The sequence below is a fragment of the Dasypus novemcinctus genome, chromosome 14 (assembly GCF_030445035.2).
Source record: "Dasypus novemcinctus isolate mDasNov1 chromosome 14, mDasNov1.1.hap2, whole genome shotgun sequence".
NCBI classification, from domain to species: Eukaryota; Metazoa; Chordata; class Mammalia; order Cingulata; family Dasypodidae; genus Dasypus; species Dasypus novemcinctus.
The window spans coordinates 2,867,289-3,155,646 of NC_080686.1; the positions used below are offsets into that span (position 1 = coordinate 2,867,289).

Below are 288,358 nucleotides of genomic sequence, written 5' to 3' on the forward strand. Positions count from 1 at the left end.
TCCATGAATAGGGAATATTCTTCCATTTATTTAAGTTTTCTTTGATTTCCTTTAACAGTGTTGTGTATTTTTCTGTGTTTAAGTCTTTTACATCTTTAGTTAAATTTATTCCCAGGTATATGATTTTTTAATTTCCTATTGTAAATGGTATTTATTTCTTGATTTCCTTCTTAGATTTTTCATTATTGATGCACAGAAATGCTACAGATTTTTGAGCATTGATCTTATTACCTGCAACTTTATTGAACTCATTTATAAGTTCTAGAAGCTTTGTTGTAGATTTCTCTTGGCTTTCTATGTATAGGATCATGTCATCTTCAAATAGTGAAATTTTGACTTCTTCCTTTCCAATTTGGATGCCTTTTATATCTGGTTCTTGCTTCATTGTGCAAACAAGTACTTCTAACAGAATGTTAAATAGATGGCTTGAGAGTGGGCATTCTTGTCTTGTTCTTGATCTTAGAGGGAAAGATTTTTGGATTTCATTTTGTAAAAGATGTTAACTGTGTTTTTTTCTTATATACCTCTTATTGTGTTCATTAACCTTCCTTGCATACCAGAATGAAACCCATTTGGTCATGGTTATGATTCATTTAATGTGTTTTTAAATATGACTAGCAAGTATTTTGTTGAGGATTTTCACATCTAGGTTCATTAGAGGGATTGGTCTGTAATTTTCCTTTTTTGTGGTGTCTTTGTTTGGCTTTGGTATTAGGGCAATGCTGGCATCATAGAATGAGATAGGCAATGTTTCTTCTATTTTGGTTTTTTGAAAGATTATAAGCAAGATTGGTATTCTTTCTGGAACGTTTGGTAGAATTCGCCTGTGAAGCCATCTGTCCCAGGGCTTTACTTAGTTGGGAGGTTTTAATGAATGACTCTATCTCTTTATTTGTGATTGGTTGCGATCATCAATTTCTTCTTTTGTCAATGTGGGCTACTTATGTGTTTCTTAGAATTTGTCCATTTCCTGTCAATTGTCCTTGTTGGCATATAGATTTTTTAAAATTTTATTTTATTTCTTAATTATCTTTTTTAAAGTTACTAGATCACATGAAATGTTACATTAAAAAACATAAGATGTTCCCATATATCCCATTCCCCATGCCCATCATTTTTACTGTATTTTTGAAGACACATAGATCACAAAAAATGTTACATTAAAAATATGAGTTTCCCATATACCCCACACCCTCCCCATCCCACTCTTCTCACATCAACAATCTCTTTCATCTCCAGCTTATCATAGACTTCACCCATGTAGGCATCAGCTTGATGTGGGCTATGGGTGGGAGGCTGTTCATCTCTTCATAGATAACCTAAGCTGCCTGTGTCCTGACTTGTGGGTGTGGGATGGTAAGAAGCTGCAGTCCTGCCCTTGGTAACCATGGCAATGACTCCAGTCCTGGGAAACAGTTTAGCAATGCAAACTCTATAAACTTTAAATATTCAGGGAAAATGCAAACCAAATGTGCTAAAAATTTATCTAGAATGTATAAAGTCCATGCTAAAAGCTTACCTAGGATATGGAAGATATATGCTAATTCCAGTCTATTAAGCACTGTAACAAAGGATCATTTGGCCCTTCCTCTCTGTATAAAAGTAACTCAAAATACTTGTTCGGGGCTCAGGTTTGAAACAGGAAACTCCTGAGTCTGGCTGGCCATCAATAAATCATTTTTCCTTCTCAAAATTGTTCCTGAGCCCTGGCCTTTCTATATGTAAATAATTGAACCTCTCTTGACTTCTACAACATTTTTGGGGCCTCTCCTGGGATTGCAAATGAAGGCCAGAGATAATAGCATTTTGCTGCCCCTTCCAAATCTCTGAGGAAGCTGGGAGGACTCAGGTGAACCCCAAATCTGTGCACCCCTGGATTAAATTTAATCCAGAAAAGATGTGGACCCCACCAGAATCTTCCTGATGAAAATTGAGGGCAATGGAAGGTCTGCAGGAAAATTCTGGGAATGAAAAAGAACTCCAAACATGGAAGAAGGTAAGACTCCCTGAGGGAGCACAGTCAGGAAAACCCTAGTTTTACTTGCTAGGGTGGGAGGCTGCTCTTGTCCTGAAAGAGAGAGCCCTAGTAGCCCCAGAAATTTGGGGGGAAGCCATTCTCTCTAGGTCTGGAAAAAGGAAAAAGCCTAGTGTTTTGGGTTTGTCTAACTACATGTTAGAATCTGGTAACTGGTCTTATCTCTGCTGAAGGAGTGGAGGCTTGATTATAATAGGAAGGGTTGTTTATAGGTCCTAACATACTGGAAATTGGTCTGGATTTTTAAAAACTCAGTTATAGGAGACTGGATCAGCCTTTTTGGTGGAGCTTGGTCTGGGTGTAAAGTTAAACAGTGAAAAAGGTCTAGCTGGAATCTTTTGTTATGGTGCTGAATTGTGAATGAATTTGCTTTATACCAGATGTTAATGTTAAGTGTTCTCTCTTTCTAAGGTTTGTGATGGCTGCATGGGCAGCCCTGCTGAAAAAAAAAAATAGAACTTGTGGGTCCAATTAGTGACCTTTGTGTTTCTGTCTGTGTCAGCTCAATGCTGGTGTTGGGAGTTGTGTGGTTATGTAAAGTGGTGGAATTTGGCTGAGCTGGAACTTCCCTTGCCATTGGCAAGGGGGTGAATTGATTATGGGGCAAAACTGTGGAGCCTGGATGTTTGTGCATGCTCTTCTGTCTCACCTCTGGTCCACCCCTTTGCCGGGGCTTGGAGATCATCTGTGTCCATGCCATGCACCCAGGTCTGTTGGGGCTGTCCCAGTCAGGGTGGCTGGGTCCCCAGGAGGGGTGCCAAATTTGAGTAGGTTCTGTCCACCCATTTTGGCAGAAAGCTGGAAAGGGGGGAATAGCTTGCTCCTTCCAGTGAGGCCATGCCTTCTATTCATAAGCATCATTTCTATTTTATCACTGTGCACCCGACTACCTGGAAGGGGGAAGGTGAAGGGGATGAAAAGCAGGATCAAAATAAATGCAGTAAAGTTCCCTCCCTAGGGTGTCAAAGGCCAAATTAATTTGCATTCTGCCCAGGTTCTTCTACTTTTCCTAATATCTCTCTGTGAGACTGTAGAAATGCTTTGAAATGTTTTAGAACTGTAAACCTGTCTGAAGAAAGGAAACTATCACTTGAAAACAATGGACCTCTAATCACTCGATAGCTTTTTTAATGGTCTGGCTGGGAACTTCAGGGTTGTGAAACTACAGAGCAAGATGAAAAAAAAAGGGGTGAACCTTCACTTTAAAATCTGTGTTTGGCTTTTGTCAGTTGCTGGGGCCTAAGAATTCATGGTAAAAGGGTAGTTTAAAAATGAATCTTTAAATGCCAATACTCTCTTGCTGGTGAATTAAATTCATAACTTGCAGATGAGAATTTGTTCCATTACTAGGAAAAGGCAGGACTTCACAGAATTGTTACTAATAAAATTCTTGTAGCTTAATTAAAAAAGGCATCCAATTCACCTTAAGGTTAAAACTTAATGAAAACTGTAACTAAGAGTTAAGATAATTTATAAATGCATTTATATTATAAAACAGCAGAAGGATAACAACTGAAATTATAACTGGATGAATTTAGCCTGAAACTATTATTGTAAGTGTAAATTCTAAACTAACCTTACCTTCCTTTATGGTTACTTCAAACCTAGCCTTACCACTTGCCTTTGCCTATGGTTATTTCATAACATCTTCTGCCCCTACAGTCCAGGGAAAAGCTGGGACATCCCTGTCTCCTGCCCTACTGGTATTAGTAACCCTGCTTTGTCTCATGATTCCAGGTATGAACTAAATCACTGCCTGGTGAAATTCTTAGCCCTCGGAGTTGAACGACCACTGGAGTTTTACTATCTCCAAGGACTGGGAAAAAAGAAGTCTCCTGCCTTGACTGTCAGTGTTCCTAAGAGTGGCAAGTCATGAGAGAAACCAGTCTCCCTGGGGCTTCATTAGTCTTGTTGCTCACCCAAAATTCTGCTAAATTCAAGGTAAAATATAAAGTTCTGAAACAAAAGTGAATTGTGTTAAAACATTGGGAACCTTTTGGTTACAAGCCATTGTTAAGAAACAAAATTCTTGTGTAAAACTGCATGGTCATAGTGCAAATTAAGAAAAACTTTCAGTGGGAGGATTGCATCCAGCATCCATGTGGAATCTGAGCCTCCTCTTGACATAGAGGTGCAATGGACACAACCAATCCAATGTCCACATAGAAGAGGTGGCATTGGATTGGGAAAAGTGGACATGGTGGCTGATGGGTATGGGGAAAGGCAGGAAGAGATGAGAGGTGGAGGTGTCTCTGGGACATGGAACTGCCCTGGATGGTGCTTCAGAGGCAATCACCGGACATTGTAAATCCTCACAGGGCCCACTGGATGGAATGGAGGAGAGTATGGGCCATGATGTGGGCCATTGACTATGAGGTGCAGAGGTGCCCAAAGATGTACTTACCAAATCCAATGGATGTGTCATGATGATGGGAATGAGTGTTGCTGGGGGGGGGAGAGGTGGGGTGGGGGGTGGGGTTGAATGGGACCTCACATATATATTTTTAATGTAATATTATTACAAAGTCAATAAAAAAAAGTATATAAAAAAAAAGATTATATCAAGATAAAAAAAAAGATAAGACTGCTTTGGGTGTAAGAACCTCTTATAATAATAATAGCAATAATAATAAAATCCTTAATGAAGTTCAAAAAAAAAAAAAAGAAAAACTTTCAGGAGCCTTTGAAATGTTTTGCAGTCATACTTATTTTGTAAAAATGAAAGTTTTAAGTAACTAAGTTATGTTTTCATGTCAAACTATTCATGTCTGCCTATTTTCTCAAATTGTTGAGGTTAAATATTCAGTTATATAAGTAATATATATTTCTGGAACCCAAATTAAGCTAAACAATATATAAAATAATGCAAATTATAAGTAACATCAATGAATTGTGTTTCTGTGTCTAACTCTATTTGTGTCTGCCTATTTGCTCTGTGTATATCTTTATACATCAGGATGATAATATCAACAAATGAAAATTCTTAAAAGAGCTCTATTCAAATTGTTAAAAATTAAATATGCAGTTATATATGTGAATAAATATTCCTGGAATCCAAATTAGACTAAGCAGGATGGAAAGGTCATATAGAAATCTGATTATAGAAACTATTGGGAAAAGGCCTTCTCTTTGCAAGAGCTTTGAGGGTGGGACTAGTTGTGGCAGTTTCCATGTACTAGGCTGGGGAATTAAGAATCAATTTGCCCTGTAATTCCCAGTTTAAATCTTTTAACAGCCTTGAAAAGGGTGGTTAGTGGTTCTTTTGCCAAATTTCAGTAAGTAAAGAAAGTCCATGAAAACTATGGAGAGACCTTTCCTGGATTATGATTAAACAAATTATGTAATTGTAATGTGTTTTGAAATCTGGTAGTCAGTATGCTTTTAAAAATTATTCAGTTTCAGAACTTAAAGAAAAGAAGTTTTAGCTTCCTGTAAAGAATAAAAGAGAACATTCCTTGCATAAACTATAATGGTTTCAATTTTATTTAGCTTGAGTATAATCTCCCTTAGTTTATAAAATACCTATTGTATTACTTCCAAGTACCAGCTGATGATGTAATTAGAAAATGACCTTGAATAAAAGGGTCAACTCGGACCAGCAGAATATCTCAATCTACATATAATACCAGGAGTTGAAAATGCTTTTTGACCTGAATCAAAGGGGGAAAAGGAAAGGACAAATGAGTTTATATGGCTATGAGTCTCCAAAAAGAGCTGGGAGGTTACCAGAAGGGTTGCCCTTATGCACACCTCAGCAGAGTCCCAGAGACAGATAAAGAAGATACAACCCTGGGTATTGGTTCTTCTGAGGGCTACAGAGACCCACAGTTTCTAGGGTCATGGCAGATGGAGTTCAGTGCCATGTCAGTTGACCCTACTTTGGAGTTTGTTTTTCTGTGTGATGGAGCTGGACTCAGAGGTGATCTTTGTTCACAAGCCTCTCCTATTACTTTTACTGGAACTGTAGTTGGTGCTGGGGTTTAATATATACCCAGGGGACCTGAATCTCTGGACTGACCATGTGATAGCCAGGCCCTGAGCTTCAACAGACTTCAGCTCCTGCACTCTGGTTTATTGGACTTACCCCACTCAGCTAACATGGAGTTGAAGAAGGTCAACCACCACACCATGGAGCCAAGATTGCCTACATCTGAAAGCAGGAGGATTGCATCCAGCATCCATATGGAATCTAAACCCCCTCTTGATATAGATGTGGAGTGGACACAACCATTCCAAGGTCCACAGGATAGAGGAATAGAGTATGGATTAGAGTGGACTTACTGATATTCTATTCATGAACTATTGTGATTAGTAATCAAAGAAAATGTGGCCTTGGTTTGGAGAAAGTGGCCATGGTGGCTGCTGGGGTTGGGGAATGGGAGGAAGAGATGAGATGTGGGGGCATTTTCAGGACTTGGAGTTGTCCTGGGTGGTGCTGCAGGGACAGTTACCAGACATTTCATGTCCTCCCATGGCCCACTGGGTGGACTGTGGGAGAGTGTGAGCTATGATGTGGACCATTGACCATGAGGTGCAGCGGTGCTCAGAGATGTATTCACCAAATGCAATGAATGTCTCATGATAATGGAGGAGATTGTTGTTATGGGGGGGAGGAGTGGGTTGAGGGTAGTGAGGGGTATATGGGGACCTCATATTTTCTTAATGTAATATTTAAAAAATAAATAAAGCAAAAAAAGTTACTAAAAATAAAATGTCTATTAAATAAACATATGTACAAAATCTTTAGAGTAATAAATATTGTAAGTTCATGTTAACGAAATTAAGCTAAAGAAGAAAATTATAGATATGCTATCTTAAATAAATAAAGTAAACTTCTTTGGTTGGTAATTGTAATTTAATAAGTTTATTTATCTGTAAAGTAACTAGTCTATGTGGTTATGGTCAATTATAAAGAGTTTGTAAAAGCATCTTCCAAACTAAAACATTTAGATGGCGCTAGTTCTAGAAGCCATTAACTAAAAACCTGGACTGAGTATACTAATGGTAAAGAATAACTTCGTGATAATAAAACCTGTCTGAAGGTCACCACAAAATGCATATTTAAGTAAATGGTAATGAAAAGTTACCTTAATTCTACTGGGAATCTTCCATTTTTATGTTAACAATGAAAAATAGTTTTTTTCCTTCTACTACTAAGGTAAAATGCCTGCTAGTATCTTCATGGTAAAAGTGTAAAAAAATAAACAAAGTCATTTGATACATAATGTGTTGCATGAAAAATGTCTAAAATATATATAAAAACAAGAGATAAACTTTAACATTGTCGAACTCTCTTGTACATTCAAACCAGGTCTTGAATACATTACAGGTTGCCTCTCCATGTGAGTTATTGGCTAGGCTGGTCACTGGCCTCTCAAATAGAAATATTTGCTATATCAGCCTCTGGTTCTGCTCCTGAAGTCGATGGGAACTACGTTGCAGTTTCAAGCTCCTGCAGCAGCCAATAATGACTCGGTACAGCCAAGTGTACAATGGATATTGCCTCCAGACTGGCACTGTTCCATAGTGCCAGAGAGCACTATGCACCAGGCTAGTAGAATACTGGAAAATCTCTCTAAGATCAAGGATGCTGCGACTTGCTCACTGCGTTGAAGAACATGCTAAGTGGAGCCATGATACCAGGATACTGTAAGTGAAACTTAAAACACAATTGGCATCATGGCTTGCTCTCATGGAGAGATAACATGTAAAGTATTACAAACCTGAAACTTAAAACTATTAATTGCAACTCAGAATCCTTATACATTAAGTAATACATTAATTAATATTAAGTGCTGTACTTTTATCCTGTACTAAATATATGCCTAATAATTATAATGTTATCTTTTCTATTCTGGATCAGGTACAAAAGTGTATTAGACATGTTAAATTCCTGGTAACTTCATTTTCTAAATAGTTAATAAACATGACTATAAAAGAAGGTGGTGGTCTTAGCCAGGCTCAGCCAACTTATTATTCTACTGTATTCTACTTTGTAGCAAAATGAGGCATGCTTGCTAATAATGGGTCACCTATCAAACAGTCAAATTTACCAGAAGTTGTACAATTAAAACCAAAATGTAAAAAACCTTTACACTGTAGTTCTGATCACTCCCACAGCTAAAAACTAAAAAAATTTCCTACTTGGTGCACTAATCCTGAATGAAACCAACTGTCCAAAAGATGCCAGTTCTGACAGAGCACATGAGTGCCAATCATTAAACAGTCTGATATGCATTTTCAAAACAAAGCTAAGTATCTGTTGCAATTTCTCTCTGAAAATAAATAACATATATATATATATTCACACCAACTTTTAAAAAAGGAGTGCCATCTTTATAGGCACCTAGCCTTGTCTACCTCTGTAATCCAATATCCTCTTTTAAAAATGGGTATTCCAAAATTTTAATTAAGTTTGTTTCTTTCAGAATAATATCTTATTAACCATATGAAACTTCATCCAGCTTCATACAGAATGCCAGATCCACCTTCCTCCAGTTAAAATAAAATAAGAGTTTTACACCTTGTTAGGCAATGACTATAGCCCATGGCCAGCAGGAAGCAGTTACAGAAAAGAGATCATCTCCCTTCAGCACCCCTTTAAGACTAAAGGTGTAAATTCTTTAAGGGTAAAATAAAATTGATAGATGGATCTGGAACCTGACTGGAAATCTGCGTGAGCACCGGTGGCCCCAGAATGACTGTAGGGGCGCCATGCCCCAGGATTCTGCTGTCCAGAATGAAAACTTCTAAACTTCTAAAAACAGGATCCTGGATGCTACACTGAAAATTGATAAGTAAAGTAATCAATCAAAACAACAAACAGCCACCTACCTCATAGCTCCAAAAATAATTATGCCAAAGCTTAGCAAGTTAAGCTTTTGCATAGGGGGAAAAATTATGTGGGCTATGGGTAGGGGGCTTTTTGTCTCTTCATAGATAACCTAAGCTGTCTGTGTCCTGTGGGTGTGGGATGGTAAGAAACCACAGTCCTGCCCTTGGTGACAATGGCAACAACTCCATTCCTGGGAAACAGTTTAGCAATGAAAACTCCATAAACTTTAAATATTCAGGGAAAATGCAAACCAAATGTGCTAAAAGCTTATCTAGAATGCATAAAGTCCATGCTAAAAGCTTACCTAGGATGCGGAAGGTATATGCTAATTCCAACCTATTGAGCACTGAAACAAGAATGATTTGGCCCTTCCTCTCTGTATAAAAGGAACTCAAAATTCTTGTTCAGGGCTCAGGTTTGAAATAGGAAACTCCTGAGTCTGGCCAGCCATCAATAAATCATTTTTCTTTCTCAAAATCATTCCTGAGTCCTGGCCTTTCTATACACAAATAATTGAACCTCTCTTGACTTCTACAACAAGCTCACAAACTTCCTCTATCCCCCAAATTCCTGTAGGCCTTGATTTCAGTCTCTAGCTCTCTTGGGTTTAATTAGTTTTTGTTTTTGTGTGCATGTTAAGTCTTCTCTTTGACACTTTGTTCTTATTCTATTTCCTTGTTGTTGGCTAAGTTCCCTTGAGGTAAATACTAGTGCCAGAGAAAGCAAAGGGGTAGGAAAATAAAATATAATAGTAGTATTGATAGTGAATGTTAGCAGAAGAACCATGTGAAATCTAGGAGAATGGATATTGAACTCATGTAGCTGGGTATAGTAATCATAAAAAAGTGGAGTACCTATAATGAGATAGTAAACTGAATATGGGGAGGAATATAGTATGAATTAATGGCCAGTGTGGTCAGGAGAAAGGGAAAGAGAAAAGAAAGGACAGTAATATAAAGAGTGAATTAAAGATAGAAAACAAATTAGAGGTGTTAGAGATAAAAAGTCAGAAATATTTGGGGCTAAACAAAGAGAGGTAGAATTCAAGAGAAACAATAAATGATGGGGTTTAGAATGATGTAAAGGAAAGGGGATAGCATTGGTAGCCAAAATCAGTACACACAGAAAAGAGGAAATTGAGGATGAGGAAGCACAGCAAATAAGAAATGTTGCTTGCAGCAACTAATATAAAGAAAGAAAAAAGAAGAGAAAAACAGGAAGAATATAAAAATTAGAAAAAAGCAAGCAAGAAAAAGAGAAAAAAAAAAGACCATGGAGGGGATAAAGGGAAAGAAAAACCAGAAAACAAACCAGCAAAAACACCAGATAAGGCCTCAGGCAAGAAATCCTCTTTGCAATTGAATAAACTGCTTAGGAAAAAGAAAAAAGAAGAGAAAAAAAGGAAGAATATAAAAATTAGAAAAAAGCGGGCAAGAAAAAGAGAAAGTAAAAAAAAAGGGGCCATGGGGGGGGGATAAAGGGAAAGAAAAACAAGAAAGCAAACCAGCAATAAAAGACCAGGTAAAGCCTTAGGCAAGGAATCCTCTTTGCAAATGAATAAACTGCTTAGGAGTCTGACCTTCTCCCTTTCTTCCTTCCTCACTTCCCTCTCTCCCAGGACAGCAGGAAGGCTGAATGAGGGCTCCTGTAGGAAATTCAAATGGGTCCCTGGTGGACCACCTCACCTCACGAAATAATGTCTTTTAATTTCTTGAAAGAGAACACCCACCCCTTGCCGGGAACCCTAAATATGCTATTGGAAGTCTGCAAAGCATGTCCTACTATCCCTCTCCTTTAGGTGTGCTATAGGGGGATTAGTTAATTTTCTGACTCCACCTTCTCCCACACCAAGTTTCCTCTCCCAGGGCACTTAGGTAAATCAGGCTCTCTTAGCAGATTCACCTCTCCTCTCTTCCTAGGCTCTCCCCAAGTCAGCTGATATGCTCCTCCAAACTCAATAAATGGGAGGGGACCAGAAAATTTAACCTGCACTCCTTGGGACCCTCTGCACCTCCCAACTAAACTTTCTCACTCCTATAGTTAGTCCACGAGCATAGGGGTAGGACAATGCTGGGTTTCTGGGAGTGTTGGGCTCAGGATACAGAGCCCCAGGAAAATGAGGACTCAGGGTATGTAGGTCCGTGAAATGTGGGTTGCAGGGGTTCAGGGAACATGGACTTGGGGTTCATGTGTTTGGGGAACATGGGGCTTGGGAATGCTGCCACATGTTTGGCAGCTCTCTGGGCGCACTACACCTTCAGCCCTAGAAGGATGGGATTTACCTTTTCACAGCTTCCGAGTTCAGTGTTAGAAACCCCCATTCTAGTTCTACCTTGAGCAAGCACTAATTCTGCTGCAGTCTCTCTAGATCAATGTCCAGACACCTGCTGCCCTGTAGGTTCCTGGAACAGCCTGCTCTGGCAGCCCACCTTTCAGTCTTGAGCCCAACTCCTCACTCTCAATCCTCCTTCCCTAGCTTCTTACCTCCCACTCAGAAGTAGCCAGAGCAGAAGGCACCATGTGCATACATGTCCCTTTTTCAGTCTTTGATCTCTCACATACTGAGAAATGCCTAGGCTCTTTTTCTACTGACCCTGCGTAATACACCAAAGAATTCCAATATATCACACAATCCTATGACACCAACTTTCAGGATGTCTATGTCCTAATCTCTTCCTCCACTACTCCCAAAGAAAAAAGCCTGTGTTGGGGCTGCAGCCACAGCCTTTGCAGACACTTTTAACACCCAAGACCTAAGTCAACGCATGACTAGCCTGGCAGCTCTTCCCCTGACTAACCTGGATTGGAACTACCAACCCAACTCCCCAGGTCTTACCCACATGTCTTACTTCCTTACCTGCATAAAAGAAGGGTTCAAGAAGGCTTCCCTAAGGTTGCAAATTATGACAAGATTCAGGAAATTACACCAAAATCTGATGAAAACCCAGCATGTTTTATGAGTTTGCTTACAGAAACCTTTTTAAAAATATGCCAACCTAGATCCCAGTTCTGAGGCAGCAAAATTATATCTTCATACTCACTTTATTTCTCAGTCAAACTCTGATAGAAAAACTACAAAAATTACAGGATGGGCCACAAACCCTCATAAAGACCTAATTAAAACTGCATTCATGGTCTTTAACTGTAGAGATGAGGAAATTAACAAAAACTCAAGTGAAATCAGGCTAAATACCACTTAATTGCAGCTGCCATCTAAGACAGCCAAAGAAAAGTCTCAGGATCTACACAACCTTCACCAGGATTCTACTTCAAGTGTGTCAACGGTGTACATTGGGCAAAAACATGCCCAAATCCCAGAGCTCCAATGGGCTCCTGTCCAGTGTGTCTGATTAAAGGACATTGGAAATCAGACTGCCGCTTGACAGCTAGTCAAAGGCCAGTTGTTCCAAAATCAATGCATAATCGAGTGGGATTGCCTTCCCAGAACTGCTGGGCCTAGCCACTGAAGACTGATGCCACACAGGCCCAGAAGACCCTGTCATGTCCATCACCAAAGTTGAACCCAGGGTAATCATAATTGTGGGATATAAGTTGATGCCCCTTTTATTAGACACAGGGGCCACTTTTTCAGCCTAACAGAACATGCCAGATTTTTAGTCTGTTCCTCAGTCTCTATTTGTGGGGATTAATGACCAGGTACTGAATCCTTTCCAAACACAACCACTAACATGCCTCATTGAAACAGTTTCCTTCACACACTCATTCATAACCATATCCACCTGCCCCACTCCCTTGGTATGGCAAGATCTGTTAACCAAGCTGCATGCAAACTATTAACTTCCTGGTTCTCAGTACACCTACAATAGACACTCTTTTCCTCCTACATACAGTCCCATTCCACCTTCAAATCTCCCCCATCCTTAAAGATCAGGTCAACCCAAGAGACAGGGACAAAGAACATCTCTCAATTGCTAAACATCATAATCATGTTAGTGTCACCTTTTTTTTTTTTAAACAACACTATTTATTTATTTTTTGTCTTTATTTTTTTAATGTTACATTAAAAATATATGAAGTCCCCATATACCCCCCACCCCCTTACCCCACTCCTCCCATAACAACAACCTCCTCCATCATCATGGGACGTTCATTGCACTTGGTGAATACATCTCTGCGCACTGCTGCACCACAAGGTCAGTGGTCCACATTATAGTTTACACTCTCCCCCAATCCACCCAGTGGGCCATGGGAGGACATACAATATCCAGTAATTGTTCCTGCAGTACCACCCAGGACAACTCCAAGTCCTGAAAATGCCCCCACATCACATCTCTTCTTCCCACTCATGATTAGTAATCGAAGAAAATATAGCATTGATGTGGAGAAAGTGTCACCCTTTTTAACCCTGAATGCTTTCCAAACAAACCTCAATATCCTCTAACTCCCCAAACAATACTTGGGTTACAGCCCATCATCAACCAATTCCTTTCTGCAGGCCTCTTATGGCCTACCAGTTAACCTGCCAATACTCCCATATTAGCCATAAAGTAACCCAATGGCACTTATCATTTAGTTCAGGACCTATGAGCAGTTAATGATGCCACTCATTCTCTCCTGTTTTTCCCAACCCAATACACTGCTTTCCTGAATACCCTCCAACACCTTTAACTTCACAATCTTGGACATTAAAGTTGCCTTCTTCACTATGTCTCTTGATCACTCCTTCAAGAACATATTCACCTTTACCTGGACAAACCCAGCTACCAAAGTTTCCCAACAACTCATGTTGACTGTTCTGCCTCAGTGTTTCCATGACAGTCCCCATTTATTCAGTCAGGTTTTAGCCCATGATGTCTCTACTCTATTGCTAAACCCCAGCATTCTCTAGCAATACATCAATGACTTTCTCCTATGCAGACCCTCATTGGAATTCTCCATTAAACATACTAGGTCTCTTCTCAACTTTTCTGCAGACAAAGCATATAGAGTTTCCTGATAAGGGCAAGTTTTTCATGCCCCAGGTCACTTATCTCAACTACACCTAACCCCTACTCACAAAGATCTAACTCAAGAATAGAAAAAATTACATTGGAAACCCCCCTCCTCATAAGTAAGTCTGAATTACTATCCTTTCTAAGGCTTGCCAACTTCTTCCTGAGGGCTGTAGGATGACCAAATATCTGAAAGTAACTTGTTTCTCTACCTGTTGCTAGGATACTAAGGAAATAATTATATGTAAATTAAAAAGGGGTGAGATTCAACCCATTCTTTGTGTCAAATTCCAGCTCTTCTAGTTAAGATCATCCTGTTGAAGCAATGAACCATGAAGACCAACTTCAACTGGTTGGCCAGATCTGCACAGAAGCCCTTTACTGTCCTCACTTCAATTTGATTAATTAACATAGTAAAATTCCCACCCAGAGGTGAAAATGATGTGGGCTATGGGTGGGAGGCTGTTTGTCTCTTTGTAAATAACCTAAGCTGTTTGTATCCTGACCTGTGGGTGTGGGACAATGAGAGGCTGCAGTCCTGCCCTTGGTGACCATGGCAACATCTCCAGTCCTAAAGAAATAGTTTAGCAATGCAAACTCTATAAACTTTAAATATTCAGGGAAAATGCAAACCAAATGTGCTAAAAGCTTATTAGAATGTATGAAGTCCATGCTAAAAGCTTACCTGGGATGCAGAAGATACATGCTAATTCAAGCCTACTGAGCACTGAAACAAAGAACAATTTGGCCCTTCCTCTGTATAAAAGGAACTCAAAAATCTTGTTCGTGGCTCAGATTTTGAAATGAGAAGCTCCGAGCCCAGCCCGTTGTAAATAAATCATTTTTCCTTCCCAAAAATCATTCCTGAGTCCTGGCCTTTCTATATGCAAATAATTGAACCTCTCAACTTCTACAACAGAATTATCTGCCCCCTTTTTTATCATACAATGTATGTGCAAGCATTCCTGAACATGCAAGTTCTGCCTAACTCTCATGATAAGTTTTTTCTCTGATATCCTTAAAGGCCCAGCTTTGGGGCCTAACATCTCTGGGTCCCTAAATTTTGGCCTTATTGCCAAACCCCTCTCAAACACAACCATACGCAACCTCCACAAAACAATACTCCAATACATATCAATCACAACTTCATTCAACTACAGAGGGCCCTGTGCACTGCACTTGCATTTGCTCTGCCAAATCCAGGCAAATGTCCATTTATACATAGACTAAACTGGAGGGTATGCTTTAGGACTTCTAATCCATAGGTATGGACGTGACCCTCATGCAGTTGCATACTTTTCAGAACAGCTAGATGGAACTATAACAGGGTAGCCTCACTGTCTCCAAACTTTAGCACCCACTACCATATTTGTTCAGGAAACTGTAAAATTGGTGCTTTTCAAACCATCCACGTATACTCCTCACACTCTCTATCTTCCCTACTGTCCCATCAGGCTATTTCAGTTATCTCTAATACTTGCCTACTAGCCATACACACAACCTTACTCCAAAACCCAAATGTTCTCTGCACTGGTGCGCTCTCTTAATTCCCTACCCTACTCCCATAACTAATACAAACACGAATAAGAAAACCCCAGAACATGACTGCTTAGAAATATTTGATCGCTTCATCAATCCATTTCCCAATACCTTGGATCTTCCTCTGCCAGAACCTATCCCAAACTGGTTCATCGATGGCAGCCCCACCACACAGGCAGAATATGTAATAGTAAGCCTAAGCAGGGTCTTAGAATTGGGCCCATTACCACCAGGCACAACTTCACAACAAGCAGAACTCATAGCTCTCACCAGAGCACTAACTATAGCCCAAATTCTCACAACCAAATTATACACTGACTCTAAACACACATACCATATCATACTTTTACAGGCTCCCTTTGGAGAAACAGAGGGTACCTTACCACTAAAGGGTCTTCCATCATCAATTGCCACCTGATTCTGAAACTCCTTCAGGCTGCCAATCTGCCACAGCATGTAGCAGTCCTTCACTGCAAGGGGCACCAAAAACAGAATAACCAAATTGCACAGGGCAATCATATCGAAGACAAAGAGGCAAAGCTACAAACCACCAAAACCAAAGACCTGTTTTGTACACTCTCAACGATGTTATTAGCATTGCCCCTCAATTCCTTCAAAGGAAACATGTTCTTTATTGCAGGCCAGGGCAAAAGTCAATAATGGGCAGAATTTTAATGACAACAAGATAGTGCTACCAAAACAAGAGAAACTAGATATCCTCACTTCCTTACATAACCACTTCCTCCTCAGCCCTAAGCCACCGACCCAGTTACTCTCCCACTTTATTTCTCTTTCCAACCTTAACAAAATTCTGTTAGAAATCTCAGCATCCTGCCACATTTGCCAAACATCACCCCAAAGCCACCTCAAAAACCTCACATTCCTACTCATCAAGCATGCAGACAAACACCGGGCAGGATTGGCAGGTAGATTTTCACCCACATGCCCCCAGTAAAATGAGTAAAATACTTGTTAGTTTTTACTGATATATTTTCAGGCTGGGTAAAAACCTTCTTTAGCACCTCTGAAAAGGCCGATGCCATAACCAAAGCCCTAATACATGAAATCATCCCCACGTTTGGTCCTCCCACATCATTACTATCAGATAAGGGTGCCGCCTTCATATCCCAGGTAACCCAAGGGGTATGCACTGCTCTTAACATTACTTGAAAGTACAAGTTCCATATCCGCCCCAGTCATCAGGCAAAGTAGAATGCATAAACAGCTTAAACAAAACGCACCTCAGTAAACTCATGATCCAAACTCAAAACCTCCTGGTTAGAACTTTTACCCCTTGCACTCCTCAAACTTCACTCTGTCCCTCATAAACCCCTTCTCCTAAGCCCCTTTGAAATCATGTATGGCCGACCTTAAGTCTCACGAGAATTTCCCCTCCCACCTCACTCTTCAGCGACTACCTCCCCATTTTAAACCAAACCTGACACATACTTAGCATGTCCAAGAAAATCTACCTCAACCATCAATAGAGCCCACATCCCCAAGCTTCACTTCAGGAGAGCAGGTCTACCTAAATGTCTTACACTGTAAACCTCTCCAGCCCCGTGGGCTGGACCTTATCTAATATTACTAAGTACCCCCACAGCAGCTAAACCTGCCGGCGTCTCGTCTTGGATTCACTTTTCCAGACTCAAACTTGTGCTGCAACTTCGAGAAACCAGTCCAACCCCGCCTTCCTCGCTTCCCCGGACCGTAAACAGCAAAGAATACACCCACTCCTGACCGCTACGCTTGCGAACTTCAAGAGAACTTGAACTTCGCAAACTTCTGGGTGAGCCCTATCCTATTTTAAATCCATAGTAAGTAGGGTGGTTATAAATGTTTTCTTTGGGCTTTTACCTTCCTTCTTTCTCTGGTTCTTTTGGCTATGGCAAAGCGCACCTTCCCTAAATTGTGCCCATCCTGCAACCTCTCCTTAATCTAGTGGCACCCAAAACCGTAAAGATCATGCTCACAGTGCTCTTAAAACATTTCTTGTCAATTCTACTCCAAGAGTTACGAACTTCCTACCAACCCCCATCTATGTTTCCCAACTGTTGCTGTGCATCTCTGACGCCTGGCTAAGAAATATAAGCAGGATATAGGGTGCTGGATGCACAGCAACAGTCCTTGGTGAAAGCAGTCCTACAGAACAGGAGGGCACTTGATGCCTTAACAGCCACCAAAGGTGGTACTTGTGCCTTTCTGGGAGAAGAGTGTTGTTACTACATCAACTGCTCAGGACAAGTCCCAACAGTTTTCAACAAAACCCCAAAAATAAATCAAAGCCTGAAAAATCCCATTTCTGCAGGAGGTTGGGCACCCTGGATTATATCTCTTCATGCCTTTTGTACCCTTTATCATCACAGCCATTGCTTTATTATTTTTTTTATTGTATTTTTTAAAAAGATACATAGATCACAAAAAATGCTACCTTAAAAAATACAAGAGGTTTTCATATACCCACACTGTCACTGCCACCCCCCCCCCCCCCCCACTCCTCCAACAACAACCTCTTTCATCAGTGTGGCACATTCATTGCATTTGGTGAATACATTTTGGAGCATGCCACACTGCATGGGTTATAGCTTACATCGTAGTTTACACTCTTCCCCAGTCTATTCTGTGGGTTATGGCAGGATAATAATGTCCAGCATCAGTCCCTGCAATATCATTTAGGACTCCAAGTCCCCAAAATACCTCTACATCAGATTAATTCTTCTCTTCTCTCTCCCTGCCCTCAGCAACTACCATGGCCACTGTCTCCACATCAATGATATAATTTCTTCCATTGCTAGAGTCACAATAGTTCTATAGTAGAATACCAGTAAGTCCACTCTAATCTTTTGCCCTTCCCTCTTCAGAACCTTCTGCAATTTCATCCAAAGACCCAGGTGCAGCCTGAGACACAGGTAGACAATGTTCTGCTGATGACATAAGTCCTGTCACATCCCTAATGGCAAATTTTCAAGAACCCCACCCCTACACCTAGCCAGAGGGAGTGGCACCATCCCCCACAACAGCAGGAAGTAACCAGACCACCAATGGCCACATTCCTGCTCTCCCTCTCCGTATAAAAACAATTGGAAATTTTAGCCCCATTTTGCAAAATTGCCAACCCACAACCCCAGTTGGCACTGGCATGTCTCCCCTGCCCTGATAACAGGTGGCCCCAAACCCCCACCTACCCCTAATCCAATAAGATGTACTAATCTCAAAACCAACCATGAGAATATCACAAGATTATAAAACACCCTCTTTAACATTCAAACATGTCCATCTCTCTCTCCCCAAGACTTCCTCCACAAAGGGCAAAAGTCAGTAATATTCCACCCCATATCTGCATGTCACATTTATGTGCCCCTCCTATAAACTTGCCCAATTAAACCAGCTCAAAAGAAGCCATCCCAAACCTGGGTGGGTGGGCTGAAGTCTCATTTCAGGTCCCCAACATGCTGGTATCTAATAAATTTCTCTGCTTGAATTTTGGTCTTTCTCTTAGCCTCATTGAACCAGGACTAATACATACAAGGTCCTGGGTTCAGCCGCCATCCCCTAGTACCTCAAAAGAAAAAAAAAAGTGTATCGAGGGTTGATCCAGATAGCAGTGGAATTCAGGGAAAGGAAGAAAGTTTAATCATGAAACTCCCACTGTGAAGGTGACATTTGAGCTCAGACTTGAAGGTCATGAGGGAATTTCAGAGGTAAGGGAGGAGTAGTGTTCTGAGCCAAGGAAAGAGTATGTTCAAATACTCTGAAGCCAAGAAGTGTACCCCACTGGCTAAGAATCAAGAAAAAGTCAACAAAAATGAGAGCATGTTCTTAAGCTGTGATCAGATAGGTCAGTGGCAGGTTCAAGAATGATTGGAGGTCATGGTGAGGAATCAGGATTTCTTTCAAAGAGCAAAGTGGAATAACTGATGTATTTGAAATCAGGGATTCTCTCTTTCCCTTTGTTGGCTTCACTGTATGTCTCTTTGAGGATCCCAAGTTTTAGCTCCAGATCATTATATATACCTTGAGTATTTATCTCCTCATCACTCTCTGAGGTTTTTTCTTTGTCTCTCTTCTCTTTCAATTCATGGTTCTGTCTGTCTGTCTCTGGGTCTCTTCTTAGACACCTTCACTCATGTCCTAGCAGGAAGGCTTATAGATCATGAATGAAAACTTGATTGGGGTTTGAGAAATGCACTTTTCAGATATGCTCTGGCTCAATAGGAATCACAGAGCACCCTCTCCTCTTTGGCTCTGCCTGCTCTGGTGAGTCCTTCCCAGATAAGGGAAGTGATGGAGAGAGTTGGGTAGGAATGGGAGACCACTGGTCTTCCTCCCACAGCCATCCTGGTAACTTCCCCAAATTTTCACCAAAGAAATGCAGGTTGTTGAGGAACAGGTCTCAAGGATCAGTTTCTTCCTTGTGGAGGACAGCGCTTGGGGACCATTCTTCTTTGCTAAATTTGTCACTGTTGAAGGATTCCATTTAGCACCTAGTGTGGGGGGTTTTTATCCAATAGCCAAAAGTCCTCCATTTATAGGACATTTCAGAATATTTTACTCAAATTCTTTGTTTAAAAAATTTAATCAAAGAATATCTTTCATACATGAACATAATAAACATAAGTGTTTAGTAAACATTGTGACCTTACAAAATAAACATGCATATCTTCATATAAGGTTCCCACTTATCACCCCACAGCCAATCTTTTGCATTGTTGTGAAATATTTCTTAAAAATTATGAAAGAACATCTGAAATTTAATTCTTAAAACATTGAAAGTCTTGATATAATGTCCAAACTGTATGGCTATTTCAGTACAAGGTAAAGAAACTCACTCTGATACTTACTACAAAAGAGAAATTTAAGAAACAGATGGCATGAGTATCTCACATGCACAAAAATACAGCTGAGGCACCAGGCCTTGAAAGACACAGGATCTTTTTTTTTTTTTTTAGTTCTTTACATTATTTTACTTTATTTATTTATTTATTTTTAATTGTCTTTTTTAAAGATACATACATCACCAAAAATGTTACTTTGAAAATTATGAGAGGTTACAATATACCCCACATCACCCCCACTCCTACCACTTCAACAACCTTTTCCATCATTGTGGCACATTCATTGCATTTGGTGAATACATTTTGGAGCATGCCACACTGCACGGATTATAGTTTACATTGTAGTTTACACTCTCCCCCAGTCCATTCAGGGGATTATGGCAGGATATATAATGTTCAGCATCTGTCCTGCAAGATCATTTAGGACAAGTCCAAGTCCCAAAAAATGCCCCCACATCACTTCTCTTCTTCCCTCTCCCTCCCGTCAGCAACTACTGTGCCCACTGTCTCCACATCAGTAATACAATTTCTTCCATTGCTAGAGTCACAGTAGTTCTGTAATAGAATACAAATAAGTACACTCTAAGCCATATTTTAATCCTCCATCCTGAGGACCCTGAGATGGTGATGTCCACTCCACCTCCAAATTGAGATGGAGCTTACAGCCCACATGATTGATAGATGTGATTCTCCTGCTTGCAGTTGTAACCACTCTCAGTTCCTTGGTGTGGTTGTTGACCATCTTCACATCCCTGTTAGCTAACTAGGGTAAATCCAATGAACTGGAAAGTAGGAGTTGCAACTCTGCTAAGACTCAGGACCCAGCTGGCACATAGCCAGTCCAGAGATTCAAGTCTCCTGAGTATACACCAACCCCAGCACCAACCACATGTTCAGTAAAATTGATAGAAGCAGCATGGGTAGAAAGGTTACATCTGAATCTAACTCCATCACACTCAGGAGCACAAATTGCAAAGTAGGGCCCACTGGCAAGGCACCGAACTCCAGAGCCATCTTCCATGCTTGTAGAACCTGTGTGTCTCTGTAACCATCAGGAGGACCTGGGGTTGCATCTGCTTTGGCTGTCCCTGGGATCCTGCTGAGACATGCATAAGTGTGACCCCTCTGATGATCTCCCAACTCATTTTGGTATCTCTTAGCCATATAAACTCATTTGTCTTTACCATATCCCCCTTTTATTCTAGTTGCATCACCAGCTGGTGATTGGTAGTAATCCCTCAGGACCAGGGAGGCTCATCCTGGGAGTCAATGTCTAACACTGGGGAGAAGGTAATGCATTTACATTCTGAGTTTGGCTTAGAGAGTGGCCACATTTAAGCATCATGGAGGCTCTCAGAGGGTAACTGTTAGGCACCCTGTAGCTCTAAGCCTGTTGTAGAATTTGAGGGAGGTTCAATTATTTGCATATAGAAAGGCCAGGACTCAGGAATGATTTTGAGAAGGAAAAATGGTTTATTGACAGCCGGCCAGACTTGGGAGCTTTCTGTTGCAAACCTGAGCCCCAAACAAGAATTTTGAGTTCCTTTTATACAGAGGAAGGGCTAAATCATTCTTTGTTTCAGTGCTCAATAGGTTTGAATTAGCATATATATCTTCCACATCCTAGGTAAGCTTTTAGCATGGACTTCATACATTCTAGATAAGCTTTTAGCACATTTGGTTTGTATTTTCCCTGAATATTTAAAGTTTATAGAGTTTGCATTGATAAACTGTTTCCTGGGACTGGAGTCGTTGCCATGGTTACCAAGGGCAGGGCTGCAGCCTCTCACCATCCCACACCTGCAAGTCAGGACAGACAGTTTAGGTTAAAGTTATCTCCAAAGAGACAAAGAGCCTCCCACCCATAGCCCACATCAAGTCTAGTTGAAATTTCAGGCACACAGGCTCATAAGTATAGTCATCAGTATCAAGGGCTCATCATTGGAGTATCCTTCTTCACTGGTCTTTGCCTTTGCACTTGAGGCATTGTTGCTGTTCCATTGGGGAATGTGACAGCTCCCTGGCTAGTAGTTCAGCACTCCCTCAGTTGTCATTTGTAACTCTACTATGAAAATACCCAATGAATAACCAAACATTTTTTATACCCTATATACATGCCCTGGAAAACTCCCTCCCTACCATGTGTCTCCCATCTATAACACCCCACACGAGCATTACTCCCCTGCCATAGTTGAACTCCTCTGTGGTCCAAAACTTCTTAAAAAATGAAGCCTAATATATTGAGGAAGTTTAATCAGTAGGAAAATGAAATAGTATTGTTAGGATCTTGATGTAATGGGTTCAAGGTTAAGAATTTAGGAGTTGGTTAAGAAAACTTTGGCCACTAAGTGGTAGCAAAGCACAAATTACCTGTCTGCATGTTTCTGACAGTTTTGCATTGTGAGGGTTGGTGCCTCACAGCTGGAGGAGTCTTTCAAAAGTTAGGGGCAGGAGGAAGCCCCAAGAAGGGAATTAGGACCAGAAGGAAAATTCCCAAACTCCTGAGGGAGAGATTTAGGCAATGTCATAAACTCAGCACAATGGGAAGCATCTGGGCCAGAAAGACCCAAGCTACCAAAGTGGCTTGGGGCTTTACAAATGCAGAATTGTATTTTATCAATGGCCAGGGGATGTTGAGTGCAGTTTTGCAAAGTATGAAAACTAGGTAATATATAATTGGCTAAAAATTGCTTGTTTGGAATATTTTTAAATACAATTGTGTTACACATTGCATTTAGACCCACAGGTTTGCAGAAAGAGCAAGGCTGTTGTGACAAGTAAAAAACACACAGGGGACATGATCCTTCCTATAGAAAAATCCAAAGAACCCACAAGGAAACAATTAGAGTAGTTAACAAATTCAGCAAAGCTGCAGACTATAAGATTAATATAAAAAATCAGGTGTGCCTTTATACTACAGCAATGAAAAGACCAGAAAAGATTTTTAAAAATAATTCCACAATAACTCATAGAAGAAAAAATAGATAGGAATAAATTTACTCAAGAGGGGTGAAGGATTTGTACACTGAAAATTATAAAACACTGCAGAAGGAATTTAAAGAGAATCCTAATAAATAACAGGATATTGCTTGTTCATTGAATGGAGCTTTTAATATTAAGATATCTGTACTACACAAAACAATCAATGCAATACATGTGAAAGTTCCTGCAGACTTTTTGAAGAAATGAAAAGGCTGAGCTTTCCATTCCTATGGAATTGCAACAAGCCCTCAATAGTCAAATCAATATTACAAAAGAAAAGCAAAATTGGACTTACCACATTTCCTGATTTTGAAACTTAATACAAAGCCACAGTAATCAAAACGGTGCAATACTGGCATAAAGATAGACATATAGACCAATAGTATAGACCTGAGTTCAGATACTTTGGTCAGGTATCTATGGCCAACTGCCTTTTGACAATGATGCCAAGTACATTAACTAAGGAAGGAAGGACTCTTTAACAAATGGTGCTGGGAAAACTGAATATCCAATTTTAAAAGAATAAAAGATACATTGATCAATGGAATAAAATTGAGTTCAGAAATACATCTTCACCTCTATGTTCAATTGATTGTCTACAAGGCTACCAAGTCCACCCAGCTGGGACAGAGCAATTTCATCAACCAGTGGTGCTGGGAGAATGGATATCCATATCCAAAAGAATGAGAGATGACTCCTAGTTCACACCTTATATGAAAATAACCTCAAAAGATATTGTAACACAGGAGGGCTAAGACTGGGAAGGCTGACTGAATACTTTTGATATTCCAAAGAAGCCACACAGAAAGCCATAAGGCCAGCAGCAGCTATACCATTTACCCACATGTCTCAGCGACCGCTGTAGGGCAGTGACCACACCAAACTGTGGGATGACTAAGATTATATAGGGCTAGACAATACAAAGAGGTGGGTTGGCTAATGCATAGATCAGCTCAAGGGTGCACATAGCCTATCAAATAATTAGCAGTGAATGTTTTCCTATAGGAGGATGATCATGTGGTTTCCCAGAACAGTAATTCAAGGGTTTGGGCAATTAATATTCTTTTGTAGCAGACTGATTGCACTCTTAGTGCCAATATCTCCCTTGCTGAGGGGGAATGGGCCATCAATTGATATGGCCCTCCCTCCATCAGCCCTTCTGCCTGCAATTTAATGAAAGGGCATTCCTTATATTTATCTTAGACTCCACCCCAATGCCCTTTCCACCATACAATCTGCCTGCCAGTCTATCACAATATCTGAGAGGTCAGAGCATTGGAGCACTGTTGCCAAATACCACAATAACAATAAAGTGAACAGCAACAGATTGAAAGTCCACCTCCAAATGCTAAGAGACAAATGAATATATGTTTCTGTTGGGTTTGGAGGGAAGCAGAGGAAGGGAGGTGTCTTAGAAATCAGATAGGTAGCTGAGGATACTTTAAACAAAGCCTTTAATGAGAAAGAGCTTAGCAGGCAGACTGAGTCTAGAATAAATACCAGCCCTGAGGGAGGGGGGAGAGAGTTTTTAGAACTTGTTCTGGGCATAGAATACAAAGGGCTAGGTTGTGATGGTTTAAGTTAACTTTGTCGTTTTAGGGTCAGGTCATAACTCATGTCAATTTTGTAGGTCCACCTGTGTTCTGGGTGTTATCATTTCTCTGATGGGGGTTGCTACATTCCTATTGGCAGAAATCTTTCAGCAAGGGAGTGGAGGCAGGATCTCTGGTTTCACAGCAACCAGGGATGGAAAGACGGGAACCCTAGGCCTACATCTCAGACTCTTTTTATTTTTTTGCTGGGGGAAAAGGATGATGGTCTGTCTTCTGTAGCTACTTCCTGCTGACTGTGGTATAGAACTGTCCTTAACAGTTATCTTGTGCCAGGGGTTGGTAGCATGAGCTTGCTGTATGAGAAACACATTGCTGATGGCGTGATTCATCATAGCATCAACAGTCCTGTGGAGGAAACTCGTTAGGAATTGTATAAGGAATCATTCTGAGGAGAAGGATTATCAAGATTAATATGAGAGAGGTTAGGAAGAACATAAGGAGGGCTTTAAGTCAGGAGGTGTTGTGTGCATTTTTTTCTGGCTTGTTTGATGGTCTTGTGCTTACTGGGAGGATCATGTGGGTTTTTCAGAATAGTTGCTAATTTCTTCCCTGCTGAGGAGGAATGGGCCATGGCTGACATAGCTTTCTCTTTCCCAGCCTTTTTGCCTATAGGTTAGGGAAAGTGTATTTTTCTATATATTCTACACAGGGGGAAGCGAATCTTTCATTCTTCCCCGTGACTTTTTCACTTTTCATTCTATGTGTAAATATTTTGAGATATCACCTGAGCAGTTAGGATATTGAAATATTGCATCTAGGTTATACAACAACAATATAAAAGATATGGGTTGTTATGTTCCTATTGGCAGAAACCCTTAGGCAAGGGAGGGGAGGCAGGAACTCTGGTTTTGTATCAATTAGGGATGGCAAGATGGCGTCTCTGGGTCTAACAGTTTCCAGAATCAGGTTAGAGAATTAAACCAATAAAAAAGAAGGTCAGTAGCTAAGCTATTCATTTGCTCAATATGTTGCCTCAGGTGATTAAATGTTGGTGAAACAAGAGAGCATCAGGAATATATTTACAACATTAGATATTAATGTTTGACAGTGAATTTACATAATTTGGTGGGTAACCATTTCACATTACAGATTTCCTTTTGTTGTTTCATACAGACAGAGGCAAATTATGCTGGTCTTACAGTGTACAAGCAATACTTTCATCAGTATGCATTAAAAATCAGTTTAAGCATAAGAAAAGTTACATAGACACACAGAGATTCAGTGGGAATAGGAGACCTCTGATTATTAACAATGGTTTCATAACAATGTTTAGGGTCATTTTTATTTCCCATGGACTTAATATTACCAACCAGTGAGGCTGCATAGGCCAGAACCATGGCCAAATGACCTCATTTTTCCCAGTTTGTATAGTTTGAGGCATAGGCAACAACAAATTATTATTACTTCCCCTTTTGGGTTGTAGGACAACCTACATAATTCATAACTTTAGTGCCTGCATCAGTCCTGCTGTTAGCATCTTAACTGGAGCTGAGGCCACAGCCTACAGCACTGAGTTTAAATTTAGTAATTGTAAAGATCCCTTGTCACCTTTTATCTGTTTAATTAAAAGGCCATTCATTTTTTAAATAAAAAGTCTAAATAATATCCAGGTTCACAGTCTAAGCCAATATGAGGTGAATGATAAGTGGAATTTATTGGTCACTGTCAACTTGGGCTTGCACCCCATATAGAGCACTTATATTTTCTCAGCAGCAAATAATAGCTGGCTATTTACAAGTGTTCTGTTGCAGTGTCTGCAGCAGAGAAAGCATGCCTTGCCCCTCCAAAGATGGGAGGTTCCAATGCAACTTACTTGCCATCATGTTACTGGAGTCTGTGCTCAGCCAATATGTATCATCTGGTATCACAGATGGTCAGGTTGAGCATGATGGACACTCATGGGTAATGTCCATGGGTTCCTGGTGAGTAACAGCAGCTGGAACTCTGCTACAGGGTCCGGTAGCCATGATATCTGCTTTTTCTGTGAAGCCACTTTGCTGATTTTTGGGTCTCAATAGTATAGCTCTGGATCTTTGTGAAGACATCTGCCTCAATAATCCTGAGAAGGGTGTTAGAGGAGCAGGCAGGGACATGATAGATAGTTAACTGCAACTGCTGGAAGGCATATGTCCCTCCACAGATCTCTATCCCACAGAGGGCAGCTCACAATGGTTGATTGTTCCTGTCTCATTTTTATTATTTGCAATCCATCCTGGATAGAGATGGCAGTTTTCAGAGTGACTGGAAGCTGTTGGGTTAAGCCCTTCACTTGCAACAGGGCATGGTATGTTGCACATAGTTGCTTTTCTAAGGGCCTATATTGTACTTTGATCCCTTTCCACAGTTGTGACTAAAACCTAAGGGGTAATTGTTTAAAATGTTGCCTCTGCCAAAAACCCCAATCAAAGTCAACATTGGTGCTGGCCACATTCAGTTCACAGAGTATGGGTTCACCCCCTTATTACTTGAGCTTGTGTTATTGCCCTTTTACTTTTTCAAAAGCAACCTGCTGGGAGTTCCTCCCATTCCCATGCACAACCTTTCCTGATTAGCACTCACAATGATTTTAGTATCTGAGGTAATAGAAGAATGAAGGGTTTTCAGTACCCCAACAACCCCAGAGAGGGGCTACAGCCAAAAGTTTCTTCCATGCAGCCAGATCCTTCACCAAGAGGCCAGGACAGAAGGTGTGGGCTCTGCACATAGCCTTGGGAAGCACTGTAAAAGTTCAGTGTTGACCTTCGCACATGAAGGTGAATACAGGCCGACTTGCCTTGCCTAAGGAGATAGTAAGAAGGCCTTAGGAAGTTCTAAAACAAAGTGATAGTGATGTAATTGGATATTAATTTCTTGTAACAAACTAGCAATATTTGGGACTGCTGCATACAGCAATGGTGTTACTTTAATTTACAATAATCTACTGTTATGTACCACTCCTGGCAGCTCCCAATGGTCACTCTATTACTGCAGCCATAGAGTTGCTTCCTTAGTAGATATAGGGCAAATCAATTTAATACATGAAAAAGCATCTGCCTCTTGATTTCTAGGTGGAGAGGTTGTTTCTGTGACACACACCATTTTTAAAAATAATTAAAACCACAATTAACAACATTATACTTTCATCTTATATTATGCCAAAACATTGTTAAAATTCCAGAAGTTTTATATTCAACTTATATCAAATAAACAACCATCTCATTACTTTAATTTTCATTTTATACCTTTACCATGATTTCATTAATTAACAGGTATTTTATTTTAGCAGTAAAGGAAGAAATACTTTCTCCATTATTTTATGAAAACCTAATAATCCCAATGGAATCAATATTATCTTTTCCTTACCACCACTTTAATTTGCAGATTGAAGAGGCCTCTGACAGGTTTTCCTGTTATGAAGTTACTTTTTGCTATTATCATCAATTCAGTTTCTGTTTAAAAATGACTCCTTGAATTATCCATTTAAACATTTCAGTTTAAACAATTTTTCTATAAACTTCTTATAACTATTCATAATCACAGATGTAGTGGAGAAATTCGGGTATGCGCGGTTTCGAAGGCCAGGACACGAGAATACCGAGAAGGAAGTTGGTTTATTTCGACCGGCCGGGCTCGGCGGACTCTTGTCCTAATAAAAACCGAGCCCCGAACAGCCTTTTCCAGACCCTTTTATACAGAGGATATAGGATTAGGAAGACTAACAGTGATGGTAAACAGACCTTTGGTTAGGTTCTTCAGTGTTTGATCTTAGTATCAGATAGGTTATTTCCTCCAGGTGAGTTACATATTCTCCACATCCAAGCCAGTTTGGATTAGCATAGCTCCACATCGTCTGGAGGCAGCCCTGAATACACACTCAGTCTCACATCCCTTCTGAACATTCAAAGACTGTAGGGCCTATATTACTTATTTGGCCATCTTGGAGACTAGGTACTCTTGGAAATAATTTTGATTTAATGCACAGGCTATATCACAGACACTATAGTTACTTCATCTTAAGACAAATTTCACCTTCACAAACATTCTCCTACAGAATGCTACCTTCTACAATACATTCAATAAGTTTTGCCCTACAAATTTCCATTATGCTTTTAAGAAAATCAGCCATTTTATCTTAGAACAAAACACACTCCCTTAAGCAAACTTTTCAAATTTTAGTCAGCATTTCCTCAAATCTTTGTATCTTTCTATATCCATTTAAGTAACACATCCCTCATTCACTTAAATAAGAAAAATAAATTATTCATTTCAATTTAGGTAAAAACAATTTTAAAAAAGAATTTGAAGTAATTTCATTAGTAAAAACATAATTTTCATCATTGCAAAGATTTAACACACATAATGCTAATTTATATTAATAGTATCCATACTTATTTATTAATATAAGCACTTATTTAAATTTTTGGCCATTTGAATAGAGCACTCAAGATTTTCCAATAGTTAATTTATTTGTTTTCTCTTTTTCATCACTGTGGGACATTGCATTTGGTGAATATATTTTGAAGCACTGCTGCACCACATAGATTATAGTTTACATTGTAGTTTACATTCTCCCTCAGTCCATTCAGTGGATTATGGTAGGATATAAAACGTCCAGCATTGGTCCCTGCAATATCATTTAGGACAACTACAAGTCCCCAAAATGCCCCCACATCACATCTCTTCTACCCTCTCCCTGCCCTCAGCAACTATTTTGGACACTGTTCCCACATCAATGATACAGTTTCTTCCATTGCTAGAGACACAATAGCTCTATAGTAGAATACCAGTAAATCCACTCTCATCCATGTTTTATTCCTCCATCCTGTGGACACTGGAATGGTGATGACCACTCTACCTCTAAATTGAGAGGGGGCTTAGATTCCACATGGTTGATGGATGCAATTCTCCTGCTTATAGGTGTAGACACTCTTGGTCTGGGTCTAAAGTTGGTTTCCTGCAGACAGTATATTTATGGGTAATATTTCCTTATCCAGTCTGCCAATCTGTAATTCTTGACTGTGAATTTAATCCATTAACATTCAGTGTTAATACACTCAAGGAATTACTTATATTAGCCCTTTCTCTGGGCCAGATTTGTGTATGTCATATGTTGCTGTTATTTCTCTTTTTGTCTTTTTAATTGTTTTTACACTCTCCTCCAACTCTGTCTCTCCTGGTTTTTTTCTTTCATCCTGCAGAACTCCCTTCAGTATTTCTTGAAGGACAGTTTTCTTATTGTCATATTCTCTTAATTTCTGATTATCTGTGAATGTTTTGAATTCTCCATCAGGTTTTGATTGCCAGTTTTGCTGGATAGAGTAATCTTGGCTGTAAATTATTTTCTTTTAGTAACTTGACTATGTCATACTACTGCCTTCTTACCTCCATGGTTTCAGATATGAAATCAGCACTTAATCTTATTGAGCTTCCTTTGTATGGGATGGTTCCCCTTTCTCTTGTTGTCTTTCATATTTTTTTCTTTGTCTTGAGCATTGGATAATTTGACAAGTATATGTCTTACAGTAGGCCTGTTGGGATTTATACTGTTTAGGGTGTGCTGCATTTCCTAGACATGTACATCTATCAGCTTCAATAGGTTTTTAAAGTTTTCAGCCTTTATTTCATCCAACAACCCTTTTGTCCCCTTTCCTTCTCTTCTCCTTCTGGGATGCCTATAATGCATGTCTTTCTGCATTTTATATTGTCATTCAAATCCCTAATTCCCTGCTGGATTTTTCTAACTTTTTATCTATCAATTCTACTATCTGTTTCATTTCAGATGTACTGTCTTCAGCATCAATAATTCTTTCCTCTGCCTCTTCAAAACCTGTTATTTGCTGAGAGTATATTTTTTATTTCTTGGTTTGTGCCATTCATCATCATATCTGTTACCTTTTTCATATGTTTACAATTTCTTCAGCATTCTCTCCAAGTGTTTTCATCTTTTCATATTTTTTAAATTAATTGCCTTTTTTAAAAAGAGACATAGATCACAAAAAGTATTACATTAAAAAATATAAGAGGTTCTTATATACCCCACAACCCAACCCACTCCTCCCACATCAACAACCTCTTTCATCATTGTGGCACATTCATTGCATTTGGTGAATACATTTTAGAGCAATACTGCACCACATTGCATATAGTTTACATTGTAGTTTACACTCTTCCCAAAAAAATTCAATGGGTTTTGGCAGGATGTATAATGTCCAGCATCTGACCCTGCAATATCATTGAGGACAACTCCAAGTCCCAAAAATGCCCCCCACATCACCTCTCTTTTTCTCTATCCCTGCCCCCAGCAACTACCATGGCCACTGTCTCCATACAATGATACAGTTTCTTCAATTGCTAAAGTCACAATAATTTTATAGTAGAATACCAGTAAGTCCACTCTAATCCATATTTTATTCCTCCAACCTGTGGACCCTGGGAGACTTCAAAAAGAGTCAGGAGGTCATCATGGGGGTCATGTGTGCAAAAGTCTCAGCAGGATCCCAGAGACAGTCAAAGTAGATACAACCCCAGGTAGTGGTCCTCCTGATGGCTGTGGAGACACACAGATTCTAAAGTCATGGTAGAAGGCTCTGGAGCTCAGTGTCTTTATTTATTTATTTATTTATTTACTTTAAAGATTTATTTATTTATTTATTTAATTCCCCCCTCCCCCTGGTTGTCTGTTCTCGGTGTCCATTTGCTGTGTCTTGTTTCTTTGTCTGCTTCTGTTGTCGTCAGCGGCACGGGAAGTGTGGGCGGCGCCATTCCTGGGCAGGCTGCTCCTTCTTTCGCGCTGGGCAGCTCTCCTTATGGGTGCACTCCTTGCGCGTGGGGCTCCCCTACACCAGGGACACCCCTGCGTGGGGCGGCACTCCCTGCGCGCATCAGCACTGCACATGGGCCAGCTCCACAGGGGTCAAGGAGGCCCGGGGCTTGAACCGTGGACCTCCCATGTGGTAGACGGATGCCCTAACCACTGGGCCACATCTGTTTCCCTGGAGCTCAGTGTCTTGTCAGTGGGCCTTACTTTGGAATTTGTACTGCTGAGTGTGATGGAGTAGGACTCATATGTGACCTTTCTACACATGCCTTTTCTGTCACTTTTGCTGAGCCTGTGGTTGGCTCTGGGGTTTGTGTATACTCTGGAGACTTGAATCTCTATACTGGCCATGTGCCAGCTGGGCACTGAGCCTCAGCAGAGTTGCAACTCCTACTCTCCATTTCACTGGACTTACTCAGGTCAGCTAACAGGGAGGTGAAGTTGGTTAACCAACACACCAGGGAACTGAGAGTGCCTATAATTGCAAACAGGAGCATTGCATCCATCAACTATGTGGGATCTAAGCACCCTCTCAATTTAGAGGTGGAGTGGACATCACCATCCCAGGGTCCACAGGATGCAGGAATAAAGTATGGATTAGAGTGGACTTACTGATATTCTACTATAGAACTATTGTGAATGTAGCAATGGAAGAAATTGTATCATTGCTATGGAGACAGTGGCCATGGTAGTTGCTGAGGGCAGGGGAAGGGAAGAAGAGATGTGATGTGGGACATTTTTGGGACATGGAGTTGTCCTAAATGATATTGCAAGACAGATGTTGGACATTACATATCCTGCTATAACCACACTGTATGGACTGGGGGAGAGTATAAACTACAATGTAAAGCATAATCTTTATGGTGCTGCAGTGCTCCAAAATGTATTCACCAAATGCAGTGAATGTGCCACAACGTTGGAAGAGGTTGTTGATTTGGGAGTAGTGTGGGGGTGGGGGGGTATATGGGAATATCATACATATTTTTAAAGATTTATTTCTTCTTTCTTTCTTTACTCCCCCCTTTGCAAATTGCTTGCTATCTGCTCTCTGTGTCCATTTGCTATATGCTCTTCTGTGTCTGCTTGTCTCAATTGTTGCAGCATCTTGCTTTGCTGGCTCTCTGTAGGCATGGGCTGTCAGCCCTTCGTGCACACAGGCTGTCAGCTCTCTCCATGTGCAGACTGTCAGCTCTCTGCAGGTGTGGGCCAGCTTGCTTTCACAATGAGACCCTGGGACGTGGACCCAGTACCTCACATATGGTAGATGGGAGCCCAGTTGATTGAGCCATAGCTGCTTCCCCCTCTTATATATTTTTTATCAAAATTTAAAATTGTTTTATTAAAGGGACTTGTCAAGAAAGTAATGACACCCTATAGAATGGGTGAAAATAATTGCTAACCATATATCTGACAAAGGTTTCATATCCAGAATATATAAACAACTGCTGCAACTCAATACTAGAAAAGCAAACAACTCATTTAAAAAATGGGTAAAGTATTTGAATAGACATTTTTTTGAAGTCTTGTAACAGCTTTGTTTATAATCTCCAAAATCTGAAAGAAACCGAGATATCCTAACACAGGTGAGTATAAAAAGCACACGGTGCTGTATCTGCAAAATGAAATATATTGAGCTGTTCAGTGATAAAATGAAATCTTCCATCTGGTCAAAAAAGATAAACTTAAATGATTATTACTCATTGAAAGAAATCAGTTTAATAATTCTACAAATGTATGATACCAATTGTGTGATATTCTTTTATTTATTTTTTATTTTCGTTTAATGTTACATTCAAAAATATTTTTGTGATATATATATATTTTTAAAATACATATAAAAATAAAGATAAAAGGAACTTTTTAAAGAGACTCCTATGTCTAAAGTCTCTTTCATATTCAAAGCATTTATAGCATGAGTTCTCTTATTCCATCGAAGGTGAGGATATTGACTAATTTTTTTCCACATTAATGACATTCATACGGTTTTTCTTCAATTTGAAAAATCTCATGTTGTCTAAGGTTAGAAAAATTGATATTTAAAATTTCAATAATATACTTACAGTTCTTGCCCAGTGTGCATTCTTTCATGATGTCTGAGGGTAAAACTATGAGTGAAAGGTTTCCCATCTAGATGATATTTATAGATTTTCTCTCAATGTGAGTTCTCTCAAGTTCTTTAAGTGAAAATTAATGAATGAAGACTGTTACACATAGATAATGTTCATGGTTTTTTTCTCCAGTGGAAGTTCTTCTTTGTTGACTTGGAGAAGAGCAATGAACAAAGGCTTTCCCACATAAATGGCATTCATAGACTTTCTCTTCAGTGTGAATTCTCCCATGTTGTCTAAAAATAGAATATAGACTGAAGGCTTTCCTGCATATGTGACATTCATAGGGCTCCTTTCCTCTGTGAATTATCTCATTTTGCCTATGATGAAAAATCTAATGAAAACTTTCCCACATAGAAGGTAACCATATACTTTCTCTCCAAAATGAGCTTCATTGTTTTGTTTGTGGACAGAGATTTCAATAAAAGCTATAGCACTTCAATAGCATTCACATGGTTTACTTCTAGTATAATTCTTCTTATTTTGATTAAAAGATGACTGGTCACTGAGAATTTTCCAAGTGGTTTGCTGAAATATGGTTTCTTTGTCAAGTTAATTAATGCATTTTGAGTCACTTGGATCTGTAAGTGGAATCTTCTTGCAAATAATTACATTCAAAGGAATTATTTTTGGTGTGAGATCTCTACTGTGGGGAATTAGATGGAAGACTGTAAAACATTCATCCATATACATGAAAGTCTTCATTTCCCTATATATATGAATCCTAGGCTAATTCTTTAGTGAGAGTGTCTAATGAAAACCTTGCCAATGCTAGTTTCAATACATTATTCTCCTCTATACATGGAGATTTGCTCTATTATAGCATTTCAATTGTAGAGCTATCTGATCAGTTTTAAGATTCAAGATGTTTCAAACTTTATGTACGTGAACCTTATTTATGCAATTGTCTTTTTATAAGAACTCCAGTTAGAGTTTTGCATTCAGTTTAATTTTTCCCTATCTTCAAACTATCCAAAAATTTTAGCATTTAATCTCTAAATTAATTACAATTAGTCAATTGTACTGAGTTCCTAATTTATTCCACACCCAGGTATCTATTTGGAAAACCAGGGTTCACGTCAATGATACTTACTGATGACATGCTGTTAGAAGTGTCCTGCTACAGATAGGTAGCATAAATATCATTTCTTATTTTTTAAAGTAATTTTTCCTTCCTGTAAAAATTGTGGAGGCTTTAATAATGTATTTGACTGGGATCTTAACAGCTGGCAAATGTCTAGACAATGTGCACTTGGTCTCAACCCTGCATCTTTAGAAGTTTATAATGAATCTGAAATTTCTCACTGGACGAGCCCTCACAGTCTATATTATAAGACAAAAAGAGATTTACCCAGGGAGTTCATGATTCTGGGTCGTCCTCTTTTGGCAGATTGCTGCTATCTTGTCTTTAGGTTAAGGAAAATGAAAACATAATTAGAAATCTATCCCAATAGGTGTACTTACTGAATCTACTGTTTGAGCTACAGCTGCAGAGCAAAAGGTATTAGATTCATTACCTAAACTTCTTTTAGACAATAGCATTAAGAAACTTGATTATATGTAAGTTGAATAAGGACTCGTTTTTGACACTGATAGCTGGAAATTGTGCTTATTAAAATATTTCTTCACTTAAGTAGCTCTGAAATTCTAATATGCTAATTAGATGTTTTTCTATTAATCTAATTTTAAAAGTTTGTCTTTGCATTTGGTTCCAAAATTATATTAACCAGAAATTGTCAATTTTGTTAACAGGAATAAGATAATGTCTCATCTCAAAGCAAAACCAGACAGAATGGTGCCAGGAGAACTCTAAATCTGTAACTCTCCTCAGAGACCAAAAAAATTGATTGATATTATTGAGTGGTTGGCTGAGAAAGAAGTAATGACGAACTTGCACATAGGAACCTGCACATCTAAACTGGCTTTTTAGCTGGTGAAGCCAAGGACAGGTTTAATATGCTTGAGTCAATGCAGATCTGAGAATTTGTACACATCCTCCTTACAAGACCCTTGGAGGCATCACTTGACATTTTTTTAAAATGTGTTTTTTCTCACCTAACCCATTTTCTTTTACTTTCGTCTATAGAAGCCCTCGCTCCCAGTCTCACTTTGAACTGTTTGGGGAAGAGATCCCAGTTCCTTGCTTGTGCACTTGCAATAAATCACCTTCTCTGAGAGATGTGTTTCTCCTTTATGGCATCAGATACAGCAGACCCTTTTATTAAGGACATAACTACCCCAGGGTCCACAGGATGGAGGAATGGAGCATGGATTAGAGTGGACTTACTGGTATTCTACTGGGGAACTATTATTAGTAAGGGAAGAAACTGTAGTATTGATGTGGAGAAAGTGGCCATGGTAGCTGCTCATGGTAGGGAGAGGGAAGAAGAGATATGATGTGGGGGCATTTTCAGGATTTGGGAGTTGTCCTGGGTGGTGCTGCAGGGACAGATGCTGGACATTGTATGTCCTGCCATGGCCCACTGGGTGGACTGGGGGAGAGTGTAGACTACAATGTAGACCACTGTCCATGTGGTGCAACAGTGCTCCAAAATATATTCACCAGGTGCAGTGAATGTACCATGATGATGGAAGAGGCTATTGATGTGGGAGGAGTGGGATAGTGGCAGTGGGGGTTATATGGGGACCTCATATTTTTTGAATGTAACATTTAAAAGAAAAAAAGAAAAAAAAGAATTGTCATGTTTGACATAACAACATTGCCAACATCATCTGTTGTATTTGGGTCAATACCTCTGGGGACATTGAAACACACTTGCAAGAAAAAATTGAACAAGAACACATCTGTAAGACTCAGACAAAAAGAAGAGAGGAGAGAACCCCACCAGAGTGGGGGTGGTGTGGGTCAGCCACTAACCCCACCTCCAATTCCAGGTCGTTAGCTCTGTGATGCAAGGCCTTTTAGAGGAAGCCTATCATAGCAGTTTTATATTGTTTATGAATTCCAAAAATAGATACTGGATTATGTTTGTAAACTGGTCTGTTCTTCTGGGCATCTTAGATTGCATTATCTTTTACTTTTGCTTGTTTAAATTATATGATGTGGAGAAAGTGGTCATGGCAGATGCGGATGCTAGGGAGAGGGAAGAAGAGATATGATGTGGGGGCATTTTCAGGATTTGGGAGTTGTCCTGGGTGGTGCTGCAGGGACAGATGCTGGACATTGTGTGTCCTGGCATGGCTCACTGGGTGGACTGAGGAGAGTGTAGACTACAATGTAGACCAGTGTCCATGTGGTGCAGCAGTGCTCCAAAATGTATTCACCAGGTGCAGTGAATGTGCCATGATGATAGAAGAGGTTATTTATGTGGGAGGAGTGGGGTGAAGGGGGTGGGGGTATATGGGGACCTCGTATTTTTTGGATAGAACATTTAATAAAGAAGAAAATGAAAAAATATATAATTAGGGCTTTGATTGGGTCACATTAGTAAGGCATTGGGTCTCTGTTTCCCTGGTGGGTGGGGATTCAGAGAAAACAGCATGGCAGAGGAAAGAGTTGGCATTTTGATGCTGAAGCTCTAGAATGTAAATACACAGAGAAGCAGATACGTGAGGAAAGAGAGAAGGCTCCATTAGACATGGTATTGGCCCTGAAGCAAGAAAGAAATCTCCATTAGCCATGGCAGAAGCCTCAATAAGAAAGATGAGCTGTTTACCTTGTAGTTTACAGCTGGTCTTGTGGAGAGAACAGGGCAGCTGAGCCCAGAGAGAAACAAGACTCAGAAAGAGATGAGACTTATCACAGCCTACAGCTGAGATTGGAAGAACCTGGGACCATGGAGCCTTAAGAGGAAGAGAAAGGCATCACTCACAGACATCACTAACCATCTTGCCCAACACTTGGCAAATGACTTTGAGTGAGAAAGTACCTCTTATGGTACCTTGAGTTGAACTCTTTAAGGCCTGGTAGCTGTAAACTTCTACCCAAACTAAACACCCTTTTAAAAACCCAACAGATTTTTGGAACTTTGCATCAGCACCCCTTTGATTGACTAATAAACCTGTCCATACACAGCAAAGACCCAGGAAGTATAAGTGGAGATTCTGCCTACTGCACCAAGTGACCTCTGCCTGAGCACCAGCTTATGGAATCCCACATATCTACTCACATCCTACACAATCTGCCTGTCCAAAAAGCTGACCTGAGTATCCAGCTTCAAGGGCATTTCTTCTCAGCTGGTGATGCATCCAGACAGCCTGGCTCCAAGTCCAGGACCTGCCATTCTCCATCTCGACCCCTTGTTGGGATTTCTATTCATAGCAGAACTGATCAGATTCTCAATTTGGCTACATTTACTGGGTTGAGGGAATGGTCCCAATGCACAATATCTTGTGTTTCATGAAGTCACACATGTAGGCCACGGAGGATCTTGGCACCCATGGCTCCTGCATGGCCAATGCTTTGGGTGAACATTGACTTTATGTGTTGGATTGTTCCCAGTTTGGGTCTGAGGGCCAAAGACTGAGCTTGGTATGGGACAGGTGTTGTGTTCATGTGAACCTAGCCAATTAGCCAATAGCAGGAGTGCCATGGACTCACTCACAGTGAAATGCTGGGCAGGAAGTCTTCACCCAATGGGAGGCACAGCATGGGGACATTGTGGACTGGGCTGGCTAGAGAAGAGATGTTCCTGAGAGCTAGGCAATAAACATTCTCCTCATCCTGGCTTGGTACGCTCAGTCAAATCCCATGGATGGACCTGGCAGGAAGGGCCACCCAGACTGAGTGGCTATCAGCTTGGGGAAGCAGCAGACGTGCTGGTGGTTCTGGTTGGATGGTTGGAGAAACCTGGGCTTCTGCAGGGGTGAGTATGGGGCACACATGGACTCATAGAGAGGGTTTGTGTGCTTGTGTGTGGGCCCTCCTGGGTACTGAGTAAGGCTGAGCAGGGTAGGGTAGGGCCAAGGGCACATGCCCTGTAGATACCCTGACCTGGTGGGGTGTCAGAAACAAAGAAGAGACCTCCTCTTTGTAATCTATCTAGCAGAGTGCCCAGAACCCTGGGTTGCTGTTGGACTCTGGTTCTTAGAACAGGTGGCTCACACTGTCAGTGTGGTCTCATTGCCTGGCCTCTCTTTTAGCTGCCATTGTCACCCCAGGGTGTTGATGCAAGTGAAGCAAGAGGCATACCACTTCATCTGGGGTGCCCTTGTGACTGGTGGCAGCCAGCATAGGTCAGACACTTGGGACCCTCAGCCCTTGCAACTGAGTGAGTCTCCATAGCACTGTCCAGTGCGGTCTCTTGAAGATCCAGAGCACAATAGCCAGTTTTCTGCACTACCACCCTGAACACGACTTATGTTCCTCATCTCTGAAGCTAAACTGGATTGGGCCTGGTTAGTACATGGATGAGAGACTGAGTATGTCAGGTGCTTTTGTGGCCACATCTCTCTCTCCCTCTTTTTTTGGCCACCACCACCCAGAGAATGGCTGCCTCTAACCAGTCCCTCATGCTCCTCCCTCCAACTGTATGTCTGTCTCCACCTCAACTCTGCCCACAGTGGCATAGAATGTGACTGCATCCCAGCCTTTCTGTAGATCCCCCAGTCCCACACAAGCCCTGGCCTGGCAAGGACCGCAGAGACCCAGACTTCTGTGGCCAGGCCTGCTAGACCTATTTTCAGCCATCAGAAACTCTTACACCTTTGTTCCTGTAAACAAATGGTGCACATCGGGGTCCACCCATGGCCTTCTCTGCTTTCCCTGGCACAACTGGGATAAGCCAAGGGAATATCCCTTCCCTTTGCCCCTGGGTCCCATCCTACACTCTCCTCATGTTAGCAAAATGCACTGGGATCTGGCATCTAAGTTCTTGGTTATGTCACATAAAAGAACTTAAAGACACCATAGGGTAGGCAAGTGAGTAAAAAGTTTATTAAGAAACAAGAAAACTAGAAATGAGATAAGTACACAAAATAAGACATGGGTGTGGGCATGTTATATGGTGATATGCTCTCTTGGAGTCCTAGGTTGGGCCCTTTAAAAACCTTTCCTCCTCCCCTTTTATAATGTTGGGAAGGGGTCACAGCTGTTTGCTGCTCTGATTGGATGCCACATCTATTAGTTCTCAGGGGAACAATGGGGAGGCCTTTGGATTGGACTTATTCAAGGCTTCCCTTTCACCCTGGGATCTCGTCTTGATTTTAGTATAAAGTGTGAGATGGTAATCCTATTTCATTCTTTTGCATATGGATATCCAGTTCTCCAAGCACCATTTGTTGAAGAGCAGTTGAGTGGGCTTGGTGGCCTTGTTAAATATCAGATGAGTGTATATATGAGGATCTATATCAGAACTCTTAATTCAGTTCCATTGGTCAGTATGACTATTCTTGTACCAATACCATGCTGTTTTCACCACTGTAGCTTTGTAGTATGTTTTGAATTCAGGGAGTGTGATTTCTCCAATTTCATTTTTCTTTTTCAATATGTCTTTGGCTATTCGGGGCCGTTTTCTTTCCAAATAAATTCCAAAGTTAATTTTTCTAGTTCATTAAAAAATGCTTGTTGATTTTTTGGGGATTGCTTTGAATTTGTAGATCAGTTTAGATAGGTAAAACATCTTAATGACATTTAGTCTTCCTATCCATGAAGAGAGAATATTCTTCCATTTATTTAGGTCTTCTTTGATTTCCTTGAAGAGTGTTGTGTAGTTTTCTGTGTAAAAGTCTTTACATTTTTAGTTAAATTGATGTGTCTTTACTGTGATCTAAAACCTTTTTGAAGACAAAGTTAAAAATTTAAAAAAAGGATGTAGACATTGAGGAAGGAATGAAAGAAATTGCCTTGCCACTGTACATGCAGGGCAACACCTATTACAGTGATGAAAGGGAAAACATCAAAAACAATGATATTTTTCATTTTTTAATACCCCAATTTATTTTTTACTTTATTTCAGGTTTTCTAAATTAGGATGTATTCTATTTCTAATCTGTAAACCTATCATTACAATTTCATTTTCCTACTAATTGAATTTGGCAATATATTAGGATTCATTTCTGAAGAAGTTTGGACCACAGAGGGGTTCAACTATGGCAGGGGAGGAACACTGATGTGGGGTGTTATTGATGGAGGACACGTGGTTAAGAGGCAGTTCTCCAGAACATGTATATAGGGTATATAAAAATGTTCGGATATACTTTGGGTATTTAAAAAATATAATATAATATATTTTCTTAACAGATACTTAGATTACACAAAATATTACATGCAAAAATATAAGGGATTCCCATATGCCCCACTCCCCACACCTCCCACCCTTCCCCACATTAACAACTTCTTTCATTAGTGTGGTACATTCATTGCAATTGATGAACACATTTGGATCATTGCTACTAAGCATGGATTATAATTTACATTGTAATTTACACTCTCTTCCACTCAATTCTGTAGCTTATGTCAGGATATATAATGGTCTGTATCTTTTATTCAGAACAAATCCAAGTCCCAAAAATACCTCCATATTATACCTCTTTTACACTCTCCATGCCTTTAGGACCTCCAGCGGTAAATGTCTCCACATCAATGATATAATTTCTTCCATTGCTAGAATACCAATAAATCTATATTAGAATATCAGTAAATCCATTCTAGCCCATATTTTATTCCCCAATCCTGAGGACTGGGATGGTGATGCCCACTCCAACTCTAATTGGGAGGAGGCCTCAACCCCATATGGTTGATGGATAGGACTCTCTTGCTTGCAGTTGTAGACTCTCTCTGTTCATTGGTATGGTTGTTGTCCATCCTCACCTCCTTGTTAGTTGTCCTGGGTGAGTCCAAGGAACTGGAGAGTAGGTGTTGCAACATCATTTAGTCTTAGAACCCTGATGAAACATGAATGGCCTAAAGATTCAAGTCTCTTGGGCATACACCTACCAATACCAATATGAACTATCAGTTCAAATAGAAGGGACAGAAGAGGCACATGGAGAGAAATCACATCTGAGTCCAACTCTTTCACAATTGGGAGCACAAACACTGAAGTAGGGTCCACTGTTGAGGCACCAAGCTCTAGTGATATCTGCCATGTCTATAGGACCTGGGTGTTGCCAGAGCATGCAGGAGCCCCACTGTTTGGGTTAGTGTCTTATTTTGGCAGTCAATGAGATCCTGCTGACACATGCCTAAACCTTAGCTCTCTGATGACCACCTGACTCACTTTGAAGTCTCTTAGCCATATAAACTCATTTGTCTTTACCTTTCCCTTTTTAATTCAAGGTGTTTTTCAAGTTGCATTGCTCATTGGTATTTGGTATTAATACCTCCATGCCAGGGAGGCTCATCACTGGAAGTCATGTCCCACACTGTGGAAAATGTAATTCATTTATATGCTGAGTTTGGTTTTGACAGAGGCCACATTTGAGTAACAATGGGGACTCTGAGGAGGTAACTCTTAAGCACCAAAAAGAATTAGGCTTAGTTGCAATTTTAAGATCAAAGGCTAATAAGCATAATTGTCAATATCAAGGGTGCATTAGTGGACCATCTTTCTATAGCCATTGCCCTACACTTGGAAGATTGTTACTATTACATTAGGGACTGTGGCAGACCTCCCCATGATGGGGATTCAATTATGTTTTCAGTGATTGTATATTCTACTATAGAAATATTGTGACTAGTTTATTGGGAATTTCATAGTACTTACACTTACAAATGACAAATGAGGAAATGCTAAGATCCTAGCCAGGGGTGCTCTGTCACATTCCCCAGTGGAACAGCAACAATCCCCCAAGTGCAAGGGCAAAGACCAATGAAAAAGGATGGTCCAATGATGAGCACTTGATACTGATGGCTATGGTTAAGAGCCTGTGTCTGAAATTTCAACTAGGCCTAGAGTTGCAGGGTGCCTAAGAATTACCTCTGAGGACCTTCATGTTGCTTGAATGTGGCCACTCTCTAAGCCAAACTCAGCATGTAAATGCACTACCTTTCCCCCAGCCTGGGACATGACTCATGGAGATGAGCCTCCCTGGTGCCCAGGGATTACTACCAATCACTAGCTGGTGATGCAACTCAAAAGACCTTGAATTTCTTATATTTCTTAATGTTACATTTTGTGTGATCTGTCTTTTAAAAATAAATAAAAAATAAATTAAAAAAATGAAAATATAGAGGATTCTGATATAACCAGCCCCATCTTCCTCTTCCACTCTCTTCTTTCTTTATACATTTATTTATTTATTTATCTCCCCTCCCCACCCCACCCTGGTTGTCTGTTCTTTGTGTCTATTTGCTGTGTCTTGTTTCTTTGTCAGCTTTTGTTGTCAGCGGCATGGGAACCTGTGTCTGTTTTTCTTGCATAATCTTGTTGTGTCAGCTCTCCATGTGGGTGGTGACATTCTTAGGCAGGCTGCACTTTCTTTCGCCCTGGGCAGCTCTCCTTATGGGGTGCACTCCTTGCACATGGGACTTTCCTACGCAGGGGACACTGCTGTGTGGCTTGGCACTCCTTGTGCACATCAGCACTGCGCATGGGCCAGCTCTACATGGGTCAAGGAGGCCTGGGGTTTGAACCGTGGACCTCCCATGTGGTAGACGGATGCCCTAACCACTGGGCCAAGTCTGCTTCCCCCACTCTCTTCTATTAATAACATTTTACATGTGTATGGTACATTCGTTACAATTGATGTACAAATATTAATATTAAAACATTGCTACTAACCATGGCTAGTGCTTTGCCTTATAGTTTACATTTTGCACAATAAACTTGTTTAGATTTTGACAGAATTTGAAATTTTCTGTATAGCAGTTTGATATAATTGATGAATTCCAAAAAGAAATATTGGATTATGCTTGTAATTTGATCTGTATGGGGCAAGACTGAGTTATGATTAGGGCATTGAGTCCTCACCCCTTGGTGGGTGGGTACTCACAGATAAAAGGCATGGTGAAAAACAGAGTTGAAGATTTCTGATGTTAGAGTTTTGACGTTGGAATTTCATGCTGAAGACTTAAACTGGAGCCCCAGGAAGTCACCATACAGAGGAAAGAGAGGCCAGCCCAGGAAGGAAAGAACCTTGGACCCAGAGAAAAGCAAGTCCCAGGAGTGTAGGAACCCAGGAAGCCTGAACCCTCGTAGACATCAGCAGCCATCTTGCTCAAAACCGACTTTGGTGAGGGAAGTAATTTATGCTTTATGGCCTGGTATCTCTAAGCTCCTACCCCAAATAAATACCCTTTATAAAAACCAGCCAATTTCTGGTATTTTGCATCAGCACCCCTTTGGCTGACTAATACAGTTCTGTATTCATCATTGCAAGATTATGCAGAACAATTCCAAAATCTTATGTTCCACCTCTTCTATTATTCCCTCCCCCTCCCCTCAGAACATACGGCAACCACTAAGTTTTCAATTTTTGGAGAGTAAGGTTCATAATTGCATGAAATAATGCTGAGAGCTTGACGCAGTGGTCTGTTTTCTTTTATTAGGCACTGGCCATGTTTTTGAGAGATACTTGCCTTTCTAATTAAGAACATAGCAGAAATCTGAAAGATGGGAGTTTAATCTTGTTTATTGTGTGAGAATCCACCCACTGAGATAATACTCTATGACAAGATGAGCACTTTCATATTCCATAGAGGTACATCCCAGGTGTGCTCTATCCTACATATCCCCCACCCGACACCCTCCATTAGTAACTCTCAAGTGATATATTTCCTAAAAGAACATTCCCTCCACTGTAGCTTTAATTGCAGACCTACATGCCCCCAGAATTCACCAGTTCCCTCCTCCAGCCCTATCCCCAATCCATGGATAATCCAACCAAACCCTTCACTATACTCACCTTCACATTCCACCCCCGTTGAAACCAATCACATCACTGCATCACTATCATCCCCATCACTGCCCAAGCATGCCCTTCCACCTTATCATGGGTTCTGCTCATATTTAGTATCAGTTCCCCACTCTCTACTCCCTTTCCTTCTCCTGATAACATATCTTCCAGACTCTAGCTCTGTAAGTCTGCTCAATTTGCTTGTCATATCAGGGAGGCCATAAAATATTTGCCTTTCAGTGACTAGCTTATCTCACACAACATAACGTCTTCAAGATTCATCCATGTTATCTCTTGTTAATACTGCATTCCTTCTTACAGCTAAGTAATATTCCATTTTAAATGTATACCATAATTTACTTATCCATCCATCTATTGAGGGACACTTGGGTTGCTCCCAACTTTTGGCAATAGTGAATAATGCCACTAAGAACATTGGTATGCATATATCTGTTCATGTCCTTGCTTTAAATTCTTTTGGGTATATACCCAGAAGTAGGATTGCTGGACTATATGGCAGTTCTATTGTTGTCTTCTGAGGAAATGCCAAACAGTCCTTCACAATGACTGCACTATTCTACATTCATAAAAGCAGTGGATGAGGGTTCCCTTTCATCCACATCCTCTGCAACACTTGTGATGGATGTAGAATGACTACATACCTGAAAGTAACTTGTTTCTCTCCCTGTTGCTAGGACACAAAGGAAAGATTGTATGTAAATTAGAAGATGCAACCCTTGCTTGGTGCCAAATTTCACTTTTGGCAGTCAAGAACATCCTGTTGAAGCAATGAAGTATGAAAGCCTGCTTTGATGATTCATTGGACCTGCGCAGAAGAAGCCCCTTGCTGCCCTCACTCCAAATTGCTTGCTTAATGTAGTAAAATTCCCACACAGGTATGGAGTTATCCACCCATTTTTAGATCATTCAATGCATGTGCAAGAATGATTTCCTGAACATACTAATCATACAATTATATAACCAGGTATGTGTGTTCATCCATATGCACAAATGCTAATGTGTAATCAAAGCAAATGTAAGTGGTAACTTGGGTATTTAAGCAACAGTGAAACCACAACACAGGGAATAGGGTCTAAGTCACTTTATTTTTTTTTTTTTATTAATTTTTTTTATTTTTTATTGACTTTGTAATAATATTACATTAAAAATATATATGTGAGGTCCCATTCAACCCCACCCCCCCACCCCCCCTCTCCCCCCCCCCAACAACATTTGTTCCCATCATCATGACACATCCATTGGATTTGGTAAGTACATCTTTGGGCACCTCTGCACCTCATATACATTGGTTCACATCATGGCCCATACTCTCCTCTATTCCATCATGTAGGCCCTGTGAGGATTTACAATGTCCGGTGATTACCTCTGAAGCACCATCCAGGGCAGCTCCATGTCCCGAAGACGCCTCCACCTCTCATCTCTTCCTGCCTTTCCCCATACCCTTTGTCCATTATGTCCACTTTTCCCAATCCAATGCCACCTCTTCTATGTGGACACTGGATTGGTTGTGTCCATTGCACCTTTATGTCAAGAGGAGGCTCAGATTCCACCTGGATGCTGGATGCAATCCTCCCATTTTCAGTTGTAATCACTCTAGGCTCCATGGTGTGGTGGTTGTCCTTCTTCACCTCCATCTTAGCTGAGTGTGGTAAGTCCAATAAATCAGATTGTAGGTGCTGGAGTCTGTTGAGGCTCAGGATCTGGCTATCACATTGTCAGTCCAGAGATTCAAATCCCCTAAATATATCTTAAACCCCAACATTAACTGCACCTCCAGCACATTAGCATGAAAGTCTTATGAAGGGAGATCCCATCTGAGTCCAGATTCATCACACATAAACACCATTTCCAAAGAGGGGCCATCTGCCCTGGTAGTTAACCCCATCGGCCATGACCATAACTCCCATGGGTCTCTTTAGCCCTCAAAGGAACCAATATCTGGGGGTTGTATCTGCTTTATCTGTCTCTCTGACTCTGCTCAGTTGTGCATGAGGGCAAACCTTCTGCCAGCCTCCAGACTCTTTTTTAGAAACTCGTAGCCATATAAACTCATTTCTCCTTTCCATTTCCCCCTTACTTTAGGTCAAACAGCATTTTAAAGTCATGGTATTTTATGTAGACATGGATATTCTGCTGATCCGCATTGAACCTTCCGTATAAGGTCATTTTCCAGTTGCATCATCAGTTGGTAGTTGATAGTGGTCCCTCGTTGCCAGGGAGGCTCATCCCCGGGTGTCATGTCCCACGCTGGGGGGAAGGCATTGCATTTACATGCTGAGTTTGGCTTCGAGACTGGCCACATTTGAGTAACATGAAGGCTGACAGAAGGAAATTCCCAGGCACAAAGTTGCTCTAGGCCTTGTTATTATTTTGGGTTTATCAGCTCACAAGCATAGTCATTAGTATCAGGGGCTCACTGTTGAACCCTCACTCCCTCCCGGTCCCCACCACTGTACGTGGGAGACTGTCGCTGCTCCCCTAGGGACCACGACAGAGCACCACTGGCCAGGAACCCAGTACCCCCCCTACTGTGGTTTTTAATTGTTGCCACTATGAGTATATCCAAACATTACCATGCACCCTGGACATATGTTCTGTACAGCTCCCTGTCAGTCATATATCATCTGTCATTGGTATCCCATACCAGTATCCCTCCATTGCCATTGTTGAAACACTCTGTGATCCAGAACTCCCCGAAATTTGACGCCCAATATAATGTCATGGTCCCTTACTAGGGAATGGCATATAGCGATGAGTTTAAAGGATAGATAAAGAACTTGGATAAAGTTAGATAAAGAACTTAGATAAAGAATGTTGACTTGAAAAAATTCCACATCCTATTTTTTTCTTTTTTTTTTTTTTTTTTTTTTCCCCCCCCCTAATTATTCAGCTTTTCTTCACAGGAGTCCTAGACCACAGCAATGTATATATATAATATACAGCACTCCCACACATCCACCAGAAAACCTTTTCCCTTCCACAGTGATACTCTTACGCCCTATTCATATCATATTTACTTAAAGTGATGTACAGAGTCTGAGACATTAGCTTTCTAACAAGGTGACATCTGTGTTTACATTATGGTGCATACTTTAGGATACACAGTTCTTTACATTTTTAGTTATCCTATGTTTTACATTATGGTTTACATTATCAGTCTGTCATCTCCTATATGTTATGGTGTAATATTACATGTTTTATATCCATCCTTGTGTACTCTCAAGAAACTCCTCTCTTACCCCCCATTTACTTTGGTTCCACACATTTAACGTCCATTTTCCCTTCCACCTTGGTGCCCTCAGTGATAGCCAACCTCCGTTTCCTGAGGAGCCACTTCCAGAGATAGATGGAATAGTGTTCAGGGCCTAACTTGCTCAACTGCCCCAATGCCCTGGGAGCCACCCTTTCTCTCAAGGGATACAGTTCCCTCTATTGGATGGCATTAGTCCTCCCCAGGATGTGGGTCCACCCCCACTCTCACTACTTGGGTTTCTACCCCATGGTGTCACCCACTCTGGCAGAATGAGCATTTAGACATTCCCCAGGAGCCCGTCCTGCATCAGACCCTCCCCTCCGAGCATTCTAAACAGGTAACCCTCTTTATTATATTTTGATATGATTTTCTCGGCATTTTACTCTCCACCAACACCTGACCCTCTCCTGGTTCGTATGCTACCCCTCCCTCCCCCCACTTTTGGGCAACGTTACCCACCCGTCCCTCCCCAGCCACCCTCAAACCCGCAAAGCCCCAAGCAAAGGCAACCCCTTGCCCCCCTTTCTAAGTCACTTTAGACTGACCTTGGCTCCTTACATCTGCAGATGTAATAAATGTGACTTTTCCTAACTCTCTTGTTGAAGTTTTCTTCATGCCATCTGTGGTTATCCACAAAGGCCCTACCTTAAGGCCTAACAATTGTAGTTCTCTGTATTTTTATTAGCCACCAGTATAATAGGTGTAAGATTATGCCTCAATGTAGCATTGATTTGCAACCTATCAGTCATGTTCTAATCAGTAAGAGTGGTTGGCACACTAATGAAAGAAAGTGTCAATGTGGAAGGAGTGGGAGGTCTGGGGAGAGGGGTATATAGGAACCTCATATATTTTTTAAATTGTATTTTTGAAGATACCTAGATCACAAAAAATGTTACATTAAAAAATATAAGAAGTTCCCATATACCCCACATCCCATCCCCCCCACTCCTCCCACATCAACAACCTCTTTCTTCATTGTGGCACATTCATTGCATTTGGTGAATACATTTTTAATGTAACATTTTGTGTGATCTATGTATCTTTAAAAAGATAATAAAAATAAAACAAATAAAAAATAAGATGTGGTTGGTGAAAGCCTATAATGTGGAAACAGGCAAAAATAATACAAAAGTATGTAATTGAGATATAAGAACTTAAGAACTTACTTAGGGGGGCCACTTATTGTCCAGACAACTCCACACCCTTCAGCAACCTGAATCTACCCCATATTACAACAATTAATAATTGAGATTCAGATTGAATCTAAGGCATGGAAATGTTCAGCTGGGTTCTGAAAATGCTACTCAGTGATTAAGAACAATTAAAATTCTGCTTATTGCTTTGTCATCACATGTTCATTCCATTGACAAAAACCATCTACAGGTCCGTTTGTGTAATCTTTAGGAAGACATCTGTCACAGAGGGGTGCCTTTGGAGATAAAGTTCTGAAGATGTCAGATCTCCCAATCAGTGAGCAATGACAATATTAATATACTTTCTTTCTGTTCAAATGGCTCTTCTGCCTCTTTTATTTGAACAGGTAATTAGCACTATATTTGTTAATTATATGTACTAGATATTTAATTCTCAGCTTGTTGATATGCCAGTTGAATCCTGAATCTCAGGAGAGATGCAATACCTAATTTCCAGTTCATTTAACCCATACTGGATGACTAACTTAAGGATAATAATGGAAACAGCAATCCCCCCCAAAACAGGCAGTATCCACAACTGCAAGCAAGACAGTCCATCCATCTGCCCCATGGGATCTAAGCCACCTCACAAACAGAAGCAGAGTGAGCATCAACATTCCTAAATCCTCAAGACTGGGGAATGAACAACTGACTGAAGTAGAATTATTTATTATTCCATCATTATTCTATTTTAGACATTATTATTCTAACAGTGAGAGAACTTGTATCATTAATATAAAGGCAGTGATCACCAGGTGCTTTGAGGGAGGAAGAGGCACGAATAGGTGTAACATGGGGCATTTCTGGGACATTGGAATTATCCTTCATGACACTGCAATGGTGGATACAGGCCATTATATATTTTTTCAAAACCTATAAAATTGCGTGGGGTAAAGTGTAAACTGTAAAGTAATGTATAGTCTGTGGTTAATAGCAATGCTTCAGAATGTGTCTATCAATTGTAACAAACATACCACACTAATCAATGTAGCTAATGGGGAATATGTGGGAAAGAGAAGGGATGGGTTATATGGCATTCCCTATATTTTATTTTTTCTTAACAAATTTTATTGTTTTTTAAAGATACATAGATCACACAAGTTGTTACATTAAAAAACATGAGGTTCTCATATGCCACAATCCCCATCCTCCCACTCCTCCCACATCAACAACCTCTTTCATCAATGTGGCACATTCAATGTGTTTAGTGAATACATTTTGGAGCACTGCTACACCACATGGATTATACTTTACACTCTCCCACAGTCCATTCAGTGGGTTTTGGCAGGATATATAATGTCCTGCATCTGTCACTGCAATATCATTCAGGACAACACCAAGTACCCAAAATATCCCCATATCACACCTCTTCTTCCTTCTCCCTTCCTTCAGTACTCCCATGGCCACTGTCTCCACATAAATGATATAATTTCTTCCATTGCTAGAGTCACACTAGTTCTGTAGAATACCAGTAAGTCCACTCTAATCCATATTTTATTCCTGCATCCTGTGGTCCCTGGGATAGTGATGTTTGCTCCACCCCTAAATCAAGAGGGGGCTTAGATACCACATGGCTGATGGATGTGATCCTCTTGCTTGAAGTTGTAGATACTCTCTGTTCCCAGGTGTAGTGGTTACCATCCTCACCTCCTTGTTAACTGACCTGGGTAAGTCCAATGGCCTGAAGAGTAGGTATGGTATAGCAAATCTGCTGAAGCTCAGGGCACATGTGGCACATCGACAACCCAGACATTTAAGTCTCCTGAGCATACAACAATGCCAGCACCAACCAGACATTCAGTAAAAGTGATGGAAGAGACATGTGTAGAGAGGTCACATCCGAGTCCAACTCCATTGCACTCAGGAGCACAAATTCAAAAGTTGGGCCCACTGGCAGGACACTGATCTCCAGTCATCTGCCATGACTGTAGAACCTGTGTGTCTCTGTAGTCCTCAGGAGCACCACTGCCTGGGATTGTATTTACTTTGGCTGTCTCTGGGATCCTGCTGAGACATGCATAAGCAAGACATCTCTGATGACCTCCTGACTCCCTTTGAAGTCTCTTAGCTTATAAACTCATTTATCTTTACCATTTCCTCCTTTTATTCAAGGTCTTTTTATAGTTGCAGCACCATCTGGTGATTGGTATTAATTCCTCTGCACCAGGGAGTCTCATCCCAGGGAGTCATATCCCACATGGGGGTGGGGGGAGGAAATGCATTTACATGCTGAGTTTGACTGAGAGAATGATCACATTTGATTAACATGGAGGCTCTCAGGATGTAATACTTAGGCACCCTTCAGCTCTAGGCCTAGTTGAAATTTCAAGCACACAGGCCCATAAGCATAGATATCAGTATCAAGGATCCATCATTGGACCATCCTTCTTCATTGGTCTTTACCCTTGCACTTGGGGTATTGTTGCCTTTCCACTGGGGAATGTGACAGAGCTCCCCAAAGTGGGAATTAAGCATCCCTCAGTTGTCATGTGTAACACTATCCTCTATGACAATACCCAAAGAACATGTGAACATATCTATATATTCTATATGCAAGCCCTAGAGAACTCCTCTCACCCACATATTCCCATCAGTGACACCACACACCAGTGCTCTTTCCCTTACATGATTGAACCCCTCTGTGATCCAAAACTTTTTCAAAAATGTAGCCTTATATTGCCAAATTCAATTAGTAGGAAAATGAAATAGTAATGATAGGTTTAAAGATTAGAAATAGAAAACATAATAATTTAGAAAAACTAAAATAAAGTATAATTTAGGTATTAAAAATGAAAAATATCATAAACTTTTTTTTAGCCTTTTGCCTTTTATTACTTTAACAAGTATTGCAATGTATATACAGTGGCAAGGCAATGTCTTCCATTTCTTTCTCAGTGTCTATTTTTTAAAAAATTATGTCTTCAAAAATGTTTTAGGTCACAGTGAAATCACATAGAGAATAGAGGTTGGAGGCAAGATGGTCGCTGAGTGAACTTGCCTTTGCGGTAGGTCCCGGGAGGAGAAGGTTGGGCGCGGCTGCAGGCTCTCCAAGGTCGGGCTTTTTCAGGATTTTTGCAGGGCAGAAGTGCCTGGACATCGATTGGGTGGAAAGGTAACGGAGAGGATTGGTCTAGTAGATATAGTTTGGGTTCTATTGCCTGTGGGTGAGACCCGCGCAGGCTCCTCCCTGCTGGGGGTGGGGGGAGTCGCGGTTCAGCCCAGCGGCACCGCTTTTACACGGCTCTGAGCTGTCCAGGAGTTCACGAGCTCTGGGCGAGCTGTGCATGGGTTGATGCGATGGGTCGACTTTGCAGTGGGATTTGGGAAGATAGACGGTGCTTTGATGTGAAGCGGGAGAAACTTGTTATTGCGAAAATAAACAATAGTGCTTCCGCCTGAAGCCCCGCCCCCAAAAGCCCGGCAGCGGGTCTCCGACCCAAATAGGCTGTAGGCAATAAAGAGACGTAATCGGAAAGTTGTATTAGGCTGCGGCAAGGGAGGGGGATACGTCTGGAAGCAGATTAGGGAATATTTTGCGAAGCTTGGGAAATCCGATTTTCGAATCTGTTTTCGGCGTCACAGGCCGGGCTTCAGATCTGTACTAGCAAAGTGGCTGCGGTGTAGAGGCGCCATCTAGTGGCAGAGGTTTAGAATCACAGGACGGGAGCTGTCTAAAAGCTGAAGTGAAATATACTAATGAGCCCAGCTAAGTAAATGAATTGCAGGGTTCAGTCATAATATAAAGTTTGCGGATCTGACTTCCCCCTTAAGGCTGGCACCCAGCTGAGGGGATCCCTGAGGGCTGTATTACACTGCGGGGCTCCCAGGCTTCCTGTAGACCAGATTGGAGGGGGCCAAGTCTGAATTCCCTAAAATCTGGTGGCCCACACCACAGAGACTCACATCTCTTGAGACCTCAATATCTCAGACTTTCCATCCCTGAATCCATCACGCACTTAGGTCCATCTGAGGTCCTTAAATGCCCTAGCCTTCAACGTTGGCGTTCTTTCCTTATCGTTTCATTTTGTTTTGTTTTTATTTTCATTTTGACTTATTCTTTACTTTTTTCAATTTCCTGATTGCTAACACCGCATTATCCCCTAGTCTTCTCTCACAGCGTATCCCCCAAAGTCTTTCTTTTACACAGTTATTTAAGGCTTTTTTTCATGGTAGGTGCTGTGAAGTGGGTGTTTTAATTCTGGGTCGTGCATATCTGTTTTTTTTTTTCTTTCCCCTATCTGTTCCCCACCCCTTGCCCATCCCCTTCTACTTTCTTCCTCTCATCCCTTCCCCCCCACTTTCTTTTTTTTTCTTTCTTTCTTTTTTTCTGTTGTCTCTCTCCCTCTTGTCCCTCATATTCTACTTAGTTTATTTTAACTCAATTATAAAATAGGTGCAGCAGGAAACACCTCACATTCGCTGGGGTTTTCTCATCCTCCACTGCCTCATTTCTGTGTGAACTGATTTAGCCTACCTGCACTATTCTCTTCCCCCTACATCTTGATACCTGCCACCATCTACTGGCTCTCCCATATTCCACCTCCCACCTCCCTTTCTTCGATCCACGAAGGGTCTAAGTCTTAACTTCTAATACCTATGTTTTGTTTTCTGTCTGTTATCCACTCTTGAAACTATTACCATTTTTTTTCTCTTTCCCTCTCACGAAATCAATAGCTTTTTAGCTCATACCATAATCTTCCCATATTCAATCACCTACCTCATAATAGGTACTCTACCTACTGCTATAACTCTACACAATTTACATAAATCTAACCTCCATCCTCCCAGATCTCATATTCTTGCTTTGCTAACATATATCACCAATATTACTTTACACTTTTCCCTTGCTTACACAATTGCCTTCCCCCAACACTAATACTTTCCTTTAAAGTGAACTTAACCAACAACAAGAAACTAGAATAAGAAGAAAAAAGTGACAAAGAGAAGATATAACACCTATGCAAAAAGAACAGTTAATTAACCTCCAAGAGCAGACAAAGAAGCTAAGGAACTGATTAAATCTGTCAAGATAAAGAGATGACCAGAAAGCAACAAAAATCTACAAACCAAACCAGTAATCAGGAAAACATGGCTGAATCCAATCAATAAACCAATAATCACGAAGGGGAGCAAAACTTGGCACAAGCAATGAAAGATCTCAGAACATTTATCACCGACAAATTTGACGAAGTAATGAAAGAGGTTAACAACATGAAGACATCACTTGGAGGGGAAATTGCAGACATACGAAAAAACATAACAGATATGATGGGAATGAACACCACAGTTCAAGAAATCAAAAATACACTTGCAACAAATATCAGCAGACTAGAAGAGACAGAGCAGAGAATTAGTGATGTGGAAGACAGTACTTCAGAAATCAAACAGATAGTAGAAGGGGTCAATAAGAAGATAGAAAAAATCCAATTAGGATTTAGGGACCTGAATGACAATGCAAAACGTTCAAACATACGTATTATAGGCATTCCAGAAGGTGAAGAGAAGGGAAAGGGGTCAGAAGGAATGCTGCAGGAAATAATGGCTGAAAACTTCCCAAATCTACTGAAAGAGACAGATGTACATATACAAGAAGCACAGCGCACTCCACAAGTCATAAACCCCAACAGGCCCACCCCAAGACATATACTTGTCAAATTATCCAATGCTCAAGACAAAGAGAAAATCCTAAAAGCAGCAAGAGAAAAGAAAACCATCACATACAAGGGAAGCTCAATTAGATTAAGTGCTGATTTCTCTTCTGAAACCATGGAGGCAAGAAGGCAGTGGTATGATATACTCAAGTACTAAAGGAAAGAAATTTCCAACCAAGAATACTCTATCCAGCTAAACTAGCATTCAAACATGATGGAGAGTTCAAAATATTCGCAGACAAACAGAAACTGAAAGAGTATACCAACAAGAAACCTCCCCTTCAAGAAATTCTAAAGGGAGTTCTGCAGGAAGAAAGGAAAAAACAGGAAAGGCAGAGTTGGAGGAGAGTATAAGACCAACAACAACAACAAAAAAGACAAAAAAATATATACAAACAAAATATGACAAACACAAATCCAATCAAAATATGGCTAACACAAATAATTCCTTGATAGTAATAACACTGAATGTCAACGGATTAAACTCACCTATCAAAAGATTCAGACTGGGACAATGGATAAGGAAATATGACCCATCCATATGCTGTCTACAAGAGACACATCTTAGACCCAGAGATGCATGGAGATTGAAAGTGAATGGCTGGAAAACAATCATACAAGCTAACAATAACCAAAAAAAGGCAGGAGTAGCTATATTAATATCAGACAAAATAGACTTTAAATGTGAAACAATTGTGAGAGACAAAGAAGGATACTACATTTTAGTGAAAGGAAAAATCTGTCAAGAAGATCGAACAATCATAAATATCTATGCCCCTAACAAGGGTGCCTCTAAATACGTCAGGCAAATGCTGGAAAAACTAAGTGAAAGAATAGATACATCTACAATTATAGTGGGAGATTTTAATACACCACTATCAACTCTAGACAGAACATCTCAAAAGAGAATCACCAAAGAAACAAAACATCTGAATAGTATATTAGAGGAGCTGGATCTAATAGATATATATAGATCGCTACACCCAAACACAGCAGGATATACATTTTTCTCAAGCGCACATGGATCATTCTCCAAGATAGATCATATGCTAGGCCACAAAGAAAGGCTGAACGAATTCAGAAAGATTGAAATCATACAAAACATTATCTCTGACCACAGTGGAGTCAAGCTGGAGATTTGCAAGGGACAGAAGCCCAGATTTCACACCACGATTTGGAAATTAAACAGCACACTCTTAGAAAAACAGTGGGTCAAAGAGGAAATCTCAAAAGAAATCAATGACTACCTTGAAACAAATGATAATGATAACACAACATACCAAAATTTATGGGATGCAGCAAAAGCAGTACTGAGAGGGAAGTTTATAGCCATAAATTCATATATCAAAAAAGAAGAAAGAGCAAAAATTGAAGAACTAACTGCACATTTGAAGGAATTAGAAAAACAACAACAAAGTAGCCCAACAGGAAGAAGAAGGAAGGAAATAACAAAGATAAGAGCAGAACTAAATGAAATAGAAAATAAGAAAGCACTTGAACAGATAAACAAGACCAAGAGCTGGTTTTTTGAGAAGATTAACAAAATTGACAAACCTTTAGCAACACTAACAAAGAAAAAAAGAGAGAAGATGCAAATACACAAAATAAGAAATGAGAAAGGCGATATCACCACTGACCCCACAGAAATAAAGACTATCATAAGAGGATATTTTGAAAAACTATATTCCAACAAAAATGACAATCTAGAGGAAATGGACAAATTCCTAGAAACACATAAGCAGCCCATATTGACGAAAGAAGAAATTGATGATCTTAACAAACCAATCACAAGCAGAGAGATAGAATTGGTTATCAAAAATCTCCCAACTAAGAAGAGCCCAGGGCCAGATGGCTTCACAGGTGAATTCTACAAAACATTCCGGAAAGAACTGACACCAATCCTGCTGAAACTATTCCAAAACATTGAAACGGAAAGAACATTACCCAACTCCTTCTATGATGCCAACATTACCCTAGTACCAAAGCCAAACAAAGACATCACAAGAAAGGAAAATTACAGACCAATTTCTCTAATGAACCTAGACGCAAAAATACTTAACAAAATACTTGCTAATCGTATTCAACAATACATTAAACGTATTATACACCACGACCAAGTGGGATTCATCCCAGGTATGCAAGGATGGTTCAACATAAGAAAATCAATCAACGTAATACACCATATAAACAGATCGAAGGAAAAAAATCACATGATTATATCTATTGATGCAGAAAAAGCATTTGACAAAATACAGCACCCTTTCTTGATAAAAACACTCCAAAAGATTGGAATACAAGGAAATTTTTTGAACATGATAAAGAGTATATATGAAAAACTTAAAGCCAATATTGTTTACAATGGAGAAATCCTAGACTCCTTCCCTCTAAACTCAGGAACAAGACAAGGATGCCCACTGTCTCTGCTCCTATTTAACATTGTCTTAGAAGTACTTGCTCGAGCACTGAGGCAAGAACCAGAAATAAAAGGCATTCAAATTGGAAAGGAAGAAGTCAAAATGTCATTATTTGCAGATGACATGATCCTATACATAGAAAACCCTGAGAGATCTACAAGGAAGATTCTAGAACTCATAAATGAGTTTAGTAAAGTCGCAGGTTATAAGATCAATGCTCAAAAATCAGTAGCATTTCTGTACACTAATAATGAGCAAGATCAGGAGGAAATCAAGAAACAAATACCATTCACAATAGTAAATAAAAAAATCAAATACTTAGGAATAAATTTAACTAAAGAGGTAAAGAACTTATACACTGAGAACTATACATGATTGTTCAAGGAAATCAAAGAAGACCTAAATAAATGGAAGACTATTCCTTGTTCATGGATAGGAAGACTGAATATTATTAAGATGTCTATCCTACCAAAACTGATCTACACATTCAATGCAATCCCAATAAAAATCAATGCAGCCTTCTTTAAGGAACTAGAAAAACTAACTATGAAATTTATTTGGAAAGGAAAGAGACCCCGAATAGCCAAAGACATACTGAAAAAGAAAAATGAAATTGGAGGAATCACACTACCTGACTTCAAAACATACTACAAAGCTACGGTGGTGAAAACAGCATGGTATTGGCATAAGGAGAGACACATAGACCAATGGAATCGAATTGAAAGCTCTGATATAGAACCTCACATATACAGCCACATAATATTCGATAAAGCCACCAAACCCTCTCAACTGGGAGAGAGTGGCCTATTCAACAAATGGTGTCTGGAGAACTGCATAGCCATATGTAGAAGAATGAAAGAGGATTACCATCTCACACCCTATACAAAGATCAACTCAAGATGGATCAAAGACCTAAATATAAGAGCCAAGACCATAAAAACCTTAGAAAGCAGTGTAGGGAAACATCTACAGGACCTTGTAATAGGAAATGGATTTATGAATATCTCACCAAAAGCACGAGCAGCAAAAGAACTAATAGATAAATGGGACTACCTCAAAATTAAAGCCTTCTACACCTCAAAGGAGTTTGTCAAGAAAGTAAAAAGGGAGCCCACACAGTGGGAGAAAATATTTGGCAATCATATATCTGATAAGACACTTATAACGTGCATATATAAAGAACTTCTATATCTTGAAAATAAAAAGATAAACAACCCATTTAAAAAATGGGAAAAAGACTTAAACAGACACTTCTCCGAAGAAGAAATACAAATGGCAAAAAAGCACATGAAAAAATGTTCCAAATCTCTAGCTATCAGGGAAATGCAAATCAAAACTACAATGAGATACCATCTTACACCCATAAGATTGGCAGCTATGAAAAAAACAGAAGAATACAAGTGCTGGAGAGGATGTGAAGGAAGGGGAACACTCATCCACTGCTGGTGGGAATGCAGAAGGATCCAACCGTTCTGGAGGACAGTATGGCGGTTTCTCAAAAAACTAGCCATAGATTTGCCATATGACCCAGCAATACCACTGCTGGGTATATACCCAGCAGAACTGAAAACAAGGACACAAACAGATATATGTACACCAATGTTCATAGCAGCATTGTTCACTATTGCCAAAAGTTGGAATCAACCCAAATGCCCATCAGCAGATGAGTGGATCAATAAAATGTGGTATATACACACAATGGAATACTACTCGGCTGTAAGAACAAACACACTACAAACACATGTGATAACATGGATGAATCTTGAGAACCTTATGCTGAGTGAAGCAACCCAGACATTGAAGGACAAATACTACATGACCTCAATGATATGAAATAAACAAGCTGCCTTAGATAGCAAGAGACTGAACGATAGGCTTACAGGAAATCGGAGGGTGGAGGAAGGATATGAGCTGTTGTCTGCACGGGTGGAATTTAAGACGAGATGGTGGTAAGTATGAACACAAAGAAGAGATAAAAGGGGGGCAAGGGGTTGCCTTTGGTTGGGGCTTTGGGGGTTTGAGGGTGGCTGGGGAGGGACGGATGGGTAACATTGCCCAAAAGTGGGGGGAGGGAGGGGTAGAATACGAACACAGGAGAGGGTCAGGTGTTGGTGGAGAGTAAAATGCTGAGAAAATCATATCAAAATATAATAAAGAGGGTTACCTGTTTAGAATGCTCGGAGGGGAGGGTCTGATGCAGGACGGGCTCCTGGGGAATGTCTAAATGCTCATTCTGCCAGAGTGGGTGTCACCATGGGGTAGAAACCCAAGTAGTGAGAGTGGGGGTGGACCCACATCCTGGGGAGGACTAATGCCACCAAATAGAGGGAACTGTATCCCTCGAGAGAAAGGGTGGCTCCCAGGGCATTGGGGCAGTTGAGCAAGTTAGGCCCTGAACACTATTCCATCTATCTCTGGAAGTGGCTCCTCAGGAAACGGAGGTTGGCTGTCACTGTGGGCACCAAGGTGGAAGGGAAAATGGACGTTAAATGTGTGGAACCAAGGTAAATGGGGGATAAGAGAGGAGTTTCTTGAGAGTACACAAGGATGGATATAAAACATGTAATATTACACCATAACATATAGGAGATGACAGACTGATAATGTAAACCATAATGTAAAACATAGGATAACTAAGAATGTAAAGAACTGTATATCCTAAAGTATGCACCATAATGTAAGCACAGATGTCACCTTGTTAGAAAGCTAATGTCTCAGACTCTGTACATCACGTTAAGTAAATATGATATGAATAGGGTGTAAGAGATTCGCTGTGGAAGGAAAAAGGTTTTGTGGTGGATGTATGGGAGTGATGTATATTATATATATGCTTTGCTGTGGTCTAGGACTCCTGTGAAGAGAAGCTGAATAATTAGGGGGGGGGGGGGGAAAAAGATAGGATGTAGAATTTTTTCAAGTCAACATTCTTTATCTAAGTTCTTTATCTAACTTTATCCAAGTTCTTTATCTAACCTTTAAATCCATCGCTATATGCCATTCCCTAGTAACGGACCATGACATTATATTGGGCTTCAAATTTCGGGGAGTTCTGGATCACAGAGTGTTTCAACAATGGCAATGGAGGGATACTGGTATGGGATACCAATGACAGATGATATATGACTGACAGGGAGCTGTACAGAACATATGTCCAGGGTGCATGGTAATGTTTGGATATACTCATAGTGGCAACAATTAAAAACCACAGCAGGGGGGGTACTGGGTTCCTGGCCAATGGTGTTCTGTCGTGGTCCCTAGGGGAGCAGCGACAGTCTCCCAGGTACAGCGGTGGGGACCGGGAGGGAGTGAGGGTTCAACAGTGAGCCCCTGATGCTAATGACTATGCTTGTGAGCTGATAACCCTAAAATAAGAACAAGGCCTAGAGCAACATTGTGCCTGGGAATTTCCTCCTGTCAGCCTTCATGTTACTCAAATGTGGCCAGTCTCGAAGCCAAACTCAGCATGTAAATGCAATGCCTTCCCCCCAGCGTGGGACATGACACCCGGGGATGAGCCTCCCTGGCACCGAGGGACCACTATCAACTACCAACTGATGATGCAACTGGAAAATGACCTTATACAGAAGGTTCAATGTGGATCAGCAGAATATCCCTGTCTACATAAAATAACATGACTTTAAAATGCTGTTTGACCTAAAGTAAGGGGGAAATGGAAAAGAGAAATGAGTTTATATGGCTACGAGTTTCTAAAAAAGAGTCTGGAGACTGGCAGAAGGATTGCCCTCATGCACAACTGAGCAGAGTCAGAGAGACAGATAAAGCAGATACAACCCCCAGATATCGGTTCCTTCGAGGGCTAAAGAGACCCATGGGAGTTATGGTCATGGCCGATGGGGTTAACTACCAGGTCAGATGGCCCCTTTTTGGAACTGGTGTTTATGTGTGATGAATCTGGACTCAGATGGGATTTTCCTTCATAAGACTTTCATGCTAAGGTGATGGAGGTGCAGTTAATGTTGGGGTTTAAGATATATTTAGCGGATTTGAATCTCTGGACTGACAATGTGATAGCCAGGTCCTGAGCCTCAACAGACTCCAGTACCTACAATATGATTTATTGGACTTATCACACTCAGCTAAGATGGAGTTGAAGAAGGACAACCACCACACCATGGAGCCTAGAGTGATTACAACTGAAAGTGGGAGGATTGCATCCAACATCCATGTGGAATCTGAGCCTCCTCTTGTCATAGAGGTGCAATGGACACAACCAATCCAATGTCCACATAGAAGAGGTGGCATTGGATTGGGAAAAGTGGACATGGTGGATGATGGGTATGGGGAAAGGCAGGAAGAGATGAGAGGTGGAGGAGTCTTTGGGACATGGAGCTGCCCTGGATGGTGCTTCAGAGGCAATCACCGGACATTGTAAATCCTCACAGGGCCCACTGGATGGAATGGAGGAGAGTATGGGCCATGATGTGGACCATTGACTATGAGGTGCAGAGGTGACCAAAGATGTACTTACCAAATCCAATGGATGTGTCATGATGATGGGAACGAGTGTTGCTGGGGGGGGGGGGGGGGAATGGTGGGGTGGGGGGGTGGGGTTGAATGGGACCTCACATATATATTTTTAATGTAATATTATTACAAAATCAATTAAAAAAAAACCCTTGCATACCTAGGATAAAAAAAAAAAAAAGAAATCACATAGAGAATATAGGGAACTCCCATATACTTAACATCAAACCACTCTTCCCTTCCCCAGCAATGATCTTTTTACATGTGGATATTACATTTGCTGCAACTGATGTACAGATATTGAAACATAGCTACTAACCATGGTTCCAATATGGTTTACATTGTGGTTTACATTTTAGTATGTATACTTTTATAAATTTTTGGTGAAATTTAACATGGCCCGTATCCATTGTTGCATGAACTTGTGGAATGGTTCCATTGTCCCCTATTTACCCCCACTTCCATCTATTTTATTCCTCTCTCCCACTCCTCTCAGGGTCCACAGTGATAACTAAACTTCACTGTTCAAAGGACAAGTTTCATAGATACTTGCAACAATGCTGAAGGCTTCACACACTAGTCTGTCCTCCCCCATTGGGAGCCACCCATGCTCTTGAGAGGCATCTTACCCTCTGTTTGAGAACATCAGGCCTCCCCAGGATGAGGGTAAAATACTTTCCCACTAATTGTATGGATCTCAACCTATTGATACAACACAATGAGCACTCAGACTTCCTAGAAGACTGACCCAGGTGCACCCTGTGCCAGATGCACCCTGAAACCCCTTAAACCAGTAACCCTTTTCTTCTTATATTTTCTAAAGAGCTTTCTCAACATTATAGTTTCAACCACATATCTAACAATCTCCCATGTCCACCTTCTATCCCCTACCCTCTCCCCAATTCCATGGACCATCTGACACATCCTCTTAATCCTAGCTACCCTCAAGCCTGCAAAGCCCCACCCAATAGTATCGCTATGCCTCCATCTTATCCCTTCACTGCCCAAATACTTACCTCCAATTTATCACAGATTTTGCCCATGTAGGCATCAGCTCACAAACTTCCTATCCCCTAATATTTCCTTTCAGTGATACAACTAGAAAAAGACCTTGAATAAACATGGGAAAAGGTAAAGTCAAATGAGTTTATATGTCTAAGAGACTTCAAAATGAGTTGGGAGGTCATCAGAGGTATTTTGCTTACACACTCTCAGTAAGACCCCAGTGACAGTCAAAGAAGATGCAACCCAAGTTACTGGTGCTCCTGAGGGCTATAGAGACACCCAGTTCCTATGGTCATGACTATGGCTCTGGAGTTCAGTACCTTGCCAGTGGTCCCTACTTTCAAATTTGTGCTCCTAAGTGATATGGAGATGGATTCAGATGTCACCTCTATGCATGCATCTTCTCCCACTTTTACTGTACCTGTGGTTGGTGCTGAGGTTGGTGTATGCTCAGGAGACTTGATTCTCTGGACTGCCCATGTTTCAGCTTGGCTCTGCAATTCAGCAGAGTTGCAACTCCTACTCTCCATTTCATTGGACTTACCGAGGTCAGCTTTCAGGGAGGCAAGGATGGTCAACCACTACAGCATGGAACCGAGTATGTCTGCAACTGAAAGTAAGAGAATCCCATCCATCAGTCATGTGGGATATAAGGCCCCTCTTCATTTAGATGTGGAGTGGACATTGTCATCTCAGGGTCCACAGGATGGAGGAAAAAATATGAATTAGATTGGACTTATTTATATTCGACTATAGAAGTTATTGTGACTCTAGTAATGGAATAAATTGAATCATTGATGTGAAGACAGTGGCTACAGGATTTGCTGAGGGCAGGGTGAGGGAGGAAAAGTTGTGATAAGGGGGCATTTTGGGTCTTGGAGTTGTCTTGAATGATATTGCAGAGACAGATGCAGGACATTATATAACCTGCCATAACCCACTGAATGGACTGGGGGAGAGTGTAAACTACACTGTAAGCTATAATCCATGCAGTGTAGCAGTGCTCTAAAATGTTTTCATCAAATACAGTGAATGTGTCACACTGATGAAAGAGTGTTTTGGTGTGGGGAGAGTAGGGTGGTGCGGAGTAGGGAATATTGGAACCACTTATATTTTTTAATGTTACATTTTGTGTGATTTCTTTTTTAAAGATTAAAAAGAAAAATTTAAGATAAATGGGCCTCCTAAAATTTTTTTTATTTCTCTGCATCCCCTCATTATTTTGCACTGGTTGTGTCTGTTCATCTTTGTTTCTTTGGGAGGCCCTGGGAACTGAATCATGGACCTCTGATATAGGATGGATGTGCCTAATTGAATGAGCCACATCCTCATCCTGCTTTGTTCTGTCTCTCACATTTCATTTCTTTTGTCTCTTGTTACATCTTCTTGTTCTGTCAGTTTGCCCTCCCTCCCTGTAGCATCAGCTTCCTGTCTTGCTCATCTTCTTTAGCAGGAACTAGGAGACTCTGCAACTTGCTTTGGTAGGTCTTTCATTATCTTTTTCTTGTGTCTCTTGTCTTATCTTGTTGCATCAGCTTGCCATGCCTAACCATAGTATTGGCTTCCTGTCTTCTTTAGGAGGCACAGGGAACCAAACCAGGGATCTCCCATGTGGTAGGCAGAAGCTTTATTACTTGATCCATACCCACTTCCCCCTCCTCAAAATTAGACACTTACAGAAGTCAAAGGACTTTGTAAAAAGTGTGAAAAGGCAACCTACTCAATGGGAGAAAATATTTGGAAATCACACGTCTAACAATGGTATAATGTCTCTGATATGTAATAAGATCCTACAGCTCATCAATAAAAAGACAACTAAAAATTGGGCAAAAGCCTGAATATAAATGTTTCTAAAGAATAAAATGGTGGAAAATACATGCAAAATTGTTTGCATCACTAGCTATTAAGAAAATGTAAATCAAAAGTGCAATGAGATATTTCACACCTACTAGAATGGTCACTATTAACAAAACAGAAAACTTCAACTGTTGGAATGGATGTGAAGGGATAGGAACACTTATTCACTGGTGGTGGGAATGTAAAATGGTAGAGCCACCATGAAAGTCTGCTTGGCATTTCCTAAGGAAGTTAGATATAGCTTTACCATGTGACCTGACAAAACAACTACTAAGTATATACCCATAAGACCAGAGAGAATTCATGTGAACAGATATGTGCACACTGATGTTCAGAGCATCATTATTCACTCTTGTTAAAAGATGGATATAACCCTGGTGTCCATCAATGATGAATGAATAAGCTGATACATACATACAAGGGAATATTATTCAGCTGTAAGAAATGCAGTCATGGAGCCTATGGAGTGTGGATGAACCTGGAGGACATTATATTGAGTGAAGCAAGCTATTCACAAAGAACAAATATTGTATGATTTTGCTATGATTAACTAACTGTATAGTAAGTAATCTCATGGAGTTAATAGCTAAAATATATTATTAGAAGATAGAATGTGGTTAGAGAATGGAAATCTGAGGTTTAATCTGTGCAGAATTAGTAGAAAAAATTGTGTAAATGTTTGGAAATGAATAGAAATAGTGAGTGCACATCACAAGTTTTCTAATTAGTAGCCCTAATATATCTGTATGAAAGGTGATTTTTTTCTTTTTTCTTTTGAGCAATGAAAATCATTAATACTGATTAAAGTGATGAATGTGCAAACTGATTAAGCCAACTGTCATTGATTATACACTTTAGATAAATTTTATGGTTTATGAACAAAACATAATAATAGGATGGATTGGGGGAAAATACCCCAAATTTAAGATTTAGACTATAGTTAGTAGTAATACTATGATGATGCTGTTTCATAATTTGTTACAAATGTTTCACAACAAAGCAAGATATTTGTGGTGATGTAATGTATGTGAGCCCTGTAAGATTTTATGCATGTTCGCTTTGCAATTTCACAACTTTTACTATACACTTATTATTTATGTATGTTCATGTATAAGTAATATACTTTCATAAAATTTTTAAATGAAAAATAATCCGGACATAGTCCTTCAAATATGAGGTCAAAATCAAGACATTCTCAGAAAACCAGAAGATGAAACAGATCATTACCTCTGCCTGTATGTAAGAAATGAAGATTAGTTTAGTTTCCACATAAAAGAAGAAAATATTAATGTAAACTGGCAGCCTACTGCCTCAGTCTCCCACTCCCAGGTTAAGCAGGAACAAAGGAAACCAGCTTAAGCGAGTCCTATAGGTAGTAAATAAGATGCCCAAGAATGAGCTAAGTCAATATCAATTCAGCACTAAATCCCATTTCTTATTTGGCAAAGGGGAGCAGGTAAAAACTAAAATGGTTGGAATGTGATGGGGGAAGTGGTTAATCACAAACTTTTGCATGGGGAAGTTAGATCTTCTCAGATAGGCTGTAACTTCTGAAGTATCCAATTTATGGAGAAACAGAGGAAGGGCTTGCGTGCTGGGCTTAGGGATATAAATTGTGTCATTTTTCTTTGTTCAGCATGCCAGCCACATTTTCTGATTATGCACCCCTTCTTGCAAGATTAAGAATAAATTCTTTTCTTCTCCACAATTGGGTGAGCCTTACTTTCTTCCAGAAGATTTCTTTCTAACAATGTGCCATATAGGAAATGCTAAATGGAGTTCTTCAAAATGAAAAGGAAAACATTGGGGTGTTGATCCTGTTCCCTGCCAATTGTTTGAATTTATTTAGTAGCTTTGATGTGAGTTTTTCATGGTTTTCTTTATTTAGGATAATCTCATCTGTAAATAGGGAAATTTTCAATTCTTCCTTTCAAAATTGGATGATTTTATTTCTTTCTTGCCTAATTGCTCTGGTTAGAATTTCCAGCACAAAGTTGAATAAGAGTGGTGACAATGGTCATATTTTCTTGTTTCTGATCTTAGAAGTAAGCTTTAAAACTGTCACCCTTAAGTAGGGTGTTTGCTGTTTTTTGTTTTTGTTTTTTCATATATGCCCTTTATCATGTTGAGGAGGTTTCCTTCTATTCCTAGTTTTCTAAGTGTTTTTTAAATCAAGATTTGTTCTGGCCTTTTCAATTGTTTTTTCTGTATGAACTGAGATGACAATACTGTCCTTTCATTCTGCTAATATGATTAGCAGACATTAACAAATGTTAATTTGTTTCTTATGTTGAACTATTTTTTCATTAGTTGAATAAATTCCACTTGATTATGGTATACAATTCTTTCATTTTAAAAGCAATTTTGTTGATACATTCACATACCATACAATCCATGTAAAGTGTGAATTCAGTGGCTTTTCCTATAATCACAGAGTTGTACATTCATCACTGCAATTAATTTTATAGCATATTCATTATGAGAAAAAACACCTATTCTGCAACAGTCACCTCTCAATCCATGTGTCCTTCTGTCATACATAGCCACTAATCTAATTTCATCTCTATGAATTTGCATATTTTAAATTTTATATAGATTCAAACAATAAGTAGCTCTTTGTTTCTTGTTTCTTTCACATAGCATAATTTTTTTTACAAATGATAGAAAATACAATATATTACTATACACTATAGTTCATAGATTGCTCTAGGTATGTTTTTGGCCAAATACAATCCTATGGTTGACATCTTGTAATATTAACATGTATTTGTGTCACTTGATGGGCAGGTAGGGTGGGGAGGGTGGGTTGGAAGGTCCATGGAACTGGGGGAGTGTTGGGGGAGGTAGCAGATGAACACTCAGAATTGGTAGGTATGTGGTTGAAGCTAAAATGTTGGGAAAGTTCTTTTGACAATATGACAGGGAATGGTTACTGGTTTGGGGTGTTGGATGGGGGGGCATTTGGGAAAGGCACACCTGTGGCAGTCTTCTAGAGAATGTGTGAGTGATTTATTTTGTCTAGTGAGTTGTATTGTTGTAGAATTTGAGAGAAGTTCAATTATTTGAGTATAGAGAGGCCAGGACTCAGGAATGATTTTGAGAAGGAAAAATGGTTTATTGAATGCTGGCCGGACTCGGGAGCTTTCTGTTTGAATCCCGAGCCCTGAACAAGATTTTCAAACGTCTTTTATACAGAGAGAAAAAGCCAAATGGTCCCTTTGTTTCAGTTCTCAATAGGCTTCAATTAGCATATATATCTTCCACATCTTAGGTAAGCTTTTAGCATGGACTCCAGATATTCTAGATAAGCTTTTAGCATATTTGGTTTTTGCATTTCCCCTAAATACTTAAAGTTTATAGCCTTTGCATTGTTAAACTGTTTCCTGGGACTGGAGCCTGTTGCCATTGTCCCTAAGGGCAGGACTGCAGCCTCTTACCGTTCCACACCCACAGCCTTCAGCTTAGGTTATCTCTGAAGAGACAAAGAGCCTTCCACCCATAGCCCACATCAGTATCTGTAGGTAGAGACCCATATAATGAGTAGAAAGGAGTTGGACTCCCATCCTGAGAAGGCCAGACATGCTCTTAAACAGAGGTATATGTGTTTCTCAAGAGCATGGATGGATTCTATTAGGGGAGGACAGTGTGTTGCAAGTAACTGTGAATCTTGTCCTTCAAGAAGTGAAGCCTGGTGGTTGCCATGGGCAAAAATGGAGGGAATAGTATAGATGGGAGAGAGGATATTTAGGGGGTAAAGGATGTTTCTGAATGATTGTGCAATGATGGATATAGGCCATCTTGAATTTCATCAATAATTTATAAAAGTGTATGGTCTAGCATGTAGACCATAACGTAAAAAAAAGAAACCATCCACATTACTAGCTATTAAGAAAATGCAAATTCAAATTACAATGAGGTCTGCTCTCCTGATTGATGTGGGTCAACACGTTGCCACTGCCCCCTCTGTCACATCTAACCCACTATCATGAGGCTGGCAGAGAACACTGGGGAGCCAAGGCTTCCTGTTTGTTCCCATCTCTGGTGGCTCTGAGACATCTGTGTAAACCATTGATCACGGTCAGTGGCTATTTTCAATTTTGTATATCAGTTATAACAAATGTAACATCCACATATAAAAAATTATTGTTATAGAAGGGGAAAAGGGGGAATGGTGGGTATGTGGGAATTCCCTGTGTTGTGTATGTGACTTTATAGTGACCTAACACTTCTTTGAAGACAAAATGAAAAAAAGTAAGACATGGGAAGAAATGGAAGAAAATGTCACTGCACATACAGGACAACAGATATGTGTCCTGTGATAAAAAGTAATACATCAAAAATTTTTTAAAATATTTTTCATTATATTTTTAATATTTTAATATCCCAAACTTTTAAAATTTTATTTTAGTTTTAGTTTTTCTAAATTATTATATATTTTATTTATGTTTAAACTTATAATTTTTATTTCAAAAATTCTTTTATGATATTTTCATTGCTGGAAGATAAAGTCACAGCTGACCATGTAGACTGCAACTTTGCTGAATTTGTTAATGAGTTCTAATACTTTTCTTGTGGATTCTTTGGAATTTTCAATAGGAAGGATTATGTTACCTGTATGTTGTTTACTTCTGCAGAACAGCATTGCTCATTATGAAAACCTGTGGGCATAATTGCAAATTGTAACACCTACAATTTTTAAAAAAGATTTATTTATTTTCTATTTTCCCCCTTGTTGCCTACTTTCTGTGTCCATTTGCTGTGCATTTTTTCTGTATCTACTTGTCTTCTCTTTAGGTGGCACCAGGAACTGATCCTGGGACTTTCCAGAGTGGGAGAGAGGTGCTCAATCTCTTGCACAACCTCAGTTCCCTGTTCTGCTGTGTCTCTTATTGTATCTCATCTGTGTCTCTTTTTGTTGCATCATCTTGCCCCAGCTCCCCACACAGGTAAGCACTCCACATGGACCAGCACTCTATGTGGGCTAGCACTAACTCAGGCAAGCTTGCCATGTGGGCCAGCACTCTGCCTGTGCCAGCTCTCTGGGCCAGCTCACTGTGCAGTCCAGCTTGCCTTCACCAGGATGCCCCAGGAATCCAACCCTGGACCTCACATATGGTAGGCAGGAGCCCAATTACTTGAACCACATCCACTTCCCCAATTTTTAAAAAAATATCCCAAACAAAGCAATATTTAGCCAATAGATGTAACTTAGTTTGCATACCCTGTAAAACTGCACTCATCATCATCTGGCCATTGATAAGCCAAAATTCTACATTTTTAAAGCCCCACATCACTTTGGCACCTTAGAGATTTCTGACCAAGAGTCTCCCCAGTGTGTGGAGTCTGTGATACTGCCTTGATCTTTTCCTGGAGTATGGGAGTTTTCCTTTTTGCCTAATTCCCCTCTTGGGGCACCCTCCTGCCCCTAACTCTTGAATGTCTCCTTCTGCTGTGAGGGTTCAGCCCTCCTACAGCAAACTTGTCAAAGAATTTCCCTGCAAGTTGTGTTTTGCTGCCATCTAGAGAAAAAAATTTCTCTTTATCAACTCCTAAATTCTTGACTGAATTCATTATTACATCAAGCTCCTGTGCATTCTAGTGCCTGGCATCTCAGCTGTTTTCTTTTCTGCATGTGATATACTCACTCCATCCTTTCCATACATTTCTCTTTTGTTGTTAATATCAGAATGAGTTTTTTTGTTTTTTTGTTTGGCTTATACCAAAATAACAACAAAGCCCAAATATATGAAGACTATCAATGTATAAGAATTAAATTTCAGATAATCTTTCATAGTTTTTAACAAATATTTCACAACAATGTAAGATGGTGGTGGGGGGTGATATATGGGACTCTTATATAATGATATCCATGTTTATTTGGTAAGTTCACAACATTTAATATATATTTACTGTTTGTGTATGTTCATGTATGAAAGATATACTTCAATTAAATTTTTAAAATAAAATAATTAAATTTCAGTAAAAATACTGAAAACTCCTATAAATGAAGAACAATTGACTAATGGATAAGTTTTTCACACTTCTGTGACAGGCACTAGGTGCTAGATGGTATCTTTCAACAGTGACAAATTTTTTTTTTTTTTTTTTTATAATTTAATTTTTTTTTATTGACTTTGTAATAATGTTACATTAAAAATATATATGTGAGGTCCCATTCATCCCCACCCCCCCCCACCCCCCCTCTCCCCCCCCAACAACACTCGTTTCCATCATCATGACACATCCATTGGATTTGGTAAGTACATCTTTGGGCACCTCTGCACCTTATAGACAATGGTCCACATCATGGCCCCCACTCTCCTCCATTCCATCCAGTGGGCCCTATGAGGATTTACAATGTCCGGTGATTACCTCTGAGGCACCATCCAGGGCAGCTCCATGTCCCAAAGACGCCTCCATCTCTCATCTCCTCCTGCCCTTCCCCATACCCATCGTCCACCATGTCCACTTTTCCCAATTCCATGCCACCTCTTCTATGTGGACATTGGATTGGTTGTGACCATTGCACCTCTATGTCAAGAGGAGGCTCAGATTCCACATGGATGCTGGATGCAGTCCTCCCATTTTCAGTTGTAATCACTCTAGGCTCCACGGTGTGGTGATTGTCCTTCTTCAACTCCATCTTAGCTGAGTGTGGTAAGTCCAATAAATCAGATTGTAGGTGCTGGAGTCTGTTGAGGCTCAGGACCTGGCTATCACATTGTCGGTCCAGAGATTCAAATCCCCTAAATATATCTTAAGCCCCAACGTTAACTGCACCTCCGGCACATTAGCATGAAAGACTTATGAAGGGAGATCCCATCTGAGTCCAGATTCATCACACATACACACCATTTCCAAAGAGGGGCCATCTGCCCTGATAGTTAACCCCATCGGCCATGACCATAGCTCTCATGGGTCTCTTTAGCCTTCAAAGGAACCATTATCTGGGGGTTGTATCTGCTTTATCTGTCTCTCTGACTCTGCACAGTTGTGCATGAGGGCAAACCTTCTGCCAGCCTCCAGACTCTTTTTTAGAAACTCGTAGCCATATAAACTCATTTCTCCTTTCCATTTCCCCCTTACTTTAGGTCAAACAGCATTTTAAAGTCATGGTATTTTATGTAGACATGGATATTCTGCTGATCCGCATTGAACCTTCCGTATAAGGTCCTTTTCCAGTTGCATCATCAGTTGGTATTTGATAGTGGTCCCTCGTTGCCAGGGAGGCTCATCCCCGGGTGTCATGTCCCACGCTGGAGGGAAGGCATTGCATTTACATGCTGAGTTTGGCTTCGAGACTGGCCACATTTGAGTAACATGAAGGCTGACAGGAGGAAATTCCCAGGCACAATGTTGCTCTAGGCCTTGTTCTTATTTTAGGTTTATCAGCTCACAAGCATAGTCATTAGCATCAGGGGCTCACCGTTGAACCCTCACTCCCTCCCGGTCCCCGCTGCTGTGCCTGGGAGACTGAACAGTGACAAATTTTGCTGACGAGTGTTCCCCAGGCTCTGTCCTCCACAAGGAAGAGACTGATCCCTGAGTTATTGAGACCTGTTCCTCAACCTGACTTGCTTCAGTGAAAACATGGGAATCTTACCAGGATGTATGGGGAGGAAGACCAGTGGTTTCTCATTCCTACCCAACTCTCTCCATCACTTACCTCATCTGGGAAGGACCCACCAGAGCAGGGAAAGCTAAAGATTAGACAAAGCTCAATATTTCTTTTTGAGCCAAAGAATGTCAATAATGGGTATTCAAGTTTTCATTCATGACCCCCAAAGTTTCCTCCTTAGACATGAATGAAGTTATCTGAGAAGAGGCATGGAGTCAGGCAGATAAAAGGGCCTGAAGAGAAAGGAGGAGAAAGAGAAAAATCTTAGAGAGAGATGGACACAGAGAAATTGGAAGATAAAAACTCATGGTATATATAAAGATCTGGAGTTAAAACTTAAGATCCACATACAGAGAGACACTCATAATGAAGTCAACTGAGGTAAAGAGAATCCCTGATTTCAAATACATCAGTTATTTCATGTTGCTTTTTGGAGGAAATTCATCAGTCCTCACCATAACCTCTAGCCATCCTGGGACTTGCCACTGACCTCTCTGGTCACAGGTTAAGAACATGCTCTCAGCTTCAATTACTTTCTCTTGGTATTTAGTGATTGGAGATCTCTTCTTGGCTTCAGAGTATTTGAACATACACGTTCCTCTTCTCAGAATGCTCTACTCCTTCCAAAGCACTGTAATTCTATAATTTCCTTCAGCTTTAATGTCACCTTTACAGTGGGGCTTGCCATGTCAAAGCCCTATCCCATTCCCTGAATTCCCACTGCTGCCTGGATCTATCCTCAATATACTTAATCACCAAACAATTGAGGACTGATTGTCCAATGTCTGCCTAATGTATTGACATGAGTTCCTTCAGGGAGAACCTGGATCTATCAATTCTTTATTCTATCCCTATGATTGGGATTCTTGAGGCATGTAGTAGGTGCATAGTTATGTCAGTGAATGGATTGGAAGCTGTCAGAGAGACCAAAAACTTCAAGAGCTTCTCTGTGCCCCCACCCCCTTCCAAGCATTCAACCAACGCCCTGCACAGAGTCTGTCCTTTCAGGTCTGTCTGCAATGCAGACCTCTCTCCCTAGCTCTGGGCATGTGCTATTTATGCTGAATGAAAATTTTCACTAATGTTCTATTCATTTATGCTTATATATTAAACGTAATACTAATTATGTCAAAGAAATAGCTGATGGCAGTATGTAAATATTATCAAAATCAATGTGTGCTGTATTATTGGTTTTCTTTATTGTGTGTCAGAGGCATGTAAAGACAATTTCATAAAATACACTTTGATAGTATTCAAAGATATTTTCTTCACTGCCTATTGTTTCATTTTTCCTGTTTCCCTATTAAGGTTTTTAAAAATATTGACGAGTACATTCCATACAGTGAAGGTCACAGATCTTCAGTACATACCTTGCAAAGTTTTGAATAATGCAAATATGCTTGTGAAGATATATTTCCATCACTCCTGAAAGTTCCTCCTGCTCTTTCCAAGTTCAACCAGTCCTTTCCACTCCATCCACTCCTAGAGATAATAAATTGTCTACTTGATTTAATAAATAAAAATTCATGTCAATTTAATCACTTAATATATATTAGGATGGTTTTTTACAGGACATAATTATGAGAATCAACCATTTACTGTGAGTATATCATGTTTAGTCAACTTCATTCCAAAGTAGTACTCTATTATAAGGCTAATTATTTATTCATACACCATTTGGTGGGTATTTCATATATCTCCAATTTTAGACTATTAAAAGTGAAGATGCTGTACATTTGGCTACAAATCTTTTTATGGATACATTTATTTGCCTTGAGTATATACTTAGGAAAGGACTTGAATCAAGCAGATATGTATTTACAATTTTAAGAAACTCCAAAAAAAGTTTCCAAAGTGATTGTGTTGTAGAATTTGAGAGAGGTTCAATTATTTGCATATAGAGAGGACAGGAATGATTTTGAGAAGGAAAAATGGTTTATTGATGGCCGGCCAGACTCGGGAGCTTTCTGTTTCAATCTCGAGCCCAGAACAAGACTTTTGGAATTTCTGTTACAGAGAGTAAAGGTTAAATGGTCCTTTTGTTTCAGTTCTCAATAGGCTTGAATTAGCATATATATCTTCCACATCTTAGGTAAGCTTTTAGCATAGACTTCAGGCATTCTAGATAAGCTTTTAGCATATTTGGTTTGCATTTCCACTGAATACTTAAAGTTTATAGACCTTGCATTGTTAAACTGTTTCCTGGAACTGGAGTCCTTGCTATGGTCACCAAGGGCAGGACTGCAGCCTTTTATCATTCCACACCCACAAGTCACAGATAGTTTAGGTTATCTCTTAACTGCAGCCTTTTATCATTCCACACCCACAAGTCACAGATAGTTTAGGTTATCTCTTAAGAGACAAAGAGCCTCCCAGTTATAGCCCATATCAATTCCCCCCTTTGCCAAAGTTTAACTTGCTAATAAGCTTTGGCGTAATTATTGTTGGAGCTATGAGGTGGATGGCTGTTTGTTGTTTTGATTGATTATTTATTAATCTTTAGTGTAGCATCCAGTACTTTGTTTTTAGAAGTTTAGAAGTTTTTATTCTGAACAGCAGAGTCCTGGGGTGGGGCCCCCTGCTCACGTGGATTTCCAGTCAGGTTCCAGATCCATCTATTAATTTTGCTTTACCCTTAAAGAGTTTACACCTTTAATCTAAAAGGGGTGCTGAAGGGAGATGATCTCTTTTCTGTAACTGCTTCCTGCTGGCCATGGGCTGTAGTCATTGCCTAACAAGGTATAAACCTCTTATTTTATTTTAACTGGAGAAGATGGATCTGGCATTCTGTATGAAGTTGGATGAAGTTTTCATATGGTTGATAAGATGTTCACTCTGAAAGAAATAACTTAATTAAAAATTTGGAATACCTGTTTTTAAAAGAGGACACATTGGATTACAGAGGTAGACAAGGTTAGGTGCCTATAAAGATGGCACCCCTTTTTAAAAGCTGGTGGGAACAGTATATATATTTTCTCTAAGTTATTTATTTTTAGAGAGAAATTGCAATAGACACTTAGCTTTGTTTGATGACACATTTCAAGCTGTTTAATGACTGGCACTCATGTGCTCTGTCAGATGCTCCTGATGAACTGGCACCCCTTGGGCAATTGGTTTCATTCAGGATTAGTACACCAAGTTGGAAATTTTCTTAGTTTTTAACTATGGGAGTGATCAGAACTACAGAATAAAGGTATTTTACATTTTGGTTTTAATTGTACAATTTCTGATAATTTTGACTTGTTCAATAGGTGACTCATTAGCAAGCAAGCCTCATTTTGCTATACAGTAAAGTGCAGTAGAATATAGTAAGTTGACTGAGCCTGGCTGAGACTATCACCTTATTCTATAGACATGTTTATTAACTGTTTAGAAAATGAACTTACTAGGAATTTAACATGCCTACTATACTTCTGCACTTGATCAAAAATAGAAAAGATAACATTATAATCATTAGGCATATATTTAGTACAGGATACTTAATGCAAAGGATTTAGAGTTGCAATTAATAGTTTTAAGTTTCAGGTTTGTAATATTTTACATGTTATCTCTCCATGATAGCAGGCCATAATGCCAATTGTGTTTGTTTTACTTACAGTATCCTGGTATCATGGCTCCACTTAGCATGTTCTTCATTCAGTGAGCAAGTCACAGCATTATTGGTCCTACAGAGATTTTCCAGTATTCTACTAGCCTGGTGCATAGTGCTCTCTGGCACTATGGAACAGTGCCAGTCTGGAGGCAATATCCATTGTACACTTGTCTGTACGAGTCATCATTGACTGCTGCAGGAGCTTGAAACTGCAACATAGTTTCCATCAGACTTCAGGAGCAGAACCAGAGGCTGATATAGCAAATATTTTAAATTGAGGGGTCAGTGACCAGCCTACCCAATAACTCACATGGAGAGGCAACCTGTAATCGTATTCAAGGCCTGGTTTGAATGCACAAAAGAGTTTGACAATGTTAAAGTTTATTCCTTGTTTTTATAAATATTTTAAAAAGTTTAATGCAACACATATATCAAATGACTGTTTACTTACACAATTTTACTATGAAGATAACAGTAGGTATTTTACTTTAGTAATAGAGGGAAAAAATTATTTTTCATTGTTAAAATGAAAGCAGAAGATTCCCAATAGAATCAAGATAACTTTTTATTACCATTTACTTAAATATGCACCACGCAGTGGCCTTCAGACAGGTTTTATTATCACGAAGTTATTTTTTGCAACAAATACCAATCTAAGTTTAGTTAGCAATGACTTCTAGAACTAGAACTATTTAAACATTTTCAGTTTAGAAGATGTTTTACAAACTCTTTATAATTGACTATAACCACATTGACTAGCCACCTCATGTTTAAATAAACTTATTAAATTACAATTATCAACCTAAGAAATTTACTCTATTTATTTAAGAGAGCATATCTATAATCTTTTTCCTTTATCCTAATTTCACCAATGTGAACTTAACAATTTCCACTACTTTAAAGATTTCATACATATGTTAATTTAGTTTAAGTTAACTATGGGGGATTACACTCAAGCTAAATAAAATTGAAACCATTATAGTTTATGAAAGGAATGTTCTCTTTTTATCTTCACAGGAAGCTAAAACTTTTCCTTTGCTTAAGTTGTGAAAATGAATAATTTTTAAAAGCATACTGACTACCAGGTTTTAAAACACATTACACTGTTGTAGAATTTGAGAGAGGTTCAATTATTTGTGTATAAAGAGGCCAGGACTCAGGAATGATTTTGAGAAGGAAAAATGGCTTATTGATGGCCGGCTAGACTCGGGAGCTTTCTCTTTCAATCTGAGCCCTGAACAAGATTTTTGAATCCCTTTTATACAGAGAGGAAAGGCCAAATGGTCCCTTTGTTTCAGTTCTCAATAGGCTTGAATTAGCATATATATTTTCCACACCTTAGGTAAGCTTTTAGCATGGACCTCAGGCATTCTAGGTAAGCTTTTAGCATATTTTGTTTGCATTTCCCCTAAATACTTAAAGTTTATAGACCTTGCATTGTTAAACTGTTTCCTGGGACTGGAGTCGTTGCCATTGTCACTAAGGGCAGAACTGCACCCTCTTACTGTTCCACACCCACAAGTCAGACAGTTCAGGTTATCTCTGAAGAGACAAAGAGCCTCCCACTCGTAGCCCACATCAACATGATTACTTAATTTGTTTAATCATAATCCAGGAAGATCTCTCCATAGTTTTTATGGACTTTACTTACTGAAATTTGTCAATAGAGCCACTAATTAATATTAATTACCTTTATTTTGTTGGAAAGAAATCTTCTGGAAGAAAATAAGGCTCACCCAATTGTGGAGAAGAAAAGAATTTATTCACAATCTTGCAAGAAGGGGCGCAGAACCAGATATGGCTGGCTCCGTGGGCAAAGAAAAAAATGACACAATTTATACCCTTAAGCCTAGCAGGCAAGTTCTTCCTTTGTTTCTCTATAGATTGGATACTTCAGAAGTTACAGCTTATCTGAGATCTAACTTTACCGTGCAAAAGTTTGTGATTTAATTGTGATTTAACCATTTCCTCCATTATATTCTAACCATTGTAGTTTTTACCTGTTCCCCTTTGTCAAATAAGGAATGGAATTTAGTGCTGAATTGGTATTGACTTAGCTCTTTCTTGGGCATCTTTTTGTGCCTATAGGACTGGCTTAAACTGGTTTCCTTTGTTGCTGTTTAACCTGGAGAGCGGGAGACTGAGGCAGTAGGATGCCAGGTTACATTAATCAATATTTTCTTCCTTTATGTGAAAACTAAACAAATCTTTGTGTTTTTTTTTTTTTTACATTTTAGGCTGACAAAATGTTTAAACTGGGAAATTACAAGGCAAACTGAATCTTAATTCCTTAGCCTAGTATATAGTATCTGCCACACTAGTCTTGCCTTCAAAGCTCTTGCAAAGAGGAGGAGACCCTTTCCCAATAGTTTCTATAATCAGATTTTTATATGATTTTTTCATCCTGCTTAGTTTAATTTGGGCTTTAAGAATATTTATTTACATATATAACTGCATATTTAGTTTCAATGATTTGAGCAAATAGGCAGACATGAATAGTTTGACACAAAAACATAACTTTAGTTACTTTAAACTTCTAATTTTTACAAAACAAGTGTGACTGCAAAACATTTCAAAGACTCCTGAAACTTTTCTTAATTTGCACTATGACTGTGCAGTTTTACACTATGACCATGCAGTTTTACACAAGAATTTTCTTTCTTAATTAATGGATTGTAACCAAAATGTTCTCAATGCTTTAGCACCATTTTTTTTGTTTCAGAACTTTATATTTTACTTTGAATTTAGTAGAATTTTGGATAAGCAAAAAGATTAATTTTATATATATTTACTGAGGCTATTTGAAGCCTCAGGGAGACAGACTGCTTTCTCTCATTGTGATAGAAGAAGCAGTTAAATCAAACTTTTGCGTGGGAAATTTAAATCTCAGATAAGCTGTAACTTCTGAAGTATCCAATCTATGGAAAAACAGGAAGAGCTTGCATGCTAGGCTTAGGGGTATAAATTGTGTCATTTTTCTTTGTTCGGGGCACCAGCCATATCTGGCTCTGCGCCCCTTCTTGCAAGATTGAGAATAAAGTATTTTCTTCTCCACAATCTGGTGAGCCTTATTTTCTTCCAGAAGATTTCTTTCCAATGAAATAAGGTAATTAGTGGCTCTATTAACAAATTTCAGTAAGTAAAAGAAAGTCCATAAAAACTATAGAGAGATCTTTCCTGGGTTATGATTTTAAAAAATTAAGTAATTGTGTAATGTGTTTTAAAACCTGGTAGTCAGTATGCATGTGTTTTAAAACCTGGTAGTCAGTATGCTTTTAATTTAATAATTTTGATAACTTAAAGAAAAGAAGTTTTTAGCTTCCTGTAAGAGAAAAAGAGAACATTCCTTGCATAAACTATAATGGTTTCAATTTTATTTAACTTGAGTGTAATCTCCCATACTTAATTTATAAACTAAATTAACATATGTACAAAATCTTTACAGTAATGAAAATTGTAAGTTCACATTGGTGAAATTAGGCTAAAGGGAAAAGATTGTAGATATGCTCTCTTAAATAAAAAGTAAATTTCTTTCATTGGTAATTGTAATTTAGTAAGTTTATTTAAACATGAAGTGTCTAGTCAATGCGGTTATAGTCAATTATAAAGAGTTTGTAAAACATCTTCCAAACTGAAAATGTTTAAATAATTCTAGTTGTAGAAGTCATTGTTAACTAAAGAAACTTAAATTAGTATTAGTAGCAGAAATAACTTCATGATAATAAACCTGTCTGAAGGCCACTGCAAAATACACATTTAAGTAAATAGTAATAAAAAGTTGTCTTGATTCTATTAGAAATATTCTGTTTTCATTCTAACAATGAAAAGTATTTTTCCTCTATTACTAAAGTAAAGTAACTACTGTTATCTTCATAGTAAAATTGTGTAAGTAAATAATCATTTGATATATGTATTGCGTTAAGTTGTTTAAAATATATATAAAACAAGGAATAAACTTTAACATTGTCAAACTCTTGTGCATTCGAACCAGGCCTTGTATACATTACAGGTGGCCTCTCCATGTGAGTTATTGGCTAGGCTGGTCACTGACCCCTCAATTAAAAATATGTGCTATATCAGTCTCTGGTTCTGCTCCTGAAGTCGATGGAAACTATATTGCAGTTTCAAGCTCCTGCAGCCAATAATGACTCGGTACAGCCAAGTGTACAATGGATATCGCTTCCAGACTGGCACTGTTCCATGGTGCCAGAGAGCACTATGCACCAGGCTAGTAGAATACTGGAAAATCTCTAGAATACTGGAAGGATGCTGCAACTTGCTCACTGCGTTGAAGAACATGCTAAGTGGAGCCATGATACCAGGAGACTGTAAGTAAAACTTAAACACAATTGGCATTATAGCCTGCTCTCATGGAGAGATAACATGTAAAGTATTACAAACCTGAAACTCAAAACTAATAATGGCAACTCTGAATCCTTATGCATTAAGTAATACATTAGTTAATATTAAGTGCTGTACTTTTATCCTGTACTAAATATATGCCTAATAATTGTAATGTTATCTTTTCTATTTTAGATCAAGTGCAGAAGTATATTAGACATGTTAAATTCCTGGTAAAATCATTTTCTAAACAGTTAATAACATGTCTATAGAATAAGGTAGCAGTCTCAGCCAGTCTCAGTTAGCAAAAGTGAAGCTTGCTTGCTAATGGTGAGTCACCTATTGAACAAGTCAAAATTGCTAGAAATTGTACAATAAAAACCAAAGTGTAAAAATCTTTATTCTGTAGTTCTGATCACTCCCACAGGTGAAAACTAAGAGTATTTCCAAATTAGTGTTCTAATCCTGAGTGAAGCCAGTTGCCCAAAGAGTGCCAGTTCACCAGGAGCATCTGACAGAGCGAATGAGTGTCAATCATTGAACAGCTTAGAATGTGTCTTCAGACAAAGCTAAGTGTCTGTTGCAATTTCTCTCTAAAGATAGATAACTTAAAAAAGAATATATATGCTGTTCCCACCAGCTTTTAAAGAATGCCATCTTTATAGGCATCTAATCTTGTCTATCTCTGTAATCCAATGTGTCCTCTTTTAAAAAATAGGTATTCCAAATTTTTAATTAAGTTTGTTTCTTTCAAAGTGAACATCTTATTAACCATATGAAAACTTCATCCAACTTCGTACAGAATGCCAGATCCATCTTCCTCCAGTTAGAATAAATTAAAGAGTTTTTACACCTTATTAAGCAATGACTACAGCCCATGGCCAGCAGGAAGCAGTTACAAAAAAGAGATCGTCTCCCTTCAGCACCCCTTTTAAATTAAAAGTGTAAACTCTTTTAAATAAAAGTAATAGATAGATCTAAAACCTGACTAGAAATCCACGTGAGTGCCAGTGGCAGCAGAATAACTGCGAGAAGCCCCTGCCCAAGATTCTGCTGTCCAAAATGAAAAGCTCTAAACTTCTAAAAACAGTCCTGGATGCTGTACTAAAAACTGATAAATAATCAATCAAAACAACAGACAGCCATCCACCTCATAGCTCCAACAATAATTATGCCAAAGCTTAGCAAGTTAATCTTTGGCAAAAAGGAGAGAATGATGTGGACTATGGGTGGAAAGCTCTTTGTCTCTTCAGAAATAACTAAGCTGTTTAACTTGTGTCTCTTCAAAAATAACTAAGTTGTTTGACTTGTGGGTGTAGAACGGTAAGAGGCTGCAGTCCTGCCCTTAGGGACGGTGACAGCAGGCTCCAGTCCCAGGAAATGTTTAACAAAGCAAGAGCTATAAACTTTAAGTATTTAAAAAAAATGCAAAAACCAAAGCTTATCTAAAATGTCTAGAGTCCTTACTAAAAGCTTACCTAAGATGTGAAAGAGATATATGCTAATTGAAGCCTATTGAAAACTGAAACAAAAAAACCATTTGGCCTTTCCTCTCTGTATAAAAGACGTTTGAAAATCTTGTTCAGGGCTCGAGATTCAAACAGAAAGCTCCCGAGTCCGGCCAGCCGTCAATAAACCATTTTTCCTTCTCAAAATCATTCCTGAGTCCTGGCCTCTCTATACTCAAATAATTGAACTTCTCTTAAATTCCACAACATCATGAATTACCACTCCTAGGAACACTGACAGTCAAGGCAGGAGATTCCCTTTATTCCCCCAGTCATTGGAGGTAATAAAATTCCAGTGCTCCTTTAAACCCAAGAGCTAAGAATTTCACCAGGCAGCAATCTAGTCCATATTTAGATTCATGAGAGAAAGCAGGGTTACTAATACCAGTAGGACAGGAGCTGTTATGAAACAACCACAGGCAAAGGCAAGGGCTCATGAGGCTAGGCTCGAAGCAACCATAAATGAAGGTAAGATTAGTTTAGAATTCACACTTAAATAATAGTTTCAGGCTAAATTAATTCAGCTATAATTTCAGTTATTATCTTTCCACTGTTTTATAATATAAATGCATTTATAAATGATCTTAACTCAGTTTTTATTATTTTTTTTAACCTTAAGGTGAATTGGATACCTTTATTAATTAAGCTACAAGAATTTTATTAATAACAATTCTTTGAAGTCTTGCCTTTTCTTAGTAATGGAACAAATTCTCATCTGCAAGTTATGCATTTAATTCACCAGCAAGACAGTATTGGCATTTAAAGATTCATTTTAAGCTACCTTTTTACTGTGAATCTTAGGCACCAGCAACTGACAAAAGTCAAACATAGATTTTAGAATGGCTTTTAATTCCTTTTTTTTTTCTTCCTCTGCAGTTTCACAACCCTGAAGTTCCTAGCCAGACCATTGAAAAGGCTATCAAGTGATTAGTGGTCTATTGTTTAAAGCTGTAGCCTCTTTTCTTCAGGAAATTTTACAGTTCTAAAACATTCCAGTGTATTTCTACAGTCTTAGAGAGAGAGAGAGATTATGGCCTTGACACCCTAGGGAGGGAATTTTACTGCATTTATTTTGATTCTACTTTTCACCCTCCTTCACTTTCTCCCCTTCCAGGCAGTTGGGCGCACAAGAATCAAATAGGAATGTGGCTTATGAATAAAAGGTGTGGACTCACTGGAAAGGGGCAAGCTGCCCCCCCTTTCCAGTTTTCAGCCAAAATGGGCAGACAGAACCTAGTCAAATTCAGCAACTCTCCCAGGGACCCAGCCACCCTAACTGGGGCAGCCCCAACAAACTTGGGTGCATGGTGCGGACACAGATGGTCTCCAAGCCCCAGCAAAGGGGCAGACCAGAGACAAGACAGCAGAGCATGAACAAACATCTAGACTCTGCAAACATCCAGACTCCTCAGTTTTGCCCCATAATCATTTCACCCCCTTGCCAATGGCAAGGGAGGGTTTCAGGTCAGTTAAATTTCACTATTTTACATAATCACACAACTCCAACACTAGCATTGAGCTGACACAGACAGAAGCACAAAGGTCACTAATCTGACCCACAAGTTCTATATATATATATTTTTTCAGCATGGCTGCCCCCACAGCCATCACAAACCTTAGAACACTTAACATTTGGTATAAAGCGAATTCATTCACAATTTAGCACCATAACAAAAGATTTCAGCTAGGCCTTTTTCACTGTTTAACTTTACACCCAGACCAAGCTCCACTAGAAAAGCTGACCCATTTTCCTGTAGCCAAGTTTTTTTTTGTTTTATTTTGTTTTTTTAAAAATCCAGACCAATTTCCAGGATGTTAGGACTCGAACCTATGAACAGCCCTTCCTATTATAATCAAGCCTCCTCTCCTTTAGTGGATATACAACCAGTACCAGATTCTAACATTCAGTTAGACAAACTCAAAACACTAGAGCTTTTTCTCCAGGACATTAGGACAAGAACATATAAACAGCCCTTCCTATTAAAATCAAGCCTCCACTCCTTCCGTGGATGTGAGACTAGTACCAGATTCTAACGTGCAGGTAGACAAACCCAAAACACTACGCTTTTTCCCCCAGTTTTTCCCCTTTTTCCAGACCTAGAGAGAGAATGGCTTCCCCCCAATTTTCTGGGGCTACTAAGGTTCTGTCGGGAGGTGATCAGCCTTCCCTTCCTAGCAATTAAAGCTAGGGCTTTCCGGACTATGCTCACCCGGAGAGTCTTACCTTCTTCCATGTTCAGAGTTCTTTTTCATTCCCAGAATCTTTCTCTTCAGACCTTCCATTGTCATTGATTTTCTTTGGGAAGATTCTGGTGGAGCCCACATCTTTTCTGGATTAAATTTAATCCAGGGGCGCCCAGATTTGTGGTTCACTCAAGTCCTCCCGGCTTTCTCAGAGAATTGGAAAGGGCAGCAAAATGCTACTGTCTCTGGCCTTCATTTGCAATCCCAAATGAGTCCCCAAGAAATGTTGTAGAATTTGAGAGAAGTTCAATTATTTGTATATAGAGAGGCCAGGACTCAGGAATGATTTGGAGAAGGGAAAATGTTTTATTGACAGCAGTCAGACTCGGGAGCTTTCTGTTTCAATCCCAAGCCCGGAACCAGAGCCCCAAACAAGGCTTTTGGAATTTCTTTTATACAGAAAGTAAAGGTTAAATGGTCCTTTTGTTTTAGTTCTCAATAGGCTTGAATTAGCATATATACCTTCCACATCTTAGATAAGCTTTTAGTCTGGACTTCAGGCATTCTAGATAAGCTTTTAACACATTTCATTTGCATTTCCACTGAATACTTAAAGTTTATAGACCTTGCATTGTTAAACTGTTTCCTGGGACTGGAGTCCTTGCCTTGGTCACCAAGGGCAGGACTGCAGCCTTTTATCATCCCACACTCACAAGTCACAGATAGTTTAGGTTATCTCTTAAGAGACAAAGAGCCTCCCAGCCATAGCCCACATCAATTGTGTTATTTTCAGGTTCAGTCAGCAATGTATTAGGCTTCTTGCTGCTTCATATCATTGCCAACATTTGGTATGGCAAGTTTTGTTTTGTTTAATTGTAGGCATTCTAGTAGATGTGTACTGGTATCCCATTAAGGTTCTCTAATTTTTTTTTTAGATTATTTTATTTAATTCTTTCAATTATTCTATGAAATCAGTCCATTATTCTGATATTTTAATTGTCTTTTTTTTAGATACATAGATCACAAAAATGTTACATTGCAAAATATAAGGTTTCCATATACCCCCCATACACCCCACTCCTCCCACATCAACAACCTCTCATCATTGTGGCACATTCATTGCATTTGGTGAATACATTTTGGAGCACTGCTGCACTGTGTGCATTATAGTTTACATTGTGTAGTTTATACTTTCCCCCAGTCCATTCAGTGGGTTATGGCAGGATATAGTCAAGAAACTTGAATATCTGGGTGGGCCATGTGCCAGCTGGGCCCTGAGCCTCAGCAGAGTTGCAAATCCTATTCTCTAGTTCATTGGACTTATCCAGATCAGATAACAGAAGGTGAACATCATCAACCACCACACCAGGGAGACAAGAGTGCCTATAACTGCAAGCAGGAGAATTGCATCCATCAACCATGTGGGATCTAAGCCCCCTTTTGATTTAGAGGTGGAGTGGACATCACCATCCCAGAGTCCACATGATGGAGGAATAAAATATGGATTAGACTGGACTTACTGGTATTCTATAATAGAACAATTGTGGTTCTAGCAGTGGAAGAAATTGTATCATTGATATGGACACAGTGATCACAGAAGTTACTGAAGGTGGGAGAGGGAAGAAGAGATGTGATGTGTGGGCATTTTTGGGATTTGGAGTTGTCCTAAATGATATTGCAGGAACAGATGCTAGACATTATATAACCTGCCATAACCCATTAAGTTGTTTTTTTTTAAAATTAATTTATTTCTCTCCCCTTCTCCCCTCACCCCGGTTGTCTGTTCTCTGTGTCTATTTGCTGTGTCTTCTTCTTTGTTTGCTTCTGTTGTTATCAGCGGCATGGGAATCTGTGTTTCTGTTTGTTGCATCATCTTGTTGTGTTGATGTGGGCTATGGGTGGGAGGCTCTTTGTCTCTTCAGAGATAACCTAAGCTCTCTGACTTGTGGGTGTGATGGTAAGAGGCTGCAGTCCTGCCCTTAGTAACAATGGCAAGGACTCCAGTCCCAGGAAACAGTTTAACAATGCAAGGTCTATAAACTTTAAGTATTTAGGGGAAATGCAAACTAAATATGCTAAAAGCTTACCTAAGATGTGGACAATATATATATGCTAATTCAAACCTATTGAGAACTGAAACAAAGGGACCATTTGGCCTTTCCGCTCTGTATAGCCTTATTTACTTCCAGAAGATTTCTTTCCAACAAAATAAAGGTAATTAATGGCTCTATTAACAAATTTCAGTAAGTAAAGAAAAATCCATAGAAACTATAGAGAAATCTTTCCTGGGTTATGATTAAACAAATTAAGTAATTGTGTAATGTGTTTTAAAACCTGGTAGTCAGTATGCTTTTAAATTATTCATTTTCATAACTTAAACAAAGAAAAGAAGTTTTTAGCTTCCTGTAAGGAAAAAAGAAAACATTCCTTGCATAAACTATAATGTTTCAATTTTATTTAACTTGAGTGTAATCTCCCATACTTAATTTATAAACTAAATTAACATTATGTACAAAATCTTTAGAGTAATGAAAATTGTAAGTTCACATTGGTGAAATTAGACTAAAGAAAAAAGATTGTAGATATCCTCTCTTAAATAAATAGAGTAAATTTCTTTAGTAATTGTAATATAATAAGTTTATTTAAACATAAGGTGGCTAGTTAATGTGGTTATAGTCAATTATAAAAAGTTTGTAAAACATCTGCCACACTGAAAATGTTTAAATAGTTTAGTTCGAAAAGTCATTGTTAACTAAAACTTAGATTAGTATTGGTAGCAGAAATAACTTAGTAATAATAAAACCTGTCTGAAGGCCACTGCAAAGTACATAGTTAAGTAAATGGTAATAAAAAGTTATCTTGCTTCTATTGGAAATCTTCTGTTTTCATTTTAACAATGAAAAATATTTTTCCTTTATTACTAAAGTAAAATACCTACTGTTATCTTCATAGTAAAATTGTGTAAGTAAACAGTCATTTGATACATGTGTTGCATTAAACTTTTTAAAATATTTATAAAAACAAGGAATAAACTTTAACATTGTCAAACTCTTATGCATTCAAACCAGGCCTTGAATACATTACAAGTGGCCTCTCCATATGAGTTATTGGCTAGGCTGGTGACTGGCCCCTCGATTAAAAATATTTGCTATATCAGCCTCTGGTTCTGCTCCTAAAGTCAATGGAAACTATGTTGCAGTTTCAAGCTCCTGCAGCAGCTAATAATAACTCCGTACAGCCAAGTGTATAATGGATATCGCCTCCAGACTGGCACTGTTTCATGGTGCCAAAGGGCACTATGCACTATGCACCAGGCTAGTAGAATACTGGAAAATCTCTCTAAGATCAAGGATGCTGCAACTTGCTCACTGTGTTGAAAAACATGCTAAATGGAGCCATGATACCAAGATACCATAAGTGAAACATAAACACAATTGGCATTATGGCCTGCTCTCATGGAGAGATAACATGTAAAGTATTACAAACCTGAAACTCAAAACTAATAATTGCAACTCTAAATCCTTATGCATTAAGTAATACATTAGTTAATATTAAATGCTATACTTTTATCCTGTACTAAATATATGTCTAATAATTATAATGTTATCTTTTCTATTTTGGGTCAAGTGCAGAAGTATATTAGACATGTTAAATTCCTGGTAAAATCATTTTCTAAACAGTTAACAAACATGTCTATAAAATAAGGTGGCAGTCTCAGCCAGTCTCAGTCAACTTACTATATTCTACTGTATTCTGCTGTGTAGCAAAAGTGAGGCTTGCTTGCTGATGGCGAGTTACCTATTGAACAAGTCAAAATTGCTGGAAATTGTACATTTAAAACCAAGGTGTAAAAAACTTTTATTCTGTAGTTCTAATCACTCCCACAGGGGAAAATTAAGAAAATTTCCAACTTAGTGTTCTAATCTTGAATGAAGCCAGTTGCCCAAGGAGTGCCAGTTAACCAGAAGCATCTAACAGAGCAAATGAGTGCCAACCATTGAACAGCTTGGAATGTGTCTTCAGGCAAAGTTAAGTGTCTGTTGCAATTTCTCTCTGAAGATAAATAACTTAAAAAATAATATATATGCTATTCCCACCAGCTTTTAAGGAGTGCCATCTTTATAGGCACCTAACCTTGTCTACCTCTGTAATCCAATGTCCTCTTTTAAAAACGAGTATTCTAAATTTTTAATTAAGTTTGTTTCTTTCAGAGTGAACATCTTATTAACCATATGAAAACTTCATCCAACTTCATACAGAACGCCAGATCCATCTTCCTCCAGTTAAAATAAATTAAGAGTTTTACACCTTATTAGGCAATGACTACAGCCCATGGCCAGCAGGAGGCAGTTACAAAAAAGAGATCATCTCCCTTCAGCACCCCTTTTAAATTAAAGGTGTAAACTCTTCAAGGGTAAAATAAAATTAATAGATGGATCTGAAACCTGACTGGAAATCCACATAAGTGCCAGTGGCCACAGAATAACTGAAGGAGGCCCCCACCCCAGGATTCTGCTGTCCAGAATGAAAACTTCTAAACTTTTAAAAAGTCCTAGGTGCTGCACTAAAGATTGATAAATAATCAATCAAAACAACAAACAGCCATCCACCTCATAGCTCCAACAATAATTATGCCAAAGCTTAACAATTTAAACTTTGGCAAAGGGGGGAAATGATGTGGGCTATGGTTGGGAGGTTCTTTGTCTCTTCAGAGATAACCTAAGCTCTCTGACTTGTGGGTGTGACGGTTAAGAGGCTGCAGTCCTACCCTTAGTGACAATGGCAAGGACTCCAGTCCCAGGAAACAGTTTAACAATGCAAGGTCTATAAACTTTAAGTATTTAGGGGAAATGCAAACTAAATATGCTAAAAGCTTACCTAGAATGTCTGAAATCCATGCTAAAAGCTTATCTAAGATGTGGAAGATATATATGCTAATTCAAGCCTATTGAGAACTGAAACAAAGGGACCATTTGGCTTTTCCTCTCTGTAATAAAAGGGATTCAAAAATCTTGTTCAGGGCTTGGGTTCAAACAGAAAGGTCCCGAGTCTGGCCGTCTGTCAATAAACCATTTTTCCTTCTCAAAATCATTCCTGAGTCCTGGCCTCTCTATATGCAAATAATTGAACCTCTCTCAAATTCTACAACAGTGTCAGTTCTTTGTGTGTGCGGCACCTTTCCTGGGCAGGCTGTGCTTTCTTTTATGCTGGGCAGCTCTCCTTACAGGGTGCACTCCTTGTACATGGGGCTCCCTTATGCAGGGGATACCCCTGCGAGGCACAGTACTCCTTGCTCGAATCAGCACTGCAAATGGGCCAGCTCCACATGGGTCAAGGAGGCCCGGGGTTTGAAACATGGACCTCCCATGTGGTAGACAGACAACTAACCACTGGGCCAAGTCTGCTGCCCCCATTAAGTTTTAATTGTGTTTTCCTTGGTGAAACCAATCTGAGCAATTGCACATGACCTTACTGGATATTTTTCTAAAGGATCCTACACAAATATGTAGGTGACCTGATGCTAGGGGCACACATATTAAAGGCTGTTATGCCTCTTGAGAATTAATTCCTTTATCATTAGGTGATATCTTTTTATATTCCTGATAATTTTCATTGTATTGATGACAGTTTTGTCTGAAATTGATACTCAAACTTTCTTAAAATAGTGTTTGCAGAGTATAGTATTCTCCATTCCATTATTTTCATTTTCTGAGTTTATATTCAACAAGAATGTCTTATAGACAACATGTAGTTGTTTACTTAATGCACTCTGATAATGTCTGTCTCAGAATGGTGGGTGAGCCCAGTGAGATTTTAAGTCATTTTCAATATAGTTTGTTAATGTCTACACTAAATTTAACATTCTATTCATCGCCATTGTACTTGGTTTCTTTTGCTTCCACTCTTTTTCTATCCCCTCTGATTTAATTGAGCATTATTTATGATTCCATTTTCTCCCCTGTTCAACATATCAATTATACATAGGTTTTGTTATTTTAGTAGTTGCCCTAGAGTTTGCAATATGCATTTACAAGTATCTAAGGAAACACTTAAATATCACTATATCATCTCTTGAGTAATTTAAAAAAGAATATTCCCATTTGCTCCCTCCTGTTCCTTGCCATCTTTCAATTCATTTATACATTAGATAAATGCAATGTAGCTGTGATAATTATTCTGAATTAACTGTTAACTGTTAGATGAATTAGATGGAAAAACAACATATTTTATTTTACTTTTTATTTACTGCCTCGTAACACTCTTTCTTCTTTTTGTATATCTAACTTTCTGTCCTATATCATTTTCTTTCTCTAGAAAACTCCCCTCAACATTTTTTGCAAAGCAGGCCTATTGTCAACAGATGGGCCCAGTGTTTTTGTTTGCCTAAGAAAATATTCATTATTTCTACTTCACCTTTGATGGATCTGTTCCCTGGATACAGACTTCTACATTGGCATGTTTTATATTTTCTTTCATCATTTCAATTATTTCACTCTTTTCTTGTTTTATGCTTCAGAAGTGAAGTTCAATCTCATTCTCATCCTTTTTCTTTCCTACGTATCTGGATTTTAATGTTATGTGTTATTTCCCTCTCCTCTGACTTCTTTCAATGTTTATTCTTTGTCTTTTTGACCTTTGGTTTGGATATGATATATCTAACTGTAGGTTTTTAAAATATTTGTCTTACCTAAGGTTCTCTGAGCATCCTGGATCTGTTGGCCATGTCTGGCATTAATTTTGCACAATACTCAGCCATTACTACATCATATATTTCCTCTGCTTATCTCTTTTTCTCCTTCAATTATTTCTACTACACTTATGTCTTGCCTTTTGCAATTTTCCCGCAGTCCCTGTATATTGTGTACCATTGTTTTCATTCTTTTTTCTCTCTGCATTTAGTTTGGGAAATTTCTACTGGTATATTTCCAGCACCCTGGCTATGTCCTCACTTGGTCCAGTCTACAGACAATCCAATTAAAGACATTCTTCATGGGGGTCTTGAGTTTCTCCCCTCATATTTGCTAAACCCTGCCTCACTTGCTTCACACCAATCACATCACTGGTTCCAAAACTCCACATCCTGCTCTCAAAGGAATTAAAAGAAAGGCTGCCCCTCCCCAGTTTCCTTCATGGGTTTATATGTAAGGAATAGGCCAAGGGTAGCCACCAGTGTTTAATAGCTTGAACTATTTTATTTTTTATGGAAATTGTCTTAACTAAGAATTCAAAATCAAAATTTTAAAAAGAGAGTCTTACATAAAAATTATTTTATTCTATATTTTAAATATCACTGGATTCTCAAAAATATCAGACATTCTGAGCATGATAATTTTAAAATCGCTTTCAGTTTGTCCCAAGAATTAAGAACATGATTATAATCACATTAGTTTCGTGATGAGAAGAAGAAAATAGGCCCATAAAACTCTTACAACATAAAAAGTTTTGTAGGTTCAAAAGGTGTAATAGTCACTCCTATAAAATTAAATAAAAGCAACCTTAACCAACTAAGGACTTGGACATTAGAGGGAGATTCACAATTAATTCATATTGCTTCATTTATTGTTCATGCACCTCAAAAGTATTTTAAAAGTTGTTCATTTATTCTCTACTTAAAAGGAAGGTGGGGAATGGTTCATATTTGCCTTCTAGTCCTTTGCAATAACTGGAGTTTTCAGTAGTAAGCACATTAAGTATGTGTCAGTTTTCTAAACTAGAGAAAGACTGATTTGTTCAAAACTTGAGTGAAAGTCAGGTGTCTGAGGTAAACCATCAGGGCCATCTTTCCTAAGATTGTCAGGTATTATGTGAAAAGCTGTAGCTCAATGGTTTAGGTCAAACCTGCAAGAAGTGGCTTTCAAGAAACAATTTTTACAATCATCTACATCATTGCATATTGCCACATTACTTTGATCTTTAGGTACCTGCAAAGTATAAAGACTTTAATAAGAGTAATACCAAAATTTAACAAAATTATTGGTAAGGTTGTTTAAGACATATATAGATTTAAGATTTCCTTACCACATATCCACCTCATTGGTTAGGAGAGGTCTCTGTAAAAGAATTCATATTAAACTATGCAAATATGGCAAAAAGTTTCATTTAAAAAGCTCATAATACAGTATGAATCTTCAAAATGTATTATAATTATAAGATGATAGTTCTGAGAATTGAGTATATTAACACCCATTGTAAAAATATCAAAGAAATGCTTGGTCTCATCTAACACCAAAGTTTTACTCACACCATTTGAGGTGCTAATTGGCACTAACAAGTGTACCCTTCTTATCTCTTGTAAAGAATTTTAATACTACCCCTGTCTCCACTAGAGAAGACCTTATTCTTTGATGAAAATCAGTATTTTTAAAACCATTTTTCTATCCCTGGAGGAAATGTACTAAAGAGAAGGAGAACTCCATTTAATTTTTTACTTCTGTACACACACCACATTCTCACATTATGTTCCATAGCAGATGTATTGACTAGGAATCAAATGATAATATATTTCAACCAAAAGCATGAATATTTTACACCATCGAGACTGTCATTGCTAAGTTCAGTAGAGGAAACATAGAGAAGATTTGGGTGGGCAGCATCTCTAACTGATGTCATAATAGTCCTCTTGCATCCCCAGTGACCAGAAGATCTTCAGACTGTAAATTCCAAGTGTCATTGCTAGTTACTAGGCAAGAAACAATGGTCCATAGTGGCTGTACACCAAGAGGCCAGACTCCAGTAAATGATGAGTTCCCCATTATGTATTCTAAACACCCTTGCAACATATAGAGAAAAACAATAATGTGTCAGTCTTTGACTTAAAAGAAATTTCACTTCTTCTCTAAATCCATAAAACACTGATGCTTTGCTTATTGGAATGTATTTTAACTATCAAGTAATAAGTGCCTGGATGATAATTTAAAGAGAAAATATTACCCTTACCTAGCCCAGACTGATGTGGGCTATGGGTGGGAGGCTCTTTGTCTCTTCAGAAATAACCTTAAACTAAACTGTCTGTCCCAACTTGTGGGTGTGGAACTGTAAGAGGCTGTAGTCCTGCCCTTGGTGACCATGGCAACAACTCCAGTCCCAGGAAACAGTTTAACAAGGCAAAGTCTATAAACTTTAAATATTCAGGGGAAATGCAAACCAAATGTGCTTATCTAGAATGTATGAAGTCCATGCTAAAAGCTTACCTAGGATGTGGAAGGTATGTGCTAATTCAAGCCTATTGAGAACTGAAACAAAAGGACCATTTGGCCTTTCCTCTCTGTATAAAAGGGACTCAAAAATCTTGCTTGGGGCTCAGGTTTGAAACTGAAAGCTCTGGAGTCTGGCCGGCCATCAATAAATCATTTTTCCTTCTCAAAATCATTCCTGAGTCCTGGTCTTTCTATATGCAAATGATTGACCCTCTCTCAAATTCTACAACAAGATAAGCCTTGACCCTCTCTCAAATTCTACAACAAGATAAGCCTTAAATATCGGTCATAGTCTACAACCTGAAATGGTGCTAAACTGAAATATAAGTAAATTTACATTTTCAGGAACTACAGAAGTTCTATTTTTATTATACATGGAGTCAGTACTACTGTTGAAACTCATTTTTTATTTGATATTAATTCTTTCACTAAGAAAACTGCAAGACCGAACGACCTTATAAGTTATGCATTTTGAATAGTTATTCAGAAAAAGATGAAAAATGAGCTCCACCTAAAATTATGCAACGGATACTGAATGTTAAGTATATATATTCATTTAAAGGCATTTGATGTCAGTATCTTAAAAGATTAAGATGCTTTAAACCAAAACCTCTATAAGAATATCAGTGATTTAAGAAATTATCTTCATGAATAAATTCAAATATCTATGGCTTCAACTGTTATAGACTAGCGATATTGACCAGACTCAGACTTTGAATATAGTTCCAATTGAGAGCTTTATTAGCCGCGTGGCGACTGTCTCATTCCTCTACAGAGGAGAGAGCAGCCCTGAGTCTCAGGGAAGGGGTGGTTTTATAGCTTTTTAGGAAGGGGGGGCATCTACTAAGTGAGCAAGGAAGCAGGCACAGAAGCGGAACACTGCAGTTAGCTGAAGATAATGTATCTATGTTTTTTTTTTCTTTTTGAAAGGCTTCTTCTTGTAAGCAGTCCCATATTATTTATTGGCACTCTCCTTACAGTCCACCCTAAGTTATTTATTGGCACTCTGTTTACAGACCATCTTAAGTCATTTATCTATTCAGGCCCTTGTAATTCCTACCTCCCAATGTAGTTCTATTCCTATTTTCCCAATGTGGCCTTACCCTTACAGAACGATCTACCCTACTGCTTAGGTAAGTTGCCAAGTTGCATCAAAAGCACTTGGAAGTTCCCCAAGAAAAACATTGCATAATCAGTTTCTTAAACCTGTGTCTGTTTTTCTTTCTCTTTCTTTTCTTTCTCTCTCTCTCTCTCTTTCTTTCTTTCACACTTTTAAAAAGAAGTTGTCCAAGCAACTGTTTCTCTTTTAATTTTTAAAGAAGCTTTAGATTACATAAATGTTACATAAAAAATATAAGGGATTCCCATATGCCCCATCCCCTTTTCCTCCCACACTTTCCTACATTAGCAACACGCTCATTAGTGTGGTTCATTTGTTACAATTGATGAACCCATATTGAAGTATTGTTACTAACCATGGACTACAGTTCACATTAAAATTTACACTCTGTCCTGCACAATTTTGTAGGTTGTGATAAAATATGTAATTGCCAGTGTCCATCACTGCAATGTTATGCAGGACAATTCCATTTTTCCAAAAATGTCCCATTTCACCTATTCTTCCCTTTCCTTTCCATCAGAACCTCTGGCAGCCACTGCCTTTATATCAATGGTAAAAGTTCTTCCATTGCTAGAATAATAATAAATCTAAGGTAGAATAATAATATCTAATTTAGTCCATTGTTCATTCCCCAATCTTGAAGATTTGGGGATGATGATGTCCACTCTGCTTCTAATTGAGAGGGTATATAGATCTTATGGGGTAGATGGTTAGAACTGTATTGTTTGCACTTGCAGACACTCTGATCCTTGGGATGGGTTTTTTTCTATCATCTCCTTCTATCATCTTCTATCAGTGAGTGCAATGAACTAGAGATTAGGTGTTGCAACTCTATTGTAATTCAGGGCTTAACTGTTATATAGATGGACTAAAGATTTAAGTCTGTGGGACATATATTTATCAGGTATATTGCTAATAACAGGTTCAAATAAAAGGGGCATGGCTTTACTTTTACAAGCAACTGTTTCTAACATCTTATGTACTCTGTCATCCATGGGTTATCTGAGGAAGAAGATTGAACCCTTATGTTTTTCTCCACTTTCAAAGAGTGAGCACATTGTCTTTGACATCCAGTTTCCTCTTTTCCACCCATCTTCTGCCCTTGGCTTATAATGCCACCTCAGAAATCTCATGCACAGAGGTGGGAGCTCAGACATTGTGAGTTTTCTGGCTACCTGTAGTTGTTTTTCTCCCCAGAAATAGAGAGAAAATGGATACTTGTTTCTTTTTAAATTTTAATTGATGATCTTTAAGGACTTTGGACTGCTTTCCTATTTCCTCTGGCAAATAAGGCATTCTGATGTTGAGTTTCAGCACTGTTGGTTGATTTATCAGCTTCCTTTGTTACAGTTTGTTGTTTAGGTTTTTCTTATATTTTCACTGAAAATGCTGGGGAGCCCACAGTGCTGGTGTCTGCTTCATGGACCCCTAGGACTCTGCATCTCTCCCAACCTTTCCTCACCCTCCTGTGCCATGGGCCTGCGAGGAGGGCAGTGGGACAAGGCTGGAGCACACAGGGGTGTGGGGCAGAGGGAAACTTTGCCACCTGCCACTACCAAGTCATCCGAGGAACAGTCCTGGTTCCAATCCCTCAGAACTAGTGCTTATTCATTGCTCCAGCAGCCAGCTGTGCATGCAGTAGAGCAGCAGCTCCTGGTAGCAGGGTATGCATTCATCCCAACTTGGTTCCTGATAGCACTTCATACGCTCAATCTTCACCTTTCTCCTCCTGGGGCCCATGGTCCATCCTGCCTCATCAAGGCATGCTCTGCTAACCTCACCTCACTGCTGCCACCTAAATGATCCCAGATACAAAACAGAGGTCCCATTGACAAGGTCCTCCCCTCCACTATTTTATCAGTGCTCATGGTGGGTCACACATGTAATTAACCAGTTCTTCCATGTAAAAAGGTGCAGCTCTGGGCTTGTTGTAGGCATTTTCTGCTGTTTTCTCTTTGGCTCTTACCTCTCCATGACATGAAAGGTTTTGTGGGTTAGTTTTAATCCTCTTAGGGTGAACAATCTCTTCTAGTGAAAGAATGTGTCAGGGGTCTGTAAATATTAAACATTTTGGATCACAGGACCCTTTAAATACAGCTACTCCTATACTCTCACCCCAAAGAAATACAGGTGGCTTTTTATTTGGGGGGTCCATGTTCTGTTAGACTGAGCTCAATCATTGGTAGGGGTCTTGGGCATAAGCTTAATTTCCCTGCTGTTACCAGAATATTCTAACTTGCAGCCCAGAATATTTCAAGGCAGTTAATCTTAGTGATGTTTTAAAAATTGGGGGAGTTGAGCTGTGATGGGTTAAGTGGAGGAGATGGAGAAAATTAAATTCTGTATGAAAATCTGGTGAAAGCTATGAACACTCTCTCCAGAAAATATGCATTGGCACATATCCCGCTTTGTGTACAGTTTGAAGGGATCAGGGAACACGTAGATTAAGACCCTTAGCTGGGGTATAGGTTAAATATGTATTCTTCATTATAATATTCATCTGTATAGGCTTTCAATATATGCAGATCCCAGCAATGTTTGCAGCTGATTACAGCCTCAGCTTAGAGAATACAGTGGATGCTAACCTCTAGCTCTGGGTAGACAGGGAAATTCCATGTAGGATGTGCTCTGTCTTAGCACATCCATTGCCCAACAGGCAGAACCACCACTAACCATCACTTTCTGCATAAGATCAGTAAACTTTGGAGTTGGACATGACCCAGTGAGAGGAGGAACAGGTATTGGTTTGGCTCTCCTAACTGACAGGGACAGTGAAAGGCACCTTTTCTATGATCATAAATGACCACAGTCTGGATTTGAATTTGTTTATTCATTAATTCAACAAAGTTTGAGACTATTCTGATGTCCCTCTCCTCCAATTGAATGATCTGAGTATAGCATCAATTAATGAAAAGTTTGATCCCAAACTTTCAGGGCAAATCTGCAGCCCTGAAATTCATTAATTTCTTTTCCAAATACAGAACTTCCTTAGAGATTCACTGTGAGCTGGTGCTGAAAGAAGAGGAAGGTAGACCAATATGATTGGCTAACCTGTTGTCTTTCTAAGCACAGAGCAAATCCTTGAAAGGAAGCCACAGCTCAAGAACCCCACTCCTAGACATCTCCCCAGACTGCCATATCCCTGATGAGTCATCTGAGGATGATCTTTTCTCCTGGACAAAGACCATCTCTGGAATTTCCTTCTTGTTTAGGGAGTTTCCTCCCTTCAGGCACAAGGGCAATCAACTCCTTCCTACTCAACCTCTGTGCACCAGGGTGTTCCAGGAGCTCCAGCATAGCAAGGAAGTGGGCATGGTGCTTGAGGTCTGAACCAGGCATGGTGAACTGTGCATAGCCTCCCAGCTGCTTGGGTCAGGGATGTTCTAGTGTCTGCAAGAATCTTCTGAGGGCTGGTCCAGCCAGGTACTCAGGATGGAAAAGGTGCTGCAGGGGGTAGTTGAATGATCTGCACAATGAGGGGAATGGGCCATCCTTACATGAGGCCATTTGAGAATAACCCTCACAGGTGCTGGGCTTCTGTGTCTGTACCTGTCTGTCCAGTGGACAGCATCACTCATCCTCAACCGCACTCAGGTTGTGCTAGCAGTGGCAGTCCATAAATCCAGTATGGAGCTGGAAAAGCACCTCAGTTATAGGATTGGCTCCATCTATGGTGTGACCACTTCTCCCCTTCTTCAGCAAAATCTATTATTCTTCAGAGTCTCTGTTCCTGCTGCCACCTGCTGCAACTCCATAAGGGCAAGAAGGGATTGTGTTGCTGATGGCACAGCACTAGCACACACTGGGAGCTTTATAAATATCTGACCCATGAGGGACCTGAGGCTATCATCCTGTTTCAACCTGCCCTGAGCCCTTATGGGTTTCTCAATCCTTAGCCCATGCCACAGTATTCTGCCTGGAATGGGGCTTTGTTGGTGATTGTCTTTCTCATGGGCTGGCTCTGAGTTCCGAGGGCCCCCTCTGCATCCAGTGACCCAGCACCCAATATAGCTGCCTTGACTCTAGCCCTTCTGTAGAGGGAAGTCCTTCAGCCATGCCCTCCTGTGGGCATCATATTCACTGACTTCTATTTGAGGTAAACAATACAATAACTAAAAAAAGAGAGATTAGGAGCTGTGAAAACTGAGCTTGCTAAAATTAGGAAATGGAGGCATAGCTAAACTGATAAATTTTTTTGATGGCTAAAATGTCACTTTCACTGAATAAACCCTAGTTCTACTATCGAAAATTTTAAACTGTATTGTTTAAGGGGACTTTCTATCACAAAACTTCTTTTTTTTTTTTTACAGAAGTCACAATAGCATACATTTGTAAATACCAAAACAATTTTTGCACAATAAATAAGTTACTTTTGACAGTCATTGAATAAATCATCTGTGTCTTAGTTTGGGTTTTCTGAAATACAGTGAAACAATGGTTTGAATAAAAGTAGTTTATTTGGGAAGTGCAGGGAGCACAAGCAGTGGAGGAAGATAGTGGTATAGGAAACTGAAAGCAGCTAGTGAATAATGCATATCAAGTCAACTTCCATTGTGGTTGTGCTCAGCCATAAAGAAAGTCTTCACAAATCAAAAAGATTAAAATCATATATACTCAATCATACTAAACCTAACCTGGTAGAGATACTAGAAAGTGGTGTAAAATACATGACTCTGAGTTAAGGAATTCTAATAGAAAGTCCTTGTTGGTATTTATATACTAAATTCTGTCAACTTTGATGAAGTTTCCTGCTGGGGACTGTTAATTATTTCTCTGACACTTCTGGGCTGCTGTGTGTGGAAAACAACACTTTCAAAAAAGACATCAAACAAAGTGATGTTGACATTTGTAGGTTGACTGGAACACAATGAATGGGAGGACATGTGCATCAGCTGTTCAAATGCTAGATGATAGTGGAATGGATATAATTCAAGTGGTGGAGTGCCTTCTTTCCATGTATGAGGTCCCAGGTTTTATCCCCAGTACCTCCTAAAAATAAAAAAACAACAACATAAAAACCAACTCTCACTGGGGAGCAGATAAATTTCAGTGGTTGACCACCTGCTTCCCATGTACAAGGTCCTGAGTTCAAACACTGGTACCTCCTTTAAAAAAGTTTGTGAAAAAATTGTAAAACTTTATTTAGAGATGTTTACAGAGACATAAACCAATCAAGACATACAGAAAGGGCAGTTTACTGTCTTAAATTAAGATGTAACTTCTTCAGTTTTTCTGTAGATACAATGTAACAAAAATCCCAACAGTGATTCTTTATGAAACATGATAAGCTGGTTCTAAAATTCATATGAATGAGTAAAGAGGGAAAAAAGGGAACATGGCTGTAAGGAAGGACAGGAAGACTTGACCTGGGGACCTGGGGGTCAGCAAATGTTATTAAGAAGATACAGTAATTAAGAGAGTGTATTAGTCAGCCAAAGGGGGGCTGATGCAAAATACCAGAAATTGGTTGGTTTTCATAAAGGGCACTTATTTGGGGTAGGAGCTTATGGTTACCAGGCTATAAAGCATAAGTTACTTACCTCACCAAAGTCTATTTCCATGTTGGAGCAAGATGACTGCTGATGTCTGTGAGGGTTCAGCCTTCCTTGGTTCCTCTGGGCTCAGCTCCTCTGTTTCCTCCACAAGGTCAGTTGTAGACTCTCAGGTAAACAGCTCTGTCTCTTTCCCCAGTGATTCAGCTTAAGACTTCAGCATCAAACTCCCAACATCAAAACTCCAACATTAAACTCCACCATGCCTTTTATCTGTGAGTGCCCACCCACCAAGGGATGGGGACTCAATGCCCTAACCATAACTCAATCATGCCCAGTACAGATCAGATTGCAAGCATACTCCAATATTTCTTTTGGAATTCATCAATTATATCAAACAGCTACAGAGAATATGATACTGTTAAAGACATAGATACATAGATCCCATGAATAGAGCAGGGAGTTCTGAAAGAGACTGTGGAACTTTGTTTATTTTTCAATTTTAATTTTTTTGTGTGGAACTTTGGTATACTATAAAATGAGAGTGGAAAAACAAAGGGCTTTTGATAAAATGAGCTTAAAAAAGTAACTTATTATAAAGGGTTAGTCAGCAATGAATTTGAAGAAAGACCTTGATCAAACAGGGAAGTATTAAATAAAAGTTTTTTTATGGCTAAAAGATTTCAAATTGAGTCTGAAAGTCAATCCCAGGGTTTAACTCATGCAAGTCTCATTCATACTCCACAAATGCCACAGTACACAAAGCCACAAGCAAAACTCCTCCCAAGGGACCTAGGGACATCCTGACACCTTAGGTAAGCCTCACAACCCCTGGAAAATAGTAACCCCTCACCAGGCTCTATATGGGAAAACAGGGAATATATGAAAAACATATTTCACCAATATAATAGAGTTATACTTAAGTATAAATCCCCTAATCATGATTCTTGTGCTTCATTTATTTGAATGTATACTTTTCAATTTACTTATTAAGTATATTCTCAGAGACTTAAAGCCTTTGTACTTTTCCTATGCCAATGGAGCCCTGAAACCCAGCTGATAGGTGGTCAACTAGTGGTCTAAAGTTCCTCAGGCCTGCCCCCTAGACAGTTAATAAAATTGTTGTAGAATTTGAGAGAAGTTCAATTATTTGTGTATAGAGAGGCCAGGACTCAGGAATGATTTTGAGAAGGAAAACTGGTTTATTGATGGCCGGCTGGACTTGGGAGCTTTCTGTTTCAATCCTGAGTCCCAAACAAGATTTTCAAATTTCTTTTATACAGAGAGGAAAGGCCAAATGGTCTCTTTGATTCAGTTCTCAGTAGGCTTGAATTAGCATATATTATCTTCCACATCTTAGGTAAGCTTTTAGCATGGACTTCAGATATTCTAGATAAGCTTTTAGCATATTTGGTTTGCATTTCCCCTAAATACTTAAAGTTTATAGACCTTGCATTGTTAAACTGTTTCCTGGGACTGGAGTCCTTGCCATTGTCACTAAGGGCAGGACTGCAGCCTCTTAACATTCCACACCCACCAAGTCAGACAGCTTAGGTTACCGCTGAAGAGACAAAGAGCCTCCCACTCATAACTCACATCAAAATGATGATGATAGACCAGTCCCAGCTTAAAAGGGAGGAGTATTTTCAAGTGCAAGCAAAACAATTCCATTCCTGTGCCCCATAATATCCACATCCCTTTTCAGCCTGAAGCATAGTGGACATCATCCCAAATCCCACAAGATCAAGGAATGAAAGTGTAACTTCTGTCTAAATCAGATTTACTGTTATTGAAGTTATCTTCTTAATATGTAGCTGCTATAAAATAAAATTTTAAATAAAAAAGTCAATGTCTTTATGGGAAGTATATTAAATTATATCTCTATCTTATAGCACCTAGCTTCCTTATCCCTACAGACATTAAGGAGCTAAATTTCATGGATAATATTTAAAAAATCATTGGTAAAAAATATAGGTATCTTCTAGCCATTGAATAAAAATTGGTTCTTTCAACAAGTCAAGAAATATTAAGCATAAAGAAATACTAATAAATCTTACTATAGAAATTTAAGAATTTCTATTCTTTATAAATCCTGTAAAGAAAGTGAAAAAACACTTATAATCAGTATATCAAGCTTGAAGTTACAAAACTAATAAAGTATACATAAAAGTAATAAATGAAAACTCAGAAATTAAAGTATGTGAAATGCCCAATAAAAATAGGTTGGCATATTCAGGCATCTTACAAACAAAAGAAATTTATATAGTCAAGTACAAGAAGAGATTTCATTAGTGATTAGGAAAATGCCAATAAAGACCACAATTACATACTATTTTTCACCTACCCAATGTACAATAGTTAAAAATCTGTCAGTACCAAGTTTTGGAAAACATGTGGATCTTTAGAGATTTTTTTTTTATGTATCACCAATGGGAATATAAATTGTTATACTCTGAAAAAAATTATTTTATGTAACTCCATTTCAGATATCTCAAAAACTAGCAATTCCATTCCAAGGTGAACACCTGAGAGAAATTCTTTCATGTGCATTCCAGGAAACATGCAAGAGAATTCCCATATCTTTCCTGTTCCCAGAACAAAAACATTGTTGGGAGGAAGGAACAAATGTCCTTTAGTAGGATAGTGGATGAAATCAACTATGGTATATCATGGAATGGAATATTTCACAATAAAAATAAATTACAATATTTAAAAGCATGGTTACATCTTAGCAATATGATATTCAGAAGACAAAAAATTTAAAGATTGCCTAGATCATGACTATATTTTATAAAGTGTAAATATCATAGACATATATTGATAAAATAATATAAAAGTAAGTAATGGAATAGCCAACTCAGAATTTAGGTTTGTTGTTTTGAATTTCAGGATTGAAAGGTTAGAATACAGAAAAATCACACATTAATTAAAATGTAGATTCAAAGATGGACTCTACATTTACAATAAAAATGGATTTCTTAACAAGGAATTTTTTTTGAGGTACTGGGGTCAGGATTGAATCTGGGACCTCATATGTGGGAAGCTGGCACTCAAACCCTGAGCCACATCAGTTCTCCTGGGTTGTTTTTTATTTGTTTGTTTGTTTTTGTTTTTGTTTTTCAGTAGGCACTGGGAACTAAACTCAGGACCTCCCATTGTGGAAGCAGGAGCTCAATTGCTTGAACCACATCTGTTCCTCAATAGTGAATTAAAAAATTGCCACAATCAGAGCTATATATAACCTCAGACCTTCCTAAATAATGCTGTAGTGCCTATGAAATGCAGACCATGAGATGCAAGCACTCTAGAGAGTGACATTAAATTGGCAGCTGGATTACAAGAATAAGAGGGTGCAAGGGGAGACAGTGAACTTTTCATGGCCACATCTGTTCTCAAATTTACAACCAGATAATTCACTCAAACATTCTGGAGAGAATTAAAAGATGAGGCATGGAACTAAAAGTTTTTATGGAAAGTGGTACTTGAAACTGGAAGAGTCGGAAGATGGAAGATAATTTTCCAACTTACAAAATCAATTCAGTTTATTGAACTACCCTTGGAAGGGGCAAATATAATCATATTGATAGGTTAAAAAAGTACAGTTCTAAGTTCTATACCATTTTCAGGAGGTAAATAAAATGATAAAGCTTCTGAAAATAGCATAGAACTTATAGCTAAAATAAGAGAGTGGACAAAAGATATACCTGAGTTTAACCAATTCTAAGATGAATCTTTTCTTTGTCATTTTAATATCTTGATGTATATATGGTATCTTAAAATTAGTTATTTCTTGCCATCCTGGCATAGTTTATTAAACATCATCATCAAAACAAACTAGTTTATTTGAAAGAAAAAAAAGTAATCCAACACAAAATATGTTTGCTCATTATAGTGACCAAGGAAATTAATTAAAAGGAAAAATATTAAAATTAATAGAATATATCTGAAAGATAATTGCAGAATACAGAATCATCTGGCCTACATATACTTTCTACTACTGTGTTTCAAAGAAGTCTGTTAGTAATGCAAATTACCTTGGTCCATACCAGGCTTACTGAACAAGAATTGCTGTCTGAATGTACATTGTAATGAACTCCTTTAGGCCTGCTTAGAGAAGCACAGAGAAATGCAATTTAAATTCCAGCTCTCCAACTTCATTCCTTCCAATTGGAGAGGAAAGTAACTGAAGGGCAGAAAGGCGTGAGATTATGATGGATAGTTCAAAGAGAGAAAAGGGTCAGATGAAGCATGAAAAAGAAAAATCAGGATGTGAATGGGGCAGACAGATAAATTGAACACAGGGATTAGATATTTTATGCCTCTGTATTTGAAGTTGTTAATAATTAAACAATGTCAGGAACCTAGTTTGTGTTTTGAGTCGAAAGCTCACAGGTGTTGTGCACATTATTCCAAAGGAACAGATTGTGAACAGAGAAATAAATAGGGAAGGTCATCATAGAAGCATGTAATTGGTAGATAACTGAGCCAAAGATGGCCCCTCTGCAAAACTTAAATTCTTACATGTCAAAGTGGCTTAGAAATAGCCCAAATAAGTGTTTCTTATCCATTTAGAGCTGGTCTGTTTGGTATACTTTGCAAAACTGTTTCTTATATAAGCAAGCCATAGAAAATATAAAATCCTGTTTATAAGTTCTGTGCCTAGGAAATCTCTGACCCAGAGACATCCCACAGTGCTGACTCTAAATCATTGCCTTGAGTGCTATGGCTTCACTCCCATTGCCCTCTTCCTTTTCTAATTTTGTAAATTTTTATTATCTTTTTAAAAAGATATGTAGATCACACAAAATGTTACAATAAAGAATACAAGAGGTTCCATATATCTGACTCCCTACACACCCCACTCCTCCACATTGACAACTTCTTTCATTAGTGTGGTACATTCATTGCATTTGATGAGAACATTTTGGAGCATTGCTACAAAGTATGGACTATAGTTTATGTTGTAGTTTAAACACTCTCTCAGTCCATTCAGTGGGTTATGGCAGGATATATAGTGTCCTGCACATGTCCCTACAATATCATTGAGGACAACTCCTAGAACCAAAAATTCCCCAATATCACACATCTTTTTCCCTCTCCCTGCCTTCAGCAAATCCTGTGGCCAAGGTCTCCATATCAGTGATATAATTTCTTCCAGTGCTGGGAGCAGACTTGACACAAAGGATAGGGCATCTTTCTACCATATGGTTGGTCCACAGTTCAAACCCTGGGCCTCCTTGGCCTGTGTGGAGCTGGCCCATGTGCAGTGCTGATGCATGCAAGGAGTGCCCTGCCACACAGGGGTGTCCCCCACATAGGGGAGCCCCACATGCAAGGAGTAAGCCCCATAAGGAAAGCTGCCCAGAATGAAAAAAAGTGCAGGCTGCCCAAGAATGGAGCTGCACACGTGGCACAACAAGATGATGCAACAAAAAGAAACACAGATTCCCAGTGCCGCTGATAAGGATAGAAGTGGTCACAGAAGAACACACAGTGAATGGACATAGAGAGCAGACAATGGGGGGAAGGGGAGATAAATTTAAAAAAATAAATCTTTAAAAAAATTTTCTTCCATTGCTAAAGCCACAATAATTCTATAGTAGAATACCAGTAGTCTAATCTAATCCATATTTTATTCCTTAATCCTCAGGAACCTGAGATGGTGATGTTGGCTCCACCTCTAAATTGAGGTGGGGCTTAGACCCCAAAGACAGATGAAAGGAAATCTCCTGCTTGCAGCTGTAGACTGTCTTGGTGCCATGGTGTGGTGGTTGACCATCCTCACCTCCCTGTTATGTAACCTGGGTAAGTCCAATGAACCAGAGAGTAGGAGTTGAAACTTTGCTGAGGCTTTCGGCCCAGTTGGCACATAGACAGATCAGACATACAGTTCTCCTGAGCATACACCAACCCCAGTGCCAACCATAGGTTTGGTAAAAGTGAAATAAGAAGCATGCATACAGAGCTCACATCTGACTCCAAATCCATCACACACAGGAGCACAAATTTCAAAGTAGGGCTCAATGACAAGGCACACAAATTCAGAGCCATCTGTCATAAGTGTAGGACCTGGGTTTCTCTGTAGATCTCAGGAGCACCCCTACCTGGGGTTATATCTATTTTAGCTATCTATGAGATCCCGCTGAGATGTGTATAAGCACGACCCCCAAGGACTTCTGACTCATTCTGAAGTCTCTTAACCATATAAACTAATTTGTCTTTACATTTCCCTCTTTTATTCAAGGTCTTTTTCTAGTTGCAGCACCAGAGGGTACTTGGTAGTAGGTTCATCCACAGGAGTCATGTCAAATTCTGGGGGGAAGGTAATGCATTTACAAGCTAAATTTGGCTTAGAGAGTGGCCACATTTGAGCAACATGGAGGCTTTAGGAGGTAACTCTTAAGCACCCTGCAGCTCTAGGCCTAGTTGAAATTTCCAGGACACAGGCTCATAAGAATAGCCATCAGTATCAAGGGCCCATCATTGGGCCATCCTTCTTCCCTGGTCTTTGTCCTTGCACTTGGGGGATTGTTATTGTTACACTGGGGAATTTGACAGAGCTCCCCTGGCTAGGAACTCAGCACTCCCTCAGTTGTCATTTGTAACTCTACTATGAAAATACCCAATGAATATCTGAACTTTTTTATATACCCTATACACATGCCCTGGAGAACTACCTTCCAACCATGTGTCACACATCATTAACACCCCACACCAGCATTCTTCCCCTGCAATAATTGTGGTCCAAAACTTCTTCAAAAATGAAGCCTAAAATATTGGCAAATTCCATTAATAAGGAAATGAAATAGTAGTGGTAGGTTTAAATATTAGAAATAGAAGATATACTAATTCAGAAAAACTAAAATAAAGTAAAAATAAACTGGGGTATTAAAAAAAATGAAAAGTTTTGTTTTTGATGTTCTGCCTTTCATCACTGTAATAGGTGTTGCCCTGTATGTACAGTAGCAAGGCAATTTCTTTCATTTCTTCCTCAGTGTCTATATCCATTCATTTTTTTTCTAACACTAATTTTGTCTTCAAGAAAGTTTTAGGTCACAGTAAAGTCACACATACAATATAGGGGACTCCCATATATACATTATCAAACCATTTTCCCCGTTCCCCAGCAATGATCTTTTTACATATTCATGTTATATTTGCTGCAGCTGATATACAGATATTGACACATAGCTACAAAACATGGTTCCATTTTGGTTTGCACTATGGTTTATAATTTAGATTGTATGATTTTCTAAATTTTTAGTTATCATTTACAATTGTGAAATCCTAAAAGCTTTCCTTCTAAGATCAGGAACAGGATGATGATCCCATTATCACCTCTTTTATTTAACATTGTGTTAAAAGTACTTGCTAAAGCACTGAGGCAAGAACCAGATATAAAAGACATCCAAATCAGGAAGGAAGAAGTCAAAATTTCACTATCTGCAGACGGCATGATCCTATACATAGTAAGACCTGAGAAGTCTACAACAAACCTTCTAGAACTTATAAATGAGTTCAGTAGTCACAGGTTATAAGATGAATACACAAAACTCTGCAGCATTTCTGTACACAAATAATGAGCAATCTGAGGAGGAAATCAAGAAACAAATATCATTTACAATGGTAAATTTAAAAATCAAATACATAGGAATAAATTTAACTAAAGATGTAAAAGACTTATACACAGAAAACTACAGAATACTGTTCAAGAAAATCAAAGACTTCAATAAATGGAAGAATATTCCCTGTTCATGGATAGGAAGACTTAGTATCATTAAAATGTCTATCCTACCAAGACTGAGCTACAGATTCAATGCAATCCCATTAAAAATCAACACAGCATTTTAAAAATTGAATTAGAAAAACTAAATTTGAAATTTATTTGGGAAGAAAAGAGGCCCTGAATAGCCAAAGACATATTGAAAAAGAAAAATGAAATTGGCAGAATCACACTACCTGATTTCAAAATATACTACAAAGCCACAGAGGTGAAAACAGCATAGTATTGGCACAAGAATAGACACAAAGACCAATGGAACTGAATTGAGAATTCTGATATACATCTTCTTATATACAGTCATCTCATATTTGACAAGGACACCAAGTCCACTCAACTGGGAGAGAATGGCCTCTTCAACAAATAGTGCCTGGAGAATTGGATATCCATATGCAAAAAAAAAAAAAAAAAGAAAGAGGATTTCCATCTCACACCTTATACAAAAATCAACTCAAGAAGGATCAAAGACCTAAATATAAGAGCCAAGACCATAAAGACCTTGGAAAACAATATAGGGAAGCATCTACAGGACGTTATAATAGGAAATGGCTTCATAAACTTCACAAAAGAACAAATAGATAAATGGGACCTCCTCTAAATTAAAGCCTTTTGCACCTCAAAGGAGTTTATCAAGAATGTGAAAAGAGAGCCTACACAATGGGAGAAAATATTTGGTAACCACACATCTGATAGGAGACTAATATAAATAACTTCTATATCTCAAAAATAAAAAGACAAACAACCCATTTAAAGAATGGGAAAAAGATTTGAACAGACACTTATCCAAAGAAGAAATACAAATTGCTAAACAGGACATGAAGAGATGCTCAAAATCACTAGCTTTAGGGAAATGTAAATCAAAACTACGAGATACCATCTTACTCTCATATGACTGGTGGTTATCAAAAAACAGAAGAGTAAAAGTGTTGGAAAGGATGTGGAGGAATGGGGACACTCATCCACTGCTAGTAGGTATGCAGAAGTATCCAGCCATTCTGGAGGACAGTTTGGAAGTTTTTAAAAAAACTGGCCATAAATTTGTCATATGACCCAGCATTTCCATTGCTGGGTATATACCCAGAACTGAAAACAAGGACATAAACTGATTTTTGCACACCAATGTTCATAGCGGCATTATTCACTATTGTAAAAAATTGGAATCAACCAAAATGCCCATCAACAGATGAATGGATATACAAAATGTGGTATATACATACCATGGAATACTACTTAGCTGTAAGAAGGAATGCAGTACAAACACATGGATAACATGGATGAATCTTGAGGACCTTATGTTGACGGAAGCAAGCCAGGGATTGAAGGGCAAATACTATTTGTTCTCTCTGATATGAAATAAGCAGACCAAGCTGGCTCAGAGAGCTAAAGACTGGATGACAGGCTTACAGGAAATTGGGGGAGGGGGAGAGATGAAGATTATGAGCTAATGGCTACATGGGTGAAATCTATGAGAAAGTGGAGGTGAGTAGTTCTACATGGAAGGGATAAGATGGGGGTATGCAGATACTATTGGGTGAGGCTTTGCAGGCTTGAGAGGTCTAGGGTTGGGAGGATTCATCAGATGGCCCAAGGAATTGGGGGAGCATTGTGGGGAGCAGAGGAACATAGGAGATGTTTGGGTATGTGGTTGAAATTATAATGATGAGAAAACTCTTTAGAAAATATAATTTAAGGAAAGGTTTCTTGTTTAAGGTGCTAATGGGGGCATCTAGCACAGGGGCAGGCTTCTAGGGAGTGTGGGAATGCTCATCTTGTCATAGTTTGTTATATCATTGGGTGGAGACCCATACAATGAGTGGGAAAACATACCCCCATTCTGAGGAGAACTGATGTTCTCAAACAGAGGAAAGGGTGTCTCTCAAGAGAATTCATAGCTTCCAATGGTGGAGGACAGTCTAGTGTGTCAAGTTCTCAGCATTGATGCAAGTATCTGTGAATCTGGTCCTAAAAGCAGTGAAGCTTGGTTGTCACTGTGCACCCTGAGGGAAGGCAGAGAGAGGAATAGAAGAGATGAAAGCAGGGTAACTGGGGGGCAATGGAAGGGTTCCACAAGATCATGCAATGATGAATATAGCACATGTTAAATTTCACCAAAATTTATAAAAGTGTATAGTAAAAAATGTAAACCATAAAGTAAATCATAATGTAACTAAAACTTTAGAAAAGTTTACAGTTTAAAATATAAAACATAATGTAAAACAAAATGGAAACATGATTTGTAGCTATGTTTCAATATCTATACATCAGCTGCAGCAAATATAACATGAACATGTAAAAAGATCATTGCTGGGGAAGGGGTAAAAGGGTTTGATGTTGGATATATGGGAGTCCCCTATATTGTATATTGACTTTATTATGATCTAAAACTTTTTTGAAGAGAAAATTAAAAACTGAAAAAAAAAAAGGATGTAGACACTGAGGAAGGAATGAAAGAACTTACCTTGCCACTGTACATACAGGGCAACACCTACTACAGGGATGAAAGGCAAAATTACAAAAATAATATTTTATGATATTTTTCATTTTTAATACCCCAAATTATTTTTTATTTTAGTTTTTCTAAACTAGTATGTATCCTATTTCTAATCTTTAAACAATCATTATTTCATTGTCCTATTATTTAAATTTGGCAATATAGTACACTTCATTTTTGTAGAAGTTTTGGACCAGGGAGGGGTTCAACTATGGCAAGAGAGGAAAACTGGAGTGGGGTGTTATTAATGAGTGACTCATGGTTGGCAGGTAGTTCTCCAGGACATGTTATAGTGTATATAAAAATGTTTGACTAGTCATTGAGTATTGTCATGGTAGTCAGAGTTACAAATGACAACAGAGGGAGTGCTCATTTCCTAGCTGGGGAGCTCTGTCGCATTCCCTAATGGAACCACAACAACCCCCCAAGAGCATGGGCAAAGATCAGTGAAGAAGAATGGTCCAATGATGAGACCTTGATACTGATGGCTATGCTATGAGTCTGTGTGCCTGAAATATGACCTAGGCCTAGAGTTGGAGGTGCCTAAGAGTTACCTCCTGAGAGCCTCCATGTTACTCCAATGTGGCCACTCTCTAAGCCAAACTCAGTATGTAAATGAATTACCTTTCCACCAGTGTGGGACATGACTACCAGGGATGAGCCTCTCTGGCACTGAGGGATTACTATCAATCATCAGATGCTGTTGCCACTAGATAAAGACCTTGAATAAAAAGGGTAATGGAATAGACAAATAAGTCTACATGGCTAAGAGACTTCAAATTGAGTCAGGAGGTCATCAGAGGTGTCATGCTTGTGCAAGTCTAAGCAGTGTCCCAGAGACAGCCAAAGTATATACAACCCCAGGTACTGGTTTTCCTGAGGGCTACAGACACACTGGTTCTACATTCATGGCAGGTGGCTCTGGAGTTCAGTGCCTTGTCCATGGACCTGACTTTGGAATTTTTGCTCCTGAGGATTATGGTGTTGAACTCAGATATGACCTTTCTACACATGCCTCTTCTGTCACTTTTACTGAACCTGTGGTTCACACTGCCACTGGTGTATACTCAGGAGACTTGAATCTCTGGACTGTCCATGTGCCAGGTGGGCCCTGAGACTCAGCAGAGTTGCAACTCATACTCTCTGGTTCATTGGATTATCCAGGTCAGCTAATAGGGAGGTGAAGATGGTCAACAACTACACCAGGAAACTGAGAGTGCCTACAGCTGCAAGCAGGAGAATCACATCCATTAGCTTAGGGCTTAGGATCTAAGCCCCCTCTCAATTTAGAGTTGGATTGGACATCACTATCCCAGGGTTCACAGAATGGAGGAATAAAATATGGCTTAAAGTGGACTTACTGGTATTCTACTTAAGAACTGTTGACTCTAGCAATGGAAAAAATTATATCATTGATGTGAAGACAGTGGCCACAGTATATCCTGAGGGCATGGAGAGAGAAGAAGAGATGTGATGTGGGGCATTTTTGGGACTTGATGTTGTCCAAATGATATTGCAGGGACAGGTCCTGGACATTATATATCCTGCCATAACCCACTGAATATACTGTTAGAGTGTGCAAACTACAATGTCAACTATAATCCATGCTGTGCAGCAGTGCTCCAATGTATTCTCAAATGTAATGAATGTGGCACAATGATGAAAGTGGTTGTTGATATTGGAGGAGTGGAGGTATGGGGTGTGGAGTACATGGGAACCTCATATTTTTTAATGTAACATAGTTTGTGATCTCTGTATCTGTAAAGACAATTAAAAAAATGAGGCAATGAAATGGAGTTTAACTACTTAACCTTAGCAAAGGCATTGTATAATATACCCTGAAATTATTAACTTGTTTAACCATAAGGCTAAGAACAAGATTTTATGAGTAGATATTTCTCCCAATGAGTACCTCAAAAGCCACATCCTTGGGAAAACATAATAAGCTTGGCTATTTATAAAGTAAATGGGCTTCAATTTTCATTATTAATATATACTTAATAGATATCTAATAGCTTTTTTCCTTTATGTTCATCTAGTATAAATGAAAATTTATCAAAATATTTTCAAGTATCTTTTAAAATGGATGAAAACAAATAATATACCAAGTCTAGTGCTCAATACATTTTTATGAAAATATGGGCAGTGTGGGGAGTGGACCATATGTGAATCCCCTATATATTTTTTTGTATCATTTATGTAATCTAAATATCTTTTTTAAAAAATAAAAAATTAAATTTAAAATTTAAAAAGGTTGGGTTTTATAAGAATTTTTTTTATGGTAAAACCTTACAATTCCAAGGGCATGAAATGTCCCAATCAAGGTATTAACAGATAAGCTTTCATTAATGTTAGCTACTGGTGATACTAGGTTCCTCCCATATGGCAAAGCGAGATGATCACCATTTATTATCAAGCTCCCTACTGACCTGTACTACCTACCATCGCCTGGAGCTCAGTTGCAGACAAGCAGTCATAGAGCTTCTTTCTTTCAGGTCCTCACCTCCAGTCTTGGCTCCTCTGCTTTCTTCCCAAGTTCATCTGTGGACTATGAGGCACATTGTTCATCTCTCCAGCCATGAATTGTTCTGTGGGCCCATCCTCTTGGGGATATCATGCTTACATTTTGGATGCTGTTGATTTTCACATTCTCTCTAACGTGGCAGGATCAAAAATGACAGCTTCCATTTTCTCTGTCTCCATTCACATAAGGCCTAGCAAGTGGGCAGAATCTCAAACTGTGTCGTATTTCAATGATGTAGTCTAATCAAAAGGTCAAACACACACAGGAAGGGATTAGGTCAAAAACCCAATCTTTTATTTTTGGGGAGGCATGAAGGAAATTAAAACTGTCACAAGATATATGTCAATAAATTATATAACCAGGATAAAAAAGAAAAATTCTTAGAAGCACATAAACTACCTACATTGACTGAAGAAGGAATAGATCTAACAAACGCATGACTAATAAAGAGATTGTATCCATAATCAAAATTCTCCCAATAAAGTTCTGTATACATGGTTTCACAGGAAAATTTTAGAAAATATTTAAAGGAGAGTAAACTTTAATTCTTCTCAAACTCTTCCAAAAAGGTAAAAAGGAGGGGAAACTACCTAATTCACTCTATGAGACCAGCATTATTTTCATAGTTAGTCCAGATAAAGATACCACAAGAAAGGAAAACAACAGACAAAAATCTCATTAATTTAGAAGTAAAATTACTAACAAACTGAATCCAGCACCATCTTAAAAGAATTATACACTAATGATGAAGTGGTAATCATCTCTGATATGTAAATTTGGCTCAACATGAGAAAATCAATTAATGTAATCTACCACTAACAGAATGAAAGAAAATGCACACATAATTATCTCAGTCAAGACAGAAAAGGCATTTGACAAAATAAGCAATCTTTGTTGATGAAAAACATTTAGAATTCTAGGAATAGAAAGAAATTTCCTCAACATGAAAAGGGTATATATGAAAAGCCCAGTTAATATTCTACTTAATGGTGAAAGCTGAAAGTCTTCCATTTATAATCAGGAACAAGAAAAGGATGAGCACTGTATCCTCTGTTATTCAACATTGTACTAAAGTTCTTGGGAGAAATTAGGCAAGGAAAAGAAATAAAGGCTTCCAAATTGGAAAGGAAAAGGTAAAACATTTCCTATTTGCACTTGATACCTTCCTACATATACAGAAAATTCTGAAAAATCTACAACAAAATACCTAGAACTAATAAATTCAGCAGATTGGTATGATACAAAATCAAGAGACAAAAATCAGTAGTGCTCATGAAAAATAGGGAGAAGAAAATAATCATCCACAGTTACAAAATTAAAAATCAAATATAAAACAATAAAATATTAACAGGTATATAAAGGACTCCTAAATAGAATACAACAAAATATTGCTAAAGGAAATTTAAAAAAATATAAGTAAATGGAAGGCTATTCTATGTTTATGGGTTGGATATCATCCTGATGTCAAAACTATTCAACCAAATATTGTCACTATATTCCAAAGCAATTTGTAGATCAAATGTATTCCCATTTAAAATTCAAGCAAGATTCTTTGCAGAAATAGAAAAGAAAATCATAGAATTTATTAGGATGGCTAATGGGCCCTGAGTCTCTCAAGCCATCTTGTAAAAGAATACAGGAGTTGGAAGACTCACACTTTCCAATCTTAAAAGTTATAAAAAATGTACAGTAATCAAAAGACCATGGTAATGTCACAATGACAGACATATAGAACAATACTATAGAATTGAAAGCTCAGTATTCATTTCTCACATTTCTGGCCAATTATTGACTAGTGGAAAACCTCTCAATCTGGAAAGAATTGTCTCTTCAACAAATGGTGATGGGAAAATTAGATCACCATGAGTAAAAAACTAGGTAGAGACTTCTGGGAAAATGACATCAAAGTAGGTAAGCAGAATCTGATCCTCTCATACAAAAAAAGTAGATAGAAGGTAGGGACCTATCTAAAGGAGCTGCTTCGGATATACATAGAATGGGACATGCTCTGAATCATCTAGTAGGGGGAAACAGACTTAGTCCAGTGGTTAGGGCATCCATCTATCACATGGTTCAAACCCCGGGCCTCCTTGACCCATGTGGAGCTGGCCCATGCTCAGTGCTGATGCACTCAAGGAGTGCCATGCCACGCAGGGGTGTCCCCCGCATAGGGGACCCCACGCGCAAGGAGTGCACCCCATAATGAGAGCCGCCCAGCGTGAAAGAAATTGCAGCCTGCCCAGGAATGGCACCGCCCACACTTCCCGTGCCACTGACGACAACAGAAGCAGACAAAGAAACAAGACGCAGCAAATAGACACAGAGAACAGACAACCAGGGGAGGGGGGAATTAAATAAATAAATATATCTTTTTAAAAAAAATCATCTAGTAGGGTCCTGGAAATATAAAGAAGCTAAAGGAAAACCATGAGTTGCTCACATCTGTGGTTGGAAATGGCACATACACATTTCCTTCAGGACAAATAGCATTGATGCAACCCCAGGCTCACTGCTGCCAATGGACTGGGAGAGGACATTCCCTGGGAAGAACAGGGATCAGACAAAGGATGGGCAGTGGTTTCTTTGTGGTGAGTTTGGCCAGCTGAGCCCCTCTGTACCTTGGAAGGGAACCCAACCCAACAGGGAGAGGAGGGGTATTTGCTCAGGTGGGTTGTCATACTCAGCCACCTGGGGAAGGAGAGGAATTAGAATAGAGGGGTTGGGACAGGCACCTAATCAGCAGGACTCTGGCAAACTGTAGTCTAAAATGCCTGGAGGAAAGGGATAGATAGCTTTTTGAAGCCTAGTCAACTTACAGAGACAATTTAGCTCAGTGGAGGAATTGCCACCTTGCATATATGAGGTCATTGATTCAATTCCCCGGTCTCCTTAGTGAACTGGAGAAAAGATCCACTGTGTTATCAGGCATCCAGCTGATATGTTATGATGGGAAACATGTATTCTTTTTTTTTTTTGGTGGCCCTGTTATTTTTTAAAAAGTTCCTTTTTTATTTTTCTTTATTTTACTTGCTAAAATCCCACACATTACCTGCAGAAGGCAAGCTACAGTGTGATTGATGAACACCGGCAACCTGAGAAGCAACTTAGGGGCCTAAGAGGGAATGCTGTTTACCTTGGTTGTTCCTTTTTTATTTGCTGCTGTTTTTTTTTCTTTGTTGTATTTCCACTTTGTTTTCTTTTATTTTTTTACAGATTTTTTTCTACCTATGTTACTTCTTTCCTTCATTTTTCTATCTTCTGCTTTCTGTTGTTTTTCTTTCATTCTATCACTATTGTTTGGCCTTCAATTTTAAAAATTTTATTTCTCCTTTTTGTCACTGATTTCTTTATTACCCTTTTCTCTCTTTTCATCATTCTGGCCTCATAAATCATTCTATATATTTCTCCATATGTTGTTTCTCATTTCATTTTTTTATTCTTATTCCTATGTATTTATGATTTTTTATACATTTTAATTATTTATTTTCTTAGGTCTTTTATGATTCCTCTTCTACATTTCTTATTGTTATTACTATTATTCTTTTCTCTGCTTATCATTATCCTTTTCTCTGGCCCTAATTCTTTTTTTAAGGGAGCACAGACAACAGCAAGGAAATAGAATAAGAGGAACAAAGAGTCAAAGGGAAATCTTAGCACACACACACAAACAACAATAAAATAAAAGCATAGAGTAGAAAGAGAAGCTAACCAACTGAATAAATCCATAAAGACACCAACAAAAAATTACAAGCCATACTAAGAAACAGGAAGACATGGCCCAGTCTAATTGACAAAATAAAAAACAGAAGGAGATGTATAATATGGAACAAATAATGAGATGTTCAAACAGATATCATGAATCAACTTAATGAAGAGAAGGAAGAGATTAAGGATATTAAGAAGACAAGGGAGAATAAATGGAAGTAATTGTAAACATATAAAAAGATAACAGATATGATGGTGATGAATGACAAAATGCAAGAAATCAAAAATATACTGTAAACACATAAGAGCAGATTTGAAGAGTCAGAGGAAAGAATTGATGTGGAAGACAATACATCTGAAATCAGACAGATTGTAGAACAGATAGATAAAAAGCTAGAAAAAATCCAGCAGGGACTTAGTGACTTGAATGACAATAAGAAATGCACATACATGTGATTATAGGCATCCCAGAAGGAGAAGAGAAAGGAAATGGGCTGGAGGAGTGTTGGATGAAATGGTGGCTGAAATTTTCCCAACTTTATTGAGGAATATTTAGGTATATGTACAGGAAGTACAGAATACCCTAAACAGTAAGAATCTTAACAGGCCTACCTCAAGACATTTACTTGTTAAATTGTCCAATGCTAAAGAGAAAGAGAGAATACTAAAAGCAACAAGAGAAAAGACATCCATCACATAAAAGGGAGCTCAATAAGGTTAAGTGCTAATTTCTCATATGAAACTATGTAGGCAAGAAGGCAATGGTATGACATAGTTAAGGTGCTTAAAAAAAAAAAACTTGACCAATAAAGCTGTGAAATCCCAAAAACAAAAATGAACAAAAAAAAAAAAACCCTTAAAGCGAAGAATTTTCTATCCAGGAAAGCTGGCATTCACAAATGAGAGAGTTCAAAATATTCACAGATAAAAAGAAATTAAGAGAGTTTGTCAATAAGAAACTGCCCATCAAGAAATACTAAAGAGAGATCTGCAGGCTGAACAGAAAGCTAGGAGAAAGAGAGATGGAGGAAAATATAAGGAAAACTAAAAGAATAAGAGAGAAATAAAAACAACATATGGCATATAGAACCTAAAGATAATATGGCTAATGAAGGAATTCTTTGACAGTAATAATATTGAATGTTAATGGATTAAACCCTCCAAGCAAGAGACACAAATTGGAAGAATGGATAAGGAAATATGATCCAACTATATGATGTATACAAGAAATTCACCATAGACCCAGGGATGCAAGGAGGTTGAAAATGAATGGCTGGCGGGAAACGGACTTTGGCCCAGTGGTTAGGGCGTCCGTCTACCATATGGGAGGTCTGCGGTTCAAACCCCGGGCCTCCTTGACCCGTGTGGAACTGGCCCATGCGCAGTGCTGATGCGCGCAAGGAGTGCCGTGCCACGCAGGGGTGTCCCCCGCGTAGGGGAGCCCCACGCGCAGGGAGTGCGCCCCGTAAGGAGAGCCGCCCAGCGTGAAAAGAAAGAGCAGCCTGCCCAGGAATGGCGCCGCCCACACTTCCGGTGCCGCTGACGACAACAGAAGCGGACAAAGAAACAAGACGCAGCAAATAGACACCAAGGACAGACAACCAGGGGAGGGGGGGAAATTAAATAAATAAATAAATCTTTAAAAAAAAAAAGAAAATGAATGGCTGGAAAAGAATTTTACATGCAATCAATAACCAAAAAATGGTGGGAGTATATATACTAATATCAGACAAAATAAACTTTAAATAAAAAAAAACTATTGTAAGAGACAAAGAACATATAGTTAATAAAAGGGGTGATCTATCAAGAAGAAAGAAAAATCATAAAGATTATTCACCAAGCCAGGGATCCTCAAAATATATGAGGCAAACATTGGAAAAACTAATTGAGGAAAAATATGTCTATACAATTACAATGGGGAATGTTAATATACCATTATGACCATTAGACAGAAGATCTCACCAGAGAATCAAAAAAGAAACAAATAACCTGAATAATACATTAGAAGTTCTGGACCTAATAGACATATACAGGACATTACAGCAAAATACATCAGGATATACATTCTTCTCAAGTGCACGGGGATAATTCTACAGGATAGAAAACATGCTAGGCCACAAAGCAACTCAATTAATTCAGAAATGTTGAAATTATACAACATAATTTCTGTGAGGTTATTGGAAATCAGTAAGGGGGACAGAAGCAGATTAGGCACAAAAATATGGAAGTTAAACAACATATTCTTAGACAATCAGTGGGTCAAGGAGGAAATTGCAAAAGAAATTAGTAGTTACTTTGAAACTAATGAAAATTTAAACATAATGTATGAAAACCTACGGGGTTCAGCAAAATATGTACTTAGAGGAAAATTCATAGCCATGCATGCCTGTATTAAAATAAAAGGAAGAGCCAAAATCTAAGTCCTAACTGCACACCTGGAGGAATTAGAAAAAGTACAACAAACTAACCCTAAAGGAAGTAGAAAGGAAATAAAAAAGATTAGAGCAGAGCTAAATGAAATTGAAAATAAGCAAGCACTAGGAAAAAGAAACAAAACCAAAAGCTTTTTCTTTGAGAACATTAATAAAATTTTCAAACTCTTAGCTAGACTAACAAAGAAAAAAATAAAGAAGATGTAAGTACATAAAATAAGAAATGAGGAAGAGGATATCACTAAAGATCCTACAGAATTAAAGATTATCATAAGAGGATACTTTGAAAAATTGCATGCCAACAAGATGGATAATTAGGAAATGGAAAAATTCCTAGAAACCCAAAATTAGCCTACATTGATGAAAGAAGTAATTGATAATCTCAGCAGACCAATCACAAGCAAAAAAATGAATTAGTCACCATAAATCTCCCAACTAAGAAAAGCTCAGGACCAGAAGGATTAACCGGTGAATTCTACCAAACATTCCAGAAAGAATTCACAGCAATCCTGCTTAAGATCATCCAAAAAAAAAAAAAAAAAGAAGTGGATGGAACATAGCCTAACTCATTCTATGATACCAGCATCACCCAAATACCAAAGCCAAACAAAGATGTGACTAGAAAGGCAAGCTCTAGTTTTCCTCTAGATGCTAAATTCCTTAACAAAATATTTGCTAAGTGTATTAAAACAACACATGCAATGAATTATAAACTATGACCAAGTGAGTTTCACCCTTGGTATGCAAGAACAGTTTAACATAAAATCAACATAATATACCATATTAACAGATTGAAAGAAAATATCACATGACAATCTCTATAAATGCAGAAAAAGCATTCAGCAAAATACAGCATCTTTTCCTGATAAAAACAATACAAAAATAGGAGTAGAAGGAAACATCCTCAACATGATAAGTGGTATATATGAAAACCCAAAGCTACCATCATGTTCAATGGTGAAATCCTAAAATCTTTTCCTCTAAGATGTGGAACAAGGAAAGGATGCCACTCTTATTTAACATTGTGTTAGAAGTACTTGTTAAAGCACTTAGGCAGGAAAAAGATATAAAATGTATCCAAATTGTAAAGGAAGAAGGGCAATTTCACTATTTGCAGATGACATGATCCTATATCTCAAAATCCCTGAGAAAGCTACAGCAAAGCTTCTAGAGGTTATAAATGAGTCCAGTAATGTGGCATAGTATAAGATTAAAGTGAAAAAATCAGAAGCATTTTGGCATACAAATAATAAGCAATCTAAAGAGGAAATAAAAAATCATTTATAAAAGCAAGTAAAAAATTAAATACGTGGGAATAAAATTATTTAAAAATGTAAATGGGTAGGCAGGGCAAGATGGCATCTGTGTGAGTGTGCCCTCAGCATCTCTTCTGCAAAAAGCCTCATGAGTGGGGACAGAATCCAGCCAGAATGAGCAGTTTTGGGAACCCACAAAGCAGGAGGTGCTAGACAGAGTGCAACAAAAGGAGCACTTGCTCAAGGTAAAACTATGGGTTTCTGTCACTAGAACCAGAAGCTGTGGGAAGGCTAAACCCTTCCCCTAGGGCTGATAGCTGCAGCATTCCCTGAACACCACCATGTACAAGGTGGTATTCTTGAACCCCCTTTTCCCCAAATATGTGATCTCCAAACCCATGTTCCTTGAACTTGCATTCCACAAACCCCACATTTCCTGTAACCACATTCCCAAACCCATGTTCCCTGAGCCTGCATTACCCCAAGCCCACATTCCCCAAACTCAGCACTCCCAGACCCTGGAATTCCCTTAGCCCTCTGGTTTCAGATAATCTCTGAGAGTGGGGGGGCTTTGGTGAAGGGTGCAGAGGGGCATGAGGAGTGCAGGTTCAACTGTCAGGTCCCCCATTTTTTCAGGCTTGGAGGAGCATGTCAGCTTGCTTAGCAAGTGGCTAGGGAGAGAGGAGAAGAAAATCCACTGAGAGAGTCCAATTTGCATAAACACACTAGGATATGGAAACCTGGTATGGAAGAAGGTGGAGTCAGGCAATTAACTAGACCTACACAGCACACCAAAGGGAGGGGGACAGTAGGACATGGTTGGTAGTTTCCAATGGCATATTTTGGGTCCTTGGTAAGGTATGGTTGCTCTCTCTCAAAGAAACTAAGAATCATTTTCTTTGGTGAGTTGGTTCACCAGTGTCCCATTTGAGTCTCAGAAGGGAGTTCTCACATGGCCCTCCTGCTGCCCTGGGAAAGAGGGAAGTGAGGAAGTGAGAAGGAGGGAAGGATAGATTCCTAAGCAGTTTATTCAAATGCAAAGATGATTCCTGGCTTGAGGCTTTGTCTGGTCTTTTATGTTTATTTTCTTGCCTTTCCTTCTTTTTATCCCCTCATGGCCCCCTTTTCCCCATTTTTTCTCTATTTCCTTTTATTTTACTTTTTATCCTCTTTTCTTATTTTTTTCTATTAGGTGCTGCAGTCAGTGTTTCTTGTTTGCTGTACTTCCTCATCCTTGATATCCTCTTTTCTATGTGTACTGATTTTGGCTACCAATGTGGATATCTTTTCCTTTACATCTTTCTATCTTACACCATTTATTGCTTCTCTTACATTTCACCTCTTTGTTTAGCCCCCAATTTTTCTGACTTTTTATTTCTAACACTTCTATTCTGTTTTCTTTTATTCACTATTTATGTTATTTTCCTTTCTTTTCTCTTTCCCTATCAAACTGGCCCTTTAATTCATACTATATTTTTCACAATATTCAGTTGATCATCTCATTATAGATGTTCCTTTTCCCTACAATTATAACTGTACACACCTTATGTGGCTGATGTAAATAATTCCTTGAGAGTAATAACAATGAATGTCAATGGATTAAATGCACTTGTCAAGAGACACAGACTGGAAGAATGGATAAGGAAGTATGACGCATCTATATACTGTCTACAAGAAATCCATCTTAGACCCAGGGATTCAAGGAGATTGAAAGTGAATGACTGGAAAATAATTTTACAGGCAAACAATAACCAAAAAAGGGCAGGAATAGCTATATTAATATAAGACAAAATAGACTTTAAATGTAAAACTATTGTGAGAGACAAAGATGGATGCTATATATTAATAAAAGGGTTAATCTTTCAAGAAGAAAGAACAAGCATAACCTTTTGCTTCTAAGCAGGGCACCAACAAATACATGAGGGAAACACTGGAAAAAATCCTACAATTATACTGGGGGGCTTTAATATACCACTATCACTCTTGGACAGAACATCACAACAGAGAATTGATAAAGAAACAAAGACTTTGAAGAATATATTAGAGGAACTGGACCTAATAGACATATACAGAACATTACACCCAAATACAGCAGGATATACATTCTTCTCAAGTGCACATGGATCATTCTCCAAGATAGACCACATGTAGGCCACATAGAAAGTTTCAATGAATTCAGAAAGATTGAAATCATACAAAATGATTTCTCTGACCACAGTGGAATGAAGCTGGAACTGCAAGAGCCAGAGACCCAGATTAGGCACCAAGATATGGAAGTTAAATGACACACAATTAGACAAACAGTGGGTCAAGGAGAATATCTCAAAAGAAATCATCAACTATCTTGAAACTAATAAAAATGACAACACAACATATCAAAACATATGGGATGCAGCAAAAGCTGTATTAGAGGGAAATTTATAGCCATCAATTCAGATATCAAAAAAGAAGAGCTAAAATTGAAAACTAACTGCACACTTGGAGGAATTAGTAAAAAAACTACAAAATAACTGCAAAGGAAGAAGAAAGAAATAAATAATAAATATCAGAGCAGAACTAAGTGAAATAGAAAATAAGAAAGCTAGACAAAAATTAACAAAACAAACAGCTGGTTCTTTGAGAAGATCAATAAAATTAACAAACTCTTTTCTAGGCTAAAAAGAAAAAAGAGAGAAGATGCAAATACACAAAATAAGAAATGAGAAAGGAGATATCACCACTGATCCCATAGAAATAAAGACTACCATGAGAGAATACTTTGAAAAACTACATGCCAACAACAGGGGCAATTGAGAGGAAATGGACAAATTCCTAGAAACACATAAGCAGCCTACATTGATAAGAAGAATTTGATGATCTCAACAAACCAATCACAAGAGACAGAATCAATCATTAAAAACCTATCAGCTAAGAAGATCCTGGGTCAGATGGCTTCACATGTGAATTCTACCAAATATTCCTGAAAGAACTATCACCAATCTTGCTTAACACTTTCAAAAAATCAAAATAAAAGGAACATTGCTTAACTCATTCTATGATGCCACCATTACCCTAATACTAAAGCCAAGACAACACAAGAAGGGAAAATTACAGACCAATCTCTCTAATGAACTTACATGCAAAAATCCTCGACAATATACTTGCTAAATGTATTCAGGAACACATTAAATGAATTAAATACAATGAGCAAGTGGGTTTCATTCCTGGTATGTAAGGATGGTTCAATATAAAATCAATTAATGTAATACATCACATAAACAGATCAAAGGAAAAAAAACCACATGATCATATCTACAGACAGAAAAGGCATTTGGCAAAATACAGCACACATTCTTGATAAAAAATATTGCAAAAGATAGTAATAGAAATAAATTTCTGAACATGAAAAAGGGTAGAAATGAAAAACTCACACATGACATCATTTACAATGGTGAAATCCTAAAATCTTTCCCTTTAAGTTCAGGAACAAGACAAGGATGCCCACTATGACCCCTTCTATTTAACGTTGTCTTAGAAGTACTTCCTCAAGCACTGAGGCAAGACCCAGATACAAAAGGCATCCAAATTGAAAAGGAAGAAGTCAAAATTTCAATATTTGCAGATGACATGACCCTACACATAGAGAGCCCTGAGAAATCTACTACAAAGTTTCTAAAACTTACAATTGATTTCAGTAATGTCTCAGGTTATCAGAAAAAGTGCAAAAATCAGTAGCATTTCTGTACATCAATAATGAGCAATCTGAGGAGGAAATCAAGAAGCAAATAACATTTAAAATAGAAAATTATAAAATCAAATAGCTAGGAATAAATTTAACTAGAGATATAAAAGACTTATACACAGAAAACTACACAATACTGTTGAAGGAAATCAAAGATGACTTAAATAAATTGAATAATATTTCCTGTTCATGAATAGGAAGACTAAAGATCATTAAGAAGCTATCCTACCAAAACTGATCTGCAAATTCAATGCAATCCTAATAAAAATCAACACAGCATTTTTAAATGAACTAGAAAAACTAACTAGGAAATTTATTTGGAAAGAAAAGAGGACCCAAATAGCCGAAAAAAAAAAAAAAAAAAAAGAAAAGAAAAGAAAAGAAATTGGAGGACTCATACTGCCTGATTTCTAAACATACTAAAGCTACGGTGGTGAAAATGGCATGGTATTGGCAAAGGACAGACATACTGACCAATGGAAATGAATTGAGAGTTTTGATATAGATCTTCACATATAGAGTCATCTGATATTTGACAGGGACACCAAGTCCACTAAAATGGTAGAGAATGGTCTCCAACAAATAGGGCTTGAAGAACTGGATATCCATATTCAAAAGAATGAAAAAGGATTACCAGCTCACACCTTATATAAAAACCAACTCAAGATGGATCAAACACCTAAATATAAGAGCCAAGACCATACAGACATTAGAAACCAATGTAGGGAAGAATCTACAGGACCTTGTAATAAGAAATGGCTTCATGAAATTCACACCAAAAGCATAAGAAGCAAAAGAAGAAACAGATAAATGGGACCTTCTCAAAATTAAAGCTTTTTGCACCTCAAAGGAGTTTGTCAAGAAAAAGAAAAGCAGCCTACCCAATGGGAGAAAATATTTGGTAACCATAGATCTGATATATATATCCTGCTTATATAAACAAATCCTATATCTCAAAAATAAAATGACAAGCAACCCATTTAAAAAATGAGCAAGAGATTTGAACAGATGCTTCTCCAAAGAAGAAATACAAATGGCTGAAGAGTACATGAAAAGATGCTTAAAATCACTAGCTATTAGGGAAATGCAAATCAAAACTTCAATGAGATACCATCTTACTCCTATTAGATTGGCAATTATTAATAAAAAAAAGACTAAAAGTGTTGGAGAGGATGTAGAGGAATGGGAACCCACATCCACTGCTGGTGGGCATGCAGAAGGGTCCAGCCATTCTGGAGACAGTTGGTTTCTCAAAAAGCTAGCTATAGATTTGCCATATGACCCAGTAATTTCACTGCTGGGTATATACCCAGAAGATCTGAAAACAAAGACAGAAACTGATATATGCACACCCATGGTCATAGTGGCATTAACTTGCCAAAAGTTGGAATCAACTAAAATGCTTTCGACAGATGAATGGATAAACAAAATGTGGTATATGTATATAAGTACAATGAAATATCACTCAGGTACAAGAAGGAATAAAGTACAAACACATGGGATAACATGGATGCATCTTGAGGGCCTTATGTTGAATGAAGTAAGCAGTCTTTGAAGGACAACTACTACATGAAATCTGATATGATACAAGCAAACTAAGCTGTCTCAGAGAGCTAGAGACTGGATGATAGGCTTACAGCAAATTGACAGGGGGAGAGGAATGTTGTGAGCTGATGGATATATGGGTGAAATCTATGATAAAGTGGAGGTAAGTAGTTGTACAAGGAATGGATAAGATGGGAGCATAGGGATACTATTGGGTGGAACTTTGCAGGCTTCAGGGATTCTAGGGTTGGGAGGAGGGGTCAGATGACTCAAGGAATTGGGGGTTTTGTTGGGAGGAACAAATGAAAATGGGAGATTGTCTGATATGTGGTTGACACTATAATGATGAGAAAACACTTTAGAAAATATAATAAGGGTTACTTGTTTTAAGCTTTTTAATGGGGGGGAATCTGGCACAAAGCCAGGCTTCTTGGGAGTGTAAGTGCTCATCTTGTCATAGTGTGTTATATCATTAGGTGGAGACCCATACTAGGGGTGTTTTGGAAACTAAGGCACAGTGGTCTTGATGTGGGCTATGGGTGGAAGGTTCTTTGTCTCTTCAGAGATAACTAAGTTGTTTGACTTGTGGGTGTGGAACGGTGAGAGGCCGCAGTCCTGCCCTTGGGGACTGGTGGTGGCTCCAGTCCCAGGAAATGTTTAACAATGCAAGGGCTATAAACTTTAAGTATTTAGGGGAAATGCAAAAACCAAATACGCTAAAGGCTTATCTAGAATGTCTGGAGTCCATGCTAAAAGCTTACCTAAGATGTGGAAGATATATGCTAATTGAAGCCTATTGAGAACTGAAACAAAGGGACCATTTGGCCTTTCCTCTCTGTATAAAAGACGTTTGAAAATCTTGTTCAAGGCTCGGGATTCAAATTGAAAGCTCCCGAGTCCGGCCGGCCGTCAATAAACCATTTTTCCTTCTCAAAATCATTCCTGAGTCCTGGCCTCTCTATACTCAAATAATTGAACTTCTCTTAAATTCCACAACATTTTTGGCGACTCCGCTGGGACATAAATGAAGGCCAGAGACGGTAGCATTTTGCTGCCCCTTCCAAATCCCCGAGGAAGCCGGGAGGACTCGGGTGAACCCCAAATCTGGGCGCCCCTGGATTAAATTTAATCCAGAAAAGATGTGGGCTCCACCAGAATCTTCCCGACAAAAATCGAGGGCAATGGAAGGTCTGAAGAGAAAGATTCTGGGAACGAAAAAGAACTCCGAACATGGAAGAAGGTAAGACTCCCCGGGTGAGCACAGTCTGGAAGGCCCTAGCTTTAATTGCTAGGAAGGGGAGGCTGATCACCTCCCGAGAGAACCCTAGTAGCCCCAGAAGGCTGGGGGGAAGCCGTTCTCTCTAGGCTTGGGAAAAGGAGGAAAACTGGGGAAAAGCCCTGGTGTTTTGGGTTTGTCTAACTGCATGTTAGAATCTGGTACTGGTCTTATATCCACTAAAGGAGTGGAGTCTCGATTTTAATAGGAAGGGCTATTTATAGGTTCAAGTCCTAATGTCCTGGAAATTGGTCTAGATTAAGGAAAACAAAACTTGGTTACAGGAAAATGGATCAGCTTTTCTGGTGGAGCTTGGTCTGGGTGTAAAGTTTAAACAGTGGAAAAGTCTAGCTGAAATCTTTTGTTATGGTGCTAATTTGTGAATGAATTCGCTTTATACCAAATGTTAAGTGTTCTGAGGTTTGTGATGGCTGTGGGGGCAGCCATGGTGAAAATAAATATATAAACTTGTGGGTCAGATTAGTGACCTTTGTGCTTCTGTCTGTGTTCTGTGTCAGCTCAAGGCTAGTGTTGGAGTTGTGTCCTTATGTAAAGTGGAATTACAGCTGAGCTGGAGCCCTCCCTTGCCATTGGCAAGGGAGTGAAATGATTCTGGGGCAAAAGCTGAGGAGTCTGGATGTTTGCGGAGTCTAGATGTTTGTGCATGCTCTGCTGTCTTGTCTCTGGTCTGGCCCTTTGCCGGGGCTTGCAGGCCATCTGTGTCCGTGCCACGCACCCAAGTTTGTTGGGGATGTCCCAGTCAGGGTGGCTGGGTCCCTGGGAGAGTTGCCAAATTTGAGTAGGTTCTGTCTGCCCATTTTGGCTGAAAGCTGGAAAGGGGAGAGCGGCTTGCCCCTTTCCAGTGAGTCCACACCTTCTATTCATAAGCCGCATTCCTGTTTGTTGTGCGCCTGACTGCCTAGAAGGGGGGGGGAGTGAAGAGGGTGAAAAGCAGAATCAGAATAAATGCGGTAAAGTTCCCTCCTTAGGGTGTCAAAGCCAAAATACCTTTGCATTCTGCTCAGGTTCTTAGAAGGTATTGTAGTAACCTTAAGTAAGAGAATGTGTTCTGTGAAGGTAAAATTTGTCTTAAGGGTATAAATATAAAAGTTTTACAAAGCATTGTTTAAGGTATTTAAGTGGCTAATTGCAGAAAGTCATTATTTAACAAAACTGAATTGATAATAATAATAATAAAAGGCAATTTTATAACAAACTTATTCGGCAGCCAGTCTCCCCTGCCAACTTGCTTCCAAAAAAACTGTTTCTGGTATTACATGCTACTAAGTATTTAAAGTGAAGAAAAGTTCATTATTTTAACAAACTTGTTTAGTATTAATGGCAATTATATGTTGTAAGAAGTTTGCCTGGTAACTTAGTATGTGGGATATATGGAGTGTGTTTTTATTGTTAAAGAAACAGAAGATGATTTTGTCCTAAGATAAAATGATTGATTATTGGAAAGAGTAGAGTATGGGACAGAACCTGAATGAATACTGAAAGTGTAGAAGGTTTGTGGAAGGAAAATTTTTATGATTAAATTGAGTAAGATCAATATACAAAGAAAATCTTTTATCAATAGCTTCTTGTGCTTTAACCTCATCATATCCTCAATGTTTGAAGAAGAGTCTTACCTCTTTTAAAAGAACATTTTATGTTCTAGAAATCAAATCCTGAAAAGTAGCCTTTTATTTCAAACTAACTGCAAGAGATTTATTCTTTTACTTTAAAGGAAAAATTAAAGTAATGGTTAAGTTCATTTAATATGTTATAAGTTGAATGAAAAGTATTTAAAGGTGTTATAAAATTAATGTTTTAAAAAAAATTAATAAAAACTGTAACTAAGAGTTAAAATCATTTATAAATGCATTTATATTATAAAACAGTGGAAAGACAATAACTGAGATTATAGCTGGGTGAATTTAGCCTGAAACTATTATTTAAGTGTAAATTCTACACTAACCTTAACTTTGTTTATAGTTACTTCAAGCCTAACCTCACCCTTTGCCTTTGCCTATGGTTATTTCATAATTGAGAAGAGCTGGGACATCACTGTCTCCTCTCCTGTTATTAGTAACCCTTTCTCTCATGAATTCAAGTGTAAACTAAATAAATTGCTGCCTGATAGAATAAGGTTAAATGGCCACTGGAGTTTTATTATCTCCAAAATCAAAAAGGGGGGTAGAGGGGGAGAAGTCTTCTCCTGCCTTGATGGTCAGTGTTCCTAAGAGTGGCAATTCATGAGAGAAAGCAGTTGGTCTCCCTGAGGCTTCAAATAGCCTCAGTAAATATATATAAAATTAATCTTGTTGCTTATCCAAAATTCTGCTAATTTCAAAGTAAAATATAAAGTTCTAAAACAAAATGGTGCTAAGGCATTGAGAACATTTTGGTTATTACAATCCATTAAGTAAGAAAGAAAATTCTTGTGGTAAACTGCATGGTCATAGTGCAAATTAAAAAGAGTTTCAAAAGTCTTTGAAAAGTTTAAAGTAACTAAAGTCATGTTGTTGTGTCAAACTATTCATGTCTGCCTATTTGCTCAAATTGTTGAAGTTAAATATGCAGTTATATAAGTAATATGTATTTCTGGACCCCTAATTAAGCTAAACAGTATATAAAATAATGCAAATTATAAGTAATATCAATGAGTTGTGTTTGTGTCTAACTCTTTGTGTCTGCCCATTTAAAAAAAAGGCTCAATGTATGTCTTCATACATCAGGATAATATCAAATTAACAAATAAAAATTCTTAAAAGAGGTCTATTCAAATTGTTAAAAATTAAATATGCAGTTATATTTATAAATATTCTTAAAGCCCAAATTAAACTAAGCAGGATGAAAAAGTCATAGAAATCTGATTATAGAAACAATTGGAAAAGAGCCTCCTCTTTGCAAGAGCTTTTAAGGCAAGACTAGGTGTGGCAGATTAAACCTATCTACTAGGCTAGGGAATTAAGAATCAGTTTGCCTGGTAATTTCCCAGTTTAAACCTTTGTCAGCCATAAATTGCAAAAAAAAAAAAAAAAAAAAAAACAAAGATTAAGTTAATTTTCACATAAGAAAAATGTTAATGTAACCCGGGGGCCTGCTGCCTCAGTCTCCCACTCCCGGGTTGGACAGCAGTGGAGGAGACCAGTTTAGGCCAGTCCTAAGAGCAGTGGAAGAATGCCCAAGAAAGAGCTAACTAAGTCGGTGCCATTTCAGCACTAAATTCTATTCCTTATTTGACAAAGGGGGGAGCAAGTAAAAACTAAAATGGTTGGAATGTGATAGAAAAAGCAGTTAAATCAAACTTTTGCGTGGGAAAGTTAAATCTCAGATAAGCTGTAACTTCTGAAGTATCCAATCTATAGAAAAACAAGAAGAGCTTGCATGCTAGGCTTAGAGGTATAAATTGTGTCATTTTTCTTTGTTCGTGGCACCAGCCATATCTGGCTCTGCACCCCTTCTTGCAAGATTGAGAATAAATTATTTTCTTCTCCACAATCTGGTGAGCCTTAATTTCTTCCAGAAAATTTCTTTCCAATGAAATAAAGGTAATTAGTGGCTCTATTAACAAATTTCAGTAAGTAAAAGAAAGTCCATAAAAACTATAGAGAGATCTTTCCTGGGTTATGATTTTTAAAAAAATTAAGTAATTGTGTAATGTGTTTTAAAACCTGGTAGTCAGTATGCTTTTAATTTAATAATTTTCATAACTTAAAGAAAAGAAGTTTTTAGCTTCCTCTAAGAGAAAAAGAGAACATTCCTTGCATAAACTATTATAGTTTCAATTTTATTTAACTTGAGTGTAATCTCCCATAGTTAATTTATAAACTAAATTAACATTATATGTACAAAATCTTTACAGTAATGAAAATTGTAAGTTCACATTAGTGAAATTAAGCTAAAAGAAAAAGATTGTAGATATGCTCTCTTAAATAAAAAGTAAATTTCTTTCATTGGTAATTGTAATTTAGTAAGTTTATTTAAACATGAGGTGGCTAGTCAATGTAGTTATAGTCAATTATAAAGAGTTTGTAAAACATCTTCCAAACTGAAAATGTTTAAATAGTTCTAGTTGTAAAAGTCATTGTTAACTAAAGAAACTTAGATTGGTATTGGTAGCAGAAATAACTTCATGATAATAAACCTGTCTGAAGGCCACTGCAAAATACACATTTAAGTAAATGGTAATAAAAAGTTGTCTTGATTCTATTAGAAATATTCTGTTTTCATTCTAACAATGAAAAATAATATTTTTCCTCTATTACTAAAGTACCTACTGTTATCTTCATAGTAAAATTGTGTAAGTAAATAGTCATTTGATATATGTATTGCATTAAGTTGTTTAAAATATATATAAAACAAAGAATAAACTGTAACATTGTCAAACTCTTGTGCATTCGAACCAGGCCTTGTATACATTACAGGTGGCCTCTCCATGTGAGTTATTGGCTAGGCTAGTCACTGACCCCTCAATTAAAAATATGTGCTATATCAGTCTCTGGTTCTGCTCCTGAAGTTGATGGAAACTATATTGCAGTTTCAAGCTCCTGCAGCCAATAATGACTCAGTACAGCCAAGTGTACAATAGATATCACTTCCAGACTGGCACTGTTCCATGGTGCCAGAGAGCACTATGCACCAGGCTAGTAGAATACTGGAAAATCTCTCTAAGATAAAAGATGCTGCAACTTGCTCACTGCGTTGAAGAACATGCTAAGTGGAGCCATGATACCAGGATACTGTAAGTAAAACTTAAACACAATTGGCATTATGGCCTGCTCTCATGGAGAAATAACATGTAAAGTATTACAAACCTGAAAATCAAAACTAATAATTGCAACTCTAAATCCTTATGCATTAAGTAATACATTAGTTAATATTAAGTGCTGCACTTTTATCCTGTACTAAATATATGCCTAATAATTGTAATGTTATCTTTTCTATTTTAGATCAAGTGCAGAAGTATATTAGACATGTTAAATTCCTGGTAAAATCATTTTCTAAACAGTTAATAACATGTCTATAGAATAAGGTGGCAGTCTCAGCCAGTCTCAGTTAGCAAAAGTGAAGCTTGCTTGCTGATGGTGAGTCACCTATTGAACAAGTCAAAATTGCTAGAAATTGTACAATGAAAACCAAGGTGTAAAAATCTTTATTCTGTAGTTCTGATCACTCCCACAGGTGAAAACTAAGAGTATTTCCAAATTAGTGTTCTAATCCTGAGTGAAGCCAGTTGCCCAAGGAGTGCCAGTTCACCAAGAGCATCTGACAGAGCGAATGAGTGTCAATCATTGAACAGCTTAGAATGTGTCTTCAGACAAAGCTAAGTGTCTGTTGCAATTTCTCTCTAAAGATAGATAACTTAAAAAAGAATATATATGCTGTTTCCACCAGCTTTTAAAGAATGCCATCTTTATAGGCACCTAACCTTGTCTACCTCTGTAATCCAATGTGTCCTCTTTTAAAAACAGGTATTCCAAATTTTTAATTAAGTTTGTTTCTTTCAGAGTGAACATCTTATTAACCATATGAAAACTTCATCCAACTTCGTACAAAATGCCAGATCCATCTTCCTCCAGTTAGAATAAATTAAAGAGTTTTACACCTTATTAGGCAATGACTACAGCCCATGGCCAGCAGGAAGCAGTTACAGAAAAAAGATCGTCTCCCTTCAGCACCCCTTTTAAATTAAAGGTGTAAACTCTTTAAGAGTAAAATAAAAGTAATAGATGGATCTGGAACCTGACTAGAAATCCACGTGAGTGCCAGTGGCAGCAGCATAACCGCGGAAGGCCCCTGCCCAAGATTCTGCTGTCCAGAATGAAAAGTTCTAAACTTCTAAAAACAGTCCTGGATGCTGTACTAAAGACTGATAAATAATCAATCAAGACAACAAACAGCCATCCACCTCATAGCTCCAACAATAATTATGCCAAAGCTTAGCAAGTAAACTTTGGCAAAAGGGGGGGGAATGATGTGGGCTATCATTCCCAGGGTGGAAGGCTCTTTGTCTCTTCAGAGATAACTAAGTTGTTTGACTTGTGGGTGTGGAACAGTGAGAGGCTGCAGTCCTGCCCTTGGGGACTGGCTGCGGCTCCAGTCCCAGGAAATGTTTAACAATGCAAGGGCTATAAACTTTAAGTATTTAGGGGAAATGCAAAAACCAAATACGCTAAAGGCTTATCTAGAATGTCTGGAGTCCATGCTAAAAGCTTACCTAAGATGTGGAAGATATATGCTAATTGAAGCCTATTGAGAACTGAAACAAAGGGACCATTTGGCCTTTCCTCTCTGTATAAAAGACGTTTGAAAATCTTGTTCAAGGCTCAGGATTCAAACTAAAAGCTCCCGAGTCCGGCCGGCCGTCAATAAACCATTTTTCCTTCTCAAAATCATTCCTGAGTCCTGGCCTCTCTATACTCAAATAATTGAACTTCTCTTAAATTCCACAACAGTCTCACAAGGAGAGATGTGCTGTTTCCATGGCTATGCTTGCACCCTAAGGAATGTGGAATTAAGAGTTCCCTAATTCCTGGCAAACAAGATGAAGCTGTTAAAGGTTTACAGAAAATATGAGCACATGCCTTTTGTAGTAAATAGAACACTTAGACTTTGTATCTTGAGATAAGATTTTTTGAGTTCCTTAGAGTTCCTTAGTAATGCTAAAAGTTAACTGCATGTTGCTGCTTGTTGTCATGTAGACTGGGGTATATAGAGGGCCTTTTGTAAACAATAAAGTTGTCTGAGGAGTCTCTTCTCCCACACCCCCTGATCCCAGCTCTCTCATTCTTTCTTTTTCACTCTTTCTTTCTGTTTCTTTCTCCCTTTTCTTTCTTTCATTCCCAGTACGCTTTGGGTCCAAATCTCCAACAGGGGTGGGAAAATGTACCTCCATCCTGGGGAGGCCTGATGTTCTCAAACAGAGGAATTGTGTCTCAAGAAAATGGTGGCTCCCAATGGGGGAGAACAGTCTAGTGTGACAAGACCTCAGCATTGTTGCAAGTATCTGTGAATCTGGGCCCTCAAACAGTGAAGCTTAGTTGTCACTGGGAGCCATGAGGGGAGGCAGATATAGGAATAGAAGAGATGGAAGGAAGCACAGTAACTGTGGGGCAGTGGATGTGTTCCATGAGATCATGCAATGATTAAGGATGTATTAAATTACATCAAAATGTATAATAGTCTATAAGCTAAAATGTAAACCAAAATGTAACTAAAAATTTAGAAAATTTTACAATCTAAAATATAAAGCATAGTGTCCACCAAAATGGAACCATGTTTGGTACATACAATTCAATATCTGTACGTCAGCTGCAGCAAATATAACATGAACAAGTAATAAGATCATTGCTGGGGAAGGGGGAAAAGGGCTTGTTGTTGGATATATGGGAGTCCCCTATATTGTATATGTGACTTTGTGGTGATCTAAAACTTTCTTGAAGACAAAATTGAAAATTAAAAAAGGATGTAGACACTCAGGAAGGAATGAAAGAAACTGCCCTGCCACTGTACATCCAGGGCAACACCTGTTACAGTGATGAAAGGCACAATGTCAAAAACAAAGTTATATGATATTTTTATTTTATAATACCTCAATGTACTTTTTACTTAATTTGAGTTTTTCTAAATCAGTATGTATTCTATTTCTAATATTTAAAACTATCATTTCTATTTCATTTTCCTACTAAGTGAATTTGCCAATATATTAAGCTTCATTTCTGAAGAAGTTTTGGACCACAGAGGGGTTCAAAGATGGTAGGGGAGGAACACTATTGTGGGGTGTAACTGATGGGGGCACATGTTTGAGAGGGAGTTCTCCAGGGCATGTATATAGGGTACAAACATGTTTGGATATTCTTTGGGAGTTATCATAGTAGTTACACTTACAAAAAACAACTGAGGGAGTACTGAGTTCCTAGACAGGCAAGCTCTGTCACATTCCCCAATGCAAAAGCAACAATCCCCCAAGTGTGAGGGCAAATTCCCAGAGAAGAAAGATAGTAAAATGATAAGCCTTAGATACTGATGACTATGCTTATGAGCCTGTGTGCCTGAAATTTCAACCAGGCCTAGAGCTGCAGAGTGCCTAAAAGTTAAATTATGAGAGCATCCGTGTTGCTCAAATTTGGCCACTCTCTAAGCCAAATTCAACATGTAAATAAATGCATTACCTTCCCCCCAGCATGAGACATGACTCCTAGGAATGAGCCACACTGGCCCTGAGGGATTACTTCCCAACACTTGCTGGTGATGCAACTAGAAAAAGGCCTTGAATAAAAGGGGGACAATAATAAAGACAAATGGGTTTATATGGCTAAGAGTCTTCAAAAAAGAGTTGGGAGGCCATCAGATGTGTCATGCTTCCCACAGGTCTCAGCAGGATCCAAGAGACAGTCAAAGTAGATATAAACCAGGTACTGGTAGTCCTGAGGGCTATGGCAATATGCAGGTTCCATGGTCATGGCAGATGGCTCTGGAGTTCAGTCTCTTGTCAGTGGGTCCTACTTGGTAATTTTTCCTGAGTGTGTTGGAGTTGGACTCAGATGTGACCTTTCTACACATGCCTCTTCTGTCACTTTTATTTAACCTGTGGTTGACACTGAGGTTGGTGTATACTCAGGAGACTTGAATCTCTGGACTGTCCATGTGCCAGCTGTGCCCTCAGACTCAGCAGAGTTGCAACTCCTACTCTCAAGTGTTTTGGCCTTTTCCAGGTCAGCTAACAGGGAAGTGAAGGTTGTCGACTACCACACCAGGGAACCAAGAGTGCCTACAATTGCAAGCAGGAGAATTGCATCCCTCAACCATGTGAGATCTAAGCCCCCTCTCAATTTAGAGGTGGAGTGAACATAACCACCCCAGGGTCTGCAGTATGGAGGAATAAAATATTGATTAGAGTGGACTTAATGATATTCTACTATAGGACTATTGTGACTCTTGCCATTGTAGAAACTGTATCATTGATGTGGAGACAGTGGCTCTAGAAGTTGCTGTGGGCAGGGAGAGAGGAGATGTGATGTGGGGGCATTTTTGGGACTTGAAGTTCCCCTAAATGATATTGCAGGGACAGATGCTGGACATTATATATCCTGCCATAACCCCCTGAATGGACATGGGGAGATTGTAAACTACATTGTAAACTATAATACATGCGGTGCAGCAGTGCTTCAAACGTTTTCACCAAATGCAATGAATGTGCAACAATGATGAAATAGTTGTTAATGTGTGAGGAGTGGGGTGGGGTGGGGTGTGGAGTATATGGGAACCTCTAATATTTTTTAATGTGAATTTAAAAAATCTATCTTCTAAAATAAGGCAATTAAATAAAATTTTAAAAAGTAATTGAGAAACCCAATGAGCTTTTGTTTATGCAAGTTATATGTATCAATATTTACTGCAAGTGAAATAAAAACAAGGAACTCTTAAGTATTCATCAATTCATTTAATAATTTTATAATTTTGTTAAATAAGTCAACATTTTTCCTGAAAAATATATTTTCCAATGTAAATAAAATATAAATGACTTGTATGGAGGAAACTACAGAATACTGTAAATGAAATCAAAGGCCTAAATAAATGGAAGAATACTCCGTTATTGCATAAGAAGCTTAACATCATTACGATGCCTATCCTACTCAACTGATTTACAGACTTAACAAAATCCTCCTAAATTTACTACAGTACTTTTACTGAATTGTTAAAGCTAACTATGAAATTTATTTGGAATATTAAGAGGTCCTGAATAGCCAAAGACATATTGAGAAAAAAAAAAAGGACATTAGAGGATTTACACTAAGTGACTTTAAAACATATTACAAATCTACAGTGGTCAAAAGTGCACGGTATTGGCACAAGGATAGACATACTGACCAATGGAACTGAGTTGAGATTTCTGAGTTGAGATAGTCACCAAGCCAGTTCAACTCAGAGAGAATGGCCTCTTCAACAAACAGTGCTTGGAGAGTTGGGTATCCATATCCAAAAGAATGAGAGGTGAACACCATTCTTATGTTATAAAAAACTCAAGACTTAATCAAAGATATAAGAGCTAGAACCATAAAGATCTTGGAAGATAATGTAGGGAAACACCCACAGGATCTTATATTCAGAAATGGTTTCATGAACTTTACACCCAAAGCTTGAGCAACAAAAGAAAAAATAGATAAATGGGACCTCCTCAAAATTAAAAACTTTTGCACCTCAAAGGAGATGGCCAAGAAAGTGAAAAGGCAGCCTACTCCATGGGAGAATATAGTTGGTAACCATATATCTTATATGGGCCTAATATCCAGCATATATAATGAAATCCTAAACCTCAAAAATAAAGACAAACAACCCATTTAAAAAACGGGCAAGAAATTTGAAGAAACACTTCTTTGGAGAAGAAATCCAAATGGCTAATAATCACAAAAAGTTGCTCAATATTGCTAGTTATTGGGAAAATGCAAATCAAAACTTCAACGATATATTATCTTACACTCATTAGACTGGTTATTATTATTTTTTCCAGTTCCTTTTCTTTTTGTCTTTATTTTTAAAATATTACATTAAAAAAATATGAGTTCCCCATATGCCCCCCACCCCCTCACTCCACTCCTCCCCCCATAACAACAATCTCCTCCATCATCATGAGACATTCATTGCATTTGGTGAATACATCTCTGAGCACCACTGCACCTCATGGTCAATGGTCCACATCTTGGTCCACATCTTAGCCCACATTCTCCCACAGTCCACCCAGTGGGCCATGGGAGGACATACAATGTCCGGTAACTGTCCCTGCAGCACCACCCAGGACAACTCCAAGTCCCAAAAACGTCCTCACATCTCATCTCTTCCTCCCACTCCCTACCCCCAGCAGCCACCATGGCCACTTTCTCCACACCAATGCCACATTTTCTTCAATTACTAATCACAATAGTTCATGAATAGAATATCAGTTAAGTCCACTCTAATCCATACTCTATTCCTCCATCCTGTGGACCCTGGAATGGTTGTGTCCACTCCACATCTACATCAAGAGGGGGCTTAGATTCCACATGGATGCTGGATGCAATTCTGCTCTCAGTTGCAGGAATAGACTGGTTATTCCTAAAAAAATGAGAACTACAAATGTTAGAGAGGATGTGGAGGAATGGGAACACATATCCACAGCTGGTGGGAATGAAGACTGTACAGACATTCTGTAGTAGTCTTGTGATTCCTCAGGAAACTAATAATTGAAGTGCCATATGATCCAGCAATCCCACTTCTGCGTATAGACCCAGAAGAATTGAAAGCAGGGACATGAGCAGATATATGCACACCATTGCTCATAGTGACATTGTTCACTATTGCCAAAAGTTGGAAACAATCTAAATGTCCATTAACAGATTAATGGAAAAGCAAACTCTGCTATACACACACACACACAATGGAATATTACCTGTAAGAAGGAATGCAGTATTTACATATGGAATAACATGAATAAATCTTGAAGACCTTACATTGAGTGATGCAATCCAGGCACTAATGGAGAGATAATGGCATGACCTAAGTAACATGAATTAAGAAAATTGAGGAGACTCACAAAGCTAGAGTATGGAAGATAAATTTACAGACAGAAAGCAAGTAGAGGATTTTGAGCTAGTGCCCATATTGGCAAAATCTATAAGGTGGAAAGGTGTACTTTTGTAGTAGATGGGCATGAGGGAGGTGCAGTGATGCTATTGGGTTGGGAGGTACTGACCTGTGAGTGTTGCAATGTATCCAGGGGAAGGTTAGGGGAAGGTGTGGATGACCCCTGGGGATTTGCAAGTATGTGGTTTAAACTACAAATGCTGGGAATTTTTTCTGGCTTATGTGGCAGGGGAGGGTTATATGTTTAGGGTGTTAGATGTGGGGGGCATGTGGGAGAGGGCACACCTGGGACAGCCTTCTAGGCAGTATGAGTGTTCATTCTGTAATTGTGTATTTTATCAGTGGATGGAGACCCACACAATGAAACAAAAAGGTTTTGGACTTCCATCCTGGGGAGTCTTGCTATGTTCTCAAAGAGGGGAAGGCATATCTTGAGACCATAGGAAGTGCCTAATAGGGGAGGATAGGCCAGTATGTCAAGCCCTCGATGTTCTTGCAAGTAACTATGAATATGAATCTTGTTCTTTAAGGAGTGAAGGATGGTGGTTGCCATGGGTTGTGAGGTGAGGGGGAAGGAGGGATAGAATAGATGGAACATGGGCATTTTTAGGGCATTGAAATTGTTCTACATGATCTTGAAATGATGGATACAGACCATTTTAAATTTCATCAAAATTTATAAAAGTCTATGGCCCAATATGTAAACCATAATCTAAATCATTGACCATGTTTAATAGTAATGCTTCAATATTTGTATATCAATTGTAACAAGTGTAACATCCACCTGTAAAATGTTAATACAGGAAAGGGGGAATGGGGGAGAATGTTGGGTATATGGAAATCCCCTGTAATCTGTATGTGACTTTTCTGTAACCTAAATCTTCTTTGAAGTTAAAAAATACACTGGGGGAATAAATGGAAGAAAATGTCACTGTACATAAAAAACAGCAGATCTTAGAACTGATGAAAGACACAATGCCAATTTTTTCAAACTTTATTTTTAATTTTTTGTATTTCACTTGCCATTTTTAAAACTAACATTTCATTTTCTTATTATATTTATTGTTGGATTCATGTTTGAAAGTGTTTTAGATCACGGAGTATACAAATGTAGCAGGGGAAGATCATCTGTGCATGGTGTCAATGATGGGGAAGCATGGGAGATGGTAACCTGGGGCATACCCATAAGGTGTATGAAAGAGTTCAATTCTTCCTGGAGCACTGTCATGGTGTGTGGAGATCCACATAACTGAAAGTATATCCAATTCCCATTCTGGGGAATTCTGCCACATTCTCTAATGGAACAGCAAGAATCCTCTAGTACAAGGGCAGTAATTAATGGAGGATAAACCACTGATGTGCCCTTGATAATGACTGTACTTATGAATCTATACTTTTGAAATAGAAAGTTAGCCTAGTATTCTAGGTTGCCTAAGAGTTATCTCCTGGGATCCTCCTTGTTTGCTCAAATGAGGCCTCTTAGCCAAACTGCATATAAATGCATTACCTTCCCCCTAGCATGGGTCATGATTCCTGGGGATGAAACTCCCTGGCATCAAGAGATTGTTATCACACAACTAGCAATGCCACCGGAAAAAGACCTTGGCCAAGAGGGGGAATGGTAAATACAAATGAGTTTATAGGGCTAAGATACTTCAAAGTAAGGAGGTCATCCCAGAGGTTACGCTTATGCAAGTCTCAGTAGGATCCAATTGACTTCCACAATTTTGCTACTGAGGGTTCCAGAGACATCCATATATTATGAGCAGGGCAGACATGCCAGGAGTTTGGTATTCTGCCAGTGGGCCCTACTTTGGAATTTTTCCTCCTCAGTGTGACAGTTGGACTCAGTAGTGGTTTCCTGACACATGGCTATTCTGACCCTATTTGAACCCATAGTTAGTACTAGAATTGGTAGAATTATGTCCAAGAGACTTAAACCTTGGGGCTTTCCATGTGCTAGTGAGGCCCTGAATCTCAACACAGTTGTAAAACCTACTCTTCAGTTCATTGGACTCACCCAGGACAACTAACAAGGAAATGACAATGAACAACCATCCCAAGGAACAGAGTCTACAACTGCAAGCAAGATAGTCCCATCCATTGCCTGATGGAACCTAAAGCCCCTCTCAATTAGTTGTGCAGTGGACATCACCATCCCAGAATTCTCAGGATTGTGAGTGAACAATGAACTAGTCTGTTATTCTACTATAGACATTCTCATTCTAGCAATGGAAAAACTTTTATCACAGATGTGGATGAAGTTGACTCTGGAGGTTCTGATGTAAGGGAGAGAGAAAAAATAGTGTAATATGGGGGCATTTTTGGGACATTGCAATTGTTCTGAATGACTTTGCAATTACAGATTCAGGTTATTATATACCTTGTCATAACTTACCAAATTGAGAGTTTAAACTACAATGTAAAATATAATCCACACGCAGTGGCAATGTTCCAATATGTGTTCCTCAACTGTTTAAACAGACATACCACACTATGAACAATATTGTAATTGTGGGAGTGTGTGGGAGGAGAGTAGGGTAAGGGGCATATGGGAATCCCTTATATTTTTCATGTAACATTTATATAATCTATGTTTAAAAAATTAAAACATTATTACAAAAATTAGGTAGACCATTCTCTCACACCATATACAAAAATAAACCCAAGTGTATGATTCCATTTATTTAATATGCAAATATGAATCAATTTACAAAGATAAAATTATATTAGTAATGTAGGGTTGTGCCAGGATAGAGGGATTGTGAGGTGAATGCTAAGGGGTATGGAGTTTTTCTTAATGGAGTAATGAAATTGTTCTAAAACTATTTTGGTGATGAAGATGCATTTTGATTATATTAAGAACCATTGATTATACACTTAGGATAGATTACATGGTGTGTGACTATATCTCAATTAAACTTCTTTATAATAAATATGCTAGAATAGTAAAAAAAAGCAGCTATGTACAGTAGGGAAATTATAAAGAGATTGAGAGGTAATGAAATTTTGCTTGCTTCTTTTATTATTGAAATAATGAAAATATTCTAATAATGATTGAAATAATGAATACAAAACCATGTTATTATGCCAAGTACCACTAACTCCACACTTTGGATGGATTTTATGCTTCACTAACACGTATTCAATAAAATTGACTTTTTTAAAATCCTGGCTGTAAATTTTCCATATTTGCAAGCTCTGGATCTTAATGTTCTAATAACTAATGTCAAGGAAAGGATTTCCAAATGTCAATCATCATCATGGCATGGAATATGGGCATGGAGGGTTTTGGAATCTATTAGATATTTTATTATTAACACAGTGATTATTGCAGTGCATTTTTCCTGGATACTTCCTATGGGGAAATGAGCAATGAGCAATGGGAATGATCTTGACCTCTTCCAGGCACAGTGAACTACTGTGTGCATGATTCTCACACCCTCTGATAAAGAATCTAGTCATGGAAATGAAACACTGTTTCCTCTATTAGGAACAAGGTGACCATATTGGTTCCTCCCCTTCTGATATTTAATCACTGACCCAGGAAAGGGAACCAGAGAACTATATTAATTTATGTGGGATAGACTCCAAAATCACCAACTTCACACATTCTCCTATCCCCAAAACTATAAAATGTATAGTTGATATCCACAAAGTGAGCCATCAAATACCCAATCATTTGCCGAAATCCCTAATTAAAAAATCCATCACAGAAACAAAATTACTGATGCACAAACCTCCCCAACCCCTGAATTAATGATTTTTTATTGTGTTCTCCACCGAATTTTCTGGAAATCCCTCAAAGGGGTTCATCTTCCTACTGAAGCCTTGTCTTATTTAATGTTTTCTGATGATGACAGATGTAGGATGCCTGAATATCTTAAAGTATCTTGTTTCTCTCCCTGTTCTGAGGATACAAAGAAATGATTTTAAATTAGAAGGTAATGAGATGAAACCCTCTCTTGGAGCCAAATTCCACTTTTGGTGGTCAACAATATCCTGCTGGAGCAATGAAGTATGTAAACTAGCTTCAACTGGTTGGTTAGACCTGCACAGGAGAAGCCCCTTGCTGTCATCTCTTCAACTTGCTTAATTAACATAGTGAAATTTCCCACCCATGGGTGGTTATCTTCCCTTTAGATCATGCAATGTATATGAAAGTGTGATTTCCTGAGCATACTAATCATAGAATTATATAACTATGTGTGTTCATTCATATGTATAAAAGCTAATGTGCAATCAAAGCAAATACTAAGTAGGTATTTAAGAGTAAAACCACAGGCTTTAGGTATTTAGGTATTTAAGAGTAAAACCACAGCACACGGAGTTGGGTCTGAGTCACTTTAGACTAACCTTGGCTCCTACCTCTGTAGATATAAAATAAATGTGTTTGCCTAATTCTTGTGTTGAAGTTTTCTTCATGCCATTATCTATTTATCAATAAAACCTGAGCTTTAGGGCCTAACAGTTATTCTTAAACTGAGTTCTCTATAGCATAGTAAGGCATAGCTTTGACTAAATAATAGTTCACAGTGATTACAGACCAAGCATTTCACTCTTTTGGAGTTCAGTCATTTAATTTAAAGGATAAATCAGGAATTAAGGCAATCTGACACTGAGAACAGGTGTAGAATTCCTCACATGTAATTTTTCTGATTAGCTTATCAGTTAGAGTGGTAGAAGAGTCCTCTCCAATTCCATTATATTTACATGTATGTTTTCTCACATAGTATATCATTTTCTACTAAGATCTTTGCTACATAAATGACATGCATATGGATTCTTATCAGTATGAATCTTTTTAGTTTATCTGAAGTAGTAAGTTATCTGCAGTAAGGATGACTACAGGAAGTTCTAAACAGATAAAAAACAGTGTTTCTTCACTATGAGAGTGTCATGGTATATTTAAAGGTTAAATCTGTGGCTGAAGTCTCTTACATATCCAAAAGATTTATAAGGTGAGTTGTTACATTTAAAATACTGACTAATGGCTTTTTCAAATTGTTGACATTCATAGGGATTCTCTCCATTTAAGTAATCCCCTGTTGTCTAACATTAGAAAATTAATGTTGCCAGAGGGCAGAAAGAAGGTGAAAGTTTTCCTGAATAGACAATAATCATGGGGTTTTTCTACAGTGTGAGTTCTTTCATTATGTCTAAGATTAGAAAATTGACTGAATTTCTTCCCACGTGTCATTTATAGTTTCTCTCCAGTGTGAGCTGTCTCTTGTAACCTAAGATTAGAAAAATTACTGAATACTATCCCACATTGATGACATGCATAGGGTTTATCTCCAGTGTGAATTCCTTAAAGATTTTAATGGAAAAGGGGTGAAAGCAGTCTTTCCCACAAATATGGCATTCATAGTGTTTTTCCCAAGTGTGATTTTTTTCCATATCATTGAAGATGAAAATGTTGGCTGAAAGCTTTTCTGCACAGATGACATTCATGGGGTTTCTCTCCAGTGTGATTTCTCTTGTTTTTATTTAGGGAAGAGGAGTGACTGAATTCCACAAAGATGACATTCATAGGGTTACCCTCCACTGTGAGATCTCTCATGCTCTTTAAGATGAGCATATTGACTGAAAGCTTTCCCACATAGGGGACATTCATGGGCTTTCTTTCCAGTGTGAGTTCTCTCATGTTATTTACAGGAAGAATTATAACTAAAGCCTTTCCCACATTGATGACATTCATAGGGTTTCTCTCCAGTGTGAATTCTCTCATGTTGCCTTAGGGAAGAGGACTCAATGAAGCCTTTCCCACAAAGATGACATTCATAGGGTTTCTCTCCAGTGTGAATTCTCTGATGTGTTTTTAGAGAAGAGGACTTACCGAAGGCTTTTCCACAAAAATGACATTCATAGGGTTTCTCTCCAGTGTGAGTTTTTCTGTGTTTTTTAAGATGAGCATATGTACTGAAAGCTTTCCCACATAGATGGCATTCATGAGGTTTCTCTCCAGTGTGAGTTCTTTCATGCTGTTTAAGGGAAGAGGATGCAGTGAAGACTTTCCCACAAAGATGGCATTCATAGGGTTTCTCCCCAGTGTGAGTTCTCTGATGTTTTCTTAGGGAAAAGGAATGACTGAAAGCTTTGCCACAAAGATGACATTCATAGGGCTTCTCTCCAGTGTGAGTTCTCTGATGGTTGTTTTTAGAAGAGGAGTAACTGAAGGCTTTCCCACAAAGATGACACTTAAAGGGTTTCTCTCCAGTGTGAGATCTCTCATGTTTTTTAAGATAAGCATTTCTATTGAAGGCTTTCCCACAAAGATGACACTTATAGGGTTTCTCTCCAGTGTGAGCTCTCTCATGTTCTTTAAGATAAGCATTTCTATTGAAGGCTTTCCCACAAAGATGACACTTATAGGGTTTCTCTCCAGTATGAGATCGCTCATGTTCTTTAAGATTAGAATATTTACTGAAAGCTTTCCCACATAAATGACATTCATGGGCTTTTTCTCCAGTGTGAGTTCTCTCATGATATTTAAAGGAAGAATAATGACAAAAGGTTTTCCCACATAGATGACATTCATGGGGTTTCTCTCCAGTGTGAATTCTCTCATGTTGTTTAAGGTAATATTTACTGAAGGTTTTCCCACATAGATGACATTCACAGGGTTTCTCTCCAATGGGAATTCCACTGTACTGTCTGAGGTCAGAGCACTGTATGTGATTTTCAGCACTTTGGTAACATTCATAGGATTTACTTCTAGGATGAATATGCTTATGTTGATTAAAAGATGAATGATCACTGAGGATTGTTGGAGGTGGTTTCCTGAAATAGGATTTCTTTGTCATGTGAATGAATGCATGGTGATTCATTGTGGATGTATAAGAGGAATCTTCTTGCAAATAATTATATTTAAAGGAATTCTTTTGGGTGTGAGATCTCTGCTGTGGGGAATGAGATGTGAGATGAAAAACATTTGTCTATAAAAATGAATTTCTTCTTCATTTCAGTACATATGAAATCTATACTAATCTATAGTGAGTCTCCAATTAAAATATTTGCCATGTTGGTTTCAGATGCACATTTTTCTACTCCATACATATAGATTATCTCTATTATAATAACCTAATTGCAGAGGTATCTGATAACACATTTATGCAATTCATTTTTATATGAACGAAGACTTTTTGTTTACATTAATTTTTACCTTAATTCAAACTATCACAGATTTTTTGCTAGATTAACATTGATTCCCAACATTAATTACAATTTCATGATTTTACTGAATTCCTAATTCCTATATTTGCTAGGTATCAATTTGGAATACTAGGGTAAACAATATTAAGCTTACCAATGCCATGATTTTTGAAGTGTCTTTCCTACAGGTAGGTTGACTTACTATCACGTCTATCATTTCCCATGTTTTAAAGGCATTTTTCCTCCCTATAGTAATTGAAAGAAAAACAAAATGAATAGTTAGAATAGCATTAGGGGGACAAAAATTTCAGAAAGTTCCAAGTATCCCTTTCAGTATGTTTCCCACATATACAATTAGCTGTGAAAAAATATCAAATTAATGGATACTTTAGGGATAAGAAAACATTATAGGACATCACATTTGGGAAAGATTTTCAGGCATGGAATATGAGAAAAAAGAAGTTGAGGTGTCAGGGCGGTAAAAAAAAGATGGAAAAATCTTCCAAGAATAGGACCAGGACAAGGATCATTATGTGAAGGTTTAATTGCAATAACAAATGAATGTCCCTTTCACAATACCAATGACACTTGATAAAGCTTGAGAAGACTATGGAATAAACACATGGGACTAAAATTTCCCCAATATCCTCCACTACATGTTAGAATAACTCATGTAAGAAAAGATAAATCATAATTCACTTAAGGAATAATGAAGGTAAAATATTCAAGTGCATATTCAATATATCATGAGACTCCTCTTCTGGTGCACATATCCTTAAAGCTCACCTAAATTCTGATATTGAGAAAATCCTATTTCTTCTCTCCACACTTCTACTTGTTCCAACTGGGAAAGCACATCTGTTTTGCAGACTTGATATCCTGTTTGTATGAAAAAAAGTTAAACTGGATTTTGAGTTGTGATAGTAACAGGAATGATCATGACATACATGGCAGGTTACCAAATGATAAGGTAAGCACTGAAGATCAGCAGTGCAACAAAATCTAGAACTCAGATCATTGATAATATTTCTACAGAAATTGTAATTCTTGACCTTTTGCCCATTTTAATGAGGACCACCAGTTGTAATTACTCATGCACTAGTACAAAGAGACTGTACTATCATCTATATTCTAAATGGATATTTCAAAAAGTGATTGAATATTATGTTAAAAAAGTCCAATTAACATAAACTGCAACAGAATGATCTAAATTACATGACAAAGTATATGCAATGTTTTTTACTACCATGTTCTAAAGCCTCAGCATAGCCCTTGGAGCAGAATACTTATCTCACAACAGTCAATTATTTATCCATTCAAAAAGTATTCATTGCATTCTCAACACAGTCCTAAGTGTTGGAAATTGAGATTCAGGAAAGACATTGAGTTGTATTTAAGAAATGGGATGAACAATAACAGATGGAAATGAAAAATAAGGAAGCATTCATTTGGGAAGTTATATTTTTTATAACACAATACAAATATATTAAAATTATAAAATACAAAATTATAAGAGGAAATAAAGATTATACAATATGGAGATGTTATTTGAATAAAATGGAAGATTTATGATAAATATATAGACAGGTTAGACAGATGGTAGATAGATAACAGAGAGATCTACACAGTAGAAAAATTCTGAAAGTCTCACCTACTGAGACCAGGTTATTGATATTCTCCAGCATCACTTCTCTGAACAGCTTTCTCTTGGATGTGTCTAATAGGTCCCACTCTTCCTGGGTGAAGTCCACAGTCACGTCCTTGAAGGTCACATACTCCTAAAACATTACAGAAACTTTTGTTCACACAGCACTATCCTAGCCAATGTCCTGATTGCAGTGTGCAAAATAACAGCACTAAAGAAGCAGAAACTGTATATATAAAACAAAATATGTATGGCATTCCATACATATTTGTCATCTGCCTTTTAGATGCACTCACAGACACATACACACTTTGAATACAAAACATCCCATTGTAAAAGAAAATCAAATGACATGGGATGTTATATACACCCAGAAATTTCCCAATAAACTGGTAATTATGCCTTCTTTGTGATTATAAAGCATTCATTTGAGCAGTCAAAATCAAAGCAATCTTTTCAAGCAATTTTAAGTAAATTTACAGACTTATTTTAAGACAAGAAATATTCATATCATTTTTAAGAATAGGTATGGTTTGATTATTTCCCTATATAGCTAAACTCACTTTCCTCTTTTCCATAAAATCATTTAAGAATATGTTATGCATTTTGACAAATGCAAGTTAATGTGTAAATTACTTTCTATCTAAATTCATTTCACAGTCTATTATTCATTAAAATGGCAGGGAAATTTGAAGAAATATCCAGAATTCTGCTGAACTGAATAGGTATCAAATCAGTAAGTCCTGCTTTCCTGAGGGCTACATAACTTAGGTATTTATTGTGATGTATAAATACAGATGATTCGGGTCACAAGCAAGGGATTCCTAAGACAATTGTCCTGACACATGGCCTAAAACTTCCTGTGGAAAGAGACTTCCCAATCTCAACTTTTTCCAGGGCCTACAAACACCAGTTTTTATTATCTTACTTTTGCCTTCATCTCATCTGTTTGTGAAAGATTAAAAGAATCCTCTTCATTGACTCTGGTCTCTCCAAATTTTCAAAAATTTTTGTACAGAAAGCTTCTGAAATGGTCACAATGATGGAAAAAACAACTCCTATACATTGTATCCATTTTTAAAAATTTGAATATATTTTATTTAGAAACTTTAAGTTGGGAAATTTGAAAAGTTGTAAGGAGCATTTGTTTCCTTTTGAAAAAATATTTCAAAATGTACAAACACATTCCATCAAAATTTCAAGAAAATTAAATTTGGGAAAAATAAATAAATTATAGCTTATTTCCTTTAATTTGCTAACATTCTCATATGCTTCTGGCAAATATGCCTATCCCTACACCACAGTACCTGTAATGTTGGATTGACTGCATAGATGAAAACTCAGCCTTTCTTCTGACTGTAAACTTCTCTTCTTGCTCATCTCTGTCACCCCTATTCATCAAATGCCAGGGCCAATCTCAGGCACTAACACAATCTATGAATTTATTATTTATCCAATGAGTCATGGGATGTGTGAGAAAAAGAAAACATCTGTCATCTTTTCAGAGAATAAGGTCTTTATGGAAGCTGGAACCAACTCTTGCAATTACTTTGGAAGATTACTTATTCATCTACCTAATTACCATAATTATTAGAGTCTTGTATAACCTTAATTTAAGCTCCAATTCTTGAATATCTCCTGAAGTCACTTGGAATATCCACACCAAGAGGAGAAATCTTCCCACCTTCTTGTAACAGAGGTGCAATTTCAGTAAATGCATTCCTTACTCACCTGTGACTGCATTGTCAATACCTTAGCTGGCCTCTATCTTCCTCTGGATTTTCACTCACAGCAAGACAAGCAGAAGGTGAGCTAAGCTGAGAATGGAGAAAGAATCTTGAGATTCAATTCTTGACCCCATCTTTCAGGCCCATCTATCATGAATGGCAAACCCTTCACCTAAGGGTATCCACAGCCTAATCAACAAAAGGATCATGAGGTGTTCTCAAGAGAAATAAGGGAAAGACTTCCTTTCTTATGGTCAAGATGATGGAGGTCTTGTCTTTACTGGCTAATAAACATAGTATGATTACGTTCATTACACAGACAAGAACATGAAAATCCATGAATTATATCTATTAATTTGCTCATGATATTCAGAGATTTTAATTAATCCCTGACTCCAAAACATAGGAATCCATGACCGAAACCTCATCTATAATTGGGTCCTCATCACAAGAGTAAGCGGACTGGAATTTCACAGTTATTACTGGTTCTTGCAGTAGCATTGATTCTCTCACATGCATGTCTGTCCTCTTGACTCTCACATCCTTCCTGCCCTACCATGAAACTGACGTGATGTTTTGTCCAAAAACATCTTAGTTCTTCCATATGTGATGTCTAACAATGCAACTCCCTCAACACTGAGTTCCATATCTCACCCCAATGTATTTGGAAATCAACTAAGAAATTTAGGTATATTATTAAAAGTAAAAGAAGAAAAGAAAAATATATAAATTATTTTGGGGTTGATCAGATCTAGAATTAACTTCACCATCTGTACACCTCAAATCCAGGAAATGATTGTAGTCAACATGTTTGGAAAATTATATATTTTTAATAATTTAATCTTCTCGTTACCTAGCTGATGAAGTTTAATTTAATTATTTAACAAATGTCCTAAACAGAGGTTCAGAGAGCCGAAGTAATATTCCAAACTTATGTGGCCAGAAAAAGACACATCTAGATTTAAATTTTTCCTTCCTATATGCGAATTTCAAATATCTTAAGGGTTGCATGCCACACCTATGTATTACATGTAATGTCACCTATTTAATCTCACCATTTAAATAATCAGATTCTCACCCTGTTGTCAAAACTTCCACTTTATATAGTTTATTACAAATAAACCCATGCACAGGTTCTCCTATCACAAGGAACCCTCCACTGCATTGAACCCACTTCCCAAACATTTACTGCCAGATGTATTACAAGCATACATATTTCAGCATATGCTTCAAGAGAACTGTATTTACCCTATGTATCAATAAATAGTTACTATTTTCCATATCTGCTCACAAAGGATGCAATCCTAATTTCCTGTCATATTTATTACTACAGGTGACACAACATATTACTGAGCTCTTGCTTTATGACTAAACACAGTCACAAAAAAATGCTTTAAAAAATATCTTGGGTAAGGACTACATCTTGATAATTGAGCTATTCCTCCATTTTCCATAATCACTTCAAGTCCCATAGTTTGAATACCATATATTCTCACATTTCACATTACTTTTTACCAAATGAGATTAACATAATAACCAGGTGAATGAGGTTAAGTTAAAAAAATTACCTTAACACCATAATTTCTAGTTATTCTTACTCCTCTCATAGAAGTCTTGCCACCTGATTAAACTGAATGTCTCCAACTGAATTCTTGTCTTTCCTGTGTCTTTTTGAATCCCTCCTATCATAATCACCTCATCATTTAATTTGTTTCTCCTCTATCATGAACCCAAATTCCCTCTGTACATACTTCACCTCTTGTGCCTGATCTCCTTTTTCTTCTTTCACATTCAATCTATATGGTCACTTTTACTCTTTTTTCACACAGCCTAAAATGATGAGTTAATTACATCACAGACTTCTTCTTAGGTAAATCATGCTACCATTTCCAATAAGCTTCCCATGAGAAAAACCAGAGTGTGTGCTTCAGTCTCTAACATGGAAGTAAAGACAAAAACTGCATCTTGTGGGAACTTTCTTTTTCTTAGATTCCTCGGGCACTTCAGTCCCCTGAGAGTATTCAAATTATTCTAGTCACTCCTTCCTCTTGTGTTCTGCATGACAATACTCAAACAATATTATTAGAATATACCAAAGATGATTGTATCCCATTTCTCTTTCATTTCTGTACACTATCATGGCAATCTCATACCAACTATTGAGTTGCTTCAATTGTTCCACTGTTGGCTTTAAAATGACCATGTACATTTCTATTTTCATAGACAGGGTAAAAAAAATCAAATATAACTCTAGAAATTTCCACCAACATGATCTCAGAAATCTAAAATAAATTCTCTTCTTCTAAAGCTTAGTCTCTGACTACTGTAGATGCCAGTCAAGATTAATATAATTGAGTTATGCCACTTTAACAAAATATTTCCCATCAAATTAAGTAATTTTAAGTTAGGACTCCTCAAGGCATCCAGTGATTGAGTAAGAATTCATGACTCAGAAATACGCAAATACATTAATGTGAGGTATTATTTCAGCACTGAACGATATAATCGTCCTTCATTTCCATGGAAATCCCCTCAAACACTTACCCACATCATACTCATTTTCTCCAGGCTCTGTGTTGTCATATCCTCACAGATCCCTTCACTGAGCCCCAAGTATTGTTTGCCCTTCCAATAGCCTCTATTACAATTCTACTATTCCTTCATGCCACTCATAATTTTTCATTGTACATTTGTTTGTTCATATTTTGGTCTCTGCCCCTGGTCTAACTGCATAAAACCCTTCCTTGAATGGTAATAGATTAAATAAGCTTCCCTTTGAAAACAAATAATTATTAATCCAGAAATACTGTATGTCCACAATAAGTTTTTTTTAAAGATTTATTTTATTTTATTTAATTCCTCCCCCTCCCCCAGTTGTCTGTTCTCTGTTTCTATTTGCTGCGTCTTGTTTCTTTGTCCGCTTCTGTTGTTGTCAACGGCACGGGAAGTGTGGGCGGCACTATTCCTGGGCAGGCTAAACTTTCTTTTGTGCTGGGTGGCTCTCCTTACAGGGCACACTCCCTTGCACGTGGGGCTCCCCTATGTGGGGGACACCGCTGCGTGGCAGGGCACTCCTTGTGCGCATCAGCACTGCGCATGCACCAGCTCCACACAGGTCAAGGAGGCCCAGGGTTTGAACCGCGGACCTCCCATGTGGTAGACGGATGCCCTAACCACTGGGCCAAGTCTGTTTCCCTGTCCACAATAAGTTGACATGACCTCACATGGCCTGGGCCCAACGGCCTGCAGCCAAATTAAGTAATACATTCTGGTTAAAATCATTTACAACATAAATTAGGACTCACCTACCTGGAGAAAATTCTTTCCCTTATTCATGAGAATCAAAACGGACTGAGAATGCAAGGAATCTAAGTCTTAATGAGGCTGCTTTCACAACATGTATAGCTCAGAGCTTCTTTTTCTGTAGGAAAAGCAATATTTTGATGGTAAACTCTTTTTAAGTAGTTAACATCATCAGCTCTATAATTCAAAATACACAATTTGATTAACTCAGATGTTAGTTAAGATAAATCTTCTCAAGGCACACCTTGTGTCATTCACTTCCTTCTAAAACTCTCAAAACCAACCTTCCTGCTCTTTAAAAGATACCCCACACTTATGGATTTTTGTTGTTCTGGGTAAGTACTCTAAAATACTTTATCAAGAAGATTCTTACTAATCTGTAGATATGAGAAGAAGTGAAATCTACAAATATTTTCTCAACCATGTGACTCTATGTAAGTAGAAATATTTGTGCTGAAAATATTCAAGGAAAATGATTCTTCTAGAATGAATATATTTTACTATCAAGCAAGGGAAAGACTATTCAATATAGGTCTCATTATATCAGATCTACCTTCAAATTTCAAAATATTAGGGCTTCCCAAAAGAAATTAAGTTTCATTGTAAATTTGCCTATGAATAAGTTAAGTTTTAAAGAATTTTAAAAATTAAACTTATTATCAATGTAAACTTGTTTATGCTTTAACAGTAAATTCAGATTATTTTGAGTTTTAACAAAGCTTACTCTTTTAGTAGTACTAAATAATTACTGGCACTATCAAAGAACCTGCTCCAGAATATATTTTTGTAATCAGAGCTACATCTTATATTTTAAGGCACTAGGCCTATTGAATCTATTTAAGCAATATGCATTGATTTCTATTAGAACGCCCAGTCTCTACCATATAGTTTTATATTCCAATCCCCAGATGAGTGGTTCCCATAAGTATGGATCATTATGAAAAGGCAATGTCACATCCAAAAAAAAACCAAACAAAAACAAAAACAAAAAGCCCCAAAAGTATTGTAACTTCTAACAGGTAATAGCAGACCAAGATGCTTATTTTCTTTTGTTTTTTAATCCTCAAGACATTTAAAAAATCAAACAATGGTAGCATACTGGTAATTGTGATCAATACTCAATGAACCATGAATTTTAGTGCACAAATTAAAAAGTACTAGCCGTATCAGTAAACCATGACATTAAGGGAGAGGGAGGAAATACACTACAGCAAAACAAAAACTTAAGAACAAAATCTGTAACATTCATAGATAGTATGTCAGATAGACCCACATATTTCTTTTTAAGATAGGTCAAGTAATGAAAGAAACTAAGGGCAGTAGCCTTCTGCTTCTGTCTCATACTCTTTATCATTATATTAGTTAGCCAAAGGGGTCCTGATGTAAAACACCAGAAATTGGTTGGTTTCTAAAAGGGTATTTATTTGGGGTAGGAGCTTTCAGATACTAGGCCATACAGCATGAGTTATTTCCCTCACCAAAGTCTATTTTCACAGGTTGGAGGAAGATGGCAGCCAATATCTGTGAGGGTTCAGGCTTACTGTGTTCCTCCCTTCTTGGGGCTTGCTTCTCTTTCCTCTGTGTGCTTACTTCCTGGGGCTCCAGCTTAAGATTTCAGCATCAGACTCCATCATCAAAACTCCAACATCAAAAACACATAACTCTTTCCTTTGCCATGCCTCTTATCTCTGAGTCCCCATCCACCAAAGGTTGGGGACTCAATGCCCTACTGGCATAAGAGGTTTACATAATTACTTAATCAAGTAAACTTATGAATCCAATATAATCTAATATGCCCAGAGGAAAAGATCATTTTACAAACACAATCCAATTGGAATTCATCAATATTATCAAACTGATACAGTCTCCCTACAGCTGGCTTGATTAAAGGTCTTTTGAAAAGGTGTAGAGGTCAGAAGTCATCCCCTGACTATGATGTCACTTTCCCTAGTACTCATTATCTCTCTAGTTTGCAGCAATCATATGAGTTGATTACAAAATTATTCAGATATATCTTGAAAATTAGAAGAATAAATTATTTCAGGGAGAAATCAAGCAATATATTTCCATTTTAGGCACAAGTATTTCTAGCCAAATGCATATTTTGTCATTTTTTAAATTCATTCTACTGAAAATAAAAGAATTGCATTTTATTGCTATTGCACTGTACATTTTAGGCCATCAATTATTCAATTTTCATGGTTTCCTTATATAGTCCTATGTGTTTTCAGCCCAGTTTCCACAGCAAGGTTAAAATGTATCTGAATAGGGAACACAATAGGGAACATATAAAGTGTCAGTAGGAAAACACATAGAACTGCTCAGTGTGAGATTAACCATACCTGTTAGTTCTTTGTAAAAAAAAAAATGTAAATATGTAATGCTTCACTCAATCTATCTTCTTCATCACCATGAGAAGTAGAGACCCAAGGATTATTGTGTATCTTTATGTTAATGATAAGAACACTAGAGAAACTCCCCAGCCCATTCCTAGAGAGCTCAACTTAATGATTAACTTTCTTTTTTGCAAACCTGTATAAAAGCTGCAAGAAAACCCCTCAACAGGGAGACCAACTTGAGATTGGTTAGGTCTCCCATCCTCCATTGGCCAAGAAAACCACTTTTCCTTCCTAGCCTAGTTCAGTGTGTTTACTATGCTTTGTCAAGCACCATGCCCATAGATCCTGCTGGTCACTATCAATTCCAGGCAATATTTTTCAAGAAAGTGATTTTTTCAATAAATGTGTATATATTGGAAGACAACTCTGAGCTAGGTCTGTCCAAAAGCATAGAGTCATACTAGGAAATAAAATATACAATCTGGTCCTATGGGGTGTAAGAGCCACTTAAGAAGAGATGGTTTAAAGCAAGTTACTTGTTACATGATCCAGATTTATTTTACTTTTGGAGATAGGAAATCTGTCATAGAAATGCCAATATTTTTAATAAAGAATAACACCAAGTTTATCAAACTAATGTGTGACAGGAAATTTCATACAACCTGGTTTGGATTAATAAAGAAGAGCAAGCTTTCAAAAGATGATGAGTCCATAAATGTTACTGATGATAAAACAATGAGAATCTCAGTGCAGAATATATTTTCAGGTCTGGAACTCAGATGTGATATTTGGACAGGAATGTGTAAATTGTATAACCATAGATGATAAATAGAGGAATGGAAGCTATTGTCTAGGGAGAAAGATAGAAATGAAGAACTGGGACTATGTTCTAATGAGTTTCAACATACAATATTTCAGAAATAGCTTGAGAATATGTAATGTGGGGCCAGAAAAAATCCAAGAGAGTGTTGTGACCTAGGAGACCAGGGCAGAAGTGGATGACAGAAGAAGGAAATCAGGAAATTTGATGAGGTGAAGATGCTCTCAGTAGTTTCCAGATGCATGTAAGCAGCTTCTCAAGGGTGGTGCATGTAAGTGCAGAAAGTGTAAGCCTTATCATATTGCACTGAGGAGTGAGGAGGAGGTGAGGGCAAACCCACTAACTGCAGCTCACTGAAAAATGTTGGCCTCATTAGGCAAGAGCATTTTTTTAAATTTTTTTTTTCAGAAAGATATTTAGATTACATAAATGTTATATTAAAAATACAGGGGATTTCCATGAGCCCTGCTCCCCACACCATTCACATTTACCCTCATTAACAACATCTTTCATTACTGTAGTACATTCATTGCAATTGAACACATTTTAGAGCATTGTCACTAAGAATGGATTATAGTTTACCTTGTAATTACCTCTCTCTCCCACACAATTCTGTAGGTTATGGCAAGATATATAATGGTCTGTACCTGTCATTGCAATGTCATTTAGGACAATTCCCAAGTCCTGAAAATGCCCCCATATTACATCTGTTTTCCCTCTCCCTAACCTGAGAACCTTTAGAGGCCACAGGCCTCAATGATATAAGTTCTTCCCTTGCTAGAATCACAATAAGTCTATAGTAGAATACTTGTAAGCCCACTGTCATCCATAAGTTCATTCCCCAATCCTGAGAATTCTGGGATGATGAAGCCAACTACACCTCTAATTGAGAGGGGGCATCAGTCCCATATGGTCAATGGACAGGGCTCTCTTGCAGTTGTAGGCTCTCTTGGTTCCTTGGTATGATGATTGTCCATCATCACCTCCTTGTTAGTTGTCCTGGATGAGTCAAATGAACTGGAAAATAAGTGTTGCAACTCCACTGAGTCTCAGTGCCCAGCTGGCACATGGGCAGTTGAAATATTCAAGTCTCTTGGATGTACACCTACCAACTTCAGCACCAACTATAGGTGCAAATAGAAGATGCTGAAGAGCCATGTGTAGGGAAACTACGGAGTCTAATTCTGTCACACTGGGGAGCATAATCCCCAAAGTAGGGCCCAATGGCAAGGTATCCAACTCTGGAGATATTTGCCCTGACCATAGTGCCTAGGTGTCTCCAGAGTCCTCAGTAGCCCCATTATTTGGGATAGTGTCTAATTTGGCGGTCAATGACATCCTCCTGACATGTACATAAGTGTAACCTCTGGAATGACCTCTTAACACACTCTGAAGTCTCTCAGCCATATAAACTTTGTCTTTATCTTTTCCCCCTTTTGGCCAAGGTCTTTTTCCAGTTACATTGCTTGTTGATACTTGGTAGTAATCCCTTAGGGCCAAGAAGGCTCATCCCTGGGAGTCATGGGAATCATGTCCCACACGGGGGGTGGGGGGTGGGGGGGTGGGAGAAGGTATTGCATTGTTATGCTGAGTTTGAGTTTGGCTTAGAGAGAGGCCACATTTGAGCAACAAGGTGGCTCTCAGGAGGTAATGCTATGGTACCCTATACTACTATGCTATTTCAATTTCAAGAGAAAAGGTTCATAAGGACTGTCATTAATATCAAGGGCCCATAAATGGACCATCCTCCTTCCCTAGCCATTTTTTCTGTACTTGGGGAATTCTTGCTGTTTCATCAGAGAACATGGCAGAATGGAAATTCAATGTTCTTTCAGTTATTGTGTGAATCTCCACCCACCATGACAATGTCCCATGAATATTTGAACACATTTATACGGTTTATGTGTGTTGGAAACTGAGGCACAGTGGTCTCACAAGGAGAGACATGCTGTTTCCATGGCTACACTTACAACCTAAGGAATGCAGTAATTAAGAGTTCCCGACAAATGGGATGAAGCCCTTAAAGTCTGAAAGAAAAGATGAACACATATCTTTTGTAGTAAATAGAACACTTAGACTTTGTACCTTGAGATAAGATTTTTAAAAATTCCTTAGACTATGAGTAATGCTGATAGTTAACTGCATGTTGCTGCTTGAGCCCCTTGTAAACAATAAAGTTGTATGATGAGTCTCTACTCGCAGACCCCCTGATCCCAGCTCTCTCATTCTTTCTCCTCCCTCCTCCCTCCCTCCCTCTCTCACTCCTTTCTTCCTTCCTTTTTATTTCATTCTCCTTTTTCTTTCTTTCATTCCTGATACCATTGGTGTCCAAATCTCCAGCATATAGGTATGCCCAAACCTCCTCTCATGTATTCACCTTCACTGACACCTCACAAAAAGTCCTTCCCTACCACAGTTGTAATCCTTCTGTGATCCAAAACTTCTTCAAAAAAGAAGCCAATAAAATAACCAATTATGATAAAAGAAAATGAAATAATAATTTTAAAAATAGGAAAAATTCAAAAAATTTTAAATAAAAAAATTAATGAAAATGATTTTTTTTTTGGACATTTTACCTTCCACCACTGTAAGATGTGTTGTCCTGAATGTACGGTGATATTTTCTTCCATTTATTCCTCCAATGTCTTACTTTTATTGTTTTGTCTTCAAAGTAGTTTTAGGTCACAGCAAAGTCATATAAAGAATATAGGGGACTCCCATATTACCCAACACCCTCCCCCTTTCCTCCTTCTCCTATTAACATTTTACCTGTGGATGGTACATTTGTTAAAACTAATGTCCAAATATTGAAATATATCTACCAACCATGGTCAGTGGTTTACATTATGGTTTACATTTTGGACTACATGGTTTTACAAATTTTAATGAAACTTAACATGGCTTGTAACCATCATTGCAAAATCATGTAGAACACCTCCATTGCCCTCAAAATGCCACCTGTTCCATTTTTTTATATTCTTCCCTCCCCCTCCCCTTGGGACCCACAGGAACCACCAGGCTTCACTCCAGTGCAACAACATCGAAGGCTTGACACATTGGTCTGTCCTCCCCTACTGGGCACTGCCCATGCTTTCAAGAGACTCCTGCTCTTCTATTTGAGAACATAGTGTGCCTTCCCAGGATGGGATTTCAGCAATTTCCCACTCATTATGTGGGTCTCCACCCACTGATATAACACACTATGTCAAGATGAACATTCATACTCCTTAGAAGGCTACCCCTCCTACACTCTGTCCCAAATGTCTCCTACGTCCAATGACTTAAATGAGTAACTGTACTTTGACAAGAGAATTTAATAACTGGAGAAGTAAAAATCACATTCCAGTAACATCTAAATATTTTAAGACACTACTTTGATTGGATCAGTGTACGAAAATTGACAGTATTTATAAATGGTAATGGAGAAAAGCCAGTTCACATCTCATAGTTTGGAGAACTCTCAAGAAAACAAAAAATAAGCAATCTTGAGTTCTACTCATTTCTGAAGCAAGTTCCAGGGACAAAACACACTTTGCTTCTATCCCAAAGTTTTGTGCTGTTCAGCTTATTTATCTATGGGAAAATGTAACCTCTATTTGTATTCCCTTTGTATAGGGAAAACATTTAATAAATCCAATGAATAATCAACTCCATGGAGAAAACACTGATTGCATAGACTGCAGATACCAGATTTAATAAGGGTTTCATTCAATGAGATGCATTCTGCTCACCTTGATTTGATTTACTAGATAATTAACTACTTAAAATCTTCTTATGATGTTGGAAAATGAAGTGGTAAGGCCATTGAGAAGGATGATTGAAGTTAGTTTATTCCTATACTTTAGAGCTTACTCTTTTTTTAAAAAAAAGATTTATTTATTTATTGTGCCTATTTGCTGTGTCTTCTTTTGTCCGCTTCTGTTGTTGTCAGCAGCATGGGAATCTGTGTTTTTTGTTGTTGTTGCGCCATCTTGTTGTGTCAGCTCTCCATGTGGGCGGTGCCATTCCTGGACAGGCTGCACTTTCTTTTGCGCTGGGCGGCTCTCCTTACAGGGAGCACTCCTTGTGCATGGGGCTCCCCTATGCAGGGATACCCCTGTGTGGCACAGCACTCCTTGCGCGCATCAGCACTGCACATGGGCCAGCTGCACATGGGTCAAGGAGGCCTGGGGTTTGAACAGTGGACCTCTCATGTGGTAGATGGATGCTGGGCCAAGTCTGCTTTCCTATAGCTCATTCTTTATAACAGGAAATATTCAAAGTCCTGGAGTTACAACAGGAAACCAGATACATTGGCTCTATATGGACAAAGAGTTTGAATTCTCTGGAGGTAGACTGGGATTAAAAACAAAATGAAGCATTCTGGCAAGATGGTGTCTGAGTAGGCAGGGAGGGATCAGCTCTCTCACAAAAACAATGGAGAAAGAGCCAAACGTTTTCTGAGAGAGCAGCTTTGGGTCTCAGCAGATCAGGACAGTGCTACAAAACTCAAGGAGGTTGGGGGTCAGAGAGATGAACAACACAAAATAAATGAGAGTAACCAAACCCCACAGTGGCTTGAAGTGCTCCCCTCACACACCCCAAATATATTAGGATGGGGTGAAATCCCAGTCTCACTGCAGCCTACTCAGAAGGGAACAGACATCTTCCTCCCTCTAAGCTGTTACAAGGGAAAGGAAGAAAAAGTCAGGGAGCTTCTCTTCAGTGAATTCAGCTATCAGAGCCTTCTTTGAATTTTAGCTCAGTCCAGACCAAAATAATGGAAAGTGTAGAATGAAACATCTCTGTGAAAAGGTATGCTGACAAGTGGCATCTGCTTGCTGGTCTGGAAATTGCATGGACAAAACTGCTTTTGGGTTCCTCTATATCCTAACTCCTGGGAGAAATTCTGCACATCATTAGTGAGTCCCCGGCTTGATTTTGATAACTTAACCTGGGCAGTCTTAAAGACTTAAAATGAGTTGAAACATATATCAAAGAAAAGCTGTGAAAAAAATATGCAAGAGAAATTGGCCTTCAGAATAAATTCACCAACCTATTCAGATACCTAGATGTCAGCAAAAAATTATAAGCCATACTAGGAAACTAAGAGAAGGCTTTGATGGTTAGGCTAATGTGTCAACTCAGCCAGGTAATTGTGCCTAGTTGTATGGTCAAGCAAGCACTGGGCTAATCATAATACAAGAGGATTTATGGACTTCAGTCACTACTGACTTTACTGCAGTGGTAAATCATAGATAGCTGATTACAATTACATCAGTCTGGGAGTTTGCCATCAGCAATGAGTGATACTTTATCCATAAAGGGGGAAGTGATTCCAGAATTGCATGAGAATTTCCCAGCTCATTTTTGGATGGCCAGTGTCTCCCAGAGCTCATTAAGGACCTTCACTGGACTTTCATTGGAGCCCCTGGTTGCACTCTGCCTGTGCAACCTAGACTTGTGCTTCCCCATGGTCACATGAGAGACTGATAAAATCTCTTACTATGAGAGGTAATTTGTTGATTTGGTTTCCCTAGGGAACTCTAATACAGAATTTGGTACCAGGAGTGGGGTAGAAACTTACAGTTACCAAGTCATAAAGAATAAGTTACTTCCCTCAACAGTCTTTTGCCACATGTTGAAGCAAGATTGCTGCCATCTGCCAGCATTCAGGCTTCTGGGATTCCTCTCTTCCTGGGGTTCATTTCTATCCATGATCAGCTCTTATTTTCTCCACAAGGTCAGCTATAGACTATGAGGGTCTCCAGGCTTTGCCTCTCTCCACAAAGTCAGCTATAGACTATTAGGTGAACAGCTCTCTCTCTCTCTCCAGGGATTCTGTCTAAGGAGTTGTCTTTATTCCTGTGTGTTCTTCTCTTGTGTGTTCACACTTCCTGGACTCCAACATCAAAAAATCCAGCATCAAAATCCCAGCATCAAAAAGTCCAACTCTGTCATTTGTCGTGCCTTTTATCTGTGAGTCCCCACCCACCAAGTGGTGGGGACTCAACACCATACTGACATCATCCAATCAAAGCCCTAATCATAATTTAGTCATGCCCAGGTACAGACTAGTTTATAAACAACCCAATATCTATTTTTGGAATTCATATCTATATCAAACTGCTAAATGGCCCAAAGAAACAAACCAAATATCCTGAAGAGATATATGATTTAAGACAATTAATCAGTAATAACACAATTCTCCTAAGTCAATCCAAAGAATTGAAAGAAAATATGACAAAAGAAATAAAAGAAATTAAGACAACAATGCATGAGCATAAAGAGCAATTTGAAAGCCTACAAAAAAAAAGTAACTGGTCTTGGGGGAATGAAAGACTGATGAATGAGATTAAAAATACATTAAAGGCACTTAAGAACAGATTAGAATTGCTTGAAGAGGGAATTAGTGATTTTGAAGACAGAACATCTGCCCTGGGAAAGATAGGAGGACAGAAAAAGAGAATGGAAAAATGGTACAGGGAATTGAATGACAACAAGAAATGCACAAACATACACATTATCAGTGTCCCAGAAGAAGAGAATGGAAAAGGAGCAGAAAGAATAGATGAGGAAATAATGACCAAAAACTTCTCAACCTTTATGAAAGTCAGATGCACCTAAAACAGAATAAATCTGAATAGACATTTTCTGATATACCTACAATTAATAATGACAAATATCAGAGATAAAGAGAGGATTCTGAAAGCAGGAAGACACAAGAGCTTATTTAAAAGGGAACCTCAATAAGATAAAGTGATGACCTCTCAGAAGAAATCATGAAGGTGAGAAGAAAGTGGTATGATGTATTTAAGGAACTGAAAGAGAAAACCTGCCAGCCAAAAATCTATATATCAAAATTGTCATTCAAAAATGACAGTGAGTTCTAAGTCTTCACAGGTAAAAACTGATATGTTACCAAACGACCAGAATTTAAAAAGCTATTAAAGGGAGTGCTGCAGTCAAAGTTTTGAAAAACAAGTACAAGAGACTTGGAGAAGAGTGTATAAATAAAGATTATTAGGAAGGGTAAATTAAAAGGTAAAAAGACAGACAAAGATGTGAAAAGAGATACCCAAAGGAAAAAAAATGAAGTAATGTCTTTACAATAATAACATTGAATGTTAATGGCTTCAACTCTCCAATCAAAAGACATACACTAGAGAACGTATAAAAAATATAAGCCATTTGAATGTTGTCTACAAGAATCTCACCTCAGACATAAGGATACAAGTAGGTTAAAAGTGAAAGGGTAGGAAAAGATATTTCATGATAATAGTAACAAAAAAAAAGTAGTGATACTTATATTGGACAAAATATATTTTAAATGCAGAATGATGATAAAGGATGGAGAAAGTCATTATATATTAATAAGAGGGGCAATTCACCAAGAAAAAGAAACTATACTAAATATTTAGGTACCTAAACTTAGTGCTCCAAGATACGTGAGACACATAGTAGCAAAACTGGAAGGGAGAAATAGATGTCTCTACAATAATAGCTGGATACTTCAATACACTACTTAGTACTGGACAGAATATCTGGACAGAGGATAAATAAATAGAGCTCATGAACAACATGGTAAATAAACTACATCTAAGAGACATCCATAAAGCACTGCACCCCAAAACACCAGGATATACATTCTAAAAAAGCACTCATGGATCATTCTCCAAGATAGACCATATGTTGGGTCAGAAATCTCAAAAATGAAAAAGACTGAAATTATACAAAATATTTTCTCTGATCATACAGAATGAAGCTGGAAAGCAATAATGGACAGAAAAAAGTAAAATTCATAAATATATGGAGATTAAAAAACAATCAGTTGGCCAAAGAAGAAATTGCAAGAGACTTCTGCAAATATCTTGAGATATGTGAAAATAAGGACATAACATATCAAAATCTTTGGAACACAGTGAAGGCAGTGCTGAGAGGGAAATTTATAACCCTCAGTACTTACATTAAAAATCATAAGAGGATTTCTCTGCCTAGAAGAGCCCACATCAAATCTCATTGCATATTTCCATTATTGTCTCCCATTTCTCAGCAAGCTCTGTTCTTTTTCTCCATTTCCAAATAATTTATTATTTTATTTGCCATAATTCAACGGGCATATTCTTGAATTCTTTTATGCCACATAGCAAGAACCTAGAGAAATCCAACACTTCCCCAGCTTCATTTGACAAGTGGTATTCCCCCACCCTGCCAGAGACCGGTGAGTTTTAATAAGGCCTGTCTGGTTCAGCCATTTTAAAGGGGTTCTGGGATAGGTTCCCACAAGAAAAAAAAAAATCAGTCTGCCCAGACTTCTGTCCCTCTCTTCAGAGATGGTAGGGGCAAGACCCCATGAGATCCAAGAAATTCCGATGGTGGGTGAAATCACCCTTGAGAGTTGACTGGGCATGTGGTCTAACTGAAGCAGGAGTCTTCTTGGAGTTGATCAAGTCCTCTCTGTGAGTTCCTTTTAATTAGAAGTGACTTTAGCCTACATTTTAAAGAGGTTCCTGGATAGGCACCGAAATGCCTATCCAGGCACTTCAGTCTGCCCAGACTTCCAGCTCCCTGTTCAGAGGTGGTAGGATTGAGCATCCATGCCATGTAGATGCAAGGAAGTTCTGGGTGGCAGATGAAAAAGTCCTTGTGACATGACTGGGCATGTGGCCTAAGTAAAACAGGAGTCCACCAGGTGTTTACCTGGTCCTGTGAGTTCAGAATGGTTATCACCCATGCTTCATTTTCTAAGACCACAAATTAACTCCTTTTATTAGAAATGTCTTTACTCTTTCAACTACTGATGTCCTCAGGTGAGGGATGAAACGGGGTCCCTGGCCTGGGGAAGAAAGCCTCGTACGGCCGCTGAGGCTTCCTTTGGGGGCTCCAAAGGTGTGGAGGGCGCACGACCCAGGAAGGAGTCGCGGAGACAGGCTGATGGCACAAGTCTGGTCTATTGTGGAAGGGGATGCAGATTTATAGGATTGGGGAGTGGTGTGGCGGGTTCTGATTGGCTAGGGCAAATGCTGTTTCCATATAAGGCAATGTTCTGGCATTGGGCTAGTGATTGGCCAGTAGAGTATGTGCTAACTATTGATAGGCTGACACTGTTACTAAGCTGATAGGTGGTTGTAAGCTGTTGCTGGGCAAACAGCGTACTAAGAGATTAGGTTTAAGGGAGGGGGAGGGGAAGTGAGAGCTGGGCTAGGCGGGAGATAGGAAGGGGGAGGGCGGTGCCGGCTAGCCCTTAGCAGCAAAGGCCTAGTCAGGCGTGGTCACCTTGTCTAGGCCCAGTGGGCAGAGGCGATGTCACCTCTTGCCGCACTGTTTGCCACTGAGGCAAGCCAGGTGCCCCTCCTCCCACACTCAGGTTGGGCCTGTAAGATGCTTTAAAATGCCTTAGAAACTAAAAATATATTGGTTAGCAAGGCATGAGTCCCAACCAGAGTAGTTCCCTGAAGCTGCTTTCTGACAAGTCACAGACCAATTATTCTCTATTTTTCTTTTTTAAAATGTTTATAGATTTTTAAAAAAGATACATAGATCACATAAAATGTTACATTAAAAATATAAGAGGATCCCACATAACCCCACTCCCCAACCCCCACTCCTTCCACATCACCAAATTCTTTCATCAGTGTGACACATTCATTGCATTTGAGAAATATATTTTGGAGCACCGCTACACAGCATGGATTATAGTTTGCACTGTAGTTTATACTGTCCCCATTCCATTCAATGGGTTTTGGCAGGATATAAAATGTCCTACATCTGTCCCTGCAGTGTCACTCAGGACAACTCCAAGTCCCAAAAATGCCCCCTTATCACACCTCTTCTTCCCTCTCCCTGCCCTCAGCATCTACCATGGCCACTGTCTCATCAATGATACAGTTTCTTCCATTGCTAGAGTCATGATAATTTTACAGTAGAATACCAATAAGTCCACTCTAATCCATATTTTATTCATTCATCATGAGGACTCTGGGATGGTGGATGCCCACTCCACCTTGACCTTGAGAGGGGATTTAGATCTCATATAACTGATGGATGGCATTATCCTGCTTACAGCTGTAGAATCAGTTCCCTGGTGTGGTAGTTGACTATCCCCACCTCTTTGTTAGCAGACATGGGCAAGTCCAACAAAATGGAGAGTAGGTGCTACAACTCTGCTGAGGCGTGGGGCCCATCCAGCATGGTCAGTCCAGAGATTCAAGTCTCCTGAGCATACACCACCCCCAGCACCAACCACATGTTCAGTAAAAGTGACAGAAGAGGCATATGTAGAAAGGTCACATCTTAGACCACCTCCCATCACACTCAGGAGCATAAATTCCAAAGTAGGGCCCTTTAGCAAAGCACTGAACTCCAGAGCCATCTGTCATGACTGTAGAACCTGGGTGTCCCTGCAGCCCTCAGGAGCACCACTACTTGGGGTTGTATCTACCTTGGCTGTCTCTGAGATGCTGCTGAGATGTACATAAGCAAAACCCCTCTGATGACCTCCCAATTAATTTTTAAGTCTCAGCCATACAAACTCATATTTCTTTACCATTTCCATTTTATTCAATGTCTTTTTCTAGATGCATCACCAGCTGGCACTTGGCAGAAATCCCTCAGTGCCAGGGAGGCTCATCCCTGGGAGTCATGTCACATGCTGGGGGGAAGGTAATGCATTTACATGCTGAGTTTGGCTTAGAGAGTGGCCACATTTGAGCAACATGGATCACTAGTTTTTTTCATGGGCTTTTAATTTTAGGTTTAACTGTAGAACTCAGACCCTGGGAATCACAAAGAGATGAGTTTGCTCATGGCCAACTCGTAAGACTTCTGAAAAGTAGGCAAAAGAAAGGTCTCTAGGCAGCCCCTTTCCTAGGGTCAGCCCAGCTTGTGTGTTCAGCCTGGGAACTGGACCATGATGGCCCCAAGACTTCTAAGGCTCTGGTGATACCCAGACACATAAAGCTCCCAATCTCCAGAATGTGGGGAGAGTTAGCATTTCTCCCTGATTTTCAGGATGCTGGCTTGGTGAGCAATCCATTCAGTCAGGTCTAGTGGTATGGTGCCATTTAGACTGATGAATGCATTTAACCTTCCCCACAGTAATGGGTAGCTCTTCCAGGATTCCAGCAGACTACCCACTGAGGTGCCTTCTCAGAAACTGGGATGACATGCCAAATGATAGTCTAAAAAGAAACTAATCTTTTATACCACACTATGGGGCTGTAGGATAGCTAAGAATGGGCTCTGTATGGGCTCCTGAATTCCAGTTAAGCTTGGTTAAGAGAGAAGAGGACAGACGATCTGAGGGCCAGAGACCACATGACCATGTCTCCTTAAAGGGATGAGACAATGCACTAAGATTTAAAGGTTCCTGGCTATTCCTAACTCCCTGCCTATTCCCTTGCAACACTCCAACCATTCCATTTGCAGGGCTTTACCCCTTGCCAGAAGGTAAGTAATGGGATATAACCCACAGAGCAGCCCCAATTCATGTCTTGTTAGGGGTAGAGCTTCTCTGGACACGTCATCTCCATAGTTAGCAGATGCCCAGGGATTTTCTTGGAGGCACTAAGCAGAAGGGTCCTCCATGAGAATTTAGCAATGGACAATGGGAGTTTTTTACATCTGAGATTCTAATGCCAAGTCTTTCCCTAAGCAAAGAAAGTGTAAAATTCTCTCTTCTGTTCCAATCTGTGCTTGCTTTAACTTTGTTAGTTTGCTCATGCCTAGGAACTCATAAATTAGATTTAGTGTTCCCCCGCTACAAATTGGTAACAGTGAAAGTTAACATAAAAATGAGTCTTTAAATGTCAGTACTATCTTGCAATTGGATTTGATGTATAATTCACAAGTGGAATTAGTTGTATGTTAGTTCAACTGCTGGAAAAACAGAAAAGCTTAGCAAAGTTTTTATTAATAAAATTCGTTTAGTTACTTTGTTAATAAATAAAAGTGCCCAAGTTGTTTTAAAGTGGAAACTGTACTAAGAAATGAGATAATTATAAATGACTTTATAAAAACAGCAGGAGGGTAATATCAGACATTGCTGTAACTGGGTGGGTTTAGCCTAGAAATTACTATTGTGGTGGTAATTCTAACAAAGTTTACCTTAGTTTATGGTTACTCCAGGTGTAGCCATACCCTTGCTTTTGGCTCACTAGTCTCAGGTCACCCAGAGATTTCAGCTATTGCAATCAAAATTACAAATTGAATTTGCATTTGTTTATGGCTACTTTACATCTAGCCTAACCCTTTGCTTTTGCTTATGGTTGTTTCATGACAACATCTGCCAACTATGGCTCAGGGAAAAGCAAAGTTGGGACACCTCTCTCTCTGGTCTTTCCAATGGTATTAGTGATCTTGCTTTCTCTTGTGACACCAGGTGTTTGCTGCCTGGTAGATTTCTTGACACTCAGGACCCTTCCAGTCCAAAAGCTGAGGACTGAGGAGGAGGTCTCCCCCCTTGAGTATTGATGTTTCTAAAAAGCAGAAAGTCATGAGAAAAACCAGTTTCCCTGATGCTTAAATGACCTCAGTGAGTATACACTGGAATTAGTGTTCTTCATCCAAGGTCTGTCAAAGTCAAAATGGGAAATTGAAGCAAAGGAAAATGTTGCAAATTGTATTTTAAAGTATTGGGACCATTTTGGTTATAAGCCAATATTTAAAGAATGAAATTATTGTGCAAAACTGCATGGTCACTACAAATAATCGATTAGAAATAGCCTTCAAAGAAATCTTTCAAATGTTATTTTTTAGTTAAACTTACTTTAAAAGAATGAAAAATTTTTTAATAGTGTTATTTATTTTATTTATTTATTTTTTTATTGACTTTGTAATAATATTACATTAAAAATATATATGTGAGGTCCCATTCAACCCCACCCCCCCCACCCCCCCCTCTCCCCCCCCAACAACACTCGTTCCCATCATCATGACACATCCATTGGATTTGGTAAGTACATCTTTGGGCACCTCTGCACCTCATATACAATGGTCCACATCATGGCCCATACTCTCCTCCATTCCATCCAGTGGGCCCTGTGAGGATCCACGATGTCCGGTGATTACCCCCGAGGCGCCATCCAGGGCAGCTCCACGTCCCAAATACGCCCCCACCTCTCATCTCTTCCTGCCCTTCCCCATACCCATCGTCCACCATGTCCACTTTTCCCAATCCAATGCCACCTCTTCTATGTGGACATTGGATTGGTTGTGTCCATTGCACCTCTATGTCAAGAGGAGGCTCAGATTCCACATGGATGCTGGCTGCCATCCTCCCATTTTCAGTTGTAATCACTCTAGGCTCCATGGTGTGGTGATTGTCCTTCTTCAACTCCATCTTAGCTGAGTGTGGTAAGTCCAATAAATCAGATTGTAGGTGCTGGAGTCTGTTGAGGCTCAGGACCTGGCTATCACATTATCAGTCCAGAGATTCAAATCCCCTAACTATATCTTAAACCCCAACGTTAACTGCACCTCCAGCAGATTAGTATGAAAGTCTTATGAAGGGAGATCCCATCTGAGTCCAGATTCATCACACATAAACACCATTTCCAGAGAGGGGCCATCTGCCCTGGTAGTAAACCCCATCGGCCATGACCATAACTCTCATGGGTCTAAGAGAATGAAAATTTAAAGTAACTTTAGTGGTTGTATTTTTGAGGCTATTTGTGTCTGCATATTTGCTCAGTGTACATCTTTAAACATCAGAATGGAAATATCAAATTAACAACTGAAAAATTTTAAAAGAGCGCTATTCAAATTCTAAAATTAAATATGCATTTATATATGTGAATAAGTATTCCTGGAGCCCAAATTGGGCTAAGCAGGATGGAAAGGTCATACAGAGATCTAAATACAGAAACGATTGGGAAAGGGAAAACATTTTTCCTAAGTTCTTTGACCTACACAACTCCCAAGGTCATCTCTTTGCAAGAGCTCTGAGGAAGGGGCTATATCTTCTAGGCTATGGAATTAAGTTTGCTCTGTCATTAAGGTTAATATTAATAAAAGGGCAAAGCAGACTTTAAATGCAAAACTATTATAAGAGATTAAGACAGATAATATATATTAATACTATTAAAAGGGTAACCTTTCAAGAAGAAAGAACAATCATAAACATTTATGCATCCAACCTGGGTGGCTCAAAATACATGAAGTAAACACTGGAAAAATGAGCCTCTACAATTATAGCGGGGAACTTTAATACAACATTATCACCATTAGACAGAACATCTCAAAAGAGAATAAAGAAACAAAGTCTTTGAATAATACATTAAAGTAGCTGGACTTAATAGACATATACAGAACACTACACAAAAATACAATGGGATATACATTCTTCTCGAGGGCACATGGATCATTCTCCAAGATAGACAACATGCTAGGCCACAGAACAACTCTCAATGAATTCAGAAAGACTGAAATTATACAAAGTAATTTCTCTGACCACAATGGAATAAAGCTGGAAATCAGCAGGGGTCAGAGAACCAGATTAAGCACAAAGATACGGAAGTTAACACACTCTTAAACTGTGAATCAAGGAGGGAATAAAAAAAAGAAATCAGTAACTATATTGAAATGAAAGAAAATGATACAACATATCAAAACCTGTGGGATACAGCAAAAGTGGTTCCAATAGGGAAGTTCAAAGCCATAAATGCATATATCAAAAAAGACAAAAAAGCTAAAATCAAAGACCTAACTGCACACCTGGAAGAATTAGAAAAGGAACAACAAACCAACCCCAAAAGAGGTAGAAAGTAGGAAGTAAAAATTAGAGCAGAACTAACTGAAATATAAAATAAGAGGAACAGATAAAATAAACAATAACAAAACCTGGTTCTTCAAGATCAATTAAAATTGGCAAACCCCTAACTAGGCTAACAAAAAAAAAAAAAAAAAAAGAGAGAGAGAGAAGAAAGAAGAAGCAATTACACAAAATAAGAAGTGAACAAGGGGATAATATCACCACTGGCCCCAAAGAAATAGAGTATCATAAGAGGGCACTTTTGAAAAATTATATGACAACTAGAAGGATAATTTAGAGTTAATGGACAAATTCCTAGCAACACACAAACAGCCTACAATGGGAAAAAAAGAAATTGATGAGCTCAACAGACCAATCACAAATAGTGAGATAGAATAAGTCACCAATCTCCCTAATGAAAGTCGATGTTAAAATCCTCAACAAAATGCTTGCTAATCAAATTTAAAAACACATCAAATGAATACACCATGACCAAGGGGGCTTCATATCTGATACTCAAGGATGGTTCAATATAAGAAAATCAGGGAAGCAGATTTGGCCCAATGGATAGGGTGTCCGCCTACCACATAGGAGGTCCAAGGTTTAAATCCAGGGCCTCCTGACCCCTGTGATGAGGTGGCCCACACGCAGTGCTGATGCGTTCAAGGAGTGCTGTGCCAAAGAGGAGTATCCCCCATGTCAGGGAGTCCCACATGCAAGGAGTGTGCCCCCAAGGAGTGCACCCCATAAGGAGAGCTGCCCAGTGGGAAAAAAGTGCAGCCTACCCAGGAATGGCACTGCACAGATGGAGAGCTGATGCAGCAAGATGATGCAACAAAAAGAGACACAGATTCCAAGTGCCACTGACAATACAGGCAGTCACAGAAGAACACCAGCGAATGGACACAGAGAGCAGACAATGGGGGGTGGGGAAGGTGAGAGAAATTAAAAAAAAAAAGAAAATCAATGTTATACATCACATAAACAGATAGCAAGAAAAAAAGCACCATATAATCATCTCTAAAGATGCAGAAAAAGCATTTGACAAAATACAGCACCCTTTCCTGAAAAAAAAAACTACAAAAGATAGGGATAGAAGGAAACTTCAACATGATAAAGGGTATATATCAAAAACCCAGAGTGAACATCATGTACAATGGTGAAATCCTAAATGCGTCCCCTCTAAGATCAGGAACTAAACAAGGATGCCCACTATCACAACTCCTATTTAACACTGTGTTAGAAGTACTGCACAAGCACTTAGGCAAAACAGATACAAAAGGCATCCAAATTGGAAAGTAAGAAGTCAAAATGTCACTCTTTACAGATGACATGATCCTATACATAGAAAGCCCAGAGAAATCTACAACAAAGCTTCTAGAGCTTATAAATGAGTTCAGTAATGTCACAGGATTTAAGTTCAAGGCACAAAAATCAGTAGCATTTCTTTTTTTTCTTAAGATTTAGGTGTTTTTAAATTTTTCTCTTTTCTCCTCCCCCTCCCCCTCCCCTGCTGTTTTTGCTGTCTGTGTCCATTTGCTGTGTGATCTTCTGTATCTATATCTCTTTTTTGTCTTCTCATTTTTTCTCCTCTAGGAATCACTGGGATTCAACTCTGGGGACCTCTGATGTGGACAGAGTTTCCCTGTCAGCTGCACCATCTCAGTTCCTAGTTTATGCTGCACTTCACCTTGACTCTTACCATTGTCTCACTTTTGTTGCATCATCATCTTGCTGTATGACTCACTTGTGCAGGTACTGGCTCACTGTGTTGGTACTCTGCTCACTGTGGGGACACTCAGCTCACCATATGTGCACTGGTTTGCCATACAGGCACTGCCTCACCATGCAGGGACTTGTGTTGGCATTTGGTTCACCATGTGGGCACTTGGCTCACCATGCAGGCACTCCTGTAGACACTTGTCCACCATATGGGCACTCAGTTCACTGTGTGGACACTCAGCTCCTGACATGGGTACTCAGCTCACCACTCACATGGGCACTTGGTTCATAGAATGGGCTCTTGGCTCACCATGCAGGCCCTGGCTCACTGTGCAGGCATGCATTCTCTTCTTTTTCACCAGGAGGACCCAGGGATAGAACCCAGGTCCTCCCATCTGGCAGGCAGAAGCCCTATCACTTGAGCTACAGTCTAAGGAAATCAGGAAGAAATCCCACTTACAACGCCAGCTAAGAGAGTAAAATACCTAGGAATAACTATATCAAAGATGTAAATGACTTACATGAAGAAAACTACACAACACTGTTAAAGGAAATCAAAAAAGATTTAAATAAGTGGAAGCATATTCCTGGTTCATGTATAGGAAGACTAAACCTCACTAAGATGTCTACCCTACTCAAAATGATAGACAGACTTAATGCAATCCCAATTAAAATCAACACAGCATTTTTGGCTGACTTGCAAAAACTAGCTTTGAAATTTATTTTGAAGAGCAAGAGGCCCCAAATAGCCAAAGACATATTGAAAAAGAAAAATGAAATAAGAGGAATCACACTACCTGACTTTAAAATATACTACTAAGCTACAGTAATCAAAACTACATGGTATTGGCACAAGGATAGACACACTGACCAATGGAACCAAACTGAGAGTTCTGATATTGATTCTCACATATACAGTCATCTTATATTTGACAAGGTCTCCAAGCCCACTCTACTGGGAGACACTATGGTCAGGGCAGATGGCTCAGGAATTTGGCTCCTTGCCAGTGGGCCCTAATCTGGTATTTATGCTCCCCAGTGTGATAAAGTTAGTGCAGTAGTGGTTTCCCTATGCATGACTCTTCTGTCTTCCTATTTGAACCTATAATTGGTACCAGAATTGGTAGGCGTACATCCAAGAGACTTAAATCTTTGGGTGGTCCATGTGCCAGCTGAGTCCTGAATCTCTAGAGCTGTAACACTTACTCTCCAGTTCAATGGACTCATGGGGAGGAGATGATGGACCAACAACATACCAAGGAACCAAGAGTGCCTTCAACTGCAAGCAAGGGAGTCCCATCAATCAGATGTATGGGATCTAAGCCCCTCTTAATTAATGGTTAGTTTGGCATCACTACCCCATAGTCCTCAGTATTGGGAAACAAACTATGGGCTAAAAGAAAATTATAAGTATTCTACTATAGACTTATTGTGATTCTAACAATGGAAGAAATACCATTGTTATGGAGGCAATGACCCATAGAGATGTTCTGGGGTTAGGGACAGTGTAAAACTTGTATATTGGGGGGAGGGGGCATTTTTGAAATTTGAGAATCACCCTGAATGACATTACAATAACAGATAAGAGTCAATCATATAGCCAGCCATAACCAACAGAGTCAAATGGGAGAGAGTGTAAACTACAACAAAGACTATAATTCATGCTTAGTGGCAATGCTCCAAAATGTGTTTATCAATTGCAATGAATGTACCCCAATGAAAGATGTTGCTAATTTGGGAAAATGTGGGAGTACGGTGAGCAGGGCATATGGAAACCCCCCCCCCATATATCTCTGTAATATTTATGTAATTGAAGTATCTTTTAAAAAAATAAAAAAGTGGGGGAAAAAAGAATTATACAACACAATAAACTGGGTTTTATACCAGGTAAGTGAGGGTGTTTCAATGCAAGAAAACCAATTAGTGAAATGTACCACATTAACAAGTAGAAGAAAAATCACATGATCCAACACAACCCCACACCCTACCCACTCACAGACTAACAACACCAAATCCAATTTCACTGCTGCACCACTGTCATGTTCATCCACTTCATGACTACAGACTTCCACCTTCCATTGATAGTTCAACCCAGTCGACACCCTACTCTCCCTCACAGACAAGCATCACCAAACCCACAACACTGTGCCACTCTCACACACACCCCCACTGGCCAAACACACACTTACACCTTTTCATAGATTTTGCCCATATGAGCATTGACTCACCAACCTCTATTCCTTTCTGTCTCCCACAAACTTGTCTTCCAGACTACCTGTGTGAGTCTGCTCAGTTTGCTAATTCATACCAGTGGGCTCTTTGTAATTTGTTCTTCTGTGCCTGGCTTGCTTCACTCAACATAAGATCTTCAAGATTCATCCATGTTATCCCTTATGTTAATACTGCATTCCTTCTTATAGCTGAGCAATTTTCCATTGTATGTATATAGCAGAGTTTGCTTATCCATTCATCTGTTGATGAACACCTGGGTTGTTTCCAACTTTTGGCAATACTGAATAATGTTGCTATGAACATTGGTGTGCATATATCTGATCATGTCCCTGCTTTCAATTCTTCTGGGTAAATACCCAGCAGTGGATTTGCTGGATCATATGGCAGTTCTATAGTTAACTTGAGTAACTGCCAAACTGTTGTCTACAATGGTTGCACCATTCTATTAACACATTCCCACTAGCAATGGATAAGTGTTTCCTTTCCTCCACGTACTCTTTGACAGTGGGAGTCCTGGTATCTTTTTAATAACTGCCAGTCTAACGGGTGTAAGATGATATCTCATTATAGTTTAGATTTGCATTTCCCTTATAGTGATGTTGAGCATCTTTTCATTTGCTTTTTAACCATGTGTAGTTCTTCTTTTAAAAAGTGTCTATTTAAATCTCTTGCCCTTTTTAAAGAGTTTTTTTTTGTCTTATTTTTGAGATGTAGGATATCTCTATATATGCTAGATATTAGACCCCTATCATATAAATATTTCCCAAATATTTTCCATTTCAGTAAAAAAATACTGTGGTAATTTTTATTGGCATTGCATTAAATCTGTAAATCAGTCTGGGTAGGAGAGACATTTTAATGCTGTTTAATCTTCTTATCCATGAACAGGGAATATTCTTCCATTTATTTAGGTCTTCTTTGATTTCCTTTAACAACGTATAGTTTTCAGTGTACAAGTTCTTTACATCTTTAGGTAAGTTTATTCCTAGGAATTTTGTTATTAAAATTTCCTCCTCTGATCACTTATTATTGATGTACAGAAATGCTACTCATTTTTGAGCATTGTTCTCTTATGCTACCACTTTATTGAACTCATTTATGAGCTCCAGAAACTTTGTTGTGGATTTTTCAGGGCTTTCTATTCATTGGATTATGTCATATGTAAATTATGAAATTTTTGCTTCTTCCTTTCCACTTTGGATGCCATTTATATCTTTTTCTTACCTAAGTGCTTGAGCAAGTACTTCTAACACAATGATAAATAAAGGTGACAGTAGGCATCTTTGCCTTGTTCCAGATCTTAGAGGAAAGCTACCCATGGAACTGGGGGGAGGGTTAGGGAAAGGGGTAGTTGAAATCTGGGGTTTTGCAGGTCTCTGGTTAAAACTACAATGTTGGGAATATTATATTGGCAAATATGGCAGGGAAGGATTACTGGTGTAGGGTGTTGGATGTGGGTGGCATACAGGATATAGTGCACCTAAGGCAGGATTCTATGGAATATATTATTATTCATCTTGTCATAGTGTATTTGTGGGTGGAGGCCCACACAATAAACAAGAAAATATTTAATTCTGATCCTGGGGAGTCCTGCTATATTCTAAATTAGAGGGACAAAAATCCCTCCAGAGCAGAGGCAGTGTCTAATAAAAGAAAATAGACCAGTATGTCAAGTTCTCAATATTATTAGAAGTAATAATTTATTGTAATTCCTTGTTCTTCAAAAAGTGAAGCTTAGCAATTATCACAGGTTCTGATGAGAAGGGGAGGGAAGAATAAAATAGATGGAACATAGGGGCATTTTTAGGGCATTAGAATTGTTCTGCATAATCTTCCAGTAATGGGTACAGGCTATTTTAAAATTGATCAAAACCTATTAAAGTGTACAGTCCAAAATGTAAATCATAATTTAAACCATTGGCCATGATTAGTAGCAATGTTTCAATATTTGTACACCAATTACAACAAATTTACCATGTGTAAAGTATTATTAATAGGGGAAAGGGGGACATTGTTGGGTATATGGGAATCCCCTATATAATCTATGTGAATTTTCTGTAACCTAAAGCTTCTTTGAAGATAAAATGGAAAAAAGTAAAACACTGGGGAAATTCATGGAAGAAAATATTACTGTACATACAAGACAACAGATCTTATAGTGATAAAAGACAGTGATAAAAATTTTTTAATTTCAAATTATTTTTAATTTTGTTGTATTTTATTTTTTAAAGCTATATCATTTCATTTGCCTATCAATTTTATTTTGTTATTCAGTTGGCTTCATTTTTTGGAGAGTCTTTGGATAAAAGAAAAGTCACAACTGTGGCAGGGGAGGATCATTAGTGTGGGCTGTTGGTGATGAAGGATGTGTGTGTAGGGGCTTACCTGGGGAATGCCTCTAAGGCATCTGAATATGTTCAAGTGTTCATGGGGCTTCATTGTAGTCAGTGGAGATCCAAACAGTAACTGAAAGAATTTTGAATTACCATCCTGGGGAGTTCTGCTACATTCTCTAAAGGGACAGCAAGAATTCTCTGAGAACAAGGGCAGTGTTTAGTGAAGGAGGATGGACTGTTGCCAGGTCCTTGATATTGAGGACTGTATTATGAACCTTTTCTTATGAAATTGAAACTTAGCCTAGCATTATGTTGCCTGAATAACCTGCTGAAAGATTTCTTGCTGCTCAAATATGGTCTTTCTCTAAGTCAAACTCAGCATATAAATGCACTACCTTCCCCCCAGTAAGGGATATGACTCCTAGGGATAAGCCTCCCTGACACCAAGGTGTTATTATCATGCAAAAATTAGCTTTCCATTCTCTGGAAAAAGACCTGACCATAAGGGGGAAATTGAAATTACAAATGAGTTGGGGCCCCTGAGGGCTCTAGAAACATACTGACATGTTTGTAGGGCACATAGCTCAGGAATTTGGAAACTTTTCATTGGGCTTTACTTTGGTATTTAGGTTCCCCAGTGTAAAAGAGTTAGACTCATTTATAGTCTCCCTACACATGGCTCTTCTGCCCCTTCTATTTGAACCTATAATCCACAATGTACTTGATATATGTCCAACAAACTTAAATCATGCATCTGACTATGTGCCAGTTGATCCCTGAATCTCAGCACAGTTTTAACACCAATGTTCAATTCATTGGACCCACTTAGGACAACTATCAAGGAGACAATTAACAACTATCAAGGAGACAATTATGGTTAACATTCATCCCAAGGAACAGAATGTCCCCAACTGCAAGTGAGATAGTTCCATCCATCTAAGGAGGTTCCTCTCAATTAAAGGCAGAGTGGGCATCACCATTCCAAACTTTTCAAGATTAGGGAATGAACATGGACTAAAGTAGGCTTATGATTCTACAATAGACTTATTCTAGCAATGAAAGAACTTCTACCACTGTTGTGGAGGCAGTGGCCACCAGAGGTTCAGAGGGGAGGGAGAGGGAAGAATAGGTGTAATATGGGGATTTTTTGGGACACTGGAATTGTCCTGCATAACATTGCAATGATGAAGACAGATAATGATATATTTTGTCATAACCTACAAAATTGTGTGGGACAGAGTGTAAACTACAGTCCATGGTTGGGAGCAATGCTCCAATATGTATTCACCAATTGTAGCAAATGTACCAACTAGTGAAAGATGCTGTTAATGTGGGAATGTTTGGGAGCAGGAGGGAGTGGGGAATAAGGGTATCCCCTAAATTTTTATGTAGGATTTATGTAATCTAAAGCTTCTTTATAAATAAAATAATAATTAAAAATCATTTAAAAAAGTGATTTTTGACAAGGTTGTCAAGCCACCCAGCTGAGTCAGAATAGTCTGTTAAAACAATGATGCTGGGAGAACTGGATAGCCATATCTAAAAGAAAGAAAGAGGACCCCTATCTCACACCTTATACAACTGTATATTTTAATAAAAGGAAATTTATTGACAAACATATCTATCAATATAGGTTTATGTATCTCACAAGGGTTTCCCATGATATTTGCAAAACTATATTCCAATTTTAAAAATCCACTAAAATTAGGAAATAAAAAGTGAAGCCCTCCAATTGCATATATAAATATAATATAATTCAAATTCTCAGCAAGAAAAACATAAGCATTCATAATACTCTATCATAAGTACTGAAATTTAATTTTTCCCTACAAAAACAAATTTCTAATGTCAGCTTCTCATTTTATCTAACAAAAGGTAGTAAAAATAAAATGTTCTAGAGAGTACTATGTGGCCTCTTCACTAACACTACCTTCCTACATGCTCCATATCACTAACCTGTTTCATTTTTGTTACATTAATGTCAATCACAAATGTTCATATTTCATTTTCACATTATTTTAAAAATTTTATTGATCCATATTAATAAAGCATAAATCTATCCAAAGTATACAATCAATGGTATTTGGTACAACCTAGAGCTTTGCATTCATCAATCCAATCAGGTTTAGAGAATATTTATTATTCCAGAAAAAAAAAAATGAAAATAAAAACCAAACAAACAAAACTCATTACCTCTCAATCTCTCTATGCGTCCCCTTCTCCACATGCCTGATTTTCTGTTTCCTTCTAACATATTTGTATTTTGTAACACAGACAAATACATGCAATATCACCTATATTTATATTTTACATGAGGTTTCACTGTGTTATACAGGTCCATATTACATTTTTCAGCTTTTTTTTTTAGTAATACACATGTACTTCCTAGATTTTCTCTTTGGGCCACTCTCATACCCATATAATGGCTCTGCTAGTCACAAACACTATGAAATGCTCTCACCATTGCCATTCACTTCCAAAGAATGATAAAAACCTTTTGACCACTTCTGCACAGATTAACCCTCAGCTTTCCATTCCCTCATTCAATTTTCTGGTGAACTATATTCTAATTATTAATTCCATAAGTTTACATAATATATTTAGGTTATAATAGCACAATCATACAGTATTTGTCCTTTTATGTCTGGTTTGTTTCAATCAATAATGTCCTCCAGGTTCAGCCATGTGGTCATATGCTTCATGACATCATTTTTCTTACAGCTGCATAATATTCCATCATATGTATACAATTTGTATATCTGTTAGTTAGTTCACACCTGTGTTGTTTCAAACTTGGAAACCATGAATAACACCATTATAAACATTGGTGTTTAGATGTCTGCTCATGATGCTGCACTCAGGTTGGCTGGGTATATACTTAGTAATGGTATTGCTGGGTCACATGGTAAGTCTATATTCAACATCCTTATAAAGTGCCAAATACTCCTCCACAGAGGCTGTACCATTCTACATTCTACATTCCATAAAACAGTGAATAAGTGTTCCCATCTCTCCACATCCTCTCCAATGTTTAGTTTTCTGACTTCTTAATAGGGACCAGTCTAATAGATGTGAAATGATATCTCATTGTAGTTTTGATATGCATTTCCCTAATCACTAGTGATAATAAACATTTTTTCAGGTGATTCTTTGCCATGTATATTTCTTCTCTGGATAATTGCCTTTTCAAATCTTTTGACCATTTTTCAATTGGGTAGTTTGTCTTTTCATTGCTGAATTGTATGATCATTAAGATGTCTATCCTACCCAACTGATTTATAGATTTAATGCAATCTCAATAAAAATCACCACACCATTTTTTACTGAATTGGGAAAGCTCACTATGAAATGTATTTGAAAGGGCAAGAGGCCCTGAAGACCAAAGACACTGAAAAAGAAAAAAAGGAAAAAAAAACTGGGGGTATTACAATATATGACTTTAAAACATACAGCAAAGCTACAATGGTCAAAACTGCATGACACTGACAAAAGGATAGACATCTTGACCAAAGTAACTGAATTGAGAGTTCTGATATAGATCCTTGCATGTGCAGTCAACTGACATTAAATGAGGCCATCAAGCTCATTCAACTGGGAAAGAATGGCCTCTTCAACCAATTGTGCTGAGAGAACTGGATATCTATATACCAAAGAATGAGAGAGGAATACCATCTCACACCTTATGCAAAAATTAACAAGATTGATCAAAGATATAAATATAAATGATAAGACCATAAAGATCTTGGAAGATAATGTAGGTAAGGACCTACAAGATCTTGTATTAGGAAATGGTTTCATGAGCTTTATACTCAAAGCTTGAGCAATCCAAGAGAAAAAAATAGATAAATGGTACCTCCTCAAAATTAAAAATTTTTCCACATCAAAGGATTTGTCAAGAAAGTAAAATGGCAGCCTTCAATGGGTGAAAATATTTGGTAAACATATAACTGTTAGGGGCCTAATATTCAGCATATATAAAGAGATCCTACACTTTGAAAATAAAAAGACACACAATTCATTTAAAAATGGCAAGTGATTCGACTAGATGCTTCTCCAAAGAAGAAATACAAATTGCTAAAAAGCACATGAAAAGATGCTCAACATTGCTAACTGTAAGGGAAATGCAAATCTAAACTACAATGAGATATTCTCTTATACCCATTAGATGGGCAACTATTTAAAGAGAAAGGAATACAAATGTTGGCAAAGATGTGGAGGAAAGGTAACCCTCATTCAGTTGGTGAGAATGTAGAATGGTGCAGTCATTGTGGGGGGCACTTTGGCAGTTCCTCAGGAGGCTAACTATAAAACTGGCATATAATCCAGCAATCCCACTGCTGGGTATACACCCAGAAAGGATTGAAAGCAGGGACATGATCAGATATATGCACACCAATGTTAAGAGCAGCATTATTCACTGTTGCCAAAATTGGAAACAACTCTAATGTCCAAAAACAGATGAACAGATCGACAAATTGTAAATATATATACAATGGAATATTACTCAGCTTTAAGAAATAATGCAGTATTAATATATGGGATAACATGGATGAACCTTGAAGACCTTGTGTTGAGTGAAGAAAGCCAGACATGGAAGGACAAATATTACATGAACTTACTGATGAATTAAACAAATTGAGCAAACTCACAGAGGTAGAGTCTGGAAAACAGGTTTACAGGAGGCAGAAAGGGAGAAGTTTGTGAGCCAATTCCCATATGGACAAAATCTATGATAAGTTGGAAGGGTGTAATTGTGCAGTGGATGGGCATGATTAATGGTGCAGTCATGTTATTGGGTTGGGAAGTGCTTGTTTTTAAGGGGGGAGAGTGGGAAGGGTGGGCTAGGCTGTCTGTGGAATATGGGGAAGGAGGCAGAATGTGAACTCAGGATTTGTGGGTATGTGCTTGAAACTACAATGTTGAGAACGTTCTTGTGGCAAATATGGCAGGAAAGGGTTATTGGTTTAAGGTGTTGGATGTGGGGGACATGTAGGTGGGACACATGGGGCAGGGTACACCTGGGGCAGGACTCTAGGAAATAAGTGTTCATCTTGTCATAGTGGGCTGTATCAGTGGGTGGAGACCCACATAATAAGCAGGAAGGTGTCCTGCTATAATCTCAAATTGAGGGGCAGGAGTCTCTTGAGGGTATAGGCAGTGGCTATAGGGGAGGATAGGCCCGTATGTCAGCCCTCAATGTAACAATGAATCTTGCTCTTTAAAGAGTGAAGCTTGGTAGATTCCATGGGCCCTGAGGGGAGGGGAAGAAGGAATAGAATAGATGGAACATAGGTCATTTTGGGGGTGATGGATTTGTACTACATGATCTTGCAATGATGGATACAGGCCATTTTAAATTCCATCAAAATTTATAAAAGTGTATGGTCCAAAATATAAACCATAATGTAAACCATTGACCATGGTTAGTAGCGTTTCAATACTTGTAGATCAATTGTAACAAAGGTATCATCCACATGCAAAATGTCATTAATAGGGAAAATGTATCCCTGGGTCTAAGGTGAGTGTCTTGTAGGCAGAATATGAATTCCAGGATGGTGATGATCACTCCTCCTTTAATTGGGAGGGAACTTAGATCCCACTGGGCAGATAGATGAGCCTGTCTTGATTGCAGTCGCAGACTCCTGTTCCTTGGAATGGTTGTTGTCCATTATCAGCTCCTTGTTAGTTGTCCTGGGTTAAGTCCAATAAACTGGAGAGTAGGTGTTGCAACTGTTTGAGATTCAGGGCCCAGCTAACACATGGACAGCACAAAGATTTCAGTCTCTTGGACATACACCTACCAACTCCAGTACAAAATATAGGTTCAAATAGAAGGGGTAGGAGAGCCATGTGTAGGGAAACCACAACTGGTTCCAATTCCATCAGACTGAGAAGCCTGAAATCTAAAGTAGGGCCCACTGTTAGGTGCCAAACTCCTGAGCTGCCTGCCCTGCCTATAGTGTCTGGATGTCTCCAGAGGCCTGGATACAAGATAATGATGCAAAAATCAGTAATATTTTTGTGCACTAGTACTGAATAATCTGAGGAGGAAATCAGAGAAAAATTCCATTAACAATAGCAACAAAAACACTCAAATTCCTAAGAATCAATTAAACCAAAAGAAGTACAAGACCTATACAGAGAAAACTAAACAAATAAAATTAAATTTAAAAAATTGCTAAAACAAATCAATGAAGACCTAAACAAACAGAAAGACATTCTGTGCTCATGGATTGGAGGACTAAATATTATGAAGATGTCAATCCTACCCAAAGAGATTTATAGATTCAATACAATCCAAATCAAAATTCCAACAGCTTACCTTACAGAAATAGAAAAGGCAATTACCAAATTCATTCGGATGGGAAAGTGCACCTAAGTAGCCAAAAGCATTCTAAAAAAGAAGAGCAACATGGGAGGAATTTCACTGCACAACCTTGAAATATTGCAAATATACAGTGGTCAAAACAGCATGGTACTGGCATGAAGACAGATACATTCATCAGTGGAATAGAATTGAGAATCCAGAAATAAACCTTCACCCCTAAGGCCAACTTGGTTTTGACAAATCTACAAAGTTCATGTTAACAGTTCAAAACAGTCTCTTCAAAAATTGGTGCTTGAAGAACTGGATATCTAAAACCAAAGAATGAAAGAGGACCCCTACCTCACTTCCTAGATAAGAATCAACTCAAAATGGATCAAAGACCTAAATATAAAAGCCAGGACCATAAAACTACTAGAAGAAACTGTAGGGAAACATTTAAAGACCTTTTGGTAGGTGATGGTTTCTTGGAACTTACACCCAAAGCACACACAACAAAAGAAAAAATAGATAAATTGGACCTCCTCAAAATTAAGTGTTTTTGCACCTCAAAGGACTCTGTCAAAAGGGTAAAAAGGCAATCAATTCAATAGGAAAAAAATTTGGAAATTACTTGTCCAGTAAGGGTTTAATATCTATTATATATAAAGAGATGTTACAATTCAACACTAAAAAGACAAATGACCTGACTAAAAAATGGACGAAAGACTTGAATAGACATTTGCACAAAAAAAAAACCAAATGGCAAAAACACATATGAAAAAATGTGCAACATCATTAATGATTAGGTAAATTCAAATAAAAACTACAATGAGATATCATTTCACTCCTACCAAAATGACCACTATTAAGACAGAGAACTAAAAGGGTTGGTGGAGATGTGAATAAATAGGAAAGCTTATTCACAGTTAGTGGAAATGTAGAATGGTACAGTCACTGTGGAGGCTTCTTTGGCAATTACTAAAGAATTTGAATATAGATTTCCTATGAGATCCCACAATACTATTACTGGATTACCCAGAAGAACTATGGACAGCAGTGACATGAACAGCTATCTGTACACTGATGTTAATAGCAACATTATTCATGACTGCCAAAAGCTGGAAACAAACCAGGTGTACATCAACCAGTGAATGGGTAAACACATTGTTGTATATTTCCATGACGGAATATTAGACAATGGTAGGAACAAAAAATTGAAGTCATAAAGCATATGACAACATGGATGAACCTGGAGGACTCTATGTTGAGAGAAGCAAATCAGACACTAAAGGACAAATACTGTATGCTTGTACTATTATGAACTAAATACACCGTGAAACATGTTATATGATTCCATTCATATAAATGCAAATATAAATCAATTTACAAAGATGAAATTTGATTCATGGTTATGTTGGGCTGGGGGAGAAATGCTAAGGGATGTGGAGATTTTCTTTTTGAAGTAATGAAATCGTTCCAAATTTTTTTGGCATGATGAATGTACAACACTGTGATTATACTAAAAGGCACTGACTATGCACTTTGGATAGATCATATGGTTTGTGAATCTATCTCAATAAAACAGCTTAACAGCTTAGAAAATAAATAATTCTGTGAGAATAGGCAGAAATAGCTATTTGTTTATTATTACTGAAATAATGAAAATGCTTTAATAATGATCAAAATAAAAAAGACACAACCATGAGATTATACCAAATACCATTGACTGTATACTCTGGATGAACTGTATGCTTTATTAACATGTACCAGTAAAGTTGATTTGATTAAAAAAAAAAAGAGTAATGTGAATGAGTGTACACCATTAAACTAGACAATTTAGATGAAATGGAAAAATTTCTAGAAATGTACAAACTACCTTAAATAAATAGAAGACCTAAACACACCAATCACAAGAGATTGAAACCATCATCAAACAACTTCCCAAAATGAAAAGCTCAAGACCACATGGTTTCATAGGTGAGTTCTATCAATCAGTCAAAAACTTAATACCAATCTTCCACAAGCTCTTCCAAAAAACTGAACAAGGAACATTACTAAAATCATTCTATTAAGCCAATATCACTCTAATACCAAAGCCAGAGAGTGATATTGCAAAAAGAAAATTACAGACCATTTTCCTAATGAATATGAAAGCATAAATTCTCAACAAAATACATGCTAACTGAATACAATAACACATTAAAAGAATTATTCTTCATGCTCAAGAGGGTTTTATACCAGGCATGCAAGAGTGGTACAACACAAGAAAATCAATCAGTGTAATACATGACAATAATAAATCAAAGAAGAAAAATCACATGATACAATTGATTGATGCAGAAAGGCATTTGACAAAATAAAGCATCCTTTCTTGATAAAAATTTTACAAAAGATAGGAATTGAAGGAAACTTTCTCAACATGACAAAGGCCTTATATGAAAAACCCAAAGCTAATATTGTACTCAATGATGAAAGAGTGAAAACTTTCCCAATGCAATCAGAACAAGACAAAGATGTCTTGGTACCATTGTTCAATATAGTGCTTAGTTAGATGTTCTACACAGAGCAAACAGGCAAGAAAAAGAAACGAAAGTCTTCCAAACTGGAAAGGAAGAAGTAAAATTTTTACTATTTGCAGATGATATGATCTTATACCTAGAAAGTCCTGAAAAATCTACAACAAAGCTACTAGACCTAATAAACTATTTCAATAGAGTGGCAAGATAGAAGATCAATGTGCATAAATCACTGGTGTTTCTATACACTAATAATGCTGTACAATCTGAGCAGGAATTCAGGGGAAAATTCCATTTAGAAAAGTGTATGAAAGAAACAAATATTTAGGAATAAGCTTAACCAAGGATGTAGAACACCTGTATTCAGAAAACTACAATACATTGATAAAAGAAATTTAAAAAGACCAATATAACAAGAATATTCCATGCTTATGGATTGGAAAGCTAATTATTATTAAGATGTCAATTCTACCCAAATTGATATACAGATCCAATGCAATCCTGATAAAACTTCCATCAGTATTTTGTAAAGAAATAGAAAACACAATTATCGAATTTATTTGAAAGGGTAAGGAAACTTGAATAGCCAGAAACATCTTAAAAATTTAAAGTGAGTTTGGAGGAATTCTGCTTTGGCCTTTGAGTCATATTACCCAGCTACAGTGGTAAACAAACAAACAAACAGCATGGTATGAAGATAGACACACAGACCAATCGAACCAAATGGGTGGTTCAGAATCAAACAAGCACATCTACGGTCAAGTGATTTTTGACAAGGCTGTTAAACTAACCCAACAGTGGCAGAATAATCCATTAAAAACAATAGTGCTGGAGAATGGGATATCCATAGCCAAAAGAAAGAAAGAGGAGTCCTATTTCACACTTTATACAAAAATTAACTCAAATTTGATCAAAGATCTAAATAAAAGAGCTAAAACAATAAAGCTCCTACAAGAAAATGTAAGAAAACATCTTCAAGACCTGTAGATATAAGGTGGATTCTTTAACCTTACACTGAAATCACAAGCAATGAAAGAAAAATGGTATAAAGGGAATCTCCTCAAACTTAAAAGCACTTTTGTTATTCAAAGGACTTTGCCAAGAAAATGAAAAGGCAGTCCACTCAATGGGAAAATATATTTGGAAACCACATATCTAATAAGAGTTTGATTTCCATTTTGTATAAAGAGATCATACAACTTAACAACAAAAGAGTTAGCAATCCAATTTTTTAAAATGGGCCAAAGACTTAAATACACATTTCTCCAAAGAGAATATACAAATGGCCAAAAAACTTATGAAAAAATGTTCAGTATCACTAGCTTTTAGTGAAATACAAACCAAAATGACAATGAGATCTCCCCAGCTGCATTGAATGGCCATTATTAAAACAGAAAACAACTGCTGGAGAGGCTGTAGAGAAATAGGAACACTCCTTCATTCTTAGTGGGATTGTAAAATGGTGCAGGCTTTGTGGAATACAGTTTGGCAGTTCCTCAGGAAGCTAAATATAGATTTGCCATATGACCAACAATTCTTTCTCAAAGAATACATTCAGAAGACCTGAAAACCATGATGCAAACAGACATTTGCACAGCACTGTTCATAGTTGCCCCAAAATGGAAGCAACCGTGAATATCCATTCATTGGTTTATCCATCAACAAATGAATGGATAAACAAAATGTAGTATACTAATGTGATGGAATTCTATGCTATTTTAAGGAAAAATGAAATTGTGACACATATGATAACATGGATGATTTCAAGACATTATTTTAAGTGAAATAAGCCAGAGACAAAAAGATTAATATTGCATGATCTCACTAATATGAATTAAAAATGAAAAAATGAGTGCTTGAAGTTAAAACCTGGGATAAAGATTATTTGGAGATAAGAGGAGGGCTGAGAACATTTACTCTTCCTTAATGTATGTGGAAGTTTAAATTAACTTGACTGCAAATGTATGAAAATGGATAGAGTTGATAACACATAGTGAGTAGAACTCATGTAGCTGGTCTATAAACGGAATTGAGGCTGAAAAAGGTAGTCTCAAGATGTAAATGTGAATTAAAAGAAATCTCTAGAATAATCAAGGGACTGAATAACATGGAGAACCCAGGGGTGGATGAGAACTGTGCTTAATTGTACAAAATGGCCTTCCATGAAATACAACAAATGTTCATCACTACTGCAAGGTAGTAAGAATGTGGAGAAGCATGGGAAAAATACAATTACTGTAACCTTGAACTATTATTAAATGCAAAGATGCACTGTGTTCCTAATAGAGGGGATGGAAAAAATATATTAATACAAAATATATACTAGACTACAGTTGGTGGTAACAGCTTGATGACATTATTTCATAATTTGTAATAAATGTTCCACAACAATGCATTGTAATGGTAGATGGTTGTTGTCTGGAATTCCACACATGTTCATGATTGTTTTGTAATTACATAACTCCCTAACAAAATATTTTAGAAAAGAAGTAAAATTATCTCTAGTCTGAGGTGACATGATCTTATATGTAGAAAAATCCTACAGCAGCCACACAAGCACATGCCTGTTTATACTCATGCACACACAAACACCCTATTAGAGCAAATAAATAAATGCAGTAAAGCTGCAGGATAAATGATTAATGTGCATAAGTCAGTCATATTTAAGCAAATTGTGAGAAATCCAAAAAGAAAATTAAGATTAATTTGCAGAGGCAACAAAATAATAAAATGGCTATTAATAACTTTAAACAAGGTATGCAAGATTTATATAATATCTCTAAAATATTGCTGGAAGAAATTCAAGAGGAACTAAATAAATGGAAAGACATCCCATTTAATGGAATGGCAGATTTAATATAGTTAAGGCGGCAATTCTACCCCCAACACATTTAGCGATACAATGAATGCCTATCAAAATCACATAGCCCATTTAAACCAATAAATATAATAATAATAAACAAAAAATAAAGAAACAAGGGAATTCTTTACATCTCAATGAAAATGATCTAATAATGATGGACATAATGAAAACACAATGTGATTATACCAAATACCACTGACTGTTCAGTTGAGAAGAATTTTATACTTTATTAATATCTATTAATAATGCTGATTTGTTTTAAAAAATAAAAGTTAAAGCTTACCCTTGAAATCATGGAATTATGAAGAGACCTTAATAGATGAAATTATACTAAAAAGAACTAAACCAAAGATATCCAATTCTATATTTCAAAATATAATACAAATCTACATACATAAAATAGTGTGATCCTGGTATAAAGGTACATATCTAAAATAAATAGAATTAATACTTCAAAAATATTCCTATACATATATTGTCAATTTATTTTCAACATACATGGCACCAAGATCAGGAAAGAACAGTGTCTTCACCATATGATAGTGGAACAACTATACATGAACAAGCAAAGAATGAATTTTGATCCTTACCTTGAAATATTTACAAATAATTAAGCCATTAAGATTCAAATGTAAGAGCAAAACTGTACCACTCTTAGAAGTAAATATAGGGCAATTCTTCATTACTTTGGAAGTGGCAACTGATGCTTAGATATGACATTAAAATCGCTAGAACAAAAATAGTTTTTCACAATTAAAAACTTTTTAATCAAAGCAAACCCTATCAAGAAAGTGAAAAGATAACCTACATAAAGAGAAAAATGCTTTCCAATCATATATCTGAGAAGAGTCTCATATCCAGAATGTATATATATTTTTTAATTCCTTACCCTGTAACATAAAGACAAATCTAATTAAAAGGGAGCAAAGTATTTGAAAAGACATTTTTTCAAGGAATATAAGCAATTGGATAACAAACACATGAAATAATGCTCAACATATTTATTAGGGATATGAAAATCAGCACCTAACTGTGATATCACTTCAAACCTGCTGGGATGGTTATAAATTTTTGAAAATCCAAAATAACTCTTGCTGAGGATGTGGAGAAATTGGAATCCTTGTACATAGCTGGTAGAAATGAACAGTGGTGCAACCACTTGGAAAATATTTATGCAGTTGCTCAATAAGATATATACAGAATTAGCTGATGATCTACCAGTTCTCTTCCTTGATATACACCCCCCAAAATGGAAAAAATATATTCAAGTAATTGTGTACAAAGGTTCATGTTAGCATTATTTACTGTAACAGGTAGAAACAACCCAAATTTCTATCACCTAATAAATGGCCAATTAAAATGTGTAACATCCATACATTGGAATTTTGTTCAGTCATAAAATGGAATGAAGTAATGGTATATGCTATGCCATGGAAAAGACTTGAAAACATACTGTTTTCAAAGCATAGGCCAGATACAAAAGGTAACATTTTTAAAAGATTCCATTTATAACAATACCAGAATAGGCAAATCAATAGAGACAGAAAGATGACTAATGGTTTGCAGGGATTGAGGGAAGTGGGGAATACGGAATAACTCCTTTTGTGTGTATGAGGTTTTCTGTAGGGTTGATAAAAATGTTCTGAAATTAAATAAGGCCGATGTACAACATAGTGAATAAACTAAATGTCAGTGACTGTACTTTTAAATGGTTAAGTTTATGTTCTGTGAATTTCACCTTAATAAAAATTGTAGAGCCAAGGTCAAATGCAGATCGGGCATGAGATTTTATTAAAATAAATCCAATTATCTCTAGAATATAAACATTTTATTGTATAAATGTATAAACATTCTAACTTTTAAAGAATATTCTCATTTAGTTTTATGCATAAATGATACCATATTCATAGTAAAATAAAATAAAAATGGCAAATTAAAAAGTAACCCTTGAATTCCTCTCAAATATTTGTACAATTGTGAATGAAATGGCAACATAATTATGTCCTGCACTGCGCTATGTACTAAAATCTTTACATAATTTCCCCTTACAAAAACAAAGTTGGCCTCCAAGATTCTTTCAGATAATTACTATCATATTCATCCTATTGTAGAGATTACTATGTAGCTTCCTATTGTACCACTCCCACCATCCATTCTTCATCCCAGTAACCTGTTGAATTTTTGCGATATTAGGCCTGTTGAAATGTACACATTTATTTATCTTCCATTTATTTTTTTCCAGATTTATTTGAGAATTCCTGCCTTTTATCTACAAAAAACCACAGATAAAAGGCAGAAACCATTCATTAGTGTGTTAGGATTCCTACAATATCCTTACATATGTAACATCATCTGAGATATAATTTTGAACTTATCTGGTAAATCCACTGAAGATGAACAGTATGTGTCCCACAGAATGAAGCACTGACTAGGTTTATTATCTGTGTAATCATGGTGTGTCCTCCTGGAACATAGCCTTAATGTGGTTGAACTGTTTTAAAAAGGTATGCAAAAACAGAGGTTATATTCACCTTAAGAAGAAGAAACTGGACAGGGCAGGTATTTGGGAAGAGAGGAAAGTGCTGCTTTCTTTTGGATCCTGTCTCAGAACCTAGCTGGCCTCATCATTTCTTCCAATTTTGGAGTTCTGGTGAGTTCTCCAAATGATGTGAGCTATGGGTGGGAGGCTCTTTGTCTCTTCAGAGATAACCTAAACTATCTGTGACTTGTGGGTGTGGGATGATAAAAGGCTGCAGTCCTGCTCTTGGTGAGCAGGAAACAGTTTAACAATGCAAGGTCTACAAACTTTAAGTATTCAGGGGAAATGCAAACCAAATATGCTAAAAGCTTACTAAGATGTGGAAATATATGCTAATTCAAGCCTATTGAGAACTGAAACAAAAGGACCATTTGACCTTTCCTCTCTGTATAAAAGGGACTCAAAAATCTTGTTCAGGGCTCAGGATTGAAACAGAAAGTTCCCGAGTCCTGCTGGTCGGTCGGTCATCAATAAACCATTTTTCCTTCTCAAAATCATTCCTGAGTCCTGGCCTCTCTATACTCAAATAATTGAACTTCTCTCAAGTTCTACAACACAAACAATAGATGTGAGCAGACCTCATTTACTTGAACTTTTATAAGTCCCGACTATAATCAGTTTTGTAGTCAGGGGAGGAAGAGAGACATATGGAAATCCCCTATATTTTTATGTAAAATTTATATAATTTTTCTTTAAAAAATAAAACAAAGTTATGTTACTGGAAGCTGTATCAATCTAACAAAATGGCAAAAACTCACCAAAGACAACCTGGAATTTACATTTTAGGAAATATCCAATTAGAAATATCCAATTACTCATCACTCTAGAAAAGGTACTCCAATACTAAAGAGCTGAATGGAATGCCCACTTTATTTAGTACTCAGAATTTACTAAGATAATGCAAGAAAAATAGTTTCATTAAAGGACTCTTCGCAAAAGACAAATGAGAATGTATAAGCTTAGAGGATTTGTATGTTTTCTTTTTTCTGTTTTTGTGTATGACAAATGGCTAAATTAGTTTTAATTAAAGCTGTAAGCTATTTGTGTCTGTATGTTTGATGAATGTACATTTTCCTACCTCTGAATGGTATAACCAAAGTAACTTATGAAACTCCTTTATAGAGCTCTATTCAAGTTGGTTTAAGAATAAATACATATAAATTAATACTTCTATAATTTCAGAAATTAAAGAAAACAAACTTCTAATATTTTCACTGAAAACAGATGCACAGAAATACAAATATTTTAAAAAATTAAATTTCACATAATTCAGGTAAAACCTAGGCAAATAGGACTGATTGAATATTAACTAAATAAAAAATTATGTCTTTGGAATTATAGATGCTAAGTAGAATATAAGCATAAAATTTTATTCTAGTTTGGTGTGTTCTTCCTAAATTTATGCAGTGTTCTAATAAATAATATAACATTATATTTACTAAATCCTTAATTTATTCAAAAATGTAAACTGAGTTTTGAAGAGTATTGGGTTGAAGGCAACACCCTTTTTTGATAAGTATGTTATCAAATATGTTTTTTGATAACAAATATGTAAGCTATGAAGGATGTGTTAAGGAAATAGAAAATAGTTTTGTCTAAAAGTAAAATGACAGGTTCTAACAGAATGATAAAAGGGAATATGTAGGACTATCTGAATAGATGTGGAACTCTTTATAATTGACTATAACCACATTGATTAGCCACTTTATGTTTAATAAACTTATTAAATTACAATTACCAACCAAAGAAAATTTACTCTATTTATTTAAGAGAGTATATCTACAATTTTTTCTTTTAGCCTAATTTCACTAATGTGAACTTACAATTTTCATTACTCTAAAGATTTTGTACATATGTTAATTTAGTTTATAAATTAACTATGGGGGATTATACTCAAGTTAAATAAAATTGAAAACATTATAGTTTATGCAAGGAATGTTTTCTTTTTCCCTTACAGGAAGCTAAAAACTTTTTTTCTCTAAGTTATGAAAATGAATAATTTAAAAGCATACTGACTACCAGGTTTTAAAACACATTACACAATTACTTAATTTGTTTAATCATAATCTAAGAAAGATTTTTCCATAGTTTTTATGGACTTTACTTACTGAAATTTGTTAATAGAGCCGTTATTTACCTTTATTTTGTTGGAAAGAAATCTTTTAGAAGAAAATAAGGCTCACCAGATTGTGGAGAAGAAGAAAATAATTTATTTTCAATCTTGCAAGAAGGGGCGCAGAGCCAGATATGGCTGGAGCCCTGAACAAAGAAAAATGACACAATTTATACCCTTAAGCCTAGCACGCAAGCTCTTTCTCCGTTTTTCCATAGATTAGATACTCTAGAAGTTACAGCTTATTTGAGAAGATTTAACTTTCCCCCACAGAAGTTTGTGATTTAACTACTTCCTCTATCACATTCTAACCATTTTAGTTTTTACCTGTTCTCCTTTGTTAAATAAGGAATAGAATTTAGTGCTGAAATGGCACCGACCTAGCTCCTTCTTGGGCATCCTTTCAGTGCCTATAGGACTGGCCTAAGCTGTTCTCCTTTACTGCTGTTCAACTCAGGAGTGGGAGGCTGAGGCAGCAGGCCACCAGGTTACACCAATCAACATTTTTTTTTATGTGAAAACTAACTTAATTTTTGTTTTTGTTTTTTTTTTTACATTTTATGGCTGATAAAAAGTTTAAACTGGGAAATTACCGGGCAAACTGATTCTTAATTCCCTGGCCTAGTAGATAGGTTTAATTTGCCACACCTAGTTTTGCTTTTAAAGCTCTTGCAAAGAGGAGGCCCTTTCCCAATTGTTTCTATAATTAGATTTCCATATGACTTTTTCATCCTGCTTAGTTTAATTTGGGCTTTAAGAATATTTACATATATAACTGCATATTTAATTTTTAACAATTTGAATAGAGCTTTTTAAAGAATTTTTGTTAATTTGATATTATTATCCTGATGTATGAAGACATACACTGAGCAAATGGGCAGACACAAAGAGTTAGACACAAACACAACTCATTGATATTACTTATATCAGTTATTTTATATACTGCATTATTTTATATACTGTTTAGCTTAATTTGGGGTTCAGAAATATATATTACTTATATAACTGCATATTTAACCTCAACAATTTGAGCAAATAGGCAGACGTGAATAGTTTGACACAAAAACATAACTTTAGTTACTTTAAACTTCTAATTTTTACAAAACAAGTGTGACTGCAAAACATTTTAAAGACTCCTGAAACTTTTCTTAATTTGTACTATGGCTGTGCAGTTTTACACTATGACCATGCAGTTTTACACAAGAATTTTCTTTCTTAATTAATGGATTGTAACTAAAATGTTCAATGCTTTAGCACTATTTTTTGTTTTAGAACTTTATATTTTACTTTGAATTTAGCCAAAATTTTGGATAAGCAACAAGATTAATTTTATATATATTTACTGAGGCTATTTGAAGTCTCAGGGAGACAGACTGGTTTTTCTTATGAATTGCCACTCTTAGGAACACTGTTAAGGCAGGAGACTTCTCCCCCTCCACCCCCCTTTTTGATTTTGGAGATAATAAAACTCCAGTGGTTATTTAACCTTATTCCATTAGGCAGCAGTTTATTTAGTTTATACTTGAATTCATGAGAGAAAGGGTTACTAATACCAGGACAGGAGACAGTGATGTCCCGGTCTTTTCTGGCCTGTAGGGGGCAGAAGCTATTATGAAATAACCATAGGCAAAGGCAAGGGGTGAGGTTATAGGCTTGAAGTAACCATAAACAAAGGAAAGGTTACACTTAAATAGTTTCAGGCTAAATTCACTCAGCTATAATTTCAGTTATTATCTTTTCACTGTTTTATAATATAAATGCATTTATAAATGATTTTAACTCTTAGTTACAGTTTTTATTAATTTTTAAAAAACCTGTTAATTTTGTAACACCTTTAAACACCTTTCATTCGACTTACAACGTATTAAATGAACTTAACCATTACTTTAATTTTTCTTTTAAGGTAAAAGAATAAATCTCTTGCAGTTAGCTTAAAATAAAAAGCTACTTTTCAGGATTTGATTTCTAGAACATAAAAAAAAAGATAAGACCTTCCTTCAAACACTGAGGAAATGATGAGGTTAAAGCACAAGAAGTTATTTTGATGAAAGATTTTCTTTGTATATTGATCTTACTCAATTTTAATCATAAAAATTTTCCTTCCACAAACCTTCTACACTTTCGGTATTCATTCAGGTTTTGTCCCACACTCTACTCTTCCTAATAATCTACCATTTTATCTTAGGACAAAATCATCTTCTGTTTCCTTAACAATAAAAACACATTCCATATATCCCACATACTAAGTTACCAGGCTAACTTCTTACAACATATAATTGCCATTAATACTAAACAAGCTTGTTAAAATAATGAACTTTTCTCCACTTTAAATACTTAGTAGCATGTAATACCAGAAACAGTTTTTTTGGAAGCAAGTTGGCAGGGGAGGCTGGCTGCTGAAGAAAAGTATTGTTATAAAATTACTTTTTATTATTATCAATTCAGTTTTTGTTTAATAATGACTTTTTGCAATTAGCCATTTAAATACCTTAATTTAAACAACGCTTTGTTAAACTTTTATAATTATTTATACCTTTAAGACAAATTTTACCTTCACAGAACACATTCTCTTACTTAAAGTTACAATACCTTCTAAGAACCTGGGCAGAATGCAAACGTATTTTGGCTTTGACACCCTATGGAGGGAACTTTACTGCATTTATTCTGATTCTGCTTTTCACCCCCTTCACTCCCCCCCCCTTCCAGGCAGTCGGGTGCACAAAAATCAAACAGGAATGCAGCTTATGAATAGAAGGTATGGACTCACTGGAAAGGGGCAAGCCACTTTCCCCTTTCCAGGTTTCAGCCAAAATGGGCAGACAGAACCTACTCAAATTCGGCAACTCTCCCAGGGACTCAGCCACTCTGACTGGGGCAGTCCCAACAAACTTGGGTGCGTGGCACATACACAGATGGCCTCCAAGCCCCAGCAAAGGGGCAGACCAGAGACAAGACAGCAGAGCATGCACAAACATCTAGACTCCGCCAACTATCCAGACTCCTCAGTTTTGCCCCATAATCATTTCACTCCCTTGCCAATGGCAAGGGAGGGCTCCAGTCAATTGAATTCTACTTTACATAACTACACAACTCCAGCACTAGCATTGAGCTGACACAGACAGAAGCACAAAGGTCACTAATCTGACCCACAAGTTCTATATATATATTTTCAGCATGGCTGCCCCCACAGCCATCACGAACCTTAGAACACTTAACATTTGGTATAAAGCAAATTCATTCACAATTTAGCACCATAACAAAAGATTTCAGCTAGACTTTTTCTACTGTTTAACGTTACACCCAGACCAAGCTCCACTAAAAAGCCGATCCATTTTCCTGTAACCAAGTTTTTTTTTTTTTTTTAATCCTGACCAATTTCCAGGATGTTAGGACTCGAACCTATAAACAGTCTTTCTTATTAAAATCAAGCCTCCACTCCTTTAGTGGATATAAGACTAGTACCAGATTCTAACATGCAGTTAGACAAACCCAAAACACCAGGGCTTTTTCCTGGTTTTTCTCCAGAACGTTAGGACTCGAACCTATAAACAACCCTTCCTATTAAAATCCAGACTCCACTCCTTTAGTGGATGTGAGACCAGTACCAGCTTTTAACATGCAGTTAGACAAACCTAAAACACCAGGGCTTTCCCCCGGTTTTTGTCCTTTTCCCAGGCCTAGAGAGAATGGCTTCCCCCCAATTTTCTGGGGTTACTAGGGTTCTCTCGGGAGGTGGCCAGCCTCCCCTTCCTAGCAATTAAACCTAGGGCTTTCCAGACTGTGCTCACCCGGGGAGTCTTACCTTCTTCCATGTTCAGAGTTCTTTTTCGTTCCCAGAATCTTTCTCTTCAGACTTCCATTACCCTCAATTTTGTCAGGAAGATTCTGGTGGAGCCCACATCTTTTCTGTATTAAGTTTAATCCAGGGGCACCCAGATTTGAGGTTCACCCGAGTCCTCCCGGCTTCCTCGGGGATTTGGAAGGGGTAGCAAAATGCTACCGGTCTCTGGCCTTCATTTGCTGTCCCGGCAAAGTCACCAAAAATGTTGTAGAATTTGAGAGAGGTTCAATTATTTGCGTATAGAGAGGCCAGGACTCAGGAATGACTTTGAGAAGGAAAAATGGTTTATTGACAGCTGGCCAAACTCGGGAGCTGTTTCAATCCTGATCCCCGGAAAAAGATTTTTGAATCCCTTTTATACAGAGAGGAAAGGCCAAATGATCCCTTTGTTTCAGTTCTCAATAGGCTTGAATTAGCATATATATCTTCCACATCTTAGGTAAGCTTTTAGCATGGACTTCATACATTCTAGGTAAGCTTTTAGCATATTTGGTTTGCATTTCCCATAAATACTTAAAGTTTATAGACCTTGCATTGTTAAACTGTTTCCTGGGACTGGAGTCCTTGCCATTGTTACCAAGGGCAGGGCTGCAGCCTCTTTCCGTCACACCCACAAGTCAGAGAGCTTAGGTTATCTCTAAAGAGACAAAGAGCCTCCCACCCATAGCCCACATCATTTGTTTAAATTCTCTTCCTCACTCGGTGCCCCATTTTCTTTACACTTTTCATATCTGAGACTCTCCCATCTAGTAGCAGTTCAGTTCAACCCTTCACCTTCATTTTGCTCTGTGAGGCTTTTTTGCCAGAAGTTTCTTTCTCCTAGGTTATCCTGCTTCTGAGTGTCGGGCAGGGTCATCCCAGTAAGGTGAGAGACTCCCAGAAAAGGCCACTGCGCATTTAAGGAATTCCACCAACAGTAACTGGATTAAGACAGTGTACTACTCTGTCATAGCTATTCAGCTGTGATTTTACTCCCCACCCCTTCAAATCGGGGCCCTTTTGTTTTCAGCATTCCTCAGTAGCTTCTTTTCAGCACTGGGGCTCTATAGGCTTCTGTCTCTGAACCTAGATATGCGTGGGGTTGTAACGCACTGCTGTGAGTTCCTGTAAAATCTTTCCGCAATGAGAGGGACCCCGGCTGCTTGCTGCCTCTGGAGAATTCCCAAGCTTTGCACGGGACCCACTGAGAGGGAAGGGAAGAGGACCGGCACGTCCTGGATGGAAGTTTCCTACCTGCTATCTTTTTCTTTCTTCAGTTCAACATTTGTGGCGTCCTTCGCCACTCTCCACCATCCTCCAAAGTGTCTGGGTTTTTTTTCAGGATTTGGCTTCCGTCGCTGTGTTGATGACGTCACTCCCCACTATTGAATTTTTTTAAAGAACTATGGCGCTTGAACCCTGGACCTCCTACTTGGGAAGCAGGAGCCCCACCTCTTGATTTGCATCCACTCCCTCATTGGTTTTTTTTCTAGCTTTATAATAATTTCAAAAAATACAATCATAGACAAAAGGCAGCTTAACAATTTATGGGAGCATTAATCTAAAAAAGTCTGTCCAGTCATATTTATCATATTTAATCCTAAAAACAAACTCAATTGTTTCTCCAGTGTTAATAAAAATATGTAAATGGCTTCCGCTTCTCCCGCGATCTCGGCAGTAGGTAGGGGCCCGCGGGGAGAGGGGGAGGGACGCGTAGGCGCTGCCACAACCGGCGCCGCTCCCCCTCTGCCCGCCGCCGCCGCCGCCGCGGCTTCTTGAGCTGAGTCCTCCCGCAGCCCCGGCGGCGCCGGGAGCCTTCCCTCGGCCTGGCCCGTCCCCTGTCGCCCCCTTGGCTGTCTCCGGCGTCTCCTCCCGCCGCGGAGATGGCGACGCGCTCCGGCCGGGAGAAGCCTCAGCAGCTGAACCACCAGCACCAGCTCCTTCTGTCCACGCTGCTGAGGGAGGGCGAGGACCGTGAAGACTGCGAGGCCTAGGGGACCGCTGCTGTCGCCGCCCTCGGCTGGGGCCTCCTGCGGCCCGGCCTTCTCGCTCCTCGCGGGCTGTGTCCCGCCGGCCCCGGGCTTGAGAGGAGGGAGGGCGGCCGGCGGGCGCTGGGCTCCTCGGAGCGGCTCTCACCTCCGCAGGCGCCGTCACTGGCTCCAGCCTCCCCTCCTGCCCCGCTAAGAGGAAGAGCCGGGCCTGCATCTGGCTGGGTGGACTCTTGGACTTTCTCTAAACTCGGACTCTCACTGGGCCCTGGCCCAAGCCCGGCTGGACGCGGAACACAGTCCAGGCAGTGTTGAGCATTAAAAGGCTGCTCTTTTCCCATCTCTACTCACTGGTAGCTCCGTGGGCGGGGCCGCCCTTAGATCTAGTGCCCGGCCCCGGCATTGCCCTGGGACCCTGTCCTTGATCTCAGATGCTTGGTTATCCAGGTAGAGCCCTACCGCCTGCCCACCTGCCAGCTTCCCGACAGGATGGTGGTCTTTTTTGGTGGGTTGGAGTGTCATTGAATAAAATAATTGGTGAGGGGTCGTTGTTATTATTATTTGCAGTAGTGTTGTAGAATTTGAGAGAGGTTCAATTATTTGCGTATAGAGAGGCCAGGACTCAGGAATGATTTTGAGAAGGAAAAATGGTTTCTTAACGGCCGGCCGGACTCAGGAACTGTTTCAATCCTGATCCCCGAATAAGATTTTTTAATCCCTTTTATACTGAGAGGAAAGGCCAAATGGTCCCTTTGTTTCAGTTCTCAATAGGCTTGAATTAGCATATATATCTTCCACATCTTAGGTAAGTGACCCGACCCACAGGTCAGTGGAACCAAGACCTGAGGGAGGGAGTGGGAATGAAAAGGGACAAGAGACACAAAGAATGGAGACAAGACAGGATTCTGATCAAATCTCGTTTATTGAGGGTCAATCAGGGGTATTTATAGCCAGGGATGAATGAGGTGGTACATACTGATGGCAACACATGTGTCAGTAAATGATTGATTAACTAGATTTTGATTCTCCTGCCACAGGCATGTGCAGATGGTTATTTGGCAATGTCCACGGAAAGACTTTAGTGCTCTTTAGGGAATGCCCAATTGGATGGAGCCTGGGGGAGTGGCGTAAGAATAGAAATTTAATTGCTTCAGCAAGGGTGGGAAAACAGAAATTTAACTGGGTTAGTATCTAAAAATAGCACTTAGCAACAAGATGGCCAATACAACACCTGTGCCAGAGGCAGCTTCCCACAGGTAAGCTTTTAGCATGGACTTCAGGCATTCTAGATAAGCTTTTAACATATTTGGTTTGCATTTCCCCTGCATACTTAAAGTTTATAGACCTTGCGTTGTTAAACTGTTTCCTGGGACTGGAGTCCTTGAGCTGGTCACAAAGGGCAGGACTGCAGCCTTTTATCATCCCACACCCACAAGTCACAGATAGTTTAGGTTATCTCTGAAGAGACAAAGAGCCTCCCACCCATAGCTCACATCAGTAGTAGTAGTATTGTTTTAATGCTTGAATATTAGCCAGAATGAAAAGAAATTCCATTACTTGTGTCTCTTGGACATTTTGTCTTGGACTTGTGTCTCTTGAAGATTTTAATAATAAGATACTTTCTCCTTTTTCTGTCACAGCCTTTAAAATAAACTATTTTTAGCCTGTAAAGAAAAAAAATACATAAATGATTAGAAATTGGTTAAATGTCATGACCAACGTCTCCTTCTTAATATAGAAATTGAAAAAATGTTTAATCATATTCATATCTCTTAAAACTAAATCCTTTTTTTTTACCTTTAGCATTGATATAGTACCTTTGCCATTTCTATAAAAATATTACAATATTACTGGTAACTATAGCCTATAAATTATATTAATTTTCCTATTTATCACCCAATTCTTAACATCTTGTAGTGGAAGAACATTCTTGTATATATAGTATTAACCACAATCCTCATCTTCCACCAAATCATTGTTACACAACTCCTAGATTATCCTTACTCTGTCTTTCAATTAATATTAACCACGCTAGACTACATCTTTTAACTACCATCCCAGGTTATAAATAAACAGTATATGTAATCTATTTTTTGTCTATATTTATTTTTTAAATATTACATTAAAAAAATATGAGGTCCCCATATATCCCCCACCCCCTACCCCACTCCTCCCCCCATAACAAAAATCTCCATCATCATGAGACATTCATTGCATTTGGTGAATACATCTCTGAGCACCCCTGCACCTCATGGTCAATGGTCCACATCATAGCACACACTCTCCCACAGTCCACCTAGTGAGCCATGGGAGGACATACAATGTCTGGTAACTCCCTGCAGCACCACCCAGGACAACTCCAAGTCCTGAAAATGCCCCCACATCTCATCTCTTTCTCCGATTTCCTACCCTGAGCAGCCACCATGGCCACTTTCTCCACACCAAGGCCACATTTTCTTCGATTACTAATCACAATAGTTCATGAATAGAATATCAGTAAGTCCACTCTAATCCATACTCTATTCCTCCATCCTGTGGACCTTGGACTGATTGTGTCCACTCCACATCTATATCAAGAAGGGGCTTAGATTCCACATGGATGCTAGATGTAATCCACCTGCTTTCAGTTGTAGGCACTCTTGGTTCCATGGTGTGGTGGTTGACCTTCTTCACCTCCATGTTAGCTGAGTGGGGTAAGCCCAATAAACCAGAGTGTAGGAGCTGAAGTCTGTTGAGGCTCAGGGCCTGGCTATCACATGGTCAGCCCAGAGATTCAGGTCCCTGGGTATATATTAAACCCTAGCACGAACTACAGTTCCGGTAAAAGTAACAGGAGAGGCTTGTGAACAAAGATCACATCTGAGTCCAGCTCCATCACACAGAAACACAAACTCCAAAGTAGGGCTAACTGACATGGCACTGACCTCCAACTGCCATGACCATAGAACCTGTGGGTCTCTGTAGCCCTCAGAAGAACCAATACCAGGGGTTGTATCTACTTTATCTGTCTCTGGGACTCTGCTGAGGTATGCATGAGGGCAACCCCTCTGATAACCTCCCGGCTCTTTTTGGAGACTCATAGCCATATAAACTCATTTGTCCTTTTCATTTCACCCTTTGATTCAGGTCAAAAAGCATTTTTAACTTGTGGTATTATATGTAGATTGAGATATTTTGCTGGTCCAAGTCGACCCTTTTATTCAAGGTCATTTTCTAGTTACAACATCAGCTGGTACTTGGTAGTAATCCTTTGGCACCAGGGAGGCTCATCCCCGGGAGTCATGTCCCATGCTGGAGGAAGACAACGCATTTTACACGCTGAGTTTGGCTTTGAGACTGGCCACATTTGAGCAACATGTAGTCTCTCAGGAGGTAACTCTCAGGTACCCTGCAGCTCTAGGCCTTGTTCTTATTTCAGATGCACAGGCTCACAAGCATAGTCATTAGAATCAAGGGCTCATTGTTGGACCTTCATTATTTTTTGGTATTTGCTGTTGCACTTGGGGGATTGTTGCTGTTCCTTTGGGACTGTGATAGAGCTCCCCTGGCTAGAAACTCAGCATGCCCTCAGTTGTTTTTAACTTTATCCACTATGAAAATATCCAAACATTTTTATGTACCCTGGATATATGCCCTGGAGAAGTCCCTGCCAACCATGTGTCCCCTGTCAATAACATCCCACACCAATATTCCTCCCCTGCCATTGTTGAACCTCTCTGTGATCCAAAACTTCTTCAAAGTGAAGCCCAATATATTGCCAGGTTCCATTAAGAGTAAAATGGAATATAGTGATGAGTTTAAAGGTTATATATAGAATACATATTAATTTAGAAAAATTAAGGTAAAAATAAATTGGGGTATCAAAAAATTTAAAAATGCAAAAGCTTTGTTTTTGATGTTTTGCCTTCCATCACTGCAATAAGGGTTGCCCTGTATGCAAATTGGCAAGGCAACTACTTCTGTCTTTTCCTCAGTGTCTATGTCCTATCTTTTTCTATTCTTTTTTCTAATTATTAAGCTTATCTTCACAGAAGTTTTAGATCACAGTAATTCATATATACAATATACAGTACTCCCACTTATCCAACATAAAACCTTTCCCTTCCACAGCAATAATCTTTTTACATACTCATACTATATTTACTGAAACTGATGTACAGATATTGAGACAATAGCTTTCAAACAAGGTAACATTTGTGTTTACATTGTGGTTTATATTGTAGACTATAAAATTTTCTAAAGTTTTAGTTATCTTATGCTTTACCTTATGGTTTACATTTTAGCCTATCAGCCCCTATATATTTTTGGTGTAATTTAACATGTCTTATATCCATCCTTGTGTAATCTTGTGGAACACTTCTATTGCCCACACAGTTTGATTCCATCTATTCAATACCTCTTTCCCCCTCCCCTTAGTGCCTACTGTGACAGACAATCTTCACTGCTTGAAGGGCCATGTTCAGAGATACTTGCAACACTGTTGAGGGCTTGACATGCTCAACTGCCCTAATGCATTGGGAGCCATCATTTCTCTCAAGAGATACAATTCCCTCTATTTGAGAACATCAGTCCTCCCCAGGATGTGGGTATATCTTCACTCTTATTATATGGATTTCTATCCAATGATATAAACCACTATGGCAAAATGAGCACTCACACACTCCCTAGGAGCCTGTCCTGCACTGGATTATCCCCTTTAAGCATCTTAAACAGGTAACCTTCTTTATTATATTTTTGAAAAAGTTTTCTCAGCATTATACTCTCAACCAAATACCTGACAATCTCCTGTGTTCATAAGTTCCCCCAACCTTCCCTCAATTTCTTGGGCAATATTATGCATCCTCCCATCCCTAGCCCCCTTCAATACCACAAAGCCCCACTCAAAGGTCACCCTATACCCCCATTTTATCCCTTCCTTGCACAAATAGTTACATCCAACTTATCATAGATTTCACCCATGTAGGTGTCAGATTGCATCCTTCCTCTACACCCCAATTTCCTTTAAGCCTATCATCTAGTCTCTAGCTCTCTGAGGCATCTTATTTTACTTATTTCATATCATTGAATGTGGGAGGAAGGGCGCCCGGCTTGCCACAGTAGCAAATGGTGCAGCAAGAAGTGATACCGCCTCTGCCCACTGGGCCTAGATAAGGTAACCACGCCTGACTAGGCCTTTGCTGCTAACGGCTGGCCGGCGCTGCCCTCCCCCTTTCTATCTCCCGCCTAGCCCAACATCCGGCCAGCTCTCACTCCCCCTTTCCCCTCCCCTATTCCAAACCTCTCAGCCAACTCTCCCTTCATCACGCCCCTCCCTCTACCCAACCCTATATAGCTAAGTGTACTTCCGTAATAAAGGCAGACCTGTTCTTGCGCTCAAGCGGTCTCCGTGGTTTTTTCCCCAACCGCGCGTCCCCCACACCTGGAGAATCGGTGCTCCCCTCGGGAGTACCCCCCGCCGGCAGTTCGGCAGGAGCGAGCCCCCCCCTGACTCTTGGGCCTGAGCGAGGCTAAGCTCTCCAGCCCAATGGCATTTGGCGCCCGAACGTGGGGCTGCTCCTCCCCCGGCCCCTCTCTGCTGCTGCTGCTGCTGTGATCTAGACGGCTCATCCTTTTCTCCAGGTAGGGACCCCTCGCCGTCGTCCCACTCCTATCCCGACACGGGCGCCTCTTTATCAACGCGTCAGGCGCCACAAGTCAGGGCCCTCGCTGCCCTGCTCGATACCAATGGAGTCCGCGTTTCCCTGCGGCAGCTCCAAAAATACTGGGACCTCTTGTTCCCTTTTAATCCGTGGCTCGCCACATGTCAACTCTGGTAGACCGGACACCCATGAACCCCAGCCAGCTTTTCCCCTGTCTCCTTCTCTCACCTCTCTGCGTGTTGTTCCTGGCTCTCCTCTTCGGCAGTTCCCGCCCTCTATTCACTTTCATCCTTTTCCTCGCGTTCCTATTCGCTCTCCTCCTCCCCTTTCTACTCTTCTAAATGGGAGTCTCTTTCTCCAGCCAGCAGGCGCTTGCTGGCCTACTAGCCTGCCACCAATGTAAAGTTTCGGGCAGCAGCTCCAGGCTTACTAGGATCTACTAGTCCCCTTCAACCCCTGGCTTTCACTGCCAATCTCTTGGACCCTGATACCTATCTGAAATTGGCCCCGCCTATCAACAAGTGCGGCGGCTTGCTCGGTCGGTAGAGGTGGGGTCTGGCTGCGGATGAGGGGTCAGTCCAGCTCTGGATGAGGGGTCGGTCCCGCTTGGGACGAGGGGTCGGTCCGGCAGCAGACGAGGGATCGGTCTCACAAGGGGTTGCGCGGTTCGGCTGACGGGGTCGCCCGGTGAAGCCGGCGACGAAGGGGTCGCCCGGAGAAGCAGGCGACGAACTGGGGACAAGGGAGGCCAGGCCCTTGTCGGGGGCTCTCAGGACTGGAGGGCGCACGGCAGAAGAACTACCACGGAGACAAGGTAAACATGCAAGTCCACTTTATTGAGGGAGAGGCAACAGTTTTATAGGGGCTGGGGGAGGCTGATTGGTCGAAGCCATGCCCTGTTCTGATTGGTTGCTGGCAAAAGGTCAGTGGGCGGTACTGGACGGGGGAGGGGTGGTGGTTAGGGATTGGCTGTCGCTGTTGCTGGGGGAAGGGGCAGGGTTTAGGGATTGGTGGCTGCTGTTGCTGGGGTGGAGGGCAGACTTGAGTTTCCCGCCCATGCCTGGCTGTTGCTGCTGTCGGGGGAAGGGAAAAGGGTAGACTGGATTTTTCCACCCACGCCTGGCTGTTGCTGCTGTCGGGGGAGGGGAAAAGGGCAGACTGGAATTTTCCGCCCTGCGTCTGCGCAGGGAGAAAGAAGAAGAAGGGTGCCGCCCCACAGGCATTGTGTGGCGCCATCCGGGAGGAGGGGCGGCCGCGGAAGCATGGCTGCCGAGAAGGGGAGACCCGAGGGCACTCTGCGCCCATGCCGAGCTCCCTTCAGGGGTGGCGGTGAGTCCGACCAGCCACCCTATTATGGGGGCAGCGGCTTGGCCTGCCGCGGCTGCTCCCCCGCCAGGCCAGCAAACCACACTTCAGCCTGAGGGGTGACCGCATTTCCCCCTTCTTTTCAAATAAGGGCCAGGATGGCAGCAGCAACAAGTAGCCGAGGCCCAAGAGGCAGTAAGCAATGAGGGAAGCGGGGCTGAAGAGGGAGGTGAGTATGACGGGGATATAAATGTACAATTTAGGGGGTGGTATCTTGCCGTTGCAAGCAAGGGTGGCCAATGTCCAATTCTTGTTGATCTCGGTGGCTATAAGATCCATCTGATGTTAGAAGTCCAGGATGACAGCGCATTGCAGGTAGTTGATCTCTCCTTGGCAGCGAAGACATTGTAGGAGAGGATTACTTTTTCCTGCCAGAGGCTTACTGTCCAATTAAAAGGCTGATGGCTGGGGTTGGTGAGTGCAATGGGGAGTGTGAGGAAAAGAAGGGTGATGGTTTTGGACAAGAGGAGGCTTGGTGAAGTCATTATGGGAGGAAGATAAGGAGTAAAGCATAAAAGAGGATAATAAACAGAAAGGCGATGGAGAGTAGAATTCGTTGGCCGAGGTTCCAATCTTCTGGGGTGGTAGCGGCTAGACAGATGGCGGAAAATATTATCAAGAAAGCAAAGGTTATGAGGAAGAAATAAAGTATTAAAGGCTGTGGGGGAAGTGAGAAGATCATTTAGAGGATAGGGTTGAGAATAGTATGTTTAAAGACAGAAGCTTTGTGGTTTGTAGGAGACTGCTTTATAAACGAAGGAGAATGAGGGCAGTAAATATAATAACGATAGATAGGAAGATGACAGTGAGGAGGAGTCTTTGTTTAAGGTTCCAATCATCCGGCGCAACAGTGGCTAGGCCGATAGCGAGGGGTGTTGCTAAATAGACAATGGCTGCAAAGACAAAATCATCTTCTGTTTCCTCAAAAATAACTTTTCTTTAAATACTTAGTAGCATGCAATATTAGAAACCATTTCCTAAAAGCAAGTTGGTAGGGGAGCTTGGTTGCTGTTAATCTTTCCTGTTATAAAATTACCTTTTATTATTATTATCATCAATTCAGTTTTATATATATATATTTAAGAATGACCTTTTGGAATTAGCCATTTAATACCTTAAAGTAAGCTATTGAAGATAAATTTTATCTTTACAGAACACATTCCCTTACATAAAGTTATCACAATACCTTTTACACTTGCCGCATGCAAATTAAATTTCAAGAGTTTATGAAAAATTAGCCATCTTACTTTAGGACAAAATACGTCTTTTTGCAAAACTTATTACATTTCCGTTAGCATTTTTACAAACTTTTAACCTTTTTAATATTCATATAAGTTTTACATTCTTTATATTATCCTGTGAAGAAAAATAAGTTATTCATTTTAATCTAGGCAAGAACAACTTTTTATGAAGACGTACAGTTAATTTTGTTAAGACTTACAATTTTTTTTAAAATTGTAGATATCTTATTAACATTTAAACTTATGTATTAATATAATAAACTTAAGTATTAATATAAGCGCTTATTTAATTTTTGGCCATTTGAATAGAGCTCTTTTAAAGATTTCTAGTAATTTATATTTACCATCCGGAGGTATCACAATATACGTTGACATTGAACGAACAGACAGACAAACACAGAACAATTACAACACATTAACAGAAATATATAATTTATTTACAGTTGACTCATAACTCTTACTTTCTTGGTATAGCTGCTTTTAAATCCTTTTTTATATAGCATATCATAGATTATACCCTTCAAGATTTCTTCTGGACTTCATGTTGCCTGTAATAAGCCAGGAGGGAATCTTTTACCTTCCTGCTCCACAGCAGAAGTGACCCTATCTATAAGGCGAGTATAGGTGTCCGGGTCCCAGAGCCGACACGTGGTAAGCCATGGATTAAAGGGGAGAAAAAGGTCCCAATACACTTGAAGCTGTTTCAAAGAGATCTTACACCGGTGAGTGTCTAGGAGACCAGCAAGAGCCCGAACTTGTGGGGCTTGCTTAGCAGATAGGATGTTACCCATTGCTAATGGCCTTTTGGAGCCGATAAGAAAAGGGGCCCTTACCTTGAGAGCGCGGCAATGGGAGCCGAGGTGCGCGGTGAGACGAGGGGTCAGAGCCGGTGGGGTTCCGACGGTGGTCGCGGGCCAAGAGAAGGCCCCGACGAGGGGAGGGCGGGACGACAAGCAGTGGAGCAAGGCAAAGGGGAGCAAGCGTGGAGGGGAGGAGGCAGAGGTGAAGGCAGGGGTGGAGGTGCTCAGGCACGTGCTCCTGAGAGTTTTATTGGCGCCTCTTAATCATAGCGGGTCGGTATAAGCCCCCGACATGGAAGGAGAAAGCCATCCAGCGATTCTCCCAGACCGCCGTGGATCATATGAGGTCACCAAGGTTCAGGAGCAGCAATGCAGAGTGAAAAGATAGGGGTGAGAAAAGAGGAGGGCTTAGGGCTGTGGTAGGGTTACTTCAGACGTGCAAGCGCGTGCTCCCGAGAAATCCAAGGCTCCTCTTAATCATAGCGGGTCGGTATAAGCCCCCGACATGGAAGGAGAAAGCCATCCAGCAATTCTCCCAGACCGCCGTGGATCATATGAGGTAGCCAAGGCTCAGGTAGCAGCAATGTTGCACGAGAGAAGTCCCAAGGTGAGAAGAGAGGAGGGGGTAGGGCTGTGGTAGGATTACTTCAGACGTGCAAGCGCGCGCTCCCGAGAAATCCAAGGCTCCTCTTAATCATAGCGGGTCGGTATAAGCCCCCGACATGGAAGGAGAAAGCCATCCAGCGATTCTCCCAGACCGCCGTGGATCATATGAGGTAGCCAAGGCTCAGGTAGCAGCAATGTTGCACGAGAGAAGTCCCACGGTGAGAAGAGAGGAGGGGGGGGCGCCAGGTTATGGAGTGAGGCTGTGGTGGAGTTGCCTTGCCCCACGTTGTGCTGTGGTGGGGTTGCTTTGCCCCACGTTGGGCGCCAGCTGCGGCGGCTTGCTCGGTCAGTAGAGGTGGGGTCTGGCTGCGGACGAGGGGTTGGTCCAGCTCTGGACGAGGGGTTGGTCCCGCTTGGGACGAGGGGTCGGTCCGGCAGCAGACGAGGGATCGGTCTCACAAGGGGTTGCGCGGTTCGGCTGACGGGGTCGCCCGGCGAAGCCGGCGACGAAGGGGTCGCCCGGAGAAGCAGGCGACGAACTGGGGACAAGGGAGGCCAGGCCCTTGTCGGGGGCTCTCAGGACTGGAGGGCGCACGGCAGAAGAACTACCGCGGAGACAAGGTAAACACGCAAGTCCACTTTATTGAGGGAGAGGCAACAGTTTTATAGGGGCTGGGGGAGGCTGATTGGTCGAAGCCATGCCCTGTTCTGATTGGTTGCTGGTGAAAGGTCAGTGGGCGGTACTGGACGGGGGAGGGGTGGTGGTTAGGGATTGGCTGTCACTGTTGCTGGGGAAAGGGGCAGGGTTTAGGGATTGGTGGCTGCTGTTGCTGGGGTGGAGGGCAGACTTGAGTTTCCCGCCCACGCCTGGCTGTTGCTGCTGTCGGGGGAAGGGAAAAGGGTAGAATGGATTTTTCCACCCACACCTGGCTGTTGCTGCTGTCGGGGGAGGGGAAAAGGGCAGACTGGAATTTTCCACCCTGCGTCTGCGCAGGGAGAAAGAAGAAGAAGGGTGCCACCCCACAGGCATCGTGTGGCGCCATCCGGGAGGAGGGGCGGCCGCGGAAGCATGGCTGCCGAGATGGGGAGACCCGAGGTCACTCTGCGCCCATGCCGAGCTCCCTTCAGGGGTGGCGGTGAGTCTGACCAGCCACCCTATTATGGGAGCAGCGGCTTGGCCTGCCGCGGCTGCTCCCCCGCCAGGCCAGCAAACCACACTTCAGCCTGAGGGGTGACCGCAAACAAGGCCAGCCACAAGCCCGAAAATCCACACAAGCTTATAAGGCAATCAACTCTGTTCCAGCAAACGCCCACCCCCTTTCACAACTCTTTGGGCTCCCTACTATCTACATGACAATGTATCTCTGGGCTAGTGAAGGCTGATATAATTAATCCACTGGTATGAGAGAAAAACGTGGCAACATTTGTGTTTTGTTTTATTTCCATGCTAATTCTGATTGGGCTTATTTAACCAAGATAATAAAATGAGTACAGAAATTTTTATCAAGGTTTAAAAAGGAATTTTCAGTTTTAAATCAATAGTTTACTCTTGAACTTCAAGTCTCACTATAGTCTTACAGTAATTATCCAAAAATGTGTGCTAATGGTCTGCCTAACTACTGCTCAAGTTATTTTAGCTGATTGCTGATAACTGATAGGAATGTTTCCGAGCACAGGCTTTCGTGTTGCAGGCAGCATGGATTCCAGAGAAAATCTTGAAAGGTACAATCTAAAATGTGCTATATAACAGAGGATTTAAAAGCAGCTATACTAAGAAACTAAAAATTATGAGTTAATTGTAAACTGTATGTTTCTGTTACTGTGTTTTGATTGTTCTGTGTTTGTCTGTTCATTCAATGTCAGTGTATATTTTGATACCTCCGGATGGTAAATATAAATTAATAAAAATCTATAAAAGAGCTCTATACAAATGGCCAAAAATTAAATAAGCGCTTATATTAATACTTAAGGTTATTATATCAATACATGAGCTTAAATGTTAATAAGATATCTACAATAATAGAAATTGTAAGTCTTGATTGACAAGATTAACTGTACGTCTTCATAAAAGGTTGTTCTTGCCCAGATTAAAATGAATAACTTATTTCTCTTCACAGGATAATATAAAGAATGTAAAATTTATATATATGAATATTAAAAAAGGTTAAAAGTTTGTGAAAATGCTAACTGAAATGTAATAAGTTTTGCAAAAAGGCGTATTTTGTCCTAAAGTAGGATGGCTAATTTTTCATGAACTCTTGAAACTTAATTTGCAGATGGCAATCTGTAAAAGGTATTGTGATAACTTTAAGTAAGGGAATGTGTTCTATAAACATAAAAATTGTCTTCAATAGTCTATATGGTTATAAATAAAAGGTTTAATAAAGCATTGTTTACATTAAAGTATTAAATGGCTAATTCCAAAAGGTCATTCTTAAATATATATAAAACTGAATTGATGATGATAATAATAAAAGGTAATTTTATAACAGGAAAGATTGGCAGCAACCAGCCTCCCCTGCCAACTTGCTTGTAGAAAACTGTTTCTAATATTGCATGCTACTAAGTATTTAAAGAAAAGTTCATTATTTTAACAAGCTTGTTTAATGTTCACAGTATTGTTATAAGAGGTTTGCTTGATAACTTTGATGTAGGCTATATGGAATGTGTTTTTATTATTAAGGAAACAGAAAATAATTTTGTCCTGAAATAAAATAATTGACTATTGGAAAAAGTAGAGTATAGGACGAAACCTGAGTGAATGCTAAAACTGCAGAAGATTAATGGACAAAGAATTTTTACAGTTAAAGTTAAATAAAATTTAATGGGTCTATCTATAAAATTTTACAAGCTTTAGTGTCGGGTAGTATGCTGATGCAAAGTTGAAAATTTTTGTTCTTTCTCAAGGCCTCTCACCATTAATCTGTTTTGATAAAAGTTCTTATCCCCAGTCAGTATACAAAGAGAGTCTGTCTTATGTTTCTTGTGCTTATCGTTTCCTCTGTGTTCCAAGAAAGAAAGCTTTATCTCTTAAAGGAACATAACGTTCAAAACTGCTTTCTCAAGACCTAATCCTGAACAGTGGCCTTTTGTTCCAAACTAATTATAAGAGATTTGTTCTTTTACCTTGAAAGAAAAATTAAAGTAATAATTAAGTTCATTTAATATGTTATAAGCTAAATAAAAGTGTTTTACAGTGTTATAAAATTAACAACTTTTTCTTCCCTTAAACCCTCTATTAATTAAAGTCGTATGGATAAAAAGTTTCTATGAATGCCTAAAAGTGTATAAAGTTACCAATATTTCAGCATAATATTAAAGAAAAGTACAATGTAGTTAATTATGGTTTTAATTATTATAAAAGAGTATAGTCACAAAAACAACCTCTTATCATAGGTTAAAGTAACAACACCAGTATGCAGCAGTCCCAAATACTGCTAGTTTGTTACAAAAAGTTAAAGTCCAGCTGTATTGCTATCACTTTGTTTTAAAACTTGCTGAGACTCTCTTTAGTGTCTTACACAAATCAAGCCAGCTGCATTCCTTTATCTGTAAGAACCCAACAATAAACTTTTGCAGTGCTTTTCAAGGCTATTTGCATAGCCCAACCATCTTGTACAGTATTTACTAATAGTAATAGTAATGAAAAAGCAGCATAAAAAAAAAAAAACAGCATGTGTTACTTTCCAAAAAGAACAGGTTTAGCTAACTCCTTATTCATCTGCTCAATGCACAGAGCTTTGAGCCATCATTAAAGTTTTACAAATGTTTTAAGAGTCCTTGAATATTGTCTCTGATTCTGAATATGTATGCCTTACTGATAAGCACACCACTGCCCTTTTCTCCGAAAACCCCCGTGCTCAAATTCTTGTAGAAATCTTCCACGGGACCTTTAACTGCCATTACCCCCACACACACAAGTTGCTCCAGGGCCTCACAAGGCTCCCCCTCTCCCCACTATACCACCCTTTCCCTGGCTCCAAGTCTCTCTCCAACTCCACTACTGTCTTCACAGACGCCTCTAAGACCAAGTTTACTTATATTGCCTACTCTCCCAGCCGTGACTTGCCAACCGTTTACTGCCAAACCCATCCCGGATCGGTTCAGGTGGGTGAGCTGCTAGCCATCCTCACTGCCTTCCAACACCACGGCAATGAGCCCGTCAACATCTTCACTGATAGTACGCCCTGCAAGTTTGTTCAGTTATTGCCCACGCTGTTTTCTTTCCACGTGACACGCCCATTGATCAAGCACTCCATGCCTTGCAGCGAGAGCTCAAGCTCCGCACACAGCCATAGTACATTTCTCATATTCGCAGCCATTCAGGGCTGCCCGGGCCTCTAGCCGCGGGTAATTCTGCTGCCTACCAAGCCATCTCCACCCATACAATAGCCACTGTCGGAGACTTGGTCAATCAAGCCAAACTTCTCCATTCTAAGTTCCACTTTTCAGCAGCCTCACTTCAACGTCTTTTGCCAGGCCTCCTCAAGGAAACGTGCAAGCATTTGGTGCGGGCCTGTAAAACATGCACCCCCTTCTTGCCGCTTAGACTGTTGCAGCCACAAGGGGTCAACCCCCGCGGCCTCAAGCCAAACTCCCGATGGCAAATAGACGTCACCCATGTGCGGTCATTTGGGTGCCTCAAGTATGTCCATGTCACAGTCAACATCTTTTCTCACCTTTGCTACGCTGTCCCCTTACCGGGGGAAACAGCCAAGCATTGCATTAAAGCATTGCGGCAAGCCATCTTATTCATGGGAGTCCCATGGGATTTAAAAACCGATAATAGGCCTAGGTATCGCAGCTCCTCATTCGCTGCATTTCTCCAGCTCTACAACGTTACTCATCACTTCGGCATTCCATACAACCCCCAAGGGCAGGCTATAGTAGAATGCATCCACCGCCAGCTCAAAGTGCAAATTCAATAAGAGAAGGATCTACACCCACATAGTCAACCAGGCGACATTATCACTGCCTGCCTCATTCACATAAACCTCCTCTCCTTTGATAAAAACAGGTTTTTCCCCCTCCATAAGCATTGGGGCCCCTCCTACGCACCAACAGTTGCCTCGATGGTGTTTTGGAAGGACCCAGAAACAAACAATTGGCAGGGACCCAGTCCCCTTCTCACCCAAGGCAGAGGGTTTGCTTGTGTCTTTCCAGAAAATGCCTCCCAGCTGCTCTGGATCCCCAAAAAAAAGTAAAACCCGCCACCGGCCAGCAGCAGGTTCCAAGGACGGATGATGAGAGCACTTGCCCATCGGATGGAGAGGCTAAATATGGCCGCGGATCCAGCTCATGACACCCTCCTCCTTGGACAGCTAGTACAGCTTGCTGTCCGCACCTTGGCTTCAAACAAAAAACCTAAAAATCTACACTCTCTCCTGCTTTTCATGTTAGCTCTGCTCCCCTCCACTACGGACCAGGCTAGTATAAGCCATCGGCCCTTTAACTGGACACTCTCTCTTTGGCAGCAGGAAAAGCTCCTCGCTAATAACATTACTGCGGGTGCTCCCTCCTTCACAGTGCACATATGTAATCTTGCCAACCTTCCTGTCATCAGTTCCCTCGTAGACGTTACACACAAGAATCACCGGTGTTGATACAGCTCACTTACAGGCCTTGATGGCCCCTATAATCATGAAGTCTCAGGCTTCTATATCTGCCCTTCCACGGCCAGAGGCTGCCATGACCCAACGCACTATTACTGCCCCTCCTGGGGGTGCGAAACCATGGCCCACGAATGGTCGGGAGCTCCCAATAAGGACCCCTACCTCTCCCTTTCTTTTAAGGATAAAAGTCACAGGAGCAGCATTAAGCCCTACTGGAGCAGCATTACGCTCACTGTCAAAAACCCTAAAAATGCAGGCTGGCTACAGGGCCACACCTGGGGAGCCCGACTTTACATGAGCAACTATGATTACGGTGCCTTTTTCATTATAAAGAAAAATTCAATCCGCACACAATCCGCCGCCGTGGGCCCAAATCAAGTTCTCAATCCTCCCCACACACGGCCTCCCCCTCCTCCCTCTGTTTCTCCTTCTCCTCCCCCTACCACCTTAAATCCTTCCATCACTAGGTATCCTCCCCACTGCCAAACCCTGCCACCCCCCAACCCTCTTGTAGCCCTCCTCAACGCATCATTTATCTCCTTAAACTTATCCCAGCCCAACCTTACACAACGTTGCTGGCTCTGCTTCTCCGCCGAGGCTCCCTTCTATGAAGCCATAGCTACCAACGGCGCCTATCGCACCTCCCCAGACTCCACTGGTACCTCTTGCAATTGGAACCAAACAAAAAGAGGACTCACCCTCTGATCAGTTTCCCAGACTGGACTCTGTATAATAAAAATCGGCGGCAAAGTTCTCCCCTCCATGCAGTCCCTCTGCAGCCTAACTCACACCCCTAATGCAGCCGCTAAGTTCCTAATTCCCCTTAATATACCAAATGGCTATGTTCTTCCTCCGGCCTCACTCCATGTCTCAATGTTCAAACCCTTAACTCCACCAGCAACACCTGTGTGCTCATACTCATTGCTCCCCGTGTTCTCTTTCATACTGATAACCAATTCTTTGACTCCTGGCAGCGCTTCAGCTCCCCGCAGCACGAGCAGAAACAGGAAGTCTTCACCGCCATCACAATTGCCACCCTTCTAGGTCTTGCCGGCGCAGCCACTGGAGCTGCAGCTCTCAGCCTCCAAGATAATTCCTTTTCAACCCTTAGGCAAGCTGTCGATGCAGACATCGCCCGCCTTGAGACTTCCATGGCCCACCTTGAAACATCTCTCAACTCCCTGTCCGAGGTCGTTCTCCAAAACCACAGGGGCCTAGACCTCCTCCTCCTAAAAGAAGGGGGCTCTGCGCAGCGTTAGGAGAAAAATGCTGCTTCTATGCTAACCACTCTGGCCTCATTCGAGATAACCTTGCACAAGTTAGGGAGGGCCTCCGCAAGAGAAAGCAGGAATGTGAAGCCGGATGGTCTTTCTCTTGGGGGCTGCCCAATGGAATCCTTTCTTACTTTCTCCCCTTTCTAGGCCTGCTCCTCACTCTTGTCCTCCTATTAGCCCTAGGACCCTGGATCATCAGGTGAATTGTCCAGCTTGTCAAAAATCAAGTTAACTCTGTCCTTAGTAAGCCCATCCAGGTCCGGTACCAGCGAATCTGCACCACCGACAAAAACGCACCAGGAGTCTCCATTAATTGCCGTCCTCCCCAAATGGCCAGCCACCTCTCAACGCACCCAAGCCCCAGCTCCCCTGCCCCTACCCCTTCTCACCGCCCATCCTAACCCCTTACCCTTACCCTTTCCCCTCCCCCACCCTGTTTATCTAAGGCCGCCAACATTCCATCGAGGCGCTGGACTGGTTAGCCAATGACGGGCAACGGGATCGGCCCGCCAGTCAACCTAAGGCAGGGACACGGCCTTTTGCTGCCGCGCTTCCCCATGACGGGTAAGACTGGCCACCTGTGTGGCACGGGCATTGCCCGGCTGGGCGCAATCCCGACCTAAGACAGGCACAGTCCCCCTCCCTCCTCAAATCAAGCTTTTCGGAGGAGCTTAATAAAAACAAAGGGGGAAATGTGGGAGGAAGGGCGCCCGGCTTGCCACAGTAGCAAACGGTGCGGCAAGAAGTGATACCGCCTCTGCCCACTGGGCCTAGATAAGGTAACCACGCCTGACTAGGCCTTTGCTGCTAACGGCTGGCCGGCGCTGCCCTCCCCCTTTCTATCTCCCGCCTAGCCCAACATCCGGCCAGCTCTCACTCCCCCTTTCCCCTCCCCTATTCCAAACCTCTCAGCCAACCCTCCCTTCATCACGCCCCTCCCTCTACCCAACCCTATATAGCTAAGTGTACTTCCGTAATAAAGGCAGACCTGTTCTTGCGCTCAAGCGGTCTCCGTGGTTTTTTCCCCAACCGCGCGTCCCCCATGCCTGGAGAATCGGTGCTCCCCTCGGGAGTACCCCCCGCCGGCGGTTCGGCAGGAGCGAGCCCCCCCCCTGACTCTTGGGCCTGAGCGAGGCTAAGCTCTCCAGCCCAACGGCAATTGAAGTCATGTAGTATTTGTCCTTCAATGCCTGGGTTCCTTCACTCAAATAAGGTTCTCAAGATTCATCCATATTATCACATGTATTTGTAGTGTATTCATTCTTAAAACTGTGTAGTATTCCATTGTATGTGTATACCACATTTTATTTATCCATTCATCTATTGATGGGCTTTCGGTTAATTCCAACTTTTGGCAATAGTGAACAATGCTGCTATGAACATTAGTATGCATATATCGGTTTGTGTCCTTGTTTTCAGTTCTACTGGGTATATACCCAGCAGTTGAATTGCTGGGTCATATTGCAAATCTATAGCTAGTTTTTGAGAAACTGCCAAACTGTCCTCCAGAATGGCTGGATCCTTCTGCATTCCCACCAGCAGTGGATGAGTGTCCCCAGTCCTCCACATCCTCTCCAGCATTTGTTGTCTTCTGTTTTTTTCATAGCTGCCAATCTTATGGGAGTAATATAGTATCTCATTGTAGTTTTGATTTGTATTTCCCTAATATCTAGAGATTTGGAGCATTTTTTTTTCATGTGTTTTTTAGCCATTTGTGTTTCCACTCTGGAGAAGTGTCTGTTTAAATCTTTTTCCCATTTTTTAAATGGGATGTTTGTCTTTTTATTTTTGAGATATATGAGTTCTTTCTAAATGCAGGTTATAAGTCTCCTATCCGATATATGGTTACCAAATATTTTCTCCCATTGGGTAGGCTCTCTTTTCACTTTCTTGACAAACTCCTTTGAGGTGCAGAAGGCTTTAATTTTGAGGAAGTCCCATTTATCTGTTCTTTTGCTGCTTGTGCTTTTGATGTGAAGTTCATGAAGCCATTTCTTATTACAAGGTCTTCTAGATGCTTCCCTACACTGCTTTCCAAAGTCTTTATGATCTTGGGTCTTATATTTAGGTCTTTGATCCATCTTGAGTTGATTTTTGTATAAGGTGTGAGTTTGTAATCCTCTTTCATTCTTTTACTTATGGATATCCAGTTCTCCAGGCACCATTTGTTGAATAGGCCATTCTCTCCCAGTTGAGAGTCTCTGGTAGCTTTATCAAATATTACATGACTATATTTATGAGGATCTATATTAGAACTCTCAATTCGGTTCCATTGGTCAGTGTGTCTCTCCTTGTGCCAATACCATGCTGTTTTCACTACTATAGCTTTGTAGTATATTTTGAAGTCAGGTAGTGTAATTCCTCCAATTTCATTTTTCTTTTTCAATATGTTTTTGGTTATTCAGGGTCTCTTTCCGTTCCAAATAAATTTCATGCCTAGTTTCTCTAGTTCCATAAAGATTGCTGTGCTGATTTTTATTGGGATTGCATTGAATGTGTAGATCAGTTTTGGTAGGATAGACATCTTAATAATATTTAGTCTTCCTATCCAGGAATAGGGAATATTCTTCCATTTATTTAGGTCTTTGATTTCCTTGAACAGTGTTGTGTAGTTCTCTGTTTATAAGTTTTTTACATCTTTAGTTAAATTTATTACTAGGTATTTGATTTTTTAATTTACTATTGCAAATGGTATTTGTTTCTTGATTTCCTCCTGATCTTGTTCATTATTGGTGTACAGAAATGCTACTGATTTTTTTGCATTGATCTTATAACCTGTGACTTTACTAAACTCATTTATGAGTTCTAGAAGCTTTGCTGTAGACCTCTCACAGTTTTCTATGTATAGGATCATGTCATCTGCAAATAATGAAATTTTGACTTCTTCCTTTCCAATTTGAATGCCATTTATATCTGGTTCTTGCCTCAGTGCTCGAGCAAGTACTTCAAAGACAATGTTAAATAGAAGAGGAGATTGTGGGCAGCCTTGTCTTGTTCCTGATTGTAGAGGGAAAGATTTTAGGATTTCACCATTGTAAACGATGTTGGCTAGGGTTTTCCATATATACTCATTATCATGTTTAGAAAATTTTCTGGTATTCCAATCTTTTGCAGTGTTTTTATCAAGAAAGTGTGCTGTATTTTGTCAAATGCTTTTTCTGCACCTATAGATATAATCATGTGAATTTTTCCCTTGAATCTCCTTGTATGGTGTATTACATTGATTGATTTTCTTATGTTGAGCCATCCTTGCATACCCGGAATGAATCCCACTTGGTCATGGTGTATAATTTGTTTAATGTGTTGTTGAATATGGTTAGCAAGTATTTTGTTGAGGATTTTTGTGTCTAGGTTCAGAAATTGAGAAATTGAGAGAAATTGGTCTGTAATTTCCTTTCTTGTGGTGTCTTTGTTTGGCTTTGGTACTAGGGTAATGTTGACATCATTGAATGAGTTAGGTAATGTTCCTCCTGTTTCTATTTTTTGGAAGAGTTTCAGCAACATTGGTGTTAGGTCTTTCCTGAATGTTTTCTAGAATTCACCTGTGAAGCCATCTGACCCTGGCCTCCTCCTTGTTGGGCGGTTTTTAATGACTAATTCTTTCTCTTTACTTGTGATTGGTTTGTTGAGATTGTCAATTTCTTCTTTCATCAATATAGGCTGCTTATGTGTTTCTAGGAATTTCTCCATTTCCTCTGAATTGTCATTTTTGTTGGATTATAGTTTTTCAAAATATCCTCCTATTATAAGTCTTTTATCTGTGGTGATATTTCCTTTCTCATTGCTTATTTGTGTATTTGCATCTTCTCTCTTTTTTTCTTTGTTAGTCTAGCTAAGGGTTTGTCAATTTTATTGATCTTCTCAAAGACCCAGCTCTTGGTTTTTTTTTTATCTTTTCAAGTGCTTTCTTATTTTCTATTTCATTTCGTTCTGCTCTTGTCTTTGTTATTTCTTTCTTTCTTCATCCTGTGGGGTTACTTTGTTGATTTTTTACTAATTCCTCCAAATGTGCAGTTAGGTCTTCAATTTTTGCTCTTTATTCTTTTTTGATATATGAATTTATGGCTATAAATTTCCCTCTCAGTACTGTTTTTGCTGAGTCCCAATAAGTTTTGGTATGTTGTGTTATAATTTTCATTAGTTTCAAGGTAGTTATTAATTTCTTTTGAGATTTCCTCTTTGACATGCTGTTTTTCTAAGAGTGTGCTGTTTAATTTCCCTATCTTGGTGTGAAATGTCGGACTCTGGCCCTTACAGATTTCCAGCTTCACTCCACTGTGGTCAGAGATGTTATTTTGTATGATTTTGATCTTTCTGAATTCACTGAGCCTTTCTTTGAGGCCTACCATATGTTCTATCTTGGAGAGTGATCCATGTGCCCTTGAGAAAAATGCATATCCTACTGTATTCAGGTGTAATGATCTGTAAATGTCTATTAGGTCTAGCTCCTCAAATATACTGTTCAAATTTTTTGTTTCTTTATTGATTCTCTTTTGAGTGTTCTGTCCAAAGTTGATAGTGGTGTATTAAAGTCTCCCACTATAATTGTAGAGGCATCTATTCTTTCTCTTAATTTTTTCACTGTTTCCTCATGTATTTGGAGGTGTCCTTGTTAGGAGCATAAATATTTATGATTGTTCATTCTTCTTGAAAGATGATCCCTTTCACTAATATGTAGTATCCACCTTTGTCTCTCACAGTTGTTTCACATTTAAAGTTTATTTTGTCTGATATTCATGTAGCTACTCCTGCCTTTTTTTGGGTATTGGTTGCTTATAATATTGTTTTCCAGCCATTCACTTTCAACCTCCTTGAATCCCTGGATCTAAGATGTGTTTCTTGTAGACAGCATATAAATGGGTCATATTTCCTTATCCAATCTTCCAGTCTGAATCTTTTGACAGGTGAGTTTAATCCATTGACATTCAGTGTTATTACTTTCAAGGAATTATATATGTTAGCCATATTTTCTTTGGACTTGTGTTTATCATATTTTGTTTGTTTGTTTTCTTCTTTTTCTTTTTGTTGCTCTTACACTCTTCTCCAACTCTGCCTCTCCTTTTTCTTTCTTCCTGCAGAACTCCCTTTAGTATTTCTTGAAGGGGAGGTTTCTTGTTGGCATACGCTTTCAATTTCTGTTTATCTGTGAATATTTTGAACTCTCCATCATTTTTGAATGCTAGCTTAGCTGGGTAGAGTATTCTTGGTTGGAAATTTTTTTTTTTAGTACCTTGACTATATCATACCACTGCCTTTTTGCCTGAATGGTTTCAGATGAGAAATCAGCATTTAATCTTATGGTGCCTCCCTTGTATGTGATGGTTCTCTTTACTCTTGCTGCTTTTAGAATTTTCTCTTTGTCTTGAGCATTAGATAATTTGTCTTGGGGTAGGCCTGTTGGGATTTTGGTGTTTTGGGTGTGTTGTGCTTCCTGGACATGTACATCCATCTCTCTCAGTAGATTTGGGAAGTTTTCAGCCATTATTTCCTCCAACACCCCTTCTGTCTCTTTTCTCTTTTCTTCTCCTTCTGGGATGCCTGTAATATGTTATGTTTGTGCATTTTAAAAATTGTCATTTATGTCCCTAAGTCCCAGCTGGCTTTTTTCTATCTTTTTGTTGATCAGTTCTACTATTTGTTTGCTTTCAGATATACTGTCTTCCATGTTGCTAATTCTCTCTTCTGCGTCTTCTAATCTTCTGCTTTTTGATGAGCATGTATTTTTGATTTCTGGAACTGTGGTATTCATCACCATCATATCTGTTATCTCTTTGCGTATGTCTGCAATTTCCTCTCCAAGTGTTTTCTTCATATTGTTAATCTCTTCCTTTACTTCGTTAAGTTGGTCTCTAATATATGTTTTGAAATCTTTACATGTCTGATGTTCTGCTCCTCTTCCTGGTTTTTACTTTGCTCATTGGATTCAGCCATGTTTCCTGATTATTGGTTTGGTTTGTAGTTTTTTGTTGCTGTCTGGTCATCATTTTATCTTGATGTTTTTAATCAGTTCCTTAGTTTCTTTGTCTAGTGTTGGGGATTAATTAGTTGTTGTTCATGCATGAGTGTTATGTCTTCTTTTTGTCACTTTGTTCTTCTTACTCTATTTTCTTGTTGCTGGCTAAGTTCACTATGAAGGGAAATATTAGGGCCTGGGAAAGCAAAATAAGTAAGGAAAGAAAATGTATAAAGTAGTATTGGTAATAAAATATTAATAGAGCAACAATGTGTGATCTGGGAGAATGGGTATTAGACTCATGTAATTTGTGTAGAATTAAGTGTAGAGTACCTATAGTGAGAGAGTGAACTGAATATGAGGAGGATTATAGTATGAATTAAAAGGCCAGTGTTTTTATGAGAGAGGAAAAGAGAAAAGAAAGACAATAATATCAAGGGTAGATAAAAGACAGAAAACAGAACAAAGGTATTAGAAATAAAAAGTCAGACAATTTGCGGGCCAAAGAAAGGGAGGTGGAATGTAAGTGAAACAGTAGATGATGGAGGATAGAAAGTTGTAGGGGAAAGGGGATAGTGTAGGTGGCCAAAATCAATACACACAGAAAAGAGGAAATGGAGGATGAGGAAACACAACAACTGTGAAGCACTCCTTGCAGCACCTATTATATAAAGAAAATAAAATAAAAAGAAGAAAAAGAGAGAAAAGGGGAAAAAAAGAAGAGAAAAACAGGTGCAAAGAAGTGGGGGAGGGGACAAGCAAGAAAAAGAAAAAGAGGAAAAAAACCTAAATAAATGAAAAGGAAACTTGGGGGATAAAATGGGAGAAAAGACCAGGAGACAGTGCAATATTAGCAGTCATGACAAAAAAAAAAAGAAAAGAAAAAGAAAGAAAAGAAAAGAAAAGAAAAGAAAAGAAAAGAAAAGAAAAGAAAAGAAAAGAAAAGAAAAGAAAAGAAAAAACAATCAACATTTCAAGCCAGGAAACGTCTTTGAAGTTAAATAATATGCTTAGGGATCTGACCTTCCCCCTTTCTCCCTTCCTCACTTGTCTCTCTCCCAGGGCAGCAGGAAAGCTGCCTGAGGTGATTTAAGTAGGTCCTTGTTGAACCACCTCAACACAGAAGACTATGACTCTATTTCCAGTGTGAGAGCACCAACACCTCATCAGAAACCCCAAATATGCTATTGGAAGTTTGGATAGCACCTCCTACAGTCCTTAGGTGTGCTAGGGAAGGTCTAATTGATTTTCTGACTCCACCTTCTCCCAGACCAAGTTTCCTATCCCAGGTCTTTTAGGTAAATTGGGCTTTCTCACCAGATTTGCCTCTCCTTTCTTCCCAAACTCTCCCCACGTCAGCTGGTACACTCCTCCAAGCTCAAGAAGAGAGAAAAGGAAAAAAAAAACAACAATAAAAAAACACGGAGGGCTAGGGTAATCCAGGACCTCAGACAGACCTCAGGGCACTGTGGATTCGAGGCTGGGAAATCGTGATATTGCAGACTCAAGGTGTGTGAGTCTCTGGAGTGTGTGCCATCAGGGTTTAAGGGACACAGACCTGGGAACCATGAATCCAGGCAACACGGGGCCTGGTAACACTGCAGCACAACAAAGCCTTCAAGGATCACAATGACCAGGCTGCCATCCCTAGGGGGAGGGGCCCCACCCACAACTTCTGACCTCCATGTCAGAAACCCAAAATTTACCTCTCATAAGAATCTCTTCTGTCAGTGTCTCACCAAACGAACATCCAGACACCTCCTGCCCTGCAAGTCCCTGAAACAGCCTGCTCAGGGTTTGGAAACACCACAGCACAAAAAAGATTTCATGGATTGCTGGGCTGGGCCACCAGCCCTGGGGGAGGGTTTCTGCCTATAACTTCTGACTTCCATGTCAGAAAACCAAATTTCCACCTCTTGCAAGAATCTCTTTTGCCAATGTCTCACCAAATCGACATCCAGACACTTCCTGCCCTGCACGCCCCTGAAACATCCTGCTCAGGGTTTGGGAACACCATAGCACAACAAAGATTTCAGGGATTGCTGTGGCCAGTCTGCCAGCCCTAGGGGGAGGGGCTCCACCCACAACTTCTGATCTCTGGGTCAGAAACCCAAAATTCCACCTCTCACAAGAATCTCCTCCGTCACTGTCTCACCAAATTGACATCCAGACACCTCCCACCCTGCAAGCCCCGAAACAGCCCACTCAGGGCTTGGGAACAACCCAGCACAACAAAGCCTTCAGGAATCACTGCAGCTGGGCTGACAGCCCCAGGGGGAAGGGTCTCACCCACAACCTCCGACCTCTGTGCAAGAGACCCAAAATTCTACCTCTTGCAAGAATCTCCTCTGTCACTGTCCCACCAAATTGATGTCCAGACTCCTCCTGCCTTGCAAACACCTGAAACAGCCTTGTCCAGCAAGACTCCAACCCTACTCAGCTGCTTCTTTGCAGGAGAGATTATGAGGTGCACTCACTCAGATGCCATCTTGCCCCACCTCCCCATTTATTTTTATATGTCATATATTTTTATCCTCCTCCATTTCTCCTTCCTTTGTATTTAAATAATTGTATGTTAATGATTTCTTTGATTTCCTTTTCTTTTTTTCATCTTTTATTCATGATTATCCTGTGGATTGCAATGACAACTTAAGTTTATAAGAAATCAGTTTGAATTAAAAGCAACCTAGCTTTAGTAGTATATAAATGCTCTGCTTTTGTACATCTCCACCCTTCTCATTAATGCAGTTATTGCCACAAATTACATCATTATACTTAATGTTCTATTTACAATGGACTTATAAAAATGATTTTATGCATTTGTCTTTCGTTTCAATAGTGATAAAAGAGGAATTACAAATCAAAAATATAATAATATTGGAGGCTTTTATAAATACCTACATACTTATCATTACTGTTGTTCCGTATTTAGTAATATGTATTGAATTCTATTGTGTTCTTTTATGTCAACCTGAAAAACATCCTTTAGCATTTCGTATAGACCAGGATAGCTACCAATATATTCATTCACATTTTATTATTAAGGAATGTCTGAATTCTTCATTTTGTAGGAATTTTACCAGATATAGAATTCTTGGTTGGCAATTTTTCCCCCCTTTATTTCAGTACTTTGTATACCATCCCACTTCATATGTTACTTTTTTATTAGAGAATTTGTGAGTTTACAAATCAAACTTGCATACCATACAAGATTCCCATACACCACCCCACCACCAACAGCTTGCATTGCTGTGAAATATTTTTCACAAATAATGAAAGAACATAGTTATAATACACCACAAACTATATTCTCTAGCTTACATTTATTGTATTTTCCCATAACCAGCTAGGTTGAGTTCAGTCGACCTAGAATGCTTCTGTTTATACAGATCCAGAAGAAATTTAGTAGATTGCCTATTTCACTTTTATTTTATTTTATTTTATTTTATTTATTTTATTTTATTTTATTTTATTATTATTTTATTTTATTTTATTTTATTTTATTTTATTTTATTTTATTTTAATTTCTCTCCCCTTCCCCCCTGCCCCAGTTGTCTGTTCTCTGTGTCTATTCGCTGTATCTTCTTTGTCTGCTTCTGTTGTTGTCAGTGGCATGGGAAACTGGGTTTCTTTTTGCTGCATCATCTTATTGTTTCATCTCTCCGTGTGGGCAGCACCATTCTTAGGCAGGCTGCACTTTCTTTGGTGCTGGGCAGCTCTCCTTACAGGGTGCACTCCTTGTGCATGGGACTCCCCTACACGAGGGATACTCCTGCATGGCACGGCACTCATTGTGCCCATCAGCACTGCGCATAGGCCAGCTCCACATGGGTCAGGATGTCTGGGGTTTGAACCGCAGACCTCCCATGTGGTAGACAGATGCCCTAACCATGGGGCCGAGTCTGCTTCCCTATTTCACTTTTAGGTACCCCATGTTGTATTAGCCAATGCCATAACTCTACATGACTCAGACTATTTTGAGTGCTTTATTGAATATGCCCTTCATTGTGGTAGCCATGCCCACCTTGACTTTGACCATTAACTGCTGATACTTGACTTTTACCACACCAACATGCTATCATTCCCACAATGTTTAATGATTCTAATTCCATCATAGCCCTCCCTACAATCTGAACTACAGAGAAGAGCAACTACAGAGCTCTTCAGGGAAGATGGAGGTAGCCTTACAAACTTATTCCTCAGAGGTTAAAGGTGTATCTTCTGGACATTCCTGGGGTGAGTGGGCTGCTTTCAATTGGTAAATCCATTCTAGCATTCCAGTCTCCCTAAGTCTTTGAATTCCCTCTTCTACTGTATACCAGGGCAATTGAGGCATCTCAACCTCAGACATGCTAGGGCATCTTTTGGTCCATATTTCAGTCAGCCACTTGAACAAACTGTTAAAGCTCTTTCTAACCTCTTGAGCTACAGAGTTGAATCCAGAATTTCTGCTTAGTGGGCCCATATCCATAAATTCAACCTGATCCCAACTTTATATTCCTTATAACATTATCCCATACCCTTAGTATCCATTCTCACAAATATTCTCCAGATATCTTATATAAGTTGGAAAACTCATGCAGTTCTTTCCGAGTATACTTTACATCCTCATGGGTCTCAGTCACACTTTGTATTTCACCTTTGGAGGCTTCTTGTGATTTTAGTCTAGTACTAGGTCTCAAAAACAAGAAAGGTGGTGTGTGTGGGTAAGGAGAAGGATTAGGAATGCCTTGCAAGCTATGACCTCAGGGTATTCCCTTGCATTTTCTTCTGGTTAGACAGGATTAATCTCTTCAGGCAGGGGTTGGAATGCAATTATCCTAGGGAAGACTGGAGGCTCAGCAGTGCATGCTGGAGTTTGGCTGGTACATGCCTCAGGGTTGGGAGGAGGTCCAGAGTCCCTGTGTCAGGCAGTGAGGCTGGGCAGGAGAGGCTTCAGTTTGACTGGTACCCACCTCAGGGCTGGAAGTTTTTTCGGACTCCCTGGGGCAGACTAGAAGCTGGATGATACAAGGTTGACAAGGTGTGGTCTGGACAGGGCAGGCTATCACAGGCTTATCTGGCAAAATCTGAGCAGAATGCAGGGTTCCAACATCTCCATCAATATCATCATCATCCCATATGTCTCCATCCCAGTTCTCTGGGTTCCACTCTTTTCAAATCAATGATTTCGCTTTAACTGCAGAAATCCTGTGGGGTTTAGATTTTAGTTTCCTTTGTAACTCTGCTACTCATACAATGAGAGTCTGAGTTCAGTTCTCATATATTTCAAGCCTGTGGCTAAAGGAGACTAGATTTTCTTTCAGAGAACACATAGAAACTTTACCATCATTCATGTGGAATTTCAGTTTCAAATTTGAAGCCTTTAACTCATCTCTTTCTTTTGTATCCAGAGTATCCAGAGTATCTAGGCAGAGCCAGCCAACATCATTATAACATTTGACTCCACAAAATTCTGTTAAGGTGTTGAAAACACTCTCACCCAGATCTTTTCTTCTTATAAGCAAGAAAGTAGATGAATCCAGTGATGATATTTTGCATATCTTGATTGCCAACTCGTGCCATGGACTGTTAGCAGCCTCTTCATTACTGGAAAGTGAGTCATCAATACCATTGTGTCCAATTAGAATAGAAAGCCAATTGCAAAGCTCCCAGAACCAACCCAGACATCCCATTTTCAAGACTCTGTTACTCAAGAACCACCCCACTCTCAGTATCAAGCTGTATTAGTCAGGGCTCTCTAGGGAAACAGAATCAACAAGGCATAGCTGTCAATAGTAAGCAATTTTATAAGTCTCTCATGTGACCATGGGGATACACAAGTCTAAGTTCTGCAGGTAGGCTGCATTGAGGGGCTCCAATGAAAGTCCAATTAAGGTTCTTGATGAGGTCTGAGAGATGTTGGCTCTCCAAAGTTGAGCTGGGAAATTCTCACTCAATGAGGGAATCACTTTCCCTTTTAAGGCATTCAACTGATTGGATAGAGCATCACTCATTGCTGATGGCAATCTCCCTGATTGGTGTAATTGCAATCAGCTATAATTTAACACTGCAGTAAAGTCAATGGTGACTAAAGTCCATAAATGCCCTTGTATTACAGTTAGCCCAGTGCTTGCTTTACAAAACAACTTGGCACAATTACCTGGCTGAGTTGACACATTAGCCTAACCATCACACCATCTTACTATTACCACCATGTATTAGTACTGTATATTTGTTATAGTTCATGAGAGGATATTATCATATTCATACTGTTAACCATAGTCCATCATCCACCACAGGGTTCACTGATTATATTGTCCCATGTCTTGCACAGCCCATCCAAAGTGTATGCCTGGTGGCTCTCAGTTTCATTGCAGAGTTGTTCTGCCATCACCCCATTCAACTTTACAACACTTTTATTATTACAAAAGAAACAATCCTATACCCCATTATTCTCCCCTGTTTTTGACCCTTAGAGTTGATATAGTACATTTTGCCATTGGTGCAAAAATATTGCAATACTACTGTTAACTCAACTCTACAAGGTATATTATATGTATTTTTCCATGTATGAGCATATTCTTAAGTGGCTATGGGTAGAATCTGTCTTTAATTAGCTTCAATAATCACCATATGGAAGGCCCTAACAAGCCTTGGAAAATTCTATGTAGGTTGGAAAAAGACAAACACCAGAAACAGTGAGCCACCAGACAGGTCATCATTCACACCCCTAAGTTTTTTAGACTATGCTGCATATTTCCCCCTCTGACACCTGGAAGCCACATAAGGAACATGATTCATTGACAGAAAGGACACCACCAACTTGGGAAAGGAGGAGCTTAGGTCAGCAAAGAAAATGTTACAATAATTCCTTAATGAAATTTAGTGGATTCTTCCTCATTAAACTCTTCTCTGTTTCTTGTACTTTTTTATATGATCCAGAGTTCCCAAAAAGTTGATTTGGGAGGTTTTTGCCAGCTTAATTTTTGTGGACTAAGTGATTTAGCTGTTTGTTCTTTAAATTTAAATGATTTGGCCCATAATTTTTAGGTTCAAAATTGGGAATATCCTGTGAAGTGTGTGTGTGTGTGTGTATGCATCTACAAGCATTTAGAGAGAAAGTAGAAGAAAGAGATTTAGAACTGTATTCTTTAATTACCCATCATCTACTCTGGGTGACCAACTCTTGGAAGGCAAGAACTGGGCCTGTGGCCTGGTTTATCCATAGTGCCCATCACAGCCTCTGGTATAGAGTTGGTTCTCAAATGTTTGTCAAATGAATGAAGAGGTGTGTATGTGTATTGTTCAGCTGCCTGCCTTGCAAAGCGATGCACATCACTGTTGCCCCACTCTTTCATTGCTAATTTGTTCTCTTTTGAAAGGTGCTTATGAGAGAATATTCCTAAATGCTTGAGCCTATTATCCATTGCGGTCACCCCTCGGGCTGAAGTGTGGTTTGCTGGCCTGGCGGGGGAGCAGCCGCGGCAGGCCAAGCTGCTGCCCCCATAATAGGGTGGCTAGTCGGACTCACCGCCACCCCTGAAGGAAGCTCGGCATGGGCGCAGAGTGCCCTCGGGTCTCCCCTTCTCGGCAGCCATGCTTCCGCGGCCGCCCCTCCTCCCAGATGGCGCCACCCGATGCCTTGTGGGGCGGCACCCTTCTTCTTCCTTCTCTCTGCACAGGCGAAGGGCAGAAAATTCCAGTCTGCCCTTTTCCCCTCCCCCGACAGCAGCAACAGCCAGGTGTGGGCGGAAAAATCCAGCCCGCCCTTTTCCCCTCCCCCGACAGCAGCAACAGCCAGGTGTGGGCGGAAAAATCCAGCCCGCCCTTTTCCCTTCCCCCGACAGCAGCAACAGCCAGGTGTGGGCGGAAAAATCCAGCCCGCCCTTTTCCCTTCCCCCGACAGCAGCAACAGCCAGGTGTGGGCGGAAAAATCCAGCCCGCCCTTTTCCCTTCCCCCGACAGCAGCAACAGCCAGGCGTGGGCGGGAAACTCAAGTCTGCCCTCCACCCCAGCAACAGCGGCCACCAATCCCTGGGCCCTGCCCCTTCCCCCAGCAACAGCGACAGCCAATCCCGAACCACCAACCCTCCCCCGTCCGGTACCGCCCACTGACCTTTCACCAGCAACCAATCAGAACAGGGCGTGGCTTCTACCAATCAGCCTTCCCCAGCCCCTATAAAACTGTTGCCTCTCCCTCAATAAAGTGGACTTGCGTGTTTACCTTGTCTCCGCGGTAGTTCTTCTGCCATGCGCCCTCCAGTCCTGAGAGCCCCCGACAAGGGCCTGGCCTCCCTTGTCCCCAGTTCATCGCCTGCTTCTCCGGGCGACCCCTTCATCGCCTGCTTCTCCGGGCGACCCCTTCGTCGCCTGCTTCTCCGGGCGACCCCTTCGTCGCCGGCTTCGCCGGGCGACCCCGTCAGCCGAACCGCGCAACCCCTGTGAGACCGATCCCTTGTCTGCTGCCGGACCGACCCCTCGTCCCAAGTGGGACCGACCCCTCATCCCAAGCGGGACCGACCCCTCGTCCAGAGCTGGACCAACCCCTCGTCCGCAGCCAGACCCCACCTCTACCGACCGAGCAAGCCGCCGCAATCCATGAGCTCTGTTTAAAAATTAACCCACACTAGACAGGCGCAGTAGTATTGTACCTCTATTTTAAGTATATCAAACACTTTTGTTGAAGTTTCAGGGTGGAATCAATGACCTGCTTCTTTAGGCCCACTCTCTGGTTCCATTTTTAGCCTTGGCCTTGGCTTTATGTAGGCCTTGGAGGCAGCAGGAGCACATGTTCTATAACCATGTTAGTCCTCTTCATTTTCTGAAAAGTTGTTTTGGCCTCCAGCATTGGGGAACTTTTTCTTTTTCCCTGGACACTGTTGGGACTGGTGTTAGTTGATGACAGTTAAGGAACCTGGCTCAGGTGGAAGTTTTGGTGGGAAACTAATGAAGGAACAGCATTCACACAGTATCAAAAATGATCCTTCACAGAAGAGGCATCAAATAGCAAGTAGGGGAGCAAAGGGAGCAGGATGAGACTGAAGGAAGCATGATGCATGCCCATGTACTTGTCTCCATCCCTGATGTTCTTCATGGGGAACTTTCTATTGCATTCTCCCCCAAACTAATGACCTGATGCTCATAAAGACAGCTGGAACTTTGAATTGAGCATTATATATTGGCAGAAGGCAGCCTTTGGAAAGCTGTGCATCCTGGTTGGCACCCAAAAGCACCTAACAGTCAGGTTACTCATTTCTTATTGATTTTCATGCTTTATCTTAACTGATTCTGACCTATCTGCCCAGACCTACCTCTCCTGTCCTCTACATGAGGTGAAAGTTTAGGGGACTTACATTTCTGTTAATTTTCCACTGTATCCTTGAGTGGATAATTGTTTAGATTTGTACTGAGTGCTGCCAAACACAGAGTCCATAATGTCAGAGGACTGGCCTCCACCACAGGGGATTCAGGGGCTTTTCTGGCTAGTGTCCTTAAGACAGTGTCCTCAAGGACTTTATTATGTATGTAAATCCAAGCAGAAATAATTGTAGCTCTTTGCCTCCTTACAGTATGCTGTCACTTTAATATAAGAACAATGATTGTAGTATACAGTATATACCAGGATCTCCCATGGAAACTCAAGGAAATCTGGGACTTGTTTCAGGCTTTCAGACATTACCAATGGACTACTACAAGGCTGTTCCAGGAACAGGTGAAAGGAAATTTGATGGATATCAGCAAAACCTTCATGGCTCCAGAGGTCACCACAGCTTTTATTGAGTGCCAGTATCCTATTAGGCACAAATGATTGTGGAGAATCCTTTGGAGGGATCCATATCATATAAAAGCAAGGGCCTGGTAACCAGGACAAACTGTTAGTTGGGAAGTGGGAGGAGGAGACCAGCAAGATTCTACAAAACAGGGTTCTCTAACTTTGTTCTTTCTATAAATAGTTGTTTTAATTGTACTGTGCATAATGGAAGGTAAAGGAGATCAGCCTATGTACTCTGGCCTCTCTGTGTCCGACATGGACCTAAAGAAAATCTAGAGGATTAAGCAGTGACGTGCTCTCACTCCTCTCCTGCATAGAAGCATGGTGGGACATAATAGAGGACTCTTGTGCTCATTTCCTTGGGTGGGCTTATTCTCCTAACAGTTTCCTTCTGCCCTTTGGAAGCATGATTCTGCTCACAAAGGTCACAGGGATCTCCCTCCCCTACAGGTTCCCTTTGCTTTGATATCAGTTATAAGATCTCAGGAGAAATCACTTTGGACTGCCAAAGTCTTAAAATTTCATGAATTTTTCTGTGCAGCCACTCAGTATTCCTCCAAAGTCTTCCTGAAGTGTCTCTCCTGGGGGTGACTGATGATTCAGGCTCTTTCCCTCATAAGGCCCTGCCATCTTAGCACATGCTTCCCCAAGTTGCTTTCAGAAGTAAGCCTCCTCAGTGGGAGTAGTCCTTCTCTACAGCTGAATTTACCCCCTTTTATTTCATAAAACTACATGGAAAATAAGTGTTGGAGAGTTTGTACAGGAATAGAAAAACTCATTCATTGCTGGTAGCAAATGTAAAATGATGCATCCACTGTGGAAGACAGTTTGATCATTCCTCTGAAAGTTAACTATAGAATAAGTATATAATTTGGAGACTCCACTACTAACTATATACCCCAAATAATTGACAGCAGGGACTCAAACAGATATTTGTATACTGATGTTCATAGCAGCATTAATCAAGACATGCTTGTATTTTCAGCCCAGTGTTGAGACCTAAAGCTCAGAAAAAGATTTCTTTCAAAGTATTTTTGTTCATTTACAATGTGCTTGGTCACCCAAGAGCTCTGATAAAGATGTACAACAAGGTGAGTGTTCTTTTCATGCTCACCAACACAATACCCATTCTACAGCACAAAGATCAAGGAGTAAGTTGAACTTTCAAGTCTCATTATTTAATAAATAATTTCTCTAGTTGCCATAGATAGTGATTCCTCTGATGGATCTGGACAAAGCTAATTGAAAACTTCCTAGAAAGGATTCACCATTCTAGATGCCATTAATATATGCACACCAGTGTTCATGGCAACATTATTCACAATTGTCAAAAGATGGAAGCAACAAAACTGTCCATCAACCAACAAATGTATAAGTAAAATGTGGTATAAACATACAATGGAATATTATTCATCCATAAAGAGCAATGAATTCATCATACATGTGACAACATGAATTAACTTTGAAGATATGATGTTGAATGTAATAGGCCAGACACAAAAGGACAAATATTGTATCACCTCACTTTTAAAAATAAGTAGAATAAAGAATTTTTAGTATTCATTAACAGAACTATGTGACAAGGGAATGATAAATGATTTTACTAACTATCTTGACTTGCCTGAGATTCCATTTATCCAGAGATTTATAAAGAAAAAACAGGTTAACACAAGCAAGCTGACATACCAATAAACTTTTGCAGTGGTGATAAAATCTCCTTCCCCAGCCTGAGAGGAAGAACTGTAACAAAGAGTTTATGCTGACGCCAGCAAGGCCTGCTGATTTTCACCAGATAATCACAACCTTACATCAACATTCTTTGCTTATTAAAAAACATTCTCCTGAAGTCATATATTAGCTCTAGTAGCATTATTGTAGATTTTTCAAGGCTTTCTAATTGTAGGATTATATCATCTGCAAATAAAAGAAGATTTACCTCTTCCTTTCTGTATTCATTAGGAAAATGGGTCTGTAATTTTCTTGTTTTGTAATATATTTATCTAGCTTTGATATTAGAGTGACATTGGCTTCATAGAATGAGTTTGGTAGCATTCCTTCTTGTTCAATGTTTTGAAAGAGCTTGAATAAGATTGGTATTAAAGCTTATTGGAATGCTTGGTAGAACTCACCTGTGAAACCTTCTGTCTTGGGTTTAATTTTGGGGAATTGTTTGATGACTATTTCAATATTTTCACTTTGATTGGTTTGTTGGGTTCTCTGTTTCTTCTAGAGTCAATGTAGGTTCTTCATACAGTCCTAGAAAATTTTCCATCTCATCTACATTGTCTAGTAGTTTGGCATACAGTTGTTCATAGTATCCTCTTTTGATCTGTTATTTCTGTGGGATCAGTAGCAATGTCCCCATTTTCACTGTTATTTCATTTATTAGAATATTTTCTCTTTTTTTTTCTTTGATAGTCTAGCTAAGTGTTCATTGATTTTGTTAATCTTCCTGAAGAACCAACTTTTAAAAAAAAATTCTATTGATTTTTTTTGTTCTTAATTTCACTTATTTCTGCTCTAATCTTGTTTATTTCATTCCTTCTATTTGTTTTGGTATTAGTTTGCTGTTCTTTTTATAGTTCCTAAAGCAGTGTAGTTAGGTCATTGATTTTAGCTCTCTTTTCTTTTTTAATATAAGAATTGAAGGCTATAAATTTCCCTCTCAGCCCTGCCTCTACTGTGTCCCATGGATTATGGTATATTGTGCTCTCATTGTCATTTTTCTCAAGATATTTATTGATTTATCTTGAAATTACTTCTTTTACCCCTGATTATTCAGGAGTGTATTGAAGATTGTGGGACTATGGCCAATGGGGTAGACAGATAAATCTTAGCTCTTACTAAAACAACCTAGAGCAAGTCTAGGGCTGCCTTGGTGACCTGCTTAGGGTACAGCACATCAGGACACTGCTTCATAACTAACAGAAGAGTCAGGGACAGAGAGGGGGATGCTAAAACACCAAACTGTGAGTTATTGATCCACCAGGCCACCAGAAAGGACTCCTCTCTCCATGCCTGAGATAACAGGTGAAACTAAAACTCCTGGCAAATAATATCTAAGAGAACAGATTTCTTCCACCCAGCCATCACCTATAGATATATATAGCTGGTGGTGCTCTGGACCATAGAGAAAGGTGCTAGAATTAAAAGGAAGTTGGCAAAAAATCTTATTTATCCTGTCTGTGGCTGGAAGAGGTACTTAAACCTCACACTCAGGACAAACAGCCTAAGTGGAGACAACAGCTTCCTCCTCCAAAAAGAGGGCCAGTAATCTCTATGGAAGGGATCTGATGTGACAGGGATAGGGGAGGCAGAACTCCTTAGGTAGGCTGCCATATTGAGCAGCTTAGGTAAAGAGAGAATTTATATCAGAAAGGAGGCAGAGATAACAAGGAGGGAATAAGGGCTAACAGGATTCTGAAAAGTCTTAGAAATCTAAGACACATTAGTTCAGTGGAAGAGCTCATGCTTAGAATATATGAGGTCCCTGGCTCAATTCCTGGCTCCTCTCTTTGAAGCAATGCAAGGTTATCAAGCATCCAGTGAAGCTTTATGAGAGGGGACTTATGTAAACATCCTCTTTTTATTCCTTTTCTTTGAACATACTTTTTATTTTTTTAAATAAACTTACATTACATAAATGTTATACAAAAATATAGGGGATTCCCATATGCCCCACTCCTTAGCCCCCCCACATTTTCCCACATCAGATACATCCTTCATTAGTGTGGTACGTTTGTCAAAAATTTCTTTCTCTTTATTTTTTTAATGTCACATTAAAATATATGAGGTCTCCATATACCCCCACCCCATTGACCACACTCCTCCCACATCAACAGCCTCTTTCATCATCATGACACATTCATTGCCTTTGGTGAATACATTTTGGAGCACTGCTGCACCACATGGATAATGGTTTACATTGTAGTTTGCAATCTCCCCTAGTCCACCCATTGGGCCATGGCAGGACAAACAATATCCAGCATCTGCCCCTGGAGTACCACCCAGGACAACTCCAAGTCCTGAAAATGCCCCCACATCATATCTCTTCTTCCCTCTCCCTACCCTCTGCATCTACCATGGCCACATCAATTTCTCCACATCAATGCTACATTTTCTTCCATTACTAATCACAATATTTCCATAGTAGAATATCAGTAAGTCCACTCTAACTCATACTCTATTCCTCCACCTTGTGGACTTTGGGATGGTTATGTCCACTCCACCTCTGTATAAAGAGAGGCTTACATTCCACATGGATGATGGATGCAATTCTCCTGCTTGCAGGTATAGGCACTGTTGGCTCCCTGGTGTGGTGGCTGACCTTCTTCACCTCCTTGTTAGTTGGCTGGGGTAAGTCCAATAAACCAAAGGGTAGGAGTTGCAAGTCTGCTGAGGCTCAGGGTCTGACTGTCACATGGAAAATTCAGAGATTCAGGTCTCTTGAGTATTCCCCAATCCTAGTGCCAACCACAGGTCCGGTAAAAGTAACAGAAGAGGCATGTATAGAAAGGTTACATCTGGGTACAATTCCTTCACACTCAGGAACACAAACTCCAAAGTAGGGCCAACTGACATGGCACTGATATTTGTCAAAATTGATGAACACATCATGGAGCATTGCCACTAAGTGGTGATTATAGTTTCCATTGTAGTTAAAAAAATTTTTTTTACTGTTTTTTTTTTGAGGATGCATAGGTCACAAAAAACGTTACATTAAAAAATATAAAAGGTTCCCATATACCCCAACCCCCACACTCCTTCCACAGCAACAACTTCTTACATCATTGTGGCACACTCATTGCATTTGGTATTAGCTTTTCTTGGATCTCTTATTTTGAAAAAAAAATGTTCTGGTTTTACTTTCCTTATTTTACTCAAAAACCCAGCTTAAAATCTGCAGAAGACATGTTATTGTTGAATAACAATAGCCTGAGAAGATCACTAGTGATCCAAGAGAAAAGGCTCTTTTTCTGTTTTTATTTGGGCTTTTTGATCTTTTTCCAGACTTTTTTCTTTTATTCTTTTACTATCTGTTTTTAAAAAGACAAAAAACCAACAAACCAAGTGGCTGCTGTCTTGATTTCTTGTTATATTCCCCTTCCTTTGTTTCTCCATTAGTTTTTCCCTCTTTCTTTTTTCCCCAAATTTCTTTCTACCTATACTGTAGCTTTTCCTTCTTCATTCTTATATTTTCTGTTTTCTGTTGTTGTTCTTTCATTTCACCACTTTGGGCTTGGTCCTCAATTATTCTTGTACTCATTTCACTTTCTCTACTACCTTTTCTGTGTTTTATTTTCACTTTTAAAATTTTCTTTTCTTTCTTTCCTTCTCACAATTTTTTCTTTTCCACTTTTCTCATAATCCTGGACTTTTAATTCATTCTATATTTTTTCTCCATTCTGTTTCATGTTTCATTGTTTCTATTGCACTTTTCTAATCTTATTCTTCTTTATTTCTTACTTGGGTCAATTATTCAATTGTCTATATCTTGTACAGTGCCTCTCCTACTTTTTAATATTATCACTATTATTACTCAGTCTCTCTTCCTATGTCTCTGGTACTAACATTTTTTTCAAGGTAACAGACAATGGAAAGGAAATAGAATAAGCTAACAAACATATCACATTGCCAAGTAGTTACCAAAAAAATTACAAACCATACCAATAAACAGGAAGTTATGGCCCAATCCAATGAATGAACAAAAAAAAACAAAACAAAAGGAAATGCAGAAAATGAAACGATCAGAGCAGTACAAACAAATATCATGTATAAACTTAATGAAGTAAAGGAAGAAATTAAAGCTATTAAGACATTAGGAGAACATACTGAAGAAATTGTGGCTATACATAAAAAGATAGTGGATATGATGGTGAAGAATGGTGCAATCCAAGAAATAAAAAATACAATGGAAGCATACAACAGCAGATTTGAACAGCAGAGGAAAGAATTACCAATGTGGAAGACAGTACATCTGAAATCAAGCATATAGTAGAAAAGATAGATAAAAAGATAGAAAAAATTCAGCAGGGACTTCGGGATATGAAAGACAAGACAGGGAAGTGGACTTGGCCCAGTGGTTAGGGCATCCATCTACCACATGGGAGGTCCGTGGTTGAAACCCTGGGCCTCCTTAATCCATGTGGAGCTGGCCCACGCACAGAGCTGATGCACACAAGGAGTGCCCTGCCTTGCAGGGGTGTCCCCGCATAGGGGAGCCCCATGCACAAGGAGTGCACCCTGTAAGGAGAGCCACCCAGTGTGAAAGAAAGTGCAGACTGCCCAGGAATGGCACTGCATACACACGGAGAGCTGACACAACAAGATGATGCAACAAAAAGAAACACAGATTCCTGTGCTGCTGACAACAGAAGTGGACAAAGAAGAATGTGCAGTGAATAGACACAGAGAACAGCCATCTGGGACAGGGGGGAAGGGGAGACAAATAAATAAATAAATCTTAAAAAAAAAAGAAAGACAAAACAAAATGCACAAATGTATGCATTATAAGTATCACAGAGGGAGAAGAAAAGAGAAAAGGAACAGCAGGATTGGTGGAGGAAATAATTGCTGGAAACATACCAACCCTACTGAAGGAGATGGATGTACATATCCAAGAAGCACAGCACATCCCAAATAGTATAAATCCAACAGCCTTATTTCAAGTCATATACTTGTCAAATTGCCCAATGCTAAAGACAGAGAGAATAATGAAAACAGCAAGAGAAAAGAGAACCATAACCCACAAGGAAAACTCAATAAGATTAAGTGCTGATTTCTCATCCAAAACAATGGAGGAAAGAAGGCAGTGGTGTGACATTATTAAGGTGTCAAAGGAGAAAACTTCTAGACAGGAATTCAGTATTCAGTAAAACTGACATGCAATAATGAGGGAGACTTCAAAATATTCACAAAGAGAATATAAGAGAGTATGTTAAAAAGAAACCTGAACTTCAAGAATACTAAAGGGAGTTCTGTATGTTGAAAGGGATAAAACAGGAGATAAAGAGAGTTGGAGGAGAGTGTAAGAACAACTATACAGACAAAAATAGGAATAAAAACAATATATACATAAAACCAAAGAAAATGTGACTAATCTAAGTAAGTCCATGACAATAATAACATTGAATATTAATAGACTAAAGCCACTAGTCAAGAGACACAGAATGGTAGAATGGATAAGTAAATATGACTCATCTCTACATTGTTTACAAGAAACCCACCTTATACCCATGGATTCAAGAAGGCTGAAAGTGAATGATTGGAAAACAATTTTACAAGCAAACAATAACCAAAAAAGAGTGAGAGTAACTATACTAATATTGGAACAAAATAGATTTTAAATGTGAAACTATTGTAAGAGACAAAGATGAACACTATACATTAATAAAAGAGGCAATCTTTAAAGAAGAAAGAACAATCATAAACATTTTTGGACCTAGCCAGGGCATCTAAAAATACATGAGGTAAACAGTGGAAAAACTAACTGGAGAAATAGATGTCTTTACAATTATATTGGGGGTCTTTAGTACACCATTTTCACCATTATATAAAACATCTTGACAGAATGAATATAGAAACAAAGACTTTGAATAACACATAAACAGATATGGACCTAATAGACATATGCAGAACACTACACCCAAATACAGCTGGATATATAAATACATTATTCTCAACGGCACATTGATCAGTGTCCAAGATAGAGCACACCATAGGCCACAAAACAATTCTCAATGATTTCAGAAAGATTGAAATTATACAAAGTAAGTTCTTTGACCACAATGGAATGAAGCTGGAAATCAATAAGGAACAGAGAACCAGGTTAAGCACAAAGATATGGAAATTAAACAATACAATCTTATAGGTCAAGAGGGAAATCTAAAAAGATATCAGCAACTACCTTGAAATGAGGAAAATGAGGACTGAACATAGCAAAACCTATGGGACATAGTAAAAGCAGTACTGAGAGGGAAATTCATAGCCATAAATGCATACATCAAAAAAGAAGAAAGAGCTAAATTATAACACCTAACTGCACACCTGGAGGAATCATTAAAACAACAGCAAACTAATTCCAAAGAAAGTAGAAAGAATAACAAAGATTAAAGCAGAACTAAATGAAATAAGAAATAAGAAAACAATAGAAAAAATAAGCAAAAACAAAAATTGGTTTTCAAGAAGATAAATAAAATTGAAAAACTACTAGCTTGACTAACAGAGAAAAAAGAGAGAGGATGCAAATACACAAAATAAGAAATGAAGAAGAGGCTATCATGACTGATCCCAAAGAAATACAGAGTATCATAAGAGGGTTCTTTGAAAAATTATATGCCAAGCTGGAGAATTTAGAGAAAATGGACATATTCCTAGAAACACACAAGGAACCAACATTGATCAAAAACTAAACTGATGAGCTTAACAGACCATTACAAGTAGTGAGATAGAATCAATCACCAAAAACCTCCCAACTAGGATCAGCCCAGGACCAGGTGGATTCAGAGGTGAATTCTCCAAACATTCTGGAAAGAACCAATGCCAATCTTGTTTAAACTCTTCCAAAAAATAGAAGAAACTTTGATTAACTCATTCTATGATACCAATATCACCCTATTACCAAAGCCAAAGACACCACATAAAAGGAAAGCTATAGACAAATCTCCCTATTGAAACTAGATGCTAAAATTCTCAAAAAAAAAAATGCTAATCATATTCAACAACACATCAATGAATTATACACCATTACCAAGTGAGCTTCATCACTGGTATGCAAGGATGGTTCAATGTAAAGAAATCAATCAATGTTATGCACCACATAAACAGACTGAAAGAAAAAAAATCACATAACTATTTAGATAGATACAGACAAAGTAAAGCATCATTTTGAGACAAAAATCACTACCAAAGATAGGGATAGAAGGAAATTTCCTCAACATTATAAAGGGCATATATGAAACCCCACAGCAAATGTCACACACAATGGTGAAATCCTAAAACCTTTCCACCTAATATCAGAAACTAGACAAGGATGACCACTATCACCACTCCTATTTAACATTGTGTTAGAAGTACTTTCTCAAGCACTTAGGCAAGAAAAATATATAGAAGCCATCCAAATTTGGAAGGAAAATGTCAAAATTTTGCTATTTGCAGATGACTTGATCCTATACATAGAAAGCCCTTAGAAATTTGCAACAAAGTTGTTAGAGCTTATAAAATAGTTCAGTTAAGTTGCTGGTTATAAGATCAATTCACAAAAGTCAGTAGCATTTCTGTACACCAATAATGAGCAATCTGAGGAGGAAATCAGGGAAAAAATACCATTTACAATAGCAACTATAAGAATCAAATACCTAGCTAAAAATTTAAAGGTGTAAATGATTTATATGCAGAAAATTACATAATGCTGTTAAAGTAAATCAAAGTAGACTTAAATTTATGAAGGAATAGTCCCTGTTTATAGATAGGAAGTCTAAATATCATTAAGACATTTATCCAACCCAAACAATATACAGATTTAATGCAAACCCAATAAAAATCAACACAGCACTTTTTACTGAATTGGAAAAACTAACTATAAAATTTACTTGGAAGGCCAAGAGGACCAAATGAGCCAAAGACATTTTTCAAGACATTGTAAAAGAAAAACAAAATCAGAGGAATCACACTGCTTACTTTAAAGAGTGTTACTGTGGGGAGAGTAGTGGGGTGGGGGTGGTGGGGGTGAATGGGGACCTCATATTTTTTTAATGTAATATTTTAAAAAAATGAATAAATTGAGTAGAATTTGGGAAAAAAAGAAGAAATGACAGGAGAAATAAAGGGAGTTAGAAGATAAAAAAAACATATTACAAAGCTACAGTGGTTGATACAGCATGTTATTGGCACAAGGATATATATATATATATATAGATCAATGGAATTGAATCTAGAGTTCTAATACAGATCATCACATATACAGTCATCTGATATTCAACAAGGCCACCAAGCCCACTCACCTGGGAAAGAATGGCCTCTTCACTAAATGGTGCTTGGAGAACTGGATATCCATTTCCAAGAGAATAAGAGCATGCCATCTCACACCTTATACAAAAATCAATTCAAGATGGATCAAAGATCTAAATATAAAAGCAAGGCCATAAAGACCTTGGAAGAGAATGTGGGGAAACATCTACAGGACCTTGTAATAGGAAGGGATTTCATGAACTTCACACCCAAAACATGAGCAGCAAAATAAAGATTAGGCAAATAATACCTCCTCAAAATTAAGGATATTTGCACCCCAAAGGTGTTTGTTAAGAAAATGAAAAGGCAGTCTACTCAATGGGGAAAATTATTTCATAAACATATATCTGTAGGAGTCTTTTATCTATCATATATGAAGAAATCCTGCACCTCAAAAGTAATAAGTTAAACAACACATTTTTTAAAATGGGCAAATTATTTGAATAGATACTTCTCCAAAGAAGAAGTACAAATGGCTAAAAAGCACATGAAATGATTCTCAACATCTCTAGCTATTAGAGAAATGCAAATCAAAACTAAAATGAGATACCATCTTATAACCATTACATTGGCTGTTATTAAAAAAAAAAAAAAGGACTGATGCAGGACAGACTCCTAGGGAATATCTGAATGCTCATTTAGCCAGAGTGGGTTATACCATTGGGTAGAGACCCATAGAATGAGAGTGAAGGTAGACCCACATCCTGGGGAGGACTAATGCTGTCAAATAGAGGGAACTGTATCTCTCAAGAGAAAGGGTGGCTCCCAGGGCATTAGGGCAGTTGAGCAAGTCAAGCTCTCAACACTGCTGCAAGTATCTCTGAACATGGCTCCTCAAGAAATGAAGATTGACTGTCACTGTGGGCCCCAAGGGGAGGGAGAAATAGATATTGAATAGATGGAACCAAAGTAACTGTGAGGGCAAAAGAAGTGTTTCACAAGAGTACACAAGGATGGATATAAAACATGTAATATTACACCAAAAACATATAGGAGATGGCAGACTAATAATGTAAACCATAATGTAAAACATAGGATAACTAAAAAATTTAGAAAACTGTATAGCCTAAAGTATAAACCACAATGTAAACACAAATGTTACCTTGTTTGAAAGCTATTGTCTCAATATCTATACATCAGTTTCAGTAAATATGATATGAATAAGTTAAAAGATTATTGCTGTGGAAGGGAAAAGGTTTTATAATGGATATGTGGGAGTACTGTATATTGTATATATGAATTACTGTGATCTATGGCTCTTGTGAAGAGAAGCCCAATAATTAGGAAAAAAGAAAAGAAAAAGATAGGATGTAGAATTTTTCCAAATCAATATGTATTCTAGATCTAACCTTTAAACTCATCGCTATATTCCATTTTACTAGTAAGGGAAACTGACATTATATTGGGCTTCACTTTTCAAGAAGTTTTGGATCACAGAGTGGTTCAACAATGGCAGTGGAGGAATACTGGTATGGGATGTTATTGACAGGGGACATATGGTTGACAGGGAATTATACAGGGCATGTGTCCAGGGTGCATGGAAATGTTTGGATATACTTATAGTGGAAACAATTAAAAACAACAGCTGGGTGGGTACTGGGTTCCTGGCCAGGGGGGGCTTTGTCATGGTCACTAGGGGAGCAGCAGCAGTCCCCTGGGTGCAACGGCAGGGACCAGGAAGGAATGAGGGTCCAACAGTGAGCCCCTGATACTGACTATGCTTGTGAGCTTATGTACCTGAAATAAGAACAAGGCCTAGAGCAGCACTGTGCCTAAGAGTTCCCTCCTGACAGCCTCCGTGTTACCCAAATGTGGCCAGTCTCGAAGCCAAACTCAGCATGTAAATGCAATGTCTTCCCCCCAGCGTGGGACATGACACCCGGGGATGAGCCTCCCTGGCACCGAGGGATCACTACCAAGTACCAGCTGATGACGTAACTAGAAAATGACCTTGAATTAAAGGTTCAACGTGCACCAGCAGAATATCCCTGTCTACATATAATAACAAGAGTTAAAAATGCTGTTTGACCTGAAAAAAGGGGGAAATGGAAAGGACAAATGAGTTTATATGGCTATGAGTCTGTCTCTAAAAAAAGAGTCGAGGTTGTCAGAAGGATTGCCCTTATGCACACCTGAGCAGAGTCTTAGAGACAGATAAAGTAGATACAATCCCAGGTATTGGTTCTTTTGAGGGCTAAAGAGACCCACAGGTTCTAGGGTCATGGCAGATGGGGTTCACTGCCATGTCAGTTGGCCCTTCTTTGGAGTTGGTGTTTCTGCGTGATGGAGCTGGACTCAGATGTGATCTCTTTTCACAAGCCTTTCATGCTACTTTACTGGAATTGTAGTTGGTGCTAGGGTTTAAGATATATCTAGGGGATTTGAATCTCTGGACTGACAATATGATAGCCAAGCCCTAAGCCTCAACAGACTTCAGCTCCTACACTCTGATTTATTGTACTTACCCCACTCAGCTAACATGGAGTTGAAGAAGGCCAACCACCACACCATGGAGCCTAGAGTGCCTACAACTGAAAGCAGGAGGATTTCATCCAGTATCCATGTGGAATCTAAGCCACCTCTTGACATAGATGTGGAATGGACACAACCAAGCCAAGGTCCACAGGAAGGAGGAATACAGTAAGGATTAGAGTGGACTTAATGATATTCTATTCATGAACTATCATGGTTAATAATCAAGAAAATGTGGCACTGGTGTGGAAAAAGTGGCCATGGTAGCTGCTGGGTGCAGGGAATGGGAGGAAGAGATGAGATGTGGAGGCATTTTCGGGACTTGGAGTTGTCCTGGGTGGTGCTGCAGGGACAATTGCCGGACATTGTATGTTCTCCCATGGCCCACTGAATGGAACATGGGAGAGTGTGGGCTATGGTGTGGACCACAGGCCATGGGATGCAGCGATGCCCAGAGATGTACTCACCAGATGCAATGGATGTGTCATGATGATGGGGGAGAGTGTTATTGCAGGGGGAGTGGTGGGGTGGGGGCGGTGGGCATGAATGGGGACCTCATAATTTTTGAATGTAATATTTTTTTAAAAAATGAATAAATAAAATTAAAAAAAGGACTTCAAACATTGGAGAAGATGCAGAGGAACAGGAACTCTCATCTACTGCTGGTGGGAATGTAGAATTGTGCAGCCATTGTGGAAGACAGTTTAGCAGTTCCTCAAAAAAACTAACTATAGATCTGCCATATGACCCAGTATTCTACTGCTGGGTATTTACACAGAATTGATAACAAGGGCATGAATGGATATGTGCACACCGATTTTCATTGCAGCATTATTTACTATTGCCAAAAGTTGTATTCAATGAAAATACTGATTTTCTTTAACAGTATTATGGATAAACAAAATGTGGTATAAACATACAATGGAATATTACTCAGTTGTAAGAAGGAATACAGTACTAACACATGGGGCAACACGGATGAACCTTGAGGGCCCTACGTTCAATGAAGCAAGCCAGGCATTGAGGGACAAATATTACATGACCTCACTGACATAAATCATGCACACTGAGCACATTCACAGAGTTAGAGTCTGGAAGATAGATTTACAGGAAATAGAAAGGGAGAAGAATCCTATGAGCCAATACCATTATGGACAATATCTATGACAAGGTGGAAGTGTGTAGTTGTGCACTGAAGGGACATGACAGAGGTATAGTGATAATATTGGAATGAGAGGTGTAGGTTTGACATTGGTTAAGGGTGGGGAGGGTGAGTTGGATGGTCTATGGAGCTGGGGGGTTGGTTGGGGCAGGGAGCAAGTGAACACTGGGTATTGGTGGGTATGTGGTTGAAATTACAATGTTGGCAATGCTTATTTTGCAATATGACAAGGAAGGTGTACTGGCTTAGGGTGTTGAATGGGGGCATTTGGGCCAGGGCACACCTGGGGCAGGTTTCTAGGGAGCATGTGTGTGTTCATTTTGGTATTGTGTGTTGCATCAGTGGGAAGAAACACATATAATGAGTGGAAAGGTGTTGAACTCCCATCCTAAGGAGGCCTACTATGTTCTCAAACAGGGGCAGGAGTCATTAGAGAGCATCAGAGTTGCCTAATAGGGGAGGACAGACTCAAGCCCTCAGTGAAGATGCAAGTAACTATGAATCTTCTCTTTCAAGGAGTGAAGGCTGGTGGTCAACATGGGCCCAGGGGAGGTGGAGGGAAGAACAAAATAGTTGGAACAGGAGGCAATTGGGGGGGGGAGTGGAAGCGTTCTGCATGATCTTGCAAAGATGGATACAAGCCACATTAAATTTTATTAGATCTTATAAAAGTATATGGTTCAAAATGTAAACCATAATGAAAACCTTTGGTGATGGTTAGTAGCTAGGTTTCAGTATTTGTGCATCAATTTTAACAAGTGTACCATCCACACATAAAAGATTATTGATGAGGAAAAGGGGGATGATTGACTATATGGGATTCCCCTCTGTTCTGTACATGACAATACTATGACCTAAAACTTATTTGAAGAAAAATGAAAAAAAAAGTAAGACCTTGGGGGAATAAATGGAAGAAAATGTTATTTTGCATACAGGACAACAGTTTTAAAATGATGGAAGACAAAATTTTTTAAAAAGTTTTTTTCTTCAAAATTTTTTCATTATTTTTAATATTCCTGTTTTCAAAAATATTATTCTATTTTGACTTATTATTTTTCTGTATTTCACTTCTTATGTATAAAACTGTCACTACTATAACATTTTCTCATTAATTACATGTGGCTAAATTATTGGCTTCATATATGAAGAAATTTTAGATAACAGAAGGGTTACAACTGTGAAAAGGGAGGATCATTGGTGTAGGGTATCAGTGAGGGGGGATACATGGGAGGAATTTCACTTGAGTATACATATAAGGCATGTAAATAAGTTCAAATGTTCATTAGAAATTGTCACAGTGGGTGGAGATGAACACAATAACCAAAAATATTACATTCTCTTCCAAGGGAGCTCTGCTACATTCTCTAATGGAACAACAAGAATGCCCCAAGTACAGGGACAATGGCTTGTGAAGGAGAATGGTCCATTAAGTACCCTTGATATTTATGACTATGCTTATGAGCCTATGCTCTTGAAATTAAAACTTAACTTTGTGATGTAGGGTGCCTAAGAGTTACCCATGGGGAGCCTCCTTTTTGCTCAAATGTGGCTTTTCTCTAAGCCAAACTCAGCATATAAATGAATTACCTTCCCCCCTTTGTGGAACATGACTCCCAGGGATGAGCCTTCCTGGCACTGAGGGATTGCTACCAAGTACCAACAAGTAATGCATCTGTGGAACAAAAAAACACACACAAAAATACAAAAATCATACCTACCTTGATCAAAAGGAAAAAAGCTAAACACAGATAAGTGTGTATGGCTAAGAGAATTCAAAGTGAGTTGGGAAGCCATCCCAGATGTATCACTTATGCAAATCTCAACAGTATCTCATTGATGGCCACAGTAGATATGACCCCAAATAGTGAAGCTCCACAGGGATGTGGAGACATCCAGACACTATCATCAGGGCAGACTACTCAGGAGTTTGGACCCTTGCCAGTGGGCCCTAATCTGGAATTTATGCCCCTAATGTGACTGAATTAGATTTAGGAGTTGTTTTCCTATGCATGACTCTTTTCTCCTTCTATCTGAACCTATAATTAGTACTAGAGTTGGTAGGTGTACATCCAAGAGACTTAAATCTTTGGGCTGTCCACTTGCCAGCTGACCCCTGAATCTCAACACATTTGCAACTCCTACTCTCTAGTTCATTGGACTCACCCAGCACAACTAACTGGGAGGAGATGATGGACAAACAACATACTGAGCAACTGAGAGTTCTTACAACTGCAAGCAAGAGAGCCCCATCTATCAAATGTGTGGATCAAAGCCCACCATAATTAGTGATGGAGTGGGCATCAACATCCCAGAGTCCTCAGGATTGGGAAATGAACTATGGACTAAAATAAACTTACTAGTATTTACTATAGACTACCTATGATTTTAACAATGGAATAAATGACATTGTGGAGGCAATGACTCATGGATATTCTGGGGATATGGAGAGGGAAAATTGGTTTAATAGGGGAGCATTTTTGGGACCTGGACATCATCTGAATGACATTATAATGACAGATACAGGCCATTATATATCTGGCCATAACCTAGATAATCAAATAGGAGAGAGTGTAAACTAGTGTAAACTGTAATCCATGCTTAGTGGCAATGCTCCAAAAAGTGTTTATCAATTGCAATGAATGTACCACACTTATGAAAGATGTTGCTAATGTGGGAAAATGTGGGGAATGTGGGCAGTGAGGCATATGGGAATCCCATTATCTCTGTAACATTTATGTAATTAAAGTACCCTTTAAAAAATAAAAAGTGGGGAAAAGTGTGTTGAATTTTCAAATATTTGTGAATTTTCCTTTTTTCCACCTCTTGTTGATTTCCAACTTTATTCCATTATGATCAGAGAAAGGGCTTTGTAAAACTTTGATATTGTTGAATTTATTGAGATTGGCTTTGTGTTCCAATATATGGTCTATTTTAGAGAAAGATTCATATGTACCTGAAAAGAATTTATATACTGCTGTTTTAGGCTGCAATGTTCTGTATATTTCTATTAGGTTTAGCCCATTTATCATATTATTCAAATTTTCTGTTTCTTCATTGATTGTCTACCCAGATGTTCTATCCAATGCTGAGTGGTGTATTGAAGTCTCCAACTATTATCTTAGAAATATCTATTTCTCCCTTTACTTTTGCCAGTGTTTTGTGCCATATATCTTGGGGCATCCTGGTTATTAACCATTAACATTTCTTATTATTTATTCCTGGTGAGTTGCCCCTTTTATTAATATATAATGTCTTTCCTTGTATCTAATAGCAGCTTTGCTTTTATATTCTATTGCATTCAATATAAGAATATCTACTGTGGCTTTTATTTTTGGTTGTTACTGCATGAATGGAATATCTTATTTCCATCCTTTCACTTTCAGTCATTTGGTATCCCTACATCCAATGTCAGTCTCTTATAGATAGCATTTAGATGGCTCATATTTTCCTATCCATTCCACCAGTCTATGTCTTTTGATTGGGGAGTTATGTCTATTAACATTCAATGTTACTACTGTAAAACCAGTTTTTATTTACCCGTTTTGACCTTTGTGTTTTATCTGTCATTTTATTTTCACCGCTCTTGGCACACATAGTTACTTTTATGGATATAATCTTAATTTCTATACTATTTTACAAGCCTCTCTTTCCTGTCTTTTCTATTCAGGCTGTAGCACACCTTTTAGCATTTCTTGCAAATCTGGTTTCTTTGTTACAAATTTTCACAGTTTCTATTTATCTGTGAATATTCTAAACTCACCCTCATATTGAAAGTCTCTCTTGCTGGATATAAGATTCTTGGCTAGCAGTTTTTCTCTTGAAGTATATTAAATATATTATACCACTACATTCTTGCCTCCATGGTTTCTGATTAGAAATTGGCACTTAATCGTCTTACATATCCCTTATATGTTATTCATCTCTTTTCTCTTGCTGCTCTCAGAATTCTCTGTCTTTGGCATTTCATATTCTGATTAGTATGTGTCTCAAGTCAGTCTATTCAGACTTATTGACAGTGTACATTTTTCTTCTTGGACATGGATATCTATGTCCTTCAATATGATTAGAATTTTTCAATCATCATTTCTTCAAATATTTCTTCTGCTCCATTTTCCCTCTCTTCTCCTTCTGAGGCTCCATTACATATATGTTTACATGTCTCTTGCTGCATTTAGTTCCCTGAGATCCTGGTCAATTTTTTCAATCTTTTATTCATCAGTTCTTTTGTATGTTTTTTTCAGAGGCCATGTCATCAAGCTCACTGATCATTCCCTCTGCCTCCACAAATCTGCTGTTATGTGCCTTCAGTGTATTTTAATTTCATTTATTTCACCTTACTTTCCCAAAAATCGTTATTTTTATGTATGCTCTCAAATTCTTCTTTGTATTCACTCAGTTTCTTCCTAATATCCTTAATTTCTTTAGGCATCTCATTGAATTTATTAAGGAGTTTTGTTTGAACATCTATGATTAGTTGTCTTAACCCCTTTACATCCTCTAGAGGCTTATATTCTTTCTTTACTGGGCCATATTTTCCTCTTTCTTGGTACAGACTAAATTTTTGTTGGTTCCTTGGTATCTGGCTTACTAGATGTATTTGTTCTGGATGTAGTTTAGGGTTTTATTGCCCTTTCTCCTTTGCTTATTGTGTAATAGGAGAAGAGGATGTATTTGGTGGTGTAAGTTGTGGAGGCTGAAGCTGTCTGCACTTATGAATGTTCTCTCAACATTCTCCTTTGCCAGGGGTAGGGACAGGGCCACATCTATGTGTAATAATCTGAGTCATGCGTGCCAAGACCATCTATAGTTTCCCAGAGAGGGTGATGAAGTTTTACAACCCTTCCTCCCTTGCCTGGGGTGAGGATGGAGGTGCAAGTGTGGGCAGAAGTTTACACTGTGTGGGTCCAAAATGATTGCAGTACCCAGGTAGACTGACGTAGTGCTAGTCCCCCTCCCAGCCAGGGGTGGTGATGGACCCTCTGGTGTGTCCAACAGTCTTTTTTGTGTGGTTAGTAGTTGCCCTGAGAGGCTGAGGGAATACAGTCACTTCTGCACTTTATGGGGTGGGGACAGAACTATCAATACCTAAGAGTTCAGTTTGTGTAGGCTGAAAGTGACTACCATTGCCTGTAGAAGCTGAGGAAACACCATCCCCCTCCTATCCTATCAGGTTGTGGGGATAGGTCCACAGGTACCCAACCCAACTGTTCAGTACCTATAGGCTGAGAGAACCTACCATTTTCTGGAGAGGTTGAGGAAACACCAGCCCCTCCTAACCTATTAGAGGGTGTAATGGTTAGGCTGTATCAAGGAAGTTGTTTGGTCAAGGAAGTACTGGAATAATTATAATACAAGGACATTTATGTACTTTAGTTATCAATGATTTTATTGCATAGATGGTTGATTATAACTACAATCAACCAAGAAGATTGCTGTCAGCAATGAGTGATTTATCCAATCAATTGAATGTCTTAAAAGGGGACATGATTTCAGCATTCAGAGAGAATTTTCCAGCTCAGCTTTGGACAGCTAACATCTGGGAACTCATCAAGAACCTTCATTGGAGCCCCTGGTTTTCTGCCTGCCTGCAGAATTTGGACTTTTGCATCCCCACTGTCATGTGAGAGAATTTTGTAAAATCTTAAGTATTTACAGATATCTTCTGTTGATTCTGTTTCCCCAGAGAACCCTGACTAATACAGGAGATAAGGTGGATCCACAGATACAAGCAATCCAGACCATGCAGGCCAAATGTGCCTGCCATTGCCCAGAAAGTCTGAGGAAACAGTTCCTATCCTATCCTATTGGGGTTCAGAGATGGAGTCCCAGGTGTCCAACAATTCAGTCTGTGCCAGTTGAAATTGCCTGCAGTTACTTGGAGAGGCTGGTGTAGGACTCCTCAGCTTCCTCCCTGCCAGGGCTGCAGTCCAATCTTGGTGGAAAGAAGCCAGTTCCTAAAGTCACTGTGATTTTCATTCAGCTCCCCTTTCCCTCATGCCAGGGACAGAGTTAAAATGGCAGTAATCAGCCTCTTTCCAACTTTGACAGGTTCAGACTTTAACTGATCCTCAGGCTATACTGTCAGCCAAATTTACCAATCAGTAGTTGAAATTGGTGGCCAACAGTCTCTTCCTTCCTGTATTTGGGAAGTGGACCTTCCCAACTCCAGCCACAGAACAGCTTCTGAAGTGACTTGTACTGCCAGAGTAGGATGAAAACTGACCTCCATGACTTGGCCTGTGTTTTCCCAGAGAGGCTGGTGGATGTAACCCCAGCTTCCTCCCTACTGGAGGTGGGGCTGGTGGTTAGTCTAGAGCTACAATCTGATCTGAGTGGAAAGAAGCCTGTCCTTATTGTCACTATGATTTTCAGTCAGTCCCACTTCTCCTCAGGCCAGGGGCAGAGTTAAAATGGAGGCTACCAACCTCTTTCTGACTCAGACAGGTTCAAACTTTAGCTGTTCTTAAGAATATACTTTAGATAGCCAAAGGTACTCATCAGCAGCTGAAGTTGGTATTCAACCACCTCTTCCTCCCCTGTTTTTTGGTAATAGAGCTTCCAACTCCAATCACAGCATAGTTCATGAGGCAACTTGCATCACCTGTGGTATATGGACAGCAGTCTCCTCAACATGGAGTGCTCTACCCAGGACTCTTCTCTACAGATGAGCAATCTTCTTCTTCCATTCTTTGGTGGATGTTGCAGTATGTTCTTCTGGTCTCCTGGCATCCCCAAACTGGCACTTTAAATAGCTCTGGTTGATTACTAACTGAACTATAGGACAAGCTGACTCTTGTAGCTCCTTACTCTGCCAACATCTAGACCCTCTCCTTGTTCACTAATTCTTTTAACTCTTAATGAGAGTCTTCTCAATACTTAGCTCTGGGCCGCTTCCTGAGAGTAAAACCTCAATTAAAACACATCCATGAGTTGCCTTAAGGTGGGCCATTTTGATGGATGAAGCACACAATTAAAGAAGCAAATACAGCACATTGGGTATACCACGATGGGATAGGTTTGGCGGAAGGGCACTCATCTGGCCTTGGGTTCAGGGAGATTCCATGGGAAAGAACCACTAAATTGAGACTTTGGAGTCATGGTGTCACTCAGATTTTTCTGAAAGTGGAAAGAGTATGTGCACTGTCCCAGAGGAAAGAACAACCATGGGAAACGGACTTGGCCCAGTGGTTAGGGCGTCCGTCTACCACATGGGAGGTCTGCGGTTCAAACCCCAGGCCTCCTTGACCCATGTGGAGCTGGCCCATGTGCAGTGCTGATGTGCGCAAGGAGTGCTGCGCCACTCAGGGGTGTCCCCCGCATAGGGGAGCCCCGCGCGCAAGGAGTGCACCCATAAGGAGAGCCGCCCAGCGTGAAAGAAAGTGTAGCCTGCCCAGGAATGGTGCCACCCACACTTCCTGTGCTGCTGACGACAACAGAAGTGGTCAAAGAACCAAGACACAGCAAATAGACACAGAGAACAGACAACAGGGAGAGGGGGGGAATTAAATAAATAAATAAAATCTTAAAAAAAAAAGAACAATCATGACCTCCTTAGAGAATGAGTGAAGTTTTCTGTGCTGGCAGAGGAGAATGTGAGTAGATGGAGTTGTGAAGGATAAGGCAGCAGTGGTGATCAGGGACAAGAGCACAATGTGTTGCAGAACACATGGAAGCTCAAGATCACAAATGACTGTGGATTTAAAAAATGGATGAATGTGGATCACCTGAAATTATTTTTCCCAGATTGGCAGTACTGCGAGTCTCAACTTCCTTCTTTTTTTTTTGTATTTTTTTTAGGATACATAGATCACCAAAAAAATGTTACACTAAAAAAATGTAAGAGGTTCCCATACACCCCATACCTCTCCGCACACCATTCCTCCCATATCAACAATTTCCTTCATCATTGAGGCACATTCATTGCATTTAATATATATTGGAGCATTGTTGCATTGCATGGATTTTAGTTTACACTGTACTTTACATTCTCTCCCCGTATATTCAGTGGGTTATGGCAGGATATATAATGTCCAGCATCTTTCCCTGGAATATCATTCAGGACAACTCCAAGTCCCCAAAATGCCCCCATATCACATCTTTTCTTCTCCCTCCCTGCACTCAGCACCCACAGTGGCCACTATGTCCACATCAATGATACAATTTATTCCATTGCTAGTGTCACAATAGTTCTACAGTAGAATATGAGTAAGTCCACTCAAATCCAGTTTTATTCCTCCATCCTGTGGACCCTGGGAAGGTGATGTCCAATCCACCTCTGAATTGAGAGGGAGCTTAGATCCCACATGGTTGTGATTCTTAGATCCCACATGGATGTGATTCTTCTGCTAGCAGTTGTAGGCACTCTTGATTCCCTATTGAGGTGGTTGACAATTTTCACCTCCCTATTAGCTGACCTGTATAATTCCAATGAACCAGAGAGAAGGATTTGCAACTCTGCTGAGGCAGGGCCTAGCTGGCACATTTGCAGTCCAGAGATTCAAGTCTCCTAAGTATACATCAACCCCAGCACCATCCTGAGGTTCAGTATAAGTGACAGAAGAAGCATATGTAGAAAGGTCACATCTGAGTCCAACCCTATCACACTCAGTAGCACAAATTCCAAATTAGGGCCCACTGACAAGGCACTGAACTCCAGAGCCATCTGCCATGACTGTAGAACCTGTGTGTCTCCATAGCTCTCAGGAACACCAATAACTGGGGTTGTATCTACTTTGGCTGTCTCTGGGATCCTGCTGATACATGTATAAGTGTGATCCATCTGATGACCTCCCAACTCTTTCTGAACTATCTTAGCCATATAAACTCATTTGTCTTTACCATTTCCCCCTTGTATTCAAGGTCTTTTTCTAGTTGCACCACCAGCTGGTGATTGGTAGTAATCCTTTGGTGCCAAGGAGGTTTATCCCTGGGACTCAAGTCCCATACTGGGGGGGAAGATGATGCATTTACATGCTAGTTTGGATTGGAGAGTGGCCACATTTGAGCAACTTGGAGGCTCTCAGGAGGTAATCTTAGGCATCCTGCAGCTCTAGGCCTAGTTGAAATTTCAGGCACACAGGTTCATAAGCATAGCCATCAGTATCAAGGGCTCATCATTGGACCATCCTTCTTTACTCGTCTTTGCCCTTGCACTTGGGGGATTGTTGCTGTTCCAATGGGGAATGTGACAGTTCTCCCCTGGCTAGAAACTCAGCACTCCCTCAGTTTTCATTTGTCACTCTAACTACTGTGAAAATACCCAATGAATATCTGAACATCTTTATATACTCTGTATACATGCCCTGGAGTACTCTCTCCCAACCATATATCCCCAATTAATAAAACCCCTGCCATAGTTTAACCCCTCCATGGTCCAAAACTGCTTCAAAAATGAATCTCAATATATTGCCAAATTCAATTAGTAAGAAAATGAAATAGTGATGATTGGTTTAAAGATTAGAAATATAATACATGCAACTTTGGAAAAACTAAAATTAAGTAAAAAATAAATTGGGGAATTAAGAAACAAAGAATATCACAAAACTGTTTTTGACATTTTGACTTTCAGCACTGCAACAGGTGCTGCTCTGTATGTACAGTGGCAAAGAAATTTCCCTCATTCCTTCCTCCATGCTTACATCCTTATTTATTTATTTGTTTATATTTATTTTTAAATTTTATTTTATTTTTAATTATCTTTTTTTAAGTTAATAGATCATAAAAATACTTTACATTAAAAAAGAGGTTCCAATATACCATACTTCCCAAACCCCCACCCATCAATTTTTTTTACACCTGCTGCCTTTATTCTTATGTGCCAGCCTACAGGGATTACTACATGCATATCATTGGGGAGTCAATATTCTGACTATAATATCATGTACCCCAGTTATGGATAAGGAGATTTAAAGTGAAGTCTTGGTGAAGCTTCCATGGAAACATGTACTTTGTTAAAAATAAAGAACATTGCAAAGGAGGGGCAGCCATTTTCTGTTCAAGCATACAGCCAATTGGAGATAGGAGCTAAGCAGGACTGAAATAAATGCTGAATTTTTTTTTTAACAAACCAATTTTATTGATACATATTAATAAAGCATCCATCCACCAAAAGCATACTCAATAGTATTTGATGTAATTACATAGTTGTGCATTCATCACTTCAATGATTATTACAGCATTTTCATTATTCCAATAGTAATAATACAAACAAAAACCAAAAACTCATCAGCTCTCAATCTCTCTCTGCTTCCCCTGCCATACATAATAGCTGCTATTGTGTTTCCATCTAATCTGTTTGCTTACACTATTTTATAAAACAGTCATATGCTATCACTTGGACTCGTATGAAATAAATGCTGAATTTGAGCAATGATCAGACATATTTTTAGAGTGGTTCCTAAGCACCACACACAGCACATTCCTACAGTATTTCATGACAAATTATGGTGAAAGTTCTACAACAGCCATTATTTTTAATTGTATACTTTGAAGATAAATAGATCACAAAAATGTTGCATTAAAAATATCAGAGGTTCCCATATACACCACACCCCCACCCCACTAATCCCACAGCAACCACTTTCATCAGTGTGGCACATTCATTGCATTTGGTGAATATATTTTGGGGCACTACTGCTCCACATGGATAATAGTTTACATTGTAGATCACACTCTACTTCAGTACATTCAGTGGGTTATGACAGGACATATAATGTCCAGTATCTATCCTTGCAATATCTTTTTAAAAAATTTATTGAAATATATCATTCATACATAAACATACATAAACAATAAATGTATAATAGTTGTGAACTTACAAAACAAACATATATAGCATCAAAGATATATAACATCTCACCCTACCACCAACATCTTGCATTGCTTTTAAACCTTTTTAACTAATGATTAAAGAGCATTGCCACACTCAGCTAAGATGGAGGTGAAGAAGGACAACCACCACACCATGGAGCCTAGAGTGATTACAACTGAAAATGGGAGGATTGCATCCAGCATCCAGGTGGAATCTGAGCCTCCTCTTGACATAAAGGTGCAATGGACACAACCAATCCAGTGTCCACATAGAAGAGGTGGCATTGGATTGGGAAAAGGGGACATAATGGACAAAGGGTATGGGGAAAGGCAGGAAGAGATGAGAGGTGGAGGCGTCTTCGGGACATGGAGCTGCCCTGGATGGTGCTTCAGAGGTAATCACCGGACATTGTAAATCCTCACAGGGCCTACTTGATGGAATAGAGGAGAGTATGGGCCATGATGTGAACCAATGTATATGAGGTGCAGAGGTGCCCAAAGATGTACTTACCAAATCCAATGGATATGTCATGATGATGGGAACGAGTGTTGTTGGGGGGGGGGGAGAGGGGGGTGGGGGGTGGGGTTGAATGGGACCTCACATATATATTTTTAATGTAATATTATTACAAAGTCAATAAAAAATAAAAAAATTAAAAAAAATAAAATAAAATAAAGAGCATTGTCAAAATATTACTACTAAACAAAGTATTCCCCCCTAACCTATCCGATTATTATCTTTACAACATTTATATATGAAAATATATAAACAATTAAATGTATAGTAAAAGTTGTGAACTTACAAAACAAACATGCATAACATCATAAAGGGGTCCCATACATCAACCCTCCACCAATCCCTTGCATTGTCATGAGATGTTTGTTACAAACTATGAAAGAACACTTTCAAAATCTTACTACTAATCTTACTTCTTATCTTACATTTGGTGTGTTTTTCCCCCAACCCACCCGATTATTTTTAAAAATATTGTTTTATGCCAGAAGTTGTAAATTTATAAAACAATCATGCACATATGCAGAATTCCCAAACAACACCCCTCCATCAACACACCACAATGCGATGTGTCATTTGTTACAGATAAAATAATATCATCTGAATATTGTCATGTCCATAGAGTACATTTGCCTCACATATTCCATACTATCTCAGTATCAACACAGTACATCTTTTGCATAGATGCAAGAATATTATATTATTAGTACTAACTACTGTCCATAGGTTACTCCAGCTGTATATTTCCCATGCTTCTCCACATTCCCAACACCGTGCAGTAGTGATATACATTTGTTCTAGCTAACAAAGGACACTCTTGCATCTGTACCATCAACCACAACTCTCACCCATCCCTTGGTTTACTATGCTATCCAGTTCCTAGATTATTCTCAAGCATTCTGTCAATTGACATTTATATAACTAGACTACCATTTTCAGTCACATCCCCATTTATAAACTAGCTGTTACTCATCGTGTGTTATCATCCACTCTATAAATTTCCACAATTTTACAGTAAAGCTAATGAAAGCTTCTACATACATTAAACATCAGTAGTCCACTCAGTCCTTCTTATCTCCTTTAAGAATCTGCCACCTACCACCAGGTCTTGAAGATATTTTCCAATAATTTCTTCTAGAAGTTTTAAGGTTCTTGCTTTTATTTTTAGCTGTTTTGATCCATTTTGAGTTAGTTTTTGGGTAAGGTGTGAGATAGGGGTCCTCTTTCCTTCTTTCAGCTATGGATGTCCAGTTCTTTTGGCACTATTTGTTGAATAGATTGTTCTGCCCAATCTGTGTGAGTTTGACAGGCTAGTCAAAAATCACTTGACCCATACCTGTGAGAGTCTGTTTCTGAACCATAAATTTGGTTCCATTGGTCTATTGTGTCTGTCTTTAGGCCAGTACCATGCTGTTTTTACCACTATAGGTAGGTTTTATGATTTAAAACCTGGAGATGAGGGTTCATTTTTCCTTTTTATGATGTTTATGGCTATTCAGGACTCCTTACACTTCCAAATAAATTTAATGATCATGTTTTCAATTTTTTCTTTAATGCTGGTGGAATTTTTGTTGGAATTGCATTAAATTTGTATATCAATTTGAGAAGAATTGACATTTTAATGATATGTAGTCTTCCAGTCCATTAGCAGGAAGTGTTCTTCCAGTTATTTAGGGCTTTTTTGATTTGACATTGAGCTGCAGTTTTCTGAAAGAAGTGCTTTACATCATTGTTTAGGTTTATTCCTGACTATTTGAGTTTTATCTGTCATATTTTATTTTCACCACTCTTTGACACTTTCAATTATTTTATTGATATAATCTTCATTCTTAGACTCTCTTCCAGGCCCCTCTCTCCTGTCTTTTCTTTTCAGGCTCTAGCATACCCTTTAGTATTTCCTGAAAATCTGGTCTCTTGCTCAGAAATTCTCTCAGTTTCTGTTTATCTGTGAATATTCTAATTTTGTCCTCATTTTTGAAAGACAGTCTTGCTGGACATAAGATTCTTGGCTGGAAGTTTTTCTCCTGTAGTATCTTATGTATATCACACCATTGTCTTCTTGCCTCCATGGTTTCTGGTCAGAAATCAGCACTTAACCCTATTAGATAGCCCTTATATGTTATGCATTGCTTTTCTCTTGCTGCTTGTCTTTGGCCTTTGACATTCTGATGAGTATGTGTCTTGGAGTTGGTCTATTTGGATTTTTTCAGATGGGAGTACATTGTGCTTCTTGGACAGAGATACCTATGTCCTTTAATAGGGTTGGGAAATTTTCTACATTATTTCCTTAAATATTCCTTCTGCCCCTTTTCCCTTCTTTTTGCCTTCTGGGACATTCATGACACATATGTTTGCACACCTTTTGCTGTCATTTAGTTCCCTGAGACCTTGTTCAATTTTTCCCATTCTTTTCTTCATCTGTCCTTTTGGATGTTCACTTTCAGAGGTCATTTCTTCAAGCTCACCAATCCTTTCTTCTGCCTCCTCAAATCTACTATTATATGATTCCAAAGTTTTTTAAAAAAATTTCATTGATTGCACCTTTCATTCCCATAAGATCTGCTATTTTTTTATGTATGCTTTCAAATTCTTCTTTGTGCTCATCCAATGTCTTCTTAATCTCTTTAGCCATCTCATTGAATTTATTAAGGAGATTTGTTTAAACATCTATAATTAGTTGTCTCAACTCCTTTATGTCATCCTGAGGTTTATCTTTTTCCTTTAACTGGGCCATAGCTTCCACTTTCTTGATGTGGATTCTAATTTTTTGTTGGTTTCTTCACATCTGGTTTACTAGGGTATTTTTTCTGGGTGCAGTTTTTCTCTCTAGTTTAGGGCTTCCTATTATTTCTCCCTTGCCAGGTATGCAGTAAGAGCCAAGCATGTAGTTGGTGCTGTAAACTGTGGAGGCTCAAGCTGCCCTCATTGCACCAGGGACCAATGAAGCTTCTTCCAACTTTCTCCTTTGCCTGGGGTAAAGACAGAGTCACAGGTATATGGAATAATCCACATGCAGGCCTACACTGTGGTTGCCCAGAGACTGATGAAGCTTCACATCCCTTTCTCTCCTTCCTGGGGCAGTGATGGAGCTGCAGGTGTGGCAGAAATCCATGCAGTGCAGGTCCTAAGATAACTGCAGTAACCCTGGTAGACTTCTGATTTTCACTCTATGCCAGCCAAAGTTCCCTGCAGTTACCTGTATAGGCTGGTGCAGCGCTCCTCAGCTTCCTCCCTGACGGAGGTGGGGCTGAAGCCTAGGTGGGCTGCAGGCTGATCTGTGTGAAAGAACCTGTCAGCCTGGCTTCCTTTCAGGCTGGGGGCAGAGTCAGAATGGTGACTACTGGTCTCTTTCTGACGGGCTGGTTCTCACCCCAGTTACTCCCAGGGTTATGTCTTAGCCAGCCAAAGTGTCCCAATCAGTAGCTGATTGGCAACCAACTCTCTCCTCCTCCCATTTCTGGGAAATGGAGCTTCCAATTCCCATCACAGAACAGCTCCTGGGACAACTTGTGCTGCCAGAGTAGGATAATTACTGGCCTCTGCAGCTTGGCTAGTAATTTCCCAGAGAGGCCGGCACAGGTCCCCATAGCTTCCTCTCTGCTGGAGGTGGGACTGTGGCCTGGGCTAGACCTGCATTATGATCTGGATGGGAAGAAACCAGTCCCCACCAGCACTGGAATTTTCAGTCTGCCCAACTTCCCCTCATGCCAGGCATGGAGTTAAGATGGCAGTTCCCAGTCACTTTCTGGACAGGCTGAAACCTTAGCTGTTCTCAGGATTACACTGTAGCCCACTGAATTTCCTCATCATAGCTAAAATTGGTGCTCAGTCGTCTCTTCCTCCCCCATTTTGGGGAAGTGGAGCTTTCAATTCCAGCCACGGAACAGCTCCCAAGGGGCTTGTACCTCCAGTGGAGGATGGGCACTGGTCTCCAGGGCATAGGGCATTCTACTCATGAGTCTTCTCTGCAGATGAGCAGCCTCCTCCTTCCACTCCCCCAAGGACATTGCAGGATGCTCTTCTGCTGTGTGGAACCTCCAAACATGTTCTTCAGCTAGCTCCAGAGAGCTCTGGGTGTTTGCTAACTGCCCTATAGCAGGAGCTGACTCCAGGATCTCCTTACTCCACCGCCATCATGCTGGTTCTCATAATATCTTTTAATTTTTAATTTTGTCTTCACAAAAGTTCTAGATCACAGCAATATATCATATACAATACAGGGGACTCCCATATATCCAACATCAAACCATTTTTCCCCTTCCCCAGCAATGATCTTTCTACATGTTTATGTTATGTTTATGCAACTCATGTACAGATATTGAAATATAGCACCAAACATGGTTCCATTTTGGCTTACATTATGGTTTATATTTTAGACTGTACACTTTTCCAAAATTTTAATTACCTTATGTTTTACATTATGGTTTATATTTTAGACTATACACCTTTATAAATTTTGGTGAAATTTAACATGTCCTATATCCATCATTTCACAATCTTGTGGAACACTTCCATTGCCCCCTCTGCTTCCATCTATTATATTCTTCTCTCCTCCTCCCCTCATGGCCCACTGTGACAACCAAACTTCACTGCTTGATGGGCCAGATCACAGATAACTGCAACAATGCTGAGGCCTTGACATACTAGACTGTCTTCCCCCATTGGGAGCCACTAATTCTCTTGAGAGCCACCCTTCCCTATGTTTGAGACTATCAGACCTCTCCAGTATGGGACACCTTCCCACTCATTTTAAGTGTCTCCACCTAATTATATAATACACTGTGACACTATGAGCACTCACACACTCCCTAGAAGGCCTTCCCTGTGCCAGATGCCCCCCATTAAGCACCTTAAACAAGTAATCCTTCCTTATTATATTTTCTAAGGAGTTTTGCCAAGATTATAGTTTCAACCGCATACCTGACAATCCATGTTCATCTGCTTCCCCCAACCCTGCCCCCAATTCCTTGAGCCATCTGGCCCAACTTTCTAACCCTAACCCCCCTCAAGTATACAAAGTCCCACCCAACAGTATCCCTATGCCCCATCTTATCCCTTCCCTGTACAACTACTTACCTCCACTTTATCATAGATTTCACCCATGTAAGCATCAGCTCACAACCTTCCTCTCCTCCCCAATTTCCTATAAGCCTATCATCCAGTCTCTAACTCTCTGAGACAGCTTGGTTTGCTTACTTCGTATCAGAGTGGTCACGTAGTGTTTGTCCTTCTATACCTGGCTTACTTCACTCAACATAAGGTCCTCAAGATTCATCCACGTTATCCCATGCATTTGCACTGTATTCCTCCTCACAGCTGAGTCATATATCATTGTACATATATACCACATTTTGTTTATCCATTCATCTGTTGAAGGGCATTTGGGTTGATTCCAACTGCTGGCAATAGTGAATGCTACTATGAACATTGATGCGCATATATTGGTTTGTGTCCTTCTTTTCATTTCTTCTGGGTATATACCCAGTCGTGGAATTGCTGGGTCATATCGCAAATATGTAGAAACTGCCAAATTTTGAGAAACTGCCAAACTCTCCTCCAGAATGGCTGGATACTTCTGTATTCCAACAGCAGTAGAGGAGGGTTTCCATTCCTCCATGACCTCTCCAACACTTGTAGTCTTCTGTGTTTTTTTTTTCAATAGCTACCAGTCTAATGGGAATAAGACGGTACCTCATTATAGTTTTGATTTACATTTTCCTAATAGGTAGGGATTTTGAGCATCTTTTCATGTGCTTTTTGGCCATTTGTATTTCTTCCTTGGTGAAGTGTCTGTTCAATTCTCTTGCCCATTTTTTAAATGAGTTGTCTTTTTAATTTTGAGATATAGGGTTTCTTTATATATGCAGGATATAGTGTCCTATCAGATATATGGTTACTAAATATTTTCTCCCATTGGGTAGGCTCTTTTCACTTTCTTGACAAACTCCTTTGAGGTGCAAAAGATTTTAATTTTGAGGAGGCCCCCTTTATCTATTTGTTTTTTTGCTGCTCGTGCTTTGGGTGTGATGTTCATGAAACCATTTCCCATTACAAGATCCTGTAGTTGCTTCCCTTCATTATTTTCCAAGGTCTTCTTGGTCTTGGCTTTTATAGTTAGGTCTTTGATCCAACTTGAGTTGATTTTTGTATAAGATGTGAGATGGTAATCCTTTTTCATTATTTTGCATATGGATATCCTGTTCTCCAAGCACTATTTGTTGAAGATGCTGTTCTCTCCCGGTTGAGAGGGCTTGGTTGCCTTGTTGAATATACCTCACTTTAAAACATACTACAAATCTACAGTGGTCAAAATGGCATGGTATTGGCACAAGGATAGAGATACTGACCAATGGAACTGAACTGAAAGTCAACTTCCTTCTTTATCCAACACAGCATTGCCCTAGCCACCCACAAGCACCTAGTTGATCCTGTGCCTATGTACTTGTATTTAGGGGACCTGGAAATGCTCAGCAGAAAAGAGAAGAAATATTACTGCAGACACAGTGGGTCAGTTCATAATAATAAAAGGATCAACATCAAGAAGTTATAACAATTGTAGATATCTGCACCTTTAAAACCTAAGAGTAAATTTAATACCTGAAGTAAAAAAGAAAATAACATCTATTTCAGGAATACTCCTGGAAAGAAGGAGGGGGCAATGTTACTGTCTCTTTATCTCCCCAACTATTCCTTCCACTGTGCTGCCATGATCACCTTACACTTACTGTTTTAATCATATATTTACTACTTTGGCTCAGCAAATCATGTTCTCTCCCTGAATGTGTAGCCTATACAAGTTGATTTACAATGAAAGTTTTGGAATGAATAAATAAAGGAATGTGTGAATGAATGGGTGGCACCCCAGCTGTAAGAAGATTTCAGCAGATTCCAGATCACAGGGGTTTGAAATAGAGATGATCAGACTGTAAACCAAGTAAGAGCCAAGAGGCCAAGATTTATCACCATGCTCTTTTAGGGCTACTCTTGATCAGTGCTTAGACATCATATTGATACAAGGGCTCAAATTTAGATACTGACATTATCTCCAAGTGAGACCGTACACTCCTAAATTGTATGTGTTAGAGATCATTTATGAAGTGTAATATATTTGAGGCAGACATGCTATATATATTCACAAGTAATCTTCAGAATATTGTGTATAGTTTTGAGACATGGGAAATGACACAGTTTTGGTTTGTCGGTTTTTTTTTTTTTTTTTTGCTTTGTTTTTGGTGGGTTTAGTTTTTGTTTGTTTCTTAAAATTACATTTATATTTAAACCCATAAGTCTCTCATAAGTATACGCCCCCCTCCCCGCCACGGTAGTTTGTTCTCTGTGTCTATTTGTTGCGTCTTCTTTGTCCGCTTCTGTTGTTGTCAGTGGCACAGGAATCTGTGTTTCTTTTTGCTGAGTCGTCTTGTTGTGTCATTTCTCCGTGTGGGTGGTGCCATTCTTGGGCAGGCTGCACTTTCTTTTGCACTGGGCAGCTCTCCTTATGGGGTGCACTCCTTGCGCATGGGGCTCCCCTATGTGGGGACACCCCTGCATGGCAGGGCACTCCTTGCACGCATCAGCCCTGTGTGTGGGCCAGCTCCACACGGGTCAAGGAGGCCCAGGGTTTGAACTGCAGACCTCCTGTGTGGTAGACAGACGCCTTAACCACTGGGCCAATTCTGCCGCCTTCATTTTCATTTTTTAGCTCACTGAGCTTCCTCCCAGTGGACAGAGCTTTCAGTCCTCCCCCCCCCCCCTTTTTTTAACTTTCCCTTCATAGTATATAATCTGGCTTAATATAAAGAATCAATCTTTTCCATTCTTTGTCCATGACTTCAGCCATCTTCTTGTAGAGATTACACCTCTGATATGTGAAGTTTGTGTTTCTGTATACTTTGTGAAGTTTCTTCTCTATGAACAGTAAGATACCTCTTCAGTTGAATTTTTCTCAAGATGCAGACCATGGGTTTTTGTTTTGTTTTGAGGTACTGGTAGCTGGGGATTGAATCCAGAGCCTTGTAAGTGGGAAGACAGCACTCAACCACTAAGCCACATTGGTTCCCCTGAGTTGGTTTATTCATTTGTTTTGCTTGTTGTTGGATTTTGATTTTGTTTTTAAGAGGCACCAGGAACTGAACCCAGGAATTCCTATGTGGGAAGCAGCTGCACAACAGCTCAACAAAATAAGTTCCCCACATGTTTTTTATGAACTTCAGAATTTATTTGAAATTTCATCTGAAACTTGTCAATCACATTTTTCAGATGAGAATTTTCCAATTATAGAAATGCTTGCTTAAACTGCAGACTTTTTTATGTGCTCTGTAATCATTTCAGTTATTTGATTTTCATCACATACTTCCTTGAATGTTTCTTGTTTTTGGCCTCTCAGCCTTTCAGATGAAACATTTAGGTTCACAATATTAATGTTTGCTTAGTTCAACAGTTGATTGATAGACTAGGTGTTCTCTATTTTCTGATTCCCTCTTTTTGTCTAATTTCAGGTTGCCCTCACACTTGTAATTTTCTCTTTTTTTTTTTTAATATTTATTTATTTATTTTTTTAAATTACATTAAAAAATATATATGAGGTCCCATTCAACCCCACCGCCCCCGCCCCCCACTCCCCCCACAGCAACACTCTCTCCCATCATCGTGATACATCCATTGCACCTGGTAAGTTCATCTCTGAGCATCACTGCACCCCATAGTCAATGGTCCACATCATAGCCCAGACTCTCTCACGTTCCATCCAGTGGGCCCTGGGGGGATCTACAGTGTCCCGTAATTGTCCGTGAAGCACTATCCAGGACAACTCCACGTCCCGAAAACGCCTCCACATCTCATCTCTTCCTCCCGTTCCCCACACCCAGCAGCCCCCATGGCTACCATTCCCACACCCATTCCACATTTTCTCTGTGGACATTGGATTGGTTGTGTCCATTGCACACCTATGTCAAGTGAGGGCTTAGATTGCACATGGGTACTGGATGCACTCTTCCCGCTTCTAGTTGTGGATGTAATTTTCTCTTAAGTGAACAGATAAATTTAGGGTCTTCAACACATTTTCTGTGAGAGATTTTATATGGCACTCTTCTTCCAGAGCCTTTTTCATTCTTACATTGGAGTATTCAAGCACTTTTATCTGTTCCTGTATTTCTTGCTCCCTTTGTTTCCATCACATAATTTCTTGGGTGATCACTTTTACATTTTCCTGAATATAAATGTTTTCATTCACACCATCTGTCATTTTCTTCTGAATTTTTTCTCCATTTATCTGAAATGATTTTAAGGTCTTTTTTTGCATGAGTCATATGTAATTGGAGCATTTCTTCTGCCCTACGGAGTGACCAAGTCTGTTCTTGAAAGCAAGCTATCATCATTCCATGAGATGAAGGTTTGGGGCACTTACTTTTCTCTCTATTTCCAGAAGATCTTCTATTAATATATCCTTGAGTGAGGAGTTATTCAGAGTTTTATTGAGTGCTGCCAAATAGAGAGTCTGTAATATTAGAGGACCAACATTCACCACAGAGGACACAAAGGGTTCATTGTCTCCTGTCATCAGGGCCATATTCGTGCAGACCAGACTTTATGATGTTTTTCAACAGAGGTAGACATTATTTTGGCTATCTCTTTTTGCCACCTTACAGTATGATGCCTCCTTACTTTACTATAAGAACAAGCCTAACAATAGACACCAGTAACTCCCAATGACACCCAAGGAGAACTGGGAGATGCCTCAGGCTTTCCAACATCATCAATAAAGAACACTACAAAGCTGCTCCAACACCACCTGGAGAGATACTTTGGTGGCTATCTGCAGGTCCTTCACAGCTCTGGTTGTCACCATAGCTCTGCTTCTGAGTTCCATTATCCTTTTAGCCCCATCTAACTATACAGAATCCTGTGGAGGGTTCTGTCTCAAAATAAAACGAGTGTTCGATGACCAGGACACAGTCAGTGTGGAGCTGAGCAAAGTTCTATATAACAGGACTCGCAAACTTTGATCTTTGTACAAATAGAAAGTTGTGTCGATTATACTATGCATTAATGAAAGGGGAATTGACTTATGGCAGGAAAAGGAGACCAGCCCATGCACTCTGGCCTCTTGTGCCCCACCTGGGCTACAGCAAACCTAGAGTATTAAGCAGTGCCATGCCCTCACTGAACCCTGCACAGAGCATGCCAGCAGGTAATGGTGGGATGCATGCCCATAGAGGACTCCTGTGCCCACATTCCTAGGTGGAATTATTCTCCTGTTTTCTTCTGCATGCCCTTGGGAAGCATGATACTCTCTACAGAGGTTACAGGGATCTCCTACCCTGGCAGGTTTCTCTTTCCTTAAGGCAAGCAGAGGTCGAGGACTTTTGTAGGGTCTCACCAAAGTATTAACAGACTTGGATGTCAATCATAGGATCTTAGGAGAAATCCCTTGGGACTAACAAAACCTTAAAGTTTCATGGATTTTCTATGGAGCCACTTGGTACCACTCTAATCCATGTCTTCTAGATGTTAGTATCTCTCCTTCTGGGATTACTTATGACCCATCTCCTTTCCTCATGTGACCCTAATCCATTCCTGTGGATGTGGGACACTTTGACTGGATTAGATTCAGCTGGGGATCTTTGAACTGCTTCAGTGAGGTATGACCCAGGGTGTGTGCGTTGATCCTCTTGCTGGAGTCCTTTATAAACAGAGGTCTAAAAGTAGCAGACATAAAGAATAAAAACTGCAGACACAAAGACACAGAAAAAGGTAGCAGAGACAGAGAAACCCTGAGAGGCTGAGGGAGAGGTCCTAGAAGCAGAGATTGGAATCAGCATAGCACAAAGTCTTGGAAAGAGCACACTGAGAGGCTCTAAGAGAGGCAGACTGGAGGAGATGGGAAAGATGATCACTCACAACTGAACTCAGGGAGAAAATAAACCTGGAGGAGAAGGCAGAGAACCAGACGTGCAGATGCCTCCATGTGCCTTGCAATATAGCAGGAGTTCAGGATTGCCAGAAGCCAAATTCAGTGAGACAGTATCTCTGATGATGCCTGGACTTGGACATTTTCACAGTTTGGGGACTGAAAGTTTTTAACCTAATAAATTCCCAGTATAAATGCTAACCTGTTTCTAGTATATTGCTCCTAGCAGCTTTTAGCAAACTAAAACAGGGAGAGATCTTTTAAAGGTTTTCTGGAGTGGCCTAGCATGATCAGACTTTGATTTAACAGATTTTTCTCTAGCTGCTCATTTGGGAATGAAGAAAATGATGCTGGTGGGACTGGGAGTACTGTCTACAATATCAGATCTAGTTTAAGTCTTGACAGCATGATCAGCTCTAGACTAAGCTCCAACTACATGGTCAGCTCTAGTTTAAACCCTGCCCACAGCTCAATCAAGTTTAGTTTTGTGTGCATGGTCAGTAATAATTTATGCCCCTTCTGCACTCCTAGCTCTCATTTAAAACATGCCTCCATGCTCAGATTAAATTTCAATCCGACCTGTATGCTAAGCTCTAGATAAACCCTTCCTGAATACTCAGATCAAGTTTAAGTACCACCACCTCTGTGGTTAGCTGCAGCTTAAGTCTTGCCTGTATATGCAAATTTAGTTTAAGTCCCACCTGCACTCTTTTTTTAGGTGGTACCAGGGGTTTAACCTGGGACCTTGTACATGGGAAGCAGGGGCTCAATCACTGAGTTATACCTGCTCCCATTATCTGCACTGTTAATTCTAGATTAAACCCTGCCTACATGATCAGATCAAGTTTCAGTCCCATTTGCATGGTCAGCTTTAATTTAAGACCTGCTTGAAGGCTCATATAAAGGTTCAGTCCTCCTCCATTAAAAAATACTCATCTTTATATTAAGCCTGATCTGTATGCCAAGGTCTAGTTTGTGCCCGGGTTCCATACCTAGCACAAGAGCCCCACCTGCATGATGAGTTCTAGATAAATGCTGTTACATGCTGAGCTCTAGATTAAGCCCTGTATGCACATTCATCTTTAGCTTATGCCATGTCCATATGCCCAGCTCTAGTTTATACACTGCCTACATATTTAACTCTAATTTAAGTCTGGTGCAAGTGAGTGATGCAGGCACAGGAACATAACAGTTAGTCCATTTGGAGAAAAATGAGGACTTTACTGGGGGCACTGAAAAAGCAGGTCTCCTGCTGTGGGTTATGATGTGCAGATGTGAGCACAGGCAGCCCTTTGTTCTCCCTGACAGAAAGCCCATGAAAGAAGCTGACATACTTGTGTTGAAAAAAAAAACAGAGATTCACAGAGAAATGGAGCCAAAAATTGGATCAAGCTGCATTTACTTATGTTTTTCATTACAGGAATAGTAAATATTTTATTGTTTAAGTAGGAGTTTGTTGATATTTCTCTTAGTTGCTCTCTAATACATTGTCAACACAGGTTTTAGCTCCATCTTACTCCTTCCTTCATAAATGTGCAGGAGACCAGGTTTTTTGTTTTTGACCTTGCCCATTTCTTTCTTTAATTCATTTTTAATTGTATTTTTTAAAGACATAAAGATCACAAAAAATATACCCCACAACCCACCCCCCTCTCTCCTCTCACATAAACAACCTTTTTCATATGACATTGTGGCACATTCATTGCATTTGATGAATACATTTTGGAACACTGCTGCACCACATGGATTATAGTTTACATTATAGTTTACACTCTCCCTCAGTCCATTCAGTGGGTTGTAGCAGGATATATAATGTCCAGCATCTGTCCCTGCAATATCATTTAGGACAAGTCCAAGTCCCAAAAATTCCCCCACAATGTCTCTTCTTCCCTCTCCCTGCCCTCAGCAACTACCATAGTCACTGTCTCCACATCAATGGTACAATTTCTACCATTGCTAGAGTCCACAGGATGAAGGAATAAAATATGGATTAGAGTGGACTTACTAGTATTCTACCATAGAGACCAGATTTGGTCAGCATCAGTAGGCTATTATGATTAAATTTTTTTCTTTAGAATTGAACCTGATACCTGTCTGTGTGTCCCCTAATTCTCTTTCCTAGACACCTGTTTAGCAATCAGCATAGATCTGTAGGTTATAGGACAAAATCTTGTTGTGGAACCAGGAAACTGATTCTAGCTCCCACTTTTCTGACAACTTCCTTCATGGATTCACAGGTTCCTTGATGTCATCTTGTCCTTGAGAAGAACACAATTATTGTTCATCTCCCCACCACAGAGAGCTGAAATGAGAACCTTGCTGGGTAGAAACCCTAAGAAATGCAGATACCTGTACAACTATTACATGTAATATTATTTCTTGGGCTATTTGTTTATATATGCTCTCCATTTCTTCCATGAGCCAGTGAGTTTGTCAATAAGAACTACTATACCTCCAAAATCTTGTGAACCCTGCAGAACTTGAGAGTTAACTAGGAATTGTGACCTCCAGAATGCAAAGGTAAATGAATTTCAAACAGATGAAGACTCATGTTGTCCATTTAAGGAAGGGAATTTGTGATGGTTAGGTTCATGTGTCAACTTGGCCAGGTGATGGTGCCCAGGTGTTTGGTAAAGCAATCATTGGACATTTTGTGATCTTAAATAATCAGTAATTTGATTGCATCTGTGGCTGATTACATGTAGAATCAACTGAAGAGAACATCTCATCCAGTTGAAGATTTAAATGGGGAAATAATGACTTTATCTCTCAGACAAGAGAATATACATCTCTATTTCAACAAGCCAACTTCCCCTGGGGAACTCATCAGAAATCTTCATCAGGGTTCCCAGTTTGCAGTATGCCTTATGGAATTTGGAGCTCTGCACCCTCACAGTTGCATGAGACAATTATGTAAAATCTAATATTTACAGATATCCCCTGTAGGTTCTGATTCCCTAGAGAACCCTGACTAATACAGCTTTGGTTCTTTGAGTTGCTCTTGAGAAACATAATCTTAAAAAATGGGATTGGTTCTGGAGTTTTTGCTATTGGCTCTCATTAAATACAAAGGCACTGATGACTCTATTTCCAATAATTAAGATGGTACTGCTAGTCCATGGCATGAATTGGCAATAGATGTACCAAATTATCACCACTGGATATGGCTACTCAAATGATTATAAGAAGCAAGGGTCTGGGTGAGAGTGGTTTTCACACTAACATTATGGAGTTAAAAGGTAAAATGATGTTGTTTGACTGTGTCTAAGTACCTTGTATACAGTTATGAAAGAAAGGCTGAGCTAAAGATCTCAAATTTGCAACTTAAGTGCTGCAGGAAGGACACAGAAGATTTTGTATGTGCCCTGATAGAAAATCTAATTTCATGTACCTTCACACTTGAGATCTATAAAACTAGACCCAGTGTCTCATTGTGGGAGTTGCTGAGTTACAACACAACTTAAATTCCCACCTATCCAGAGTGTAGGTTATTATGTGAGGACATTGATTGGAAAGGTATAAGATACTGAACATTGGAATGGGAACATATGGGTTGATAATGATGGCAGTGGGGATATTGAAACCCTAGATACTGCTGAGGCTTTGCCAAGTAGTTTGTAATGGTTTTCCAGGAGAAGTATACATCTTCCAGCCTGCCTTTATTAGACATCTACCTGACTTCCAGTCTGTCCTGAGTAAACAGCTAACTGACTTCCAACCTGCCCAGAGTAAATAGCTTCTTTTTTTAAGTATAAAGCTTTAAAGTTTATATATTAAATTTACTAATTAAGTATCACCAAAATCATATCTTCTGTTCATCAAAATATACCTTAAAGATGTTCGGAAAAAGTGGGCCAAATGTATACAATTGGTCATGATTGATGGTAATAATCTGATGATATTATCTCATAATCTGTAACAAATGTTCCACCAGGGTGTGGAGTTATATGGGAAATCTACACATCTGTATGATTATTTTTCAAGTTCACAATATCTGTTACAAAAATACATTTTTAAAAAAATAGTATGGGTTGGGGGAAAATACACCAAATGTAAGATAAGGACTACAGTTGGTAGTAATATTTTGATGATCCTCTTGCATAATTTGTAACAAATGTTTCACGACAATGCAAAGAGTTGGTGGAGGGGTGATGTATGAGACACCTCTGTGTGATATTATGTATGTTTATTTTGTAAGTTCACAGTCTTTACTATACACTTATTGTTTATGCATGTTCATGTATGAATGATATACTTCAATTTAAAAATTTAAAAATATGTACCTTAAAGAAAATTAATATGCAAGCCAATGAAGCTTCTTGACCTCCAGTCTGACCTGAAACCACTTCCTTACCTCCAGTCTGCCCTGAGGAAATTGCCATCCAATATTCACCTGCAGAGATCAACCCTACTGTGCCTGATGAACTGGTAACCACTTCCCCTGAGGAAGCAGCCCTCACTGCTCTGTCTGAAGAAATTAATCCTGTTTCACCAGATGATACTGAAACAGAATACCATGAATAAATTGACTTGCAAAACCCTTCTAATTCTTCTCATGACCCTCCTCCACCATGACTCTTTTCTTCCAGACCTATAGTTGAAATCCCAACAAGCCCCCAAAATTGAGGTATAAAATGTGTATTTTCATTTACATTGACAGAAATAAGGGAAATAGGTGTGGGAATGCATATTAAGAGTGTGGGAACCTCATATTTTTTAATGTAACATTCTTTGTGATTTATTAATTTAATAAAAGTGTTAAAAAACACTGATGAAAGAAATTAAAGAGAATTCCAATAAATGACCAAAAAAAAAAAAAAAAGGGTGGGAAGGTGGTGAAAAGAAAATAAAGGGAGATAAGGCTGAATTTATTGATATGGGCTTACTACACAGAGATTCTGGATTAAAAGGTTTTAGCTCCAGGTGTTAGAAAAAGCTCTAACAGTTTGTTTGGGTGATTGGCTAAAATATGGGCTAAAAGATGACCAACATTACCTGAGGTTGAATTACAAGAACTTCCCAGGTATAATGTAGATGAGTATTTCTGAAGGCTTAGAGAGATTGGAATGTTAAAGTGGCTTTATCATCTAAGACCTACTCACCCATACCAGGAAGTCAGAGAACATACCTTTCAGCAGGACTATGAGGAATAAATTGGTGAGATTAACTCCATTTTCCCTGAAGTGTTCTGTGGTTGCTCTTCTTTGAAGATCAGATAATACTGTGAAAACTGTTGTTGCTGAACTGGGAACCTTAAACACAATGGGAAGGCTACCCCAATGGACAGAGAGGCAGTCAAAATAGTCTTACTCCCAGAGACTGACTGGCATTGATGAAATAGCCTTTTTAAGATGAAAGATAAGCTATTTTAAATCATCCCTGCTACAACCAGAAAATAGGCACAGTGCCTAGATGTCCCCCTTGGATTTTGGAGACAACATATTCTTCACATCAGTGGGCTAGTCTGGCCCATTTACTGAGTAACCAGAAAAGATGCTAGATTTGAGTAGGGATAAGAACAAGAGGAAGCTCTGTGACAGGTCCAGCCTGCTCTGCAAGCTGCTCTGTCACTTGGGACATATGATCCAGCAGTTCCAATGGTGCTGGAAGTGTCAGTGGCAAATAGAAATGCTGTCTGGAGGCTTTGGCAGGTCCGTATAGAAGAATAATAATGCAGACCCTTAGGATCTTGGCATAAATCCTTGCCATCCTCTGCAGTTAGCTACTTTCCTTTTGAGAAACAGCTTTTGGCATACTCCTGGGACTTTGAATCTTTGAGCAGTGCACTTAGTTATGCATTTTTTTCATGGAAGTAGAAATGGACACAGGCATATTCATGAATTGTCATTAATTAGCTGGATGGTCAGGGACTTGGAAGGAACATGATTGGAAAATTGATAACAAAGAGGCCTGGGAAAGAGGTTTATGTATAGACCTTTATTATGGAGCAATACACATGAAGATATTTGTGTCTCATGTGAATGCTCATGAAAGGGTAAATACAGCAGATTTTAATAATCAAGTGGTTAAGGTGATCTGTTCTGTGGATACCAATTGGCCTCTTCCTCCAGCCACTCCTGTCATTGCCCAATGGGCTCATGAAAAAAATGGCCACCTTGGAAGGGATGGAGTTTATGCAGGGGTTTAGAAAAATGGTCTTCCACTCACCAAGGTGGACATAGCTACTACCACTTGCTGAGTGTCAAATCTGCCAACAGCAAAGACCTATACTCAGTCCCTGATATAGCAACATTCCTAGAGGTGGTCAGCTTGGTACCTGGTGGCAGGTAGATTACATAAGACCACTTCCATCACGGAAGGTTGTGGTAGTTTGATATTATTGATGAATTCCAAAAAGAAATATTGGATTATGCTTATAAACTGATCTTTTCCTCTGGGCATGTGAGATTATGTTGGATTCAAAAGTTTACTTGATTAAATAATCAAGTCAGTAGGGTGTTGAGTACCCACCCCTTGGTGGGTGGGGACTCACAGATAAAAGATATGGCAAAGGACAGAGTTGGAGGGTTTTTGATGTTGGACTTTTGATGTTGGAGTTTGATGCTGAGGCCTTAAAGCTGGAGCCCCAGAAAGTAATCTCACAGAGGAAAGAGAGGCACACCCCAGGAAGAGAGGAAACCTGAGCCCAGGAAGAAGCAAGCCCTGGGAAGAGAGGAACCCTGAACCCAGAGAGAAGCAAGACCCTGGAAGGGAGGAACCCAGGAAGCCTGAATCCTCGCAGACATCAGCAGTCATCTTGCTCCAACACGTGAAAATAGACTTTGGTGAAGGAAGTAACTTATGCTTTATGGCCTGGTATCTGTAAGCTCCTACCCTAGATAAATACTCTTTATAAAAACCAATGAATTTCTGATATTTTGCATCAGCACCCATTTGGCTGACTAATACAGAATTTGGTACTGAGACGTGAGGAAGTGCTTTTGCAATTACCAAAATGCTGTAATGGTTTTGTAAATGGGAAAGGGATATTTTTTGGAGGACTTGTGAGATGCTTTAAAGAAAACACCTGCAGTGCTTTGAAGAGATTGTTGATAGCAATATGGATGCTAAGAGACTTTTTATGATGCTTTAGAAGTAAATGATGAAACTAGTATTGGAAACTAGAGCAAGGTGATCCATGTGTTAAATTTACAAAGAACTTAGCAAGATTAACTCCTGGTGTTTTATGGAATGCAGAATTTGAAAGTGGTGAGTCTGGGCATTTAGCTGAAGAAATTTCCAAAGCAAACCTGGAGAATGCAGTTTGGCTTCTGCCTGCAGCTTAGAGCAAAATGTTAGATGAGAGATTTGCTGAGGACTGAACTTTCAGGCACAAAGAAAAGAGAAGATGATTCTGGGAATTCCAAGCCTCTGGAAGTCAAGCTCCCAGATGAAAGTGCCTGACTGGAGGCCTTCACTAAACTTGGAACTTGTAAATTAGGATTGAAGATGTAGTTATCTCAGAAAGACTTTTGAAATGTCTTACTCTCTGGCGGTTTGGACCCATGCTTCCTGCATACTAAACCAGCAAGGTTTTCTGAGAGAGCTGTATGAACAAAACCACTGTCAGCCTGGAATAAAAAGGACATGGAAAGGAGATATTGAAGGAAAACCATGGAGACTGAGATCTGGAATTAGGCCATCACCTTGGGCCAAAGAGGAGCCCCACCCATGTGTACAGTAGGGTGAGTTCGCCCCAGTTGTTGAAGAGGGTGGATGTTCCTGTCCAATGTTCTGGGAGAGTTTTGCTGCCCCAGGGTACAGAGAGGGTAGAGCACATTCCCTGAGCATTAGGACAGTTAAGGTTAGCACCCCACAGGTCTGAGAGGAGTGGACCTTTACCTCAAAGGTTAGAGAAGGTCAGGTGGTCAACTCATTACTCTGAGAGAGTTGAGCCTGTATGCCAAAGTTTAGGTAAAATGTTGTCTTCACAACATTGTACTAGGGGAGTTAGGACTCTAACCCAAAGATTGTGTAAGGTGTTGCAACCACCTCTACATTCTTGGAGGGAGACGTCTGGAGCTTGGTTGGCACCCAGATGCCTGAGTGCCCACCCCTTGGTGGGTGGGGACTCCCAGAAAAAAGGGATGAAAATGGACAGAGTTGGAGGGTTTTTGGTGTTGGAGTTTTGATGTTGGAGTTTGATGCTGAAGCCTTAAGCTGGAGCCCAGGAAGTTAGCTCACAGAGGAAAGAGAAGCAAGCTCCAGGAAGAGATGAACCCTGAGCCCAAAGAGAAGCAAGACCCTGGAAGGGAGGAACCCAGGAAGCCTGAACCCTTGGAGAAATCAGTGGCCATCTTGCTCCAACACGTGAATGTAGACTTTGGTGAGGGAAGTAACTTATGCTTTATGGCCTGGTATCTATTAGTTCCTACCCCCAAAAAATACCCTTTATAAAATCCAACCAATTTCTGGTATTTTGCATCAGCACCACTTTGGCTGACTAACACAAAGTTGTAGTGTTTTTTTTCAAACTGGAATAGACATATAATACAGGTACAGGTTTCCTTTGCATTCAATGATTCTGCCAAAGCTACCATCCATGGGTTTACATAATGCCTTGTCCACCAAAAATATCATGGTATTCCACAAAGCTTTGCTGCTGATCAAGGAACCCACCTCACAGCAAATGATATGCAGGAATGGGTTCATACTCATGAATTCACTTGTCTTACCATTTTCCCCATCATCTGAAGCAACTGAATTGATAGAACAGTGAAATGCCCTTCTAAAGAATCAATTACAGAGCTAAATAGGTGACAACAATCTACACAGCTGTGAGACTATTCTCCTGGAGGCTGTATATGTTCTTAATCAACATTTCTCCCATAGTCTGGATTCAAGGTCCAGGAATCAAGAGGTAGAAATGGGAATGACAGTAATCATTATTACCCTCAGTTATCCCCTAGAAAAATTCTTGCTACCTATCCCTGCAACCTTAAGCTCTGGTGGCATACATGCCTTAGTTCCAAATGGAAGTATACTTCTACCAGTATACCCAACAATGATTCAATCGAACCAGAAATTAAGACTGCCACCTGGTCACTTTTGGCTCTGCATACCTCTGAATCAACAGGAATTAAAATCAATGGAAAACTGCAATAACCCAATCCAGGCAGGACTGCCAATGGGCCAGAAGTTTCAAGAATGAAGTTTAGGCCACCCCACCAGACAAAGAACTCTGACCAACTGAGGTGCATGTTGAGGAAAAAGGGAACATGGAATGGGTAATGGAAGAAGGTAGTGATAAATACTATGACCATGTGACCAATTACATAAACAAGGACTGACATGGTTATGAATATTTCTTCCTTTTTGTGAGTATGTTTGTTTGTGTACATAGAGCAAATATCTTGTTTTTTTTCCCTATCATATCCCCTTATCATATGACAGAAGTTCATATTAGTTTCATGTTGTAGAATTTATGTTATAGGATATCAAATCTAAGAGTGAGTATTACCCAAGGATGTGCACCTATTCTGGAGAGGTTTAGCATGTTTCTGCTTGTATGAAGAGCAGTTGAGTATTGTTAGATCAAAAATATGAATGTTATTGTTTTTGTTCAGAGATTATGGTTTTAGGTGATATTTATAGTTGCCAGATTGACAAGCGGTATACTGTGATAGGTCCATGCATCAACTTGTCCAGATGATGGCATCCAGTTGTTTTGTCAAGAAAATACTAGCCTGTTACTGTGAGGATATTTCATGGACTTAAATTATCAGTAAGTTGGTTGCCTATATGACTGATAACATCTACAATCAACTGAGGAGATAACTTTTAACAATGAGAGAGAGGCATGCCATCCAATTAGTTGAAGTCTTTTTAAAAAGTGATGATTTCAGCAGTCAGATTAGAGAATTTCCAATTCTACTTCAGCCAGTCTGCTTCTCCTGGGGAATTCATTGAAAACCTTCATCAGATTTCCTACTTGTAGCCTGCACTATGGAATTTGGTTTTGTGCATCCCCACAGTTGCATGAGACAATTTTATAAAATCTAATATTTACAGATATTTCCTGTTGATTTTGTTTTCCTTCAGAACTCTGACTAATATAGGAATTTTTGTGAGACTATCACAGTTCATGGAGTTTAGTTTTTGCCCCCATGTACATGTATAATAGTTCAGGTTTCCCTCTGTGCTCAGTCCTGTAAGACCTATATTTACATGCAGTTTTCAATAGTGCCAAGTATAAGCATGACAGTATATTTCATGCTAGCTTCCTGGAAACTACTTTTAGGTGAGGGAGACTCATTTTTCAGTCAGCATTTTATTGGAGAGGATTTGTGTGTCCCTTATGCAAGTGAGGTTTCTGTTCTTTGTTGATGAATCTGTATGTGTCTTGGGGAGTTTTTTTGTAATTTTCTATTATGGTATAAATACAACTCAAATTTCTCTTTTTAGCCACATTCAAAGGCATAATTCAGTGGTAATAATTACATTCACAATGTTGTGCTGCCATCTCCACCATCCATTTACATGCTTACGCATTAATATGAAAAGAAATTTCTGTTTAATTTCCCAGGACTGCTGTTAAAAATTACCAAAATTCCTGTGACTTAAAACAGTGTAAATTTATTCTGTTGCATTTCTGGAGGTCACAAGTGCAAAGTGAATCTTGGGCTATTGTGAAGGTGTTGGCAGAAATAGTTCCCTCTAGATGTTCTGAGTGGAGAATATATTTCTTTGCTCCTCTGGCTTATCATGGTTGCCTCCTTCCTTGGCTTGTGATTCCTTCCTTCATTTTCAAAACATGTAACAACTATATCTGCTTCTCTTACTACATTGCCTTTCTCCTGACTGTGATCCCCTTTTCTGCCTTTTATAAGGACCCTTGTGACTACATGGGCCCACCTGGATAACCCAAGATAATATCCCAACCTCAAGATATTTAAATCATATCTGCAAGGTCCCTTTTATCATGTAAAATAACATTTTTTGTCTTTATTTTTTTAATGTTACATTAAAAAAATATGAGGTCCCCATATACACCCCACCCTCCTCACCCCACTCCTCCCATAACAACAACCTCCTCTATCATCATGGGACATTCATTACACTTGGTGAATACATCTCTGAGCACTGCTGCACCACATGGTCAATGGTCCACATTATAGAGTGTAAAGTAACATATTAACAGGTTGTAGGGATTAGGGCATGGAAATACATGGGGCTGGGGAGAAAGCATGCCAACAATACCTGAGGACAGTGTTGATGTCTGACTGGGGGTGGGGATAGGTGAGGAGAAAGTCCCCTATTCATATATGGGGATGGGGCTGGTGCCTGATTGGAGGTGGGGGTAGGAGTGGAGCAGGTCCCATTCAGACAAGGGGACAGGCCTGGTGCCCAGTTGGGTTTTAGAAGGGGAAATCCTCATCCAGATATTGGAAAGGGCTGGTTCTTACTGGGTGTTGGGGAGGAGAAAGTCTCCCATCCAGACATGGGGACAGGGCTGGTGCTTGATTTGGTGTGGGTGAAGTAAAAGCCTCCCATCCAGACATGGGGTGCTGCTGAAGGTTGGTGCAAATAAACATGATATGACCCCATGGAGAAAAGCAGATCTGGGCAGGAGGTAAGTGTTTGGTGTAAACAAGACTACTTTTTGAAAAATTTCAGACATACAAAAAGCACAGTGAGTAGTATAATGAGCCCTATATACTCATTATACTTCAAAATATTATTAATATATGTCCAATAATTTTTGTCTACAACTCCTCCATTCCTATTCCCTTGCTGCGTAGTACATAAGCTGAGTACTTAAAAGTCAAAGACACTTAAAAATGTAACTTCAATGTTACTACACTAAAATAATAGTTGTCCCTCAGTCTTTATAAAACAGTATGGACAAAGCCCTGGGGTGGGGTGGGGGTGGGGGGGAACCCTCAGAGCCCAAATCATCATGCCCTATTGAGCTGCCTCTTTATGTTTTGAAGTTTGAATCCTACAAAGGCAGCAACCCAAATAGCTGATCCAGCTCCTACTTCATTACATTTGATCCAAAATAAAACAAAGTCCACCTGCCCTAAACATGCCACATATAATGGACAAACTCTTGTTCAATAAATAGAGCTAAAACTAACTTCCTTACAATGTCTATAAAAATGTTTGCCATCCCTAGATCCCTGACACTACTTCCATTGTAGTTTCCTTTTCTGCAGCAAAATCTTGGTTTTCTGAATAAAATGCTGTAGACTGTAAACTCAACTCTGATTTGTCTTTCATGGTTTCAACATTCATGTTGCCACCATCCCAGGATTGTCTTTGTGGTTGAACTGTTTGCTCAGGGACCAAAGGTGGTCCATGAGCACTGGAAAACTGTGTGGCCCCTGCATTTGGGGCATGTGTGTTCAGCTGTGAGCTATTGGAGGTACTGGTGGGAGACAGGGGAATGTGGGCAGTGGGGATTGGAGTACCTGTCAGGGTCCATATATAGCAGTGAATAATGGGGCATGGGGGCCATGTCCTCACTGAACAATTGTGTGGTCTTCTTGGTGGGGCTGCTGACCTTCCTGAGTTTCCTTGTAGCAGCTGGAAAATGAGAGGGTGCAGATCAGGAAGATCATCCAGTGGGGTTGGAGAGGCATCATGGCTGCTGGCTGCATACCTACTTCCCTTGAGCCTACTACTTCCTCCCTGGCCAAGGAGAGCTCTGGGCATAACTGGGTCTCCCAGTGACCAATTTGCATGCCTTAGAAACCCTGTTTTCCATGACCAACTTGACCTGGAGTCTGGGCAGTGACTAGGGTGATTTTCACCTGGAAGAAGCTGAGTCCAAGGATATAGCCTGCAATTGCAAAAGCTGCATCTAATTCTTTTGGCAGTTCCTCAACACAACTCAGTTGCTCTTACAGCAATACCCGGTGTCCTGTTCACTTGCCTCTTCTGTGACCTGCCCCTCCTGAGGAGGAGTGGGCAGCATGACACGAGGAATGACTTTCATTCTGAACACTGTTTTTGAGGAAAAGTATGTGTTCTTCAGGCAATTGGGGAATAGATCTTAAATCTTTTGGAACCAAATCAAATTTATATCTAACAAAGACTATAGCCAACTATTATAGAATAAATTTTTAGTGCTGGGAGTTTGATGTGCTACTTTCTCCAGGGCATCATTAAAAGGAAAGCAGAGGGGCCTTGGGGAGGCTGAACAGCACAACCTGGGAAGGCCACCTGGCCTGGGTCCTGGTCTATTAAGAAGTTTGGTTGTTTGGCTCATTAGCCAGCAGTGAGCATGGGGTGGGTCCAGAGGCCTGGGAAGACTGTGCCTGATGCCCCCACCCTGGTCTAGTGTAGAAATTTGTGGAGTCAATTAAAAATGCCTTCAAATTCACCAAGGATCTCATCTGCAGGAGTCAATTTCTGCAAGCAATTAGTTCTCCTGAGAGTTTGGTTGTCTGAGGGTGGAGAGAAGAGGCAAGGAAGTGTTAATGGTGTTAATGGTGAGTTTCATGAGCTGGGGCTTCCTTATATTAAAATTTGACTCAGAGAAGAGGGCTGAGGTATAGGAAGCATTTAGTCTTATTGAAATCAGTCACTGGTCTATGTGGCATTTTCCTGCAAAGAACTGACTGCCACACTCAGTCTTGGCAGGGTCGGCACATTTTGAAGTATGCTAATTTTTTGTCACATAACTAAGACATTAAACACCCACATGTCCCAGACACATTCACATCTCCTAAAGGGCTGACTGGAAGTTCTCTGCCTTTGAAATTAACCCCCATTTTGTGGTGCATTCACTTTCACCCATTTCTGCATTTTAGCAATATCTAGACTTTAAAAGGATTAGATGATTTTGGTGTGTAGATGTTTATTGAAGAATAATACACACATGGATAGGGCCCAAACCATTAAGTGTATAATTTGATGACTTTTCAGAAACTGAACACACCATGATCAAGAAACAGATATCACCAGAACCTCAGATGTTCCTGATTCTCTCCATACTCACAGCCCCAGGCCCTGATGACAATCTTCACCACTTAACACCAGAGATTAGTTTTGCTGTTTTTAAAATTTTCATGTAACTGGAAACCCCAGCATGTGCACTTTCATATCTGGCTTTTGTTCAGTCAACATTTTGTTTGGAATAATGTTCCTGTTACCCAAGATAATAAGTGACAATATATGAAAAGATTAAATAGTCACAGCTACTAAATGACAGAGCAGAATTTGAGCCCAGTGTCTGGTCCTTGAACTCTAAACTACTGTGCTATACTCTCTTTTCTTTTTAAAGATTTATTTATTATTTATTCCCCTCTTCCCCCGTTGTCTGTTCTCTATGTCTATTTGCTGTATCTTCTTTGTCCACTTCTGCTGTTGTCAGTGGCACGGGAATCTGTTTCTTTTTGTTGTGTCATCTTGTTGTGTCAGCTCTCTGTGTGTGCGGCACCATTCCTGGGCAGGCTGCACTTTCTTTTGTGCTGGGTGGCTCTCCTTACGGGGTGCACTCCTTGCGCGTGGGGATTCCCTATGTGGGGGACACCGATGTGTGGCACAGCACTCCTTGTGCGCATCTGCCCTGCACATGGGCCAGCTGCACACGGGGTCAAGGAGGCCCGGGGTTTGAACTGCGGACCTCCCATGTGGTAGATGGATGCTCTAACCACTGGGCCAAGTCCACTGCCCACTCTCTTTTCTTGAGACAGAAATTCCAAGGTTGCAGGAGATTAAAATAGCACAAATGTGCACAGCACGTCATAGTTTGCAAAATGACCTTCATGTACATTCACTCATTTTAGCCCAAGAATAGACACTATTGTTTTATTCCCATTCAGGCAAGCTGAGGGTGACTGGAGTTTAATGACCTTCATGGTTATGGAGGGATGGATGATAATAAGATAACAAAGGGAAACAATGAACATTTTTCAAGTGCCTTCTATATGCCAGACACTTGCAAATACACAGAATTTAATCCTCACAGTAGTCCTGCACATCTGCAAACGTTGCATAAAGAAGGGTAAGTGGGAAGTCCTATCTTCATCCAAACACATCAAGAAGTGAGTGGAAAGTGTTGTCTCCATCACTGGACCAAGAAGTAGCAGGTTAGTGGTTAATGTCTGGTGTGACACCTGGAGCTGAGTAGCCAGTGCTGCTACCACCTGGCAGGGGTGGCCAGGGTGGTGTCCAAGGTGCCGTCACATGACTGGCACATTACTCTATGTCTTCCTGACCAGGGACTGTAGTTTAGTGCTTTCCTTTCACATTAAAAATGGAATTTCAAGAAAATAAAAAAAAAACACATAAATAGAAATTCTAGGGTTCTACTTTCAGTTAATCATTCAGATTAACCCTTCCTCTGAGAAACCTGGAAATGCTGGAAAGGAGCAAACAAAACAAAACAAAACAAAACAAAAACAACTCTTTTTGCACGCACTGATAACTGGCAACAGAGTGAGTACTGCAAGACTGAGAGCCAAGAAACAGGGAGCCCTACAAAGGTAACCCTGGAATTTGGGGCTATTTGTACTCCTGAGGTACATGCTGTTCTGGTGGAGGCAGCTGAGAAGCTGAACAATGCTTTGGGGGAATTATTTGAAGGAATGATAAGAGTGAAATCTGAGGCTCTGTTCTGAAAGAAAAGATTTGTTGTTTCACTACTCACAGGCATATTGTGATGCTAGTTTTCTAGAATAATGTGAATCAAAGTTCAAAGCCAGTGTTTTTCTGTTACAGTCTGATGATTCAAAGTCAACATAGCTCCAAAGAATGGCTGGGTTTTTGGGCCATGCTTATTTCTAAGGTTCAGCCCTTTGGCCTCCCCCCACCGCTTTAGGGCATGGGTCTTTAGGATCACTATATTGAAAGGCTCTTGAAGCTGATGGAGACTCCTCCCTCTATGAAGCCTCAGTTGTCTCAAGGAGCCCCAAGTGCTTGGTTCATCTCACTGGGTACCAGTCTTCTCTTGTCTCTGAAGGGAGGTTATCTGGGCAGAAGGACATATGGGCTCCCTGGAATTAAGGGGTCTGGGCAGAGGGTATATGTGTGTTCCCTGGAGGGAAGGCCCAGGTTGAGGGATTTGAGCCCCCTGGAGTGAGTGGTGCAGGGACAATGACATGTAAGTTCCCTGGAGGGAGAGCATCCTGGAAGATGACATGTGATTTCCCCAGAGGAAATGTGTCTGGCAGAGGGACAATAGAGTCCCCATGAGGTGAGATGTCTGGAAGAGGGACATGTGGGCTTCCTGGAAGGATGGGGTCCAGGCAAAGGGACATGTAAACCTCCCAGCAGCTCTCTGTGTCCTTTTTGCTCCTTTTCTAAGGGGTTTTCTCAGGGCTTCAATGAGGCCCTCTTCTCTTCCTGCCTTTCCTTCTATCTAGGCAGCCTCATTATGTTACTGACTTTGACTATTTTCTGTATTTCAATTTCTAGATCATTTTTCCCTCTGGATCTCTAGGTGCAGAATTGAATTATCTCTTGGACATTTCTAAATCTTTCCAAGCCTCCCTGTTAGTTATTGTCTGGGTGGATGCTGTCCCCCTCCTCATGGCAGGTGGTCCTTATCATCAACACTTCCCTTTCCTTTTCTCAGTGAATCAACAATCATGTGGTTCTAAGTCCTGGACAACTCTTTATCCCCATTCAATTATTGCAGCTTTATTTTTTTGGACAAGTCTGGTACATCATAATCCTTGCCTGGGCATCTGCACCATCTTCCTAATAGAATTTTGCTTTTGCTCTTCTGCTCCTACATGCAGTGTCCACTCTGAGGCTGGAACAATCTGAGGCTGGAACAAATATGATTCTATGACCTTCACACTCAAATCCATTCATGGCTTCCCTATGCATTTGTGATGAAAGTCCAAGCACCTCACGTGGACCTGCAACTCCCCTCCATCAGGTCCCTCATGGCCTCCCCTTGGTCCATCTCTGCTCCAGAGATGTTAAACTTCCTCTTTTCCTTGGTTTGGGCAGCCACCCAGGAACGCCAGGCACAATTGGGTGCTATCCAGTGTTCCTAATTTTCACTTCCTCCCACCAGCCCTTAGTGTTTTGATCTGCCTGTGTCAATCTGTCTTTTCTCTTCTTGTTCCCATGAGAGACTTTTCCCTTTGGACTATGATGTACACTTGTCCCCAGTCTACTGATTCTCTTCTGGCCTTCTTGCATGACACATACCAGTCTTCAGAGGTGACATGATTAAATCTCCATAACTGAACTTCAGCTCTGCTGTAACTTTGCCTTCTGCCCTTCCCATATGTGGCCCTATTCCCTTCCATTTCCTGACCCTCTTCACACCTTCTACCTGACCCTCTGCCCTCCCCTCACCTGACTGTCCTTTCCTTACCTGACCCTCTGTTGTGCCTTTGCCTGACTCACTGCTCTCCTGTCCATCCCTTGGCCAACACCTCTGACTTCTGAGGACTTCACAGCAGAGGACAGAGCCTGGCCCACATGAGGAATGGACACATGGAGCTACCCATGCTCAGTGCTGAGCTTTTGATGCCTCCCTTCTCCTAGGGTGGCCTTGGGTATCAGGGCAAGAAAGCCCTGGCTTGTTATGGGAATACAACTGTTCATCTGATCATCAATGTCTTGCTGCCTGTGGCCAGTCCTGCAGAGTAGCCTCCATGGATTCCAGGCACTGGACAACAGGGTGGTCAATATTCAGAACTTGTAGAAAACCAGTCAGACCAGGAGGGTCCATAAGACCAGAAGTGGAGGGTTCAGTGCATTCTCAGATGAATCAAGAACATTGCCACCCTGACTGCTGTTTTCCCTGCCTCTCAGGCCATGTCCCTATTCTGTCTCTGTCTATAAGGCTCTAGACTCGCCATCCCTTAGCCCCAGACTCATTTCCAGGCTGCTTCTCTCTTCCTCTTCCTCTGAATACCTGAAGTTCCTGCAGCATAATGGCCACAACTCCCAACTGTGCAGAGTTCAGGAAGTTTTGCTGAATGCTTTAAACTCCATCAGTGCAGTTTGAACTTTGTAGACCAAGTCTGAGGTAGGCTGTTGGGGCACTGTGTGCCAGCTAGGGTCTCCTACTATTTGGGGTCCATTTCTGTCTCTTGAATGCCTTTGGGCATTCCTCCTCTGACTTGCATCCTTGCCCAGCATGCCCCTGTGCCAGACTGATGGCCTAGGTGCCTCTCTCTATAACATTTCATATGCACATAAAGAGCCAGCTTCATCATCAACCTGCTGAGAAGGGTCCATACTCTACAGTTGTCATCTTGAAATTCTTAATTTTTATTCTTGTCTTGTCTCTTGAAATTTTATTTTTATGAAGTGAATCAGCATTTTGATGTGCCTCGAGCACCACAAATTATGTAGGCACCTGTGTACATATTTTATTTATTGAAATTATTTTGTTTACAAGAGTAATACATGTTCATTTTAGAATATATAGAAAGTGCAGATAAAAGAAGAAAATGAAAAATCATCTAACATTCTGTGTCCCAGAAATGAAACTTTATATCATTATGTTTTATGCCTACTGAGCATTTTCCTTTGCAGAGATGCACAGATGCACGGAGGGTGATAATGCCATTTATAGAATGCTTCACAGTGTGCTTTCTATTGTTTTATTGTGTTTTTCACTTAATTAGTTGTTCATATTGGCTTGTCTGTGCTTTACTCATTTATACCATAGTTTTAAAAGATAGCCTCTTTTTTTATTTCCCCAAATTTATTTAATCCACTCTCCTTGAATACTGGCTGATTTCCTGAGGATGGACATCCTGCCAGAGAGAAGAATGTCTTTATGGTGGCCATAGGACCCATTTTTGAAGTGGAGTTGCTGGCTCATAGTGCTGCATCTTTTTATAACAACACAGCTTGGAGCAATTCCAGTATTCAACCAAAACTTCCATGTGAGCAGACCAGTACTGTCCTTTTGTGGATCCCTGGACTTTGCCATGCTGCAGTCATAGAGCTCAGGCTTCCCTGAAGACAGGTCCACTGCATCTCATGCCAGCTTGAGGAAGTTCATGGGCCCTCTCCACCTGCCTGGGGTGTTTGAGGAGGACCCTTCACCCTCGTAGCAGATGAGATCTCTGATATGCCTGAAGACCTGTGAAAGCTAATGGGCTTCATTCCAGGATGTCAGTGGGCTGGGTTAGATCCACCATCTGTTTGTGAGCAGACCACAAAAACCCTGTCTCCACCAAAACTGCTGGCCCAGGGTGCTTACAGCACAGGCTACCAGGGATGGTGCTCTTCCCTCTGCTGCTGTAGCCCCTTCTGCTTGCCTGTTGGAACCTCCCTCCAGGTGAGGAACTGTTGCAGTCTGCAGGTTTCTAGGCTCCAGGGACAGCACAAGAACCAATCACCAACCCTTCCCTATTACCTGGTTGTTATAGACACATTTATCTAGTTGAAGAGTAATAATAGGAGGGAAATTTGATATAAAGTTGGGGATTTTCATTAAAAGATATAGCTTATTCTCAAAAATTCTAAAGGGAAGTTTTCAATATCTGTACCCGTTTTGCTGAGTTCTTGATCCTTCCTAAGGCCCAGCATGGAGAGTCCTCCAAATCTCCTGGGAGTTAGAAATATTTGCCAGTCTTGTCCAGGTTGGGCAAATGAGCAGCAGGGTAGGGGACTGCAGATGGTTGAGTGTCTGTGCATGAAGGTGTGTGGCAGTGAAGACCTGTTCTGGTAGGTCAGCAGAGGACCACACAACCCATTCTCTGCCAGGGCCTATGTTCATGATGCCAGCCTTGCTGAGGCAACTGTCAGGGCAGGAGTGAGGGCTCCAGCCCAGGGTCGGAATGAGGCTCAATCTGGGTGCATGTCTTACCCAGGATTCTATGAGTGCCTCTCCCTCTTGGGCCTTGACATTTCCATCTGTCTGCAGGAGAAGCAGGAGAAAAGCTTTTCTCTCTGACCTGCTGGAACATGTACCTCACAAATCTGTCTTCTTTTCAGCCTGGAACTCCATCACACTTATTATAATGTCTGGATTTCTCAGTGCAGTCCCCAAAACCATGCTTTTGATTTTCATCACCCCCTCACACCCACACCAACAATTGCCTCAGGACCCTTCAGCATACTACCCAGGGGTCCCTTGCACACTCCAGCTGTGTAAAACCAGAAACTCATCATTGTGAGAATTACCTGCCAGCCTCTGGCATGAAAGGTGACACTGATCTGACTCAACACAGAGGTCTTGATATCAGCAGGGGAGACTCTGAGACCCAGGGTACCAGAAGGCCAAGCCTGTGCTGAGCTGAGGCCACAGCCCCTGAGCAAGCACTGACACAGGTGCAGCAGGTGAGGCTCAGAGGTCTGGGGTCTCCTGTGCCCCCAAGTGGGATGGTCTGTGGAATCAGATGGAAGGCAGAGGTAGCTCCTGTGCTGGGGATCCAAGAGCTAGTGAATCAGGACAAATCCATCTTGAGCTATGAATTGTGCAAAGAGGGGGCAAATGTTTTCTGCAAACAGCTCATGTGACCTGGCTGTGCAGTGATCAAGAGTCCACTTTGGAGGAGGTCTGGGGGGCATGGTGTATAAAGTGTGGTGCAAAATGTAAACCATAAAGTAAACTAAAGACAATGCTTAGTAGCAATTCTTCAATATGTTTTGATCAATAGTAACAAATGCACCACACTAATGAAAGGTGCTGCTAATGTGTGAAAGTATGGGAGTGGGAGAGGGTTGGTTTATATGAATTGCCTATATTTTTGTTTTAACATTTATGGAATCTAAAACTTCTTTGAAAATAAAAAAATAAGATTGTGGCCCACCTGACAGCAGATACTAGCATCTTCACTTGCAGGTTAAACATGAATTTCCTGCGGAAATGTAACCTTCTGTTGCACACAAATGTGGTGTGTTCAGATAGGGATGCTGTAACCTGGCATATTTTTAAGGCCTTGGTTTTCTTATATTAGATTGGGGGTAATGTCATTGTGCCATTGTCATGGGCTTGAATGGGATACTATCTCCCCAGTAAATGGGGGTTAAGGTGATTTCCATGGCCCAATACAGCCCAAGAGCTGTCCCCCATGCTGCAGCAATGATAAACACCTATTCTGCCCCAGATGACCAGCTTGAGCCATCACTGTTGTGGTCCCTCCTCCTGGGGTGATGGAGCTGGTGGCCATGCAGGAAGTGGACTTCAGGGTTATGGGGGTCAAGGCCACTGGAGGCACAAAGCTGAGGCTGGGACTATCCTAATCTACTCTGGAGGGTGGAGTCAAGGTGATCCATGTCTCCCAGAAGGGAGGGGAATCCAGGGGTGGAAGCTGACTGCTCTTGGATGAGGGTTTCCTGTTAAATCTCAGGGTCCAGGGCCTGGGTGGGAGTTAGGACCCAAGGGACTGTTGTGGAGGAGAGGGCTTTGAGTGGACCCTGAATGTTTGGGTGAGCAATGGGAAGGTGTGAGAAGGCCATTCAGAGACAGAGGGTGAATGAAAGATTAAGACAGAGGGACACCCAGTGTTAGGAATGTATAGCAGTTTGATATTATCAATAAATTCTGAAAAGAAATATTGGATTATGTTTGTAAACTGGTCTGTACCTGGGCATGATTGACTTATGATTAAGGCTTTAATAGGGCCACATCAGTATGGTGTTGAGTCCCTGCTCCTTGATGGGTGGGGACTCACAGATAAAAGACATGGCAAAGGACAGAGTTGGAGTTTTGGTGCTGAACTTTGAGCTGGAGCCCAGGAAGTGAACACACAGGAGAAAAACACAGAGGAATAGAAATGTCTCCTTAGACATGGCAGAAGCCCCTGTGAGAGAGTCAGAACCATTTGCCTGAGTCTCCAGCTGGCCTTCTGGAGAAAGTACAGCAGCTTGAACCTGCAGAGAAACAGAACCCTGGAAAGAGAAGGACCCAGGAAGCCTGAACTTTGGCAGATGTTGACAGGCATTTTACCCCCACACATGGAAATAGTGAGGGAAGTAACTTATGTTTTATGACCTAGTAAATGTAAGCTTATACCCCAAATAAAAACCCTTTTTAAAAGCCAGCAGATTTCTGGTATTTTGCATCATGACCCCTTTGGCTAATACAGAATGAGAGATAAGTAAGGGACTGGAGTAGGTGGAGGGATTCAGAATAAGGAGGAAAAAAGGACAGGGAGATAGGATGGAAGTGGAGGAGGTACAGAGGTTATTAATTGGGAGCATTTGGCATGGAGGCAGGCTTCTAAGGAGTCTGAGTGCTTATCTTGTCATAGTGTGTTATATCATTGAGTGGAGACCTATACAATGTGTGGGCAGGTGTACCCCCAACCTGGAGATGCCTGATATTCTCAAACATAGGGAATTGTGTCTCAAGAGAATTGGTGGCTCCCAATGGGGGAGGAGAGTCAAGTGTGTCAAGCTCTCAGCATTGCTGTAAGTATCTGTAAATCTGGTCCTTCAAGCAGGGAAGCTT

General features: G+C 39.4%; 1 protein-coding gene across 6 annotated transcripts; it reads right to left on the minus strand.

Annotated features, from left to right (window-relative positions):
- Positions 1 to 23,169: 23,169 nt before the first annotated feature.
- Positions 23,170 to 197,710, minus strand: LOC101428342 (zinc finger protein 596-like). 6 transcript variants are annotated; one of them, XR_011645605.1, is made up of 9 exons: positions 197,183 to 197,710; positions 151,600 to 151,711; positions 148,295 to 148,380; positions 146,570 to 146,696; positions 145,705 to 145,797; positions 145,073 to 145,164; positions 112,318 to 112,457; positions 112,137 to 112,242; positions 101,490 to 105,224 (listed from the first exon to the last, which is right to left on the minus strand). XR_011645605.1 is itself a non-coding variant. In XM_071207795.1 (7 exons), exons 3-7 carry the CDS (start codon positions 148,304 to 148,306, stop codon positions 27,456 to 27,458), a joined length of 438 nt encoding a protein of 145 aa, XP_071063896.1. In that variant the 5' UTR covers positions 148,307 to 148,380; positions 151,600 to 151,711; positions 197,183 to 197,710; the 3' UTR covers positions 23,170 to 27,455. The 6 variants fall into 6 exon arrangements, 4 of the variants coding, with proteins under 4 accessions (XP_071063896.1, XP_071063897.1, XP_023445800.1 ...); XR_011645606.1 differs by having other exon boundaries at positions 102,510 to 105,224; positions 112,137 to 112,457; positions 151,596 to 151,711; positions 197,183 to 197,305; XM_071207795.1 differs by lacking the exons at positions 101,490 to 105,224; positions 112,137 to 112,242; positions 112,318 to 112,457 and adding an exon at positions 23,170 to 27,569.
- Positions 197,711 to 288,358: the final 90,648 nt, after the last annotated feature.

Bases quoted from the DNA above. Each gene is read 5' to 3' on its own strand.
- LOC101428342 (XM_023590032.3), bottom strand. The intron at 145,165-145,704 runs GTGAGCTTTAAG...CAATTACTATAG, and splicing joins TTCTCAATATCAGAATTTAG to GGAGGAAAAATGCCTTTAAA. The intron at 144,666-145,072 runs GTAAGCTTAATA...CATTCCCCACAG, and splicing joins CTTCAAAAATCATGGCATTG to CAGAGATCTCACACCCAAAA.